The 288,358-nt window shown below is 46.3% G+C and overlaps 1 protein-coding gene across 2 annotated transcripts; it reads left to right on the top strand.

The window, feature by feature from the left end:
- Window positions 1-59,465: 59,465 nt before the first annotated feature.
- On the top strand, window positions 59,466-253,134 carry CXADR (CXADR cell adhesion molecule). Of its 2 annotated transcripts, XM_086934048.1 has the most exons (8): window positions 59,466-59,949; window positions 119,239-119,408; window positions 127,772-127,970; window positions 142,035-142,181; window positions 157,938-158,060; window positions 186,541-186,679; window positions 205,677-205,863; window positions 251,919-253,134. In XM_086934048.1, exons 1-8 carry the CDS (start codon window positions 59,895-59,897, stop codon window positions 251,970-251,972), a joined length of 1,074 nt encoding a protein of 357 aa, XP_086790174.1. In that variant the 5' UTR covers window positions 59,466-59,894; the 3' UTR covers window positions 251,973-253,134. The 2 variants fall into 2 exon arrangements, with proteins under 2 accessions (XP_086790174.1, XP_086790172.1); XM_086934046.1 differs by lacking the exon at window positions 251,919-253,134 and having other exon boundaries at window positions 205,677-210,495.
- Window positions 253,135-288,358: the final 35,224 nt, after the last annotated feature.

Genomic DNA, 288,358 nt, shown 5'->3' with positions numbered 1-288,358 from the left:
TGGGTGATGGCAGTGGTCAGCCTGCCCAACCCTGCTGCCACCTCCTTGTTGCTGTCCACAACAGCCTGGGACCCCTTCACCAACTCCCCCATCTGCAGGTTGTGCTGCAGGAGCTGGCGTTGGCAGGCCATGGTGGATCTGGCCTGTTGGCGCTGGATTTTCACCATCTGGCCCTCCAGGCCCAGGAACACACTGCCCTCCCGTGCTGGTGCAGCAGTGGTGGTGGTGGTGGTGGTGGTGGTGGCACGGCGTCTGGCACTGCTGCCTCCGGCCTGCTGAGTGGGCTGGGGTGCCACTGGTGGTGGTGTGGTGCTGGCCGGTCCCGGAGCCCCTGCTCCCAGGACAGGTAGGACGGGTGGCAAGGCCACGGTTGTGGCAGGAGATGTTGTCGGCGGAATGGTCTGCCGTGTTGGGGAGTTGGATGGGGAAAATTCCAAGGGGGGTGAGCTGGGCAGTACTGGGGAGTGCACTGCCTGGAAATCAATCACCAGGACTCCCTCCATTCCAAGCCCTGGGGTGTCTCCTTCCTCATCCTCTTCCTCCTCCTCCTGGCCAGGCTGGCTGGTGCTCGGCCCTGCCACTGCAGTATGTGAAGTCGTAGCTCCCTCTGCTGCCACAGTGGTGCCGCCTGATGGTGCCCCTAGGTACAAAGAAGCATTTGTAAACTGAGTGCCGATGTATTACAGTCAGTACAATTATGGCATTCCACATGTCCTTGCATCTCCTTACACCGTGTCACACTGTTTCCTGTCTTGTGATTCTGCACTGACATATTTGGCTAACTCCTGCTGACTACATGTACCATGATGCTTGTCTCTTGTATGTTGGTGACAGTACAGTGCTGGTGTTTGCCTATGCATTGTGTATAATGGGGAGGTGTCTGGTAGGGTGTGTCATGATGCGCATGCTTCTTACCTGTAGCTGTGGCCATCGCTGTGCTGTCCAGGGTCCCGATCCCTACAATGCTCTCCCTCTCGATGGTGCTGGAGACAATTTCCTCCAGCTCGGTGAGGGGTGGCGCCGGGTTCTTGCCTCCTCCGGTGAGTCCTGCCTGCCTTTGGAGGTCGGCCAGCTTCCTCTTGGTGAGGCTGCGGAGGTCATAGAACCTTTTCTTGAGTTCCTCAATGGACCTGGGGGTGACTCCAGCAGCATTTACCTTCTGGGCGATCTCTGCCCACAATCGCCTCTTGGTGCTGTCTGGCACGTTGAGGGACAGCTTGCCAAAGAGCTGGCGGTGCACCCTCACCACCTCCTCAACCAGCACCTGTAGTTCTGTGGTGGTGAATTTGGGCTTCCTCTTTTGGGAGGACTTCTGGCTTCCTGCCTGATCTGCCATAATCTCTTGCTCCTGCTCCTGCTCAGTCTGCAACCTCCTTCTCCCACTGCTGCTAACTGTGTGTTGGGCTCAGGCAGGCTTTCCAGAAACTTCTAGAAACTTCTTAATTGGCTGCACCTGCCAGGGTTGCCACTCCCTGTTTGGGTGGGGGAGGGGGAGCCACCTCATTGGCTGAATCGCCTATTGCCGAGTCAGGTTTTACCGATTCGGTAAAATCCGAATCGGTAAAATCCGATTCGGTAAAATCCGAATCGGTAAAATCCGATTCGGTATTATCCGAATCGGTAAAAGCCGAATCGGGTCATGCAATGCATTCCTATGGGCTTTTTCGCCATGGGTCTATGATTGCCGAATCGGTTTTTACCGATTCGGCATTTACCGAATCGGTATTCGCCGAATCGGAAATATCCGATTCGGTGGTAGCCGATTCGGTATTTTCCGATTCGTTGTTGGCCGATTCGGTACTTTCCGATTCGGACCGAGCTGAATCGGAACGTACCGAATCTCATTACCGATGCCGACCGAATCGGTCTTCAGTCGGTATTTATTTCCTACATCTCGTTTTCCGATTTCAGAATACCGATTCGGCCCGCCTCGGTATTTTGAAATCGGAAAATCCCGTTTACCTACATCGGGCCCTATGTCTCTCTCTTCAAACTAGAGGCATTTTCTTAGTTTCTGTAGGTTTATTTTAAAGAATTCTTCTTTCAGTAAGTCTTTTTGTCGCACGCAGAGTTTCTTTTTCCATGAATCGTCGGAAAAAATCTGTAGTAATGAAGTTTGTGGCCAGGATGTAGTTTCATGTAGATTTATTAGTTACAGTTACAAGTAGTTGAGTTCTTGTGATGCAGCCCCACCAGGAGCAGTCTGCCTGCTGCTCAGCCCATACTCCAACTGTCACACTCAAGAATCCAGGCATCCAAACATTTCATTTAAGACCATCACACCAACATTCCATGCATCACATTCACACTGGCTGAGCAGCTAGGGAGAAAGTAACAAGATATATAATACATGTTACTACAGAAGAAAGAAAAGGCAACCCAAAGCAACCCAATTTATGAAAAAGGAATAGAAGAAAGAGAGGAAGAGAAGTTGAAAAGGATGGAAATAATGAATGAAAGGAAATGAAGAATGATGGGAAGAAAGAAAGAAACAGAAAAAAGAGAATGAAACATAAGGAGTTCAAACAGAAGAAAAAAACAATGGGTTGATGAATGATGAGGAATAAGCAAAGAAAGCAATGAAAAGGAAAAGGAACAAAAGAAGGAATGAGCAAGAAAAAGTAAGAGAAACAAAAGATTAGAGGAAGAAAGGAGAAGAAAGAAAAAGTTGATAAAGAAACACAGCAGCAAGAAAGAGACATAACGGAAGAAAAGAAAGAAAATGAGATAGGCGAGACAAAAAGAAAGACAGAAAAGAAGAGAAGGAAAGGGAGAAAGAAAGAAAGAAAGAAAGAAAGAAAGAAAGAAAGAGAGGAGAGGGAAGAGAAAGCAAGTAGAAAGGGAGAAAAAAATCATTATGATGAAAAGAAAGGCAAGAGAGCAAAAAAATTGAAAAGAAAGAGAAAGAGTGAAGGAAGAGGAGTATAGTCAAAAAACGAAAGAAGTAGAGAAAGAAAGTGAAAGAACTTTTCAGAAGAGGGTGCCTTGTCGTGTGAGTTTCCCAGGCCTCACAAGACAGGGTGCGGAATGTTTTAAAGTGCTGCCTTAAGCAAAAGGGAAGCCGCATGTTCTCACGTCATCGGAAAGTCAATTATGTGTCGGCTCTAGCTACTCAGAGGGATGTATGACGGTCCAACGCGTACCGTCCCAACGCATCCCTTTACACCGCATCCCTTGCAACGCAAGTCGTTACCACGACTTGCGTTGGGGGCGCGGATTTCGAATAGTATAATTTACTATTCTAACACCAGTCCCCGTGGACCCTAGGGAAGGTGTTGGGATAGTAAATTTACTATTTTTAATCCTTTAGCGTGGTAACGACTTGCGTTGTAACGGCTGCGTGGTAAAGGTACCGCGTGGTAAAAACTTTGTGGTAAAGGATGTTTACCACTCAGGGGCATGCTGTGAGCTACTGGTATCTGGCGATGAACGTGCTTGAGACCCATGGTTAGGGCTATTAAACCGCAAACGTGGGTACGATGCCACCACAGCTTCATTTCAACAGCCCAGGACGCCTACAGTAGGTGGTTTTGCCTATTAAAATAAGGACATAGATTTAGGTCTCAGGAGAACCCCGTTTTACATTCTGTTTTAAATTCATGTGGGATCTGGGACACGGCAGGACCCAACCCATTGAAAGCGCTGTTTGGGAAGCAGGTACAGCACAGGTCTTTCTTTAACAAAGTTAGCATATAAACTAACCCAGTCAGGCTGAGCATGCCCCATATCTTTCATATAGGTTGCTGGGATTGGTCTGCCACCTGGCCAGTATTTCATTTATTGTGCTATTGTCCAACTGGACAATGGGGCCACCAGCCAGCCTCACCACTGCTGCATGGAGTAAGCTGCAGGTTCACTCACACAGCCACATCCCCAATTCACAGAGGGACTGCAGAAGGCCGAGACACTGGAAATTGAATAGGAGAACTGGAACATTGCCTGCAAAAAAGAAGGATTAGTCCACGGATATGAAAAAGGAAGCGATCTAAGTTAAATTAAAAGACAAGAAGGGGCGCATTAATGTTTCACCACCTGCGACCCGGCCCATCCATCACCCCCATGCCCAGGACATGTCCACATTTACAGGGAATTGGTGGCCAACCATGACTTGCCTCCAAGTGCCATCTTGAGGTTTCCCATAGCATGTAGGCTCCTCCAGTGATGATAAGACGGCTCTGTCACAAGTGGAAGCCATGGGCGAGGCATTCTTTCATACATGGTCTCTAGTCTCAGGAATCTTTCTCCACCTCCTCCCAGAATCTTGTCTGCTCGAGGAGCCCTGGTGTCCCAGTCTTGTGAAATTCTCCACAGTCTTTGGCTTTTTCAGATGGCTGATCGAGATGGACAGACAGAAGCCGCCAACCTGTGCAGCAAATATATAGCACCTGTGTCTTGGACCAACCACCAAAGAACAACTTTCAATCCCAGTGTCATCGAAATTCACCAGAATTTTTCACCATGAAAAATATCTTTCCCGCTCCCTGATTCGTCAAAAGCATCTGGGTAGCTCTTTCACTGCTAGTCACTATTACGGGTGACAGATGTTGAGTTACATGAGTTGTTTTTATTCTAGCTCTTGCCGTAACATCTTACAACAGTTTAAGAAGTTTGCTGATAATAAATCAGTATGCAAGAAAATGCAGAATAAGTAAACGTTTATGGTAAACAATAAAATAAGTATGTTTTTAACAATTACTGCTGAGTATAAAAGTAACAAAAACCTGAACCTTGATGGGCATTTTTTGTGTATGACTGATGGCTGCTGAGGCAGGGCAAACAAAAGACACTATTTCAGGATTGATAATTAAATCAGAGAAGTTAATAATCAAATCCTAAGGAGTTGCTAAAAAATATTAGTACACCCAGCGTACATTCATAGACAACGCGGCATGTTGAGTTCTTTGAATGCAGGGACATTAAGTAAAGCATCCAGTCCTGATATTCCTCAAGTCTGACTCCCTATCAGTATAATAAATTTCAACCAAAAAGCACAAAAGCACCATTACACCAAAACGTAAACACAAAAGCTAACTGACAATGTTTTCATGTTAGTTGTACATTCATTGTGCATGCACAATTGAGCTCCAAATGTGCATGTCCTATTCTAAAAGCACACTTGTGTGTGGGTGTGTGTGTGTGTGTGTGTGTATATAATGTATGGTAATCGTACAAAGTAGCCCCAAGTAGGGGTCTTTTGCATTCACGCAAAGGTGTAAGCCACAAGGTTTCCCACGGCATTTGTGAACGCGCCCGTGCTTCACTGAGGAATGGGCCCACAGATGTATTCAGCCGGGATGCCCCACAGTGGGCCTATCTGACCCTGCAGCACCGCGGGAGCATCGATAAACATATGGCCTTGACTATTGGTACCATTGCCACAATGCAGACCGCTGCAGCCCCTGCAAGGCGAGAGGGATCTCCAATCCTTTAGGGGGCCCAAACTCTTCAGGAGCGGCCCATTCATCCCAAAACCTATGAATAATTGTGGGATAGGCCAGACTAAGGGCCCCTCATTGGATTCTCCAAAAGGAAAACAATTGTCATCAGGGTCCCGCATCAGACTGATTCGAGTTCCCTCCTCACGCGTCCATATTTCACTGTATACCACTGAACCTGTGAAAAAAGGAGACCAGGCCTCATTCTATACCAGAAAGGATACTTTGGCCATGGATGGTGGTGGCCGATGGATTGCCCATCTGACTGGTAAGTGATCACAGACAGGGCTCAAAAAGGAAATATGGATGTACCAGTCATCACTATCTGAAAGTAGCTGTTTACTGCTCAGAAGGATTGTACCGCTGAGTATCGACATACAAGAATATTGAGAGACAAAATATCGAAAGGTAAGTGCATTTAGGGGAGTATAGAGTTATTGTTCCTAACTCCACATCTTCATACCTTAAAGCAATATGTACCATGTAGCTACATGTATGTTGGGTTGGATATAGAAAATTTAGACTTATCTGTGGATATTTTTTTCCGATATTTTTCCCTAGTTATTTAGTGCCCTCGAAATTCAGACTTCGATATTTAATATACAAACCCTGAAAAGTGCTGGTACTCTCCCATTAGAAATACTCGTCCATGCAGAGAAGTGCTGCTTCTCTCCCTTTTAAGTTAAAGATGTGCAGATACTGAGTATCATCCCATTAAAATGCTGATCACACTGACAGGTCTCTAATAACCTTAGCATGTGAGGCTGGTGTTGCTCTCGCAGAGATGCCCAAGTTCAATAAACATCCCCACATGAGATTTCTAGTACCCACGCCATCATGACTGTGAGAGTGGAGGTCCCTGCTCAACAGCATCCTACTTACATAGAGTGGTGGCTCATCCGCTAAGGCGAAGAATCGTCGCCCCACTGCTTTTCAGCAGTGTAAAAAAGGAAAAATAAAATGTTAATAAAACAATGTTATTATCATTTAATTTTTCCATGCTGAAGCAGGACGGAGTGCGGCTGTGCTGCTCAGGTCACAGAGCAGGGGAAGGAGTGGCAAGTGCACTCTGTCAGTGCGCATGATGGTTTGGCCGGCTGTCTTGGGCCGGCCATCATGTGCACTTTGCATGTTTTCCACTAGCTGTAATACACAGCCTGGGTGGAAAACATACACAGGTTCCCACTGCCTGTTTGAGCGCCGAACCACACCGCTCAGACCAATCACAACACTGACCTACAGTGTTGTGATTGGCTTAGGGAAGATTGTGTGCTTCCTGATTCTTTTCCAGCTGGGAGAGACGTCGGAGGAGAGACACAGTAAAAAGGTAAGTGTATATTGTTTTCCTTTCTCTCTCCCCCTGCCACCCTGCCTCACCAACCCCGATCCGTGCCAGCCGCCACTGCTTACATGGTGTCTGGAATGTAATCGTTGGGTCTAGTGGTTCACTAAAACGTGGGAGGGATATAGTAAAATATTTCAAACATTGTTGACACTCACTTTATACTTTTATATAAATATGTCTGTGGTTTCGTACGTTGGATTTTTATTTGTCAAATATGCGAATGTTATCACAGTGCAAATAACTAATTATTGAAATTGCATTTTCCTTTAGTTCAATTGGAACCCTAATGTTGAGATATTGGGCTCCGATTTTCTATTGCATTGATTTGAGTCCACTTACTATTGTGCAAATATTTGTATGTGAAAGACCATCGAAAGAGGCGGCTTTAGAGTTTAAACCAAATTAGTGGTGTGGTTTTACAAGTGATAACATTTCAGGCCACTCTCCACAGAGGGGAAATGGAGCCCCTCGTTGCCAAATGCAAACAATGTACATCTTATCAGTTAGTTGATAAACAAACATTTACAATGCAAACGGTCTCGCGTTTGCAAAAGTTAGAGCTATTGGCATTGTAAATGACAAACATTTTATTTATGTGTTGGTTTTGAAAACAGATAAATAAATGGCATTTTCATTTACAACGTCAATAGGCTTAATCTCTCGCAAATGCCACACACAAAGACACAGACCCACACACAGAGCCCCACACACACACACACACAGCCACACACACACAGAGGCACACACACACACAGAGCCACACACACACACAGAGCCACACACAGACCCACACACATAGACCCGCATACACACACAGACCCACACACAGACCCCCCCCCCACACACACACACACAGGCACACAGGCACACACACACACAGACCCCCACACACAGACAGACACATACAGACACACACACACACACACACACACACCCCCCCCCACACACACACACACATTGAAAATGCAATAGGTCTCACCTTTGATAAAGTTAAAGCCATTTGCTTTGCTAATGTTATTGTATAGCAAAGCAAATGGCTTTAACTTAATGAAAGGCAAGACGTATTGCATTTTTACATGCTTGTTTTCCTCTGTCACTTTAGCCCAAGCCTCCCAGGACAGGGTTGTCTCTGCACACAGTAAATGCAAATAGCAAGTGAAGTGAGAAAATAAATGTACTAGTGCGAAAGAGAAACAGTTAATGTGCACATCATATGGCAAGAACACAAATCCCATCACACATGGGATCACTGTACAATGTGGGAATTTTGCTGAGACTGCCATTCCCCCTACCCCGTGTTGATCTTGTGTTCGTTTTATTTAGTTCCAAGTATTCCTACAGGCAACTCGAGTGAGCTGCTGGCCTTAGGAAGGTAAGAGCTGGCTGCTGCTGATGGCGCTCTCATTTTACCAGATGTGAGATTCTGAACAAATCATTTGACTGACAGGTGCTTTGAATTGCCAATGTGAAAATAAACGTGTAGGCACTAGCTAGTACCCTCCCTTTGCTGTCGCCCCCTTTCAATTGCCCTAAGGGCCTCACAGCAGTGTCTGATCTCTACACCTCCTGTGTAAATGCTCCGGTTACTATAAAATGATCGCCATAAAGCGCCCCACTGCTGTTTGCAGTTAGGTGTGCGCTACCCAAAGATCTAAAACCCCACAATTCAGTAAAATGATGCTCCCACCGACACACACCTTGATTAGGTCCCGCCCTTATTGGAGCCCCCTGTGCTCCGGACGCTGTCGGGGATCACTGCACACTGGTCCCCTCTGCCTCGGGGTAGGACCCCATATGCTGGAATACGAAGGAGCAACCTCGAACAGTGCAACAACCCACCTCCCCTTAAGGAACAGCCCCCCCTGGCCCAGGTGAGTGCAAGCAGACCGGTCTGGGGCCGCAGAAGGTCGGGTCTGTTTATTTTCTATTAGAACCTCCACCTATTTGAGCCGTCACTTCTGAGATTGTGTGTTAGTCCCCCCCCCCTGTGGTGGGGGGGGGGTCTAAAGATGTCAGTCACACTGATTCTGCCGGAGGAAGAGTAGATCTTTAATTTCTTGATGGACCTTCTTGTGGAAACGCTGTGTTTGCCGCTAGTGCCACTGCCAGGGCCTCGTAGCGCTGTGTGTGCAGGGGATCACACATGATGTGCACGCCCTCGAGAATGTGAGCGAGGACACAGAAGGCACCGTGACTTGGGCTCTGACCACGGCCTTGAACAAGGTCATTGGTTTCCCAGGCGCCGGACCCTACCAGTTTTCCAGATGTCGGAACAAAGTGTAAAATACAAAAGCAATAAAGACGGCGGCTGGGCAACACATGTTGTTAGTTCTTTGGCACGCCTGTTCGCCGGGTATCCACGGACAGGACGGGGTTGCGGATGCCGAGATGGGGCTCGGGAGCATAAGGTGTGGCGTAACAGGACAGTGGGGATGGCTGGGTTTCTGGGGCGGCGGGGGAGGGGGGGGAGGGGGTTAGGCTCGGAGCTGCAGTCTTTGGAGGGAGTGGGGTTCGGTTTGAGTCTCGGCGTGGTTTATCGTCCTGGGGATCCTGGGCAAGGTGATTGGTCTTCATGGGGGGCTCATGTGGAAGGGGGCAAGGGGGGGGCACCGTGTTTAGGCAGCCTGGGGAGGAGCAGCAAGGAGTTTCTTTGCTGAGTTAGGGGGAGCGCCGCTTTTCTGCTGTTTTGGCCGCGGGAGTTTCGTGGTCAGGATGGAGGAGACAGATTGGGACGGAGCGGTACAAAAGGGGGTGGTGATGGACGGAGCATCTGAACCAATCAAACACTCACACCCAGTCAACAGATATGTCCATCCGTCCATCACCACCCCCTTTTGTACCGCTTTGTTCGCCATATGTTGGCAGGGTATGCTCAGACGTGAGTCCCTTGCTCACTTTGCCACTGGATTCAAGCAAGCCGGGCTGAAGACGGCTGAAATGCCAGAAACCGGTCCTCGGATGCTTGTTTCCGGTCCAGGGAAGGCATGGCTTGGCAGTTCAGGCTGGACTGTTCCCATGAGGCACAGGGTCAGACTGATTTGCATATGGCCATGTCTGAACTGGGGTGGCAGAGTGGGCTAAAGATCGGTGATGGATTAAACCCAGATCTCTTGACTGGGTGTGAGTGTTTCATTGGTTCAGATGCTCCGTCCATCACCACCCCCTTTTGTACCGCTTTGTTCGCCATAAGTTGGCAGGGTATGATCAGACGTGAGTCCACTGCTCACTTTGCCACTGGATTCAAGCAAGCCAGGCTGAAGACGGCGGAAATGCCAGAAACCGGTCCTCGGAAGCTTGTTTCCAGTCCAGGGAAGGCATGGCTTGGCAGTTCGGGCTGGACTGTTCCCATGAGGCACAGGGTCAGATTTGCATATGGCCATGTCTGAACTGGGGTGGCAGAGTGGGCTAAAGAACGGTGATGGATTAAACCCAGATCTCTTGACTGGGTGTGAGTGTTTGATTGGTTCCGATGCTCCGTCCATCACCACCCCCTTTTGAACCGGATTGGGACGGAGGCACGCCAGGGGGTGTGGGGTGTGGGGGGGAAGGACAGTAAGTTGGACAGCTGGGGAGGAGGTATCGAGGGGTCTGATGGCAGGACGGATGGGGACCGTTGCGGACGAGGCATGGTGGGGGGAGGGGCTACGATTCTCCACTCCGCAGCATAAAGTGGAAAGCGACATACAGGGCAGACAATTGACAGTCATTAATTAATTGAAACACCTATGTATTCGATGACTTCAAAACACAATGATGACAGACGTTTTAATGTTGCGAGCATGCAGTGCGCTCATAACGTGTCAGGCTCACGGTAGAAACACCCGCACCACTAGGCATGGGAGGCAGAAGTTAGAGTGAGCCTCTTGTTTATTCTTGTGCTGAAGGCGAACGGGGGAGCAAGTTGCTGAGAAGGGGCAATTCAGCAGCCATACTGGTTGAGGGGTAATGAAACTCCCACCGCTGGGTGAGTGTGTTGGACCTCCAGTAACATTACCCACTTCACACAAGATCAGCAGGTTGCCAAACTCAAAGAAGAAGCGCAGTCTATGCTGCTGTGAAGGCACAGGGTCAGCCAGTTTGGGGAGCGGAAGCACCAGGCGCCGGGCTCCCACAGCCTCACCAGTCACAGGCTCAGCAATGCTGCCCCCAAGAGGAAGCAGAGGGCACTGGAGGATAAGCCATCAGGCCGCGAGAAGAGGACTGCAGCAAGAGCACAGGGCGGAGGGTATCGCACCGGGCTCAAGGGAACAGAACCAGGGGGTGCCGTGCTCAATGAACGCATCGCAAAGACCGAATTAGGGAGGTAGAAATGACGAGCAGGAGCTGGGACTGTGCAGAGTTAACACCGGTGACTTTAGAGCCAAAACAATGTCGCCATTGATGAGCGATCACAGCCCGGACCCTGGAGAGACCACAGCGGCAGGAACAGAAGGGCAGCAGGAAGAGCTGCATGGAGCCAGCGGGGCAGGCAGGGGCGTGTGGGGCTTGTCTGTGCCCGAAGCCCAGCAGTGACTTCCCATCTTGGCACCCTCGAGCTCCTCACCGCCGGGACACGTGAGAGACGCACAGAGGAGGCACTCTGGGAGCGCATACTGTCTCCTTCCCTGTAGGACAGGAAGTCTCGGCACAAAGCGGGTCATTCCAAGATGGCTGTAGCCGCGAGCAAGCCTTTAAGTACTTTGCATTTGATGTTTGCACACAGCCTTTTGTCTGTAAGCCCCGTCCTTTTCAGACTGGCGCCCGGACTTCCTGCTGGGGTAAAAGGTTCCTTATCTTCTTTATGGGGCCATCTGGACTCATAAAGAAGATAAGAAACCTTTAACTTCAGCAGTAAGTCAGGGAAGTCAATCTGAAAAGAACGGGGCTTAGAGAGAAAGAAGAACTTCACTAAGACCTCTTCTCCAATGACTGGCCACCGTTTAGGAGGCCAGCCAATGGAGAAGAGGGGCGGGGCTTAACCTCGCTAGTGATGTTCTCCTCTATCTCATTAAATCTCGCCAGCGAGACTGCGCAAGCGCAGCCTTCGTAGGCTGAGACCTAATGAGGGAGGTACAGTAATCTGCACTGCTATATGTGACAGTCTCCTTGGCCTTTACTTGAAGTGTATTTATTTCCTCAGCAGTTCTCCTCTCCTCCTTACCATATAAGAAGACTGGGTACACAGATTGTCAGTTCATCTCCTTGAAATATGTGCCACCCTTACATGTAATCTACATGTGCACGAAGAAGTAGTTGTGTTTTGGCACCGGCAGAAGTTATGTATTGGCAAATCCCACCATGGCTGTTATGTTAAGACTCCCAGTGCACAGCACACGTCCTCATAGAGAAAACCACAGAGCAAATCTCAATTTTGAAGAAACAGGGTTATACCACAGAAGGGCACAGCTCATATGTTTTGTGACTAGTTGATTCTGAAGCTTAACTGTTCAATGCTTTGCACATTTTAAGTAAAAAAACATTTCCCTGTAAAGGCAGGGTCTCATATGCTCACTTTCTGGGTCTAGCTGAACCTTCGCTTTCATAATATTGGAATACGGTTCAATGTGTGATATGTCTGTCCTTCTGTTTGTTGAGTCTCACTCCAGACACGACAATAGAGGCGGATTAAGCACTACATGTGTAGCAGAGGCAGGAAGGACCCTTGGCACCTGAAAGGGTGGATTATAACTGACCATAAACACTAAATGCTGGTGGGGCAGAGTGGCAAATCAGGATTGTAGTGATCCCTATACACAATCACACTTGTAGGACTCTGCTATAGACAGTTTTAGTTGTCTGTAGCAGAGTCCAGGCAAGAGTTCTAGTTTCCAATACATAACATAAATATCAGAGTGGCTTTCCTCTCTATGTTGGGTTAGTTCAACTCAGGAGCATTTACATGATTAGATGAGTTGTATCTTTCCACTGTAGACTTGAGAGGAAGCCTCTTGTTTCTCTGCCCCTCCTCCGCTTCTTACCCTTCTGCTTTCTGCTCTCCCTGCTCCACCCCTCATCCCGCCCCCTCATGTATCTCCCACTCCCCATTTGCTATCGCTATAAGCTGCAATTAAACGAGGCACTAAAACAGGCCAATCAATAATTCTCAGATCTTTTTCCCATCTTGATCTCATCTTTTGTGTTAATGATGCACTAAATGTGCACCACGAGACACTCAGAAAATCTAAACATTGTATCTCAGCCTCTGCCAGTCCACCTAATGTTTGGTCTGCTGGTTAATTATTAGAAGCTAGTGCTTAGTGTCTTGAAACTTCTCATCATTTAATGTCTCTTAAGCACTAGCAGCAGACCTCACATGCGATTTACTTACTGCAGGTCACCAGTTTAGATTCCATCAGGGTTTTCTCAGCCTTTCATCTTACCAAGGGCGAAGCCCCGGGAAACACTACATTTGGTTATATGATATGCTATCGAAATTTGTGTAGCATCTTCTACTCTAATTATATGGTATCCCAGGGTTATGTATTAGTAGCACTGGTTAATGACCATGCTGGAAAACTGAACATTTAAATGTACTACGATGACTAGGGTGAGACCACCATGAATGAATATAGACTCTGCTGCGTTATGCCGCTCAAATGGCTATGCTCAGCAGCTTACATTTACAACCATAAATCCATTTATTCAACAAACATACCATTTTTTGTATTAAAAAAAAATCTTATTCAGAGGGAGTTACAGTTCACAGCTACAGCGCATTGATAATGAAGTGTAAATACTTTGTCCTGTTCACAAGCCCTTTTCTACTTCTGCACCAAAGCGTGCCATACAATAAAAGAGCTTGCTTCAGCCCCAACCAGTCTCAAAATCCATCCGTTGTCCCCAAATGTCTTCTTGGTTCTTGTTTGTTGTACACTCTTTATTTGCATGTCCAAAAGCTGCTAGAAAGACTAATCTGTGTATCATTAATCCACTTTTCGAGACTTATTTTGGTAAAACAAACAATGACAAATCCAACAGGTCTGTTTTTGAATATGATAATGGTTGCAAAGGGCTGCACGAATGACGCTGCATGTGTTAGCACATTAAAGCAGGACCTATTCGCTTTGTCAAGGCACTCCATGGAACTGCATGTTTTCTCGTTCCCTAGCACACATGCACCAGTGCCCCTCGTGTGCTCTCTTTTTCCTCACCTTCCACTCCACGATGCTCGTCATTAACACAGATCCTCAGCCTCTGCCTTTAAGTGAAAAAAATATTTACAAAAAAGGAATCTGACCTTGTGAAATATACTCTGGTGCTCATGTATAGCGTTCCAAAGCCCTTGGGCAGAGTTTGCACTATATAAAACTGCACAAAAAAGTGCAGAGTTGTTTGGCCTTTGCTGCTAGTGAGAAAATGTGGCTGTGGAGGGGACAGAAACTACAACATGGAAAAAGTCTGAGTGTTGTGCAACTCCTCTCTGTTCCAGCAGAGTGCACTTTCTCTATCAGTCAATCAATCAATCATAGCATTTATAAAGTGCACTACATACTCATGAGGGTCTCAAGGTGCTGGGGAAGGCGGGGGCAGCTACTGTTCGAAGAGCCAGGTCTTGAGGAGTCTCCTGAAGGTTAGGAGATCTTCGCTCTGCTGCAGGAGGATTGGGAGGGTGTTCCATGTCTTGGAGGCGAGGTGGGAGAATGATCTGCCTCCGGCCGTCACTCTTCGGATACGGGGGACGGTGGCGAGGGCATGGTTTGCGGAGAGGAGCTGGCGGGTGGGGTGTAGAGGCTGAGTCGGCTGTTGAGGTATGCTGTCTGGTGTTGTGGAGAGCCTTGTGTGTGTGGGTGAGGAGCTTGAAGGTTATCCTCTTGTTAATGGGGAGCGAGTGTAGGTCTCTTAGGTGGGGTGTGATGTGGCTGCGTTGAGGCATGTCGAGGATCAGGCGTGCAGAGGCGTTGGAGTCATTTCAGGAGTTTGGCCGGGGCCCCTGCGTAGAGTGCGTTGCCGTAGTCCAGTTTACTGCCGTCCGAAGGCCTGGGTGACCGTCCTTCTAGTTTCGGTGGGGATCCATTTGAAGATCCTGTGAAGCATAAGGGGGTGTTGAAGCAGGAGGAGGAGACGGTGTTGACCTGCTTCGTCATGGAGAGGGTGGAGTCGATGATGAACCCTAGGTTGTGTGCGTGGTCGGTGGGTGTAGGAGCTGCTCCTAGTGCAGTCGGCCACCAGGAGTCATCCCAGGCCAAGGGGGTGAGTCAGAGGATGAGGACCTCCGTCTTGTCCGAGTTCAGCTTCAGTCAGCTATTTCTCATCCAGTTGGCGACAGCTTCATTCCCTCGTGGAGGTTGGTCTTGGTGGTGTGGGGGTCTTTGGTGAGGGAGAGGATCAGCTGGGTGTCGTCGGCGTAGGAGATGATGTTAAGGTTGTGCCGTCGTGCGACGTGGGCAAGCAGTGCCATGTAGATGTTGAAAAACGTTGGACTGAGGGATGAGCCTTGGGGTACGCCGCAAATTATCTTGGTGGCTTCGGAGCGGAAGGGGGGAAGGCGGACGCTCTGTGTTCTGCCGTAGAGGAAGGAGGTAGTCCAGTCCAGGGCCTTCTCTTGGATTCCGGCGTCATGGAGGCGTGTTTGTAGTGTGCAGTGGCAGACCATGTCGACGGCGGCCGACAGGTCCAAGAGGATGAGGGCTGCGGTTTCTCCGTTGTCAAGCAGGATCCTGATGTCGTAGGTAGCGGCAATGAGGGCAGTTTCGGTGCTGTGGTTGCTGCGGAACCCGGACTGGGATGGGTTCAGGATGCTGTTCTTCTCGAGGAAGCTGGTCTGTTGTCTGTTGACGGCCTTTTCGATCACCTTCGTTGGGAACGGGAGCAGGGAGATGGGTCAGAAGTTCTTGAGGTCCTTTGGGTCCGCCTTTGGTTTCTTGAGTAAGGCGTTCATCTTTGCATGCATGCTTCCAGCACTCCGGGAACGTCGCTGTCTCGAAGGAGATGTTGACGGTTTTCTGGAGATGGGGTGCGATGGTGCAGCTGGCTTTGTTGAAGATGTGGTGTGGGCAAGGATCGTCCGGGCATCCGGAGTGGATGGTGTTCATGATCTTGATGGTGTCGTCATCGTTGATGTTGGTCCAGGCGAGCAGGCGGTTGGTGCGGGAGGTGGTTGTGGGAGCGGGAGTCTCAATGCCAGGGTGTTGAAGCTATTGTGGATGTCTGCAATCTTGCGATGGAAGAAGGTGGCCAGCGAGTAGCACAGGTCTTGTGATGGTGGGATGTCGTTGGTGTTGGAGCTGGGGTTGGAGAGTTCCTTCACGATGTTGAAGAGCTCTTTGCTGTTGTGTGCGTTGTTGTCCAGGCTGTCTTTGAAGGAGGTCCTTTTGGCGCATCTGATGAGGTGGTGGTGTCTGCCAGTGGCGTTCTTGTGGGCTGTGTAGCTTTCCGGTGTTCGTTTATGGATCCAGTTTTTTTTTAGTTTTTGGCAGGTTTGCTTGGAGGCCTGGAGGTCTTCGGTGAACCAGCTGGCTCACTTGCTGGTTTGGGTGTTGGAGGGCTTCTTGAGCGGGGCGAGGGTGTTGGCGCAGTTGTCGATCCACTGTCTGTGGCTAGGGACTGCGGCGTCGGGTCGGTCCGGTCTGCTGCTGGGCTGTGGGCGGGGGCGGTGGTTAGCTGGTCCTCAATGACTTTGCTCCAGCGGCAGCGGGGCAGCTGCTGGGTGTGGTGGTGTGTTGTGGGTTTCTGGAAGGTGAAGTGGACACAGCAGTGGTCGATCTAGTGGAGTTCGGTGGTGCAGTTGAAGAAGATGTGAGAGCTTGCTGAGAAGATGGGGTCAAGCGTGTGGCGAGCGGAGTGGGTGGGTGTTGTGACGAGTTGTCTGAGTCCGAGGTTGGCGAGGTTGTCGATCAGGGTGGAAGAGTTGGAGTCGTTCTCGAGGTGGAAGTTCAGGTCCCCAAGGAGGATGTAGTCCGTGGAGGCGAGGGCATGTGTGCTGATGAAGTCGGCGATTGAGTCACTGAACTGCGGTCGGGGTCCGGGGGGGTCTGTAGATGAGGGTACCTCTGAGGGTGGTGTTGGGGCCGGTGTGGATCTGGAAGTGTAGGTGTTCAGCGGTGGTGAGGGTGTCGTCGGTGTCTGTCAAGATTTTGAGGGTGTTTCTGTGGACGATTGCAATTCCTCCTCCTACTCCGTTGGTGCGGTCTTTACGGGTGATCTTGTAGCCTGCCGGGATGGCTGTAGTGATGTTGGATGCTGAGGAGGGGTTTAGCCAGGTCTCCGTCAAGAAGGCGACGTCTGAGGCATAGGTGTCGAGTAGGTCCCAGAGTTCGACGGCGTGTTTGCGGGCGGATCGGGTGTTGAGCAGGATGCATCTGAGGAAGTTGGGATCTTTCGTAGGTGGGCTGGCGGGCTGGATGCTGGTGAAGCTGCAGTTCCGGCAGGAGAAGGGCCCTTGGGTGCGCTCCGGGGCAGCCAGGCAGCAGGTGCGTGATCGTCCGGCGTTAAATGCGTGGAGGGCACTGGAGTCGTAGCGGAGGCGGGCGTCGTGGCGTTCGCGGGGAGCAGGGGTTCTGGCGCTGGGCGCGGTCCAGGTGTGGATGGGCGCAGACGGGCTTGCCTTAGGCACGCCTTCGGCGCGCCAGCTGCGCGGCCGCGCAGCAGTCTCCATATAAGGGGAGGTGGGAGGAAGGAGCAGCTGGGAGGCGGGGGCGAGCGAGGGGGCGGGTCCGCGGGGAAGCAGCAGCGGGACCAAGGGAAACACGGGATACAGAAGGCAAAAGGGGTCAGCACAATACAAGTAGGGGGGTCAGCACAATACAGGTAAAAGTAAAACAGTAAGGGGCACAAAAGGAAAGTGGAGTGAAGCAGGCAACAATCAGGCGGGGGCGAGCGAGGGGGCGGGGCCACGGGGAAGCAGTGGTGGGACTGGAGAAAACACAGGATACAGAAGACAAAAGGGGTCAGCACAATACAAGTAGGGGTGTCAGCACAATACAGGTAAAAGTAAAGCAGTAAGGGGCACAAAAGGAAAGCGAAGTAGGCAACAATCCGGCGACAATTACCACAATTAAGTCAAGTCAAGTCAAGTCAAAGGATTTATATAGCGCACTACATACCCAGAGGGTCTCAAGGCGCTTAGGAAGGGGAAGAGGATTACTTGTCAAATATCCATGTTTTAAGTTGCTTTCTGAATGCTAGGTGGTTCTGGGTGAGGCGAAGGTAAGTGGGGAGTGAGTTCCATGTTCTAGCAGCCAGGTATGAGAAGGATCTGCCTCCCATGGTGGTCTTGTTGATGCGAGGTACAGTGGTGAGGGCTTGGCTGGAAGAACATAGTTGTCGGGAGGGGGTGTAGAAGGACAGTCGTGAGTTGAGACATTCTGGTCCGATGTCGTAGAGTGATTTGTGTGCGTGGGTTAGCAGTCGGAAAGTGATTCTCTTATTGACGGGTAGCCAGTGGAGGTCTTTCAGGTGACCAGAGATGTGTTTGTTGCGTGGGATGTCTAATATGATCCTGGCTGAGGCGTTTTGGATTCGTTGGAGTTTCTTCTGGAGTTTAGCGGTGGTACCTGCGTAGAGGGTGTTTCCGTAGTCCAGTCGGCTCGTGACCAGAGCATGGGTGACAGTTTTCCTGGTTTCGGTGGGGATCCAGCGAAATGTTTTTTTGAGCATGCAAAGAATGTTGAAGCAGGATGAGGATACGGCGCTGACTTGTCTATTCATAGAGAGTGAAGAATCCAGGATGACGCCTAGGTTCCGTGCGTGGTCTGTCGGGATGGGTGCTTTTCCAAGGGCTTCCGGCCACCAGGAGTCATCCCATGCAGAGGGGGATGTACCTAGGATGAGGACTTCTGTTTTATCTGAGTTCAGTTTCAGACGGCTGTGTTTCATCCATTCGGCAACTTCTTTCATTCCTTCGTGTAGGTTAGTTTTGGCGGTGCTGGGGTCATTAGTGAGAGAAAGGATTAGTTGAGTGTCATCCGCGTAAGAGATGATGTTGAGGTTGTGTTGGCGGGCGATGGCCGCGAGGGGGCTCATGTATACGTTGAAGAGGGTGGGGCTGAGTGAGGATCCTTGTGGTACGCCACAGATGACTTCAGTGGCCTCGGACTTGAATGGTGGAAGGCGGACTCTCTGGGTTCTTCCGGTGAGGAACGAGGTGATCCATTCAAGTGCTTTTCCTTGTATTCCGATGTTACTGAGGCGTTGTAAAAGGGTGCTGTGGCAGACTGTGTCGAATGCTGCAGAGAGGTCGAGGAGGATGAGGGCGACTGTGTCTCCATTGTCCAGTAGAGTTCGAATGTCGTCTGTTGCTGCGATGAGGGCGGTCTCAGTGCTGTGTTTTGCTCGGAAGCCAGATTGTGAGGGGTCGAGGGATTTGTTGGCTTTGAGGAAAGCGGCGAGTTGGTTGTTGACAGCTTTCTCGATGACTTTGGCCGGGAATGGAAGGAGCGAAATGGGGCGGTAATTTTTGAGTTCGGTGGGGTCCGCTGTGGGTTTTTTCAGAAGGGCGGTGAGTTCAGCGTGTTTCCAGTTTTCCGGGAAGGTGGCGGAGATGAAGGAGCAATTGATGACGTCTCGGAGGTGCGGTGCTATGACTGAGTCTGCTTTGTTGAAGATGTGGTGAGGGCATGGGTCTGTGGGGGATCCTGAGTGGATGGAGTTCATTAGGCGGATGGTGTCCTCAGTGGAGATTGGGTTCCAGTCGTTAAGGGTGTTCACGGGGGAAGAGTGTTCAGCATAAGGTTGGGTGGGTTGGTCTCCGGGTTGGTTGTCGAAGCTGTTGTGGATGTCTGCAATCTTGTTGTGGAAGAATGAGGCTAGGGAGTCGCAGAGGGCTTGAGAGGGGGTGATGTCGTTGGAGTTGGCCGAGGGATTGGAAAATTCCTTGACGATGTTGAAAAGTTCCTTGCTGTTGTGGGCGTTGTTGTCAAGTCGATCCTTGAATGCTGTTTTCTTGGCCTTTCGGATTAGTTGGTGGTGAGTGCGGGTGGCGTTTTTGAAGGCGTCCTTGGTGCTAGTGGTTGGGTCTTTTTTCCAGGCCTTTTCAAGGGAGCGGCAGAGTTTCTTGGACTTTTTAAGGTCATCGTTGAACCATGAGGCCTTCTTGTTGCCAGGTTTGTTTTGGCGTTTTTTCAGTGGTGCTAAGGTGTCGGCGGTGTTGGATAACCATAGGGTGAAGTTGGCGGCGGCTTGGTCTGGGTTAGAAGAGTGGGCTGGGATGTTTAGAAGGAGCGATGAGGAGATCTGGTCGGTGGTGATTTTGTTCCAGTTTCTTTGCAGAGTTGGTTGGAGGTGGTTGATGGGTTTTGGCTTGTTGTAGGTGAAGTGAACGCAGCTGTGGTCAGTCCAGAGGAGATCCGTAGTGTGGCTGAAGGAGACATGATTGCTGGAGGTGAAGATGGGGTCGAGAGTGTGACCTGCGATGTGGGTGGGGGAAGTGACCAGTTGTTTAAGTCCGAGGTTGGCGAGGTTGTCCAAGAGGGTGGTGGTGTTGCGGTCGTTGATCTTTTCAAGGTGAAAGTTGAGGTCTCCCAGAAGGATGTAGTCTTTTGAGGGGAGCGCGTGAGGAGTGATGAAGTCCGTGATGTCTTCACTGAATTTTGCGCGGGCAGGAAACTGAATCACTGGTGCAGAATGATACGGAGGAGCGGCGAACTTACGGCAGCAGTGGGGACAGGCAAGGACACACAGGAGGTGCAGTGTGGTGTGGGGAGCGGCCTGACCTGCAAGCAGGGACACGGGTCTAAGACAATATCCTAAAACTTATCCCCCAAAAAATGGTCACACAGCCACTTCTAAGGGGCTTTCATTAGTTATGATGAATTTTTTGCGAGATTGGGCGACGGGCAAGCAGAATACCCATGATGGTGAAATGAAGCTAGTGTGCCGCAGTACCTTGCTGAATCTTGATGTTGCTGCAGGTGGCAAAGGGGAATAGTTGCCCATGCTCATGCACCACATACCCCTGCCGGCACAAAACACTCTGAGGATAAGGGAAATTCTGTTACCATATGTAATCAGGTGGAGGTCTGCCACCCATATCTAGGGCCTCAGATTGTGCGTGGGGAGGGGTTCGCGTAGGGGGAGGTTTACATTTTTTAAAATAAATAAACGGTTAACGTACCTTTGCCGGCCTGGTCCTGTGCAGTGTCTGCTTCTCTGCTCCTCTCCTGAACAGGAAGCAGGCAGCCTCCCTCCTCTACCCAAGCCAATCACAACACTGCAATGGCAGCATTGTGATTGGTCGAGACGCCAGGCGTCTATGGGGAGCCCATTTTCTCAGTATAGGCTGCATGCAGCCTACATGGAGAAAAGGCAGAGTGCGCATGACTGGTTTAGTCGGTCGACCAAACAGTCAGCACCCTCAGCAGTGGGCAAGCCATTCCTCCCCTGCCCTAGAGCAGACTCGCCCTCCCCAACCAAACCTTTCTGCTTTCTCGCAGTGCGAGAAGCAGAAACATAAAATGGTATTTATAGTACCATTTTATGTTTCTGCTTCTCGCACTGCTAGAAAGCAGTGGGGCGACGCTCATCCGCCCACATGGAGGAGCTGCCCCTGCTATTGCCTCTTGCTATATGATGTAGTGGGTGAATATACATGGGAATGACATAACAACAGACCAAGGGGATATTTATCAGCACTGGGCAAATAACAATACCATGGGAATTGTTATTTATCGGGTGCGATAAATAGCACCTGTTACGATTTTCTGGGGAATACCATGCAGATGTTGGTGTTTAACGCATCAAAATCGGCAAGATACAGTAATTAGAGTATGGTTTGCCCCTGATGAATTTCGGCAAGTTTGGTCTGCCTAATTTTAAATAATGATGAGGTATTTAACCCACCTATTCATCATCGGATGCGTTCAATTGCACTCAACTCGTTATTCCAGCCCATGGGTAAATAGCAGGTACGCATGGATCAGAATTAACCTCACCTACTCGAAATCAGGCCCTATGTATATTGCATATATATAATTTTAGTAAAATCAAAAAGTTTTGGCTAACACCAGACCTAAAGATTGCAAAATTGAAACAAATTAACTTCTAGTATATTTTTTCCTCCAACACTGCAGTAATGTTCTACCCTGCACCGGACTAAACTGTGTCATGACCCCAACCTCGAGTAAACGACTTGCAATGGAGCAAACTATCAGCCCCAGTAATTAGGAAAGAGTAAACCATTATTTCCTGTTTGCAAGACTCGCTCGGTCGCTCAGGATAAACGCGGATGGGGCGGGGCTAGCCTGCCTTCCTGGACAGATCTTGGATACAATGAAAAGCGCAATCCAAGCTGCAGTGTGACTAACATCCTTATAGCGGAAGTAGAAACACATCCACCCATTCAGCAAAAAACCGTGCCGGGCGCCTGAACTGTAGCTCTCAAACCAGCCTGTCTGACGTTTATGGCTCTGAAATTAGACTTCAATTCATCTGCCCGTGAAATTGATTATTTCACGGTGTTCGTCTGGTGTCCAAAGTCCAGAGTTTCTGAGATTGAAGACTTCACGGTATATGAAAGTAACTTCTCTCAGAAGCCGCACCGAATGTGAGCTACCTGTGGCCCTTCCACTTTTTGGCCATTTACTCTTAATTTATCCGAAGAAGCTAAACGTGCCTGTTTATACTTTATTTCGAGGTCTGACATTTTGGTTTCAGGTCACCGAGTTTATAATTTTTTCTTGATGAACAGTTTGGTATTTTCAGTTTTTACGTTTCAAGAATTTTCAAATGGAAGCTTTGCATTTCTTCTGCTGTAAAGCGACCATGTGAAAAGCACAACAAAAAACTGTACGGGTGCACAGTGTCCCAAGTGTATACATATGAAACCAAAAAAATAATTACAACAACACACAAATAAACATAACGGTTTCTTATAGGATGACCAATTAAGGAAAATGACCCAAATATTGATAAATGATTCTAACTAGTGACCATATCTAGTCATAGGCACTGGTTGTAGGTTCAATTCCTTATAGCGTCGACGGCGTTTCAACCCTTGAGAATCTTCTCACGCTCAATGGCGTCTCTGTGAGTCAGTAGACTACTGACTCACGGAGACGCCATTGAGCGTGAGAAGATCCTTTCAGGCATCGTCCTGCATGGTAATATTGACGTATCACGTCGCTGCTAAACCAAGCACTATTAGGTGCCAGCGCAATATTCTCAGGCACTGTCCTGTAGATATAACAAACTCCCTGGAGAGCGTAATTCATCACTCTGAGTCGCTGACCACTACAGTGTACCCGGCTGGGCTACCTGTAAGTCAATTTTATCTTTTTCATCACGCATGGGTGATAACAAGTCTCTATACAGATGTCCCCATATGTCCTGTCCTGATGAGACCCATATTCTCAAGGGTTGAAACGCCGTCGACGCTATAAGGAATTGAACCTACAACCAGTGCCTATGACTAGATATGGTCACTAGTTAGAATCATTTATCAATATTTGGGTCATTTTCCTTAATTGGTCATCCTATAAGAAACCTTTATGTTTATGTTTATTTGTGTGTTGTTGTAATTATTTTTTTGGTTTCATATGTATACACTTGGGACACTGTGCACCCGTACAGTTTTTTGTTGTGCTTTTCACATGATTATGTGACAAACTATATATCGATTGTACAATTAAACAGCGTATGTTTTGAAATATAAACATTACTGAGACTGATTGAAACTTGTCCTTGCACCTCTTTTCGACATCTCCTTTCAACCTTTCGATGTTACGCTAAATTGCTATTAAGCAAATATTTGAATTATTTATACAAATATCACACCACAGGAACCGTTGTTCTTTGTTATAATATGATGCCCTGGTTCCGATGTGAGTAGGGTTTTCCTTGTTCAACCTTGAGACGTAAAGCGACCAGGCACCTTTAGAAAACTCTTCAGCTGTAAAGAAACCAGTTAGTAAAATAACATTAAAATAATATTCGTTGTTGGAGAATGAAATGGGCGTATCTACATGGGTAACAGGCTGGATTGATAGCTGAGAATCTGCAAGTTCTTATGAGTCTTTCTTTTTGCAGCCTATACAAAAAGAAAGAAGAAAATCTCATACGACAAGGAGAAATGAAAGAAATGAGATAGTGACTTCTGTGGTTAGACTGCAAGAACTCACAGGCTGGGGGTCTGTTGTACCACGACCAGGCCAGAAGATAACCAGCGCGGTCCTTGCCAGGTTAAACCGTATAGTGAGCCTGAAAACACTTAAAAAATGAAGTGCGTATGGATTTTAAAAAACGATACTGCAAGCAAGGCACTACTAAGTATACTCAGCCGATATTAGCGGAGAGCCCAAAAAATCCGCAAGTCAGCTCCTCAACTTTTGCTGAAAGAAAGACCATTTTTAACCAAGTCACAACAAGCCCTTCTAAAACGCCCATAGAACAGCACTGAGAACAGAAAGCGCCTGGGTCTATGCTTTCTTTCATACACAGACCTCAGCTCTCCAAGGGCGAGTCTGTTTTCTCAAAAACATAAGTTGCAGGGGGGACGTGAGGGGGGGGGGGGTAGTGAGGGGGCCTGCCTAAGTCCTGTAGTGCAAAGTACCTGGGATGACAGACTTCCTAAGATCTTTTACAGCAAACCAATGAAGACTTAGGCATATAATAAAGGCTACTTGTGGTGTCAGAAAGATGAATGCTGCCAACTGGAGCATCATGGTGGTCATGTACTAACTGTACAAAACATCAGGGGATGTTTCACCCCCTACATTGAGTGCTGATGTCTAGCCACTATTTTATTGTCTCATCTGAAGTGATGTGAGAAGGAGGAGGAGGGAAAGCAGACTGGGTATTGATGCTCATGGTAAGGCTGCCTGCAAATTTGGAATAGGGATTTGAGTGAGTGAACACTAGCGCCTTGACCTGCTCGATGTTCAGCTATGCTGGCCGGACTAGCTGGCTTCCTTTGGTCTAGAACTTGCAGAACTCAACTTTCTTATACTCCACTGACTGTCCCCAGAAACTCACCGGATCCAGCCATTTGTACTGCATTGTCCCAGCCTTCTTCCCTCTGGAGTCTTGCTTCTTGTTCTACTGAGTTTGAGGTCACTGAACCACAGCCAAGCAAGAAACTACGGGGCACTAATTTGTTTGCCTTCCTGACATATCATAAGCCCAAGTGGCATGGCACAAGAAGGTCGTCAAACAGCCCTGCTGAGATGGACTCTGCAAATAAGAATGGGCTCAAGGAGGGGCATGGCTTGGAGCTCAAGCCAAGGTGGTGCATTAGATCTGAGCAGCCATTGCGCCCAGAAACAATTCTGATTGCCAAATCACCACTAAACAGCTGCCTGAAATTGCCAAAGGCAGCGGTATGGTGGCAGGTGAAGATCCAGAGGGTTTGCTTTCCCAGGCTGAAAAAGATGCGGCCAAGAGAGGTGCGCTGCCCATAAAGGTGACAGCTAAGATGGTAGCCACTGATGGCAAATGACCCGCCAAGCTGCAGTGATCAAGAGCTACCCAGGAGAGTGATGGAGGTAATGTGCGGAGGACCCCCGGCCTCTGCAGTCGCAACCCAGCATGGAGCCTGGCCCCTCCTGTGAGGGTGCAGACAGCAGTAGCAGCTGTTAGAGGAGACTGAACAAACTCTCCCCCTAGAGAGGGGAGGTAACGCTCAGTGATACCCTGCTTTTTTATCAGTGGAGGCTGCGCTTTTAGATGACGGATGGGAGCTCTGAGTTGTAGAATGGCTGACTGCGGCAGCAGGCGTTGAAGAGCTGATTCATGAACCAGCCAAAATGGGGAGACGTATTCTGATTCTGGACATAGGTGTGTTCTGAACATGGATAGGTCCTGAATAGAGGATATAAAGGGAGCCCAGAAAGGTTATAGCTCACGGAAAACAGGTGAGACTGAGCGGGCCCACGCGCAAGTTAGTCATAAGCTGTGACAAGGCCAGCAAACCGTTTCAACTCTTCAGCCTGGACCAATACGCCTTCCGCCATCTCCCTCAGGAGCAGGCTGGCCAGTCCAAGGAGCATGAGTGTGACCCTCCCAGGACCCCGCACTCCAGGTTAAAAGAACTACTGCTGGCGTCAAGGAGTCGTGCCTCGCCCTAAAAAACAAAATTGACACTGGTCTGAGGGAACAGGTGTAATATGCGTCATTTTCAGATCTCCTGGGAGAGGTTCCAGTTACTGGAAAGTAATTAAGGTCCCGCCAGGAAAGCTATAGAGCTTGTAAGAGAATATCCTTAAAATATATGAGCTGGGCATGGATCCATTGATGATCCTGATGAGTTACAGGCATTTATTGTGTTGAAGTCTTTAGGTGTCAGAAGGTTAAAGAGAAGAAATGGTATCCCTTGGTTTGGAAATAGTTTGACAGTTGAGAAAAGGGGCTAAAGTGTTCTCCTTTTACATATGGTAAATTTTGCAATCATTTGAATTTTTAACGATATGATTTGTCAAAGAATCACACAGTTCCTGGGAGGGAGATAGTTTCATGTCAGTGCATTCTGGGTTCTTGAATTTGTTGATGGTTTTTTTAAGTTCATTTGTTGGGTAAGAGGCTACAGAGGTGCTGAGTGAGTCTTGTTTTTTTTTTGCTTTCTTTACAGTTGCATTAAAGAGGGGTGATGGAGAGCTATCGTTACATTGTGGCTGTGGCTTTTCTTCCAGTCTTTTGATGGTTCTCCTGCATGATTTAAGTGATTTTACTTTCGGTGTCAACAACCAGGATTATTAATGGGTTTATTGACCGGAATCAATTTGGGTGGTATAGGGCCATTAAAAAAAGTAGATAATCACTGATGTTAGTTCAACAATTCATAATGGAGTTTTTCGGGTACTGCTGGCCTTGTTCACAGGCCAGCTTTGAAGCTTGGGTGAATAGGGAGCTTGCATTAACTGAAGTACCATTATGTTCGGAAGGGGCTAAAATAAGGATTGGGAGGTAAGAGGACTAAATGTTGGCTAACTAGGTTAGAAAGGAGTAAGGAGTAAATGAGCCGTAAGTAGGTACAGGAAGTGAGTGAGGGTCACTAGGTCCATGAGACATATTATGGTGCAGTGTAGAGTGCACTTTATTTCTATAAGGTTGCTATCCCAAAATTACCCTGTCTACAGGTCCTACATTATTAACTCAGAAAATCTCCTGTTCCTTTTAATCCCAGGGCCTGTCTGAGGTGAATCCACAAGATTTTCCAAGAGAACCAGACCCATAACATTGCACATTGCCAGATGCACATAGGCACTGACCGCCGTAGTTGATTCTGGGAAAGAGGGCAAGGGGTGTCCCTGCTCAGAAGTCCCTCTGAGGAAGGATTTTTCCCCCTTCCTTGTTGGTTGGATTTTGAACTTTAAGGATACCCTGACTTATTGTCACTCACTGGTTGCCCAAATGCCATGAATGGGAACATTATCTGAGGCCACACTCCAGTTCAAAGTGCACTTTATTTAATACAGACCTGTGTGGCGTTTGCTGCTTGTGCTTCAAGTACGCAGAGTTGAGTTTTGCTTGTTTCTTCTTGGCTGGGACACAAGCCAAAAAGTCATGCTGAAGCTCTGATGGCATACTTTGACGGATGCTGACTTTATCTACGTGGAAGATACTAGCCAGTCCTAGGATTCCAGAGATACTGACATAGTACTTAAAAGTGCCCTCTATCCTTCACGAGAGATTAAGAAGGCTGCCTCACAAATCTAACTGCTGTACGTGAGCTGAATGGTGACTCTATCTGGCATATTCCTTTCTTTCACAGCCTTCTATTGTTTTGATTACCCTCTGTTCCTGCTTTGCTACAGAAGTTAGGCAACTGGCTGACGGTATTGCTAGTCACATTAAGAATAACCCAAGTAGTCCAACGTGTGCCCTTGTTATCTAGTGGACCAAAACAATTTGTTGTTGGGTAAGAATGCACCTGCTCCTCTAATCACCCAAGTTAGTCATTTGGAGTATGAAGCTGATAATCTGACATCTCTAGGGCCCCCGAATTGCGAGATATTCTCATTTAAGGAACTGACTACAACTAACCCGGAATCACATAAAAGTGACCCTTTCACACAATCTGTTGTATGTAACTGATTGTGCAATGCCAGCCAAACATCCATGAGACTTTAGAAGAGTCAGCTGTTTGGCAGACCACCTTTGTCCGCTAACCATGTATCCACCACCATTTATTTCATGTGGATGGTTAAACTACACAAACATTTCACTGCATTCTCCTATGAAAATCAACATTCATACCAGGCCATTATCAGAGAATTTGCCCCCCTTGTGGCTATAATACTGTTCAATATTCTTGTATTGCACATACTGAATCACCTCTTGAAGCTCCTAATAAAAACAGGTATTGGCAAGACAAGAAGGTATGGCCTTAGGAAGCTACACTGGTGGCTATATTTGTGCTTCATGTATATACCACAAAAACAAGGAAAAAGAAAATATTTCACTGCTTACATGTGGTAAGGGCCATAACCAGTAATAAGAAATGTTAGTTAAAAATTAACAGTTGAATATACATTTAATTAAGTAATATGGGTGGATCCTAACAGGCAGGTGTACTTAAAACAGGCAGGAGGGGGGAGCACACTGCCACCATGTCAGTAGCAGTTCTCCCACTACATTCTGGTATTATTGTTCATGGTATTAAAAGTTACTCACAGGTAACGTAGTATTGGCCATCAGTGTTGACACTGTCAATGCTTTCACTTCTGAGCTTGTTTCTGGGCTATTGCACATATTCTTCGGCAAAATGTAGCAAAGAGATTTGGGGTGCTTATGACAGGTATAGAACCCCTTTTTGGTGCAGGACACTGAAACATATGAATCTTATTGGAGCAAAGAAAAGGTACTATGGACTTTGAATAACAATAACATGAAGACAGTTTAAAAACAAAAGGATGACTAAAAAATACAGCCACTCGCTTACCCATACATCTACTCACACAAAAAATACAGACACTCGCTTACCCATACACCTAATCACACAGCCACCCATTCACTAACACATCCACATAGGATTTTTTTTTTTAAATCAATACCTTTTAATCATATGGGGGAGATTTTCTTGCTGCTAATCTTAGTTTTTACTGTGTTTGGGGTGTGTCAACTCGCGTGATCATAACTTTTGTTCGGGACGCGATCTGTCCCTGGCGCCCATTTTGAACTTTCCATGTGCTGACGGAGGTCAGCGCTCCACTCGTTGCACGCTGCCCGTTCACTGCCTGCATTTAAAAGCCATGGTCCGAACGCGCAGCAGGCGTGCCAATATCGCGCCAAAGGTGCGACAAAGGCAAGACCGTCTGCGACCGTCCGAGACCGACCGGGACCAGGGGCCATGAATTATTCCCAAACTGCTACCCCCTCACGCTTGCAATACAATGCTCTTCAGAACAACTGCTAAGTTTGCGCGGTAAGACTGGCACTGATTGTAATTTACTCTGCCCCTAAGAGGTTAACATCTCCTGCTTATGTCGCAATTATCGTTTTAACACTCATATTTCAAATATGTGTAATAGTTCTATTATTGATGGTTCTAGTGACCCGCGAAATTTTGGATACCCCTCAAGTAAAATTTATAATTTTGGGAATATTAATTGTCGTTCCCTTCCTAAACAATAGGAGGATATTTTTAATTTGTTGAACAGCGAAGACCTGGTGCTATTTTTTTAACTGATTCAGAAAAGGGGGTGGTGATGAACAGAGTGTCTGAATTAAGCAGACCATTCTTACCCAGTCCAAAGATCAGGGCTTGATCCATCACCGGTTTTTAGGTCCCCGGAAGCTTGTCTCCTTTCTGGTGACGAATTGGCTTGGTAGTTTGGTCTGCCCTGTTCCCATGATGCACTGGGCCAGGGACAGACTAATTTGCATATAGCCAGGTTCTGAGCTGGGATGGTGCAGTGAGCTAAATAACGGTGATGGATCAAGCCCTGATCTTTGGACTGGGTAAAAGTGGTCTGCTTAATTCAGACACTCTGTTCATCACCACCCCCTTTTTTGAATCATTTTTTTTAACTGAAACATGGCTAAATGCTAGTTTAGGACAGATGTGGCGACTGCCCTACCTGATAATTATACCATAGTTAGAAAAGATAGAATCTCTAGGAAAGGAGGAGGAATTGTGATCATTTTTAAAAGAGGTTACTCATGTAAATTTGAGGATGTTCCTCTTGTTGACTGTGAGGCTGCTCTTTTTAAACTCACCCTTACTCCTCAGTTTACCCTATCTGGGGTACTGATTTACCGACCCCCAGTACCAGCTGGTTCTTGGGTGTCTTTAATCCCAGATTTGATAGCTCCTTGTCTACTTAAAATGGCTAATTTTACAATCTTGGGTGATTTTAATCTTCATTTCGAAAATAATGAATGTATTGCTAGCAGGGCATTGATTGCAGATTTCTCTGCAATGAATTTACTTCTCTGCAATAGTGGTAGACGTAATCTGACACTGGGTGGCGCTATTGAGCACAGCGTCGAGCATCGAGCTCGGGTGAGGGCTGGCGGCGGAGCGCAGAGTTGGCCGGTAAATTCGCGTTGGTGCCGAGACCGAGGTGGGGCGGCGGAAAATCTGGCCCCCGAGCTCTGAGAGGGAGAGCCGTATAGGAGCAATTTATGACCCCGGCACCCGGCTTCTGGAGCAAGGCACACGGAACCCCACCACACGCACCACTGCACCCGGTGCATCTTCAGGCTGTTGGTCCGGCTGCCTGCTGAAGAAGCAGCAAGCGGCAGAGGAGCAGGCGGCGGTACGAGCTGGGGGGTTGAGAGCTGCAGCCCGCAGCTCACAGCCCACAGCCAGCAGCCCTGCAGTCCAGCCCAGCAGACCCGCCCCGCCCCGCCTCCAGCCTCAGCCTTCCTTGCCCAGCTGTGTCTCGAGACACGAGAGGCGAGTCGATCTGAGCCAGGCAGCAGCAGAGTGAGTGAGAGCAGCAGAGAGCCAGAGGAGAGGAGCGGTCTGAGCAATCATAAGCAGTGAGCAGGGCGAGCAGGACGCCGCCACCACCCACCATCCATCAGGCAGCCAGTATCGAGCGCAGAGGTCTTCCAAACCGCCAAGTGCCAAGCGCTAAGTGCCAAGCCGACTACCTGACTGCTGAGAGCCGAGCACACCGGGAAAGGGGGGTAAAGGCATCACGGAGCAACAGTGGGACTAACAGAGGACAAACACGGGGCTACGGTGACACAACCCACCTGCCCGCGAGTGAAGGCGGGCGGCTGAGAGAACATCTTGGCGCTCTATGGAATTGCTGGCAACAACCGGGATTCGACCCTGACGACTACTGACGGTGGTGAGAGTGACTACGGCGGTGAGAGTGAGTACGTGACAACCTTTACCCTTACCCTTACCCTTACTCTCTCCCACACTCACCCCATAAAGTCCGAAACAACTAATTGATTAATTGATCCCTAACCGATCCCTACTGGTGTTCAGACGGCTGGCGGGTGAACTATTGAAGAGACTAGATCACCGCCAGCATAGACACCCACCAGTCAGCGAGAGAAGTCAGCGAGAGAAGTGTGGAGAGCGGGCGAGGTGACAACAGACACGAGGCTGAGGCTCCCGGTGGCAGGCTCCCGGTAGTAGCCCCCCTCCCCGCCACCTCCCCGAGGCTGAGCAAACGTAGCACTGCGGTGGCTGCAGGAGAGGGTGAAAGACCACAGTCTACTGCTCTCATTACTCTACACCAACAGCCCACCTACAGCAAGCGAGTCTCTGCCCGGAAGCTGCTGCGGAGCAGCAAGCAGGGAATGCACGAGACACTGCAACCCACCGCAAATCGCCGCAGCGCCAATGAGCACCTAAACAGCGGTCCACAGCAGCAGCAGCAGCACAGTCTCGGTGACATAGACACGGAGGCACGGAGACACAGCGAGACTGTGAGACTTCTAGAGCCCCTGGAAGGAACTCATCGGATCACTATGAGGTCGGGTAGAGAACGAAGACCTCCAACAAAGCAACCAGCCAAACGAAAAAGAAATAACACAACCACGAGTTCAGCGTCACCGGAAAAAAACAAGCGAGCTCCCAATAGCACCAAAGAAAAAGACAAAATAATATGCGACATTACCCTGCCGGAAAGTAGCCCCAATGAAATGAACACCAGCACAACCGACGGTTCGCAAACCGGTGGTCTGCAATCCGATAAGGACATTAATCACAGCCTAACCCTACTTCCAGAACCACCCAGATGCAACAAAAGGAAAAACACCCACCAATTAATCAATGTAGTGGGACAGCAAACGGAAGCAAAACACAACTTTCAGCCGAAAATTTACACAAAATTTGCCTTTCTAAAAAATCCAGGAAATGTCATCTTCTCCTCAAATGACTCCATCACAGGCCTCCAATCTCCACTACAACCCGCTAACGCAAACAACGCTCTGTCACAAACCAAAAGCTACTTAGTAGCAGAAATACACAAGGCACCGGCCCCAAGGGAAAGAACGGATGACGCAGGAGGCGAAGCAGGCGTAGGGGACAACGGGGCAAAAGAAACCAGAAGGCATGAGTCAGTAGAAGGTACCACCAGCCAAGCCCCCCTACCAGAGGAACCAATTGAGGGAAGCATTGATGGACACAACGAGGAAACAAACCAAATAAGTCCCTCACTAAAGGAGGACACACCAAGGAAACACCCCCCAGAGCTGGAAGGGCCCCCGGGGCCTGATAGTAACAAAAAACATCTATCTCCAATCAATCCCTCCTTACACACACAGCAAGGGGCGGCAGAAGCAACAACAAATCAAGAACCAGCATCCCCTCAAGCACCCAATGCCCATCCAAAATTAGAACAAAAAACTCAAGGCCACACCGAGGCTCCTGACACACCGGGATCAAAACCTGACCCTGCAAATTCGTCACCAAACATTGCAAGAGGGGATCAAAGCTCCCCAGACAGGGACATGACCTTCCTGGTATCCCAAGAACGGAGCGAGCTAGTACAAACATATAACGTTACAGGACCTACCAACGGTAACAGCGAAGAAAGCTCCCATCTGCCAACAGAGGGGACCGGAGATCCTTCTGGGTAACCTTACTCAACACAATACAGCTATCTTCAACGGCACTTCAGTATCAATCAGATAAGCTTGATCTACAACTGTCAGTCCTACAAAGCCTAACAGAGGCCACCATGGGGATCGACAGAAAACTAGCTGACCTTAACGGCCTAATAAAAAGAGGACAGGAGTCAGCTAACCTAATTCAAATTGAAAGAACCAACTGCATCTGCTCGCCAATCATCGATAAACTATCATCTATACCCATGATGTTGGGAAACCTTTTGGAGGACATAAAAACAAACATCACAAAGCCCCCCCCAACAATTGAAAGGCACGATAAGACTGAAACAGAACCAACCACAACAAAACTTCTATCAACAGAGAGAAGGCCCGACACCCCTCACATCAAAGGGGCACCAGGAAACAGCAAAGACCCACACAAAATAAAAACAAGCATGCAGTGGTGCCAGCCCCCACCCATCACAAGCTTACCTGATGAACTCCCTCGGAACATCCCCAAAAGAGGACAAACTGAGCTACTGGAGAGCCCACCTAACACCCGGGCCCGACGAAAGCAAAAAAGAAAGGGCCGGAATAAGAAAACAACAGAACTGGAAAGTAGAGAAGAGCACAGTCATCTTATCACACCGAGGGACAAGGAGCAGCCAGGTGATAGTAAGCATCAAAGGGAACCTATAAATCACCCACTATCACCTACAAACTCATCGCAAACAAAGACGCTAACAGTAGCAGGAACAGGATCCTTTACACTCTTAAAAGAGGCCCCTAGCCTCTACTTAGAGCAGAACCCCGCCGGCCAAACACTTAATCCGGCAACTAGAAATCCACCAGAACAGGAACAAAAAGGGCAACGGGCCTGTCAAGCGGCAACAATACAACTAACCTCGGAAGCAAGTAGACAGTCCGAGAGGATCCCAAACCAATCCAAACTGAAGTTATATCAAAAAATCTCTCAGAAAAATGCATCTGCAATAAATATGAGACCAGTACCAGTGAAACAACAAAGAACCGCCGATCAACAAGTGTCGCCAACTCAGTAAGCAGCCAGACGAAGGAGAAATCGGAGGAGGTGACATCCAATAGCGGAACAACAACTTCGCACATCCACAAGCCACATGGGAATATCCATACCAAGCAACAAATGCACCAGCAAACACCTCCCCTCGGGGAAAAGGACTCGGACACAATCTTATTCATTCCCGAATTTATCTCCAGAGGAAGAGTGGACACTTTAAACAGGGGCAACATTTTAAAGCTAATCAATTCAATATAGAAATTAAAAAATATAAAAACCACCGATCTGCTAACACTTGAATTCCAACCAGCCCCCCACCCACAAGGAAAAGAAACAACAAAGACCACATGGTCATCAAGGGAGGTAGCAAATTCAATCATGAACGAATCTCCTACATTCTCACAGTGGGGAATTAAGCTTGAAGCAGAAAAAAGCCAGCCTACCCCACTCTGCTCCTTGAAGAAAGGAAACAAGAACGCACCCAACCGGCCAAATCAATATTGAAAGGAGCACTTAGCTACTCCCCAGGGTTGGATAAATATTCACCGTTTTCTCACAACCCCACCACTCAGCAATCAACATCATGTAGTCTAATAATTACACGCACCATACCTAGAGGTGATCCCAACTGACAAAAAGTGCCATTCTTAACACCCGACCCAACGTCCCCCCCTCACTAAAATCAAAATATGTAGTTGGAACATTAAGGGCCTTACAGACAAACTGCAGGACCCAGATACACTAAATTACTTAAATAGTTTTGACTTGATCCTCCTCCAGGAAACATGGGAACCAAACAATATTCCTTTACAAGGCTACACAACTCTGACTCATCTGGCAACCAGAGGTTCTCAATATGGCCGATGCTCAGGGGGACTTGCAATACTCACCTCAATAACTACCATTGGCGCAACGGAAGTAAAAAGAGTAAACATCACCCCACCAAATGAAGTACAGTTCATATCACTTACAGTTAAAAACGAACGGGTCATTCAACAGCTACACGTCATAAATACATCCATCCATCCGAAGCACAAGAAATCTGGGTCAAGGGAACTCGTCAAAGAACTGACAAGGCTCATGGTCGAGGGGGACATGGAGAACATACTTGTGGCAGGAGATTTCAACCTCAACCTCTTCGGAGACAAAACCACAGACGAAATGACAAAGGAAATGGACATCACCTGGAAAATCCAAAGCCAATCTTTCCCCCCCCGAAACAAACATGCCAAAACCTCAACCCAGTTAGTACAAGATCTTGAGCAATTAAACCTAAGAGTGCTCAACGGAAGACTAATTGAGGACATTCCTCCAGCACCAACATATTTCTCATCAAGCACTTTTTCACACCTCGACTTCATGCTTTTATCACTTCCTCTGTACGAGAAAATAAGCTCATTCAAGATAGGAGAAAGCACCCAAAGTGACCATCTGCTGTTAGAAACCAATCTTGGACTGACCTGCATGAACAAAGCAGCTGCAAGAAGATACATCGCTACTGAACACACCACCAACTACAGAAGAATAAGATGCAAGCCCACCGAGCCTGAGAAACTTCTAAATAGCGCTAAAATAATCATACACCAGACATCCAGCTCAAACAATAACCCCCTTGACGCCTGGGTAGACTTCGTAACGGAATTAGGAGCCAAACACGCAACAGAGATAAAAACTCAAAAAGGCAATAACATCGCCAGGATCACACATGGCAAAATAACAACTGCAGAGACAAAAAACATCAAGCGAGAAATAAAAAAGACTCTCAAAGAACTCTGAAAACACCCTAACATCGAGGACACCCAAAAGAATCTCCGCAAGCTAAAAGCACTGCTAAAAAAGAAGACCTGGGAAAGAAAAAGGCAACTAAACGAGGACCTCTGGGTAAAAATCCTCCACAACTCCAAACAGAAGAATAGTTCCGGCTTCTGGAAGATCATTCACAGTCTCCAACAACCATGTCACAAAGGCATTAACTCCAACATCTCCGAATCTGACTGGTCTACCTATCTATCAGCTCACTTCAATACAGCGGACCCAGTAACGGTCGAGCCAACAGGGGGAGACAGGTCAGACGCAGTGTTCCAGAGCCCCGACAACCTTGGCACATTTTCCCATAAAGAGAACCAAGCCCGCAGGTGGAAACCAACCGAGGACCAAACCCCAACTGAGGCTAAATGTCTATTACCAACACTCGACCCAACCGCACTTCGAGAAGAAAATTCATCCCAGGACAAACCAGATAGGCTAAGACAACTAATCCTAAAAGGCAAACTTGAGGGTGCCCCCAGTCCCAACGGGATACCACCGATACTATATAAGCAAGACCCTGCCTTCTGGTGGAACACTCTGACACCAGTATTCCACGCAATAAGAGAAACAGCAAACATACCAACATCCTGGAGAGGCTCGATAATAAGCCCGATTTACAAAAAGGGAGCCAGGAACGACCCAAGTAGCTACCGCCTTATAGCCCTAATTGATACAGAGGCAAAATACTACGCAGGCCTCATTTTGGAGGAATTAACATCTTGGGCAACAGAAAATAACATCATCCCAGCAACCCAAACTGGATTCCGCAGCAGCCAGGGCACCTCGACAAATATCATGGCGCTAACTCTTTTGTCCGACGCAGCAAAAGCTTCTAAGAGCTCTCTCTTCACGTGCTTCATTGACTACAGTGCTGCGTTCGACCACGTAGATCGACAAAAACTCTGGCGGAAGTTGGACAGATGGGGAATCCCAGGCCCACTCTTACAGCAGCTGGTAATGCTATACACCAACACCTGGGTCAGGATCAAACTGGGTTCCGGCTCGCACCTCTCGAGACAAATCAAGACCAGTAAAGGTCTGAAACAGGGCTGCGTCCTAGCCCCCATGATGTTTATCCTCTTTCTCGCAGACCTCCCTGGCGAACTGGAGACAGTTAAATCCCATGCCCCAAGACTAGGTAACATCACGCTTTCAAACCTCCTCTATGCAGACGACCTAGTCCTCATCAGTCGGTCCCCTGTCGGTCTCCAACATCTCCTTGACAAAACCAATGCATTTTCAAAAATCAACTCATTAACAATTAACTTAAACAAAACAAAAGTAATGACAATAAACTATCACAAAAAACGGAAACCCGCATGGTTCCTGGACGGACAGAGGTTAGACCAGGTAACCTCTTATAAATACCTAGGCGTCACAATAGATGGCAATGGTTCCTTCAAACAACAACTAGAGGCCATTCGTCGAAAGGGCACAACATTCTACCTACCGATAAAGCCTCTGCAGAAAGCACTCCCTGACCGGTCACTGGGCCCTCTCCTACAGGTATTAAGAGCTCGCTTACAGCCCATGCTTATCTATGGTAGCGAGTCCATGAGAGGCAAAGATGCAACAACACTAGATAAAACCATCAGTCGAGCATACAGGGCAATATTTCATCTCCCCACCAACTCATCACCAGCACAAATTCGGCTCGAATTCGGCCTGCAGAAACAAGCGGTGGAGAGAAGAGGCGCATATCTAAAAAGCTGGCGGAAAATCAGAGATGCCGACCACGGGTCCTTAAACGCCCACCTCTGGACCGAACTAACCATCAGAGACAACTCACCTGCAAGGACCTACTTAATGGAATCACTGAAGGTCTTAGGACTTGCAGACCTATGGGAGTCAGCAACTGACCCTGGCACCTTCAAAAAAGTGGTGTCAAAAGTCACCAAGATGGTTTCATCAATTGAGGACAAAGCCACCCTAGCTAAGAGAGCCAAGAGAGCTCACGGATGGGTCGTGTTGAATGGTTACAGCGCTCTAAAACCACAAGAGTTCCTAACGACGGGCCTCACACAGAAGACAAAAAATAAGTTCCTTAACATGCGCATGGGCAGAATTCCTATAGCTCCGCACCTGGCACCATGGACAAGGGAAAATTCCGCAAATCAATGCCGCATCTGTCTTTCTGCGAAAGAGGACCTTATACACATTATCTGCATTTGCACAAACCTCCGGGACATAAGGCGCTCCTTGTTTCGGGCTTTATGGAACCAGAAGGGCATAACGAGCTGCAGGCAGGCCGTGATGCTCTGTTTTAATCCTGATGAAACTCAGCTAAACTGCAGAACAACAAAATTCTTTGATATAGTGGCCACAAGACTAAACGAAAAATCCAGAGGGTCTTCTCAAGCAAAAGACAAACAATAACAAAATAAACACCCCTGGCTATCATGGTCATCGAATTTGGAAGCATCGAGGCCACGAAAACTCCACTGATTCTTATGCAACCTAAGCTGAGACTTTTATACTCTTTAACACTTGAGCTACTGCATCTTGCTTGTTTTAAAGAAGACACTGACTTTTAAAATTTGTACATTTTAAAATTGTGAGTTTTTATTAACTGTACAATAAATAAACCTTAAACCTCTGCAATAGTGGCCCAACGCATGTAGCTGGTCACTTATTGGATCCGATCTTCTCTAATTTGCCTCATATCAACTGTCCACCTGCTCTCCCTTTATGCTGGTCAGATCATTTCGCTGTCAAGTTTCAATACACAATTTCATTTAACCCGGTCCTACCGTTACCCGGTATTCATGCTCAGTCTAGGAACTGGGGAAAATTGGACAGAGAAAAATTTAACCAAACATTGTTAAGCAGTGACCCCCGTTTTGACCCTATATCTCTTTCATCTTTGGATATTATCTACAATTGGATTTCTGCTGCAACGAATGTTTGTCTTCCACTCTCTGCGAAAAAATTGAATAATCATCGTCCTCCTGCTCCCTGGTTTACAGAGCAACTAAAAATTGAGAAAAGTAAGTGTAAGGGCATGGAAAGATGTTGGACAAATAATTACTCCTCTGAATCCAAATGAATATATAAAACTGCGCCAAAAAAATATCAAGCCGCATGTATAATAGCTCGAGCTGAGTATGCTTCTTCTACTATTTTGGGGGCCCAGAATTGCTCTCATACTCTATTCTCTATGGTTAAGAAGTTAGCAGGTTCGGGCACGCAGCCTAGCTCTCCTGTTTTAGACGAATTGCAATGCAATACTCTTGCTAACTTCTTTATAAACAAAGTAGAGCAAATATATCTGACATTAAAGGGAACCAGTGCATTGACCCCTACTCAGCCCATCCCCTTTTTAAAACCCACTGTGATTGCTGAACCTCCTACAAATCTAGAGAAGTGGGTGCCTCTTAATATTAGCTCTTCAAAAAAAATTCTAGCTAGTATTAAATCAGGCTCTCCTTGTGACCCTCTTCTGGCTTTTGTGCTCCTGCAATTTGAACAGCCATCTTTGAGAGTTGTTATGGAATTACTTGATGCCTCGCTTAGCGAGGAGTTGATGCCGCCTGTTTGGAAACATGCTATGGTCCTGCCTTTGCTGAAAAGGGCAAATGCAGATCCTACCCAGCCAACACATTTTTGGCCTATTTCTTTACTTCCTGCGTTTTCTAAAGTTTTGGAAAAACACGTAAACTCACAATTGTCTATGCTTGTTGAATCCTCTATTTTTTTGCATTCTTCTCAGTCGGGCTTTAGAGCAGGGTTCTCAATGAGACGACCCTGCTTGGCGTTACCGAAATGTTACGCCAGCGCTTGGATGCAGGCAACACTGTGGCCCTTATATTGCTAGACCTAAGTGCCGCATTTGATACGGTTTCTCATACCGTATGAATTAAGTCTTTACATTCTCTGGGCATTTCTGGATCGGCACTTGGTTGGTTGTCCTCTTTTTTATCTGAGTGGACATTCCAGGTTTTTTCTTCTAGGGCCTCTTCAAAGGTCTATTCCTCTCCGTGTGGGGTGCCACAAGGATCAATTTTAAGTCCTCTTCTCTTCAACATCTATGTACAACCTTTAGCAGTGATTGCAGAAGAAGCGGGCTGTCGCTCTTTTCTTATGCTGATGATACTCAGATCATTTTTTCCTTATCAGCGGACAAGATATCTGGTCCTTCTACCCTGCAATTTGGCTTGCGTAATATTGCATCTTGGATGCAATCTAACTTGCTCAAGCTCAATGGGGAAAAACTGAAATCCTCATTCTTGGGAAAAATACAGATCTTTGGGGCCCACAACATTGGCCCAATGAAATGGGGCCTTTACCTTTGCCCTCTACTCAGGTCCGCAACCTGGGTTTTATCATTGACAATAAATTGTCAATGAAACAACATGCAATAAAAACTGCAGCCACCTGTTTTACCATTCTTAAATGGTTAAAGAAAATCATTTGGATGCTTCCTGCTGCTACCCAAAATACCGTAGTCCAGGCACTTGTAACATCTCGCCTGGATTATGGAAACATCCTCTTTTTGGGTGCTAACAGGTATGTGCTGTGTAAGCTCCAGGTTGTGCAGAATTCTGCAGCAAGATTGCTTTGTAGAATTCCAAGAATGTCTTCTGCCTCTAATGCCTTGAGAGATTTGCATTGGCTCAGGGTGGAAAATCGATCAAAATTCAAAGCCCTGAGCTATAGGTTTAAAATCAAGAATGGTACTGCACCTAAATACCTGCAAAACTTGGTACGTCCCTACCAACCTTCTTGTTTGCTACGTTCTTCTACTGAAGAAAAATGTGATATTCCTAGGATCAAACTTGTGAGAATGGGTGGTCGCTCCTTCTCCTACCTTGGTCCAATTTTGTGGCACTCTCTTCCCTCTTTGATGCGCAAAGAAACATTGTATTCTAATTTTCATAAACAACTAAAAACCTGACTGTTCAATCTATGATTTTTTAATCAATGATTTTTACCTTTTCAGAGTCTCTTTCTAGGTTTGCGCTGGGAAACCCTTTTTGGGTAGCTGTGCGCATTATAAAAATAAATTAACATAACATAACTAACCAATGCAGCTACTCACACACCCAGTCACTCGCCCATACAGCCTCTATACAGAGCCACTCATACACAAACTTACATACCCATTCACACATCCATACACGCACTCACATGTCTGCTCATTCACCCATACAGCCACTCAACAGTCACTCTAAAAAAACAGCCACTCCCACTCAGTTTACCAATCCCCCACTCAAACATCTATTCACTCACCCATATAGCCACTAACTCACCCATATAGTCACTTGCACAGCCACTCAATCAATCAAATTCTTTGTTTCGGTTTGGCAAACAATAAAAGAAGCAACCATACAGATTGTGAATGTATCATTGTAGACTAAAAGAGAGTTTCAGAAGACAAGTGTGCAAATGAGGAATAAAAGCACTCAGGTTGGCATAATAAAAGTGACATTGACATCATATAAATAAAGCAATTCCTCACAATTCGTAATTTAGTTCTCTGTAGCAATGTTCTAGGGCTAAAGTGCAAGTGCGTCATCAAAAATGTCTGCAAATCAGTTTCTGGGTTAATTGCCCGCACATTGAGAAGTAAAAAATGATTGCCCCTAATATAAGAACAAGTCCCTAATGCTAGTCACAATAGACAGAATAAAATACAACCATAAAAACAATTATTTAAGAATATAAAATTGCGGCATTGGAGATTAAGCCACTCTTGAGTGATCAGTACAGTCTCTATTTTTATCTGTCCGCACCAGTAGACACTGTTAACTGTGCCTTCCTTCTAATTGCCCAGAAATGGCCTACATTTTTTGCAGTGGCACAGGCGAAAAGAGGTCTGGCATCTGATTTAAATATCCGTAGGGCGTCTTTAGAGCTTCTTGATTCCTAGTTGTCTGCACACAGGAGCTAACCATTTACTTCTTGGCTTTGCATATGCTTTATAGGCAAAGAGTATATGCCCGATTGATTCGTGGGGACATGCACAGGAAGGACAGCCCTTAGGTTGGAGTGTGTTAGTCTGCCAGGAGTTGGAAAAAGTATTAATTTCTCAGCTGCCGTGTCTGAACTGTGTATACAATTTCCTATTGGCTGGCACCTTGATGATATTGAAATAGCTTTCTAGGTAGCAATTGGATTTCAGATCAGTGAAAACGTCTGTTAGGATGTTAAGTCGGCTTTTCCAAATCTTATTCTCGTCGACCCAAGCCCAATACAGAAGTTTTACTTGGCTTCTTGAATGTGAAGGTGGGTGGCTGATAGCCTCAATTGGCAAACCAATACTAGACCGAAGGGCGTTTACTTGTTTGATCCAGCCAATTTTGTTTGCGGTGTCCAGATTAGAGACCTCAGAAAGAGCAGCTGCATAATGTGCCAAATCAGGGGTGGGGGCCAAGCTATGCCAAAACAACAATGGGCGGAGCCTCGCAAGATCGTTGATGGACTTAATACCCAGATCAAGCTTGAGCGGGGGAAGGGGTGTACTTAGGGGAAGAGATATCAGGTTCCTACGGATCTTGTTTTCCACAGCTGCAAGCTCATTTGAGGGTGTTGTGCTCCACAGCTCCGCCCCGTAAAGGGCACTAGTCACGGCCTTGCAATTATACAATTTAAGAGCAAGAGCTATGGGTCCGGTATACGACAAGCAATGCTCCCTCCTCAAAGCCCCAGTAAGCTGAGTGAATTTCAAGGAGACCTTCCAAGCCATTCCCTCCTATAGTTTACTGCCCAAGTAGTCAAAGAAACTAACCCTCTCAAGCGGGACATTATCCAGGAGTAAGTTTCCCTTAAAATATTTGTGGGGGTTGAACATCATTAGCTTGGTTTTGGTGGTGTTGATGACCAAGCCCTCTCCTCGCATAATGCCTTGAAATGTCTTAAACGTTTTTGGAGACCCCTGGGAGTTTTGGAAACCAGTAGGGTATTGTCAGCGAATAACAGTGTGGCAAGTTTTTGGTTTGCCTCAGATGGTGCATCAGCTGATAGGGAGCACAAAACGTCTGCTACCGGTTGACGTACAGGCAGAGAAAAGTTGGAGCTAAAACACATCCCTAGCGGACCCCCCGCTGGACTATGATAGGCTCTGTAAGTTGTCCCTGGTTTCCCCACCTCACCCGGGCGTAGCTTCCATCATGCAACCTAATTAATATTTCCAGGATCTCCAAAGGCATCCCCATATCCCTAAGCACCCACCATAATGAGTCCCTGGGCACAAGATCGAATGCGCTTTTTAAATTAATAAAGGCAAGGTATAGACTTCCTTTGCCCAAGACAACAACCTTCTAGTATAGGATAACTAAGCGAAATACTTGATCCATTGTGCCGGTCTTCCGCTGGAATCCTGCTTGAAGTGGAGAGAGGATGTCATTCTCATCCATCCAGTCCTGGATTTAAACTAGGACGGAACGACAGAAGACCTTTTTGGCACAATCGATCAAGCTGGTCGGACGGTAGTTGGAAGGCATCGACCTGTCCCCTTTCTTAAATATGGGTACTTCTTCAGCCCCTTCCACAAATCGGGGCTCCTCCCCCTGCCAGCTATCTCGTTGGCAAATATCTTAAAATATGTAGCCCAGTTTTTCCTGTCTGCGTAAAAAAGGTCAACAGAAATGCCATCCGGGCATTGGGCTTTCACAGGTACAATTGCGCCCAAGGAGGACAACATTTCCTCTCTAGAGAATAAAAGGGTTCGCACTGGTTAGCCTATATCCTGGAGCAACTGATTTCTATCATGTGTTCCTATGAAAGAATAGAGGTCGCTAAAGTGTGTATATGCCACTCTACAGCTGGAATGTTGTTGGCCAAAGGGGGCGATCTTTCAAAGTTGCCCTTTGACAAAAGGGTCCAGAACTTCCTGCTATCTGGATGACAGATGACCTCCCCAAGCTCTTCCCACCTCCTTTCTTCCCATTCTCTCTTCGCTTTGGCCTGTGCTTGTTTGTATTCCTTCCTGGCTTCGCGAATGCTTGGTATGTCCCTGTTTCTAATGGCTATGGTCAGTCTCCCTCTTGACACTCTACATTCCCTATGAAACCATAAATTGGAACCCAATGGTCTACCCTGCTTTGGATCGGTCTTGTGGCCGTGGGCAAGAAAGAAACTAGTCAGGTGGTCAAAGAAGTCTCTATGTGAGCTGCTGAAAGTTAATGTTTTGGGGGAATCATCAGGTTCAGCACCCAAGGTCTCTAGGTGCTTTTCTAGATCGTTTATGATCAATCTAGTCTTGGTTTCATCTGCCATAACGGCAGGCCATTTGAGCTGATGTTTGTTATTGGAAGGGATTACCTCCTTGGTACTCAGTGGAATCAATCCGATCCTTCGCACTCTTGACCCATGGGTGATTGACAGTCAGGCTAAGGGGATTGTGGTCACTGTCACATGACGGGATGATAACCATGTCCCGTACCAGGGGCCATAAAGTAAGGTCTACTAGGAGATAGTCTAACCTGCTCTCCCCTTTCGGTCTGCTAAAGGTCACCCCCTGCCTCCTTTGTCAGAGCTGGTTCTCCCGTTTGCGGCTCTTAGCCTATGTTCTAGAGCACAGGTACTCATAGTACGGCCCGCGGGCCGCCAGCGGCCCGGCAAGCCTTCCTTGGCGGCCCGCGGACCTTGCAGATATCGTACCTGTGATTTTTTAAAACATTTTAAAGAGTGTCAGCAAACACCACCGGTTGCAGCAGCGCGGACTCTGCTCTATGGGGGCCGGGCGATTCCAGTGATTGTCAGAGTGGAGATGGTGGGGCACTAAGTAGACTGCTTTATTAACATGTAAATGGTCTTTTAAAGACCTGTGAAGTACTCGGGTGAGGCTGTGTGTGTGTGCCGGGGAAGCTGTCTCAGCCCAGGCTGATACACACACAGGGTGAGGTGACAGAGGGTGACAGATGGAAGGAGAGGGAGGGAGACAGTGGGAGGAAAACAGAGGTTGAGGGAGGGAGACAGAGGGTGACAGAGAGAGGGAGAGTGAGAGAGGGAGACAGAGGGAAGCAGTCAGAGGAGACAGAGGGAGGGAGATGGAGGGAGACAGAGGGAGGGATAAGGAGAGAGGGAGGGAGATAGAGGGTGAGAGAGGGAGGGAGACCAAGAGAGGGAGACGAAGAGAGGGAGACAGAGGGAGGCAGTCAGGGGGAGACAGAGGGAGGGAGACAGACAGAGGGAGGGAGTGACAGAGGGTGACAGAGGGAGGGACACAGAGGGTTCAGAGGGAGGGAGACTGAGCGTGACAGAGGGAGGGAGAGAAGGGGAGATAGAGAGACAGAGAGAGGGAGACAGAGAGAAAGAGGCAGAGAGGGAGGGAGACAGAGGGAGGGAGACAGAGGGAGGGAGAGGGAGGGAGGCAGAGGGAGGGAGGGAGACAGATAGGGGGAGACAGAGGGAGGGAACAGAGGGAGGGACACAGACAGAGGGACACAGACAGACAGTGACAGGCAGAGGGAGAGAGAGGGAGGGAGACAGAGAGAGGGAGACAGAGGTTGAAGGAGGGAGACAGAGGGAGAGAGACAGAGGGAGGGAGAAGGAGGGAGGGAGACAGAGGTTGAGGGAGGGAGACAGAGGGTGACAGAGAGAGGGAGACCGAGAGAGAGAGACAGAGGGAAGCAGTCAGGGGGAGAGGGAGGGAGGGAGACAGAGGGAGGCAGGGAGAGGGGAGAGGGAGAGAGGGAGGGAGACAGAGGGTGACGGAGGGAGGGAGAGGAAGGGAGATAGAGAGACAGAGAGGCAGAGAGGGAGGGAGACAGAGGGAGGGAGACAGAGGGAGAGGGAGGGAGACAGAGGGAGGGAGATCAAAGGAGAGGGAGGGAGAGGGAGGGAGGGAGAGGGAGACAGAGGAAGGGATAAGGAGAGAAGAAGGGAGATAGAGGGTGAGAGAGGGATGGAGACCAAGAGAGGGAGACGAAGAGAGGGAGACAGAGGGAGGCAGTCAGGGGGAGACAGAGGGAGGGAGACAGACAGATGGAGGGAGTGACAGGGGGTGACAGAGGGAGGGACACAGAGGGTGACAGAGGGAGCGAGAGGGAGGGAGATTGAGGGTGACAGAGGGAGGGAGAGAAAGGGAGATAGAGAAACAGAGAGAGGGAGACAGAGAGAAAGAGGGAGGGAGACAGAGGGAGACAGAGGGAGGGAGGGAGGGAGACAGATAGGGGGAGACAGAGGGAGGGATACAGAGGGAGGGACACAGACAGAGGGACACAGACAGACAGAGACAGGCAGAGAGAGAGAGAGGGAGGGAGACAGAGAGAGGGAGAGAGAGGGAGAGGGAGGGAGACAGAGGGAGAGAGACAGAGGGAGGAAGAGGGTGGGAGGGAGACAGAGGTTGAAGGAGGGAGACAGAGGGAGAGAGACAGAGGGAGGGAGACAGAGGTTGAGGGAGGGAGACAGAGGGTGACAGAGAGAGAGAGAGTCCGAGAGAGAGAGACAGAGGGAAGCAGTCAGGGGGAGACGGAGGGAGGGAGACAGAGGGAGGGAGGGAGAGGGGGAGAGGGGGAGAGGGAGAGAGGGAGGGAGATAGAGGGTGACGGAGGGAGGGAGACAGAGGGTGACAGAGGGAGAGAGAGGGAGGGAGACTGAGGGTGACAGAGGGAGGGAGAGGGAGGGAGAGGAAGGGAGATAGAGAGACAGAGAGGGAGGGAGACAGAGGGGGAGACAGTGGGGGAGGGAGGGAGACAGAGGCAGGGAGACAGAGGGAGAGGGAGGGAGACAGAGGGAGGGAGATCAAGGGAGAGGGAGGGAGAGGGAGGGAGGGAGAGGGAGAGAGGGAGGCAGAGAAGGAGGGGACTGAGAGGGAGAGAGACAGAGAGGGAGACAGAGAGAGAGTGGCAGGGAGGGAGGGAGACAGGGAGGGAGACAGGGAGGGAAAGGGAGGCAGGGAGAGGGAGGGAGACAGGGGGAGAGGGAGGGAGATGGAGGGAGGGAGGGAGAGGGAGAGAAAGAGGGAGAGAGGGCGGGAGAAAGCAGGTGACAGAGGGACGGAGACAGAGGGTGACAGAGCGAGGGAGGGGAAGGGAGACAGACAGGGAGAGAGACAGACAGAGAAGGAGACAGAGAGAGGAAGACAGAGAGAGGGGGAGAGGGAAGGAGGGAGAGGGGGGGAGAGGGAGGAGGGAGAGGGAGGGAGAGAGGGAGGGACCAGAGGGAGAGAGGGAGGGAGACAGAGGGTGACAAAGGGAGAGAGACAGAGGGTGACAGAGGGAGGAAAAGGAGGGAGACAGAGGGTGACAGAGGGAGGGGGAGGAAGGAAGGGAGATAGAGAGAGAGAGAGAGAGGGGGGGCAGAGAGGGGGAGACAGAGGGAGGAAGACGGAGAGAGGGAGAGGGAGGGAGATAGAGGGGGAGGGAGACAGGGGGAGGGAGATGGAGGGAGGGAGACGGAGGGAGGGAGACGGAGGGAGGGAAACAGAGGAAGGGAGATGGAGGTAGGGAGGGAGACGGAGGGAGGCAGACGGAGGGAGACAGAGAGTGGGAGACAGAGGGAGGGAGAGGGAGAGAGACAGAGAGGGAGACAGAGAGGGAGGCAGAGAGGGAGGGAGACAAAGGGAAGGAGGGAGAGGGAAACCGAGGGAGGGAGGGAGGGAGACAGCAGGTGACAGAGGGAGGGAGATAGAGGGTGACAGAGTGAGGGAGAGGAAGAGTGACAGAGTAAGGGAGAGGAAGGGGGACAGAGAGAGAGACAGAGAGGGAGAGACAGAGAGAGAGACAGAGAGAGGGAGACAGAGAGGGAGGGAGACAGAGAGAGAGGGAGACAGAGAGAGTAGGAGACAGAGAGAGTGGGAGACAGAGAGAGTGGGAGTGGAAGACAGAGATAATTGGGAGCCAGAGGGTTGGAGCCAGAGGGATGGAGCCAGAGTGATGGAGCTAGTGGGGGACAGAGAGGGGGAGACAGAGAGAGGAAGACAGAGGGAGGGAGACCGAGGGAGGGAGACAGAGGGAGGGTGACAGAGGGTGACAGAGGAAGGGAGACAGAGGGTGGGAGACAGAGGGAGAGAGACAGAGAGGGAGACAGAGAGGAAGGCAGAGAGGGAGGGAGACAGAGAGAGGGAGGGAGACAGCGGGTGACAGAGGGAGGGAGATAAAAGGGTGAAAGAGGGAGGGAGAGGAAGGGAGAAAGACAGAGAAAGAGAGAGAGGGAGATAGAGAGAGGGAGACAGAGAGGGGGAAACAGAGGGAGGGAGACAGAGGGAGGGAGGGAGGCAGACGGAGGGAGACAGAGGGTGACAGAGGGAGGGAGACAGAGGGAGGGAGAGGGAGAGAGACAGAGAGGGAGACAGAGAGGGAGGGAGACAAAGGGAATGAGGGAGAGGGAACCCGAGGGAGGGAGGGAGACAGCAGGTGACAGAGGGAGGGAGATAGTGGGTGACAGAGCGAGGGAGAGGAAGAGAGACAGAGTGAGGGAAAGGAAGGGAGACAGAGAGAGACAGAGAGAGAGACAGAGAGAGGGAGACAGAGAGGGGGAGACAGAGAGGGAGGGAGACAGAGAGATGGGGAGACAGGGAGAGGGAGACAGAGAGGGGGAAACAGAGGGAGGGAGACAGAGGGAGGGAGGGAGGCAGACGGAGGGAGACAGAGGGTGACAGAGGGAGGGAGACAGAGGGAGGGAGAGGGAGAGAGACAGAGAGGGAGGGAGACAAAGGGAATGAGGGAGAGGGAACCCGAGGGAGGGAGGGAGACAGCAGGTGACAGAGGGAGGGAGATAGTGGGTGACAGAGCGAGGGAGAGAAAGAGAGACAGAGTGAGGGAAAGGAAGGGAGACAGAGAGAGACAGAGAGAGAGACAGAGAGAGGGAGACAGAGAGGGGGAGACAGAGAGGGAGGGAGACAGAGAGATGGGGAGACAGAGAGAGGGAGACAGAGAGAGGGAGACAGAGGGTGACAGAGGAAGGGAGACAGAGGGTGGGAGGCAGAGGGAGGGAGACAGAGAGGGAGACAGAGAGGGAGGCAGAGAGGGAGGGAGACAGAGGGAAGGAGGGAGAGGGAGACAGAGAGGGAGACAGAGAGAGGGAGGTAGACAGCGGGTGACAGAGGGAGGGAGAGGAAGGGAGACAGACAGAGAGAGAGAGAGAGACAGAGAGGGAGACAGAGAGAGGGAGACAGAGAGAGGAAGACAGAGAGAGGGAGGGAGAGGGAGGGAGAGAGGGAGAGGGAGGGATAGGGATGGAGGGAGAGGGAGAGAGAGGGAGAGAGGGTGGGAGACAGAGGGTGACAGAGGGAGGGTGACAGAGGGAGGGAGAGGGAGGGAGGGAGGGAGAGGGTGACAGAGGGAGGGAGAGGAAGGGAGATAGAGAGAGAGAGCGACAGAGAGAGGGAGACAGAGAGAGAGAGGGCACAGAGAGAGGCAGAGAGGGAGGGAGATAGAGGGAGGGAGACAGAGGGAGGGAGACGGACGGAGGTAGACGGATGAAGGGAGACAGAGAGGGTGGGATACAGAGAGAGAGGGAGACAGAGAGAGATGGAGACAGAGAGAGGGAGACAGAGAGAGGGAGACAGAGGGATGGAGACAGAGGAGAGAGGGAGAGAGGGGGAGGGAGAGAGAGAGAGAGGGAGACAGACAGAGTGAGGGAGACAGAGGGAGAGCGCGAGATAGAGAGAGGGAGGGAGACAAAGAGAGAGAGCGAGATAGAGATAGAGAGAGAGAGGCGTGTGTATGTCGGGTGTGGTGGCTCAGTGGACAAAGATGTCTGCTGCAGGGACCTGTGTTCAACGTCATGGTCACAGTTTTTTTTTGATTTAGCCCCGCCCCCTTTGCAACGTTTACTTTGACAGTGAACCATGCCCTGTTAGATCCCATGGTGCACCCCTGTATTTCTCACCCAGGTCCTTCTGGGACCTAACGAGGACAATCGATGGAATAACTGGTGCCCTCCCATTGGAAACAAGTGGACCGGACTGTAGGGCGGGGTTCTTAGTTGGGGCATTCTGGAAAGTTTGCTTAGGGGGGCAGAGCAAGCCCTGTCCTCAAGTTAGCATAGTTGTATGAGGTGGACATTGGTGAGAGGGACTGAGGTCTAATGCATTCTTCTAGCTTGCGATAGATTTTAGACACTATGGTTGTTAGAGATTCTATGGAGCCTTTTAGGAAAGCTATTTCCCTCTGCAGGTCTATGTTAGAAGGTACACAGTCATCAGCAGCCCCCGTTTCTCCCCGTGGGGTGTGCGATGTGAGCCCAGGAGCAGAAATACTAATATGCTCCAGAACGTTATGTATATTATTTGTGGCCGGAAGGCCATTTAGGAGTGCAAACCAGTTACTGAAGGGAAGATCGGCTGCTATAGCAAGCTCACGGGGGCACACATCACCCAAGGGGCACAGAGGGTTACAAGAACGAACTACTGGGACTTCTGGAGGTGGTGTTGACATTAATACTGGCTTGGTTTCATTAGACACATTTTAAAAAAGAGTTGGTATTTTCCCATACCCAGTGCTTTTAGACCCAGTCTAGGTGGATGCGTTGGAAGGCTTCTGTGTTGTTTCAAGGGTAGGTGCGTCTATAATGACAGTAGGTGACAAGAGCAAACCCTCTCAATCGGCGAAAGTAGCCTTGATGCAGTCTAACACATTCTTCCCAAACATCCCTTCATTCTCAATTTTGTGGCCTGGGGCTGTTTCTTGGATCTCTTTTTGGATGCACCGCCCACCCCAGCCTCAATCCCCTTTCTTTTCCCCATTCCAAGCGGGCAAAACATCAAACAATTAAGTCCACAGGTCAAGTCTGCGTAGGGTAAAGCAAAGAAATGGGCGAAACAGGAAGGGAGGAATAATTAGATGATGGGCAATGTTGAAGAGGACCTCAGGGATTCACAGTCTGGCTCCACGAGCTGGTGATGACAGGGGGGTGGCCCAGTCCTGCCTCTTCCGGGCAATGACGGCCAAGGACAGGCCCGCCCACGTGTGCGTCCTGTGCTGCGGTAGCCCACGTGAAGTTTTAAAGCACCTCCGGGCGCAGGAGAGTAATGTGGGCGGCAGTAGCCACGAAGGCGGCTGGAACAACGGGTTCTGGTCCCTCTCTCCCCTTGATGGCACTGGCGGCAGGAACAAAGTAAAAGCAGGCTTCCCACGCTGCGGGAGCCTGTGTGAAATTTTAAAGCGCCTCTGGGTGCAGGCGAGTAACGTGGGCGGCAGCGGCCTTGCAGAAGGCTGGGAAAACGAGTCCTGGTCCCCCTCTCCCACTAGATGGCACTGGCAGCAGGAACAAAGTCAAGGCGGGCTTCCACTCAGTCACCCATACAGCCTCTCACACACCCAACCAGATACTAACACAGCCACTCACTCATCCATACACCTACTCAAACACCCATGTATTCACCCATACAGCTACTCAGACACCCAAATATTAACCCATGCAGCCACTTACACACCCACTCAGACATTTTAAACAGTCACCCAGACACCCACTCACACACGGATACACACAGTAACACAGCCCCTCACATAATATAGGTTAGAAATAGCATTAATCATTAGTAGTACACAAAGCATACTCATTTTACTTTTGTAGTATTTTAGTATATATTTGTAACACTCATTAACATTCAGAAAACACAATCACTGAATGATGTTTTCAGTGATGTTGTTTGAGATATTATCAGTGATGTCACTGACTATGTCATGAGTTATGTATAAGGCTCCCTGTTTTCTGTTTTTACTGATTTTCACAGATAAATACAGACAGAAAACTATTTACTTTCCTGTCTGTATTTATTTTTTAAATGTGAGTAAAAACGAAAATATGGGTTGTTTTTGAGTGATTCTAAATTCTGTCAATCATAACTGCCAGGCCAATCGCTGTGCGCATTGACAGGCAAGGAGATTAAAAATATATAGAGATTTTAGTAAAGAGCCTTAAACAGCAGTAGATTTGCACAACCTTGATACTAAAATATACATATTGTCTTACAAGTGCATATTTTACCATCTGAGTGTGTATATATCATTGAAACCTGTCAGGCATTGAGGCAGGAGTGCTCATTAACTGGTTAAATAAATGCAGAAAAATACACATTTCAGCTTAATTTTTTCACAAAACCTAAAATAAATATGTATAAATACAGATAAAATTAGCAAAAATTAAATATGGATAAATACAGACGGAAATGACAAAAATATAAATACCATAAAACCGGGAGTCCTAGTTATGTAATATGTGAGGTCATAAGCAGTGCATTGCGGTGTGTAAGTTATAGTGAGCCCGGGTAACTATAACTGCTGAATTTCACTGGTGTTGTACAAGTGAAATCTGAGCCTAACTAGAATGTCCCCGTAACCTTTGCTTTTTTTCAGTGAATTTCTAAGGTTTTTTTAATTCTGTTTCCTAACTATAATATCCCTGCAACCTTTGGGAACCCTACGCCAGCCGTCAATACAATGCTGAGTTATTCCAGGTGTCTAGGAATACATATTGCATTCAGACACCTCCCTCCTCATTCTTACCACTCACCCTTCACTTTCATGTTCACGCTGCATTCACAGCGATCACACTGCACTCACACTGCACACCATGCGCTCACACCATTCACCCTCCTCCTACCCTGAACTCACACAAGAACACTGCTCACCTTACACGCACCTGACACTCCACTCACTTGTTACTTTCACCATTAATCCAACACTCACATCGATCACACTGCACTCACGCTGTTACCCTGCAATCGCGGGTCATTCTCCTCTGACCCTGCACTTTCACGAACACGCTCCTCACCCTGCACTTATGTGACACCTCACTCACCCGTCACTATCACTGCTCACTCTGCAATCTCACTCAAACACGCACACTACTCACCATGTCTTTATTCCTCCCTCCCTTTCATCCACACCCAAACTCATGCCACTTCACTCACCCAGCAATCACTCCTGTCACTCACACAGCTGACCCTTCACTCACATGATCACAGCACTCACCCTGCGCTCACACCAAACAAACAAGCACAGCACTCACCCTGGAGTCACATCCCTCACCATGCACTTCATCCTCCCACCCTGCACTCAGACGGACAAACCTCTCAGCCTCCATTCATACAGGCACTCTGTTCATCCTGCCTGCACACAGGGACAATAGTCTTTCAGAACTCATAGGGACATACCACTCACTCTGCACTAACTCCTCTCACCATGCACTCACCAGTCATTCTCACAGATCACTCTTGACGCTCACCCTGCACCACACACAGACACACTACTCATCCTGCATTTACACCACTCACACTACCCTCTTCTCATCCGACACTCACATGGGCTCTCCTCTCACATTCCATTCATGTAGCTCACCTGCCACTCACATCAGCACATTTTCCACCCTACACGCACACCACTCACACTGCACTCATTTACACTATTCACCATCACCCATCACTTACATGAGCACACCTTTAACTCTGCACAAATAAAAATTACACAACTCTCATAAATATACACACATTTCGACAAAGGCACCAACAAAATACCTGCTCTTTCTGTAGTTTTAGATGCCTACTTAATTCCATCTACAACAATGGGGCTGGTGCAAGAAGGGCAGCAGGCTGAGAATGTGGGATTTTGCGAGGAGGGAGACAATGGCTGAGGCTTTGGGGTACGGTGATGGATTAAGGATCGTATGACACCTTAAGCCATTCCTGGCTTTCCATTCACCACAAAGCTTCATTCCTGGACTTGTAGTTTTTTTGCATTGTATGCTGGGCCTCAAAAACCCAAAACTGCAAAGTGTTACTGGATAAAATCCATGGTTGTCGAAGAAGTCAAGCCTTTCATAAGATCGGTTAAATGCTGTGATATTATATGTTACAATGTGGATTATTTAATGTCAATACTGTAACTGCTTGATCCACCTGTGAAACCAAATATAAGCCCCATACTGCTATTTTAAGGAAGCGTCATTTTCATTCACATCATACTGGTACCAAACATTGACAAGGCAATATATTGTTATTTTTGAACAGCGTATAGAGAATATGTTTTTATTAAGCTTCACTAAAAGGCAAGGCAGGTATATCAGAAGCAGCAGGGAAAGCTTTTCTAACACAATAAAAGCAGACTGACTAATGGAAGTGTGAGTGGCAGTGTGTTCATGTGGGAGTGTGACAGAGTACAAATGTACGAAAAAGTGCAAGAGATGTAGTGAGAATGGATGAGAGAGAAAATGTGTGTGTGTGTCAGTGCATGTGTGTTATCGTACAAGTGTGCTGATGGTCTAGCATAATGTAGGTTATTCTTATCTTATGGACACTATGCCAAAAGCACACATCGCAAGACCAGCCCAAAGGAAAACAACTGTTTGTTTTTTGTATATGTAACATTTATTTTCAATAAAAATATTTTGAAATAAAAAAATAAAAATAAAAAAAAAGGAAGGTGTTACCTATGGCAAACTGCAAGCTTGGCATGCTTTTATTAAGACACCTTCATTCAGACCCTCCAGCATTTAGCGACCCACAAAATTATCGTGAAATCAGCTTAGGAGGGTGACGACTGCGATATTTATTATTTTGGCTGCAAACTGCCATACAGCCCTGCAGGACGTGCATTCACAGCTTGCATTCTCTGGTGTGTGGCTTGGCATGTGGATTAACATAACAGAATGAAGGGAAACAATGCTCTAGAAAGTGAGACGAGAAAACGAAAGTAACATTTTACTAGCAAATTCTATAAAGTGGTGCTCATGTGTTTGAGTGGGAATAAAACCGATCTGGCCACTTTGTCTTGTTCGATTTATTTCACTGAGTCATGTGAGTGACCCTGGCTGAAATTTCTCTGTGTTTCTAGTTTCCTGTGTAGAAGTGCTCGAGCCCGGTAGAGTACATAGGGGTGGTCCAGGGCCCTTTTCATAATTGGGCCTTAATGCCGTCGGCTCATTACATGTGATCACAGGGACTCCTACCGGCCCGAGGCTCTGACCGAATCATTTCACCATGTGGGTTATGCAGGAAATGCTGCCAAAAAGGCACAACATTTATTATTTTCACTCTCGATTCATTTGAATTAGGTGAATGCAGTTGACAGTTATATATATCTGATACTCGAAGCACCACGTCCTCTGGCTGCACAGCTTCGAGGAGCTACTCTCTGTTCCGCGTTTTTCCTGTCTGGAAAGAACTTGCTTCCCATGCGCTGTATTTATACTTAAATATAGAGTGCCCCCACACGTTTTCATTTGAACAGCTTTGCATGTTTACCATTAGCATACATGTGGTGAAATATGCTGCTACATATATAGTAAACTAAATGTACACTTAGTTTTGTTGTAAAGTGTGACAGTTGATTTCGCCATGTCCTGCTGAGATGTGTGATTCATAAAATTCCGAAAGACAAGACAGGTCAGTCTGTGAAATGTGCTACACACGTGGTCAATATTAATGAAAGTGGCTTTACAGTAAGAAAAGACAGCCAGGCATTAATCAAAGAGACATTCTGACACCCCCATTGTTGGTGGTACATGGATGGTTAACAGCCCTAGTAGTGGTAGTTGTCACAATGAGTTACATTTGTCAAATCAGACTTGATCAAATAAAGCAACATTCTGATGACCACATTGTTGGTGCATCAATGGTTAATGGCTCAAGTTGTGGGTGATGTCATAATTAGTCTCTCTTGTAGAACCAGATATGATAAAACAAAGCAACTCTGAAGACCTCATTGTTGATGGTACATGATTGGCTATCAGACCCAGAATTGGATGACATAATTTTGTGTCTCTCTTGTCGAACCAAACCTCCTCAGACAAAGCCACACTCCAATGACCTTGTTGTTGATGATCCATGATTGTTTACAGAACAGTCTAGTGAATTTCGTCATGATGGGTTTCAAAACTAACTCAGAAGCCATCATACAAAGCAACATTCTTTTATTCTCATTAATGAGGATACATGACTGATAAACAGAACCTCAGTGAAAGATGTCACAATGGGATTCTAATGTCCAACTAGGGCACCTCAAATATTGGGACAGTAAGAGGCTAGGTGAAAAATTGGTGGAAGGGTAATCTAGGGTAATCATAGGGCAGCTGCTCGAAGACCCTGCATTTGACTTTTGCACATAGTGGGAATATCAAAACAGTGTCTTACAGTATATGGCTCTGGGACTTGGAATTGCTAGCCCGAAGACAGCGCAATGCCACAAAAAATAGGATGACTACCAACCCCGTGCTTTTGTGCTTGGCTTAACTTATGATCCAGAATGTTACCACAAAGGAGAATATAGCAAACAAACACTCTCAGAAACTTTAAACATGTCTCTGTCAAAGTTGAATTACTCTTCTAAACCAGTTTCCGTTGATTTAAGGCTGAAAAGAAATGATTACAAGTAAAATAAAGTGCAGCAAAATTTCGATATTTGTGATGCAAAATGTGCAAATCTATGCTGCAATATCCTGGGACATTACAAAGGGGGGGGTTTGACCCATGCAGTCACGGGGACCTGGGCGATAATTGGTACATAAGAAGGGGATCCCCGCTGAAAAGGGAGTTGTGTTAACAAACCAACAAAGTTTAATTAAACACTTTCATAAAGAATGATTTCAGGAGAAGGAAAGGTTCAGTCTGGGTACCGTAATTTAATTAACAATACCTGAATAGTAACATAATCATAGCAGTTTTGTGAAAAAGCCCCAAAATGGAAGAGGGAAAGGGAGGGGGAGTGCTTGGGGAAGTGTAAAGGAGGAATCAACACAGTTCAATAGACAGTACGGATGACTGCCAGGAGACACCGACGGACAGAGCGGTGCTCCTCATACCTGCGCTGCAGCCAGGTGGGGTGAAGCCTCTCAACCATCATATATGGTATACGGTTGAGTACGTACCTGAAGCTCAGGTGATATTGTTCTTAATTTTTCATTACTATAAGCAGCAGTGTTTTTATATAAGGTCCTGAAGAATGCATTTGAAACTATGTTCGATATAATGCAGAAACATGTTGACCACTATTAAGTACGGTGATTATTTAAAACCCGCACTTACACTTGCTTTTTAAACTTTAGGGATTGGGAGACACTAATAAATTTTGTTTGTCCACCCGATTCACCTAATTTTATTCTATTTCCCTCACTCTCTCACTCCTACCACCTTAACACTGCTTTTTCAGTAGCCACTTCAATCTTTGTACATAATACACCACCCCTTACCACATCTATCGGTCACGGTAACATCTGACCGGCCGTTCTGTCTCCTGGGTAAGGAGAACCCAAATGATGAGAAAGAGGGCGGTACAGTGTGGCTTCTGATGGGAACTATTTCTCCATATGCTCTTGAGCCTCTACTTGGCCTGCATTCACTAACATGGATGATGTCCTCACTGGTGTCCTTTGTGTAGTATTGGTGTTGTGATCCACTCTGTTTGACTAACTATTTTTGACCCCCAGGTATTATTTGTTGTGAAAATATTGTGTTTTGGGGCATGTACCTGGTTGGTCGGTAAACTCGCCCTTAGACCCTCCTCCCATTGTTTGTTGTGTGTATTATTCCAGACTGCCTTGTTTTTGTAGATGCTCGTGGCGGCAGCAGGAGGAATGACGCCCCCGCGAGACCATTGTTTTTCTATTCAGAGGAATCCATTGTTCGGGTCAAAGACATTCCACAGGGGAGGGGGCTGTTTGCAGCACGCGCTATCTACGGCACAATGAGCGGCGTGTTTGCTTTGGGAATTCAGAGTAATTAAGGAGGGACAGTAAACGGAGGGATATACTGGGAGGGACAGTCCAGGTAAAATACCACACCAAGGGCCACTGTAGTTGTTCCCTTCCATGTCATTGTGCAACGCCTCGGAGGCCATAGCTTTGACCGTGGCGTAAAGCGACAATTTTAGTTAGGAAAAAACACACAGGTCTGTGTCCTGCTGTGAGCCGTATCCGCAACGCGTGCCAAGCCCACTGCACCTCAAGGTAAAGTTTATGATGGACCAGATTTTCACACTACGAGGATCATAGCTACACTTTGAAAGGTGGACAATTTGGAAGCTTGCATACACTGAAGTGATGGCAACTATAAAAACATACGTTTACTGTGCGCTCTGACACGAGATTAAAATATACTACATGGTGTGCGCCTGCACTCGTACTGATACCGAATGGATGTTTTATGATTGATATTGGGCGTTCATCGCCTCTACCACCTGTAAGAAGGGCGTTTGCGGGGGCGCTGTCCTTAACCTGTTAGGGTTTTAACAAAAGTCCACTGGAAACGCTGGCTGAGCTATGCACCGGAGACACACTGCGCTAGATGAATACATACAATCGCCAGCTTCCTACACCACCGGCTTCGTTACTTATTGCACGAGGCGGGAAACGTGTCGGTCGCTTACAAAACTCCTGCGAGTACACCCGCCCATGCAAAGCCCAGAGGATTCATAAACAAGTGCGCACACACATCTATCTACCCCATGGCGCGTAGGGGATATTTAAAATTGCGTTTATCCATTTTGTGAAGTGTTTTTGCTGTACTCTGGTCATAAGTGCACTGTACAAACAAGCTTAAACAAGGGTGAAATACAGCCTAACTGACGTCGCTCTGAAGCCTGCAGTGGAGCCCGCCCTTCCTCTCCATGACCACGGTGCGGGACGTGCGGCATCTGACGGCCCGCTTCGCGCCCGCGCTTTCATCCTTCTCTGACGACTACAACCCAAACAAGTCGGCCTGGAGCGCGCCTTGGAAGAGACGCAGGGCAGGAGCGTGACGCCGTGAGCGTGCACGTTGGCGTTCCCTGCGGTTCGCGCGTTCACAGACCGGTGTCTGCTCGTGCACCGGTCTGTACCATTTGGGGAGGCAACACAACGACAATAAGGCTCGCTAGTGGCAACGCTTTGCGCTGCAACGCCAGGCGAGCCCTAAAAATTAGATCTTCTCCTAGGAAAGGCCAGGCTTCCATAGTTCACTGTGAAAGTATTGGAATATTTCCTGAATGCCCATAAGGGACTGTGGCATTTTAGCAGATTTGATCCCAAAAGTTTCTAAAAATTCTCAGGGTAGAAGTCTACTCACCCTTAAATCTTCTACAAAAAATCTGTTAAATTATTTTGCTTGCTGGAATTTTGGGAAGTCCAACACCCCAACACTTACATAGATCGTTTTCCTCATATAATGGGTATGAGTTTAGCTCTCACCCCATTTCTGGAAATGCTTGTCTTGCCCAATTGCTGGGAGCAGGACTCACTATAGGGCGGTGGGACTGGTGCAGCCACACCTGGCGTTGACCTTGGTGGAGAGCGCTGTGTTTAAAAATTATTTTTGGTTTTACAGCACATGATCTTCCTTGTGCATCAGGTAATAAAAATTATCAAGATAACTCTGATGATTAATGTGCCTAATAGTGAGAGTTCTGAATTTTGTCTAGTTGCCGTTTTGCCTCATCCATACGTGCCAATAGACCCGATTCAAGCGGGAGACTCACGATTTTAAAGCCAAACATGGATTACTTGTGGATTATTGGCTTTGTCAATGGTTGTTAGCTGCATATGATAAATAAGCACCAAACACGGCCTGATTATATATAACTTTGAAAATGCTTAAGATCTGACATGAGACTCTAAAACAACTATAAGGAGTCTCTTTGAAGTTACATTAAAGGGGAAGGGTGGCACTGCTGCAGAGTTAAGATTTTTTTTTCACCGAGGGTGAGGGCAAAAATTAAGAACAGCAGGTGCTGAGCACAGGCAGGACCCGGCCCACTTAAAGCCCAGGTAACTCTATGCTAAAAAACAGTACGTCAGAGAGAGAGAGAGAGGCTATGGAAAGTGGTGGTGAGGGAGTTCATGGAGGAGGATATTGGGGAGGACAGCGTCAAAAAATAACTGCGTAATGGCCACCCCAAGAGCTCGAGCCGGTTACATGTCCTTTTTGGTTAAATTGATATCTCCAAAGTGCTCACATACTCGTTCAACGTGAAAGTGTTATCAAAGTTATCTAAATAAAAGAAATCGACAAATTAAAACGGGGCAGGAGAAAAAAAATGGGTGTTAACAGTTAATAACCCCCCCTCCAAGAAATGAAGAAAAAAAAAAGCTCAAGAGGGCACGCATTCTGTGCACGCTCTCTAACGAAACCAGAGGACATTTCAGATTGTTCCTAATAAATGTGCGGGAGAAAAAAAATCATATTCTATGTCCTTCTTAAGCCCCGTTGTTGTAAAATCCGCGTGAATTTGGGAGACGTCATAGTCTTCGCTCGGTGTTCACTACCCGGCTGAAACCGGCGAGTCGAAAAGAGGACAGAAATGCCCTTCATGCGAGGCAACATAAAGTGACCAGAGGGCGTGGGCGCGGAGTCGCTTCCCACACACGGGAGCTCAGGGCTGCTCCTGCTCGCGCGCGCCTCATCCCTCTCTGTCCGACCGGAAGTGACGCGCCTTCACCTGCTGCTGCCGCCTTAGGCTATCCTGTTGTTGGAGTTGGCAGCGGCCGCTTGGGAGCGAGTACGCGGATCCGTCGCCTGCCCCTGCTTCTCGTTCCAGCCACCGCCTTTAGGATGGGGATCCCAGCCCATCTGCTTCCCTTGGCGGCTTTGCTGCTGGTTGGAGTCGGTGAGTCCGAGCGCTCATGGGGTGACCTGGGAGGAGCCGCGGGCGGTTGGTGCTGGTGCGCAATCCCGCACAAAGCGAGTGGCGCTGCCGACGAGGAAGGTGGTACATACAGTGGTCAAACTCCAGACCCGTTTACCGATGTGGTGCCCCACGGCTGACGCTCCCCATAACTTTTTTTTTTTTTTAACTGCACCTATCCCTCGCTGCACCCGGCCATGAAGGCAGCTGTAAAGTTAATGTCTGTGTTCCCCTCGCCCCCGTCAGCCACGCTTTCCTCATCCCGCTCGTCCTCCCTGCTATCCTCAATACCCAGAGCCGATCCCCACGGCTCAGGGCTGCGCCGCTCCTAGTTGCCGGTTGTTATGGTGCCCCTGCAGGTGTCCCAGGGCTTGGCCGTCGCTGGTCATGTTTTTTCCTTCCTGTGTTTGTTCTGGTGGCTGCTTATCTGTTCTGTAGTTTCGCCTTTGGTTTCTGGTTGCAGCCAGGCTCGGCCAGTGGGTGCAACAGTCCCTGGGCGGGCGGCTCTCAGAGGATGTTACTGGCGCATTGTTTATCCTCATCCGTGGCGTGATTGTGAGTCAAGGGAGGGTCTGCTGCTTTTAGAAAGCAAACTTAGTGTGGACACTGGTGAGGTCTCATAGCTGTGTTGCGAGACCAGTTGTGTTGTCTGATCCACACCCGTTTTTTGTTAGCCAATATAATTTCTTACCTTACCCCGACAAAAGCACACAGTTAAACTCCAGGGCTATTTTGCTTTTAAGAGAAGCTGATGGAAACATAAACTATGTGTCGGTAGCACCGAAGCCATTGCTTTTTATCTTTGTATAGTGATTTTTACGTCACAGTGTAACAGTAACCTACTTTTTATGATCACCTGTTTTTTGAAAGGAACATCAAGTTTAAAGCACACCCAAAAAAATGGACACTTGTTTCTAAAAGTGCATGCTCTTCAGTTAATCTAATTTTAATTTGATAATTACATGTGCACGAAGAGCAGTTCTTGTGTATGGACATGGAACATTTCTTACCTGCTTTTGATCTTCCCATTGCTGCTCAATGTGAGTTGCATTCTTCTACCCACAAGACTGTGCCCCCCCTCCCCCAATCCACTCCAGGCAATCATGTTTTAGAATACCTTTGATACACGTTGTCTTCAGTCATAGCATATTCTCTGCACTCCTAGCATATTCTCTGCACTCCCTACCTATGGCATGACCGTTTGTTGAAGAAGAAAAACAATCTAACTTAAACAGGATGGCATTTTGTGTTTCAAGATACTTTCATTGTTCAACTTGTGTCTTTTAAATAAACGGAGATCCACCCCCCCCCCCTTCGTTACCCAGTTGTGCTGTTTACTTCTTTAATCTCGATGTTTCCTCATGTACCTTCTCAGAATACCATTGAAAGAACTGCATATTTATTTGTAAAACGCCCCACCCTAATGGAAGAGACCGTGAGAGTGACGTGCAGAAGTCCCGTAAAGCTCCTGTTTTGACAGTCTCGCTTGGAACTCTCATCTCCCAGATTTTTTGCAGTAGGAGTCACTCGGCTCTTTTAGCCTCAGGATGCTAAAAACATGCGGATCCTCGCTCGTCGTTGTTATTAATACTTAGTGGCACACCACACCCTACCATTTTACCAGGTCCGCTTTTTACTAAACAATAAATGTCAACTCGCCAACGTGACTCCTGCAAACGAGCGCCCAAGCTTGGCAGCACATGTTTAATTTTATCAGGAAGTTTATTATAGTGTCCCGCTAGTTGAGAATGTGGGCACTTCTTGACTGCATACATTTGTGTTTCTAAAGTAGATGAAGTTGTGCATTTGAGTCCTAAAATTGCTGACCCATCCGCTCTCGATTGTGGACTTTGTTGCCTCTGTATTTATGACTCACGTGTTTACTCTTGATCAGTGCGGATGGCAAGATTATTCCGTGTCGGGTGACCTTAAGTTCCCGGACATATATGCACGATCAGTGATCGGAAATGCAGTTTTACAAAGTTTCGCCCGAGATTACGAACTGAGTTGTGTAACAAAAAAATGTTTATTTTAAAGACCTGGTTATATGTTTATAACCTGCTGTTCGGTTTTATTTCGGCCTGTGTGATGCCAATTGTTGAATTTCCCCTCTGTTGAGTGGTGTTTGGAAATCGACGTAAACGGGTGATGGGTTGTCTTTTCTTGTTTTCTGAACCTTGGTTTTGTTTACATAGGCGGGTTGGTTCTTTTATAGTATGCTACATAACACATTATTTCCGTGAGGCAGTACTTTATTGATTGCAATAAACATGGGTTTTTCCTCGTAAGGCTCTCCTGCCTGGGCGGTATTTGATTTTTTTTCCTGCCTCATTTATCAAATTTAGACCTCTGCAGTAATGTCTATTTAAATAGCGGACTCTTGTGCTTTCTAAATGTTGAGCAAAGAATCCATGGACGAACTCCAAACATTAAACTTTTTCAGCTGTGGGCACACTTTACAGTTTGTAGATGATGATGAACCTTTCCAGAAGAGTGTTTGAGTTGGCACAGCAAGAAAACCATTCCAGTTTTAGTTGGAATGGTTGACGGGTTCAACTAGTTGAACCACTTCAAGCTCTCTGTTCCTCGGTTGTGTAATTGTAGTAGACTATTCCCTGGGGATTCATCTGGCGCACTGTCACCCGTGTGCCTTCATTTCCCATTACTGCTGGCCATTGGTTTGTTTGTATTTGCTTAAATGTGAGTGAGCACATCCACGTTATTAAAGCTAATCGCTGCGAAGGAATATTATTTTCTAGACTTCAAGCTGTTTACTGAGATGAAATGCATTGAGTTGCTGATCTATGTCACTGTTCAGCCTAATTTGATGATCACAAGTTTATGCAAAGAGCATGAACTCTGCATAAAACAAAGTTGCAGTAAGACTTCCATTTGTCACGTACACTAAATTTACACCTAATTAACCTCGCAGTGTAATGGGATTATGCAGGTTTTGACTTTTTAGAACTGGGTGTTCAGTTTGGCGAGGTCTTTTTAAACTTTTTCGTCGCTCCGTCCAAAACGAAAAGCTTAGGTTGAAACATATTAGCAGTACTTTCTCAATTTATTTCATTTTATTGAAATCACTTATAAAGCGCACTTTCACCTTCTAGGTATACAGGCACAAAGAGCCTATATGTAAACTAAGTCCATGCTACTAATGTGGGTGGGCAGCTGTGATCCTAGTGTTACACAAGAAAGAGCCACATTTTTAGGGATTTTTTTTACGTGTAGTAGATCCGTTAGAGATCTTAAAGCAACAAACAGGGAGCTTATTCCAAAGCTGAGCCGCTGTGACCATAAAGGCTCGACCGCCCTATTGTGTTTTTTAAAACCTAATTTTGCAACACAGTTGAGGTTTGCAGTTGCTGAAGAAAGGCATCTTCCAGGTACATGCTTTTGTATCCTTCTTTGTAGAGGCAGGGGGCCTTTTCCCTGAAGTGCTTTGAAAACTATGAAGAACGATTTAAAGGCTATCCTCTGATTTATTAGAAGCCAGTGCTGTTCATTCATGACCCTGGAGGCAGATGATCTCCTTTGCCTATTCAAAGGTAACTTCGTGGCTGAGGCCATGGCTCGATGCAGTCTTTTTAGTAGGTATTCCGGTACTTTGAGTAGCAGTGTGTTACCACAATCAAGCTTACTAAGTATCACGCTTTGCACAATCATGGTTTTTGCATGGGGGGGCCACATTGGTAAAAGTGTCCCTAAACCTTGGAGAAGAGCAAAGCAGGTGCCTGCCACTTTGTTGACATGACTCTCCAAGGATAACTTATCAGAGGTGACTTCTAAATTGCACACCATGTCTGAGGATTTTTTTCTCTCCAGTTAATACTTTTATTTTACTTACAGTTTACTTAATACTGTTACTACTACTTAATGAGTTGTAGTCAGCATTTAAAAAAAATTGTTCTGGGAGTATAAAGTGCCACCAAACCAACCAAGACTGCTCATCTTTTCTGTCACTTAATGCTTATGCAGTATGAAAAGGCTATTTCTCACAAACTTTCATCAGCTCATTTCGTCTAATAAGCTTGCAAGATATATTAAGTTGTTGTCCCTCTGTGATGGCTTGATATACAAAGTTATTGCGTATTTCATTTTGCCCTCAGTGTCATGGGTGCCCTAGTTCATACAGTCATACCAGTACATTTCCTTAGCGCCAAGAAATACCTACATAAACCTCTGAAGAAGAAAGGAAATCAGACGGACACTGTCCACTCAATGCTTTGGGCTTTTCTCATATGGGTGTTGGGGGAGGGTTTGAAATCAGGACAGTCTTACAGGAGAACTTCTTGCAGTGTGTAAATTAGGAAGAATATCCTGGTGAAATATATTGTTTGTATCAGTGTTAGCTACACCTCAACAAAATACCAGCTCCTGTGAAAAGCAGCGAGTCTTCTAAGACCCCCAATGCTACCCGGTGGCAGGGTCCCACCTCTAATTCACCTTGGGTTCGTTACCAAAATAATGAGGCAAGCGCTGGCAACTGGAAGACCAGAAAAAAGTTTATTACTCTTAAGAGGAGACCACGTCAACTGCAGACACCGGGATATCTCAGGGAGGTGTTCTGCTGGCATCTCCTTTTGGCTCTTCCTTTTATACAGGTTTGGCCCAATGTATTTGTTTAATTTATCATGGTTACAAGCTTGGAGTCTCCGCCCCGGGCAGGTTGTCACCCAAGCCCAACATTGTTTTCTCGACATGGTTATACAAGCCCAACATTAATTCTCCTCCCACCCAGGTCAAAACAGACAATTTAATCTTGCAGCTGGACCTTGCTTTAGGGTCTAAAACACGTGAGGCCGGCCAGATCTAAGAGTCCGTTCTGTTGATAAAAACAGGTCCCTTTGTTGGCAAAAACAAGTCTTGCTGTGTGCAGTGCAATAAACCATGTTTGCAAGAGTCTGTTTGGTATTTTAAACCTGTTTGTGTAGGAATGTCCATGGGTTTGCCTGTAAACAGAGATGAGAGGAAAAACGAGTTTGTGGCAGCAGGTGGTGTTGATGTTTGTCGTGGCAATAGTTTATAGCCCCCAACTCACATACCAGGTTGGTCAGAGGGATGCGAGTAAGGGCAGGGTGAAACGAAGGTGACCAACGGAATACAAAATGTCTGTGGTCGGTCAGAGTGACTGCAGTTTATGTGCACGTAGGATCTTCCATCAGACAAGATGACACAGATAATGTTCATGATTGTCGTTTTGCTTTTAACAGTCGCCCCTTTGAACATAACTAGCCAGCTTGTCAGTCTATTTCGATCTCCATAATTTCCTGTATCTCTTGTTCATACATTATTCTAATTTTTGTTAGCTGAGTGACCATAGTCTTAGGGCGCAAGGTACTTATGCAAAGAGAACACAAAGGTGGCATACAGTGTACACCCAAACAACAACGACATACTGCCAATACTGGTACCAAGAGAAACATTGATATTTTCCAACCCCAGTCCTTCAAGATGCCCCAAAGCCAACTTCCAATTGTCCAAGTCTCTGATCCTTGATGAATTTCTGAAGACAGTCTGTGGAGATGTTCGATTGCTTCATAGACAGAGTGTGAATTATCAGGGATGTATATGCAACAACTGGCACCGATGATGCGACATGCTCCTCCATGGTCCGCTAGTACCACGTCCAGGACCATGCGGTTTTGTAGGACCACCAGACGGACCGCTTGAAGCTCGGCAGTGTTGTTGGTGAGGATGCCAGCTGTGACGTTCAGGGCTGTTTCTACCTCTTGAGACAGATGTCTGATGGCTCAGCTGTTTGCCATCGGACCCCATAGCGGGACGAGCCCTTTTGCTGCATCGAGGAACTGTGATGCGTCAGAGTCTGCTTGATCAGTGTCTTTAGAATACTTTTCTCGATGATGCTCTGCAGGGGCTGTGTAGGTTGGTGGCAAAACAAAGACGATGTAGCACGTGCCCCCCAAGTTTCTTGGGAGCCAGGTGTAGGCTTTGGTTCCACAGACAAAGTACATATTGGGTGATGCAACAAAGGCTGGAGGGTTGGCAGTGTTCAAAGTCCATACAATGTTACAAGTGCTGTGACCCACATTCTTAGTCCCAGGGCCTTCAATGCAAACAAGGCCAGAGACGTTCACCACAGATGGGGCCACAGTCAGTGTTGCAGCAGTTCATTTCTTCAGTTAGGAAAATGTGGCTCTGACAGGATTATTGAACACTTGTATTTCCACTCGTTCTTTGGAAGGGACATTCATTGGGAATGTCGCATTGGAGGTGTGAGGGCAAAGGGAGCGGCTGTTCTTCCTGTTTTGTTTAGCCAGAACTCGTTGCAGAACTGAGCGATTGTCCCATCGGAAGTGGCATTGTCTTTGTAACTTTCTTGTAGGAGCATCATCCAGGCAAGGCAAGATCCGTTAACAGAAAAGGGTGATGGAATGAAAGGGATGGAATGTTCAGTGGCATGTGGTAGCAGCCCACAGACCCAACAGTTGGTGGCATTGGTGGCAAGATTGTGCTGGTGCAGCATCTGTACGAAATAATTATTCCAGAACTCTTTGCGTCGTTCTCGGAGATGTGGCGACAGTGATACCAGGTAGTGTTCTTTCTTGGTGATTGGTTGCATGGTTGGTGACAATGTTCTGTATGCAGGTGCATCCTCTTCAATGATTCAGAGTGTGGCCATTAGCAGGAGGCAGGTGAGAAATGCGGCTACAAGTGCAATTGTCTTTTTACTTTGTATTGTATGCTACCAGTCTTGGTGTCTTTGCGGTGGCTTTGCAGGTGTTCCATTTCTTCCATCATCTTCGAGGAGCTCACCAACTGTTAGGACCACAGACTTATGTCTGGTTCCTTTGCCTGATAGCGTTGTTTGGCTGTGCTACCAATCTGAGACTCTGAATCAGTTAGTGGCCTTGTTGTTGGAGCTCCCCCTTTTCGTCGATCTTAGGTTGTACCCTTCCTTGGATGGCACCGTGGGGTCGGGAAATTCAGACAGTTGGAGGGTGTCTTCTGGTGGGTAGCAACTCAGAGCTGGTCGGTCTTTTGCGAGTACTTCCTCTTGCACCTCTGCCTCTTCACAGGTTGCCAGCGTTGGAGGGACATTCTTGCAGTGATGGCCATGCAGCCAGTTTCGTTTTCCTTCCACTCAGAGGGCAGTTTAAGTGGTGATCAGGACTTGCGAGGGGCCCGCCCACCTTGGCTCCAGATTCTTCGTTCTTTGGAAGTTGCAAGCTAGGATGAAGTCCCCAGGCTCTATCACGTGTCCTGGGCCCGTGGATACGTCAGGCAAGGCTTGCTGCACCTGTTGGTGGATAATTGTTAGCTTGTTTGTCAATTTATGCAAATAATCTGACAGTATGTTCGGGACATCGTTAATGGAGGTGGGTCTTGGTGCCGCCCAAATGCTCATAGGCCTGCCGAAGATCACGTCATAAGGGGTCAGTCTGTGTTTGGTTGGGGTGGAGCGCATTGATAGCAATGCCAATGGAAGGGCGTCGGGCCATTTCGACCCGGTCGTGGCAACTATTTTGGCTAGCTTTAGTTTCAATGTTGTATTGTGTCTCTCTACCAGGCCCGCTGATAGGGGGTGGAAGGCGGCATGGAACTTTTGTTTTACCCCCAACCCTTTCAGTATGTTCTGTATCACTTCGGCTACGAAGTGTGGGCCGTTGTCGCTCCATAAAATTCTGCAAAGGCCGTATCGCGGGAAGACTTCTTTGAACAATACTTTTGCAGTGGCTATGGCAGTATTGTCGCAGGTGGGATATGCCTCCACCCATTACCACTCCAAAACCCCAGTGGTACTACTGTCCCCTTCCCTGGGTTGTGTTGTAGGCAGACTATACATTATTGTACTAGGCGTTTTTCAGATTCTGCTATCTTGACATTATGCCATATTCTGGTGATTAGTTTAATCATGGGGATGGAGCCTATGTGTGCTGGTAAATGTGCCATGGTCAATATGGGGACTAGATAGGCATTGGGTAACAGCCATTTATTCCCGTCTTTAGTTCTCCAGCAATTTTCCTCGTCTTTTAGTCCCACCCTTTCCCACTCGGTCAATTCGTCTTGTGTGCCTGTCGTCTATGTCCCTTACAGTGGTCCTAGCGTCAGTCCATTGTTCAGCTTGTGACATGGTCACATACATTCGTGTCGTAGTTCTGTCTTCTGCCGTGGCTCGGGCAGTAACGTCTGCTAGCGCATTTCCCTGTCCAATGAGATCTGTCACTTGCCTATGTGCATGGCATTTTATCACTGCTAGCTTTTTGGGGAGGAGGACTGCTTCTGTCAAGGCAGGGACTAAATCCCCATGCAGGATGAGTGTACTGTGTGAATTCAGTAACTCTTTCCATAGAATCCTGAAATGGTGGACGACCCCGAAGGCGTATTGGCTGTTGGTGTATATGTTAACTGTCGTACCAGCTGCTAAAATACATGCTCGTGTGAGGGCAATGAGTTCTGCTGCCTGGGCGGAACGTTGGGCAATACGGGCTGTTTCTAGAATGGTTGGGGGTGTGGCGACATCGTATGGAGCGGAGGTGGTGCTGTCGAGGAGCTGGATGCACGAACCATCCACCCATAGTTCTCAATCTGGCTGTAGAAAGGCAGTGTCTCTGAGGTCTACTCTACTCTGTTTGTTCATCGGTTAGTGTCACACAGTCATGTAGTGGAGCCACGTTAGGATCATGTTCAGGCAGGGGTAACAGTGTGGCTGGATTGAGGGTGGTGCATCGCTTTAGGGTAAATGTGCGGTGCTGGCAGGGTCCACTCCTATCCGGTCAGTCGGGCGCTAGTCAAGTGTTGGGTTTTGGTCTGGTTCAGTAGTGTGTCGACTGCATGGGGTACTAAAACAGTGACTGGATTGGAGAGCACTGTCCCTTCGCTCTGGCTTATCGATGCAGCTGCCACTGCGCGCAGGCAAGCTGGCAGCGCTCTGGCTACTGGATCGAGGGTGGCAGAAAAATATGCACAAGGGTGTTGTTTGTGACCAATTGATTGTGTTAGGACAGATAATGCACATCCCTCCCTTTCGTGTGTGTAGAGGAAGAATGGTTTGGAGTAATCTGGGGTACCTAGGACTGGCGCTGAGCAAAGGGCATTGCATAGTTCTTTAACGGCTATCTGACATTCAGGGGTCCAGGGGAGAGGTGGGGGGGATGTCTTTAGCTAGGAGGGAGAGAATGGATTTGACAATGAGGCTAAAGTTCGGTAACCACTGTCTTCAAAACGAGGTGAGGCCTATCAAAGAGCGGACTTGCTTCTAATTTTTGGGGACACAAGAGTCTAGAATTGTCTGGCTGTTGGTACTGATTCTGTCCGGGGTGGTCAAATGTGTTCACTCTTTCTGGCCTTTCCTCGCTTGCTTCACTCGCATACCATACCCTCTCCCATGTCCTCTTCCTCTCTGTCCACTTGATATTTCCCTCGCCCCTCTGCCCCTACCAGCTCCTAACAAAGCCAGACTCCATATTCTTTGCAAAATGCACATTGATCCTGTCCTCGGTCTTAGCGTCCTACATATAATGTTGATGGATTGTTCCTAGGTGGCTGTACTCTAGGGATATTTTGCTGGTTTCCTCCCCTATATTGCTCCCTTCCTGTATTCGCCTCCTGGAGTTGTGCTAACATTACCCTTTCCTTCAAGTCCTTCTTCTTTTTTCCTTTCTGTAGCCCTGTCATTTTAGTTTCTCTGATGCTCGTAGTACTGGGCCGTTTGTAGAATGGCCGCCGGTTTAGATGCTGCCCAACTACTTTCGATGGCTTGTAGTTTCTGGGATACATCTAGCAGTAGTCCTTTGACTTAGTTCTGCACAAATAAGTGGTGTCAGGTTGCGGTGGTCATGTCCTGTCCACTGTTATCGGACAACACAGTTTCAAATCTGGAGAAATATTCTGAGACCTCCTCTTGTGGTTTCTGGTGGCACGCGGTTACTATGGACCAGTCTATCTTTTTCTCTGGGATCAGCGTTTTCACTTTCTGCACTATTTTGTCAGGAAGGTCTAAAATTGCTTTAACTGTTTTTTGACCAGGGTTCCTCTGTTTATCTAGTGTCGAGTTGTTCCCAGGTATGACCAAACAGTTCGGTATGATCTACTTTCCTAATCTGTTTCCACACATCTGCTGGCAAACCTAACCCAAAGAACAAGTCTATGTCGGCAAGTGTCATTATTGTTGATCCCAGAACGGCACCTAGCTCGGTGTAAAAGGCGGTGGGGTTCTTTCGTAAATCTGACATAGATTTACGGAATGTCAAGATGTCCTGTCTGTCCCATGGCTGATACACCCAATTGTAGACCACCTTTCCTCTAGCGTCTTGATGGATATAATGTCATTAGTCCCTTGTCCTCTAGGAGGTACCCAGTAAGGGGCAGCTTCTTTTATTGGCATCATGCTATCTGGTTTTTCCACCGGGGGTCCTGCTATCTTAGTTGTCCTGTCCCTATCTATCTGTCCTTGTTCTTCGAGGTGACGCAATACTTCTAGTGTGGATGAAAATAGTTCTGCAACATCTTTGTCGCTTTCATCTCCGATTTCTAACTTCCTATAGAGAGCCACTAGTCGCTCAGGCCCTACGTCTTGGTACTTCTCTTCATATGCAGTAAGGGTGTGGTAACAGACTTACAATAAAGTATCGTTTGTGGTTTTCAACATAGGAGTCGTATATGTTAGTTACATATTCTTCTGTTTCTTTCCTATCTATGAGGGTTTTAACTATTTTATCAATGCCTGCTCGCTCATTTTTACTTAATCGCGGACCCTGGGCGCTCCTATTTCTTTTGTTCCTACCTCTACTACTGCATCCTTTGATAAGGCATTTGGTGTGGGTGACTCGGTGGGATCAGAGGCTGTGGAGACTGAGGCAATCGTGCCATCCACAGCTATATTTTGGGGGTCCTGGCGTTGTTCTAAGGGATGAGTAGGGGCATAAGGGGGTGGCATGTATATCATTGGGGGACCTAATAATAAATCATCATCTACCCTCTGTTTTACTGGTAACTCTGGGTAAAGAGTTGAGGGCGTTTTTAACAGGGCACTGACCTGATCTTTTTGATTCCTGTTCCTTTTTATCGATTTCCCTTTTCTTTTAGTTCTTTTAACTTTTTACAGGCTTGGTAAGCAGATTTTCGCGTTTCTTAATCTTGTCTAGCTTTCTCTTTTCTTTCGTTGAGCTGCCTCTTTTCGCCATAAACCAAAACTATCAAACATGGCTGGTCTAGCTTTCTTTTTGTGGAGAGCTAATATTAACATTTCTATTTTAGCAGGATCGAAAGATCCGGTCAGTGGTCCTTCCTAGTGTACTTATGCTATAGTTTGCTATAAGCTACGGTGGCTAATCCATATTTTACGTACATGTCCTTGTTAGGGGTGCCTTCCGGCGGTGCCGGATGACTGACCTCTAACAAACAGTCCAGTCCAAAACAATCTAGAGAAAACAGGCTTGACGTATTTAGAGGTCAAAATGAATATCTCAATTAATTTTAGACAAAAAGTCTGCACTACCTGTCCTTCGCTGTCTGCAAAGAGAGAATATTCCTATTCTACATTGTTTGCAAGCAGGGAATGTCTCAAATAAATCAAAAAAGGAATACTAGTATTTCTATCTATCAATTTAAGTAGTTTTTTTCCCGACCTTACCCGGACCGTATGGACAGTTCTTTTTCTTCTTCTTCATGTGTATTCTAAAAATGACCCTATAGGGGCTCCGAGATCTGACGTAGAAACCCGGTATGTCCTAGTTTAAAAACAAGCTAGGCAACACTGGCTATTCTGTTTCATTCCTTGCTGTGTGCCTGCTCAATTAAAACCAACATGTTTCATTCACTTACAAAATTTGGTGGCAATTTTATCAGGGTTAGGGTCAGCGCCTTCATTTGCACCTCGTTTCTCCGTTCATTGTACCGGGTAGTTGCCACTCATCGGCATACCTGCACCCCCGTAGGAGAAACTAATAAACCCCCTGTAAATTCTTTACAGGTATCGTTATGGTCGCTGCAATAGTCAGTCGACTGAGTGCGGGTGTGCGGCCAATGCTTAGTTTCTCCTACGGGGGTGCAGGTATGCCGATGAGTGGCAACTACCCGGGTGAAATAAACATATTTGTTCTCGTGAGGAGGAGCAGTGGTACTGGATACAATGGATCCTGACAGTTGTTACTAATATCAAAGGGTTGCTTCAACTATTTAGTTTATTAAAAATAAGATCTCAGACAGGACTCTGTGGTAATGTTTCTTTAATATAGAACTGTGTGATGCTTATGCTGACATCACAGGAGGTTCCAGAGAAAATCAGTTGTTATGCCGGAGGTTACTGAAGAGCTGTATGTTAAATTCCTAAATAAATAATCTCTACAGTTATACAATTTAAGTGTGATTACTACCCTTTTTATGGCGATGAGGACAAAGGAGCTGCGCAGGGGGCAGAGTGCAGTGAGATGCAGAGTAACCTTCACCCCTGGACAAAAGCGGTAAACTGAGGAATTCTCCTGAAGGAATTCAATGATTGAAAACCGTGAGTTAGAAATATTTTTATACTTGGATGCGAGATATTAACTCATCTACAGAAGCTTGTTCTGCTTTAATGCGTTACAAAGGAGGGGAATGACGAAATACGTGATTTCTTTGGAAAAATCAGTAAGCTCTGGATGACTTTAAAGAAGAAGTTAATTTTTGATTGACCTTGTAGAAAATTACGTTTTTATTTAGGTTTAAAGCATTTTTATTAAAACACAAACATGGGGAAGGGAAGTAGGAGGTCAAGATTACATACAATACAGTGTAAAGAAAAAAGACGAGTGGCAGCAGTGCTGGTCAAAAAGGGGAGGTCGGCGGTCTAGGAGGGGAGGGGAAGACATCAGTTGTAAGGCAATAAGGCAGTGCGCACAACCCTCCCATGTTCCCCAACCAAAGCGCCTAGCGCAATAGCAATCTGTCTACCCCTGCGGGACTTCAGCGGGTACATTAGGTCGTTGGGAAGGCCTAGCAAAACATACGCCGGGAAGCGCGGCAGTTCAATCTCAAAATGTCTATCCACCTCATCCAAGACCTCTTTCCAGTAAGCAGTCAGTACCGGGCAATCCCAAAGAATGTGCGATAGAGTACCCTCCTGTCCGCAGCCCCGCCAACATCCCTTGTCGGTGAGTTTGTGCATTTCATAGAGCCTCTCCGGGGTGTAATACCAGTAGGTGGACACCTTAGTAAAGGTCTCCGTTAGCCCAGTGTGGTACGCAGAGTGCCTCGCCCGATATGCGATCTTGTCCCACTCCTTGTGACTCAGGGTCCTGCCCAACTCTCTATGCCAGCGCTCCCTCCCCGGGTTATGATAGTGAAACGTCGGGGGTTGGAGAAATTTGTACAGATCGGTAATGAGCTTGGCGTCCGAGGTCCGGGTCACTAGCCACCGCTCATAAGGTGTGATTTGACGGGCCGCAACGTCGCGCACTTGGGGTTGGAGAGCTCAGTGGCGGACCTGCATGTAGCGCAATCTGTCTGCCTCCGTCAGGCCAAACTCCTGTCGGAGTTGCTGGAAAGGAAGCACGCCTTCCGGCCTGTAAACCTGAAAAAGTGCCCTGCAACCTGCACTCACCCAGTGGGAAAAAGCTCCCGGCTCTAAGCCCGGAGTAAAGTCCGGGTTACCAACTATGGGCGTAAACGGTGATGGGAAGGTAGTTAATTCGCGGGGCTCGCAAACCGCATCCCACACCCGCAGGGGGACCCGGGTGACAAAGGAGGCGTAAAGATTAGCCGGGCGATGCGCGCGCCGCAGGAATGGAACCTCCTGAAGGGTACGGCCCGCCACCGCCTGATCTTGAAAGAGCCAGTGCTTATCAGATTCCCACCTGCTCCATTCCACCAAATATCGGAGTTGCGCCGCCTGAAAATACTTCCGGAGATCCGGGATACCAAGACCCCCCGCCTCCGGAGCAAGCGTGGAGAGAACCCTCTTCATCCGAGGCCTGCAGCCTTGCCAAACGAAACGGGAGATGTCAGCCTGCGCTTGCTGTATCCAACCCACAGGGGGCTGAAGAGGCAGGGCGCGAAAAAGGTATAGGATCTGAGGCAGCACCGTCATCTTCACCGCTGCGATACGGCCCAGCCACGAAAGCAGGCCCTTGCTCCATCGGCCGAGTTCCTCCTTAATCTTCTTGCTAAGGGAAGAATAGTTAGCATTAACCATTTCAGGCAGCGAAGGCGCTAGCAGGATCCCCAGGTATGGCACCGTGGACGAGGACCACTGCATGGGGAAGAGACGCTGGAGGTCTCTCCTGGTGTCCGCGGCGAGCGACACGTCCAGGGCAGCCGATTTGGCCATATTCATTTTAAAGCCGGCCACGTGTGCAAAGGCGTTCAGTTCCTGGACGCAAGCAGGGAGTGACCTCCTGGGGTCGTCCAGGGTCAGCAGGACATCGTCCGCATAAAGGCTAACAGTATGGGTGTACTGACCCATCTTAACCCCAATAGCGTCCGGATTATCGCGAATCCTCTGGGCGAACGGCTCCATGTAGAGGGCGAACAAGAGTGGCGAGAGGGGGCAGCCCTGTCTCGTGCCGCGCTCAATGACAAAACTACCAGAGCTGTGCCCATTGACCCGTACCGATGCTGATGGTCTTTTATAACAATTGAAGACCATGGTGCGGAACTTCTCGCCGATTCCCAGTTTCCTGAGAACCAGCTCAAGGTACGGCCAATGAACTCTATCAAAGGCCTTCTCCGCATCGACCGACAGCAGCATCCGCTCCCCCGGGATGCGCGAGGCCTTTTCTAATATGTGCGTCACTCTCTTGGTGTTGTCAACTGTTTGTCTACTGGGTACAAAGCCAGCTTGGTCCGCCTCCACCAGGCCCGGTAGGTGCAGTCCAAGCCTGGACGCCAGAATCCCCGTATAGAGCTTAAGATCCACATTCAGAAGCGAAATAGGCCTATACGAACCACACAAGGTCCGATCCTTCCCGGGTTTCGGAATAACCGACACAGTCACGGAAAGAAGGTCCGGCGGGATAGCGCCCGGTTCGGAGAAGGAGTTGAACAGGCGAGCCAGGATTGGTGCCACAGCGGAGCAGAAGGTCTTGTAGAACAAGGCCGTGTAACCATCCGGGCCCGGGGCTTTACCATGTTTCAATCGCGCTATAGCAGAGATGACTTCTTCCACATGGATGTCCCTCTCCAGGTGGTCCGCCTGGGCGGGCTCTAGCACCGGGAGGGTCACAGACTCCAGATAGTCCTCAGCGTCCCTCGGCGAGGAGGGCTCCGCGGCATATAACGCTTCGTAGAAGCTACGGAAGGAGTCCGCCACCTCCGCGTCACCGGAAACAGTAACCCCGTCTGCCCCCACTAGCTCCTTCACCACATTGCGTTGCTGTGCAGCCCTGAGCCGATGGGCCAGGAGCCTACCACAACTGTCCCCGCCCGTGTAAAAGGCATGCTTCAGACGCAACGCAGCATATTCCGCCCGATCTAGGTCCAGCGCAGAAAGGAGTTTCCTCGCCGCCTTCAGCTGCCTCCAAACTCGAGGAGCCCCTGTACGGCGGTGAACCTGCTCAAGTTCCCTGACCTGCGCAGTCAGTTCGTCCCTCTTACTTTGCCGCTCCCTGTTCTCGGCCGAGGAAATAGAGATAAATTCCCCCCTGAGGACCGCCTTCAAGGCTGCCCACTGCGTCGCTTGAGACGTGTCGGAGTTGCCATTGTGGACCAAATAATCCTGAATGACCTCCCCCACTCACTTCACAACCGACTTCTTATGTAGAAGAGTATCACGAAGCCGCCACATCCCTCGAGAGGGGGAGGCCGCCGGCCATGCAAAGACGCCGGAAACCGGCGCATGATCGGACAGGGACAGTACCCCGATGTCCGCCGCCGTGGCGGCTGTGCGTAGCGGGCCACTCACCAGGAGGTAGTCCAACCGCGAATAAGTGCGGTGCGCGTGGGAGAAATGGGAATAGTCCCTATCGGTAGGGTGCATAGCGCGCCAGAGGTCGTGCAGATCCATCTCCGCAATCCGGGCTTGTACCGCGCGGGAAAGCTCCCCCGCCTGTGGGGAGCGCTGTGCAGACCTATCCATAGCCGAGTCGAAGACAATGTTCAGGTCTCCCCCCAAGACAATATGGCGATCGGGCGAGGCAGTGACGTCCACCAACACTGAATCCAGGAAGCGATCCTGGTGATCATTCGGGCTATAAACGGAGCCAACCGTGAAGGCAATACCCCCCAGTCGCATGCGATATGCTAGGAGCCTCCCCTTTTGTTCGGCATATTTGTACAACACCTCGCCCCTGAAGGAGCTAGCTAAAAGAATGGCTACGTCTGCAGTCTTGGTCGCTGCCGAAGAGAAGAATTGGGTGGGAAACTTGGCAGAGCGCAGCCTATGACAATCTTTGGGTAGCAGATGAGTTTCCTGCAGAAGGCATATGTCCGCTTGCGTCCCTTCTAGCAGGGATAGGATCGCTCTGCGCTTCACAGGGTTGTTCAGACCCTTAACGTTAAGGGTCACTACTTTTAAAGATGGCATCTCTCCCGGGGAACTGAAGCGCTGTGTAGCAAGCGAGGGATCAGCGGAGGGGGCGCGTGGGGCAGGCGCGCGGGGAAGGCCAAGACAGGCCACACGTGTGCTTGGGCAATGTCGGACGGGACCCCACCAACAACAAAACAACTCTCAAACCCACCCAAAACCAACCCCTGGCAACGAGCCAAAACCACAAACAAATAAAAACACCCCATTGTCTCAGTCCAGCCCGAACGGGCAAGTCCGTAGAAACCAATCAAGTGGACGTTCAGCCACTCACCTCCAGCCGCTCCCTCCCAACCCCCAGCCCCAACCCAGCATCGTAGAGGCTAAGAATCTCTCCCCCCGGAGTGAAGTTAGGCCGTCAAGGCCACGCCATTGGAGTCAGGCAAGGTCCTGGCCGCCGTTCTCAGAGCTTCCGCCATATCCGCCCTGATGGTAGGGGAATCAGGGCGACTCGCATTCGCTGGTGATTGTCTCCTGGTCGATCTCCGCCGGCTCAGTCTCTCTGAGCGCCTCCATGTGGGCGTCGCGCCGTCTTCTTCCGTGGCCGTGAGTCCCAACACTCCGCAGATGTCTTGGAGGGAGCGCAGCTGGTGTAGCACTCCATTCCATCTAAAGATCAGACGGAAGGGGTGTCCCCAGGAGTAGGGCGTCTCATGTTCCCGCAGAAAGTCTGTGGCAATCCTGAAGGACCTGCGCTTCTGCAGCGTGATGGCGGACAGGTCCTGGTAGAGCGCCACAGGCCGCTCTCTGAAAGTTAAAGGCTGCTTCCTGCGGGCCTCTGCCATGATGCGCTCCTTCAAGGGAAAGTCGGGCAAGAACGCCAGAATGTCCGGAGGGGGTGCTGATGACTGGCGCTGTCGGCCCACTCTATGCGCTCTGTCTATGCGGATCGGGAAATCTGCATCTTCCCCCAAAATCTCCCGGAACATCTCCTGTAGATAGGCCACTAAATCTGTCCCCTCGTCTGCGGACGGGACACCCCGCACCCGGATGTTGTTCCGTCTGGACCTGTTCTCGAGATCCTCAGAGTGGGCCTGGAGCTCGACACACTGCTCCCGGAGGCGGAGAACGTCCTGTTGGAGATGTACTATCTCCTCATCTCGGCGCTGGGCCGCTGCTTCCACCGTGTCAACACGCTCGCCGAGGCCCTCTACTTCCCTGCGCACTTCTCGGACCTCGCTGGCCACTTCCTTCTTTAGTGTCTGGAAGTCTTCCTTGAGGGAGCTAAATAAGTCCTCCATAAAGGACCTCGTGACCGGCGGTTCGCCTCCAGTTGCGTCCGCCGAGGCCCGGGAGGATCCCGGCGACGGTTGTGTTCTGTCCCGCAGCTGCTGGGCCCTGCTGAGCATGTCCGGCAGGGTGCGATCTCCCCTTTTCGAGCCTCCCCTCCCCGTCATCGTGGCTGCTGCAGTGGGCAAGGCTCAGGGCCGGCCGCCGCCGATGCGTCCAGTCGTCCGTGGGCACCAGATGTGGAGACCCCGCCGAAGACAAGGGTGCTGCGTCACAGGCGACAAAATGGCGGCCCAGGCCGGGGCGAGACAGTCGTGGTTCCGACCAGGGTGGCGACCGGGGGCCAAAGTCAGGGTCTCTCTGCGGTGCACCCCTCGGGGAATTAGTTCAGAAGTCAAGGCGAAAGTAGGCACCCGCTCGCCAGAGGCACGGGTGGAGGTCGCCAACTCCAGCTCTTCAGGGATAAGATGGCGGCAGGGCGGGGCCAGGGAGAGCGGCTCGGGCCGGCGAGACCACCGGCGGTCCCCGGGGCACAATAATCAGGGAAAGTCCGCAGCCAATGTCCCACAGTTGCACCGGAGGGCCCACTCAGGCCGGCTGCCGTGTGGATGCCTCCGGCCTTCGCCACCAGATCCGGGGTCCGCGCCGCACCATGCACCGTCGTCGGTAGTGAAGGGCCAAAGCGCCAGCTAAAGTCCAAAGTCCGCTGTGCATCGGCGACACCGGTCGTGTAGGCTTCGGCCGGAGGGCTCCGTTATTCCTTGGAGCGCAGCAGGTCCGATCCCTCGGGATCGCCAGCTTTCAGCACCAGGCCCAGCCGAGGCACCTGGACAGCACTGCAATTCGCTCCGCCTCCTAGGCTCTCCTCCGTGCTCCGATCTTTGAGCAAACTTTCGAGGTACTTCCTCCGGGGCGATAGGAGTCAAAGTAGGATCAATATGTGCACCAGGAACTCCGGCACAGTCCTCTCACCCGCAGGGCAGCTGCGGGGGGAGAGAAGCGCAGAAAACGGGGCTCGAGCTGAGCCGGGCCGGAGGAGCTACGGGAGGAAGCGTCCGCTCACCCCGCCATCTTGGCCACGCCCCCCTACGTTTTTATTTATATTAATATCTCGAGCGTTATTAAAATTAAATGTTCAGCGCGAGAGCGATGCATGAGGTCGAAGCATTAATTGAGCGCTATTAAAAGGGAACATTCGGCGGGAGCACAAACTTTTGCTTGAGCGCTTTATCAAATGTAAACAACTGACGTGTGGACGAAGCTTTGCTAGAGCGTGTCATTGAATAGAACATCCGACGTGAGGACGGAGCATTGCTTGTGCGCATTAGGAAATAAGAGCTCGAGTGCTACTGTGCGCCTTCCTTGAACCTGAAGTATTGCCAGTCCATAGATTTACCGCAAATACTTATAACTTATACACAATGAATTCTTCATAAAAATGTACTGTAACTCAACAAAAGGCTCCATACCTTACCTTTCATCGGTTATTGCTGGTTGCTCTTCGATTTTTGCTGTGTCACGTCTCTATGATCCTTCTCATAAGGACATGATCATAGAGGGAGGACTAAGGAGTTAAAGGGAAAGGAGAAGTTACAGAACATAGATATAAAGAGAAGACTAAGAAGTGAAAAAGGAGCAAAGATGGCAGATTTCTCTCAGATTTCAGTTTCTTGTTTTATATAATTATTTTAGATTGTTATTTTTATTGAAGGGAAGAGGATCAAATCTTTTGGAAAGTTGTGTGTTTCATCAACAAGTTTGTTGTTTTAGATAGTTAAAGTAAGAATTTAAAATAATTATTTGTTTTAGTTCATTGTGGTAGTTTGTTTCTTTAGTTAGTTGTGGCAGTTTGTTACTTTAGATTTTATTACAGGGATGGCAGAACACGGAATAGCAGCACCACCTAGTTTTTTACCAGTTCCTTGTGAACCAACCATACCTTGGAAAAGGTGGAAAAACATATTCTTTACTTACATGTTGGCAATTTGAGGAGATAAATATGGACCTATAAGAAGGCATGCCATATTGCTGCATCATTTAGGTACTGAAGGTAGAAGAATATTTGATGATCTACCTGAAGTTTTATTGGGAATTGGTGATGGCCAACTGATTGTGTATGATATGTCTCTTAAGATGTTAGAAAAGCATTTTACTCCTAAATTAAGTGTGGTTTTTGAGAGACATAAATTCTTTTGTCGTTCACAAACTCAAGATGAGGACATTATGAGCTATGTAGCTACTTTACGTGGTTTGGCTGTAACGTGTGAATTCCAGGGTTTGATGGAGTCAATGATTCGGGATCAAATTGTTAGATGTACGAAATACAAAAATTAAAGAAAGACTCTTATCTTTGGATCCAACTCTGGAGGAAGCTATACAAATAGCTAAAAGTATGGAAAATACAACAGTTTGGATGAAATAAATTGATGTAGGAAAAGCAAGTATTAAATCGTCATAAAAAAAAGTTGTAGCACTTGATGTACAAGAATTAAAGGTAAAGAAGGAAGTCAAGGTGACAGAAGCTAGTGCAAATAAACAAACTAAAAGAGGAACAATTATATGGTATAGATGTGGTGGCCCGGGACCTATTGCTACAAGTTTTGCTTTTGGGGCAAGAAATTAGATATGTAGAGTTTGTGGGAGGAAGGGTCATTTGGTTAAAATGTGTAGAACAAAAATGTGACCTTCATCAAATGTAAAAGTAGTTGAAAACCTTGAAGAAGTTCGAGAAGACATCATTGTGTCTATTGATGAAATTGATGATGTTGTAACTTGTAATGAATATTCTACTAAGTGTGTGAATTTGAGGAGTAATAAGAATGTGGTGGTGAAAAAAGAGTATTGATAAACTTAAGAAACCACACTGTGCTATTGTCTTGGGAAAGGGTACAGTCAAAGTGTTAGTTGATTCTGGTAGTTTGTTTACTATTGTAGATAACAACAATGTTTTTGAAAAACAACTGAATGGACAAATTGGTGATTTACAAAAATCCGACACAAAAGCAGTCGGGTATGGAGGGAAAAGAATAAGCATTGTTGGGATGATGTGGAGTGATATTGTCTTCAAAGGAAATGCTGTGCATGATAGAGTGTACATATCCGAGGATAGTTACAATTTGTTAGGATGTTGACATCAAAAAGATCTAAATATATTTCTTAATCCCAACAGTTAAGAGCCAGTAATGTTTGTAGAAAAGGTAGATGAGATTGACCTGGAATGGGGTGAAAACCTGAGGTCTTCATTTCCTCATGTGTTTACGGATAAGTTAGGTTTGTTTAAGGGTTTCACACACCGTATCATTTTAAAAAGAAATGCAGTTCCAGTAGTGCAAAGAGTAAGACCCATTCCATTGCTGATGAGAGAACCTCTTCAACAGGAACTTTAATGAAATTTTGGAAAATAAGATCATAGAACCTATAAAAGCCTCCGAATGTCTTGCTCCCATTGTGGTTGCCCCCAAGGAAGGGAACAAGATTCGCTTATGCATCGACCTGAGCGATCTAAGTAGATGCACCTGGGTTGATCGGCAACCTCTTCCTAATATCGGGGAGATGTAGAGGTCAATGAGTGGTGGTAAAAGTCTTTTCTGTATTTGACATGTCTGCTGCTTACCATCAGGTAAATTTACACCCAGAATCAAGAGCATTGACATCTTTTGTTACACCACTTGGTGCCTTTAGATATTGTATGTCGTTTAGACTAGCATCCGCCTCAACGGTGTTCCAAAGGATAATGCACAATATTTTCAAAGGAATGGAAACAATTCTGTGCTTCCAAGACAATATTCTTGTAGTGGGTGAGTCTTTTGAGAGAAATGATGAACTTTTGAATGAGGTATTGAAGACGATTGCTGAACATGGGATGACTATCAAAAGGGAGAAGTGCCAATTGAGGAAGGAAGAAGTAAATTACTTAGGTCATGTAATATCTGGAAATGGCATTAAACCAAAAAAAAAAACATTGTAGAAGCCGTTGTTGATGCTCCAAGGCCTAATGACAAAGACTTGTTGAGGTCGTTTCTAGGTCTGGCCGAATACTGCTCCAAATCTGTGTCTAATTTTTCTGATATTGTTGAACCAATGAGGGCGTTGCTGAAGAAAGGAATTGAGTTTGAATGGAGTGAATAGTGTGAGTCAGTTTTTAATAGGTTTAAAGACTCATTGGTTCACGCACCCACTCTGAGTCACTTTAATGTCAATAGGAAAACTATCCTAACAACGGATGCTAGCAATGTGGGTTTAGGTGCTGTATTAACCCAAAATGTGGATGATGAAGAAAGAATAATTGGTTATGCGTCACGTCGTCTGCAAGGAGCTGAAAGATCTTATTCTGCCATAGAAAAAGAGGCCGTGGCTTGTTGGTAGGGAATGAACCATTTTAAGTTTTACCTCTGGGGCTACCTTTTATGCTTAAGACAGATCATAAGCCTCTTATACGTTTTCAAGGGTCTAGTGTAACTCCTAGAATTTCCAGATGGCTTTTATCAGTCATGGATATGAATTTCACAATTGACTTTGTAAGAAGAAAGAAAAATGTAGTAGCAGACTGTTTGTCACGTGTGCCGATTGAGGAGGAGGAAAGGATTTCTTTTATGGTTGAAGTGGATGTAACATCAAGTCATACTGGTGGGGAATTGGCTTTGAAGTTTGAAGAATGGAGTAAGTCGTTGGATTGAGATGAGATGTATGAAGGGTTGAAGAGTGCGATAATTGATGGTCAGAGAAATGTTTTGCGTTTGAATGAGGATTTGAAGCAATACATCAAAGTAAAAGATCAGTTGAGTATCCAGTCTGAAAGTTTTGAGGTGCAATCTGACAGTTCCACCTAAGATGGAGGTTAATAAAACTTGTACACGAGGGACATCTAGGTAGGAACATGAGCAAGAGAAGATTGAGGCAGAGTTTCTGGTGACCTGAAATGGACAAGGAAGTCGAGGAAGTTGTCAAGAATTGCCATGCCTTTAGAAATAGTGATAAATGCAAGATTATTCATGAGCCTCCATTGGAGTGTGTGAAGGTTCCGGATCGTCCATGGGAGAAGTTAGCATTCGACAATTTAAGTCCAATTGAAAGGCTTGGAATTAGAAATAGATACTTAATTGTTCTAGTAGATTATCAGAGTAAGTGGTTTACTATCAAGCCTGTGGAGAATATCACGTCAGTGAAAGTGATTGAATTTCTCAAAGAAGTATTTTTAGAAGAGGGGATTGCCAGAACATTGGTTACTGACAATGGTGTGCAATTGGTTTCCAGTGTGATGAGGGAATTTCTTGAAGGTTTGGGAATCGGTCATGCTAGAGTAGTTTTGTTTAGACCACAGGCCAATGGATTGGTTGAAAGGGTCAATAGGATAATTGTGGACAATATTCAATTATCCTTAGCCAATGGACTAATGTGGAGAGAGGAGTTGAATAAGATGATGTGGGCACTTTGTGTGACTTCTCAAGCTGTTACTGGCGTTTCCCTGTTCATTGCCCTGAAGGGCAGGGAACCTGCAACTAAAGAGTCTCCTATATGGTTGAGGAGGAAAAGTCAAGTTTGGGTAGATCGTGAGTGTGTTACTGAAAGAATTAAGGAGTCTCAGGAACGTAACAAGGAAAGTTATGATAAAGGGAAGGGTGTGAAAATTGTTAAGATAGAAAGTGGAGATAGGGTTGTAGTGAGACAGGCTGGATTTGTCAGAAAAGGAGAGAGCAAGTATTCTCCACCTCTTGGACTGATTGAGGTGATGGGATCTGTGGTGAAATTGGATGTTGGAAGAGTATGGAGTGTAGGTAATGTGTGTAGGATCAATCCTCATTTTTCAGAATAGTGATTTCATTTGAATCAATGTTTTTCTGTTTTTCTTCCTTGTGTAAAATTCATGTTTGTTGTATTTATTATATTGTGATTGCATTATATTTTTACTATTTGTAAAATTAACGATTGTAAGGGGGATATGTGTGGTAATGTTTCTTTAAGATAGAACTGTGTGATGCTTATGCTGACCTCCCATGATCCAGAGAAAATCAGTTGTTATGCTGGGGGTTACTGAAGAGCTGTATCTTATATTCTTAAATAAATAAGCTCTACAATTATACAATTTAACTGTGATTACTACACACTTCCTGGGTGATGTCACTTTGGTTGGTTCTATTGAGGGTCCTGATGAAGGTGGTGTCCATTTTCTACCTGTACCACCGAAACGCGTCGACCATTGATATTGACCACTGACATTTAGATCCTGCTTATTGCAGTTGGTTTTGTTGGTCAAAGGAGATCAATGCCATTCTGATATCCCCAACTTTCCAAAGTTTATGAATGCAGTATGGATGTGGTTTGAATTACTGTGACTGTATGAGTGAGTGCCTTCTTTTTGGTTGTGTTCTTTTTCCTGGGGTGTACATTATGTTATGAAATGTAATTGAATATCTTGAAGATATTTAATGTGTGTTTTGTAAATTGATATTAATTTTGATATTTAAAAGATTTTTTTTTAAATGAACAAATAACAATGAAAAAGGAATAAACAAAGTCATAAAGAATAATGATGTATTGATCATACTTTTATTGAACTGGCCCAGTTTTGAATTCTATGTGAATCACAAGGAAAGAAATATAGGTTGTGAGGGAAGTTTTGTAGTGCATATTAATTTTAAAGCTAGACACTTCTTCAAATTTAGTTTCTGACGATTTTAGGCAAAGCAGTAGCAGGCTGTGAAACAAAGAGCAAAAGGCCATCAGTGAACAGACTAAGCTTATGCATCCAACCTCCAAAGGGAATGCTGACCACGTTCACCGCACAACAAATGGGGATGGCTAGGGCCTCCACCACCAGACAAACAAGAGGTGGGACAGGGAGCAGGCTTGACATGGGCCCCCTAAGAATGTTGATAGTGGCTGTCTGTCGACCATTTACCCTTACAGTATCAGTAGGGGCGATTGTAGTAGGCCATTATCTTAGCTTTCATTCCTGGTCCCAGATCTGTCTTGCCCAATACTGCCTGGAGGAAGGCCCAATTGACCCTAACGCATGTCTTCTCTGCATTGAATAACAGGAGTCCAGACCGGATGCTGTGTCGATGAGGTTTCTCTATTAGATGTGCAACCTGGCACACATTGTCTATCCCTTGGAGGTTGTGAATAAAGCCCACTTGATTGGGGTCAACAAGACCTGGGAGATAATGCTCCTATCTAGTGGCCAGTATTTTAGTGAAGATCTTTGCATCTGTGTTGAGGAGCGCTATAGTATGGTAGGAATAGCAGTGGGTGGGGTATCTTCCTGGTTAAGGAAATCTCAGCTGCCACCATACAGGGAGTCAGACTTGCGCCTTTCATAAAAGACTTAAACAATGAAAGTAGATGGTCTTGTTGGTCTGTGAGAAGCAGGCTTTAAAAGAGGACAGGCAACCCATCGGGCCTGGAGTTTTTCCAAGAAGTGAGAGCCTGCCCCATGAAGCTCTGCTAGCATGATTGGAGCTTCAAGAAGTTCTATATGTCAGTGGTTAATGAGTTCCCAATCTCATGAATTCAGATATTCATCTACCAAGACTAGGGGCACCTCTACCCTTTATATATAGCTTCTGATATTAGTTATAAAATGCCCTCTGCTCATCCCGTTCAGATCTCACCCAACCCCTGCCATCCATCTGTAGTTTGGATACATGGGCTTTGTCCTGCACCTGCTGAAGCTGCATTCTGGGCCACCCTCCCGCTACCCCCCCCTCGCTCTCTCCCGCAGCTGCGTACCCTGCGGCCCTGATCCCCTGGTCCCCCATTCGCCCTACTGCTCCCAGCTGCTCCTCCCTCTCTCTTTCCCACATATGGAGGCCGCGCAGCGGACGCTCCGCAAGCCCGTCGGTGCCCGAAGCCCGTCTGCGCCCAGCGCCAGGATCCCTGGCCCCCGCCGAAGCCAGGAAACTCGACTGAGATACGACACCGCCGCCCTCCAGGCACTCGACACCGACCGACCATCCACCTGCTACTGAGGCGCACCCATGGACCCTTCTCCTGCCAAGCTTTCAAATTCACCTGCTTCCGAACCTACACCCTGCCCTCCGGACCAAGCACCAACAACCACCTCAAGTGCATCTTACTCAACACCCGCTCCGCCCACTAGCACGCCGTCGAACTATGGGACCTCCTCGACACAACAGCGACGGACGTCGCCTTCCTCATGGAAACATGGATGAACACCTCCTCAGCCCCCGACATCGCCATAGCCATTCCAGACAGCTACAAGATCACCCATAAGGACCGCGTCAACCAAACCGGAGGAGGAATCGCCTTCATTTACAGGAACACCATCAGCGTCACTACCAACACCGGAGATACCCTCACTGCCGCCGAACACCTACACTTCCAGATCCACACCGACCCCAAGACCACCCTCCTCTACAGACCCCCGGGCCCACGCACACAATTCAGTGAAACCATCGCCGATTTAATCAGCCCGCATGCCCTCACCTCATCAGTCTACATCCTCCTAGTGGACCTGAACTTCCACCTGGAGAACAATAATGACGACAACAACCCCACTACCCTGCTCGCCACCTCTGACTCAAGCCACTGGTGAACACTCCCTCCCACTATGCCGGCCACACGCTCTACCCCATCTTCTCCGCCTGCAACCACGTCTCCTTCAGCCACTCCACCGGACTACACTGGACCGACCACAGCTGCATCCATTTCACCTTCAAGAAGACTACATCCCATGACCGCCCGCAACAGATCCCCGCAGAGGCTGGAGTAAAGTCACTACAGACCAGCTAACAACGTCGCTGAGCCAGAACCCAGCAACCGACACCACTGACACCAACCAAGCAGCCCGCAACCTCACACAGTGGATCACCAACTGCGCCGACGCCCTTGCCCCACTGAACAACCCCTCCCCCCATGCAAGACCAACAACAGGAAAGCCACATGGTTCACCAACGCCCTCAAAGAATAGAAGAAATCCTGCCGAACTCGAGAACCTGGCGCCACGAACAGACAGAAAACCTTACAGCTCTCAAGAACGCCACTCGCAAACACCACCAGCTGATCCGCACCACCAAAAGGACATCGTTCAAAGAGTGGCTGGACAATAACACACACAACAGCAAGGAACTCTTCAGCATCATAAAAGAGCTCTCCAACCCCAGTGCCAGCAGCAACGACCTCAAACCATCGCAAGACCTCTGCGACTCCCTCGCCACGTTCTTTCACCGCAAGATCGTCGATATATACGACGGCTTCGTTGCCCAGACTCAGCCTCCAATCACCAAAACAACGCCCCCTACCACCACCCTCAGCGCCTGGACCCCCATCACCACTGACTCTCCATTTACCTTCCCATGTGAACAGGAGAGTGAAGCTTATCAGTGATCGGTCTGAAGTTGCGCGAGCTGGACAGCGTGCCTAGAGGGAGATCTTGGAACAGTTGTGTGGTGTGGCCCCTGAACACGGGATCAGCTTTGCCTCTTTCTGTGAAAAAGCAGACACTCTTCCATATGTTGGGGATGGTGGAAGGACTCCAGGAGCTGAAGCAACCCAATGAGCCCGATCCAGGGGCCGGCGGAGGCATCGCCTTGTCTCTGGAATTGTGTGGAGGAGTTCAGTGGCAAATGTCATTTTGTCAGAGCCGTCTGCATCTCTTGGGACGCTCCAGTTGCGATGTTCTGCTAGCTCCTTTTTTTTTTTTTGTGCTTTTTTCTTTTTTGTAGTGTTCCTCTTGTTGAGCTTGCAGCTTGATTTGTTGGTCCTCAAGAGCTGCCACTTGCCGCTATAGCATCCCCTGGTCTACAGAGCATGCACCCACCGTCAGCTCAATGTCTTCCACTAATCACCCGATTTTGGTAATGTCACATCGAATATCCTCATGCAGGACTTAGTCAGCCTTGAGGGAACCAATTTCAGAGCAGATCTCCTCCTGCAGGAAGCGCTCCATGTAGTCCTCTGAAATAGGAAGTGAGGATGAGCCCTCAGTCGTGGGTTTAGTGGGAGGGGCCTGACATCTCCAGGGCTATCAGGGTTTTTCTGTTCCAAAGAGATTTGCGAAGGGTACGTGCCAGAGCACAGCAGTCTGTGGAGTTAGGCATGGTCCATGTGGCCCGTCGTGTGACCTATCTCAGATAGGTTGTGACCTTCTAGCCAATAAGAGCCATTGTAGTTGCTCCACTATACAGTAAGCCTTAAAGTCAGGGTACCCCAGACCACACCTGTTCAGTGGAAGTAAGGTCTATCCTCTACCCTCCAGCACCCAGCTACGCAGGCAAGCTCCCACAGTGTTTAATAACTTGGAAACCCAAGCCAGCACTACCACGTGGAGGATCACAAAATAATACAGGAGGCGTGGCAACATCTTTGCCCGGGCTCGCTGGCCCGCGACAGACTGGCAGAGTAACACAGAGCAATTTGTTATTTAATCGAGTTAATCACTCTCACAAGGTTACCTTCAAGCAAGTCCTGCGTATACCGATAATTGTGAATACCTAAGTAGGTGAAGGTGTGAGAAGCAACGGAAAAAGCCACATCTCCGAACCTCAATTTAGGGCTTAAAGGTGTGTCAGTAAATTGGAAGGGACAGGGCATGCCAACATTGATGTGGAGTCCGGAAAGTGCCTCAAAAGGGTCCAGTAATAGAGTTAAGCCGTGCATCCCAGTGCGGAGGTCCCGAAGGTGAAGGATTATATCATCTGTGTATAGGGACACCGTGTGTTGTGATTTTCACTGTGTAGGCCTTATAATCGATCAGCCTGAGGTGCTCTAACAGCTCAGCTTAGATAATGCAAGCTTCTGCATTGCACCATCAGCTTCAGTGTCATTACATGCCTGCATCTCCAGTGGACCTAACTTGTGCACCTATTGGGTGATCTCCCCCCCCCCCCCACCCCCCCACTCTCTCCCTCCTCTCTTTTCCCACCCTCTCTCGCCATGTAAATGGAGGATCCCCGAACCACAACCATAAAACCCTCCCACTTTACTAGTGGAGAAGAGGCAGTGCCCTCGTTCTCCCTGAAATGTCTGTCAGTGGCAAGTGCCTCCATGAAAACGGTGTTTTCCAGGAGGGTCGCCTGCATGAGCCATGTGGGTATCTGGCCCAGTATATGCCCCCAATACATTATTTCCATGGAATTGTCATCAGAAATTGTCTTCTCTAAGTGTGTGGCATGTGTCCTATTATGGAGGAGTGTGATGGGGCAGAGGAACCGGTCTAGGTGGGAATGAAGTGTGTGGGGTTGTGAGTAGAAGGTGTATTTATCATTTTACATTCCAGCTCCGCCATGCATCTGAGAGGCTCTAACCTTCCATCCATTGTTTCAGTGCCTTAGGCTGATGTATCCGTGCAGTGCTGGGCAGGAGAGGGTGCGTTCTATGTAAAGTAGTATCCAATACTGCAGTAAGTCGCCACCCAGGTATACACAGTTGAATCTGCTAGTACTGAGAATAGATGTGACAGGAAGACATTCTGTTCCGTATTGGGTGCGTATATGCACCCCAACACAATTGGTGCTCCAGTGATTGTTCCGCGGAGTAAGATCTAGTACCTCTGTGAATCTATCTTGGCATCAAGGAGTGCAAACTGGATCCCTGCCTGGAGCCAGACTGCAGCGACCCGGGCAAAAGCTGAAGAGGTATGAAACAATTGCCCTCTCCATTTTCTACGCAATTTCTGGGCTTTGTGGGTGGAGGCGGATCTCCTGCATGAATGTAATGTGGGCATGAAACCCTGTGTTTCTTATATACACAACTCAGACTACGCACATTCCAGGAGATGTTATAGGTATTCAAGATTGCGGCAATCTGTTCAGAGCCGCCCCCACTCTAGCCATCCATATACTACGTGTCGTAGCCCCCTCAAGTGATGATTTAGGTGACTGTGTCAAACAGTAAACTCCCAACCCCGAATACTCTGTCCAGGCATAAGAACTAACATTAATATATCAACTGTTCAAAAACAATTGCCTACCAAATGGGGGTGCGGTAGTTTGTACCTCTGGGGTAATTACAGAGCAGGTGGTGATGCCATACCTAGTATAAGAGGTCCTCCAGACCCGAGTCAAACGTGTGGATCAAGAAAACACTTTAAAGTAACCATAACCACTACCCCTCAAACATAGGTCATGCATCATCATGATCAGGGCCATGTGTAAACTGAGTAACATACAATGAAGGCATGTTATATGAATGAAAACCGTATCAGTCCGCAGACTGCCAAAGGGACAGTCTATAGCCTCGATGTTGGAGGCATTACCTAAAAGAAAATACTTTGTTGCATACTTTATGCTTTATTCATGCCCTTCAGACCAACAAGTCATGTGTCATCTGCTGGGTGATCGAGAGAAATTGCGCCATACTGCCGTAAGAGTCTGAATCGAAGACACTGCCCTGCGATAAACTGACGATGATAGCTTTACTGTTAAGTCTCAGGGCACTCAGTGAACTAATCGCTGCTTGTTGCCCCTCATGGGCTGGCTGTGGAGAAGGACCAACCCTCTGACCACTCTGAGTGGGAGGACGACTTCTCCTCTGTTTATGCAGAGGCTTGAGCGGCTCAGACTGGGATGTGTGTCGTCCTTGTTAATCTGGGAAGTGAAGTTCCAGCCAGTCCCAAACTTATTCTGATGCTTCAAAAAAGAGTGTGTTCTACATAGATTGCCTTAAGCCTGGCAGGGAACAGTAGGGCATACTGAAGACCAACGGGTCCCAGGTTCTTGTAACCTCCTGAAACTAAGAGCGCCTATGCTGGACAGTTACCGTGTAGTCTGGGAACAAGGAGGCGCTGCATTCTCCATAAGGATGGGTGACTTTTCACGTGCAGTTGCAACAGCTCGTCTCTGTCTTTAACGTTGAAGATTTTGCCCACCATTTGCTGAGGTCATGCAACAGAAATGGACCGTTTTGTGGGTACTCTGTGGGCTCTCTCCACTTTGAACAACTCTTGACAGTCCAGGTGAGCCGCCTCAGTGCAGAACTAGCCCTCAATATATTTGGTGAAGTGAGGACCCTCCAGGACCCCAATTATTTGTTGATGGCTTCCAGGCACTGCTCACTTGCCACCTGGAACTCTCGTATCTCCAGGAATTACATCTAGCTTGTCCACCTGGGATGTCATTATGGTGGAGGGGACAACGTCCTCGGGTGTCTGTAATGGAGCTCTCTGATGGCGTAGATTGTGAGTGTGGGCAGTTTATCCGCTTTGTTTCTAGTGCGATCCATGGCTGCAAGTGGTAGTGTCCTGGTGAGCAACCCCACTCTCTGTAACAGGCAGGGCTACCCCAGCAGTCGCAGCCATCCAGTGCCGAGACCAGGGGCCCACCTGCACTCATTACACTGCCCAAGTGTAATGTGGTAGAGGATGTAGCTTAAAGGCTAGGGCGGTCAAGCTCAAATCTGGGAAACTGGGTTTGAGTCTCTGCAACGATGCTCCACATCCTGTGATTCTGGGCAAATTACTTAATCTCCCTGTGCCTTACATAAATAAATGTGTTCTTATGTAATGCAACTGGTGCTCATGTAAAGCGCTCAGATACCTTCAGGTCAAGTTTGCGCTATATAAAATCAGTTCTTTGTTGTGCCAGTCAGGCCCAGCAACTTTGTCTGGGTTGATTATTGTTTGCGTTTTTCCATCAAGAGAAAAAAAAGAGCCCCATCATTTTTGACAGTTGTGGATCTCATTAGCAATTTGTGAGGTTGGTTCTGCTGAATTTGCTATATGGAGATGACCCTGTGGGTCCTGGTAAACTCCAGCTCCATGTTGTGAGGTTCAAACCGCATACTACGGAATAATGCTTTTACATCGGACAAGTGCAATTTGAAGATATTCAGGTTGAGGCCACAGATCTGAATGTTTTTCCTCCAGGAATGGTTCTTGTTTTCCTCCATTTTTTTCCGTTGCAAGGCTATGCTGCGATGATGGTGCTGGCGCTTATCCTGCTAATGTGTCCTTCTCATGAACCTGTTCCATTATGAAGGTTTTGGGATGGTGAAGTCTTGTCTCCACTTTCTGTAAGTTATGGTCAAAAGCAGAAATGTTTTTGGTCTGGTCTTGATGTAGAGATTTGACTCAGACTTAAATTCATATATTCGCATTTGAATGTTGCCTGTGCTTTTGTAGACTCTGGGGCTATAGTTTAATGCGTATGAGATTCTTGGCTGGTGCTATATGAGATTCTTGGATGGTGCTATCTACATGGAAAATCGTAAGTCGCATTTTTTGCCAATGCGCATTTCTCGGAGGGAGGGGTCTTAGTTTATTTATTTTGAAAGTTTTATATAGCGCGAACAAGATCTTTGCAGATATCAGAGCGCTTTACAAAGCAGGGCATACCAACAAGAGAGTGAAACTCAGGTCATTAGGGAGTAAAGTAAAACAGGTACATCAATATGCAGGTATTATAGATAGCTGTGTGCATAGATAGTCAGGTAAGTCAATAATACAGGTAAAACACATAGTCGTAGGGATCAAGCAGAATAATACAGAATGGTGCAGAGACTTTACGGATAACGTTAATAGGTCAAGTGTCAAGTGTATTTGGCCATGAGAATAGCTTTTACTTCTTGTTCTTGTTTACTTAGTTTGTTTAGTCTTATTAGACTCCATTGATGGAGTCGGTCCATGACCATTCAAAGTGCTCCCATCCATAGCCCCAGAATCTAAACTTCTGCAAAATTCCATGTTCAGCCTCCGAACTACCTAAAAATACACCATTGTTCTAAAACAAAACGACTCCTCTCAAAGTTTTTAACAATTGTGCATCGTTTTGTTCAGTGCCTGTGTCTCTTTAGTGATGCAGTTAATGTTTTTTTAGATTGTGGAGTCTTGAGGGTTGAAACCAAACGCAGGTGCACGGTGGGCGCCCCAAAGCCGAGATGGCTGCACGTCTCCGTTATGTAAAAGATTAACTGTTAATTTTAAACGCTGCCTTTTTGATCAATATTGAGCTGTTAGACCACTTATCCTGTGAATAATTCCCGTGGGGATATGAAAAATCCTATTGATTATGTGACCATTGATCACGTTGTCTGGCTTCTGGCTTTAAGTGAAAGCACCCTAAGGGAACAGGTCATGAACGACACACTTGCATGATCGCTATTTAAATGCTGCCACTTAAGGCAATCCTTCATTTATTGAAATATTCTGTCAGTTTATAATCCTGGTTTTCCAGCACCTGAGATCCAAAATGACAAGGCATGTTTAAAAAAAAATCCACTCGGGTCAGTGATGGTAAAGATTTGTGACTCTGTGCCGACAGTTGCATCCTCAATGTGCAGCCACGGCTCTCTCCGCGTGATTCGATTTGCCAGCTTGTCAACATTTTTCAAACCATTACATTGATATCGAGAACTTCTTGCTGTTAATGCAGTGCTTCTGAAGCGAAGCCACGGATTCCATTAAAGCATATTGGTGTAAATAATGCGAATTCCTTTGTCACTTGAAACTGCCGGAGTTTGACCTTGGGCAGAACAAGTAGTTCCTGTTCGCAATGGCTTTTATATTTTTGTTGTTCAAATTACATTAATTATATTTTTCGTATTTTTCCGTTTAGAACAATTACTTTCTGTAATTTTTTGAAGCTGATAAAATGGTAAGACTGGGTTACTGAAAGACGTTTCAAGAGCATTGTGAAAAGTGTGTCTTTTTGCAGTTTGGCTTATGGGAGAATCAGTGGGTGCAGTGCAAGGTTTACGGTTATACTCTGAATGTGTTTAAAGAGCATCTAGCTTCGTGTAAGGAGGTGGAGAAATGTGTGAGGAAGGAAACAATCAGGCACATACAGTAAGTTGCCTTGGGCGTGGTCAGTCGTGAACGCTTGTGAATGTGAATAGGATGTTTTTAAAAAATAATTTTATTGGTATTTTGCACAATACAAAAATAGAAAACGTTGTGACATATAACGAATAGGAAGTTTCATGGGCACGCCAGTTAAGGTACGCGCTTTACATATGTGTTTGCCCCTCGTTTCGGCAGCTGACATTAAACATTTAACATGTAGGGTTCTGCGCTTGGACGCGTATCTCCGTTGGGCGCACGACTTAGACAGACATATCTGTTTGGCGGCAATTTAGTGCTAGATCCAGCTCACTATGTTGGGTTGCTGGCGTCTGATCAGGTGTATTCAGTTGTTAACACCAAGGATGGCTAGATGTCTGATCAACATACATACTTTAAAGGTGAATAAGTCTGACTTCACCCAGCAAGTGGTTCCTGAATTAAGGTCCCTCGTGGATTCCGTGGTTCTCTGGATGTCGCACTCTGGAGCCTGTGAATAGATGGCTCCAAGTTCAAGCTCTATAGCATATTCTAGACCACAAAAGCACCAGTGTGATTTTATCTCGTACTTTTGAGGGGAATATAGGTCAGGGAAGATTAAGTGTAGGGACTGCTTGGGCAGATGTTGGCGCTGTGATATTGCGCCCGCTTGGCTCAGGCAAGATTATCAGTTGTTTTAAATGATGTTCGCATGCACCGTTTTTCCAAATATAAGATGGGTTTATTCATCCAAACACCTCATCCACTCGCTCTTTCTTCAAACCTCCATTACGGGCAATGGCGTTTCAGGAACACCTGTCCACGTTCCATGTTTTGTGCTTAATCACTGAAATTCTGATTACATGCTACCTTAGTACTGTTAAGATTTACTGATTATCACTCTTCATTCTCAATATACTACACATCGCCCTTCTATCACGTAGAATCACAAGCATGTTTACAATATTAATCTAAACTTATGTACATAATTTCTTTTGCTCTGGTTAACTTAGACTTTATCCTTTCAACTCCTCAAATGATTCCTAGACCGACCCGTCCACATAACTTTTAAGTGGTTTGATTTTAATTATATCCCCTCATCTCCCTTGTCTCGTCATCAGTCATTGTTTTGTAGTCCATCCTTTTTCTTTGTTTCTTGGACATGGGCAGTACTGCCTTTCTCCTTATCTTTTCTTAACGTTTCCCAGTCAGTCAAATCAAAAGTTATCTTTACTACTCTGTTAATGTTCCAGATGTGAGAATCCCATTGTATGGTATTTGTGAACACTTTTGATACCTTTTAACAGATTATTGAATTTGGACCATTCTTCGTTCCCAACAGGTGGTTTTGTTCCTAGCACATAACCTATTTGAATGCATAAGCTCTTTATCACCTTTGTTTATGTTAGGTATTCTTTTCTGTCTTAAAGCCTTCCTTTTTTTTGTTGTTAGTCTCTCCACATTCTTTCTGATATAATCTGTATATTCAAGTTTATTCACATAGGACTCCACATTGTATTGCATTTTCAACCTTTTTAACAGCTCAAAATGTACTCTTACCATTGTGCTATGTGAAGTGAGGTCTGTATTTCTATATCCTTTTCCTTAGTTTCTCCCTTCAATCCTTTCCACTAAATCTTTGATATTTGAATCACTTTCATCATTGTTTTGTTCAGTCTTTCAGTCAGCCCTTTTATGGTATATCAAACATTTGTTATGCTTTATACCTGTCATCTAAAAAAGTATCGATTTCCCTGGAGGGGAGTTTCACTCCGTTATCTGTGAGAACAGACTTCGTTAATCATTCTTGGCTAAGACCTTGAATTGAAGAATTTGACTACACTTCTTATGTTTTCTTGATTCACAATTTCGACCTCTGATCACTCATGAGTACATGTCTGTCATTACTAGTAGATGCTTCGCTTGTTTAACTTTCTTGCATGAGCCCACCATGTCCAAACTAATGTCCTCCCATAGTTTCTCTTGTAATTTCCCAATGATAATTGGTGGTTCTCCCGTTTTATGAATGTTGTCAATCTGCCTACGTTCCATGCAGTTCTTTCCACCTGTTTGTCTATTACTTGCCGCCAGTAGTTATCTAAATGTAAAAATGTAAATGGATACTTGTATAGCGCACTACTCACCCGCAAGAATACCGCTGTGGAACCCATCCTGTCTTTCCCTGTGAGGCGTCCACTCCTGGGCACCCCCAAGGTGGAGGCCAGGCATCCTTAGCGATGTGGAGGCCGTTGTGGAGATTGAGCAAGCTATTGCTCAGAGTTGCAGTGGGACTCCATGATTGGAAAAGGCACCGGGGCGAGAATTATCAGGTCCGTGGAATTTTAAGCCCAAGACCCGCCGAGGCGGGGAATTGAACCCTGGTCCCGGGCTAGACCTCTGCATCAGGGTCTGCCGCTCTAACCATCTTACTTTGGTTTTGCAAATTCCTGTGTGACTTTCATGAGCCATAATAATGAGCTTTTCCCTGAATGATACTTGTGCTACTGAGTTTGTTCCAGATTACACTATCTTTTCACTTATTACTTCCCACTGTATTCAGCACTCGGTTGCACCTTTTGTTTTGAGCCCCAGCTATAAGACAGTGGCTTATTAATTGGTGTGGATGGAATTCTACCATGAGTAATAAAGTCATTAATCTGTTAAATCCAGTAAAGGGTTTCAGTAATTTAAACCTGAGCTCAACCCCTGGTGGCTATGGCACAAACCAGACTGGCTTAATGTAAATAAAATTCGTAAAAGTTTTGGAGATATCAAAACAGTTAGTCAGGGCTCCAATTAGCATACGGACAACAAAATGGCAAAAATCCATTAAGGGCAGCTGCTGATTGGGGAATTTTTAATAATTTAAGTAGGGGAAAATTGACGAAAAATAAAATGCCCAATGTAAGTCAAAAGTCGCAGCAGACCGGACCGAAAGTGCAATTTCAGGCTGCCTGCGATTGAGCATGGGTTAGCTACACAAAGTTGATTTGGTCCCGGTGAAACCAAAAGTCCCACTTTAGAAAGGGAATTTGTCACTTTGTGGAAGGACGTTTTTGACATTTCATGTCCAAATGCAGTCAATTGTTGATGAGAAATTGAATCCTGCGCTTTAGCCCCTGCCTTGGAACTGAAGTGCTGATGTCAGTTGTTTAGATATTATCCATTCCACTGTGAAACTCTATGCATTTTCCCGTTCCCTTTTTGTCCTCAAACCCTCTTGCACACACCTTATATAATTCGAATTCCATGCTCCTCCTAGGTAATAATCGTATTTTTATATCTACTAGTACAAATACTTGCCATAAAACTTCACTAAACCTATAAATGATACTAGAGCCTCCTTGCATCCTGTAATTGGCATGTCTCTTATGGCCTTCAACAATCCTTTTGTTGCAATCCTTTTGTTGCAATCCTTTCTATCATTAATGTGTGATCCAAAAATAAAGTTCCCTCCCTGTGAATTTGCACTTGCTATCTTTCAGTGTTAAAACCTTCTCCCTCGGTCTATATAACAAAAGCCTCACCCTTTCATTGTTCTTCCTCATTCTTGCCATAACCAAAATATTTAACCAGAGCAGATTCCCTTGAATCTAAATGTCCCATGACCTGTTATAAAGCCTTTCTTTTTAAATCCGCTGATAAATGTAGAGGGGCGAACACTGGCACCATGAAGCCTGGTCCTCCTATTATTCACACATGGTAATTGATTTATACACACATTCATTTACACCTTCTGCATCTTCATTAGATAGCTTCGGCAAATGATCGAATACCTTTTGCTTTTCTGGTTCTAAACAATGTAATAGCGATGGTGTCTGCTTTATGCTCAAAAACATGTGCCTTACACTATTCTTTAGCTGGAAAAACCCTCTTCCATTTTCCCATTTCAAAATGGGTTTCTCCCGGGTAGATGGAAAAAACGTGGGGTAGTTAAATTTTTCTTATTTCATTTGTTTTCGAACATTAGGCAGGCAGAAAATCACATCTTACTAGATAACACTGACACACACACAAACACCGCAAAATCTTTAGCTTTGGCATCCCATCTGAAGTCGGATTCCTATGTAAGCAGTTAGTTTTTATAGATGGGCTGGTGTTATCGCTCTAAATTGGAGACACTAAAGAATGTCCCATAATTTAAATACAGAGAAACACAAAATATAAAGTAGTGGGATTTAATATGTGACTGTAGTCCAACAAGCTTCAGGTTGCCCCCAATACTCTAGTACTGGCATCAGTTGGTATATTTTTTCTCCCTGTCTAAACTCTGCTGTCTTTTACATCGTAATTTAGTAGGTATGGAAGCTTCAATGGAGTTACTTTGCAGAATCCTAGCGCAGACTTCTCTCTGGCTCCACAGCGGACTGCTTACAGCCCTCTGCCTTTAAGCACTCCACTGTCTCTTCCTGGCAAATATGCTCCAGTGCATGCCCAGTTTGACTCTCATACTTGCGCTCAGCCTTTCACCCTCCGTGCCAATCCACTCGCCACAGTGTCTTCCAGTGGGGTCTCATGAGTTTTGAATCTTGATGAAGCCTGTTTACCTGGAATTAGCTGGTGTTGAGCAGCATTGCATTGCATCACAGCAGGGTAGCATCGCCTTACATTGTCCATTTCCAGTTAACATAAGGCCATCTGTGCACAAGACCGATAAGTAGAACAACTTCAAAGCACAAGTTCAAGGCATCCACTCTGCAGCAGTAATACCGGAGGAGCACTTAAAATTGATTGTAGTGGTATCTTTCCTCCACATCCCCCTCACTAGATACCTCTCCGCTCAACTTTTAATTGGAAAATAGAGTTTATGCAGTATCATTTTATACACACACCTTTTAAACACAGTCCTTTTTACACACAAAACGAAACACACCATAATTCTCAATATTGTATTGTTCTCACAGTAAACCCATCCAGGCTGATTGACTTTGTCCATTGGGTATGTTTTCTGGGTGATATTGTCTCGGTACGTTTATCCTCTCCTTTTTATACAGTTGAAAGTAGAATCATCTCAAGAGCTTTCTCTCCTTTGTTCTGCCCTTGTTTTCAGCCCTCGGGACAAGGTTAGCAGCTACATTAGTTGCCAGGGAATCAGTTTATCACATGAACTGGAAAGAAGCAAGTGGAATATTAGTTGGCACCAATGGGAGTGAATGAGTTGCTGAGGAAGGTTTATAACAAAAACAGATGCTGTTTGTTACCTTGTTTAGCTTTAATCTACATGAGTATAAAGTAAAAGCCTCTTGTAATTTAGGTTTTACGAAATGGCAGATCCCAAGTGAATGCTTAAACCAATTCATATGCTTTAATTGCAAAATTAGAACTGGTTCTAATGCCAAATAATATCCTTGTGAGCATTCTGATTTAGGTTTTTTGCTATGAATGGCTTCTGTGTGCATTTCTCTATTTTGGTAAATCTTTTCCCATTTGCCCTGTTTCTTGCTGATCTGTCTACCTAGCAATCTGCCCTTTCAGTGGTCCGCCAATACACGTGCACCTATGAATTTCCAAATTTGTGATTAATCTTCAAATGCAAATGAGGATTACAACTAGTCGTATTTTTTTTAATCTTTCCAAATCCACATTGTGACTGGATTTTCCACCTTTTTAGCCACTAACCTTCACGAAAAACGCCTTTATTTTTTCCCTCAAATTTGTTATGTTGTGGTTCCTTTAATCCATTTCAATTCAATTATTAAACATCGGTTTTGCAAGAAAACATTAAAAGTTACACAGATACAAATACATAAGAACACTGATTCATATTCATAACAGTAAAAACAGATAAAAGGAAAAAAGAAACCACACTTTCTACACAGTTCATAATTAAGAAGCATTGGCAAAGCCAATAGGTCTCGCCTTTGGGACCTTATAAGTATTTAATGATGCAGCACAATATCCTTGGTGCAACATCAACTGTTGCATAGCTAAACACTTATAAGGTCCCAAAGGTGAGACCTATTGGCTATGCCAATGCTTGTTTAATGAAGCAGCTGATTTTGAAGATGGTGTAGGATAGCAAAGGGAGCCTCTTGCGTTCCATCTGGACTTGGATAATGTGGGTATTTTTTCAGGGCCATGATGAAGCATGCTATATGGTGTGAAGGAGGACCTTAAGGGGGGCAGTCTTGGGAGACTGTGGAACACGGCAACACCAATGTTTGTCTACAAGAGTACAAGGGCTTGAACAGCAGTTCTGAAGTTACTTTATGCAGGGACCGATTTTACTTTCTTTAGTATAGAACCTTGCCATCTTGGTTTTTGTGTTAAGCAATGTTTGTGCTAGTTCTTGCGTGCAATAAATAGTAGGGATTCTGTATTAGTTGGACTGAGCTTCAAGTACCTGCTGGACATCCAGGTCTAGGTGAGGTGTAGAAGTGTTTCAGGCATTAGATGCCTGGAGCGAAGGAGAGTTTCAAGTAGAGTTGTAAGTAATCAGTAGGTTCATAAATTTTGATGGCATTATCAGCAAGTATAGAATCCCAAGGTGCTCCTGGTAGAATTTAAAGGCCACTGGGACATAATGGAACCCTGGGGGACTCTGAGTTATCTTTTTGCTGAATGAGAATGGAAAGGGGTTTAGAAGGTTGAATGGTGTTAAGGTGGTGGAAGATAATATGCAGTTGGAATGTGGACAGTTGACGGTTAACGTTGAAGCCATGTGAATGTATTCCTGTATTGCCCCTGTTCTGCAGATTTACCTAAATATGTTTTCCTTGGCTAACCACCTGTGTGAGAAGTTCTGTTTTAGAGGTGCATCTCAATAGTGGAAAAGAGGATAGGATATTAGCAGCGAGCAGAAGAGGCATCACAGGCACATTAGCACAGTAGCATAGGTGCACAGAAAATCGACCGGGCTCAACAGTACAGCAGTCAAAGATATATGGGACCAGGATGAAGGTACATATGGTTATGGAACTGCCAATCACTGTGCTGGCCTTTTGGCGAGAATCAAATGTTGACTGGTCATATTGCAGTTGCTTATTGCTGTATATGGGTGTTAAATTACTACTCGTATGAGGACATGTATTCCTAGCCAGTATTACCATGAGTAGAAATGACAAAACAAAGTCATACTATCACAGAATGACCTGCATTACACCGCCAAATATGCCTTTTCTTGCCAAAAAATTTGTCCGCCCAGCTGCACAATGGGGTCCTTCTGCCGCGTAATTCTAGTGGCCCTGCATGATATGTAAAAACAATCTATGTGCTGTTCATCCATTTGTAGCTAACAATGTAATGATTTAATAACTATATATGCTGCGCTTTTTTAGAAGGTTCTCTATAGACAGACCGTATATCTGTAAAGCATTCCTAACAAATTGTAACAAAGTTATATAAAGACGAGGGGTTTTCCACATGCACGGAAAATGACTATGTGAATCTGATGCCGCCATAAATCTCTGTTCACTGACCTTTCATGATGAATGGTTGCTTAAATGTTATATACATTGGTGTGCGTAAGTTGATATAAATTCAATGGACACTCGCTATGCAATTGCCTATAATAGGTGGCTCCTCAAATGTTATCTGCGACCCCTTGTGGCCCCACTTAAAAATAACTACTTAGTAACGTCAAGAATCGGAGAAAAGAGCAGACCGGTCCAAAAGTAAAACTTTTTTGTTCCTATTCTAGTGTTTACATGAGCCCAACAACTTCTCATTCACTTATGGAGACATCACTTATGGACCCACCGCTAAATGTTTCTATATATACATCTTCACTGAGTCAGCTGTTAGGTGAATTTCCTCATTTTTGTACTGACTGTAACACTAGAATACCATTAAGTAACCCTACTGCCAGGACCCACGTGTTGGACGGACAGCTCTTAACTCTCAACAAGAAGGACATTCCGTAAAGAAATGGATACAACTGAAAAACAACTCGTCACAAAATAAAACTTGCTGACACTAATGTAAACACTCAGTTATTTGTGACCAATCATATTGCCCACTGTGTAAACCAACTCACCTAAGACCATAATAAGGATCAACAAGTAGAGAACACTGTAACCAAGACTCAACCAACTAACAATGAGGCTGGTAACCAGAATCATGTGACCCAGCACAATTTGTTACTGTTAATAATTGGTAACAATTTACAGCCCAGAATACATTTTAACAAATACCGGGAGATCTCAAGGATTGCGAGGCGCTTGCAGCAATACTTGGTCCAGCATCTGTTTAGTTCATTATAAAATCAGAACTACAAGTCCCAGAATGCAAAGAAAAACCTGGATCGGATTATCTACTCTAACAAGGCGCTGCTGGAAAAACATGAGCGCTGTGCAATAAACTTTCACTGAGGGACGCAAATACATGCAATCTGGATTATGTAACATTTCATCCTATAAAGTTGTCCAGAAATCTATGGGAAAACTAAGTGGTCAAAGAACGCTCATTTCCCCGTGCCAGCAACTATAGATTTAAGTGCAAAATACTGTTAATAGCATCTTCCTTGAAAATTACTTGTAGTATTATTAGATTACAATGGCAACGCGTTTGATGCATTTCTTCATTCACACTTAAATAAGACTACATTGTCCAGAATACATATAAGAGCAAATGTAACAAACTAAAGTATAGACAGTTTTGTTGTTGAAACAATCGCCACTAACTTTGGGCTTTGTAGTAGCGTGCACTGCTATTCATCGCAAAGTGCTTCAACGCCTCGTCGGGGGTAGTGAGAGCTGTGTACATGTTATAATAATTCTATTTTTACTAGCGCAGAGACGTGAAGAATTAATGGGACTATCAGTACAAGCGATAAGAAAACTGAAGCGGTTTCACAAGTAAAAGCGTAGCCAGGAATGGAGAAATATTATAGCACTTTCCGAGAGTCTTGCTGGCTTAAATTCAAATTGTTGCATTTTTAAAATCTTACGTGCTGAGACATGTCACGTGACCTTCCCATCATGTGACCTGCCCAGGGGCTTACGATACAAAGTTGAAAATTATGCATTGCCGGGTGGAGGATACTCTGCGAAAAAGCGCTTTACTTAAAAATACTGAGCGCTATAAATTCCTGTGGCCTTAAATTTATATTATTTAGTTTGGAGGAGGGGGCTTCCCCTCAAACTGCAACTGCTGGAACGCGCGCTTACCTCTTCGGAGTGTCTGCAGCAACTAAGGAAGTAGTGGAGGTCGGCCCCACAAGAAGAGGTGGGGAAAGCTGGCCAGCGGAAGTGGAAATCACACCTGGGTCACTCGCTGTTCGGCTGAGGAGATGCTAGTCTTCAGCAAGGGGAGGGGGGCCTGCGCGATTCCCTTGCGGGAGCATCTGACCTAATGGCGCTGCGTGCTCCCGCAACGAAATCGCCAAAATGTGCACGCTTTGCATTGCAAGCAATGCAATGCATGCACATTTTTGCCCCCAAAGCTATTGCGCTGGCTACAGGTCTCTCTCCTATGCAGCGCATGTGGGACGCTTAGGCGAGACCTAAAAACCCGGTACCCAGCCGCCCAAGCTTGTCGGAACCATAAAGTGCAATGTGCTTGCAAGAGATGGTATCCTGTTTAATATATTTGTAGCAAAAACTAGACCTACCAAACTAACAGGTCATACATAAAACATCCATATGGTCTACAAATCCATACAGGCTAAAGATTTCAATGATGCTTTTAAACGCCCTACTATAAAACCAATGCAGTTCGCTTTCAGCAGTTGAAGATATGAGAGCAGAACGGACCTGTCTAAAATTCATTCTTTTAAAAATAGGAACCAGAAAAGGCCTGCGAGGGGTTTCATACAATTTATATAAAAACAAAGTGCAGCAAATCCTGTGGAGACTGTCCGTTGCAGCCACAGGGAGCTAGCACCTGACCTCTATTGTATCCTCTAGGCCCAGCTAGTAAGAGGTGAACATTCTTCATCCGGAACCCAGTTAATAAAAACCTCTTGTGTGTTGATAGAAACCCCATAAAATAAGGTTCCGTAGTCGGGGTTGTTTTAAGCATTAAGAACATGCGAACACGTAGTTTCAGCATCTCCTGCGCCTCCCTGTCCAGTTTCCTTGAAGTTAAGAAGGCTACCATGAGTGTTTCCACGTCCTTCTTAACAATGGATTCAGGGTTACAAAATAAGTCAGCACGGCCTACCCCTTGCGAACTACTTTTAATATATTTTAGCCGAGGAATCCGAGGTGCATTATCTGAAGACATGCACTCCCTTAAAAGTAGATGGTTAAGAGTTAAATCTTTATTTAACCAGCACCTCAGCCAAAATATGGGGCGCAATGCAAGGACATCGCTTAGATAAGGGACCCCCCAGTTCCTCGTGAGCCGCTAAATTAGAGGTTCCACGCGGAACACACAGTAGGCGCTTTTAAAAAGTAATTTTCAGCCACCTGAAGGGAATCTGCAGCAGTGTATCGCCAGATTTTGCTGCCCTAGGTAGCTATTGCCATGCTTTGGCTTGGTAGACTTTCAGCATGGCTCCTGTAGGTTTCTTCCCTATTTTGATGGCAAATTAAAAAAATTGCAGCATTCACCCAGACCAGCTCCCCCTTTTTCCTCAAAATTAAAGGACCCCATTTTAGCTGGTCGTCAAAGAGAACTCCTAAATACGAGAATACCTTAATGCGGGGGATTTTAGCGGTACAAACACTAAATGGGAACTTTTTTTAGGTTATGGCCCCACCTGCATTATGTAAGATTTTGAATTATTTATTGCCAGGTCCCTGTAAGCCATGACTTTAGAGAATGCTGTTAAAAGGGATGGCAAACCCACTGCAGTCCTAGAAATAAGGACGGCGTTCTCCGTATATCTGCTATATGCGGAGAACGCCGTCCTTATTTCTAGGACTGCGGTGGGTTTGCAATCTCTTTTAACACCACGCCGCCAATACCACGCAGCCATACACATGGGTAGTCCACCCCAGTCGCTCTTAATGCGGTATCCAAATCATTAATATAAAGGTGAAGCAAAAATGGAGCCAAAATACATCCTTGCCGCACTCCCCTCTTGATTTCAAAGTCCCTGGTGACCCGAAGGTCCTGAGAAAACCTAACATTATCCTTGGTTGATTTATATGGAGGACATCTAGAAAACTAACAATGCAATTGTCCACCCCCATTGCCCTCATGGACTGCCACAATTTCTCCCTGTTAACGCAATCGAAGGCAGAGGACAAGTCCATGAAGACAAGGTGAAAAGTGCCAGGGCGGGCGACAGTATATTTGCTCAGTAACATGGATAAATTAAGACACTGGATTCCGGACGGATCATTCGACCGTTGCTCAAACTGGGCGTCCAACAGAATCTCCTGCTCCTCCGCCCTGGTGGATAACCCCTGCAAGAGGATACGTCCTACAACCTTGACTACTGAGTCAATCCGGGAGATCGGCAGTGGGTGCTGCTCCTATCACCCTTCTTAAAAACAGGGACTATGGTGGAAGAAGCCCAAGACTGGGGACAGCCATTGTGAGCAGCTGCATTAAACACAGCCTCCAATACCAGAGCCCAGAACAGGGGATCAGACTTAAATAGGTCCGCTGGAATACCGCCTGGGCCCGGCGCTTTATTGATGGATAGCCCTACAATACCAGCCATAACCTCTCCCTTTTCAAAAGATATTACAGCAGTGTTTGTATCTCGAACCATTAGGCAGTTATGCTCCATGGGACTGTCAAACAGATTTAAAGTGACTCACCCAATCCTCCTCGGTGATCTGAGTCTAGGGCGCCACCCACTTCCAGACAAAAAAGTGGACGATTCACAATGTTCCAGAACCTGGAACTGTTCCGGAGCGTGCTCGAGTCAATCCACTCCCTCCATGCCTCCTCCTCCATGGCACCCTTCCGTCTAGCCAGGGCGAACTTGTATCTTATGTGGCAGACGCGTACTTCTGCTTGTGTTCTTGGTTAGGCTGACAAAGCTTCCTTCAGCTTTTTCGCTGCCTTGGAGCAAGGAGTCAAACCATCTAGGGCCAAGGGTAGCCTTTCTGCTGGCCGGTGCACTTAGAATTTCACCAAGTTTATGCGCTAGTGATTCATATGCGCAAATAATCTCATTGGGGGAGGAGCCTTCTGCAAAATATAGTGCTAACTCCGGGGCACAGGATATGTTTACTTGTCTGTAAAATTTCTCTGGAGAAATCTGCTACCATTTAAGTTGTCGTTTGCCATCCAACATTATCAATAGACCCCTTGTCGAAGCATCGCCAATACGTGCAAATAATGGACCCGCCATGTGAGCACATAATGGGGTATCATCGCTATGTTCACTCTCAATAATATTAAAACCATGGAATAAAGATTGTAGGGATGAGGAAATTAAGATAAAATCTATAAAGGATCCCCTATCGCGCCCTTTAAAAGTTGGCACAGAAAATATAGTTTTCGGGGCAGATAGACCTCATTGCCAACATGTCCAATTCATTTATCAAGTTGTTCAACAGTGCCCCTGAGCATGGTGCTCGAAATGAAACCCTTTCATACAGGGGCATCCCAGCTCAGTAATACATGATCACATTGAGTTTCCACAGGGATGTATATTAAAATCGCCAGAAATCATAAGGTTATGAAAGATGGAGCCAAAGGATTGTTTAATAAATGCTCCCAGGGTGGTATGTTGCAAACACCATAAGGGCAGGCCGCATAATTATAGAAGTTACTTAAGCCCCAACTAGTCTCCCCCCTTTTTGGCTGTCAATGCCAGTACTCCTGCTTCACTCTTCTGTAGGTACCAGTTGTTGTCCCATGTGAAATAGTTGTGCATTAGTGTGAATTCTAGTAATTCCATCAAAAACACTTTCATGTCGTCCTTGTATTCTGTGTGTAATAGTGCTTTTTCTACCGTTTCGATACCTTGTTGATGGGGAATTGATGTGTACAGAGATTTTACATCAATTGTGCCTAGCACTATTGAGGAAATCAGTGGTGTCTTTGAGAAATGATCTAATTTTCATCACACAAGGTTCCAAATATTTATCCAAAAACTTCCCGACGGGCTCATGCAAGCTTCTTCTGGTTGATACTATTGGCCGACATGGTGGTCTTAAAAGGTCTCTATGCACCTTGGGTACCATGTGGAAACTTGGACTGATAGGATTCTCTTGGATCAAGTACTTTTTAACCTCATCATTGATGACTCCTTCATCTACCGCTTTCTGTACAATCTTTTCTAGTGTGGTTTTGATTTCCATTGTTGGGTTGAAATCCAATTTCATATAGAGGTTTTCATCCTCAAGGTGACATTTTAACTTGTTCCACGTAGTATGATCTGTTTAACAACACCAGGGCGCCCCTTTTATCGGCTTTTTGACCGGTTACTTGTTTGTGTAGAGCAATGGATCGTAATATTCCGAATTCTTTAGCTGTCGAATATTTCTGTTTGCTTTTCTTGTGTACATTTAATTTCTAAATGTCTTGTTTGCATAGTTCGAATAATCCAATGTTTTGTGACTTATTGGGGCCATGTAAGTGCTGGTGGATCTTAATCCTTTAAGCTGGTCTTCCTCTTCCTCTTTTACTTTTTGTTCTGAGATGACATAGTCTCAGCTTTCTTGTCCGTTTGTAGAGGCTGACATTTAATTCCAACGTGTTTGTGTGGGCCGTTGGAGCGTATGATATTCCCTTATGTAATGTTCGTATTTGGTCTTCATTGAAATGATAATCTGAAATGTTAAATACTAAGTTGTTATCAGAGTTCATTTTTTGGTTTTGTCCTTCGATGTGACATTCCTCGTTTGCGGCGGTTCTTTTTCTTCTTTCCTTTGTCTCTTTCCCCGCCGGGGTCTTCCCGGTCTTTGTGGCCTGTTCCTAAAAAAGGAACAGTGGATGATGTGCTTGCTATGCCCTGCTGTTTCTGAATGTTATTTACCCGCGGTATGTTTCTTGATGAGATATCGCTATACGTTGAGGAAGTATCTGTGTTAGTGGTATAAGGTTTATTTTGCCTCTTCTTTGCATAAATATCCGCTCATGTGTACACTTCCCCTAACTTATAGTCAATGGTATCTCTTCTATATTTTCTTATTTCTCCAGTATTACATCTTTCATAGATTCACATGCTTGTATCTTCCCCGTCGTCAATGTGGGAGTCTCACGGTAACAGAATGGATGTACCGACTGGACACTGTGAATAATGGCCTGAATGAACAGGATGCCACCTATGCTCAAATGGCAGGTCTGCACACGGAATAAGACCTGCTCACTTTGCCACTGGATTCAAGCAAGCCGGGCTGAAGACGGCTGGAATGCCAGAAACCGGTCCTCAGAAGCTTGTTTCTGGTCCAGGGAAGACATGGCTTGGCAGTTCCGGCTGGACTGTTCTCATGAGGCACAGGGTCAGACTGATTTGCATATAGCCATGTCTGAACTGGGGTGGCAGAGTGGGCTAAAGAACGGGGATGGATGAAACCCAGATTTTTTGACTGGGTGTGAGTGTTTGATTCAGATGCTCCGTCCATCACCACCCCCTTTTGTACCACCGATGCTCAAATGGCAGGTCTGCACACGGAATAAGACCTATCACTCCAGACCCCTCGATACCTAACACATAGTCCTATTATCAACACAACTGCAGTTCCCATATTAAGCAATGGTGACTCTAGATGTTGTCCTTCTGACAATGTTAAAATACGCACTTCACCTCGCAAATATGATAAACTAGGCTTTCTACTTTTACTGTTCAATAATGGCATATGCTGATACTTCCATGTTATCATACTCTATATTTTATCCACGGGATGTACATGAATTGTCTAATCTAAATCCTTCTTTTCCTCATGTTTTATCTCCCCAATACGAATGACACGGCTAATCATACTTACTGTCTCACTATAGCATATGTTGTTATCTTCCATGCTACTATATTCCATATTACGTCTCCATGATGTATATGAAATGTCCCAACGCTTTGACTCCTGATACTGCCTCTGTTATCCACTATAATAAGATTGCCGCATGTGTTTAACATTTTTCGACAACATTGAATGAACATGACTATTGATACACTGAATGCGTTTGTACTATGTTTCTACATTGGTGGTTACAGATTATGGATATAACAAATGTCTTTTGGACTAGATTTAAACAAACAACTTCATTACTACCAGTTCATAATGAGCCCGTACATGTGAGACTCCAACATTAAATCAGCGTTCAGTTCTTCTCTAAATCTTGGCTCTTTTCATATATACGTTTGGAGAAGCTTGCACGGTACTCGCACGCACCGTGCATATTAGAGTTTTAAACCCACACGGGTTAGCCGCGCACTGCCATCAGATCAACACAGCAATATACCCACACTGCAGCTGCGGGCCGCCGTCCAATGACGCACTGCACCACTCTCTGAGCTTGTAACACGCCCCCTTCCAACAATTGGACGCCGGAGAGGCGAGCCCCCAGGCACCACAGAGCGGCTGCACCTGGAGGTGCACGCAAGCCATGTTTCTCCCGTACATCTAGCGTGAGCACCTAGATCTCGCTCATTGTTCGAGCGCCCGAGCCACACGTAGGAGGTAAGCCCCTTGTTCAGTTTTCTGATACCGAGCGCGCCTGGAGATCTTTTTTTTTTTGTAGCCGTAGCATTCCGTTTAGTTTGTTTTCTTGAATGCATCGTCGACTTTTGGTAGTCCTGTTGGGACACACTTTCCTAGCCATGTATTCGGTTTATTCGGCGTAATCGCTGCCCGATTTTCTGTATTCCACCGTAATTGTCACCACTACATATTTGTCTCTACGTTTACCAGGGTTTGCCAACTTTTTAGTGATGGTTTGTCTGCTTACCAGCAGAATCGGACCTCTGCAAGTTATAGTAGGACACACACCCACAAGCGGGTATTTACGAGACCTGTTAGCCAGGCAATCAGGCGTCCACTACTTTCGCCGTAAGCCAGCACTTTTAACTATTTGAAACCATGGTTTCTCTGCACATCAGTACAGTCAGTCATCCTTAATCCACTCACACCTGACTCCAATTTTTGACGCAGTAACCCACCAACTTGAGAGTCACTGTCCCGATCGGAGGGAACTTTCTGTTTGTTCCTTTCCTCACTAAACCTACGCCAAACCGCTACAATGTTTCTTAGTACGGTGTTGAATCCCCCCTTAATTTTGGACCTAACACCCAGATTTCATTCTGCCCAATGACTAGAGAGGATCTCTAGACCGTCAATTGACCCTCCTTTTTCCTTTTCCACCAGAGCTCTGGATTCATTCTATTTGCAATGTGAGATTGATTCCCCGTCACTTCATAGAAGTGAGTACGTTACCCTTCCAGCATTCCCTCATGACAGGGGAATTGTGTATTATGGCATGTATACTCAATAAGCATGTCTTCTCATTTTAGAATACCAGGAGCATTTTTAGAGCCCATCAAGGATCGCACGTAGCACGTCCCTCCTTTCCCAAGTAGGTGTCAGTAACATTACCTCCTTGACATGTTCACTACTCCTCTAAATCTTGATACTGAACCTCCATTAATTACTCTTAGGTGCCCTGATGAAGACCCGACGTGAGGACATTATTCACCCTCCAATCTACTGGGGTAGAAACTTAGACCTTCCTATCTGAACACCTACATGCTCATAGGATAAAACTGATTATATATGAGAATACTTGAGAGCAATGTATAAATAGGGACCCATTGACCTTTAACATGCTGGAAAGGACTATCTGTATATAGTGTGTATTGTATGTGTGTCACAAACACCTTTGCCTTGTCCCTCACCAATTCACTACCACTTCCCCAATTCCTCCTCCTTCCCTACTTCTCAAGAGCACTGCAAACAGATTTGTTCGGAAAGTTAACAAATTGTGACCCATTAATGCTTTGATTGACAATTGCATTTTATGCTGGTATTATATTTGATTTAATTTTTCCATATTTTTGAATACTGAACTGTTATTTTCTGAGTGGTAAACAGTTTGTTTCTCTGTTTCTGTTCTTTAAAATTCCTTTGGTTAAATATATAAACTACCTCTACCTATCATTTAAACGTACTGTACTAGGTGCTAAACAGGTACTATTGCGCCCTACATTTTGTGCCCTTCGGACTATTGTAAACCTTGCTCAAGTGCACAAATTATGAATTGGCTAATGCTGTATATAAAACAATTGATAGTGTGCGCTTCTGTTATTTCAACCACAGAATCCGAAATTACTAGTGAGTAAAATTCCTGTCTGCCACCACGTTGCACTACGTATGTCTGTTGCTAGGTGCTACATAACCAGTCGGACGCTCTATAGCGTGTTTTAAAAGCGGGGGGGGGGGTCATGGCTAAGTGCCTGTGGGTATATGTCTGAGACGGAGAAAGAAACAATTGGCACAGGCGCAGCCCCTGTACCTTGCTCTCTGTATTATATTGTATATATTCAACCCGTCTACTCTTGGGAAATCAGTGTCGGTGACAAAACAATAATTTTATTATCCTAATCTTTATCGCAGATTGTCCGTTCCGCAAGTTGTTGTCAGTCAACTGTTCATAGTACCCGACAGCTGTAGCACTAGAGCTCGCATTCTGGTTTGTGTTGTATTTCCGAGATGGCCATTGAAGGTGTTGCTAAAGCCCATCATATGTCAGAGGGATGCAGACTGCTCTTCAGAAGCAGAGGGCGTGCAAAGTTGTCAGAGAGCAGCAATTAAGACAAGACAAGCGGCCGAAACTGAAATAAAAACGTGAACATGCTCCACGGAAAAAAACACTGCTTACAATTGTCAACAATAGTTTGTTTCTGTCTACAAATGACGGGATTTTTTAGCAAAACGCGGTATAATAAGGTATACCCCTTTCTCGTGCCACCGTTTTACCCTCCGCTGCGGAAAGCCATGCACAATGAAGAGCGCAACTCTGGGAAGTTTGCTTTGGGATGAGGGGAAGGTAGGGTAGGAGCGGGTAGGATTTCCAATCAGTAGCCGGTAAACAAGCGAGGAGCACACCCTCCTACATCACGTGAAACAAAGATGACGTTGGCATGTCCAAATGGGCCAGGCCAGTAATTAAAAACCCGATTTCCAATCCCGCGCCAGCTTTTCACATAAACGATGATGCAAGCCAATTGAAAACAAGGACGTGGCTTAAAGTCCCCTTCTGAAACTCTGTTGATTCCAAGAAGCCCCCGCAGAGCGAGCAGCGCATACGCGCTGAAACGCCAGACAAGACTTAAAAGTTAGTGCAGGGCCATTCATGATAGCTCTGGTACCCCACCTCTTTCAATATTACAGAAGGGGACGCACAAGCGTCTGCTGCCCCTGGTGTTCTCCTGAACCTTTGAACTCTTTGAGAAGCACCATCTGGTTTCTGCTTGGGATAGATATAATGGGACTTTTTTTCTCTCGTGACATATATTTTGTAGTTTATTGTAATGTTAAGCGACCAGCGGCAGATGCATTGTAACCGAAGACATAGCATTGGTGGCTCTCTTTCTTGAAAAAACGTATTCATTCCTTAATTACGATGCTGGAGGCTGTATTGTTTTTAGGTTCACTCATATTTACTCTATTCAGACTTGTTTGTTTAAATGTTTGCTTCTTAGTAATGAAACAGTTGATAAAATCGTTATTTATATGACTACATTTCGCCCCATATTAACATCAAGTCCTCCTACAGATCAGAGGGATTGACAGGGATTTGGCAAAAGATATAGATGAATATCCCCCCCCCCCCCCACACCCCCTCCCCTCCTCATGAGGACCGAAAACAAAGGGAATATCTATACACCACTATATATATATATATATATATATGTGTATATATATGTGTATATATATATATATATGTGTGTATATATATATATGTGTGTGTATATATATATGTATATGTATATGTATATGTATATGTTATATAGTTAGACCTGACATCATTGGCTTGAGTCTCTCCATTTTTTTCTGTTTGCTTCCACCGTTTACAATGTTTTTGCTGGTATATGCTTTGGGCACTGTGCCACTGCCGACCAGTGCCACAGTGCAAGTGCTCCCTATGTTAAAATTACTGTATCGATTGAATTCCATGTTTGGCTTCTTTGGTTTACTGTCAGTCCCTAGTCTAGCGCACCAGGAGTGCCGGGGCTTGTAAATACAAATGCCGCTCGTGGGCTTGCAGCACATGTTGTGCCACCCACAAGAGCGGCCTCGTAAAGGTATGTCTGAGGGTCTGCCATTGCCAGACCCACGTGCAGTCTAGTACTGTCACGCTGACTGCCCAAGTACACCTACTTGCCAGTCCCTAAACCTTCCCTTAACTTCATGTTAGTCACCCCTATGGTAGGCCCACGGGCAGGGTGCATTGTAAGCATAAGGTAGGACAGGCCTGACCAAGTTGGCATGTCCTAATAGTAAATTACAGCCATATTCGTTTTTCACTATTGCGAGGTAACCTGCTCTCCATTAGCTAGAATGGGCTGCCAGGATTATTAAGGCTATAATCCTAGCTGGCTCGGGGAGCATGGTGCAATGTCCAGTTTGGTATCCCTGAGCTCGGGGTTTAATTGCGCATCCGTTGGTGTGGATGGTTTTTGGACTCCGGGTTTGAAAATAGCACTTTTAGAAAGTGGCTATTTTCTTGTCTAACTATTTCTGGTTTCTGCTGGTTTGGTGTGTGTGTGACAGGAGCTGGGTGGCTCCAGAGGTCTGCATGAGTCGGTGTGGGATGAGTGGGACAGTTGCGTTGAGAGTAGGGGGAGAGTAGCTGCTGATAGCCTGCCCTGCCTGATACAATGCTGGCTCCACCTCCTGCCAGGCGACTGATGGCTCTGTGCCTGCCATGGACGATCCTGGCCCCACCTCCTACCAGGAGGCCGATAGCTCTGCTCCTGCCAGTGACAATGCTGGCTCCACCTCCTGCTGGGCGTCTGAGGACCCAGCCCTGCTCAGTGAATAGGCCAGGTGCCTCTGCCTGGCTCCACCCACAACAGACCCAAGATGTTGGGAAATCCCCCTGCATGGACAAAGGGATCAAAGCCAAAAAGGGGTATAAGAGAAGGACCCCTGAACCAAGAATTGAGATCACTTCTGACAAGGAACCCTGAAACCAAGGACAAGAAGCCTGCTGATCCAAGGACTTGCCTACCCCTTCTGCCAGTGTGCTGTTTGCTGGGGGGAATCCTGCATTGCTTCTTTATTTTTGCCAAGGAACCAGGAGAGAGGAACTGTGTGTGTACTCTCAAACTTTGCTAAGAAAATCTCCAAGGGCTGGAAGAGTGCCAGTCTCCTGTTGAAGTCACAGGGCTAAAGGACTTCATCTGCTTAAAATGCTATTTGCTGGAACCTGTGAATCCAGCACCTCTGAAAGAATCCATCAATCTCGACGCCGACGGACGTCGCCGAATCCAGCTCGACATAGTGAGTAACGGCTCCAGTGTCCCGCTTCCTCGACGCCGGGCCCGATCGACGCCAGCAGCAACGCCAGTGAGTAGTGAGTTCGGCTCCAGCTCCAAGGGACCTTGTGTCTGCACCGCTGCTGATCGCCTCGACTTCGAAGCCCTCTCGACGCCGTGAGCGCTGCTCACTCTTGCAACATCATCATCGCCTGCGACGACTACTGAGGCCTGATCGACGACGCGACGCAGGATTGCTCGACGCCGCTGATCGTGTGCTTCATTTTCCTAAGGTACTGTGTTGTTGGGGGTCCGTGTGACTCCGGGCTCGACGTAGCGCTCCTTGCGGTCGACGCCGAACCTTTGGATTAACTTTGCCTTGACGTTGTGTGACTCCCGTGTGGGTTACATTGTTGCCAAGAACTGTTTCCAGGAAGAAGAGTTGCTTTTGATACGAAAGACTTTGTGCTAAAGGAGAAACTACATTTGAACTATTATTTTTCCTTCCTAGAGTATTTATTAAGATTGTGTATATTTTTGTCGTTATTTGGTCTTGTGCTAAGCCTTATATAAAAATCCTTATTTTTATAATACTACTGTGTTGTGTCCATTGGTAGTGTATTCACTTTATTACTGTATGTGGTCTTAAATGCTTAACGCACAGTCTCTGAGATAAGCCTGTCTGCTCTGCCAAGCTACCAAGGGGGTGAGCAGGGGCTATCAAAGGGTGTGATCCCCTTGCCCTGACTAGAAAAGGTGTGTCCCTATTTGTCAGAAGTACATACCTCTGCCAACTAGAGACAGCCGGTTCTAATATTAAAATATAAAAAAAGATAGATAGATAGATAGAGATAGATACATACACTCTCCGTTCTCCTACCGCAATCGCTTTCGCTCTCGATCGCGCTGGAAACAGACACGGACCAAACGTGAGATGTTGGTTTCAGATTTTATTCAGCTGTCGCCATAACGTTTCGGCACAAAGCCTTGATCACATGACAGCGTAACCACATTTTCAATGAGTATTTAAAGTGCACAGTGCTGTTACGTGATTGGTTCATTTAAAATTACCATCATTGGCATTAACATGGTGGACAGACTATACATTTTAAGCGTCTCGTGTTTGCTACTCAATACCATTCACAGTAAACAATACAGGATACATTCGCAAATATTGCACATTATCTCGGGCAATATCACTGTTCATTTATAATATCGGGTTAAATCCCTGCATGTAAACAATACAAGATACTATCGCAAATATTGCACATTATCTCGATTTGGTTAGTATCACTATTCATTTATAATATCGGGTTAAATCCCTGGTTGTAAACATTTTTTTCTTTTATTTACTCACAATTGTTGGTTAAATCCATTAAGTTTTAACTGAGATTAAATCCTATTGAGTATTGCATTCTGTCCTTCTCCTTATTTCCCCCAACCCGTGTAAAGTGCTTCTATGTGCATAAATAAAAGATTTTCATTCTATTACATATTGTATATTTTTGTCGTTATTTGGTCTTGTGCTAAGCCTTATATAAAAATCCTTATTTTTATAATAGTACTGTGTTGTGTCCATTTGTAGTGTATTCACTTTATTACTGTATGTGGTCATAAATGCTTAACGCACAGCCTCTGAGATAAGCCTGTCTGCTCTGCCAAGCTACCAAGGGAGTGAGCAGGGGTTATCAAAGGGTGTGATCCCCTTGCCCTGACTAGAAAAGGTGTGTCCCTATTTGTCAGAAGTACATACTAATTAGTGTGTTGTGTTCATCGGGGTGCATACATAGTGTTTGTATTGACTTGAGAAAAATAAAAGAAAACTAACTAAAGTGCATAAAAAGTGCTCTTGATATATAAAGTGATAGAATTCATCATCTAGACTATGGGGAAGTTAGGTTTACCACGTATATTAAAGTATATGAGGACATGGGGTCGTTACTCTATTGGTACAAGGATTAGATCCAGTGCAGGTACTGTACTCAGCTATTGGCAGTGCAGAAAGCTGGGATTGACTCACAAAATATTGTGTAAGTCTTCCCCCATATTGAGGCCCCCCGGGCTCTTGCTGTTGAGAAGAACTATGTAGCGTGATTCAAGTCGCCGCAGTTGTTTCTCATAGTCCCCCCCTCTCCTGTTGGTGGCTACAGCGTCAATGACCTAATATTTCAAATGCGCCAAGTTTTTATTATGCGCAACTTGAAAATGTCGGGCCACCGGGTAGCTCTGATCTGCGTGTAAAATAGCGCGTAGGTGCTGCAATATGCGTTGATGCACCAGAAGTTTGGTGCTGCCGACATATTGCAAATTGCAGCTACAGGTGAGGACATATACTGCTAATTCGGTGCGGCATGTAAAATGATCACGTAGGGGCACGGGGTTGACTTCAAAAGGGGTAGTGTACGTTCTTGTATTAACCCCAAATTTGCAAGCTCTGCATGAGCTGCAACAATAGAAACCCCTGCGTGGGGACAACCATTTGTTGGCCTTGATGGTCTCGGGACTGCTTTACCAAATCGTTACACATAGCGTATGCTCGCCTAAATGTCACAGTTGGTGTTATAGGCATGATATCTCTGAGCACTTGATCTGATAAAATAATGGGCCACTGCTGTTTGATAATCTTAGTAATCTGTTTGGCTTGGCGGCTATAACTTGTGATAAGTCTAGAGTCATTAGCATCTCCTGATTGTGTGGCAGTGATGTTTTTATCTCTGTCAGGGTGCAATAGATCCAGTCTATCTAGTTGATTAGCTCTCTTCATAGCTGAATCTAGCAAAGCTGTTTTATATCCACGGCAGATCAATCTTGCCCTAGCTTCTTGTTGACATTGATTTCTCAGTATAGGGCAACTACATGCTCTGTGGATTCGTAAGAACTCCCCATAGTGGATGCTTCTAATGGTATGGTTAGGGTGAAAACTTGACGCATGTAGGATTGAGTTGCCGGAAGTTTCCTTCCTGAATAGGCTGGTGACAATCTCATTCCCAATAATGTCAATTTTCACGTCCAAAAAGCTGTCTGTGGTGCTGCTAATGTTTGCTGTAAAATGGAGATTGAGATAATTGACATTGATGGCCTCAAAAAACTGCCTGGCCAATTCCTCAGTCCCTCTCCAAATAATGAAAATATCGTCAATATATCTCCAGTATTGTAGTACATTGTTGGACCACATTTCTATGTGCTCAACCCGGAGGACATGTTCCTCCCACCAGCCAACGTGGAGCCCCGCGTAGCTGGGGGAGAAACATGACCCCATGGCGACCCCTCTTGTTTGACGAAATACATCATTATTAAACAGGAAAGTATTATTGTTTAAACATTTCTCTGTCATATGCATGAGCATCAAACTATGCTTTAATAGTTCAACAGGGCGTCTGTCCAAATAGTACTTCATAGCACGTAGACCGTCCGTGTGGACTATGGTTGTGTATAAGGTTGATATATCTAACGTTAGTAAGAACTCATCAGACCAAACACATTGTCCCAAACGAGATATATATATATATATATATATATATATATATATATATATATATATATATAATATATTTTCTTAGTTACAATAATGAATAACGGCAAACTCAGTTTCTCTATTGCTTTAGCTTTTTTCTATTTTCTTTGAAATCGTATGAAGCAGTATCAAACTAGAATCCCCACATAAGAGAACACAATTCAGTAATTCACAATAACCTCTCAATCAAGGAGCATGAGTTGAGTGGGTAGTGTAAAAGACAAGCAACTTTATAAGATCAAATAGAAATTCAGAATTTCATACAAACCTAAGAAAACTATTGCACAGCTAGCCCTCCAGCCGGAAGGGTAAGCTGGAGCAATCCTCACAAGGTATGAGGAGCAAAGTTAAGGAGTCAGCTCACAGATAGCATCAGCCAAGAATCTCAAAGAAACAGCTCACGTGAACGCTCATGCAGAAGTCTCGTTCTAACCTGGCCAACCAACATGTATTCTATCTCTAATAGTTAGGTATACCATAAAGTTAAAAGTCCAACCCTACTCTTGTATCAAAATCCAGGAAAGTCTTACTCCTCATTGGTCTAGAAGCTACTTCCGTAGCTTTTTCTTTCAGAAGTTCATTGTTTAGTTTTAAGCTGTCATCATTGTCTTTCAGCAAAGGAAACCAAAATCTTCTCCTTTCTTGACACATGTATATTCAAACAAATATTGTAACATTTTACTTGCCCAGTGTGCACTAAACTTAACATTTCCTCAGACAGTAGGAAGTTCCGCTGATACTCCGAACACGTAGCATCCATCGACAAGAAAGAACACAATAGTCGTCTATGAAGAATAAAACACATTTTTCTGCATTTCAATTTTTTTTTCAAAGCATAATTAACCCGAATAGCAGCTTCGAGGCCTTCTTTGTAAAGTGTGCAGTTTTCTCTAGGAGAAATAAACAGATTCAGTTATTTGCTCAAAATAAAAGCTCCCATTCATAATTCATTTCAATCTTTCATTAGTCTAATATAAGCACAATCATTTAAAACGACTTTTCTATGTAATTAATATTTCTTAATAAACACATTTTCATTCCATATTTGCTCACTGAAATAGTATTTGCTCCGTCTTCGCTGTATTTTCGTACAGGAATCGTTTGTGGCATACCTAAACTTATTGTCAATTTCCAGCACCTTTCTTATTTCCTGTTCCCAAACTAAAGGGTAATAATACTTTTTGGTAAATCTCAAAACTTTGTTAATCATTTTCACACCATGGAAGGTTTAATCTGAGCAGGTTTTATTTACAGAAAACCCTCCTCCCATCAGTAACAATGAGTTAGTTCAGTTATTTAGTTGTCCCCACGCCTCCACTGTTTACAAGGGATAGTGCAGGACCTTCTTTGAAAGTCTTTGTGTAGTTTTTGTTCTGCAAACTTGCCACGCTTTATACCGATCTGCGCCACACCGCTTTGCTCTGTGCTCCTTTGCGCCATGCTATGCTACTCTACCACATCTATGGCACGCTGTGCCACTCTACTCTATGCCTCTGCACTCTATTCTACACCACTCTACTCTGTGCCCTCATACAGTCTCTGCCGCTCTAGCCCCCATGCAGTCTGTCACTGTGCCAACTGTGGATTCCAGGATGGATATGAACAGCGTTTATCTGGAAGTACTCCCTACACATACTTTATTTGCATCTTGTTTTCACATGAACATTAATTGAATTATGCTGCTAAAAGCCACAACTGTTGGTAAATGTAGTCCCTTTCCTCAAGAGATTGGCGGGATTTTTATAAAGATCATATACTGCATTTCATTTCACTAGATTAGTATTTTATTGCTTCCAAAGCCCCGACAAAGCAGTTACTGCAAACCTCCATTCATGTTGCAATATCTTCTACTTCAGATTGCTTGCCACAACAAAAGGAACGTATAGCATATGAGACTTCTTAGATTGGCTGGTGATGCAGTTAGGACATTGATTCCAAATAAATGATAAAGTGAAGATAAATGAACATTATCTGGTGATTCATAGATCCGTACCAATTCCAAACGTTTCGCACAAAGCAATATTTAAAAAAAAAAAATTATATTCTGGTGTTTGTTCGCTCTGTAACCATTCTTTAAATTATTACAGGTTTGACGCAATCACTCACAATAAATACTCCAGAACAAGACAAGTTTGAAAAAGCTCAAGGAGACAGCGTACGCCTGCCGTGCACGTTTGAACTAGCACCAGGAGACAATGGTACATTAAGTATAGAATGGATTTTGTTGCCTAAGGATAGTTTACAGAGTGATCTAACTGTAAGTATTGCAGATACCTGTTTTATGATTCTATTTTTTTCTTCAAATACTTTGCTGCAACTTTTTTTGCCATTTTATTGTTTTCCCACATAGCAGCAACAGTATTTACATTATTAATGATATTAAAATTAGTGTCAATACGGTTTAAATATTTTCTATTACTGTGCATCAATGTGTTCCTTTACAACAAAGAATCCCAACCTGGTAACAAGCTGAACTGTTTGTCCTGTACTCGGCCCATCTTACCACACTTTGCCAGGTAATGCATACCTTAATCAGCAGCAAACCTACTTTTGATGTCCATAATCATTGCTTACACACAATTGTCATTTGCCTGCATAGCTAGTGGATTTGTCGTTTAATTGCTAAGATTTACATGGTCGTTCACCACCCATACAACATGATCCATTCACATCACATTGATATGTTTTCAGACCATCTCTTAATATTGCATTACTTTAGCAATGGCTCCCCCAGATCCCCTTCTCCCCCAGATCCCCTTCTCTATCTACCCATCCAATGATTAGTCCAGACCACGTTACATCACACAGTGCGAATCCATGGCGGCCTGCCATCGGGAGAGGGTTTTTTTGGTAATCTGAGCATTTCAGCCCAAACCATTGTGTTCCACTAGTTTTTCGTCCCACTGGGTTTTTTCATTAAACCTTCTTCTGCAGTGCCCACCTTCGACATATCTTTAAACCAATAGCCAAGCTTTGGAGGCCTGACCTAAAGTCATTATATGGGACACATTTGCTTGACTAGCACCGTGCCTAACATTTTAAATGTCCTCCCCATTTTCCTTCTTTAGTTCTCGCTTAGGCAGCACTTGTGCTGTCTCTACGAGACATGCTATATTCAGGATATGCAAAAACAACCATTGATGGGACAGAATGCAGAACAATGTCATACATTCACCCCAGTACAGAGATCTGGGCCTAAATCCATTGTTTTTTTGGTCACCTTGCCATTCCAGTTTGAACCCACCATATGCAAATCAGTCTTGCCCCCTGAACCAATGGGAACAGTTGAGCCCAAACTACCAGGCCAGGCCAGGTCCTCCCTGGACTGGAAACAAGCATCCTAGGACTGGTTTCCGGGTTTCACCCGTCATCAGCCAGTATAGCTTGACTCCAGTGGAATTGAGAGCACAGAACCCACGTCTGGGCATACCTGTCCCACTCGTGGTGACAAATGCAAAAACAACAAATGTGAGCTAAAGTACGATGATGGATTCAATCCAGATCTGTGACTTTGGGTGAGCGTCTGAAAAGTTTCAACACTCTGGCCATCATCTCCTTGTGTTTGCTTTGTTCGCCCTAAGTTGGCAGGGTATGCCCGTACGTGGGTCCCTTGCTCACTTTGCCACTGGATTCAAGCTAGCCTGGCTCGTGAGGACTGTCAGCCCGAAACTGCTCTCCGGATTCTTGTTTCTGGTCCAGTGAAGACATGGCTTGGCAGTTCGGGCTGGACTGTTCCCATGAGGCACAGGGTCAAGACTGATTTGCATAAAGCTGTGTCTGAACTGGGGTGGCAAAGTGAGCTAAAGAACGATGATGGATTCAACCCTGATCTGTGACTTGGGGTGAGCGTCTAAAAAAGGTCATCGCTCTGTCCATCTCCTTGTGTTTGCTGTATTCAGGAGATGGGCATAAAGCTCCACCCATCTTTTTTTAATTGGTTCCTGTCCTTTGTAAATGGTGGCTTTTAATTGTTGAACAGGCTTAGTAGTCCCTCCTTAGTACCTTATCTTATCCTCCCATGAGGACACCCGCGTTACATGTGTTATTACTCCCTAGGTTTTAATTATAGCCTGCCTCGGAGCAATATTTTCTTCAAAGGATTCAGGCAGGACTCCAGGACATGCGCTTAGTCCTAAGCAAGGCTGGCAGTGTTTGTTATTCACTACCACATCTCCCATTTTTATGATACATTTTATACATGTCCCTTCATCAGCTCCACACAGAGTACAACCTAATCCTAAATTAATGCAGTAATTATTTTTCCACATTTCAAAGCTGCTAATTATAAATATGGAAATAGCTATTTGACTGTACTCGTGGGACTGTCTTTCACGCACTGCATTATGGGTAGAGTGTATTTACTGTATCTTCTGCAGGGTGCAGTACCATATGTGGCCAAAAGAGGTCCCATGGGAAAAAAACATTGGCATTTATAATGGCAATAACTCCAACTCCAACAGTTGCGAGACTGATTGCTTTTCCAATTTGCATTTGCACGCACAATGCCTAAACTCAGTCAATATAGACTTCCAAAAGGTCTGCACATTCTGACCGCCCCATGTGATATGCACAAAGTCTGCCTCCTTTTCTAGACATTTAAGACTTCCAGAGGAGTATCTAGGGTAAATTTTACACTGTTTAGTTTGGGTCAGATGGGTGATCAAAACATGGTTGCATTGAAAGATCTTGAATCATGCACTGATTGATACAGTGACTCCATATGTATCTTTTCCCACTCTGCATCTGTGGTGGGGTTCAGCTGCACTGCCTATCAATGTCCTTTAATCTGGTTAGAGGTCTGAATGTGTGCAATGATATTACAGAGTGACAGTAGCGGTTCTAGTTAGGAATCCCAGAGATCGGAATCCCTCTTATTTTTGATCTTCAATAACTTGTGTGTTCATCTGATGAATCCCCACAAGGCTTTGCAAACCTATATCTTTTGCTACATGGGCGGATGATTCATAGTTTTGTGGCGATTTGGCAAGGGGGCGCAATCAAAAAAGTGGTCCCAAAACTTTTTCTTCCCAATGCATTTTCCATAGACTTTTGTATTGAATGTAGCGCAAAAACTATCAGTCTGATTTCCATGATGTGCAGACGATCCTTTTTGATAGTACAGCTAAGTAGGGTGCATATTTTAAATTCTATAAGGCATTTTAACTTTGATATCTGTTGCAGATGTAGTTTACCAAAATTGCTCAAAGTGCAGCAGTATATGCCGATGACTATATATGCGATTGGCTAATTATTGCATTTACAAAAGTTAAAGGCAGGTATGTTTTAAGTACAGTTTGGCTTTGTTTTGGTTTAAGGCCTTCGATATTGGTAAGTATTGGGTTTTATATTTTCCCCACCTATTACCAATTTAGCAAAGAGGTAATACCTAGGGAACTTTATTTAAATGTTTCTGTATTTAAAGAAATAATAATAATAATTGAGTATGCGTTAAGGAAAAAATGAAATGTGTAATAAACAAGACTGTATTGACTTGCATACCTTTGTGAGGATCTTGACTGTTGAGCAAGAAGGTCAGTTCCGCACTAGAAGCCTTTAAAGAGAGCCAGGTCCCAACCCGTTACTTGGGTCTCTGTTCTCCTGCTTACGAGTACCCCAACGCAGTTTTGTCCCTTTCGAGGGTACTCCGGAATTTTGGCATACTGGTTCACCAACGCCTGCAACAAGCTCATCCGTGCTTTTAGGCTGGGGACAGGAATCAATAATGCAATATCCAGGCCACCAGGGGCAGTAAACCTCCCTCCCAGTCCCTCGCTACTGTGGCATCTGCCTTCAAATCTCTGTAGTTTGCCCTTTGTGGCACACGCCTACCTGTAGGAGGCAGGTTTAGACATTCTTCAAAGGGTGGCAAAATATAGCATCAGACAGGTGGGTCCTTCAGACCGTTCAACAGGGCTATGTCCTGCCATTCGTTTTGACCTGCTGCATCTTCCACTCACATCAGAGTGGCTGTCAGAGGAACACCTATCCAGATTGCTCAAAGAGGTGCAGGCTCCTTTAGCCAATTGAGCATCAGAGCGGGTGCATGCCTCCGGTATAAGGACTGGTTGTTATTCCCTCTACTTCCTCGTGCCGACTGAGGCCTTTGTCCTATTTAGGATCTCAATGCCTTTCTGCATAAGGATAGATTCAAGATGTGTATTTTGTCCCTGGTACTGCCTACCCTGAATAAAGGCAAGTAGATTGAGGGGTTGGACCTGCATGACACCTACTTTTATGTACCCTTCCTGCAGTCGTTCAGAAACTACTTGCCTTTCAAAGTAGTCCAGGAGCATTTTCAATTTCCCATCCTCTCGGGCCTTCTAATTTCCGATCAGGAGTTCAGACAAGGCACCTCTTTGGAGGATGGGCATTCGAGTCTTTTACTGTTTAAGGCAGGCTCACCCTGGTCAGTTGTATACACCTACAGACATCGACAAACCTCCTAGGGTTCACTATCAACATGCCAAATTCATAGCTGACTCCTTTACAGAGACGCCCTTTCAGCAGAGCCTTTTTTGGATATAGTACAGTTCAAGGCCTTCCCACAGTCATGTGTCCTGGACATTTGAACTATGAGGCTGATGTTTCGGCCTCAGTCCTGGGTATCTGGAGAGTGGCTCTGAGGATTCTGGTCCTCTTGGCCTCCTGCATCCTCTTAGTCTACTATGCCAGGTGGCATATCCTGGCTCTGCAGTGAGATCTGAAGTGTCAGTGGGCCCAGCACCATGGAAACCTGTCAGATTGCATCCATGTTTCAAAGGAGACTACAAAAGGTCTGTAGAGGTAGCTTTGGGACCTCTCATTAGACCAGTGGCAGACCCTCATGCCTAACCCACCTAGATCTGACCAGCATGAAGGAGGTGGCGTTGCTGGGCTGGTGAGGGCATCTGGAAGAGTTGGCGATTAGAACGGTGTGGTCTCTGGCTGAAACCCGACTCCATGGAGCTGTAGGTGATTCACCTGGCTCATGAACACCTTCCTTCATTCCACCAAAAGAAGGCTAACTCTGGTTCTCATGGACACCACCACCACCACCACCACCACCACCAGTGGTGCTGCAACAACCAAGGGTGGCATGTAGTCCTGGGTCTTGTCCCAGGAGGCATTTCCTCTCTGGACCTTGCTGGAGCATCAGGAAACTTCCCTGATCATGAACCACCTGACAGGGTTCTGAATGCAGGGCAGAGACTCAGCCGGCAGTGCCTGGCGAATGATGAATGGCAGTTGCATTTTGAGGTAATACAGCACCTCTTGCAGTGTCTAGCTAGACTTTTTTGCCACTGGTGAATGCCAAAAGATGTTGCATGCTTGAGCATTCCAAATTTGTGATGAAAATCTGACACTTCCAGCTGATGACCCAAGTCTTACCAGCCTTTGTTCCCACTTCTCCTGATAAAAACCTGCCCCTGTGTAAGTGTGGACTAAAGGCATGTTGCAAGCGTGAACTAAAACCGTAACCATGTGAAGACCATATTTACTTTACATTCCAAGTATTGACCAGTTCCTGTCACGGATAATAGGCCCACCCACACCAGTAGTGTAGTGTACAGTTTTAATCGAAAGAAGCATGGAAATGATGGGCCATAGGACTTTTATAGGTCCCAACAACTTCCCTGATGTTTTCAAAGAATCATGAACCAGAGCTTGGCATTTGCAGGGCTTTCTGGATAACTCCCTGGCCTCCCCTCGGTGCCTAGTTTTCAGAAATGCTAGGCTTGGCAAGTTTTCTTGGTCTACCCTTCTCTGGGCCCAAATACAGTTATTACCCAAATCTCCAGAAAGATTGAAATTTGGTGTAAAATATTCATGTTTCCACATTGCTTTTCTGTTGAGGAGATACTTTTTGTCTGGAGGGGCCATGCGGTCTTTCATAAAAGTTGACTTTAAATTGTCGGCGGCATCCTGTTTTTATCCATACATGATCCTCAAAGTTTTTAATGTCTCCTGCCTCAGGGCTGTCATCTTGTACATTCCTGTCTATTATTGTGAGTGCTGTGTGAAGTTGTTAGGTCGAAGCCTAGTGTAAGACTGTGCACATGCGCAGTCTCGCTGGCGAGTTCTTATGATCTGAGGAGCTTTCTCTAGCGGGCTTTAAGCCCCGCCCCTCTTTCCTATTGACCAGCGTCACCGTTTATGCTAAACAGTGGCCGGCCACTGGGAAAGAGGTCATGTGATGTATTATTTTCTCTTTTTCGTCCGTCCCACTTGGACGGACTGCCCTGACTTCCTGCTGGCGTAATAGGTTTGTTATCTTTATGGGGCTAAACACATGGCCCCATAAAGAAAACCAAAACCTTTTACGCCAGCAGGAAGTCTGGGCAGTCCGTCCAAGTGGGGCGGCAGAAAGAAAAGTCTACGTCGCCTCTGCTGCCGCCCACACGGTATCTGTGCAAGAAGAGTCTTGATTCCAGATCGAAGCAGTGTAAAGATGCTTTCTTAATACCTTACTGTTTGCATAAAGTTTAAAGAACCATCTTATGTGGTTATGTTGCTTAGATTAAAATATTAATGCATTGTTAATCTTAGAGTAAAGTATCTTATCCAGAAACTTGTTTAAAATATTCTTAGTTCCTTTGGGCTGTTAAAAGCAGTTTGAGTGCTTCAGTGCAGGAATACGCACCTCCCCGTGTTGCTGTGTTGCGTGATGCGTGATCTTTATCCTGGTGTGTGTCGCGCGCCTCGAAGACACGCCAGATTTTGCTCTATGCTAAATAGCACTTATCTGTGCTCTTTTTAACTGTTTTTAATGCCTCATTTAAAGCACATGGCTTCAGATAATAAAGCCGTAAGGAAGGCACTGTTTGCATAGTTAATGAGGCACGTGAAAAGCTCTACAATTTGGACATGCTCACTACCCCTGGGATTAAATCAGCCATGTGTACAGTACAGCCTCTTCTGTGCTTTGCCTTCTAATGCACTTACCCACAAGTCCTTGAACAGCTATTTGGTTTTTGCACTATGTTTAAGTGATGTTAATAAACAGCGGTGTTTTTTTGTTCGCCCAGCTACACACCCTCCCCAGTCACAAAAAGATATGTATATTTTTTTTTTTATAATTGCCTAAATCTCTGCATACATCGTTTTGACAGATAAGCAGATTTCTGAGACCTTCCAATCATGCTCCGTCACGAACAACCTGTAGAACTCTGGAATGTTTGAGAGCTCCATAGAGGGCCATGACGAGGCTCAGGGCCAGCATGGGTTGGTGCAGACCTTCTGCTCTAACATTCAACACTCAAGCCAGACGCTGTAGAAATAAAAAATAAAGTTCTGGGCACCATGAGTAACAAGAAATCGAAAACCCATTCAGCAAAAAAATATAAAAAGATAGATGCATGCGAAAGAAACCCCTGGGTACGCATGCTGCTGGACCAACCTGGCAAACGTGTTCCACCTGTGATCAAGTGGTAACGGGCTGTTTTTCACAAAGTAAACGCCGTTTATTTCCTCATTTCAGAACTCCCTGCGGTGAAGTATTGCAGCCACTGCTCACAAGCACCCATTTGAGTAAGGAGAGCGGGCGGCCCACCCCGGAGGTCACCACTGCAGCCTGCTCTCCTGCGTGCTGGGAGAAAGGGGGCCTGGAATCAGTGTGGGTGTGGGGGTGGTGCCACTAGCTCTGAATATCTGGCATTCCTCTGACCCTTTTAGCTGCTAGGGTGTAAAAAGAGGCGGCTCGCAAGTCCTGCGGGGCATTAACATACAATCCACAGCATGGCCTTCGGGAGAAGGGCATGGGGGAGGGGAACAGATAAAAGGGGAGGGACAGGGACACAGGGATATTAACCCCTTCAGTGCTGCGCGAATTCCGCTACGGTGCTGAAGGTTCTAAAGAACCTATGGACTCATGACGGAACGGTTTCGTCTTGAGCACAGGCCAACCAACGCTCATGACGGAACCGTTCCGTCATGACCACCGAAGGGGTTAAATGACAGGGTTGATCAAGCGATGATACCAGAAGGGTAGGCATAGGGCAAAGTGGCTGGATGGCAAGGGGAGCGATCGACAGGAGGCAATCCGTGCCTAAGAAAAAAAGCATTGAAAATGCAATAGGTCTCGCCTTTGATTAAGTTAAAGCCATTTGCCTTGCTAATGGTATTGTATAGCAAAGCAAATGGCTTTAACTAAATCAAAGGCGAGACCTATTGCATTTTCACTGCTTGTTTTGTATGTGTATGACCCTTAACATTGTCATAAATGGCAGTGAGCTAATGTGGTTACATGGGAACCTCGTACTGGACAGCAGCTCTTACTGTAGGTTGCAAATCCCAGATCCTTCTACCATTTAATTACAGTTCAACTCAACCTTGGTGAGAGTGGTCCTCGCTGGTTCAAACGTTGCTCAATAGTTATGCTTGGCAAGTTTTGTGTGCATTAGAGGAACCATGGCTACAATATGGAAAGAGGCATAGGTACTCCCATAAGCCGTGTCATGTATGCCTCGTTTTTATTTTTACTCAGATGGGTTCTCTTTTTCATCTGCATCTAGAATTGTGATATAGCCGCCAGGATGGCTCTGCTTGTAAACTGACTGCCTTTAAAACATTTGAAATGCAAATTAATTTATTTTGAAATCTTTCCAACAAACTAGTATGGTTCATCTTTTTGAATAATTTCAGATACTGCATTTTTATGGAGGAGCAATAAGTTCATTTCCAGGAGTGAGTAGTAGAGTACATTTTACCTCGGCTGACCCAAGAGCTGGTGATGGGTCAATGGAAATTACAGGACTAAAGTTGTCCGATTCTGGTTCATATCAGTGCAGAGTATCTAAGTTTCCTGGAGGTGATAACAAGAAGCTGCTGCTAACCGTATCTGGTAAGAAACTTAAATCGATTTGATATTTTTTTGTTGCAATTAACCAGTTTTTGGTTGCTGATGTTTAAAACCATGTTTAATCTGGTTTCTGGCATTTTCCCGGGCACATAGTAAACTGTGGTTAATTGTATTTTATGGCTTAAACTACATCTGCTTTGCATTTAGCAGAATTACCAATAAGTTGTGTCACGTAGACTGAATCTCACACAACAAATGGGTCCTTTACCTTTGATGCCAATGAGATACATTTTTGTTTAAAAAATAAAACATTTGTCTCGGGTGGCTATTCATGTATAGTTTGGGTGAAGTATTAGGTTGTATGGGGTAGAGCTATTGTATGAATTAGTGTTACGGAAAGGTGCATTGAAAGAATTAGGGGAGAAATAAACCATGTTTAGCATAGTCATGGTTCGTGAATAATGATTCTCTGTGGCAATTCATTCTAGGTCTGTACCATAGGCGAGGATTAGTCTGATCTTTCATCACTTTATTTGTATTCAGCAGCTATTAAAACGTTATATCTGATAGACGTGTAGCTGCAGATTCCTTAACTTAGAATATCCTCCGGCGTCAGTCTGGATCCGGAAAACTTTCCCCAGCAGCACCTCTGCGTGCCAGTGGGCGGAGCAGCACTACTCGGCCCTTACGTCGTCCATGGACTTGATATCAGCGGAGCCAATTATGCCGCTTCTGGTGAGCTGATGTCCGTTTTCTCTTTTTCCGCGTCCCAACGCGGATCCTGGAAAACCAGCAGTTCCTTGGCCTTTGGTGTCGCCGGAACAGTGTGTAGTGCCTTTGGGTTCATCTGTATGTAGTGCTTCTGAAGCCCAAGTCCCTGAGAGAGTGCCGTATGAAACCTCCGCTCTCTCCCTCCGGATCGGGCTCGTTCCAGAGGTCGTTTCCGCAAACGTCGCTCGAAGGCAGGTAAGCGTAAGCACAAGAGGCAAGCTTGGAGGTCTTCCTCCCTTTCGTGTACCTCTGGCACCTGCTCCTCTCGCTTTATACCAGGTAAGGGCGACTGGCAGTAGTTTCATTCACACCCTCCCTTCCGGGGGTTTGCGCGATGCGTGCCCAAATAGAGGCTTATTCGGATGGCTCTCCAGTCTTACTTTGGGTCCCCACCTCTCCCTGGAGCGCCTTCCGGTCCCTAACAGGTGGAGGGCACTCATGTCTGGTCCTCGCTGGCAGATTCTTCCTTGGCACCGGCCGTGTGCAGAGAGATAAGACGCCGACGGGACACGGCCCAGTGGGTCCTCCCAGTCGCCGACCCGGTCCGTCTTCGCATAGCCCTGAGCGGCTTGCTGCTCAGACTTAGAGGCGGCACCCTCTGCTTTCTGATCCGTTACTGGATTTACTCCATATGGAGCCTTTGCTGCCATTTCTCGGCTCTTTATTTGACGTTCTGCATGGTACATGGGCATGGTCCTCTTCTGGTGACCCTGTTTATCGGGCTATTGCTCGTATGCACCGTCCTGCTCCGGGTGATCCACTCTGCCTGTTCACTCACCTTACGGTTCAGGCGGCATTTGCCTTCCAGTCTTCATCTGCCTTGCCATTATTGCCTCTCACTAGGGAGTCTAGGTGGCGGGACGCGTGTGCTCGCCAGCTTTTTGCTTCTTCCAGTGCTTGTATCCGCGCTTTAAATACTGCATGTGTGTTCGCGCGTACATCCTTGACCCTTTGGGACTTGGTCGAGAACCTTCTCCCTTCTGTTCCAGAGGAGCTGCGGTCTCAGTTGATTTGGCTTCTGCTTGATGAAGGGAAATGGCGCAATTTTCGCTCTGTTCTTCATTGATGCCACTGACTCTGTGGGGCGAGGTCTTGCTCGGCCTGTGGCTTTGCGCCGCCATGCATGAGCTTGCTTACCCCCCTAGCGGGTTGTGCAGATCCATCAGTGTAAATTATAAATTAGTACTGGTCAAGAGGGAGAATATCAGTAGGCAGAGGACATTCGTGTTCGTATTGCAGGAATGCTTGTGTTTTCAAATAAGGATCAAAAACATTCAACATCAGTTACAGCAAGTGAATTAACCCATTGTATCCATCTTGGATGTAAAGCTTTTGCATACGGAATGCTAGCTTGCCACTAAGGCTGGTACCGGAGTTAACGACTATGTTGCATATCCTCTGTGCTAGGGCTATTTCTTTTGCTTCAGCGGTTTGAACTGCTGTCAGAATTTTTTCTGTTTATGTAAATGTCATTTCTGCTTGTGTACACAAATGTGATTTGTATGCAATTGGTATTCTTTCACCTTCGTTAAATGTTAAGTAGGTGAATCCTCATTGACCCGGAATGATTCGCATCACTAAGTTGCATAAGTTTACGCGTATTTGTAAGTGTTTTGTTACTAACATATCTGCTTGAAGTGAATGCAGGATATCTGTGTGATCCTGTGTCCAAAGTGTGATTTGAAAATCAGGTTTAATTCGTAGAGAGGTTTAACCCTTTCTGCGTAGTTTAGAATGTATGTTCTTCCAAAAGTCAGGAAACCTAGAATCGACTAAGTTTCTCATCGTTTTAGGAGGTTGGAGCAGCAACATTTTTCTAAAAAGTTGGTTGCCATGCTTTTGCCTTCACTTGATCGTTCATATCCTAGGAAAAGGACATTGATATGGGCAATTCTTGATTTATTTTAAAAATTTAATTTATAACCCTCATAGGCGAAGCCCAGTATAATGGTGTTCACCCTCTTCAGGTGCCTGGCCAGGTCATCCTGTGTCGGATATCATCGACACATGACAATGCCTAGTCATCATAAATTTGTAGTAACTCTGTTACCCTTGCTGAGAATAACCCCGGGCTGTTCTTGAACCCTTGTTGGAATCGAGGAAAGTGACGCTGGGTCCCCATTATTGAGAAAGCTGTCATATACCTACTTTCAGGTGCTATGTTCTGGCAAAAGAAACAGTTAGAAATATCTAATGTGGTTTTATATTTTTTACGCACAATGTTATTCGTTAATGCTGTACTGTGTGCATTTTGCACTGCAAATGTTTCTAAACTAGAATTTAGCGGTCTGTAATCCAAAATTAGACGATATGTATTGTCTGGTTCGGAAACTGGAAACAAAGGATTGTTCATTGAGGTGCAGGTTTCAATCACCCCTTGGTATTCACGTTGATCTAAAATCTCCCTGACCTGTTTTTTAGCTTCTATCTTAATTGGATACTGCCTTTGCGCAGTTGGTTGATTTTTTTTTTTTTTTTTTTTTTTTTTTTTATTAACTGGATTTTGTGGTGAGGCGAATCCTCATCCCATCCTACATGTTTTTTGTATAATGCTGGGGATTGGGCGACAGTTCATTTCCTGGCATAAGTATATTTTAAATGTATTGGAACATGGTTAGAGAAGGCTGGCATAATGATGTCTTCGTCATGTGGGCACTCCCTGACCATTCTGGTGGTCATTCCCGTTCTGCTAGAAGTATATCATAACCTTTTGAAAGTTCTCCCAAAGGAGTTCTTTCACTTTTCTTGGTATGTCTCCCTCCATCTGGAGTGTTATGTGGTGAACTAACCCTGGTGTCTGCAGTCTCAACTTGAATGTCCTCATTCAAGTCCACTGTCTCCAGAAGTCCCTTCAGGTTATGGCAAGCTACTGTTACTTCTGCTGCTGCTCTGTCCAACATTGTCTGAGCCCATTCTCCGTTTTTGAATTGTGTTCTCACTATCCTCAGCATGTCTGATCTTTAGACCTGCTACCTTCTTCTGGGACAATTGAGGTTTTGGTTTGTTTTTCTGAACATGTTGATCGTCTTTGGGGACTTCACAAGTTCTTCTTTTTGATCTGACCGTTCTCTTCTTTGGGTATCGGTGACGATATCTGAAGGGTATGAGAGGAACATGTATCAGTATCTTGATGCCTTCAGGTTTTCTCAAATTATCCCTATTCCTGAGGTTATACCTCCTTTCAGAGGGCTCCTTTTGAGGAGACCTACCTCTGGATTGAGAACGTTTCTCTTTTGAATGTTTGTAATTTTCCCACTTCTTTTTAGAAGAGGTAGGATTGTGTTTAATAGAGTCCTTCTCAGGACTTCCTGACAGTTGTGCTTTAACTGGTTTCCTTCCCAAACTGTCTCTGCCTAATTCTTCATAGAATTTTCCAATTTTTCTGGCTAATTCTTGTGGTTATGTTACATCAAATTCTTTTAATTTCTGGCGGATTGCCACTGATGCTGCTTCTCCTTTAATATTGGATAATATTGTTGAAATTTAAAAGTTACTTCATACCTAAATTCAGAGCAGGCTCTGCCCCGGATTAGTTTTGAATTTGTTTCAGGACATCCGGTATTACTGCCATAGACGGAACACCATGTGTTTTATTGTAGATTGCAGCAAAGACTGTGCCCCAAGTGGTGCAGTCTTCCAGATGTGGTGTTATCCCCATTGGTCAAAACGGATTGTTAGAATTCTGTGTTTCTCATAAGGACTAGTATTAGGAAATATCGCTTCGATTTTAATATTTTTCTGAGCTATCCAGAATGGAATTTGTTCACTTTTTGTGGGCATTTTACCCATGACTGCGTGTAAAGTCTGTGGAGTGATTTTTAACGCATTCCCCTAGTGCGAGGTTTGTCTTGAAATAGCTATTGTTGGTTGGACTGTGAAAGTCCGCATGAGATATTGAACCAATTGTCTATGAATTTTGATTAAATCGTTTGAGCGGAGTAAGTAATTCTACATCTGTCATTTCTTCAATGTCAGGATGAGGTGTATAGCCGGCTAAAATCTGCCATGTTGCTCCTGGTCTACCTAGTGGACCGAGCCTGGTAATGTGATTGTAATGTTTTAGCACGCCTTTAAACCAGAGATCATGCTCCTGGTACGGGAGTGGAATTTCAGTATCCTCGAAAGGAATATATTCCTCAGATGGTTAATCTTCTTTTGTAGAAGTGAAACATTTTAGTTATTGGATGTGATTCAGGGAATATTATCCATGAGTAGAATACCTCTGGTGAGATTCATGTGCATCTATCACAAAAACTGCTCGACCAACTTTTGGTGTTAGGCCATGTTTTATAAGTTTTAAAGTGATGGCTCTCCTTACATTTTCATCTGTTTCAGTAAAACCTGTATAATCAAAAGCTGCTGCGACAAGGTCGGGTACAGCTCCACTGATTTTGGTGTTTGTTTTGTTATCGGACATTGTTTAATGAAAATTGCAGAGCAAGTTTCAAGGGAACAAAGATAAGGTGCACAATATTTTGGAACCCTGTATCCTTCAACGTTGAACAAACCAAAAAGCGAATACATAGGATTTTCGTCCTACTCTGCTATGGCGGATATCCCTACCCACTCCAGACGTCTTATGGAGTTTTATGAGTAGGGGTTTCTGAGAAAAGCACAATTGTTACTTCAGTATCTAGCATTAAATTAGTGCCTTACCAAACCGTTGGGCGCCATGTAGTGTAGTTTCTAGATCCCTGACAGGCTCTGCACATTGGAATAATATACACTCTAGTTTTGACTTAGGACTGAGGTCAGTATGTCTCTATCGAGTACATTAAACTTAATTACTTATGTGTGCCAGCTAACTCAGAGCTCACTAGAAATTTCTCAAATAAACAAGAAGGGATTAGTTTCTGACAACCGCATAAACATGACAACTTTGTTTCCCTTAGAATTGGAACAGTCTTAGAATCGTGGAAACAATAGATAACAGTTTCACTCGGTCAATCATACATGCTTCGTTTCTACAAAGTTACACAGAAATAGATAGACTGGCATTTCAATAGAAAGCGTTTATTGAACAGTCTTATTTCTTGTGCAAGAGATATGAACTGCTACAAATGTAAGACAGAATGCGAAGTATGCGTACAGCGTTAGCAGTAAGATAAAATAATACTGCAATAGCATGGTTGGTAGCTATGACCTATATTCATAAATAACACAGGCTAAAATGTGAATACTCATCTGGTGCTTCTAGCTAGTTCTACCTCAGTGTACCTAACGTAAGTGTTGTATGAGGTAAAAAGTAGGTGCTGTTTGTCTAGTTTAGCTATAGTTTAGATTGGTGTTGCCAAGATTTGCCAAAAGTCCCTCTAGGTTCTAGTCCGCTCCATACCTTCGAATGAGAGGTTGGAATCTCTTTCCGGGTTTCGATCTCTAACACCCCTCAAGGGGAGTCTGAAACACTGGAGCTGGATTCTCTGAGAGGAGTATGACAGCGTCCGGTCAGTGCGTCAGGCAGGGACTCTACTTCCTTCCGAACTTGCCGTGGCGAGGCGTGTCGTGCAAGTATGCAGCCTAACCGTGGTTTGCCATGGCAAGTGAAGGTATATTTATACCTTGAAGGTGTTTCGGAATACCAGTATTGACGTAAAAGTCGGGCAGAACAAAGTCATGAATGAACCCCTAAGGGTTAGATGTTCATGCATAATAAATGTGTTCTTGGAAAAATCCAAGCAAGGGGAAGTCCTAAAGGCTTAAGAGTCTGGTTTTCCAGGAACTCGTTGTGATGTGGATGGACGGATGTAGGTAGCTATGCCTGTATTTGGTTAGCATGGATAATGCCTAAATAAGGGTAGGATGACTATGCCTAAATATGGGCAATGCAAATTGTGCCTATATAAGGGCGTAAATCGGGAAACCTATATACGGTATCTAAATCGACACACAACACCACGACCTCCATCGACGTCTTCGGCGCCGCCGACAGGCTTCCTGGCTGACATAGTCTCCCGGCTTCCACCCCAACATGGAGACTGTGCCAGACCGGTGTCTATCGACGCCGATGGGGAATTTCTATCTGCCTCCTTTTCCGCCTGCCTGGCAGGACAGGGAGAACTGGGAGGGGTCTGAGGACCCTCTCGCAGCCCAGTGCGAGTTAGACTCGGACTGGGAAGAGGATTTGGAGGTTGCAGGAGACATGGATTTTACTCCCGAACCTGGCACACTATCCTTCTACTGTGGCTACGGAGTAAGGTGGTACGTATTCTGTGTTGTTGCGTGGAGCAGCCGAGGCTCTCCACCAGTATACAACGTTTACAACGAAGTTTTTACTCGCACTACCACTACAACGCAGGCATTACCACGCATACCATTACAACGCATTGCGCTGGGGGGCGCTCTAGGATAGGGAATAAGTATAATTTTATATCAACACCTTCCCTAGTGTCCACGGGGACTGGAGTTGGAATATAAAATTATACTTACCACTATCCAGCACCTCTAAGCGCTATGCGTTGTAACGGTATGCGCTGTAAATACCGCGTTGTAATGGTATGCGTGGTAAAAGTATGCGTTGTAACGTCATACATCCCTCTCCACCTCTAGCTCCCTACAGTGGCCGGCAGGACTAACCTCCTGACAGAAGTGCTCTGGCTGGCGTCTTCCTCTACGGAGCCACTACTGTCCTTTAATGATTCACTTTCGAACATTCTTTTGGGCACCTGGTCCATGCCCAAGCCAGGGGCTCCTGTGGATAAGAAAGTGGCCAGATTCCATCGCCCGGCCCCGGGTGACCCCATTTTCCTCTCCCAACACCCTACCCCTGAGAGCTTGGTTGTCCAAGCCTCTGCGTCCCTAAGCGCATTCCCTTCTGCACCTCCGGAAAGAAAACCCAAGAAACTGGGACAGTTTGGGAAGAACATTTTTACTTCTGCCAGTTCAGGGCTGTGACCTGGCAACACTGCATGCCTCTTGGGCCCTTACTTTGATTCTGTGTGAGACACAGTTGCGCAGGTGCTGCCTCAGTATCCAGAGGAGGTCTAGACGGTGCTCTCCCAAACTATTGCTGAGTGGAGGGACGCAGCAGAGTTCACGATTCGTTGTGGCCTTGACACCGCCAACTCACTGGGCAGAGGTATTTCCACAACCGTGGCGCTACGTCGCCACGCCTGGCTAAGGACGAATGGCTTTTCCGGGGATGTCCAGAATACTCTGATGGAGATGCTCTTTGATGGCACTCTCCTTTTTGGTGGCAAGGCAGATCGTTCATTGGAGCGTTTTAAGGACTCACAGGCTATGGCCAAGTCCTTGGGCCTTTCGGCCACGCGCATTCCTTCTGGCTCCTTTCAAGGCCCAGGAAGAAGCCCACTAACACGTTGGTTTCAGAGCCACAGGCCTGCACAGCAACAGTCTCAGCGCAGTTGCGGATGTGGGACCCGCAGAGGTGGGTCACGGGACCAGCGTGCAGCGGGTCTGGCCACTACCTCCCCTGCAGCCACTGCATCCACCTTCCTAGTCCAGTGTTTCAGGCCCATCAAAAAAACCAGTGGGTGGCAGGATTAACTGTCACCTCCCCCACTGGCGCACCATCACTTCGGATAGGTGGGTTTTGCAGATAGTCCGAAGGGGCTACTCCCTCCCCTTCGCGACTACCCTACCAGCCATGCCACCTCAGTACAACTGCATGTCTGAGGATCACTTTGCACTTCTCCAGCAGGATGTTGCGGCCCTCTTGGCCAAAGGGGACATCAAGTGCGTTCTGATGCCAGAAGTAGGTCATGGTTGTTAATCCCACTACTTCCTGGTTCCAAAGAAGGATAAGGGCCTGTATCTTAACTTAGACTTTCGGAACGTCAATCGCTTCCTTCGGAATGAGAAGTTCAAAATGCTCACACTTGCTCAGGTCTTGTCTGCCCTAGACCCGCAAGACTGGTTGGTAGCGTTGGACTTGCACGACGCGTATTTTCATATCCCCGTCCTGCCAGCCCACCGACTCGATCTGTGGTTCACGGTAGGCCACAATCACTGACAACATAAAGAGTGATCTCCGCACTGATGCAAACCTCTTCGCCACACCCAATTGCATAACACCCTCCGAACTAAAAAACAATGCTACATGGTCTTCCTTCGACACCTACTCCGAAGAAGAAATAGGCAAACTGCTCAGCACCTTGAAACCTTCCAATCACCTCACGGATCCCCTCCCTGCTGATGCTGTCAAAGATTTCACCCCATTACTCCTACCACTCTGGACTAAAATTATCAACAGCTCGCTCCAACAAGGAACCTTCCCAGACTCCCTCAAAGTTGGACAAGTCACACCTTTACTAAAGAAACCTACCGCCGACCCATCCGACCTGAACAACTACCGTCCCATTACCAATATTCCCACTCTCGCCAAACTATTGGAAAAATGCGCACAACTGCAACTGACTAAACACATTGATCAGTTTGATCTCCTCAACCCGCATCAATCAGGCTTCCGAGCAGGACACAGTACGGAAACTGCTATGACCCACATAATTGACAACGCCCTTCAAATCCTAGATCAAAATGATACCTGCCTCCTCATCCTTCTTGATCTCTCTTCAGCATTCGACACTGTTAAACATGAGAATCTACTCGATCTTTTGAACGCAAGAATGGGTATATCTGGGACTGTTCTCAAGTGGTTCTCCTCCTTTCTACATAACAGGACGCAGAAATTCAAGAGTAACAACCTGATGTCCTCGCCAATACCTGTTTCGTTAGGCGTCCCCCAAGGATCCTCCCTATCACCAACTTTGTTCAACCTAGTTATGGAACCTCTCACCACCTTACTACAAGCATCCAATGTACTCTTTCACATGTACGCAGATGACACCCAACTATATCTCAAATTACAATCCCCCAATGACATTTCACTCCTGAACTCAACGATCAGAAACACCCAATCCTGGCTTGCCAATAATCATCTCAAACTCAATGCTCTGAAAACAGAGTTCCTTCTGATCTCACCTCCCGCGAAGATCTCTACCACTCAAACCTGGCTTAAACAGCTAACTGCACTCAATGTCCAGCCCACCTTAGTGGATTCAGCAAAATCTCTAGGCATAACTCTTGACTCCAATCTCAACATGCAGCATCATATCAGCAAGGCTACTAAAGGAGCGAACTTCCAAATTAACACCCTGAGGAAACTTAAACCCTTCCTGCCAGCCAAAGACTTCCAAACTGCAGTACAAGCACTAGTAATCCCGCGAATTGAATACAGCAGCATCGCCCTCTGCGATCTCCCGCTAACGACTACTGCACCCTTAAGAGCTTCTCTAAACGCTGCAGCGAGACTCATCACAGGGTCAAAACACTCGCATATCTCCCCTGACTTGAAATCCTTGAACTGGCTGCCGTTTGAAGCCAGAATACATCTGAAAATAGCCTGCATAACACACAAGGCTGTACACCTGAGCTCCCCCGGATACCTCACTCAGAAGCTGTCAATCTCTGGCGGCTCTAGAAACACTAGAGGCACAAACAATCTTCTGCTAAAACCTCGAAGATTCCGGAAGGAAAAAACCTATAAACGCTCTTTCTCAGGAATGGCACCCAGGATCTGGAACTCACTCCCTCCTGAAACCAGACTCCTCTCCTCCTTCACACTTTTTAAGAAAGAAGTAAAAGCTATTCTCATGGCCAAATACACTTGACCTATTAATGTTGAGCTGTAAAGATTCTGCACCGATCTGTATTATTCTGTTCGATTCCTATGACTATGTGTTTTACCTGTACTATTGGCTTACCTGACTATCTTTGCACACATTTATCTGTAATATTTGCTTTATTGTTGTATCGTTGCTACTTTATTCCTTAATGACCTGCTTTTCATTCTCTTGTTGGTATTCCCTGCATTGTAAAGCGCTCTGATATCTGCAAAGATCTTGTTCGAGCTATATAAAACTTTCAAAATAAATAAAATAAATAAATCCCTTTCAGTTCACCGTGCTCCCTTTTGACCTTACCAGCACCCCTCGGGTGTTCATGAAAGTGATGGCGGTGGTCGCAGGTCATCTGTGCAGATCAGGGGTTTCAGTCTTCCCCTATCTCGACGACTGGCTGTTGAAGGCGTGCTCGCCCAAGGCAGTCGTCTTCCACCTCCAGCCTATGGCCGACCTCCTGCATTTGCTGGGGTACTCCAACATTCCAAAGTCGCACCTGATTAACTCTCAGAAGCTCCTCTTTATCGCAGAAGTTCGGTACACGGCGCAGGTTCGGGTTATCCTCCTTAGCAGCGAGTCCGGGACATTCGGGCTGTGATTCCGATCTTTCGGCCCTGATCCTGGGTTTTTGTCAGGATGACCTTGAGGCTACTGGGCCTCAAAGGCCTCCTGCATCTTGCTGACCAATCATGCCAGATGGCATATGCTTGCTCTGCAATGGGACCTGAAGTTCCTGTGTGCGCAGCATCAAGGAGACCTGTCCGAGTACGTCCAGAACTCAGAGGGCACTGTGCAACAGTTGCAGTGGTGGCTCACGAACCAGCATTGGGTCAGCGGCAGATCACTCTCCCTTCCCCAACTGGATGCGTCCCTACTGGAATGGGGTGGCCACATAGGAGAGGTGGAGATCAGAGGCCTCTGGTCTCCAGCGGAGTCCAAGCTCCATATCAACCTTTTGAAGCTCTGTGCGATCCTCCTTGCACTGAAAGCATTCCTTCCCTCTGTCTAGTGGAGAGTAGTGCAGGTGTTTAGACACCACCTCCATGTGGTATTGCAACAAGCAAGGCGGGGTGGGGTCGTGGACCTTATGACTGGAGGCTCTGCGTCTCTGGACATGGCTGGAACATCAAGGCATTTGCTTGACTGTTCAACACTTGGCAGGTTCTATGAACGTCAGGGCAGATGAATTCAGCCGCAGGTCCATATTGGATCACAAATGGCGTCTTCACTTGGAGATGGCACAAGGTCTCTTTCCACAGTGGGGAGTGTCTTGATTAGATCTATACTCCACCGAAAAGATCGTTCAATGTCGTCCCTTCTGCACATTGGAATTTCCAAGGCGGAACTCGCTCGGCGACTCTTTTCGTCATGAGTGGAGCTGCGGTGTATTGTACGCCTTTCCGCCTATACCACTTCTACCCAGAGTGCTGAAGCAGATCAGGCCCGACCGGGCCCAAGTCATTCTTGTGTCCCCAGACTGGGCTCGAAGAGTTTGGTATCCCAAGCTACTCGGTATGAGCATGGATCTCCCGATCAGACTGCCTCTTTGGGAGGATCATCTGTAGCATCAGTAGGGGACACTCCTCCACCCGAACCTGTCCAGCCTCCACTTGCATGTGTGGAGATTGAGCTGCGACAGTTGATTCCATTTGACTTGCCTTCTGAAGTCTGCAATATCATTCTGGCGGCCATTTATCCCGCTACTAAATCGGTATACGCCTGCAGGTGGAACAAATTTATGGCATGGTGCACAGCAAAGGCTGTGGATCCCCTTTCTGTCCCTCTTTCGGAAGTGCTTTTATTACTTCTTTCTCTGGCCCTGCAGGGCTCTGCTCTGGACTCTATTAAGGGCTACCGTTCTGCAATCTCGGCCTTTCTCAGGCTCCCTGATCAGCCCTCTCCTTTAAAGTGTCCTGTTGTAAATAGATTTCTCAAAGGCATTACCCACCTTTTCCCTCCTATTCCGTTTGTGATGCCACAGTGGGACTTGAATCTGGTTCTTACTTATTTGATGTGCGCTCCTTTTGAGCCGCTTCACAACTGTCTGCTTCATTTATTGACTTTGAAGACTGCTGTCCTGGTTGCCATCACCTCCACTAGGTGCGTGAGTGAGCTCCAGGCTCTTTCCTGTAAGCCTCCTTTTCTGTTGGTTTATCCGGACAAGGTTGTGCTTCGCACTCGTCCTTCCTTCTTGCCAAAGGTTGTCACTGCCTTCCACATTGGGCAACTATCACCATGCCCACTTTCTTTCCGACACAAGACCACCATGGGAGGCAGATCCTTCTCATACCTGGCTGCTAAAACATGGAATTCACTCCCCGCTTACCTCCGCCTTACCCAGAACCACCTAGCATTCAGAAAGCAACTTAAAACGTGGATATTTGACAAGTAACCCTCCTCCCCTTTCTAAGCGCCTTGGGACCCTCTGGGTATGTAGTGCGCTATATAAATTCCCTGACTTGACTTGACTTCCAGAGAGGCTCCACCATCTGGACCCAAAATGTGTGCTCTAATTTTACCTGAATCTCACACAACCGTTCCGGGTGGATGACCAATTCTTTGTTGGCTACGTAGGTGCCAAGGAAGTCTGGGCTGCTCACAAGAGGACTATCTCCCGCTGGGTTGTCTTGTGTATCAAAGGCTGTTATTCTCTGGCTAAAAATGAACCTCCGGTGGGGTTGCTTGCCCATTCTACTAGGTCGACAGCAGCTACTACCGCATTGGGATGTGGTGTCCCTCTGCAAGACATCTGTCAGGCAGCCACGTGGGTATCGCTGCACACTTTTACTAAGCATTATTGCCTTTACAGTCCAGTTCGGAGAGACTGCTACTTTGGCCTTTCTGTTATCCGTGACTTTCGGGTGTGATCTTGGTTCGCAGACCCACCACTGGGGTTGGTATTGCTGGGGTTGGTATTGCTGGGGTATCTATTCTAAGGTAAGGAATCTATCACTAACGTGGTTCTTTCAGATGAACAAGTTACTTACCTTCGGTAACAATATATCTGTAAGAAACATTAGTGATAGATTCCTTACCGCCCCAGCCATCCTCAACGTTCTCCGAACTGATTTCTAGGGTTAAGGGTATCCCTTTCAGGGCCCTAGTTTCAATACATCAGTGGTCAGCATCTTGCAGGGCTCTGAGTTCCTGGCGGGAAAAGTCGTGTACAGAACTGACGTCAGTGCGCTGGGTGCGTCTAAGTAGCTCCAGCGGCGTCATCTCTGTGACTACGACGCCAACTACGTATGCGGAGTCGCGCAACGAAGCCTACCAAGGCGCAGGGGTACTGCTGACGAAAGCTTTCCGGTTCCAGAATGAAGCTTGAGGGTAATTCTAAGGTTTGGAATCTATCACTAACTAATGTTTCTTACAGATATATCGTTACCAAAGGTAAGTAACTTGTTCATTAATTCAACCCAGCAAAAGGTTCTAAATTAGAATGCTTGGCTGCACAAAAGAGGTACTGAAGGTAGCTGGATAGTTGTCAGTAGCTCACGAACTACTCGTTGAAAAAGCCTGGTATAAGCCTTGCTGATCAAAGCCACAGCTACGGGTGGGGTAATAAAGTACTGAGAAGCCGGTGTTGTGAAAGACGCTCTTATTGTAAGCTTCCCAACATTTTTCATTATTTTTTTACATATGCATTCTTAAATTCTCATGCTTTCTATAATCTGTTTCCGGTTTCCTTTTTCCTTTTCAGTGAAGCCTGGAAGGATGAAATGCTACGCAGATGGAGCGACGGAAATTGGCCGTGATATAAAACTGAAGTGTGGATCTGAGGGTACTCCTCCATTGATATACACATGGGAAAGACTGACTGGAAATAAGAAGCTTCCTGCTTCAACAAGTATGGCTAATATGTACTGATGTACATTCAACAGTTAAGATTTATGTTGAAACTTTTTTTAAAATTTTTTGACACCATTCGGTTTTTCAATGAAACTTGACTCTTTAAAGAGTAGTCTTTTAAATCGAAAGTTTATTAAGCAGAAGCCTATTGGTACAACCGCTTTTTGGTAGTCTGTGCTCTTAATCCATTGTTTGCAGCATGTGTAGATAGAGATCACATGCAGTGCACACTCATGCCATGCAGAATTGGGCTTGGAACATTAAAATATGTTGTTCCTTTAAAATAGTAGCAGATATGTGGAATTTAATAAAATCTCTACTTGAATGAATGAATACTTTCTTGTATAGCGCATGGCTACCCTCGGGCATCCCAGCGCTGTAAGACCAGAGGACGCAAGGAAGACATTATTGAAACAAGAATGTCTTTAGTCTCTTCCTGAAGGCCAAGTGGTTGGTTTCATGCCTGATGTTCTCTGGGAGTTTGTTCCATCCTTTGGCTGTTAGGAAGGAAAGCAGGCGGCCGCCCATCCGAGCCAGCTTCACCCTGGGTACTACCAGCAAATTTCGCTGGTTAGATCTAAGAGATCTCACCGATTCATGGTGGCGGAACAGGGGATCGAGAATGGTAGGGCCAACATTGTGGATGGACTTATGCGCCAAACACAAGGTTTTAAACCTAATCCTCTCCTGAATTGGTAGCCAATGAAACAATCGGAGTGAGGCCTTAGCCGAACATCGTTTAGGGACTTTCATGAGCAGACGCGCTGCACAATTCTGTACAGATTGCAGAGTTTTTATGATACCTACTGGGGCCCCCATATAGACAGCATTTGCATAGTCCAGCCGTGAAAGAATCAGCGACTGGACCAGCACGTGTCTGGCTTCAAATGGAAGATCGAAGACTTTCTTGAGGACTCTCAGCAATCCGTAACAAGTCGCGGCCACCTTCTTGGCCTGGTATTGGAATCCTAGAGAGGAGTCCAGCCAGACCCCCAAGCTTTTTATTTGGGTCTTAGGCACCGGAGGGGGTCCCAGACAATGTGGCCACCAGGGGTCCAAGTTAATTGGGGCTTTGTAGCCCAAAAGCATGATGTCTGTTTTGGCCCCATTTTTTTTTTGAAAACAGATTTTATTTGTTGCATGATAGAAATACACCAAGTAATCCTCTGGTACCCAGAGGCTGTCACCAGAACAAATTATCACAGGCTTTGACATGCAGACAGTTACCAATGCAATAGACCGTTAAGTAATAACCAAAGAAATGCAAAACTGTACCACCCACCCCGCCCCCCAACCCTCAACTTCCCCCTCCCTCCCACCCATGCTGCTGCTCACATCGTCCGTGCCATGCTAGGCGCAAGGCAATGTCCGCCATACTATAGGCCATCCGGCTATTAGAGTAGTTGTGCTGCATCCTCTTCCGGAGGTGGGTCCAGGTCCAGGCCCCTATAGTCCGCCCACCGCTTCCATATTTTGTAGTGCTTGAGTGGGCACCCCCTTGCAACATACACAGGCTGTTCCAGGCCCATACAAAAGTCCATTCCATTCTGCCAAGCTACGAAGGGAGGGGCCCGGGGCGCCTTCCATGATCTCGCAATGTCCCTTTTGGCGATGGTCAAACCCAACAATAGCAAATGGCGCTTATAGCGATTGCCCCCCACCCCGGCCAGCACATGGAGAGCCAATTTGGGGTCTTTCGGTAGCTCCCAGGCCAGAACCTCGTTCAAACATCGAAACACTCTGTCCCAGAATCTTTGGAGAACCCCGCAGTCCCATACCGTGTGCAGAAGCGTCCCCACCTCCGTGTGACACCTAATACAATCGGGGGAAGCTATCAAGCCCGCCTTCCACAAGCGCTGTCTAGTGTAGTAAGTGCGATGGAGGTACCTGAATTGTATCAGTCGCAAGCCCGTGGAGATGGCCGCCCCCCTGGGTCCCTCTAATGCCTCCACCCAATCTTCCTCGTCTAGCTCCCCAACATCTTGCTCCCACTGGGTCCTAAGGTGGGCAAGGTCCGAAGCGCTGTGTCTCACAAGGGTTTGGTATATGCTGGATATTTTTTTATCCGGCAGTTCTCCCATAAAGACCTTGGCCCCAAGTGGGCTAAATTCTGGGACGTCTTCTACTCCCTGGAGACACGGGGCCAGAGCGTGGCGAAACTGGAGGTATCTGTAGAATTGTGTGTGGCATTTCGAACTCCTCCCGCAGCATAGCAAAGGATTTGAGCACCCCCCCCCCCCCCCCCCCCTCCGACAAGACATCGCCCAATGTAGAGATGCCTATCGCAGCCCATCCCGGAAGCCCTCCAGGGCCGCCAGCTGAGGCAATCTACCATTTTGCCACAGGGGGGTCTCCATCGTCAGTACGTTCCACCAACCAATCCTGCGCAGGGCCTGTCGCCAAATCTTAAAGACCACCTGCGTGACGAGCGGCAGAGACCTCCGAAGAGAGGCAGAGTACAGCAACGTGTGTAGGGAGGCAGAGCCCATGAGGGCACGCTCCACCGCGTAAGCAGGGTCTCTCCTGTCAGCGTACCACCAATCATTCAACACTAGGAGGTGGGAAGCCTGGTAATAGGACAGTAGGTCCGACGTGGCTAGGCCTCCCGTATAGGTGGAGCGAAAGCAGGTCCTCAGAGCGACCCGTACCGCACCCCCCTCCCACAGAAAGCCGCTCGGCGCCGCATTCACGTTTTGGCCCCATTTAACTTTAGAAAAGAGGAGGTCATCCATTCCAGGACTTTGGTGAGACACGGGGTCAGGTTATTGATCCCCTGATCTAAAGCATCGTCCCTCACCAGAGAAACGACCAGCGACGTGTCATCGGCGTAGGTGACCAGTTGGATTCCCCAGGGAAGCACCACCTCAGCCAAAGGTCTCATATAAATGTTAAACAAGGTAGGGCTGAGCGATGATCCCTGGGAAACGCCGTGATTAAATTGCAGCTGGCTCGATGATACCTCTTCCTCAAAAACGGAGAAGCATCTGTCCGATAGAAAGGAATGGAGCCATTTAAGGGCTAGTCCGGAAATAACTGCAAGACGTAGCCGGTGCAGCAGGAGGGAGTGATTCACAGTGTCGAAGGCTGCGCTGAGGTCCAACAGGACCACCGCAGCCTCCCGCATCCACAATGCCCCTGGCTGCCTCCACCACCGCCACCAAAGCCGTCTCTGTTCCTTGCTTGGCTCTAAACCCAGTCTGGGTAGGATGTAGTGAACCCACGGTCTCAACAAAAGAAAACGGGACCTGATTCACGTGTTTTTCAGCTATTTTGCTGATACCCGGTAGCAACGAGATGGGCCTGTAATTAGCCAGGTCTTCAGGGTCCAAACTAGGTTTTTTTAGCAGGGCCCTGACCGTTGCCATCTTCCAGTTGGGGGGCACTACTCCTGAGGCCAGAGATGCGTTAATGACCTGCAATATTGCCGGGCAGATGGTCCCCGATACCTGTTTGAGAACCGACGGAGGTGCAGCATCCAAAGGGGAGCCCGATTTCAGGTTGCTGAGGAGACTTTCCACAGTAGACCGATTTAATAGCGGGAAGGCTTTAAGACCTCCGGGCAAGTTTGGGGCTACCTCCTCAGACATACCGTTTTCGCTCTCTAACCTGTCTGGAATATATGCAGTTGGCGCAAAGCTGGAGTAGATGTTAGACACTTTGGACGCAAAGAAAGCGGCTAGGTCCTCACAGCGTTTCTGTGGATTCGGAGCGGGTCTAGTGGCCATAGGGGTAGCGACCAAAGATTGAAAAATTTTAAAAATTTCTCTGGGGGTATTAACTGCTTACAAAATTTTGCCCTGATAGTATGCGGCTTGTGTAGATTTTAATAGTTTTTTGTACGATCTCAAAGATGATTTATATTAACTTTTTGCCGCAGGGGCAAAGTCCTTTCTCCACTTTCTTTCCGCCCGTTTGCATAGTTGTTTATGTTCCTTGAGTTCCCCAGAGTACCACAGTTGTTTATTAGGGCCCTCCCGATGCCGAATCTCTTTTTTGGGGAGGGTGGCGTCTAAGGTGGAATTAAGCCACTTATCAAAGGCTTCATTAGCTACCACTGGGTCATCATGGGGAGCTGGCGGGCACCTCTTCAGGGCAGTCTCCCAGTCCTTGACCGGTAGTCTTGACCATACTCGACTGACTTTCTTTGAAAGGGTTACCCTGTGATTCTGAATTGATTGGGACCACACAAAAGAAAGTAGGGCGTGGTCTGACCATGGTACAAAGCTAGGCTGACCACAAACGATGTTCTTAAGATTGGTAAAGATAATCTAGTAGGTGTCCAGCTACATGAGTTGAACGCCACAATTTGTTCCAAATGTACTACTCCCAGGGTATCCAGCAGACACTGCGATGAAGCCGCATCGACTTCATCGAGGTGAATATTAAGATCGCCCAGGATGGAAAAATTAGAGGCACTACTGATGGAAAGAGAAATCTTATCTAGAAGGTTGTTACAGAAGTCGTGGTAATCACCCGGCGGTCTATATACCAAGATCCCTGAGAAAGTACAAGTTGGCGAGAAAGATATAGAGAAGCCAAGACTCTCGCACTCTATAAGTTGACTCTCAGAGGTTCTGCACACAAAAATGTTCTTATGGATAATCGCCACACCTCCTCCGCGCCCCGTCTGACGGTCCTGCCTGATGATAGAGTAATTGGGCGGGAGCGCCTGGACTATATCCGGGTCAGATTCATCGGTCAACCAGGTCTCCACTAAGAAAAGTACGTCTAGATCTCGTTCCTCTAGGAGCAGATGGATTTCCACCGCTTGTCTCGGGAGAGATCGGCAATTTAGCAGGGCGAATGTAAAGAGGTTACTATTGCCACTCACTGGCTTTATAGGCTTGCAGTGTGGACAGAGGGACCTTACCTCCTCTGGTAGTGTTTCCTTAGGACAACTAACCTTAACCCCTCCTCTGAGTGCTCTAAGCAGTTCCCCACTATAACGGAGGGTATTAAGAGATAGGGGTTCCATAGTTATAGCCCCCGAGCCACGTCCTAGCCTGGCACGGACGGGCACAGACGGGCTTTCCTTAGGCGCTCCTTTGGTGTGGTAAGGCCCGTACGCTAACGCGTACGCTAGCGCGTAGGAAGACCGTCTGATTATATGCGCTTTAGCGCGGCGGGTCCAGCCCTACCTCCCAACAGCTAGAGCGGCAACCTCGTCCTCCCCCAAGATAGCCGCTCTGGTGAATAGGTCCCGCTGGACAGAATGCCCAAATCGGCTAAGGGAAGACTATGAGGTCTCTGACGCGACGCGGCGCAGCGAGAGGTGGGTCTGCTCACTCACACGTGGGGAAAGGTGTCCGGTGCAAAAATAAGCAATTTGAGTTTTTTTAAAAGTACAGGCAGTATCCATTTAAAATTTTCGAAAACAGCAAACTAGCTCCCGGCTTCCGCCTCAGGAGCAATGAACGTCCCTAGGTCTTACCCGGCTGCTCTCTTCCGCTCAATATATGCGCTTTAGCGCGGCGGGTCCAGCCCTACCTCCCAACAGCTAGCGCGGCAACACTGTCCTCCCCCCAATATGGCTGCTCTGGTGAACCGGCCCCTCTAGGTCCCGCTGGACAGAATGCCCAAATCTGCTAATGGAAGACTATGAGGTCTCTGATGCGGCGCAGCGAGAGGTGGATCTGCTCACTTACACGTGGGGAAAGGTGTCCGGTGCAAAAATAAGCAATTTCATTTTTTTTTTTTAAAGTACAGGCAGTATCAATTTAAAATTTTCTAAAACAGCAAACTAGCTCCCGGCTTCCGCCTCAGGAGCAATGAACGTCCCTTGGTCTTGTTAATGGGACAGGTTGCTTCATAAAACTACTTGTCCTCTAACAAAATCCACTTGTCCTGTTGGTGCCACGAAGTGCGGCGACAAATTATGACCGTGATCTCATTATATAAGAGCTCTGATAATAGCCTCTGTGATTATGCCAGAGCTCATACAATAGTAGGTATTTAATACAAGCAATGTACTTGTTTTGTCATAGTAGGGTTTTAATACAAGCAATTTCCTTGTTTTGCCACCTTTCCGCGGATCTACATTCTGGGGCTGGAGGTAGCGGTAAGCAATAGTTCCCCAGAGTTGGAATGCCCATTTGAGTTTATGGAAATCTACTAGTTTTAATGTTTTATGGGTTTTCATCAGCTTGTCTCTAATATTTTCCCATATAGAGAGAGGTTGGAAATATACTTCCATGGTTGGGTAAAAGAGTGATTGGTGGGAAAGTGAACTTGTTACTGTGCAACTGATTTTTGTGTGAGGAAATCTACACATGAATATGTGCCAGTGCTAAAATGCAGTTCACATATTCTTTCTGGGAGTACGATATCCTGACCTACTTCTGTAAATTCTTGTGAATTCATAAGTTATAAATCTGCACTCCTGCAAGGACTTGTACCTTGGGTGCACTTTTGTGACTTTCTTTATGAATTGGGCCCCTATTAAGGTCGGTCTTTCTCTCTATCTACCATCTGACTTCACTGTGAGTGAAAGCATTCTACTCTTTCACAAAGAGCATATTGGCACACACAGTAGTTAAAGTGGCATGAACTACTGTGATGGTAATTGGTTTTTTAAGACCAAAAATATTTTTGCTTTCACCGATGTTTGTTATGAGTAGGCCCAAGCGGCTCCCACAGCAATAAAGTTTTACAAGCTCCATATCAAAACAAGATACACATTGAAATAACCCAAAGGCTGACCACCAATGCTATACCTATTGGCTTTACCAATGCTTGTTTATGTTCATGTGTCCTATAATTTTGTTGCAACTGTTAACACCGATTTACCATTATGAATATTTTTGGGTAATTCTAGCATGCATCAACAAATTTTGCTAAATGATACTTCAAAGATACGGTACCTAGAATGTCACAGTTCAGCAAAATGTTTTTCTTCTTGCTTTTTTAATGAACATTTTATTTTGAAAGCAAAGAATACCCAATCTTGCTTTCAAGCTTTTGCATATATTTGTATCTAATCAGAGAACATCCTAGAAGTAGCCTGAACCAGTGCCTAATTTGTAAAAATGTAAGTGCCAGGGCTCTCGTTAGGAGGCCACTGCACCTTGTACCACATATTGCCCCACCATGCTGCCAATGATAATAACAAAACAAGTATTAACATTCACACTCCAAGTTTGACAGTTTGAACTATTCCAGGGCCCTAAAGCTATAAGAATCGCTTGGATGGCAGGTAATATTAATTTTTTATGTATATTGAGATAAGTAACTGTCATCTAAATTAGCCAGACAGTGCCACCTTGTGGCAGACTTTCACAGTTCCCAGTACTGACCATTAAGTGCCATTGCAGAGCACCGGAAACCCCTGCCTCAAATTAAGCACTGGTCTGAACTTAAACGATTTCCTTAGAGCTCTCACCCTAATAGTAAAGGCCTTAAATTAATGAACCGTAAATATAAGTTCGAGCAGCATTAACATATGGACACAACTACTACCTTGATTGCAGACAATGTCCTTCCCTGATCCTTAATGTGGTAGTGTAATCTGCCAGGCAAACTGATTTAGCTGCAAGGGTTAGGCCTACTTGTACTGTTGATAAAATAAACATGAAAATATCTTGTCCTGGACCCAAAACGATATGTCCTTGGCGTCGGGCTATAGGCATTCCACATCCCCGTAGTAGTTTTGGTTTCGAGGTGACTTATGGTACCTCCTTTGAAACCTACAATGCACCAGGTCACAGACCCACTTGCGGCGGGTTGTTTTCTACCATCTGGCTCAGACATGTTTCGAGTGCTCTGTCGCTATTGCGACTGAAAACAAACATTTTGACACAACAGTTGGGAGAAAATAGACATGGCATAGAACAGAACCTAAACAAAACTGTTCTCGCCAACTCAGGTCGATTCGAACAGTCAGGAGCAGTTCTATTGAGAATTACTAGTTTGATGGGGGGATGTGGGGGGGGGGGGGGGGTTGGGGTTGGAGCTCACCATGATTTTACTGAGTCCCTATCTGGAACAGTAGCTGAAGAAGTTGAGTGCTTCGAGCCAGACTATGAAAGTTGAAGACCATGAAGTACACCAGAGAAAGAAAGGGACTAGAGTCCCATTTTTATATTGCACAAATGCTCCCATTTGGAGAAGCTGAATATCAATGCCCTTAATCAGGACAAAGACCACACCTACGGTCTCAGACGTTTACACTGAGGACGGCCACAAACCCCACCCACCTCCAAAAGGCCCGAACACCACACATCGATCAACTAACTCCCCCTCCATGAGCCAATCTGTAAAGAAGTTTTGACTGCACAGAAAAGAACGGCTCAGCGAACGCTATATCTTGTCTGAATAACCTATGCCAAAAAAAGGCTTGACAGTCTGCACCACCCGCCGGACCTCTCTGCAACGAAAAACATTACTGACGCCAGGGAAAGTTTGATGTTAAGGAAAAAATCCTCTTGGCTAAGATGATGCCGGTTGCACTTGGTGCTGAAAGTGGCATTGAGAACAAGGACATCTTAGGAAGCTAACCTATGGGAAGACAGACAAAAACCACATAGAAAACAAAGGACTAAACATGTTGATTTCGGCAAAGACCATATTGTTGCTTGTCTGCCATGAGACACTTGCTCCATCAAAGAAGCCTAAACTTACATTAGAGAAAGCAATTTCAGAGGAATTGGAGTTATTCCAGCCCCTAAGAAGGAAAAAAAAGAAAGTACACCTAGTCTGCCACAATGTTCTATTCCACATTCACTCCTCTGAGGATCTGTATGCAGATCAGCCTCTACTCATTGCAACATATGAACTACTTTGAATTAGACAAGAAATACGTGCCTCTTAAAACTTTTTTAAAAAGTGTACCTTGTCATTACTTGTTTATTCATTTATTTATTTTGTTTTCGTTTTTACAATGACCCTATTGAAATGTTTCCCATCCTACGCAGTGTGTGCCAGATGGATGATTGTATTATAGGTGCACAAATCATCAGCCACTGTTTGTTGCTAGAAGGCACTTCGGTCGGCTGACACAACACGGGATTTGGAGCATTGTCGTTCCAAGGCTCTGTCTCCAGTGCCTGATTCAGGGACGCCTCTGGGCCTCCCCCCATTTCCGGGAGATGGAGCGTCCCCTGCCCAGCTTAGACAGTTTTACGAAGCCTTAGATCTTGTCTTTGGGATGCCCGACTCTGCTAGCGAGCCTCCGGGCCCCGCGGGGCAGGAGTCCTGGGCCTTTGATGCCGGCAGCTCTGGTGCTGGGGGACCCCTGTGGATCCAGGCCTGGTCCGGATCGATGCCGGTCGACCTTCCCCGGTGCTGATCCGGACTATGAATCTCCCGTCGCCGGTCGTGTCCCTGGCCGATGCCGTCCACATTCTAATCCCCGAGTTGGCCCTGGAGCCGGACCGACGTCAGCTGACGGGTACTTTTGTTTCCCGGTTCATCCCTTGTGTTCCCTATCGACCAGAGAGTGGTGGTGAGGACTCGGAGGGGTTGCTGGACCCTGTAGCTGACCAGTAGTAAGAACCCGACTGGCTAGACAACCTGGGCATTCCTAGTGGTCTGGACACTTCTCCAGATACTGACTTGCTTTCTCCCTCTCCCATAGCTACGGAGGAGGGAGCATCCTATGCTGTGGTGGTGAGAAGGGTGGTCAAGGTCTTGGGCCTTGAGCTCCCTTTGGTGGCCGACAGGACTAACCTCATGATGGAGGTGCTTCAACCTTCGGTATCCAATTCTGAACCCCTATTGCTGTTTAACGAAGCCCTCACTGACGTCCTCCTGGGCACCTTGTCCAAGCCCAGCACTGGGGCTCCAGTGGAGAGGACGATTGCCCGCCGCCCGGCCACGGGCAACCCATTGTTCTTGACAAAGCATCGCTCCTCCGAGAGCTTGGTGGTCCAAGCCTCTTCTCCAAAGGGCGCATTCCCTTCTGCTCCTTCAGATAGGGAATCTAAAAAGCCGGATCATCTTAGGAAGCGTCCGTGATTACCACATGGCTCTTGGGCTGATACTCCCATACCATCTGGGATACTTTTGCACAGGTGCTGCTTCAGTGCCCGGAGGAGGCCTTGGCCATTCTCTCCCAGACTGTGACGTATGAGAGAGAGACAGCCAAATTCTCGATCAGATGTGGACTGGATACCACCGACTCACTGGGTAGAACAATTGCCACGTCATGTGCCCTTGAGCGCAAAGCCTGGTTGAGGATATCTGACTTTTTGGGGGATGTTCAGTCGACCTTATGGACGTTCCCTTTGTTGGCCGTCATCTTTTTGGCGACAAAGCAGACTCTGCGCTACATCACTTTAAAGATTCGCTGGCTACAGCTGGATCTTTGGGCCTCGGCTCGCCTTCTCGCCTACTCCAGTCTGCTTTTCGTGGCTACGGAAGGAGCATCCAACCATGTCCAGGGCAGTCTATCCACCGAGTCACCAAGCTGGTCAGTCTGGGTGGCCGCCGACGTTGGACCCAGCGACCTCGTGGGCCTGGAAGCCTGCAGGCAGGCCAGTCCACCCTTTCCCACTGTGCCGCAGCCTCCAAACCTATCTAGTCCGACGTTTCAGGGCCATAACGTCTTTGCAAAAAGCCCGAAGGGGCTACTCCCTCCCCGTCAGTACTACCCCTGAATGCATGCCACTGTTTTTCGGTCGCATGTCTGAGGATCATTTGGTGCTTCTCTGCCAGGAGGTTTCAGCTCTCTTGGCAAAGGGGGCTATAGAGTGTCCCTGTGCCTGAAGTAGATTGTGGTGGTTGTTCCTGCTACTTTCTACTGCCCAAGAAGGACATAGGCCTGCATCCTATTCTAGACCTCTGGGTCCTCAACCGCTTCCTCTGTAAGGCGACGTTCAAAATGCTCATGATGGTTCAGGTCCAGCCTGCCCTCTACCACATAGACTGGATGGTGGCGTTGGACTTGCAGGACGCCTTTTTCCATATTCCAGCCTTGCCATCCCACATATGCTATCTGCGGGTCACGGTAGGCCACGAACCTTGCTCCCCTTTGGCCTTACTAGTGCCCCTCGGGTTTTCACAAAAGTGATAGCGGTGGTCGCAGCTCATCTGCGCAGATCAGGGATTCCAGTCTTAACCCCTATCTCGCCGACTAGTTGTTGATGGAGAATTCGCCCCAGGCTGTCGTCTCCTACCTCCAGATTACGTCTGACATATTGTACTTGGTGGGGTTCAATATCAACGTGCTGAAGTCACACCTGGCTCCCTCTCGGACACTCCCTTTCATCGGAGCTGTTCTGGACACAGTGCAGTTTTGGGCCCATCATCCAGAACCTCTATCCGAATTTCAGTGAGAATGACTGAGGCTGCTGTTCCTCATTACCTCCTGCATCCTGCTGGTGGATCATGCCAGATGGCCTATGCAGGCTCTGCAGCGGGACCTGAAGTTCCAGTGGGCGCAGCATCAGGGGAATCTTTCCGACTACGTTTAGATCTCAGTGGGAACTGCACAACAACTGCAGTGGTGGCTAACAAACCATGCTTCGGTCAGAGGCAGATCCTTCTCCCTTCCCCAACCAGATCTAACAGTGGTGACAAATGTGTCACTCCTGGTATGGGGTGGCCTTCTGGGAGAGGCGGACATCAGAGGCATCTGGTCTCAGGGCTCCATCTCAACCTGCTGGAGCTCCGAGCGATCCAACTTGCACTCTAGGAATTCCTTCCTCCTCTCTAAGGGAAAGTAGTGCAGGTGTTCACAGACAACACCACAGCTATGTGGTACTGCAACAAACAGGGCGGAGTGGAGTCGTGGACCCTATGTCTGGAGACTCTAAGGCTCTGGATATGGCTGGAACATCAGGGCATTACCCTGGTGGTTCAATACCTGGTGGGTTCTATAAATGCCAGGACGGACAAACTCCTCTGTCGGTGCTTGGTTGATCATGATTGGCGTCTTCATTCAGAGGTGGTAAAAGCTCTTTCAGAAGCTGGGGATAGCCTTAGTTAGATTTGTTCGCCACCGAAGAGAATGCACAATGTCTGTTTTGCGTGTTGGGGTTTTTTCAAGGCGCCACTCTCTGTGATGCTTTTTGTTGCAAGTGGAACTGCGGCCTCCTGTATACCTTTGCGCCTGTCCCACTTCTGCCCCAAGTGCTCAAAAAGATCTAGTGCGACCAGACCGAAGTTATTCTTGTGGCTCCGAACTGTGCACGCAGAGTCTGGTACCCTGGGCTGCTGAGAAACTTTACGGAAAAGATACGTTTTGCCTGCTGCCCCTGGAGCCCATTCCACCAGAAAGAAAGGAGCCCCTATGGCCTTCCTTGGGAACATCCCAATAGCGGACATTTGTAAAGCAGCTACTAGGTCTACACCACTCCATTTCACAAAGCACCACATATAGACTTGTTAGTCCACCAATTAACAAATATTGGCCAGGCTGTACTACATACTCTTTCAGTTTTCTGCAACATGCACAGGCTAGCCATCGCTTAGGGGTGGACTGCTTTTCAGTCTGACCCGCATGTGTATACAGTAACACATGCCTCAAACGGCAAATGTTACATTGTAAGCATCTGTTTGTTTATAGGTTTTATATAGCACTAGCTAGACCGGTAGGTATTAGAGTGCTTTACAGAATTAAAAGCAAGGCAATAATCCAGCCACTAAGCATATGATGTGCAACAATTTTAGGTTCCAGTACACACACAATATATAAATGGGCAATGAGGCTGGTTACTGAATTGTGGTCAATTAGCACATTATCAGACCATGGAGAGAAAGACCTTCAAGACAATAGAAGCATACTCAAAAACAGCCAACCAATCAATGGGTTCTAAACTGAGATAGAGCCTATTAGAGCAGAGTTCAGATTTCTTGTGTGTTCCAGTATTTTTTGAGGAGATGGCGTTTTAGGTCTATTTTGAAGCCATAGAAGAAGGGGTTGCATCGTAGGTCCCTTGGTAGAGAGTTCCATATGCTGGGAGCATTACCTGAAAAAGAGCAAGCCTGGGTTATTTTCCTTTTTAGTTTGGGAGGAACAAGAAGAAGTATGTTGGTGCTTCTCAGAGGTCTGGTTCTTCCAGCTTTTGTGAGTTTGTGGTCTAAATAGTCTGGGATATGTGAGTGAAGGGCCTTGTGGGTGGTGCAGGCAGTTTTATAGTTGCATCTTCCTTCAATGGGAAACCAATTTAGGGTCTTGAAGGTAGGCGTGATGTGTTCATACAGAGAAGTAGAGATTTAGAGATTGAACAGCTAACTGGAAAATCATCCAAGGGAATGAATGTGTATTTTTTTTTTTTTGTAGATGTGTTTTAGTTTATAAAGTTCTCCTTTGACTGAGTTTTTGATTTTGATGTGATCCTACATTGACAATTTTTTATCCAGGATGAAACCTAAGGATTTAGCAGAGTTGGATAGAGTGAGAGAACAATTTAGAGGCTTCAGGTTGCTGATGCAGTCTTTGTGTGGAAGGTGGTTACTTTTGGGGGAAAACAGAATAACTTTGTTTTTAATAGGGTTTGATTTTAGATGATTGAGTTAAACCAAGATTGTATCTTACTCCATGTGAGGTTGAGATGTAGGATGTCACTGGGTGATTTGATTTTGTAGTAGAGTAAGTTTCATCTGCATAGAGGCGGTATTTGATCCCCGCTTGCTTCAGGATGATAGTAAGTGGTTCTATGAAGAGTTTGAAAAGTGAAAGGGAGTGGATTCAGCTCTGGGGGGACACCAAAAGTGACAGGTGCGATTTTTGAGAGGGGGAAAGCGATGTAGTCAGTTTTGTTCGATAGGGTAGTTTGAATGTTTAGTGACTTGAAGGAGGAGAAGGATTGTTTTTCCATTTGGCCAGGCGTTTGGAATAGAAGATTGTCAGTTTTCTTGTTGCCATTTGTCACGCTACAGTAGATATCAGCTATTAGTGTTTCCGGGTGCTGTGTCAGTAGTTTGTGTTTGAGATTTTTTGGATACGTGGTTCATGGAGGTACATTGCTAAAGACATTCAGTGTCCAGGTGCAGTTGAACTGCAAGAGGAGAGAGCACAAAAGGCTGGACTAGGCGTAGTGTGGCTGTTCAAGCCATGCGTTAGGATGTGATTGGGTTGATAGCAGGTTGGATCGGGTCTGTTACGGTGTGGTGTTCACTCTCCCCATTACTGCGTTGGGGCGGGGGGCAGAAGAGCTAATCCACAAGAGCTGGGGCCAATGCCCTGCTCAAACTTTATGCCTCTGGTAATCTGTGAGGAAGGTCATTAATAGTGTGGCACAGCCCCATCGTGAGTTCAAGGCCCAAATGGTTTTTAAAGTGAGTCGGATGGCAACCGGGTGGTCTGTAGCCATCAGAAAGCCTCCACTGCTGGCTCAGTCCCACAAACTTAAAACACTCTGAAACAGCAAGTAATATTTCCCTTTCTTAAATTCGTTAATTGTCTCTGGCAGGCTGTGCGGAAGATAATTAATGTCTGGCACAGGGGCCAACTTTAGGTCCGATAGATGTGGATTTTGATTTTACCACAAATGAAGAGGGAAAGGATGTTAAAATAGAGGAGTGAAGAGCCTCACATCACTCTCAAGAGGCTCACCAGCAGGATCCGCCCCAGACATACACAGGTCTCTCAAGGGCTTAGCTGAAGCTCTTACTGGGCGGTAATCGCATCTGGAAGATGGCGGGCAAGGGGGTCTTCATGATCAGGACCAGTGTTCAAGCACATCTTTGGGCAGTGCGTAAGATCATCATTCATGCACTGGGCAGGTCAAGACGGCGAGGAAAGTTGAAACCAAAGGTCGCTTGTCCCTCGCCTATGTGACTCTTAGTCGCCGGATACCTCCACGGGCACTAGTGAGCAAGGGGCGCTGGCGGGGAACCGCTCTAGCAGAGGCAGCAGGAAACAGCCATCAGAGAGGGCGAGGCCGATCCAAGGCCCCGCTCCAAGGACCGCCGAGACTCGCAGCCCCAATGGTCGTGGTGGTGCCTGAGGCAGGTCAGCAACTCCACGTAGGTAAGAAAGTGATCAAGACTCCATGTGAGTATATTCTGTTGTGGGCCTGAATGAATTCTAGGGTTTTCCTGTTCGGAAAGAGGTATGGCACATGGGTGGTTGGCAGGGTATTTCGGGGATAAACACAGATTAGTGATCCCCTACCCGGGAGTGTTTTCTTCGTGCGTCCATCTTGTCGGCCATTTTGGCGAGATTAACATGCTCCCACCCTTCTCTCTGGATTCCTCTTGCTCTTACCATTACTTTCTGCTACCTTTGCATAGTTTTCTCTTTATTTCTCTGTTTTTACTGTGTCGCTCTACTCCAGTCATCCTCACCTGTCACGGGAAAAACAATTTAACAATGGAGCTGACCATGCGCATTGCAAGCAAGTGGTGGAGTTGCGCTACCTCATGACTTAAAAAGAATTCTTCGAAGAAAAACAACACATCCGGCCCAACACTAGATGGCAGGAGTGTGCACTGCATGTGAATCTACAGTGCTGCATTTCACAAACAGATGCTTAAAGCACAAGTAACATTTTCCTCAATATGTGTAATGCGATTCTAATCTGCTTTTAAAAGGTAGATGATCAGGTGATAAGATCTCACTACACCTGAATAGGAGTTAACACTTTTCTATCCGTTTGTGCCAAGTAAAATGATTTACAATGTTGAACCCTTTATATTTTAAGAACTAGATGGCCTTTTATCCATACCTTCGCTTTTTTATATAATTTAAATGGTGTGTAGTGCTTAGACACATGCATGTTGACTCATTACAGAATATTCTTCTAACCTTGATATCTGATCTTGACAATGCATTGTCTACCTGTTCTAAACATGATTTATTCTCTTTCTGCAGACCCTGAACCTGGTGTCCTTCTTTTTAAAAATGCATCAGAAGAATTCTCTGGCACTTACAAATGTAGAGCTGAAAACCGCGTTGGGAGTGAATCCTGCCTGCTTGTTCTCACCGTTAGCCATCGTAAGTAATTCTCATGTTGAAATATTCAAAATGCATTACAAGATGTGGTACTTTGAGTTTAAAGTTCATATATTGCAGTGCAAAATACTTTGTTTACCTTTATTGCCAGGCTCACCTGCTTATTAGCGCAGGGTTGTTTGTGCAGTGGCATTCTGCTCTGGCAGTTGTACAGAAATCCAGCCTTCACTGATCGGAAGTTGCACAGCGGACAGAGTATTTTTAACATGTTGATAACCATGCATCGAGACCTTGGTAATACTTGGAAGTTGTAGTTTTCTTGCAGCAGCAAGATGGGAAATGAGGGAAAGCTTATATCCAGCTGCTGGCTGTATTTTTCTTCTAGATGACATTAGCTTACTTACATTCATACTTTTGCCATGACATTTCCTTTTAGTTGAAATCTTATTTTTTTACAAGAATGATCTCATTGGAATCTGGATTCTTAATTTTTTTATGTGAAATACTTTGACCAAAGTACATTAGAAAAATTCTGAGAAATAGTCCAGAAAAAGTAGATGTACAGCAGGAAGAAGGTGATTAGTATGATTAACTTAAAAATACCCGCCCTCCTATTTCAAAACAAATTAACCTTAATGCATGCATTAAAAGCCTTTTAACGCATTTATGTATTTTGATTTTATCCTATGTTTTTAGGTGACGTTTTCGTTTTACACCATCTACGGTGTGTAGTCTTAATTTATTTGAGTATCTCGCATATGAATGTGAGGCTTTCAGGTAAAAGCCAAGTTGAAAAAATACATTTGTGTTCCTCTTGAATATAAAAACATCAGATAGGTTCCATACATTTCGTTCCATACATTTTCCTTCCAATTATATGCATGTTGCTTTCCTAGTTTCATAGAAGCATTGAGAATTATAGCCTCGGGAAGTAGTTGAATTCCCCACCTTTTCCCCCACCAAAATGGACTTGGTTAAGATGCTTGCTTTCTTTTATGGATGACCTTTTTTATTTCACAGAAGTTTAATTTAAAGAAGTGCAGTGCCTGTAACAAGTTGTCCCTACTGTTACAGCCAGAAGTGCTTAGTTAAGCATTATATGAAGGATGGGTGCGAAACACCTGACGATAAATATTATAATTGTTTTTGTCTTTTTTGCCGATTGAGATTGCTTGCAGTCCCCCTTCTGCGGGGCAACGCTAAAAGTTGCAACCTGAAAGTTAAAATGAACTTTTATAACGGCTTCCAATCCCCCTTCTGCGGGGCAAGGCTACAACTTATAGCCTAAAACTTTTATAACTGCAATAAAAGTTGACTTTCTTCGTTCCACAGTAAGTTTCAAAAGCTATTTTTATGGTTAAACAAACCAGCACGTTTTAATGCATTAGTACAACACCTAGATACAATGACCTGAGTACTAGTTGTCAGAAGCTTTTATGTTACCAAAATGTTAATCTTCGAATTTTGAAGTCGCCCTGGAGGCCAAAGTAGAACAGAATTGTAGCGACATTGCAGTTGCTTTAATTTGAGAGGATAGCATATAGGAGTAAGACCCAAGCCTACATGCATGAACTAATTTGAAGCCTTGCTTGGAGTTCCACAATGTTTAATTGTGAATCCTTACTAAGTTATTTAACATCTGATTCATATGTATTAATTTTCACTCTCTTATATAAAATGATGCATTAAACGCCTTCCAGGAGGAGTGGGGTGGGGGAGGGGGGTCTGCAGCACCACAATCAAAGCTGGGTGAGTAAGCTGTGGTGACATCTTTGAGGATCTCTGACCTTGGTAAGACTGAGGTGTTAATCGGAAAGGCGGCGTGAATGCAAGGGGATGAGTGCCTTCACAGTGTTCCAACACTCCTCTCTTCCCCGTTCTGGTGCAGAGGTCGGCTGGGAACTGGCCTTTGGTTTAGGTACCGGATCCAGGCGTGCCTGGGCAGAAAGTGATGAGACCGGGTCCTGCCTTGCAAACAGCGCCGCTTGTATATCGAACCGTAGGCCTACCCGGCTCCTTGTGCAGAGAGATCCATCCTCTCCACCATCAACCACTTGCCTGCTACACGCAAGCTTGTTGAGTGTGCCACCCACATGAGTGAGGATACCTATGGTGCTTTCTTGAGCCTTAGGACTCTGTGGAATATGCCCTGCTCTTGAGATACAAAGCAGAGTGACTTCGCCTCCTAGGGGCCTTGGTATGTTGACACACAAACTACACCGGGGACTCTTGCGGGCCTGGGACAGCCTGGACTGCTCCTCCTACCCCCAGTGTAGAGCTCAAACTGTGGCAGGGCCAGCAGGGGTGCCTCGGGCTTCCGGGTTCATATCCTGCAGGTTGCTGACTGTCTCTTTACATCTAAAGAAATCTACGTGATGGTCAGATCATGAACGATAAGTGCATTTGCTCGACACCACAATGCGCTGGAAGAAATAATGGCAATTGAGGGCTCTCCGTGGGATTCTATGGCATCCTCCCAACCTAGCTGCAGTAATGCAACTCCATATAAACTGGAGCTTATTCTAGCAGAAATATGAGATTCGTGAGCTGCTCTGGAACTGAAGATGGATACTGTGGCACTTGACCTTTGAGTGCTGAGACAGGATCAGCATAATCTATGAGAAAATGTACAATGCAGTACCTCGGTGTAGGAAAGTGGGTTTTTGTTACAGTAACCCCCCCCCCCCCCCCCCCCCCCCCCCCCCCCACTTGTTGCCTGATATCTGATGCACTTTTTCTTGGTGTGCCCTGGGTCCCTGCCAATCAGGTTCCCAGGGTCTGTGTTCCTTCCCCAAAAACAAACCCAATTGGCATCTCAGGCCACATGTCAGCCCCTCGTAAATGGCACCCTAGGTACCCAGGGCATTGTGACCAGAGAAGACCCCTAAGGGCTGCAGCACTTATTGTGCCACCCTTTGGGCCCTGTACCCTGGCATACACACTCTGCCTTTGCAGGCTGAGTGTTTTGGTGCAGAACTAAACAGTCGACATGGCACACATCCCTGTGTGCCATGTCCACAAACACACTGCCCTGGCGTACATCAGTCACCCTCTAGCTGGGTGCACTATGCCATTGGTGTGAGCACAGGTGCATGAGCCCTGTGCCCCTACAGTACCCAGGGCCATTCCTGCGCACTGTAAGTGCAGTGATGCCATTAAGAGTATATGGTGCTGGGAGGTTGTCATTGCGAACTCCACAGCACCATGATGGCTACACTGAAGACTGAAGTTTGATATCAAACTTCTCAGCACAATAAACCCACACTGATGCCAGTGTGGGATTTAATGCTAAATGCACTACAGAGGGCATCTTGGAGATGCCCCCTGAAACCTAACCAACTCCCACTGTCCTGACTGCGTGGCTCCCGAGGCTGCCACCACCAGACATGTTTCTGGACCCCTGGATCGAGAGCTTCCCGTTCTCGGGGGCCTGAAACAATGCACATCCTGGGACGAGATGCTAAGCCTCCTCCCCCAGGATGGGCAGGGGAAGCTTCAAAGGCATGCCACCTTTTTTCTGAGCTTCCCCAGGCCAATTGCTGTACTCCACAACTGGCCCCCACCGGTTCCGACCCCCACCCTGGTGGGAAGACAGGTTGGAAACCCTACGTGACGAAAGGGGGTGTGCCACTTGTGCCAACTCCACCCCTCAGGTGGGAGAGGCGAGGTGAAACTCATCTCTGGGCTACCGCCATCTTGAGGATGGGGTGCCCTGCCCATTCAGAGCTAGGCCCCTGCCTCCCCCCCCATCCCTCCCCTCTCCACAGGAGAGGAGCAGGATAGGGGGTGTACTCACCCCAGGACAGGAACCCATTGGTCCCTGCCCTACCTGTAACGTCCCTAAATGTAGTATTTAAGGGCACCCTGAACCTTCCTTCCTCAGATCCCAATTTGAAAACCAGAAACCAGAAGACCTGACGTGCAGCTGCTAACAAGAGGGCGATTCAGATAAGGGGGTGGTGATGAACAGAGTGTCTGAATTAAGCCCTGTTCCCATCATGCACAGGGACAGACTAATTTGCATATAGCCAGGTTCTGAGCTGGGATGGTGCAGTGAGCTAAATAACGGTGATGGATCAAGCCCTGATCTTTGGACTGGGTAAGAGTGGTCTGTTCATCACCACCCCCTTTTCTGAATCATTTTGTCCACCATAAGCGTGGAAGGGTATACTCAGATGTGAGACCCTTGCTCATTGCAGCATCAGGATTCAAGCAAGCCGGGCTGACGACGGCTGAAATGCCAGAAACCGGTCCCCGGAAGCTTGTTTCCTTCCCAGTATAAGAATTGGCTTGGTAGTTTGGTTTGCCCTGTTCCCATCATGCACTGGGACAGGAACAGACTAATTTGCATGTAGCCAGGTTCTGAGCTGGGATGGTGCAGCGTCCAATGTCTGCAGAACACCTTACTCTGCTCGAACAAGAAGTTCTGTCGCTTCTTCAAAAGGACACAATAGAAATAGTTCTTTTACAACAGCAAGGAACAGGGGTTTACTCTCTATTTTCTAATACCCAAGAAGGACGGGACACTAAGACCAATTCTCGACCTCCAGCCCCTCAATCATTACATACAATCAGATCATTTTCATATGATCACTTTACAACTGGTGCTACCACTGCTGCAACAAGGCGATTTCCTTACAACACTAGATCTAAAGGACGCCTACTTTCACATTCCTATACATCCTGCTCACAGGAAGTATCTACAGTTTGTACTGTAAGGACAACATTATCAGTTCAAAGTCCTTCTTTTCGGAGTGACAACAGCACCAAGAGTATTCACAAAGTGCCTAGCAGTAGTAGCAGCACATCTCAGGAGATAACAAATTCGTGTCTTCCCTTACCTAGACGATTGGCTCATAAAAGCCAAGTTATTCAATCAGTGTGTCCAACACACACAACTTAGGGTTCACAATCAACTACACCAAGTCGCACCTGCAGCCCTCTCATGTACATCAGTATTTAGGGGCTACAATAAACACGTCTACAGCTCTAGCGTATCCCAGTCCAGCAAGGATACAGCGTATTCAAGCCTTGGTCACAAACTTTCAACATCAACGCTCTCTCCAAGCCAGAGTGTTCATGAGACTAATAGGCATGATGGCATATTGCATCTTCATCGTACCATATGCAAGACTGCAGATGCGTCCATTACAAGAATGTCTAGCACGACAGTAGAACCAGCCTCAAGGGCAACTAACAGACCTGGTGTTAGACAGCCGTTCCTCGAACTTGTTCCACAGCAGACGCATCTCTCACAGGATGGGGAGCCCATCTCCTACATCATACAATACCAGGACAATGGACCATTCAACAACGATTGTTCCATATTAACCATACAGAGCTGCTAGCAATATTCTTACCACTCAAAACATTCCAAGTACAAAACAAAGCTGTCTTAATCCAGACGGACAACATGACAGCTATGTATTCTATAAAAAGCAGGGGGAAGATACTCTCTACAACTGTCCCAGCTTGCACAGAACATTTGGAGATGGGCCATTCCACAAAATATATATCTGCTAGCACAACACCTTCCAGGAGTTCACAATCAGATAGCAGATCTGTTGAGTCGGCATACACAACAAATTCACGAATGGGAACTATATCCGCAAGTTCTTCAACCTTTTTTCCACAAGTGGGGCCATCCAGACATAGATCTGTTCGCCACACAAGAAAACGCAAAATGCCCAGCCTTCGCCACCAGGTTTCGACAACCGCGGTCCAAGGGCAATGCGATATGGATGAACTGGTCAGGCAGATTTGCGTACGCTTTTCCTCCACTACCACTGATACCATTAGTAGTACGCAAGCTCGAACAACAGTCTCTCAAATTAATCCTGGTAGCTCCCACATGGAACGCCAACCGTGGTTCATCCAAATCAACTTAATTTAGAGATCTGGCTCCTGGAATCTTAGAGTTTGGTTATCTTAACCTACCACCAGACTGTATGAACATCATTAAAGAGGCCAGGAGACCTACTATTGGAGCTCGTTATGCTGCTAAATGGAAGAGATTTGCCATTTATGGCAACAATAACCTAATTGATCCCCTGGATGCGTCTATCCAGAATATAATTTGCTACCTTTTACATTTACAAAGATGTAACTTAGCATATTTGAGCCTTTACACAAATGTGAATTGCAATTCCTCACGTGGAAAACAGCTTTCCTTATTGCTTTTACCTCTTAGAAGAGTAAGTGAGATACAAGCTTTCTCAATACAAGAACCATTTTTACAACTACATCGTTACAAAGTGGTTCTAAGAACTAATCCTAAATTCCTTCCAAAAGTCATTACTCCTTTTCATTTAAACCAATCTGTAGAGTTGCCTGTGTTTTTCCAAAACCCTGACTCTGTAGCAGAAAGAACCTTACACACACACTAGATGTTAAGAGCTCTTCTCTACTATATACATAGAACCAAATCTTTTCGAAAAACAAAACAATTGTTTGTGTCTTTCTCTCCACCCCATAAAGGCAACCCCATCTCTAAGGGTGGAATTGCAAGGTGGATTGTAAAATTTATACAAATATACTATCAAAAAGCAAAACTTACATTAACAGTTCTTCCTAAAGCACACTCCACACTCAAAATAGGAGCCTCTATGGCTTTGTTAGGGAACATTCCCCTAGAGGACATATGCAAGGCAGCAACATGGTCTACAACACACACCTTCACTAAACACTACTGTGTTGATGTGCAAGCCAAGCAGCAAGCTGCAGTAGGCCAAGCTGTCCTTAAAACTCTTTCAAACTACTGCAACAGATACAGGTGACCACCACTAGGGGAGACACTGCTGCACAATCAATGCTAAGTGTAGTATCTGCAGCTCCTATGCCTCGAATGGAAAATGCTACTTACCAATATGCATCTGTTCTTGGCATGTAGCGCTGCAGATTACTACACGCCCTCCCGCCTCCCCGGGACCTGTATCTGTTCCAGTTTTTATCTTACTTAGATGCACACGCATGGACATCCTTTTCTTTACTTCTACTAACTCCACCATTTTACATCATGGCGAAAAACAATCTAAGGATGGAGCCGATGCCCATGCGCACTATCGTCCAAGGGAGGAGTCCCCTATCTCGTGACTACAAAAGACTTCTTCCAAGACTACAACATGCAATCATCCAAGCCCAACACCAGGTGGCGATCTAATGCTAAGTGTAGTAATCTGCAGCTCTACAAGCCAAGAACAGATGCATACTGGTAAGTAGCATTTTCCTTGCCACAAGAGGGAGGACCTCCTCCAGGTAACTTGGTCAAGGCTATCTAATCACTCCACTCATCACTTTTTTGGACTGCCCTCCCCCTGACTGTAGCGGCCTGATTTGCCCTGCCAAAAAGGGTGATGCTGCCACACTTTATTACTAATCTCCTAGTGGTTGTTCTCTGAGTACTCTGTGAACTGGGCTCTCTATCACTTGAACTAAATTGGGAGAAGGGTGACACCATCTAGTTTGAGACTCCTATCTGGGGAGAGCGGTCTAGGCGCTCCAGACGTTTTGCAGTATTACTTGGCAGAACAACTGCAGTGTCTTGCCTCGTGGCTGGCTAACCAAAACTGTTGACACACAGGGATTATGAGTGTGGCTGAGAAAAGCTTTCTACTTGTGCTTTTATTTCAAGGTGGGACACGTCGTGGCCCCCACTGGTTATTGATGTGTACAGCTTTGGAGAGCCAGAAACAGGGATTCCTATGTATTATAAAAATGTGTCCTTATTATTCTTCTTTACAACTGCTAGGATTAGTGACTAGAGACGAGCCCTGGAGGCATGGGAGAAAGCCGGGATTACTGGGATTGGTGATCTGTTTTCAGATGGAGCCCGTATGAGCTTTCTGGAGCTCCTATAGCTTACATGGAGGGGTCTTCTTGATGTATAGCTCCATCAAACATGCATGAATTAAGTAGTGGTGCACTAGGGATTTAGAACCTGCCACTAGTCCACTGCTACAAGCACTACATCCTGTAGGTCACGGCAAACAAATGATTACATGGATATGCAAAGTGTTCGCACAGAACCTCATGGAGGCATTGGTGCTCAGAAATCGATGGGAAAATGCCCTGGAGCAGGTTTTCAATGACTCCCACTTAATTATTACTTTGATTTGGGAACCTCACTGAATCATTATTGAAATTGGAGCATCCCCACTGATTTATTAATGAAAGCTGGGTTCCCCTATCGTAAGCAATTTGATTATTTGAAATGCAAACCACTACACAGAAAAATGCAGAAATAGGTATTCATCAAACAAACACCTAAATGATAAAATATTTTATTCACCAGCAAATATAATAAAAGGGAATTTTCACTTTAATGGAAAGGTTAGATCTTTCTAAATTCGATTTTGGCCACTCACCGTTCATACTATATTCTGTTTGATGCACCTTCACTTCTCTCTCAAATCAATCTGAGGATACAAACTTAATTTTTAACCTCCAGTTTCTAATTCCATCACATAGAACGTTGTAAAATGTTCAACTTTAAATTTTGCTTCTTCATTCATCTACACTTTATTATTCTGTTAATATAATTACAATTTTGAAGCAGTCGGGAAGGAGTAGTTTCTGTCCTGTAACTCCAGTTCTGTAGTAGGGGTATCTCTGTTATAGTCATAATCTAGTGAATAGTCCCGCCCATGTGCGTGGACCCCGGCAATCAAAAATAATCTCTTAAGTTGTTAAAAAATGCAGAACTGCAAAGACACTTAAGAGAGACATTAAAGACAAATAATGCAGCCTATCTCCACAGGCTGCACTGTCCAGTACTTCAACTAGAAATTCCACCCAAAAAACCACACACAACACAGCCTGCCCAGTTTCCTCCATAGAGAAACTGGCCTCTACCAGTAAAAGCCTCTGGAATGATAGAGAGGAAGACATGGACAGACAAGCCCCATAGGCTGCCATTATGTGGCTTAAATAGGATACTGTGCCTTTAAGAGAACTTTCCAGAATTTCTCCCAGTATCCCAGAATGCACAGCACGTCCCTTTTACTTTCAGTTCTTTTTGAAGGCGTAACACGCCAGACCTGTAGCATTCCTTACATGAATATCTTTCTCCACCGGGTAGGAGGGCGGGCGCTTATGACTATAAGAGAGATACAGAAGAGTGAAGAAAAAACAAAGAACCTCATATTAATATGAGGTGGAAGGGAAAACAGAGGGATAAGAAAAAACAAGGGCCTTTCTGGTGCACTCACCTAGCTCAATTTGGCTTGAATACACCCTCAACACACACAAGAACCAGCTCCGCTGTAAACAGGCGTTGTAGCACACTGGAAAGACATTAGGTCTTTCCAGTGGGAACCCAGTGATGAAGCATGTCACCACTAGGTTGGTGAGTGAGGGTTCTTAAACGACCTTGTTTTTTCTTATCCCTCTGTTTTCTCTTCCACCTCATATATTAATTTGAGGTTGTTTGTTTTTTCTTCACTCTTCTGTTTATTGCTAGTATGGTAGGGGTGTAAGAGTGAATATCCATACCCTTACTCTCCTGTTGATTTTTGATATAAGAGATACCCCTACTACAAAACTGGAGTTACAGGACAGAAAATACTCCTTCTGTAGTAGGGGATCTCTGTGTATAGTCATAATCTAGTGAATAGAATGGCAAGCCCATCCCCACACCAAAGCGGCGGTGGAGAGAAGAAAATTAACACCACTACTGTGCGAACAAATTTCGCAGCGAAGCCTGCCCAACCTGAGCGTCTGCCCTGGCGTCAGTGTCCAGGCAATCAATCAAAGCATTTATATAGCGCACTACTCACCCGGAGGGTCTCAAGGCGCTGGGGAGGGGGGGTCCGCTACTGCTCGAACAGCCAGGTCTTGAGCTGCTTCCTGAAGGCGAGGTGGTCTTGGGTCAGGCGGAGGTGGGTCGGGAGGGAGTTCCAAGTCTTGGCGGCCAGGTAGGAGAAGGACCTTCCTCCTGTTGTGGCTCTTCGGATGCGGGGGACGGCGGCGAGGGCGTGGCTGGTCGATCGAAGCTGGAGGGTCGAAGTGTAGAAGTTGAGGCGGCTGTTGAGGTATCTTGGGCCTTGGTTGTGTAGGGCTTTGTGAGCGTGGGTGAGGAGACTGAAGGTGATTCTCTTGTTGACCGGGAGCCAGTGCAGGTCTCTCAGGTGTCCGGAGATGTGGCTGTGTCGGGGGATGTCGAGGATGAGTCTTGCTGAGGCGTTCTGGATCCGCTGGAGTCTCTTCTGGAGCTTGGCAGTGGTTCCGACGTAGAGGGTGTTGCCGTAGTCCATTCGGCTGGTGATGAGGGCCTGGGTGACCGTCTTCCTGGTCTCGGTGGGGATCCACCGGAAGATCTTGCGTAGCATGCGCAGGATATTGAAGAAAGACGAGGAGACGGCGTTGACTTGTCTGGTCATGGAGAGGGAGGAGTCCAAGATGAAGCACAGGTTGCGTGCGTGGTCTGTCTGTTTGGGTGCGCTGCACAGGGCGGGGGCCACCAGGAGTCGTCCCAGGCGGAGGGAGAGGAGCCCAGGATGAGAACTTCCATCTTGTCTGTGTTCAGTTTCAGGCGGCTGGTCGTCATCCACTCGGCTACGTCTTTCATCCCTTCGTGTAGGTTGGCTCTGGCGGTGGCGGGGTCGTTGGTGAGGGAGAGGATCAGCTGAGTGTCGTCGGCATAGGAGATGATGTTGAGGTTGTGTTGGCGTGCGATGGCCGCAAGGGGGCTCGTGTAGACTTTGAAGAGGGTGGGGCTGAGCGAGGAGCCCTGAGGGATGCCGCAGATGACTTCGGTGGCTTCTGATCTGAACGGGGGAAGGCGGACTCTGTGTCCTTCCGGCGAGGAAGGAGATGATCCACTGCAGTGCCTTCTCCTGGATTCCGACGTTGCTGAGGCGCTGCACTAGGGTGCGGTGGCAGACAGTGTCGAATGCCGCGGAGAGGTCCAGGAGGATGAGGGCCGCTGTTTCTCCGTTGTCGAGCAGGGCTCGGATGTCATCGGTGGCAGCGATGAGGGCGGTCTCGGTGCTGTGGTTGGCCCGGAAGCCAGACTGCGAGAGGTCGAGGGATCCATTCGTCTCGAGGAAGGCGGCCAGCTGCTTGTTGACGTTCTTCTCGATGACTTTGGCCGGAAACAGGAGGAGCGAGATGGGGCGGTAGTTTTTGAGTTCGGTGGGGTCCGCTGACGGTTTCTTAAGTAGAGCGCTGAGTTCGGCGTGCTTCCAGCTCTCAGGGAAGGTAGCGGTGTCGAAGGAGGTGTTGATGATGTCCCGCAGGTGGGGTGCGATGACAGCGTCGGCCTTGTTGAAGACGTGGTGGGGGCAGGGGGCGGTTGGAGATCCAGAGTGGATGGTGTTCATCGTGCAGATGGTGTCTTCGGTGCTGATCGGGGTCCAGGCGCGTAGGGTGGTGGTGGGGAGCGTAGGTGCGGTCGTGGAGAGCGTTGGTTGTGTGCTGAAGCTGTTGTGAATGTCAGCGATCTTGTTGTGGAAGTAGGAGGCGAGGGTGTTGCAGAGGTCTTGAGATGGGGTGATGTCGTTGTTTCCGGCGTTGGGGTTGGAGAGCTCTTTAACGATGTTGAAGAGTTCCTTGATGTTGTGTGCGTTGTTGTCCAGTCGTTCCTTGAATGCAGTTTTCTTGGTGGCGTGGATCAGTTGATGGTGTTTTCGGGTGGCGAGCTTGAGGGTGGTCATGTTGTCTGGTGTAGGGTCTCTGCGCCAGGTTCTCTCGAGAGTTCGGCAGTTCTTCTTGGAGCTCTTGAGTTTGTCGGTGAACCAGGGTGCTTTCTTGCTGCCGGGTCTGCTAGGTGGGGTCCTCAGTGGGGCGGGGTCGTCTGCGCAGCTGCTGATCCACTTCGTGAGGTTGTCGGCGGCCTGGCTGGGGTTCGCTGAGCTGGTGGGGGGGTGCTGGCTCAGGGATGCGGCGAGCTGGTCGGCTGTGATCTTGTTCCAGCTTCTGCGAGCAACCTGTTGCTGGTGGTGGTCGACCGTTGTTCTTTTGAAGCTGAAGTGGATGCAGCTGTGGTCCGTCCAGTGGAGTCCGGTGGCGTGGCTGAAGACTATGTCCTTGCTGAATGAGAAGACGGTGTCGAGTGTGTGTCCGGCGTAGTGGGTGGGGGTGGTCATCAGCTGCTTGAGGTTGGCGATGTTGTCCAGCAGGGTGGTGGTGTTGCGGTCGTTGTTCTCCAGATGGAAGTTGAGGTCCCCGAGGAGGATGTAGTCAGCGGAGGGGAGGGCGTGTGGGGTGATGAAGTCGGCGATGTCTTCGCTGAATTGTGTGCGGGGTCCCGGGGGTCTGTAGATGAGGGTGCCTCTGAGGGTGGTCTTCGGGTTGGTGTGGATCTGGAAGTGCAGGTGTTCGGCGGTTGTCAGGGTGTCGTTGGTGTTGGTCGTGATGCGGATGGTGTTCCTGTGGACGATGGCGATGCCTCCTCCAGTTTGGTTGCCGCGGTCCCTCTGGGTGATCTTGTATCCGTCCGGGATGGCGATGTCTGGTGCTGAGGAGGCGTTCATCCAGGTTTTCGTGAGGAACGCGACGTCTGGGGATGTGGTGTCGAGGTTCCGGAGTTCGGCGGCCTGTCTGTGGACGGAGCGAGTGTTGAGCAGGATGCACTTCAGGTGGTTGCTGCTGGTGCTCGGCTTGGCGTGTGCGGTGCAGGTCCGGATGCAGGTGAACTTGCAGAAGTGGCAGCTGAAGGGTCCGTGGGTTCGTCTCGGGGTGGCTCGGTAGCATCCCGGGATTCGGCCGGTGTTGAGTGCGTTGAGTTCGGTGGTGTTGTAAGTCCGGCGGGGGGGCTGGTGTCTGCGGGGGCCAGGGGTTCGGGCGCTGGGCGCAGACTTGCTTACCTTTGGCGCGCCTGCTGCGCGTCAACGCTGCGCGTTTGCCACTCTGCCATATGAGGAGAGTGGAGGGGGCGGAGCGAGGGAGGAGCAGCTGGGAGGCGGGAGCGGGGCGGCAAATGGGAAGGGTCCTAGGTGGAAGGGGGCGGGCCGTAGGGGAGCAGCGGCGGGGAGCAGGGAGGTGGCGGGAAACGCGGCGGGGGCACAGCAAGGGAAAACAGCGGGCAACAAATAAGAGGACAAAGGCTGGGCACAGAAAGGGCAACAGAGGATACAGCAACAATCAGAGGGGAAACAAACCGCAAATCGCAGGAGACAGGTCACGAAACGGGCAACAGGGGGGAAAACAAACAGTTGGCAGGAGAAAGCGGCGCTGCGCTACGGAGGCTGAGACCACACCAGTGGTCAGGAGCACAGCTGCGGCCAGCGGCGGGATCGGGGCAGCCTGGGCACACCCACGGGGAGTGTGCGCGGTGCGTGGTGGTGTGACCGGCCCAGAGGGTCAGAGGCAGTAATGCTTAGCAGAGGTATGGACCGACTTCCAAGTGGCCGCCTTGCAGATTTCTGCAATTGGAACGTTACGGAGCAAAGCTGTCGTGACCGCTCAGCCCCTGGTGGAATGAGCCTTAGGTTTACCCCCTAAGGTCTTATTAGCTTTTTGGTAACACAACTGTATGCAGGACACAATCCACCTAGAGATGGACTGCTTAGAGGTAGCAAGACCCGTCCTGACCGATCCATAATTTATAAACAATTGGTCTGACCTACGAATATCTTTTTTATCCAGATAAAATTTCAACACCCTCCTAACATCCAGGGAATGTAGACCTTTCCGCTGGAGATGAAGGATTCTGAAAAAACGTAGGCAAAGTTATGGTCTGGTTGACATGAAAATCAGAAATAACCTTGGGAAGAAATTTAGGGTGAGTACGCATAACAACCTTAGCAGCATGAAATACAGTATAAGGTTCTTGGCAACACAACGCCTGAATTTCACTCACCCTGCGGGCCGATGTAATGGCCACGAGGAACGCCGCCTTCCAGGACAGGTGCTGCAACGAAGCCTTATGAATAGGTTCAAAAGGCTCCTTCATCAACCTGGACAGCACCACATTCAATTCCCATGAAGGCGAAGGGAGCCTGACAGGAGGGAATACTTTCTTCAAGCCTTCCAGAAAATCTTTGATCACAGGGATCTGGAAGAAGGAAGTCTGTGAAGGGCATTTCCTGTAGGCAGTCAATGCAGCGTGATGAACCTTAATTGAATGAACATTAAGTCCTGACTGCGCCAAAGGTAGAAGGTAAGGAAGGATGACATCTTCCTTGCACGTGGTCGGGTCATAGTTCTTGGACTTACACCAGATACAGAACCTTTTCCACTTGTAAGCATAGGAAGTCCGAGTGGAGGGTCTCTTAGACTCCTTCAGTATGTCCATGCAATCTTCAGGCAGATTTAAATGGCCATATTGCACTATCTCAGGAGCCATGCTGCCAAACTCAAAGACGAGAGGTTGGGGTGCAACATCTGCCCCCCGAACTTCGTGAGAAGGTCCGCCTGCACAGCAGCCGTATGTGAGGAAGGAGAGACCTGTGAAACAGATCCGTGAACCACCACTGCCTGGGCCATTCCGGAACAAGGAGTATCATCCGCGCCCTGGACCGGGCCAGCTTGATAAGTATCGCCGGAATCAGGGAAATGGGTGGAAAAGCGTACAGAAAGCTGTTCTACCAGTTGATCTCTAGCGCGTTCCCGAGCGTCCCCTGCTGGTAGTACCTGGAGGCGAAGTCTCGGCATTTGCTGTTTTCGGCGGTGGCGAACAGATCTACGTCTGGAGTCCCCCACCTTGTGAAGACTTCTCCTAGTACTTCGTCGTTTATGACCCATTCGTGGTTTTCCTGAATCAGTCTGCTCAGCGCGTCCGCCTGAACATTCTGCACACCTGGCAGATGGGTAGCCGTTATCGTCAGTCCTCTGGCCAGAAGCCAGTGCCAGATCTCCTGCGCCTCCTGCGACAGAGTGCGTGATCTCGAGCCCCCCTGCTTGTTGAGGTAATACATCGTGGTCGTATTGTCCGTCTGTACAAGCAGAGAGTTGGTCTGAAAGGACGGATGAAAAGCCTTCAGTGCCAAGTGAACAGCTCTGAGTTCCAGGAAATTGATGTGATACGTGGCCTCCATCGGGGACCACGTTCCTTGGATCTGTAAGTATCCGGAGTGCGCCCCCCCCCCCAACCTTGGAGAGAAGCATCCGTCACAACAGTCTGCGTGGGAATGTCCTTGTGGAATGGAACCCCTCTGAGGAGATTCTCCGCTGAACACCACCACTTCAGAGACTGAAAAGCATGCAGAGACCGTCGTATCTTGTCGTCCCAAGATCCTTTCCTCTGATCCCACTGGTCCTCCAAGCACTCTTGCAACGGTCTCATGTGCAGTCGTGCGTGTGGCGTTAGGAAGATACAAGAGGCTATCGATCCCAGTAGAGAAGACACCGTCCTCACTGTTGTAGATGGAGTGGTCATAAGAGCCTGAGCCTTCCGAAGGAGTGATAATCGTCGCTCCTCCGAAGGAGACACGCTTGCTGACAGCGTATTGATGGAGGCTCCCAAGTACTGTATGCATTGGACCGGAGTCGGGACAGACTTGGACATGTTGATGTGCAACCCCAGCTTGTTCAAGAGAACGCACATCTTCTGGAAGTGTGCTCGAGCTTCCGAGAAGAAGGCCTTGACCAACCAATCGTCCAGGTACAGGTAGACTAACACCTTGTTCTTCCTCAGGTGTGCTGCTACCACCGCCATGCACTTCGAGAATGTTCTCGGCGCAGACTTTAGTCCGAATGGGAGTACTGTGTATTGATAATGATTGGCGCCGACTTGGAATCGCAGGAACATCGTGTGTTTGTGTGCAGTGGGCACATGGAAGTACGCATCCTGTAGGTCTATAGCACATAGTCAGTCTCCTTGTTGCAACTGAGGATAAATCTGATGCAACAACAGCATGCGAAACTTCTCTCTGCGAATCCACTTGTTTGCCTGTCGCAAGTCCAGAATGGGCCTGAACTCGTTCTTGTCCTTCTTGCGAACCAGGAAGAAACGGCAGTACAGAACTCTTCCTCTCTGAGACAGAGGTAAGTCTTCTATCGCCCTTTTCCTTAACAGGATATCGGCCTCCGCCTGGAGCTCGCGCAGCTGAAACTGCGAGCTGACAGGTGGAATTGCTGGAGGCGGGCTGGTGAACCGAAGACTGTATCCATTGCAAACAATATTCAGCACCCACTTGTCCTGAGTAATTTTTCTCCACTCTGCCAGAAAAAATTGAACGCTTTCCCCCACCGGAGTGGGTAAGGCATGCAGGGGAAGTAAGTGCTCAGGGCCTAGACCCGGCCGGGCCTTTGGTCGCTGGTGCCGACTGTTGGCCGCCTCTGCCTTTCTGGCGCTTCTGGAACGGCCTTCGGAACTGCTGCTGTTGTTGCTGCTGCTGTCCCGAAGCTTGGCCACGCCCTCTGCCCTGTCCACCGAACCGTCTCTGGAATGGGCGGTACGATTTCTTTGTCTCCTTGGGCTTTTCCAGACCCACAGCCGTGAGTATTTCGGCCTCTGCCTTCATGCGGGCCATTTCCTCAACCGAATGTTTCCCAAATAGGGTTTCGCCAGAGAATGGTAGATTGGCAACCCTTTGTTGGGCGTTAGGTTTTAGTGACGTGAGGCGGAGCCAGGCGTGTCGTCGCTGGTTAATCCCATGGCAGAAGCCATGCGCCGCCAAGAGGGAAGAATCGGCTGCAGCGCTGATGACCTGATTCGCCACCAACATCCACTCATTTAACACCTCCTGGAAATCTTCTCTCTTGTCACGAGGCAGGTGTTCCACAAACTGCTGGAGGGATTCCCAGAGGGCACGGTCATAGCGCCCCAACAAGGCAGTGGCACTTGCAGCCTTCATGGAGGTCGCCGGCGTCCCACACACCTTCCTCCCAGCCGAATCCAGCCATCTAGACTCTTTATCTGGAGGGACTGTGGAAGACTGAGTGGTGGCATGCTGTTTACGAGCCGCCGTCACTATCAGAGTCTGGAGGGGGTTCCACTCTTAGAAAAGCCGGATCAGAATTGGGAGCCCAGTATTTTTTCTGTAGTCTCGAGGGGGGCCGCCTTAGTCACCGCCGGGGTGAGAAAAAGTTCCATGGCTGGATCCTCCAGGCCCGATACCAGTGGCAATAATGGACGAGACGGATGTTTCTGGTGCAGTGTCTCAAAGATTACCGATGTCTTGGTCGTGGGCACCATCAACGAGATGCCCAATTTTGCTGCACCTCTTAACAGGACATCGTGAAAAGCCACCAGATCGTCAACCGGTGACACCCTTGTGTCCGGTGACCCCGACAAAGTCGGAGAGTAGTCCCTGGTCCCTGAGGACCTCGTATGGGAACGAGACCCGCGCCTCCTGTGGCGTCGTCTCGACCGCGTGGATGACCTGTTGCGCGATCGTTCCCTCCTCCTGGAACTAGAGCGCGATCTCCCAGTTCGTGGGCGCTCCGCAGGTTTCCGTGGAGGCGTCTTCCGTGGCCTATCCTGGGGTTTCGGTCTAGGCTTCCCCTTAGGCGGTGTAGGAAGTGGGGGCGGTGACACCGACCTTGGCGGAGGAACAGGAGGTATCTCCGACCGAGGAGCGGGCCCATGCGGCGGAAGCGGTGGTGGTGGTTGTCCTGAGGGACGAAGTGGTGGAAGCTGTGGAAGCGGAGGGGTGATGGGAGGATCCTCCTTGGGTACAAGAGGAGGGGGTGACTTTGGCCGAGGTGGTGTATATACCACCGAGTACACCGAGCCCAGTGACTTCTTCGGGGGAGGGGACTGCGAACCAGCCCCTCCAGTAGGTGATCGCCGTCTCCGGCGCCCTCCACTAGACCAGCGTGACTTCTGGCGCCAGAACTCCTTCTGCACCGCTTGGGAGAGTTGGAACAACTCCGAGACGCCGATCTCTTCCTTCTCGACGCTGAGCGTCGCTTTTCCGGCGTCTAACGTCACCTCCGCGACTCCGGCGTCGAACGCCGCCTCCGCAACGTCGAACTTTCAGTCTTCGACGATGAGCGTCGACTCCTCCCTGAAGCTGACCGCTTTCTTGAGGTCCTCAACATCGAGGATCCCCTCGACGCCGACCGGCGGTGTCGCCTCGACGGCGCGCGCCGGCGCCTGTCGCTCCTTCTTCGACAACGATAGCTCGACGCTGACGACGACGACGGAGACCGGGACCGTTTGATGGTCTTCCTGCCTCTGGGGAGGCCCCCAGAGGCCTCAGCAGAGGGAACCTTCCCAGCCTGCCCAGACCCACCTGCAGTCTTCTCTCCTCTAGGCCTTGAAGCCTAATCTTCAGCCTTTCCCTCAGGGTCCTTGCTGAAAGGTTCTGGCAGATGTCAGTCTTCAGGGACATGTCCTTCAGGGAGACAGATAATGCAGACGTCGTGTGGATCAGTCTTGGACTTCTTCCTTCCACATGCTGGGCACTTGTCGAAAAGAGCAGGCATTTTAGAGCTATAAAAAGCCTGAACAAACACACAGGAGTGAAGGGAAACACCAAGATATAACAACTGAAAACACTTTTATCCAAAAAGTGCACAAAAGATCCAATAAACCCTTGAAAAAATGAGAGCTCAATGCCAGGGTCCTGTTAGCAGGAGCCGGAAAAAAGAACTGAAAGTAAAAGGGACCTGCTGTGCATTCTGGGATACTGGGAGAAGTTCTGGAAAGTTCTCTTAAGCTCTTCCATGCTCATGACAAGGTCAGCTCGTCATGAGGCACGGTTGAGCTGTGCTTATGACGAGCTGACCTTGTCATGATCCATGGACTATTGCAATTTCCAGCACAGGAGGGGAAAACCCTTAAGCAGCCAAGGTGTTAAAGGCAAGTATCCTATTTAAGCCACATAATGGCAGCCTATGGGGCTTGTCTGTCCATGCCTTCCTCTCTATCATTCCAGAGGCTTTTACTGGTAGAGGCAAGTTTCTCTATGGAGGAAACTGGGCAGGGTGTGTGTGTGTGGGTGTGTGTGTGGGTGTGTGTGTGGGTGTGTGTGTGGGTGTGTGTGTGTGTGTGTAATTTCTAGTTGAAGTACTGGACAGTGTAGGCTGCATTATTTGTCTTTACATTCTCTCTTAAGTGTCTTTGCAGTTCTGCATTTTTGGACAACTTAAGAGATTATTTTTGATTGCCGGGGTCCACGCACATGGGCGGGACTATTCACTAGATTATGACTATACACAGAGATCCCCTACTACAGAACCCCCTATATAGGCTTCACGGAGCTCCAGAACAGGTTAGGAACTACTGCCCTAGACTACGCCAACAAGGTTTCCAGAATTGCCTGTTTTAAGTGTAACCAATTCTTTAGCCTGCACAGGGCATATCTCAATCACTGTGTATCCATCTTGTTTATCTTACCACTGCCAGGTGACTCCTGCCAACATGCTGTATGTTTTCTGGACATGTAAGGAACTACATTACTTCTGAAAAATTGTGTTGTCCAATACTAAACATGCCACAGGGCGCTCTGGGTTCTTCAGCACAACATTGCCTTTTGGGCATATAACTTCGCCCCAAGAAGAACAAAGGCATGACTAGGTTCATGGATCTAGCCCTACCTCTGTGTAAACGAACAGTGGCAGTGAAATGGAAGTAGTTTACACCACCTTGGATCACACTGTGCAGGTCTTGCGTCATAAAGTGGGCGCAATCTGAGGGCACCATGCTTCTCAGAGAGGAGAAGGGGGAATCTATGTTGTCAGACCCTGTTAGCTCCAGATGGTTAATTTAACTTGAAGCATGCAGGGGTTGTTGGGATTGTAGCCGTTTGAGTTCAATCTGCAAGATTTATTTGCTTTGCATATCTGAAAGAGGCTAGTCATAGATTCCTTACCTTAGAATTACCCCCAGGCATCAGACTGGATCCAGAGAAGTTTTTTTGTAACCGTACCCCTGCACGTCGGTAGGTGGCATCGGTTGAGTCTGCGTCTGTTGTCCGCATCGTGGCTGCCGGGATGACTTAGCAGTGTCTACTTAGACGCTGCCCCTTTGCGCTGACGTCCGTTCCTTCTTTTTTTGCGCCAGCCACCGCAGATCGGGTGAGAGCTTGCCCCTTAGTTATTTTTTGACTTAACTTTTTCGACTTTTGTTGACCTTTTTTTCGAGTCTTCGACTCCTGGTACATGAGGGATGTCCCATCGTTGGACCGGATTCAAGCCCTATGACTCCTGTCACAAGCTGATGTTGGTCACCGATCTGCTCCTTCTGTCTCTGGTGCCTGGAGCACTACCGCGTCGTTCGAGGTTTCGGTTGAGAGGACAGTCGCAAGACCGGTCGCTGAGCCACCACCACTCACCCTCTAAGTCTTCACACTCCTCCTCTAGTAAATCGAACCACAAGAAGAAGGCGAAGAAGCATCATCTCTCTTCGCCTTCTCCCCGTCTGTCGGACGATGTGACGCAGGACCTGGAACGTCATCGCTCTCCAGCGCCGTCTTCGGAGCCCGCTGGGTCGGCTCCACGCTTACCTCTCATTCCCCGAGCCGGAGCGTCCCCTACCCAGCTTCGTGCATTTTAGGAAGCGCTGCACAGCATCTTTGGCAAGCCCGACTCCGCAGGCGCTCCCTCAAGCCCCACGGATTCGGCTGGGGGCCCTGGGCCTGCGATGCCAGCGGCTCCAGCCCCTGCGCCGGAGGGCCCCCCGAGGATCCAGGCCTGGATCCGAATCTGTGCCGGTCGACCTGACAGTATCTTCTACTGTGCAGATTCATGTGACAATGTCCCCGATGCTGGTTGTGCCCCAACCGGCATCGACCCCAGGCACACCGCCAACATGGACCGACGTTGGCGCTGGAGGGTACTTTTGAACCGCTGTTCATCCCTGCCGTTCTCTACTGTCCTGAGTGGCAGCCAGAGGGGGGAGAGGAGGACTTGGAGGGGTCGATTGACCCTCTAGCTGACCAACTTGAAGAGTTTTACTGACAAGAGGAGTTGGGTGATGCCAGTGGCCTGGAAACCTCCCCAGACCTTTGTATGCGGTCTCCCCCTACCGTCTACAGAAGATGGAGCCTCCTACGCTGTGGTGTTGCATAGGCCGCTGATGCCTTGGGCCTTGAGCTTCCTACGGTGGCAGTCAGGACTCACCTCCTGACTGTGGTGCTGCAGCGGCCTCTTCGGAGCCTCTGCTACTTTTTAATGTGGCCCTCACGAACATCCTTCTGGGCACTGGGTCCAACACCCAGCACAGGGGCCCCTGTGGACAGGATGATTGCCCGACGCCTCTGCCCGGCCCATGGCGACTCACTTTTCCTCTGCCAACACCCTACCCCCGGGAGCTTGGTGTTCCAAGCCTCCTCCTCGAAAGACTCATTCCCTACTGCTCCACTTCTTGGGAATATGTTTTCTTCCACCAGCTGAGGGCTGTATTCAGTGAACACTGCATGTCTCTTGGGCCGTTCTATACACACGGTGTGGCATACGGTGGCGTAAGTGCTGCCACAGTGTCCGGTGGAGGCCCGTGCCGTGCTCAGCTGTGCTGTTCACCATCAGGTGTTGTCTGGATACCACTGACTCTCTGGGTAGAACGGTTTCCACGTCGATAGCCCTGAGGCACTAGGCCTAATTGAGGAAGTCTGGCTTTTCTGGGGATGTCCAATCCACCCTTTTGGACATGCCCTATGATGGCAGTCGCCTGTTTGGTGACAAGGCGGACTCCGCGCTCAAGCGCTACGGCCAGATTCTTGGTCCAGTTATACCACTCTGCAGCAGCCTCCAAACCTTCCTGGTCCGACCTTTCAGGGCCACCAGAGGCCAGTGGGTGGCAGTATTCACCATCACCTCCCCACTGGCAAAACATCGGACAGGTGGGTTTTTTAGATGGTCCAATGGGGCTACTCCCTCCCCTTCGAGACTACCCCTCCCTTCATGCCACCAGTATTCCATTGCATGTCGTATGATCACTTTGCCCTTCTCCTACACGAAGTTATGGCTCTCTTGGCCAAGGGAGCTATCAAACTGGTCCCTGTGCCAGAAGTAGGTCGTGGTGGCTACTCACTACTTTGTGGTACCCAAGAATGACAAAAGCCTGCGTCCTATCTTAGACCTCAGGGCCGTCAACCACTTCCTCTGGAAGAAGTTTAGAATGTTAACCTTGGCTCAGGTCTTGTCTGCCCTCAACCCAGGAGACTGGGTGGTAGCGTTGGACTTGAAGGACGCTTATTTTCACATCCCATCATGCCAGCCCAGAAACGTTACCTACGGTTCACTGTAGGCCATGAGCTTTTTCAGTTTACTGTGCTCCCCTTTGGCCTTACCAGCCCACCTTGGTTGTTCACTAAAGGGATGGCGGTGGTCTCAGCTTATCTGTGCAGATCAGGGGTTCCAGCCTTCCCCCATCTCGACAACTGGCTGTTGAAGGCGGCCTCGCCCAAGGCTCTCGTCTCCCACCTCCAGACTACGGCGGACCTCCTTATTTCGCTGGTGTTCTCTATCAATGAACCAAAGTCGCACCTGATTCCCTCTCAGACGCTCCATTTTATCGGAGCAGTTCTGATACAGCGCGGTTTCGGACCTATCCTCCCGAGCAGCTACTCTGGGATATTCGGGCTGTGATACCGATGTTTCAGCCTCTATCCCGGATTTCAGTGAGAATGACCCGGAGGCTGCTGTGCCCCCTGCATCCTGTTGGTGGATTATGCCAGATGGCACATGCGGGCTGTGCAGTGGGACCTGAAGTTCCGGTGGGCGCAGCATCAGGGGAATCTTTCTGATGTCGTCCGCATCTCGGAGGGACTGCAAGTCTGTTGCAGTGGTGCTCACGAACCAGGATTGGGTCAGCAGATCCCTCTCCCTTCCCCAATCTGAGTTCACAGTGGTGATGGGTGCGTCACTCCTGGGATGGGGTGGCCACATGGGAGAGGCAGAGATAAGAGGCCTCTGGTCTCCGGCGGAGTCCGGGCTCCACACAGTTGGCTAGGCTGTGGTTCTCAGCGCCGGGACGCCTCGTTGCTGGGGCAGCTGTCACGCTCAATAAATGGATAACATAACATCAACCCTCTGGTGCTTCGGTTGATCCGTCCTGCACTGGAGGCCTTCCTTCCTTCCTTCCTTCCTTCCTTCCTTCCTTCCCATGACTGGACCCAAGCATGACTGGACCCAAGCATGACTGGACCCAAGCATGACTGGACCCAAGCATGACTGGGCCCAAGCATGACTGGACCCAAGCATGACTGGACCCAAGCATGACTGGACCCAAGTCATTCTTGTGGCTCTGGATGATCTTTTGATCAGACTGCCTCTTCGGGAAGATGTTCTGTCACAGCAGCAGGGGGCGGTCCTCCATCCGAACCTTTCCATCCTCACTTCCTTGCGTGTACATTGAGCGGCGACAGCTTACGGATAAGCCTAGCACTGGAAAAGCCATGTTGGAACAAAGTTGTGGCATTGTTCACAGCAAAGGCGGAGGATCCCCTTTCTGCCCCTCTTTCAGAGGTTCTCCTTCTCATTCATTCTTTGGTTCAGCAGGGCTCTGCTCTGGGCACTCGCTAAAGGCGATCTTTCGGCCTTTCTTCGCCTTCCTAATCAGCCTTCTCTTTTCAAGTCCCCTATTGTTAACAGGTTTCTGAAGAGCATTACTCATTTCTTTCCTCCTCCTTTAGTAATGCCCCAGTGGGACTTGAATCTTTTTCTCACTCAACTTGTGTGCTCCCATTGAGCCACTACATAATTGTCCTCTTCGCTTTCTTACTTAAGACTGTTTTCTTGCTTGCCATCCCCTCTGCTCGTAGGGTGAGTGAGCTTCAGGCTCTATCTTCCAAACCTCTCTTTCTTGCTGTCCATCCGGACAAAGTGGTCCTTCGTACTAGACCCTCTTTTCTGCCCAAAGTGGTTACTTCTTTCCACATAGGTTAGACCATCACATTGTCCTCCCACCTCCGCACTTTTTTCAAAGAGGAGATACTCCGCCTGGACCCAAAACGTGCGCTGTCCTTCTACCTTGACCGCACTAAAGACTTCCGGGTGGACGATCAACTCTTTGTGTGTGGGATATGTGGGCGCCAAGAAATATCGGGCAGTGCACAAACGTACCATCTCTCAATGGGTTGTCCTATGCATCAAGATCTGCTATTCTTTGGTGAAAAAAAAACCTCCAGTAGGACTGTGCTCCCACTCTACCAGGACGACATAGCCACTACTTCTTTGGGACGTGGCGTTCCGCAGGTTGATATCTGCCAGGCAGCCACATGGGCATCACTGCACACATTTACAAAGCATTCCTGCCTGGACCGCCCAGTCCGAAAAAACTGTTTTTTTTTGGCCGTTCTGTTCTCCAGGACTTCCTGGTGTGAACTTAGTTTGCAGGCCCACCTCCGGGGTTGCTATTGCTGGGGTATCTATTCAAAGGTAAGGAATCTATAACTACAGTCTCTTTCAGATGTTCAAGTTACTTACCTTCGGTAACGATGTATCTGTAAGACATATGTAGTTATAGATTTCTTACCGCCCCACCCATCCTCAGCGTTCTGTAAACTTACTTCTAGAGATAGGCACTCCCTCCCAGGGCCCTAGTTATGTGTACCAGTGGTCAGTGTCTTGCATGGGTCTGTGCTTCTGGCGTGGAAAGTAGTGTCATAACTGAGATCAGAGCGCAGGGACGGTGTCTAAGTCGGCACTGCAACATCATCACGACGACGCCGACGACAGACGTGGAGTTGACCGACACCCAGCGATACTGCTACGAGAAAAATTTCTCCGGATCCAATGCGACGCCTGGGGGTAATTCTAAGGTAAGGAATTAATAACTACATATGTCTCTTACAGATGCATTGTTACCAAAGGTAAGAAACTTGTTCATTTGGTCAATTGTTTTGGTGAGATATTACGACCTTTACATATGATTTGCGGGAGCTTATTAACAAAGCCCCAAAATTTCCTTAGGTCTTTTGACTGAAGTGCAGCATGAAGTATTGCCCAGTTCGTCTGATCCTTGGTTAGTTTATTCGCCCATATCCGTGGTAATGGCATATCCGGGGTAATGGCATGGAGTGTATTTGGCATATGGGTTTCGTCACATTCCTTGGGACATCAGCTTTTGAGCCTTAAACTTGGATTAATGTATGTTATAGAAGAGCATTGACATAGTATCTTACTTTCATTAGGTCTCACATTTGCTTCCCTTGTCCTCTTCCAACAGAACCACAATTTCTTTGTACACTGAGAGGTGAGATGATATTAGAACAAGAATACTGAATCCTTCCCATAGCTTTCATAACCTGTCCTTGGTGCCACCTAAACATTATCTGTCTAGATGGATTATTGTGTGTGTACGAGTGGACCCGTCCTTTTATAAAACAACCTTCGCTCTCCACTATGTAGTTATGGTTACGCCGCACTTTCATTGAAAATACGTTTTTTCCTTTGTCTAACTTTGACCCTCTGGACGGATGTGCATCAAATTTTCAATATTCTCTGATATTGCTTTCCTTAATCAGGCGGTCATAGGAAAGTTTGCTTACTGCTACAGCAAAAGTCACTAAACAGATGTATGCCCAACGAGCCATGGAAGTAGAATATTACTCAAAGCATTTTTTTATTAGTATTGGAGTGTAAAATGTTTCTGGGTGGGCTTGAAAGGGTTAACTCCAATTTATAGCTTGTTGGTTTTAAATCCAGTCAAGTCTCAAATCTGATCCATCATAAATAAAATAAAAAATGTTTTGTTTTTATGAAATGATTAGCTGGGAAAGGGCTAAGAATCATTTTTCGGCTATCTCTAGTGATTTTAAGTTTTGCACGGTGGAAGAAAATATTCCACAGATTTTGTGGTGAGGGTGAGGTCATCCTGTGAGGTGCCGGACCACCAGGGGAGGGGCGGAGGTGCAGGATCTAGATGCATGGGAAAGGGAGCTAAACTAATAAAAAAAATCCTCATATACTAAAATTAAAAATTTCATGCAAATTGAAATTCATCTACAGCTATTTTGTGATGACAAAATAGCAAATTTTTGAGGAAATCACAATTTTTATTAAAATCATGGTTTTGACCAAATTTAAAAAAAGGAATATATGGAAAACGATGTTCCTCATATATTTTTTTTTTTTTTAAAGAACGCATATTGTGCAGCTATGTTGGTACCCGTGGCAAGTTTGGCACTGGGCCAAGCTGTAGGCCATGCCCTATGGCCAACAACCGCTGTGCACAGCGGCTGGCCAAAAATTGGGGGGTAGAGAGGGGAGGTTCGCAAGTGGGTGGGGTGCAGGGCCTGCCCAGTGGCCAAAGGCTGTGTGCAGAAGGGGTTGGTAGGCTGCTGAAGATGAGTATCTGAGAAAAACCTCTGCAGTTTGGGTGCAGGGCCTGCCTGGATTTAAGGCACTGTGGCTTATGCTTGCAGTGAGGATTTCAGAGCAGGGGTAAGTTTGCCTCCAATTGGAAGCGCAGAGCCTGACCAGTGCCAAGGCGCTAGCTCTCACTGATTCCAGGCCCTGCATTCCAACTTCCCTTTGCATTGGGGTTTGTTTGTCAGTAGTGGTTTGGATATCCGGCCTGGCTCAGTAATCCCAATGCTGGTAGGGTAGATGGACTTGCCATACGTCTTACTCTTCAGCCATCCTCGTTTCACCTGGCTAAAAGGCATGTTCTGAAGGGTTTGGCTACCCATAAAAGGTTGTGTACAGGGCTTTCAGCCGGTGCCTACTACTCAGTCAAAGTCTGCTTACTGACAGCTAGGTCCCAAAACAGTGTGTGGAATATTATTACAAAGCCTACAAAGTCTCTGAAAAACAAAACCAAGGTTAAAGTGAAGTTATGGTTAGCACAGCATATAAACCAATGGTATAGGTTTAAATAAACCTCAAACTCATTAACAGGAAAAATATAAAAGCGCAGATATGATTACCAAACAATGCATGAAATCACTATAATTTGCCAGTTATTGTAAGTTAGCCATAACTTGCACCCTTTTATGCACTGCTTATGACCTCACGTTTTACATCACTCTTGACCTGTTAAGTGACATTACTTATTACATCACAAGTAACCTCATTAATATCACGGACGACCAAAGCGCGAGTACTCGACGCACCGTGCGGTGCCTTGGGTCATGTGCAGTGGGATTAGATGCAATATCTGTCCAGAAAAGACATGTCTTGCGCCCAACCTGGCACAGGTGGCAAACCTCTGCAGCTCAGACCCATGCAAGGTGGATTTATCCACAATGGCTTGTTTTCAGCCGAACTGTGTAGGTTTTTAAATTTTTTTGGGGGCAATTTTCAAAGCGGTTATGAGCTTTTTTTTTTTTTTTTTTGCTGGTGTTTTTCTTACCAACTTTATTAAAACGCTTTTGGCAAATGGCCATTTTACTTTTTTTTTTTCTAGGCATTCGGGTAGTGTTCTTCTGCACCCCCGTAAGCAGTTTGCTCTACTGCCTACCCTACATCATATGCAAACCTTGCACCTCATTCTATAGTATAAGGTATACATTTATTCATTCAATGGAGCAAACCCTCTCTCAGGTGCATATTGCTCCCATCTTTGTGCTTCTGTAAAATATCTCATTAAGTGCCAGTCAATGTTTTGCCTTTCTTCTTCTCTCTCTAAGAACTGTTGTGAAGCTGCAATTGATCATTAGGGATTTACCTGATCAACTGCTAGAGATGTTGGAAGTACATTTGACTCAGTATGTCAGAATGTTTTACTGACATGAATGAAGAAGATAATTGAGAAATCCTGGAAATTATCACCTAATTTTTGTTTTTAGAGCACTAACCATACTTCAGTGACAAATAGAAACCCTTCATTTTGTTCATTTTACAACTTTGATTCCATTAACATGGAGTTCAGGAGTGCCACACGTTTGCCATAAATACAACATTTTAGCACGTTGTGTGCTCTTTATAATACAGTGTTGAGGCTGCATCAAATGGGGAAAGAATCAGTATTTCCCAACCCCCTTTAAGTTGGCCAGTCAAACTATCTGGACCCCAATGGAACGTATATAATTAGCATTTTCTGGCAGCTCACCCTTTCATACTCTGTTGAGCCCCTCTTTAAATGCAAAGTTCTCAAACGGCGTAACGAGTATGAGACCAAATCACGAAAAACACAATTTCTGAATAAAGTACTAACTTATTGCCAAATTTAGTGCAATTATCCCTACCCCGAGCCCCACCTCTAACTTTTTTTTATTTCTTTTTGTAAGACAGGGGACTGAGTCCCTGAATCCCAAAAAGTTTGCCGCCACATTTTTGTTGATGCATTGCAGGCCAATCGGATTATATCTTGATCTGTTGTGCCTGTTTCTCCACGGCCTGATGCATACATGAATTTATATTGGACTGCAGAGGCTATACACTTGCTAAAGCGAAGTTGAAATAAAGGTTAACGACACTGAAGGGGGCTGAGTAGGTTGTTGAAGGCTTGATAGAAGATAGACCTGTATAATACTAAGCACTCAAGTGTTATTGCGAAAAGAGGAGTTGGGAGAATAGTTGCTACATTGGCTTTAAAATATTTTGGTTATCAGTTGGAGAGTAGAGAATTAATGATGGAAATTATGATTTTGGGTAAGTAGCATTTTTCACATTATTGAATTTGCGACAGTTTATGCTCTGTTGATTTTGGAAATTAATTTCATTTGCAACTTAATTTTCAACTGCTATTTTGCTTGTTTTAGTTCAACATGATGAGAATTGACAGTGTACCCTCTTTTGTTTATATTAGCATCAAATGTTGCTGGTACAATTGCTGGAGCAGTTATTGGAACCCTCCTTGCCGTGTTGTTGGTGGCACTTATCGTATTTTGTTGCTGTAGAAAACAGAAAGAGAAGAAATATGAAAAGGAAGTGCATCATGAAATCAGGTAATATTTAACATTGGAGCTACTGGGACAATGTAGGGTGTAATTGATTACATGTTTATCTTGTCAATAAAACAATTCTGAAAGCTTTAGAAAAAGTATTGCTATGATATTTGGGAGTGAATAAAATAAAATCAAGCTAGCGGAGCCAACTAAATCTCCTTCCGTAGGAATCTGATGGGCAATTTCTTTTCAAGAAGCAGTTTACATTTTTTTGTGGAGCAATAGGACTTGATTTCGTGATATGTTAAGAAGTCAAAAGGACTTGCATACTCTAGTCTGGGGTAATTGGCAGCAGATTCATCTTTTTTATTATTTTTCACCTAAGAGTACTCATTCAACCTCCTACGTTCCTTTTCTAGCCTCTGCACTTTTCTCCCTTTGTTTGCTTCCCTTAATATTATCCTCTTTGCTCACTTCTTACACTACTGTCATCATGCAAAAACACCAGTGTCATGGCACAGTATCACTCCAGACCACATATCTTTATCAGTTCCACAAACGTATGCAAGACCTAACTCCACACAGCATTAACTTTGATAGCATTGGCACCACATTTACTCGATCATGCCAGTATCACTCCACTCCTCTCTACATTGCCTCCTGCTGCCTGCACACCATAACTCTACTTAACATACCATAGTAGCATGACCTATAACAGCACTTTACACTACATACTAAAACCTATTTTAAAGTCCACATCTCCTTGTACATTAATGGGTCCCTCAAATAACCTACATCAAAAACCTGAACACAACTGTGGACATTACACTGTAACAACACATGCCTTCTAGCACCACGAATCAAAATACCACTCTTCACCTACCCTCCACACCATCTCAAGACCGGATACATGAAATAGGGTAGGGGGGGGGGGCACTGAAGTGTTAGCCATGATCCTGGATGGTATAAGGGCATATTGCCCACAGAGATGAGAAGGGTCAAGCCCAATTGATAAAACAAGCATTTGCAATGCAATAGGTCTCGCATTAGGAAAGTTTGAGCTACTGGTATTGTAAATGACACATTTTTTTTATTTGTGTTGGTTTTGTAAATAGCAAAATGAATAGCTTTGTCATTTACAATGCCAATAGTTTTAACTTTCACAAATGTGACACCTATAGTATTTGTAATTTAATGTGTTGTATTTACGTGACTTAGATGTATTGATATTACAAATAACAATGGCTTTTATTTTTTTTAAATAATTAATACTTAAATAAAAGCTATTGTAATTTATAACGGCAATAGCTTAAACTTTTGTAAATAACTTTTGTGAAGATTATGTTCAGTGTATTTTGAGACGAAAATCCAAGAACAGAAGTGAAATATTAACATCTTTTTGTGACATTTGTAATAAAGCTTGAAACATTGAGAGAACATATTTGAACCAGTTGTTGTTGAATGGTTGCACAGATTGATGCTGTGGTGGCGACGAGTGATGCTGTGCCGTTAAGTGATGCCTTGGTAGCGCTGTGATGTTGTGGTGCCCTTGACTGATGCTGTGTTGGTGCTGAGTGATGCTGTAGTGATGCGATAGAGGGAGGGCGATAGATAGAGGGAGGGCGATAGATAGAGGGAGGGCGATAGATAGAGGGAGGGCGATAGATAGAGGGAGGGCGATAGATAGAGGGAGGGCGATAGATAGAGGGAGGGCGATAGATAGAGGGAGGGCGATAGATAGAGGGAGGGCGATAGATAGAGGGAGGGCGATAGATAGAGGGAGGGCGATAGATAGAGGGAGGGCGATAGATAGAGAGAGGGCGATAGATAGAGGGAGGGCGATAGATAGAGGGAGGGCGATAGATGGAGGGCGATAGATAGAGGGAGGGCGATGGATGGATAGAGGGAAGGCGATGGATAGATAGAGGGAAGGCGATGGATAGATAGAGGGAAGGCGATGGATAGATAGAGGGAAGGCGATGGATAGATAGAGGGAGGGCGATGGATAGATAGAGGGAGGGCGATGGATAGAGGGTGGGCGATGGATGGATAGAGGGAGGGCGATGGATAGAGCGTGGGCGATGGATAGATAGATAGATAGAGGGTGGGCGATGGATGGATAGATAGAGGGAGGGCGATGGATGGATAGATAGAGGGAGGGCGATAGTTAGATTGCGTGCTTTGAGTAAGGTCATGTAGGGCGCTCAATATTTTGATGCATTATCTCCATATTAGTGTCGGAGTGCAATTTCCCTTTGGGAGAGTCTGGAATAGGTGGTTCTCATTTGGTTCTCTTTTTAGTTTTACATTTGTTTTATTGATTTTGAGAGCAACAATAGACACTACATAGCGATGGAAATGCATCAGGCATGAAGGGTAATCAAGATAGATAAGTACACAGTCTCTACCAATCGAATAGATGGCTAGGTAAAGTTGACATAGCAAAGGTACAGTGCCTGGGTTGCAAATATCACGTCTAGTGAGATGACGAAGTAGTAGGAGCAGAAACCATAACCAAAACACCCACCCAATCCCCCTTCCACCCCCCCCCCCCCCCCCCACCCAGTGTGCCAAACATGCGAAACATACCCCGCGGCAATCCAATCGTGTAATAACTATCGCAGTTACCCATAGGATCACAAGGAATCATGTATGGTCTCTGTGAGTCGTAGGTATTTGGGGCATGTGATCTTGTTGAATTCTTTAGACAGGAGGGAGAGCAACGGGAGCCATACCTTTCGATAAGCAGCCGTAGAGTGTGTGAGTGGCGTGGATACGTTCCATTCCTAAGGTGAACCATATTTTATGCAACCATCTCGTGTGAGTTGGCCTGGTGTTAGAACCCCAGAAGGACAGAACGTGTTGTGTTGCGGCTTGCACGGCGATCCCCATCTGGCGACCTTTGGGAGATTTTAGGGGAAAGGTGATTGCATTGGGTAGGCCGAGGAGGGTGTAAGCCGGGAATCTAGGGATTTCAGTATCAAAGGTAGAATCATTGTCGTCCAAGACAGTTTTCCAATAGTCCTGGACTTCACAGCACTCCCAGAGGAGGTGAGTCAAGGTGCCCTTTTCCCCGCAGCCCCTCCAACACAGCGCGCTGCGTGTTGGGTTACCTTTATTGAGCCGGACAGTTGTGAGATGCCAGTATATGGCCAGCATTGTCGCCGCCTCCCTACCCGCAGTGTTGCGAGTGGTGTGAGAGGCCCTATAATACACAGAACTCCACTCCTTGGGTGACAGGGCCCTCCCCAGTTCTGCCTCCCAGCGCTTCTGGCCTGCTGTCTTGCCCGAGGGTGCAGGGGGCGTAAGCATTTTGTAGATGTCTGAGATGAGATGTCTGTCCGAGTCCTTCGTCACCAGCCATTTCTCAAAAGTCGTCATGGGTCTACCAACTAGGGGGGCGATGTCTGGACTCGTGAGCCAGTGCCTGATCTGGAAGTACTGAAATAAGTGGGGGGAGACAACGTCATAGCCTTGGATTATCTCTGCAAGGGTGAGAAAGCCCTGTAGGTCGAAGAAGTGGCCGGCTGAGAGGCAGCTGATTCCTCGCCATTGCGGGAATGCATGAGGGGCATTGCCTGGTGGGAACTCCGGGTTGTCCAGGACAGGGGTAAGCGGAGAGGGGGAAGGTAGTAAGCCCTTTCTTGACCGCGACCGCGTTCCAGACCTGCATGCCGGTGCGAGTAATAGAGGATCGCAGGAGGTAGCGTGGTCGATGTTGCTGTGGGAGGAACGTAATTTTCCAGAGGGATGTCCGGGCCATCGCCCTGTCCTGAAATAACCATTGTTTCTCGGATTCTGGTCGGAACCATTCCACCAGATATCGAATTTGCGCTGCTTGGAAGTATTGTAAAAGGTTGGGGATACCAAGCCCCCCTTCGTCCGCATTGCTGTATGCTAGTAGTTTATGTAGGCGCGCCTTTGGTTCTCTTTTTGCCAGGTTTCTGATCCTTTAGCATCTACTTTTGGGGAAGTTCAAGACTGTGTACCCAGAGTGGATATGCAGGACGAGTAAGGATTGTATTGCTATGAAAAGTAGCAACCAACATCACAACTGTGTCACATAGGCTATAGGTTATACTTCTATTGCCCATCAACAGGGTCAGTGAGCCATCATTAAAAACAATCCATATGAATAACTGGTAGAAAGTGACTGGAGTATGGAGTCATCATACACAAATTATTAGACGTGAATGAGATCCTCACCACATCATTGTGTACAGTTGTGCAAGGGTAAACAGCACACTGCATTGAAGCAGAACACCTCGGGTATAGACCTTGCAATATAGAAGAATGAATGTCTGTAATGTTCAAAAGTGAATTAATTTGGAGGCTCAGAGAGAAGTTACTGTGCTTATAGACATTCGATTACTGTGTAGAGAGAGAATCGCAATGCCTCAAAGATTCGCACACAAACTGCTACACCAGTAATAGGTAGTGAACAAGCATTTCAGTAGAAAAGAAGCAGGCTCCAGCCCTGTCCGGTTGGTGTAGTATGAGCAGCAGAAATGGTAGGAAAATAGTGTTGGTGTTTAAGTCCGACAAATTGGACTGGCTATTCGTAGTTGCCTAAAGCAAAGCTATGACCAATAGAAATCACTTAAATTAGTCTGCATTGCAAAGCATTCCACTGTGCAGAGGGGAAAAAAACCTGTGTGGTCATGAGCAAGAGTAGAAATTACTTTCCAGTTGTTGAGTAATCCCGATTCGGAAAGTCTGAAGTGCTCACTTGCTACTTCCACAAGAGTGCAGCTTCTTATACTCATTTCTTGAGCTAAGCAATCACGGATTGTTGTGAACATCTTTGAGAAGCTATGGGGGGGGGGGGGGTGGGCAGTAGAGTCTGTCTGGCCTCACTGGGGATTAACTATGCATTATGTAAATGAGCTGCAAGGAATAATAAAGGCAACTACTGAAAGTAGGATGTACACATGGCTCAGCATCGACGCCCAATCAGAAAGCCACAATACAGTAGACCAAAGAAAAATGAGTGCGCTCAGTTTGCGGAAACAAGTGCCCCTTAAGTGTTTCTAATAACCTTTACATTAATGGCACTAAAAACAAACTTAGAAAGCGACCACAATTCAAAACACGGTCCCAGTACAGCAAAGTATTGTAGGCACCAGTAAAGAGAAACAAAGAAGATGAGCCACCAAAGCACTATGTGCAGCATGGTGGAGCACCAGAGGAGACAGGCGCGTTCACAGCATGCACGATTACGGGGAGGCATTCTTGCTTTAGCATGTACATGAGCTGACAAATCAGGCAAATGTATAGTGTAGGGAAACGTGCAGTACAATTCTTATGAATTGAGAGGAGTGCAAGCATTACAGCATATGGACTGAACAAGCAATAATAGATTGTATAAGATAGTGTCTTTTTGCATAACCACAAGTTTTACACACACACACACACACACACACACACACACACACACACACACACACACCCCCCCCCCCCCCCCCCCGCCTCGCTCTCTCTTTCTTTCCCTCTCTCTCGTTTTCTTTCTCGCTCTTTCTCCCCCTCTCGTTTTCTCTTTTTCTTTCTCTTTCTTTTTCTTTCTTTTTTTCTTTCTCGCTCTCTCCCCCTCTCTTTTTCTCTCTTTTTCCCTCTCTTTTTCCCTCTCTTTTTCTTTCTCTCTCTTTTTTTCTTTCTCTCTCTCTCCCCCTCTCTTTTTCTCTCTCTCTCATTTTCTTTCTTTCTTTCTTTTTCTTTCTCTCTCTTTTTCTTTCTCGCTCTCTCCCCCTCTCTTTTGCTCTCTCTTTTTCTTGCGCTCGCTCTCTCCCCCTCTCTTTTTCTTTCTCTCTTTTTCTTTCTCTCTCTTTTTCTTTCTCGCTCTCTCTCTTTCTCTCTCCCCCCTCTCTTTTTCTCTCTCTCTCTCTCTCTCCCCCCCCCTCTCTTTTTCTCTCTCTCTGTCTTTTTTTTTTTTTTGGACTCTGGACTGGAGCCTGCTGATCAGGCCCCAATGCATGTGCTCTGACCCTTCAAAGTGAATATACAATTGGGTAATGCCTGATTGGAACATTTAACTTAGCTGCAAGTCCCTAGTAAAGTGAACCCAGAGCTAGTAAGTTCATTTTCACTAGGGGACTGCAGCTCATATTGTGCCACTCCTTTTGTGACACAGTGAAAACAATGTTCTAGTTCTGCCATTGCAGCCTAGTTGGGCAGCTTTTTCAAATGCCAACCCGACATGGCAAAATAAAATCTTTTACTAAGTCAAAACCTTCCTTTTATAATATTTATAATTCAACCCTAGGAAAGACCTTAAAGCCTATAGGGCAGGGCGCTAAATATTAAAAAGGAGGAGGTGTTTCTTTTGTGTTTTACATGTCTTTACAGTGGAAACTCAAGTGTAGTTTTCACTGTAGCAAGACGGGTAGTTACGCTGGCTAACAGAGTTTCATTAGCCCAACCGCTAAATCCAACTTCCATTAGGGACCAGCAAATATAGTACTCTATGGTATCAAATTATTTGTTCCATTAAACCGGGCACATTGTTGTAGCTGTAATGAAAGCAGCTTTTAATAGTAAGGTGCCTTTAGAAAGACTGCATTTTTAGCCCCAAAGTTTTAGGAGCTGTTTCTGACTAGCAGCCTTGTCATCTGAGACAGGCTGTTGTCCTCCTGCTAGTAGATTTGAGGCGCTCCTAGGAATGATGAAAAATTTCATGTTGGGAGTAGGTGTGACCTATTCCTGTAGGATGGCCAGAGGGCTGTGGCCGTAGATGGCCCTGCTTAAATGAGGTATCTGCCTTGGTTAGGCAATTAAGAGTCACCCTCCACACTGCCTTTTTTTGTGTGTAGGTAGACAGGCTGGCATTTCTTCCACTGGGGAAAATGCATTGCAGATCCTGTTTTCCAGAAGAGGTGCCTCATTATACTGGGTACACTTCAATTGTGTGCCCATACCTCTAAACCAGAGAAGAAGGGTCTTGAAATGTTGGATTTGGGCCGAGAACTGCACTGTGGGATTGTTTATTGCCAACCCCACTGGAAATGTAAGAATGGATAGGGTTGCAATGTGGGAATTGTAGCCCCATTGTCTAGGGCGTCCTCCCCACCCACAAACATGAAATTGGCATGAACGTGTCACCCCTAGCGACCAGCCTCTGAACACTGCTAGACTCTGAAAGATTAGAAGGTCTGCACTTGCTGAATCAGTGGAGTTTTGAAAGAGGCTGCACCAAGGAAGACTGTACCAGCAGAATGAAGATGAAGATGAAGCTTAAGAAAGAGTAGGGCTTCTTCTGCTGTTGAACCCATGGCAAAATGTTTTGAGGGCTGGAGCTGCTTCTACTTGAGTGGCCTCAAAGGCCTTGTTGGCTAGCTTCCTGTTATCCAGTATTAGGGTGTCTTTCATAGATTCACATGCTTGAATAATTCCCTGTCGTCGAAGTTGGAGTCCCATGGTACATAAAATAGTAGTAGTAAGAAATATAGATATATATAGATCTCCCAACGTAACGTTTTCTCACAAACAGGAACAGCCTCAGCAGGTTGGTACATCTGTTTATTCAAAAGAGGCTGCACACAGGTTAAGTAGACCAACATCCTTTTTCTCGAGCCAGACGCGTTTCAAGTTTACACTCTTTTTCAGTGGCAATTTCCTCTGTTGTACAAAACACTACAGTATTCCACCCACTGCTCCGGGAGTACATTGGACGCTATCTGTGGGCTGTTACCATCCTGGGAACAGGGGCTATCTTCCAAAAGGCTGAAAGATCTCTATTTTCAGCTGCTCCCCTAAGATCTTCCCATGTCTTGGTCTGGATTGCATTCTTTCCTCGCCTTGCCCCCTGCTTGTAGGCTAGTCTACAATGCATAACCTTTTGGGTGTCTCGTGGCTTCTGCTTGAGGGCTATTAAGTTTTTTTGGGCTAGGAAGCACCCTCTATCAAACCACTTAGGGTCTGTATTTATCTTACCCTTTCCTGTATGGCACATTTGAGAGTCTACCAGTCTTCCTACATCTTCAAAGGTCTTCACCAATGGGGGACCAGTTACCGAAAGATCTAGACATGTCTCTATCTGATCTTTCCCCTTTTCCAACAGGGATTTGTAGAAGCTCTCCATTTAGTTTAGCCCATTTGAGTCGCCGTCCTTGAGCTATAACTGTCTCCCTAACGTCCTCCGCCCCCCTCCTTTTGGCGTTTCTGGTCTTTGAGATGGCCACTGACAATGCTAGTGGGTTGTGATCACTAAACCCACTGCAATCGATCGAGAAATTCACTATTCTTCGTTTTAATAGGTCTGATAGGAGTATGAAATCGATGTAAGAACAACATCCTCTTCCCTTATTTGTTGGGTTAACCTGCTCATTTTGTTTAATATTTAGCAGATCCATTGAGTGCTCTATGTTGTGGCCCTTCATCACCCTGCATAAGTCCTACCCTCCGGGGTGTGTTCAAAGTGAGCCCCTTCTTCAAAATTACATGTTGTCCATTCTTCTGTCAATGGTAACAGTTTTGGACATAATTGGCAATTAAAATCCCCTGCTATTAAAAACACTGGGGCCATTACACCCATTTTCGCTACTCTTTGTGACCCGAGTTTTTCCTCCAACTCGCCTGCTTTGCAACCTCCAGCATTGTAAAAATGTACCAATACTAGACTAAATTCATTACTCTTAAAATGTACCGCCATCATGCAGTCTGAATTCCATTTCAAGTCTGTCCACCCTCCATCTAGGCTCAACTGAACCCAAATTAGGAGACCGCCCTTAGCTCTTCCAGCCGCAGAGCTACCTGCTGGTATGCTAAAGGATTTGTACCCAACCAAGTTGAATTTAGTGGGATCCGGTTCCCAGGTTTCTTGGATACAGATGATGTTGAACCTATTAATGTAATCCAGCCATTCAGTGTTCTGGAATTTAGCTGATAAACCTGCTACATTCCAGGACACTAGCTCTACGGTACTCCACTGATCTCTTAGTGGAGCCGCAGGATTCCTAAAGGGCTATTATCCGTATGCGTGTCTGTTGGGGCTACTAGAATTGGAATATCTCATTTTAATTGAATCCTGTCCAGAGTTCCTTCAGGGGGGGGGGGGGGGCAGTCAATCTACCTCACTAAGTTGGCTAACTCATCCAGTGGTGCATATTTATTGCACAACGGGAGGACAAACTCTTATTTGGGCTATCTCCTTCACTTGTGAGTGTGCCTCCTAAGCATCAGTACCATGGTACTCACCCCTCTCTCTCGGGGCCCCACCACACCCTCTATCTGGCTGCAAGGTCCTCCCCATTTGGTCATCCCAACGCCCTCCATTAGATCCTATATATGCGAGCTTATAGAAATAACTTAGTTTAAATGTCTGTCTTTTTGAACTAGTATCAGTCTGAGGACCGCGAGTGATGTGTTGGACTGCCTTGGGATCTCTAAAATTCACCACGATACAGTCCCCTACGGTGGTCTTATTCTTATATCTATGTCCCACCCAACTCACCCTTATTACATGTAAAATCTTCGAGTGCACTTGTTGGGGCATAGGTCTATTATAATTTAGCCAGTGTATTATTTTGTTTTTCAACTGGGCATATGTTTCCTCTGTCTCCATTTTTAGTTGGGGCACTCCTGTCAAAACAGCCACATAGGGTGAACACTTGGGAGGCAGATCCAAACGGGGATACATTTTCTTTACGATGTTTCCTTCCCTTTCCTCATTCCCTCCTGCCCTCATTTGGCTTCTACTGTCTATCCTTCCGTTGCCAACATTATTTTCCCCCCGATTTTCCTTGACGGGGGTTGTACCGTGCTGGCTGGTACAGCTGCCACGGAGGAGCTTGAGATAATTGTACCCCAATCCCTTTCGCTTCCAGTGCCTATACTCTGAGGATTAGCTGTCCTCCCAACCTTCTCATTAATACTACCCAGGGTACGCATTACCCCACCCTCCACTTCCCCCAGCCACAGTTCAATTGCAATCAGTCAGTCCATGAGAGGCTCCAGCTGAGATGTTAGGAGGGCTTCTATTCTCTTCCAGGTTGCTTCCTCCCTGAGCCGTGGGTCCAATGCAGTCACTACCTCAGGGCCAGCCTTTGCAGTACCCCCTGACTGGATTCCACGGGCAGTCTCATCCACTGGTGGACCCATAGGGGGAGTCTCATTCTCCAAATAATACGACAATTTTTAGACTTCTTCCCTTTCTGTGGTGGCGCTGCCCCATTAGCTCCTTTCTTTTTGCCCTTGCGTCCTTCAGATGTTCCCCTGGTGACCGTCGCTCCTCGGGGGTAGAAAGTATAGTTACTCCAGGCATAACATTTATAGGCGAATGCTGCCTTATCCCCCGTTCTACCAGAGGGGCAGGGGCCGCAGCTGTACCTGTGAGCTACTCCTGCGAAGCGACTGTGTTGTCCTCACAGTGACTACTAGGGCTACGCGTATTCTGGATGGCCCCCAGAGATGACCTTTTTGAAAATACTGGGTCCATCGAGAAGCGGCGTTCTGTAAGGGCTATTTCGTGGGCCAGTACTGAGGAAACCCTCGTAATAAATTGATCGAGAGTCCCCGCTACGTACCCTGTTCCCACTACTTATCTCCCTCATCCATTACGCATTGACCTAGTTTACTCTAGAGGCTATCCTGCAACTTGACAGTTTACAAAATAGCGTTACTTTTTTCTTAAAGTCTGTGGGCTTGGAGGGGGGGGCCCAGCCCGGCCTCCTCTGGTCTCAGATGGGCCCGCCCTTGGCCCAAGCTTCGCCGGCGCACTCCCGCGGGACTAGAGCGAGAAGCCAATTAAATGGGGCAGAGGGCGTGTCGGTAGGGCGCCTCTCTGCCCCTCGGTATGCTGGGGAGGGTGGTTCTCCCTTCACGTGTGCCCCGCTGCTGCTGCTTTCAAGTTCCTTCTGCGAGCATCTCCCGTGAAGCAGGAGACGCGAGAGGTAAAGTGGACCTGTGGGGCGGAAGGGCATGTCGGTAGGGCCGCTCTCGCTCCCTCGGTATGCTGGGGAGCGTGGTTCTCCCTTCACGTGTGCCCCGCTGCTGCTTTCAAGTTTTTTTCTGCGAGCGTCTCCCTACTAATTGGAGCATGAACTGGATGTTTAAGTAAGTAGATAGGTGGTGCGCAGACTGTAGGTGCTGGTAGGGTCATAGATCAACTTACACGTTTTATGCTCAAGTGATGCTGAACATAGGGTACTCAATGGTAAGCTTTACAGTTATGTTATGTTAGCCCATATTTATGAAGCGCACGGCTACTCCCTGGAGTGTCCCGGCGCTGAAAACAGCCATACATCACGTAACGTAGAGCAAAACAGATCACTGTCGAACGGCCGGCTCACAGCTGGAAGACTCACATTTTAAGATTTTTCCTGAAAGTCAGGGGGTAGGGCTCTGTCTAATAGGGAGAGGGAGGCTATTCCACAGCCATGAAACAACTATATGAAAAGATCTACCTCCTGTCCGAGGCAGTCGCACCCTGGGAGTAACAATCAAAAGTTGGGATGAAGCTCTAAGGATGCTCTGGGGTAAATGAGGCTGAAATCTGTCTTTAAGATAGGGAGCTCAATCGTATGAAAGGCTTTAAAAACCAGAACCAGGGCTTTAAACTGAATTATTTTCCGTACAGTTCTACTGACCGGAAACACATCTGCCCATGTCTGCCGTGGTTTTTCAGTTTTGACCTTAGAATAACCTTTTCATTTTCCTCTTGTTATTTACAAATCTGATTAACTGTCATTATTTTAGTTTAATGTTTTTTTCTCGATATTAGTCGAAAGTCTTTGGGGTATTTATTCAGCACTTAATATAAACAATTAATGATTGATTGGCACATCTTTTCCTGAGAATCCACTTTCTGTTTCATGTTAGTACCAGCAGTGTTCCCTGTCCTTACTGAACTCCAATTACGCCATATTCACTTTCCTTCCTGGGGCAATTAATAATTGGAGCACTTTGGTCATGTTTGCCGCGTTTCTTTAACTAGGTGTGCTGTGCAAAATTATGGACAGTATGCCCTTGATCTAATGCGCGGCCCCCAGGGCAGCCAACTACGTGCATTAGTGAAAGATGTAGCAGCTGCTCTGTATTTTGCTATGCTAGGGACAGCTATCCTGCTTTTCAAAGGAGTGGGGAGAGAGTGTCCCCTGCCGATAAGGATGTCTGGGTATTCAGATTCCTGCTCCCGACCCCTCCTAGTGTGCCTCCTAATGGCCTCTTTACCCCTGCTTGTCATAAAGTGAACGGTGCCTTGTCCTCTAACCAATCTGTATTGCAAAAGGGGGTTGCGCAAATGTCTGCCGCCTGTTTTTAATACCATAATGCCCCGGGGAAACAGAAAATGGGTGTATATTTCTTTTGCACACTTGGGGCATTGTATGCAATATGGCCCATGGGGTCATTTTATATATAGGGCACCATCACCCTGTTTTCGCTGTATTTATTTATTTTATTTAAAAAGTTTTATACAGCGCTTGCTAGACCCGGAGGTATCAGAGCGCTTTACAATAGGATCAACGAGTTACAGGTTACATACTTACATCAATTAAATCAAAGAATCATGGAGGGATGGGGATGGAAGGAAACACAATGGGGAAACTAGGAAAACCATGTCAGATGACCGGCACGGTAGGTGACTGCTGAGTGGGTGATACCAGGGCCAGACTGCTCTATAGCTGCATATGACCGCTCCACCGGGCATTGGCCAGGGATGCTCGTGCTCCTAGGTAAGTATGAACAGTTTTGTTATCCGCCTAGGGGGCATCGTCAAAGGTCCATCGAAAGTTCCACCTGGCATGGGCCCTGTTGAACTGGCTCCATGGTGTGTACAATGATTAAAGGTTTCAGTCCGGGGGTCACGGATGCAGAGTTTGGATGCGAGCAGAGTTGAGGTAAGGAATGGTTCACCGGGTCAAAGACAATGTGGCAGTTAGTATTGCAGGGGCACATTAGCCCTTCTTAGTTTTCCACACACGTATCATACATGTGTAAAACAAAATAACGCTCCAGTTAAGGCATCACTCTATGCAATAACTTGCCTATTAACCAGAATTAAGTGAAAAGGGCATATCTCAAAATCACTTCATTTGGCGGAACCTCAATGGGGGAAAAACACATAAAATGAGAACACCAGACAACGTCCTCGAGTTGGTGATATAGCACACTGTTAACAGGATACACTGGGCTAAAATGGGGAAAGTGCGCTCACTTATATACAGTGCACTGCTCCAGAACCACACAAAAAGTTGCATTTGTCCTGAGGGTAGCTCATTAGTGAAAGACCGAGTGGCTGTTTGAAGCAACTGCTCTGTCATTAACAATACAGTCGGCACGTGGTCTGCAATGAAAAGGAAAAATGTTATGTTCGAGGCATATGAGCTGCAGATTGTACACTTAGCATTAGATTGCCACCTGGTGTTGGGCTTGGATGATTGCATGTTGTCGTCTTGGAAGAAGTCTTTGTAGTCACGAGATAGGTGACTCCTTCCTTGGACGATAGTGCGCATGGGCATCGGCTCCATCCGTAGATTGTTTTTTTCCGCCACTGGGTTCGGATGAAAGTTTGCCGCTCCTGCTAGAAATAGACTTTTCAAGCATTTCGAAGCGCAAAAAACTTCATAAAAACTTACCAAACTACTTTCGACATTGACTAACATCGTTTCGACTCCATCAGCTCGATTCCGGTCGTCGACGCGGGCCGTTGGGCATATCCACGCCATGAGGCCTACACCTCATGGAAAAGACGCCGTTCAAGAAATGCCCCAGGTGTGGAGCAAAGTTTCCACACAGTGACCACCACGAGGTCTGCAATCTGTGCTTATCGCCAGAACACGACGAATCCAGCTGTACAGCCTGCGTGTCCTTTCGATCCAAGAAAACCATCAGAGATCAGAGGGCCCGTCGACACGACATGCAGAGATCAGCTCCGGAACCGGTGGTTATCTTCGACGAAGAGGTTCCGCTCGTTCCCGAAGAAGATTCCGATGATCTCCAGATCGTATCAGAGGCAGACTACTCAGATGACTCCATACCATCGGGTCAGCGTGTGAGTACTACTGCCCCTGCACCACACACATCACCCAGATTGAAGGCAAAGGTCAACATTCCGCCTCCGGGGCCCAGTCAAGACCGAAAAACCACTTCGACAGCCCCGCCATCGAACCCCGCTAAGAAGAAACTAAGCCTTCCGGTACCTTGGTACCGAGCAAGCCGCACGTGCCGATTCCACCAGCTCCCTCTGCACTGAAATAAGTCTCTGCTCCGAAACCGTCTACGTCTAAAGACAAGGGTACGAAGCCAGCTTCCGACGCCTCGAAGCAGATGAGACCAGCTTCGACTCCGAAGACATCGTCTTCGGTGCCGAAACAGACAGCCTGATTCTGGTGCGCCCAAGCCACCGAAACAGCCTACGACACCAAAAACAACACCTTTGGTGCCGAAAACGACGCCAAAGGACACTGTAACAACTCGTAAGGCCAAAGACAAGCAACAACCTAGTCTAGTACCGAAAAAATCGGCGCCGACAAAGGTTCCACAAGAAGAACTCTTCCAGCCAGATCCTCTGCAAAAGAAGATCTACATTGACCCAAAGACAGGTCAGGTGTTCACTACACCACACAAGAAGAGGAAGGCAGATGAAACATCCACACCTGTGGTTCCTGCCAAGAAGGACTCTGCCACATCCCCTATGCACCCTTCTTCACCTAGACTTCCTTATCCTTCATCTCCTGCTCCTCTTAACAATTCACCACAGATATCTCCTTCACATTCCCCTCTTTTATCTCCACACTCACCTCAAAATGATGAGTATAATTTAGGAACTGGGATAGACACAGATGAGCCTTTCCCATACCCTACAGATGATACAGACTGGGAGTACCCAAACCCCCAGGATATACCAGATATTCCTGAAGCACAGTCCTACCCATCAAAACCTTCTCCCCCAGAAGTTAACATTGGCTTTGGGCACCTATTGAACAGAGCAGCCATTTACCATGGGGTCACTATGCATTCTGACGAGGCAGAGGAAGATTTTCTATTAGACACATTTGAACAATCGCACAGGTCTGTTCAAATTCTTCCTATGCTCAAAGGGGTCATCAAACATGCTCCAGAAATTTTTAAAGACCCTGTACGTACTAGAATTTTAAACCCTAGAATAGAGAAAAAATATAGGCCTGCACCTGCAGATCCAGCCTACATTAAAGGACAACTACCATTAGATTCACTAGTTGTGTCAAATGCTAGGAAGAGGGCAAACTCACAAACGTCAGGTGAGGCACCCCCACCTGACAAAGAATCCAAAGTCCTAGATGCCTCAGGCAAAAGAATAGCTGCGCAAGCTACCAACATATGGCATATAGCTAATACACAAACCCTCCTTTCACGATATGATAGGGCTCACTATGATCAGTTAGAGAAACTGCTAGAATACCTACCTGACCAATATAAGGCACAGGCAACTGATCTTGTACAAGAAGGCAAGCTTATTTCTAATGCCTCAATCAAGTGCGCACTAGATGTAGCAGATACTGCATCTAGAGCTGTTAATACTAGTGTCATACTTAGAAGACATGCGTGGCTACGCATTTCAGGGTTTAAACAGGAAGTGCAAACTACCATTTTAAATCAACCTTTTAATCAAAACCAATTGTTTGGTCCAGAAGTAGACACAGCACGTGAAAAAAATGAAGAAGGATATAGGCACTGCCAAATCTATTGGAGCTTTACAGTCCACACAAACTAGGGGTTCCTTTCGTTGCTCCTCCTATAGAGGGGCTCCAAACTAACAGGTGCAGACAATGCAACATCCTTCAAATCTAACACACAAACATCCTCTAACAAGGGATATTTTAGAGGAGGATATAGAGGCAAGACCAACAAAGGAAGAGGTCGGGGTAACAACAGTAATTGAACCTCTTCCGCCACAAAACAGTGACTTCCCTCTGCTCCGCCAACAGCATTCCAGTCCTGTGGGGGGCGGATTAAAGCAAATCCTGCCTGTCTGGAACTCCATCACAACAGACAGGTGGGTACGACAGATTATCCAATATGGCTACTGCCTAGAACTTACAGCAACACCTCCACACATACCACCCAGGCAGCGTCCAATGTCTACAGAACACCTTACTCTGCTCAAACAGGAAGTTCTGTCACTTCTACAAAAGGACTCAATACAAATAGTTCCTTTACAACAGCAAGGAACAGGGGTTACTCGCTATATTTTCTAATACCCATGAAGGACTGGACACTAAGACCAATTCTCGACCTCGGGCCCCTCAATCATTACATACAATCAGATCATTTTCATATGATCACTTTACAACAAGTGCTCCCACTGCTGCAACAAGGCGATTTCCTTACAACACTAGACTTGAAGGACGCCTACTTCCACATTCCGATACATCCTGCTCACAGGAAGTATCAATGCTTTGTGCTGGAAGGACAACATTATCAATTCAAAGTCCTTCCATTCGGAGTGACAACGGCACCACGAGTATTCACAAAGTGCCTAGCAGTAGTAGCAGCACATCTCAGGAGACAACAAATGCATGTCTTTCCTTACCTAGACCATTGGCTCATAAAAGCCAAGTCATTCAATCAGTGTGTCCAACACGCACATCAGACAATTCAAACGTTGCACGAATTAGGGTTCACAATAAACTACACCAAGTCGCACCTGCAACCCTCTCATATACATCAGTATCTAGGGGCTACAATAAACACGTCTACAGCTCTAGCGTATCCCAGTCCAGCAAGGATACAGAGCATTCGAGCCTTAGTCGCACTTTTTCAACAGCAACAATCTCTGCAAGCCAGGGTGTTCATGAGACTAATAGGCATGATGGCATCTTGCATCTTCATAGTACCATATGCAAGACTGCAAATGCGTCTGTTACAGGAATGTCTAGCACAACAGTGGAACCAGGCTCAAGGTCAACTAACAGACCTGGTGTTGGTAGACAACCAAATTGATCCCCTGGATGCTTCCATCCAAAATATCATGTTACCTTTTACATTTACAAAGGTGTAACTTGGCATATTCATCCATAAGCCTGCACCTTGCAGCAATTGTAGCATACTTACAAAGTAGACATCATCTGTCTCTTTTCAGAGTACCTGCAATTAAAGCATTTATGGAAGGATTAAAAAGAATTATACCACCTAGGTTGCCACCTTCTCCAGTATAAATGGAACCTAAATGTTGTTCTTACAAGGCTCATGGGGCCCCCTTTTGAGCCTTTATATAAATGTGAACTGCCATTCCTGACGTGGAAAACCGCTTTCCTTATTGCGATCACCTCTTAGAGTAAGTGAAATACAAGCATTTACTATACAAGAACCAGTTTTACAACTACATCGTAACAAAGTGGTTGTAAGAACTAATCCAAAATTCCTTCAAAAGTAATAACTCCTTTTCATTTAAACCAATCTGTAGAATTACCTGTGTTTTTCCAAAACCCAGAGTCTGTGGCAGAAAGGGCTCTACACACATTAGATGTTGAGAGCTCTTCTCTAATATATAGATAGGACTAAGCCTGAAAAACAAAACTGTATTGTCTTTCTCTCCACCTCATAAAGGCAACCCCATCTCTAAAGGTGGCATTGCAAGGTGGATTGTAAAATGCATACAAATATGCTACCAAAAAGCAAAACGTACATTAACAGTTCCTCCTAGAGCGCACTCAACACGCAAACTAGGAGCCTCTATGGCTTTCTTAGGAAACATTCCCCTAGATGACATATGCAAGGCATCAACATGGTCTACAACACACACCTTCACTAAACACTATTGTGTTGATGTGCAAGCTAAGCAGCAAGCTGCAGTAGGCCAAGCTGTCCTTAAAACTCTTTCAAACTACTGCAACAGATACAGGTGATCACCGCTAGGGGAGACACTGCTGCACAATCGATGCTAAGTGTACAATCTGCAGCTCATATGCCTCGAACGGAAAATGCTACTTACCAGTATGCATATGTTCTTGGCATGTAGAGCTGCAGAGTTGTTCACCCCTCCCGCACCCCGGGACCTGTATCTGTTCCAGTTTCATCTTACTTAGATGCACACGCATGGACATCTTTTTTTCTTCACTTCTACTAACTCCATCATTTCCCATCATGGCGAAAAACAATCTAAGGATGGAGCTGATACCCATGCGCACTATCGTCCAAGGGAGGAGTCACCTATCTCGTGACTACAAAGACTTCTTCCAAGACGACGAGAACATGCAATCTTCCTAGCCCAACACCAGGTGGCGATCTAATGCTAAGTGTACAACTCTGCAGCTCTACATGCCAAGAACAGATTCATACTGGTAAGTAGCATTTTCCTTCACCCCCCCCCCCCCCCTCTGCAGGCAGGTGCAATGAGTGACTGCACTTGTGGCAGGGGAAGGTCTGTTTTTTTTTTCTACCTTTCTCCCCCCTTGCAAGGGTCACCATGACCCGGCACAACCTCTTTCTTTGCCTGTTTGCTTTTGTGCCTGTGTCCATAGTATGGTGCTGGCATAGAGTCAAAGTATTCCCTTGATTTGCAAGGGTGGGGCCATACCCCCATGCAAATGAGAAAACAAGGAAATAAATGCCCTTTAGGATAGCTGCATGTGCCCCAGCGCTAATGTGCTTAAACAAGTGTCTGCAATTCATGTAATACTGAACCCTATGTTGAAAGTTACCTCTCTGAGGTTGGGCTGTTGTTTCAAAATGGCTGAGAGAACAAACGTAGTTGAGGCAGATGTCTTATTTCCAGCCTTTTCTTGTCACTGCTGACCAGATATTCACTAGAGTGGTGTCTACTGTCTCACTGTTTCCAATCAATCTGTTCGCTCCCTCCAGTTAGTGAGCTTTTCTTGAGTAGCTTGGTCCAGTGCACACTACAGTATTGTCGTGTTTGGTGCTACAACCAGTTACCTGAGTGGTTTTTGCTCATCTGCCTCTTTGATCATGCTTCTTTCCTCTGTAAATGTTAACCTAACAATAGGACGGAGGAACCATGTTGAAGGGTAGTGCTTTTTTTCTGGTTATGGATGATGGTTATATAAACTTGATTTATAGCTTAATGCTGATGAATATTTAACTTTCCTTTCGAGTTAATACATGTATTATGGTTGTTTTACAGAGAAGATGTTGCTCCACCAAAAAGTCGCACTTCAACTGCACGGAGTTTCATTGGCAGCAATCACTCCTCACTTGGGTCTCTGTCTCCTTCCAACATGGATGGCTATGCCAAGGCACAGTATAGCCACATACCGACAGAAGAGTTTGAACGCCCACCGAGTAGTGCACCAAACTTCTCAACATCAAAGGTATCTGCTCCTAATTTAAGTAGAATGGGAGCTATTCCAGTTATGATTCCAGCACAAAGCAAAGACGGGTCAATAGTTTAGGTCTGTTTATTTTGTTAATTTGTTCTTTTTCTATTTTGTATTCTTCTGCTATCAAAGTAACAACATGACCCAAACAGTTCTTATAGGTCACAAAGTTTTTATATAGGTTTGCTGACCACTATAAAAAAAAATCTGAAAAACTAGTTATGACTTGGATCGTTTTATCAGAAACCTCAGGAAGAACTGTCAAAAATACATTTTGGGCAGACATTGAAGTTGTTGATGCTGAATATCCCCCTCAACTCCAGACATTTTAATTATTGGCAAATATGCACAGACTGTGATGTCAACCTACTATATTTTAGTTAAGAGGCAGATCTTGCTGTGTGTGGAATGTTATTTTGGAAAGGAAAAAAACACCTGTATGCTTGCTTCTATAAACACCCTTATCAAATTTGTTGGATTCTAATTTATATTGTACTGCTAATTGCAGGCCATTCACATTTGTAACTTGTGAAAATAAAGCAAAATGAGTGATATTGAGGGAAAACCAACTCTTTCTTCAAAAGTGGTTTAACACCCCTCTTTTAGTCCATATATGCACCCTTCGTGCCCTCAGTATGCATAATCCTCTGCTTTTTTGTAAGCCTATCTGTGTATCACATAACTTGATTTTTTTGTTCCTTTGATTAACACCATGAACTTTACCCGAGATTCTCACTTCACTTTTTTCACTTTGCAGTTTTATTTTTGTTTACGTTTTCCTCGTCCGCTCTCAGTTAGTGCTGTTTAAAGTACAATACAGGCTTTGATGAGTAAAATTTCCCAGGAGATACATTCATCCTGCTTACTTTGGTGGCTCCTGCCAACTCTTTGCATTATGAAGTTGATGATGTAGTCACTGGATTCTCGTTTGTGGGCAGTGTATACTTTTCTCATGTACCACAGATGGTTGTTGAGTAACAGGTATTGTGTACAAGGCTCAATGGGCATAGACTGCTTTTACGACTGGTCTGTCCCGAATATTGTAATTTGTCCTAATTACTTTTCAAAGTGCCCTTACCTGTAATTGTGGATGCAGTCTTGCTGAGGTATTAAGTTAGAAACACTGCTGTAAGCCTTCCACCAATGCTCAGTGACTGATTTCATTTTTCTGATGCAAAGTTGATCGTGACTAAAATGTTTTACTACTTTGGAAGCGCCAGGAGCCGCAGTACAGCACTCAGTCTTTGGAAAAATGTAAACCCTTTTAATTTATTTTACATATATTTTGCCCTCTAGTCTAAAATATTTCACTTCAAAGAACACTCTTTTTAGTTTAAAGTACATAACGTTATCTCTAGTTATGTTACACAATCTTTCATCTTGACGGTACATTTATCTACCACCTTTTGCTGATGGAAAGTACTCCAAACTTCCTCAGTGACTTCATTTTACTTTCAAAGAATCTTGAGTATTTGTTAATTAATGGCTCGGTTGAAGAACTAAACTACTTTTCATGGGCAAACTTTCCTCTTCTACACAAACTTATTTCAGATCTAAAGCAGCGCTTTTGGATCTTTATAGATTTCTCTGTATAGGAAATCTTTGTTATTACATGCGAGTTTGGGTAGAGCATGTAAGCATTTCTATCTCCCGTTGTGAAGGTTTAGAGTACTGATAGTTTTGGGCATGTTGCTGATCCCTGAGTTCGACTTACATTGTTACTACCTCCCAGAACCTCACCAGCCTGGACCATTTAGTTTCTCTGGTATTAAGTAAAAGGCTTATTTAAATGTTAACATGCATAACATTCCAGAGTCTGTTGAATGTACTCTTATGGTTGGAAAACGTTACAAAATGGATTAGCTAGCCTCAGAATAAAGTGAGTGGTGTCAGACTTGATGAGTTGCTTCTTTGTACAGACCCCACTTCGTCCTTATTATATATATATATATGCATACATGCTCCTCACTCAGCTAAACAGTCCCATTGTGATTGTATGCAATTCTTTACCTAGGTATACTGAAGTTGCATAACACTTTGAGCCTTCATTTGGCTAGTGGACCAAAACCATTCAAAATGGTGTTCTTCGATTTCTAGCACCATATTTTTTTCCAGTTTGTTGCATCTTGCCCGGCAGTTCTGCTTTCGAAACTCTGGTTGATATAGTTGGTTACAAACATATTCTAAGCATTTTAAAAATACAAATGCGAGTAACATGCCAGTATTGAATTGGGTTATGATTTTGAACTTCCAAATGTTTGATTTCAGTCCTACGAGCGATTTGAAGTTATCTGCTTCTGTTATGCTCTCCTGAAGAAGCAGGTTTTCACGTTTGTTCTAGATCTTGTAAATTTAGCAATGTTCCTATTCTGTTCATATTTGTCTTGTATATTTCTATTTTTCTTTTAAAGTTAAGCCACTATAGGGAATAAGTGGTTTTTATGTCAATTCAGATGTTTGAATATAGCATACTGTCGAAAGGAGACTCCTTGATCGAATTCCAAATGGCTAAATGTCACCAGCATCCAGTTAATAACAAAATGTGTTCCTTGCTTTTAGGGAAGAATCGATTGACGTAATTTGTCTGATGCTTGTGAGCTTTTCCATATTTTGGTATTATGTAGAAAGGGCATAGAAAAGTGATAAACTATAATGGTTTATTTTCTGATTATCCTGTAAAGGTACATTTGTGAATGTCAATAATCATTTGATAGCCACACTTCCAGAAGATCGATCAAGGTAGGCTTTATAATCTTATCCAGCAGATAAAAAATTCTTAAGGTTTCTTGGTGCCTTTTGGTGCTCCTTGTTGTTTATCTCAATGAGGTGTGAACATTTTACGTAGATTCTCTTTGTCTTAAGTTTTTTACTTGTTTTAATAGTACTGGATAATGTTAGGCCACTCTTAGATTTTGCACAGACGCTGGGTATTATCGTTGGATTAGTAGGCAAGCTATATTATATGTAGTCTGTTTAATGGTAGCTCATGCACTGGATGAAGAAGTAATGCAGCTCTTTTACTTAAAATAATGATTACCAGTATTGAGTAGATATTAGTTTCAAGCTTCTTAAAGTGTTTTATCTTTTTTTTTCCTGACATTCCATTTGCTTTTGGAAATCACAAACCTAGCAAATGACTGCTCTGCGTGCCGCATTTGTTGAGTGCCTCCAAATGATTAGAACATTGGTCCTGTGTACGAAACAATTGTACACACATTTCCTTCTGTAACATAAATTCATATGCCCATCGCTTTATTTTGTTTGGTATTTTTTTGTGCCTTTGCAGTAAAACTTGTCAGTTTGTCTACCTTTGAAATGTGCTCAGCCCATTGTTATTTATATGACACATTTACTGCATATTCTTTATTTGTGTACTTTTTAAAACCTGTTTTTCTTGGGGTTTGAACCACACTTTGGCATTAACTAGTATTCTTTGATAATGTCATAACCTGCTGGAGTGCATTTAAAATGGTCTCTTCTGCTTGGCCACCTTTCTGTTACAAACCTAAACGTTCTATTTGGCTACTGCAGTATTTACTTGTTGGGGAAAGTCACAGTTTTAATGGTATAGAAAAAACAGTGCCATTGGCAGAGTTAGATGACATTTCAGTCGCCTTATACAGCGACAGTTCCGCTTGCTGACTTACTCGTGGCAATTGCCTCCAACCTAAATTGTAAATTCAGAGACCGATCATTTAAGGGCTTGCTCCAGTGCTTCCGCTTCAGAAAACAAGTTAATGTTTGAGTGTGGTTTGCTTCTAACTTGTCAAAATTGATGTACTTGTCCTTTTTATTAATCAATGAGCTTGACATTTGAACTTTCTATTAAAATCTCTTGATGTAAGCAGGGAGTCATATTTTGATCAATGGTGAGTCCTGCTTTATATTAATTACGAGAAAAATATATTTTTGTTAAAAATCTTGAATTTGGCTACTTGGGAAGAAGAGACCAAGTGTAGTAATTTCTCGTTTTCTGGACAGTGGTGCCACAATTCACTTTTCTTAAAATAACTAGAATCCTAATACTGCATAAGTTAGTGTCAAGCTCCTTTGCTGTGGATTATTTTAACTATATGGTCTCTGATCTAAGATCTAAATCTGTGTATATACAAACAATGAGTCATGCGCTTGTTTCTTTGTTCATGTATTTTCTAAATATTTTTCCCTTATCTGTAGCGTTCTATTGTTGAATAAAATTGAAAATGATAGTTTTGGTATATTGATTACGAGTTGCAAAGCAGCTCTGTTTTTGCTTCCTATGTACCAAAAACAGGAAAATACATTCCTGCGGTTGTAATATGTTGTGACGCTCTATTTTGTGATTGAGACCAAATTTAGTTTTGGAGGGATTGAGAACTCAGCCTGTTTCTGTAACAAAACAAAGTGCATCCTCGTTTTTAAAAACCAGGTGCTTGTTTTTCAAATCCACTTGAGTAATTACGTAAAAAAGGAAACTTTCAGTGCTAAATTTGATTGCATCACCTGTGTAAAATTGGTGAAAGAAATATTTTTTCAAATGCGTGAACTATTTTAGAGTTTTTAGAATGCTGCTGGAAAACTTTGTTTTTTTTAAAAAACTTTCTGTACTTTTGAATAAAATAATTTAATTTCTTTCTTTGGCCTTTATTTATTGGTTTGGTGTGTCTTTATTCGTCTCCATGTTTTTTTCTGGCACTAACCGCGCTTTATACCTTTGGCTTACTTTTACTTTACTATCTTTTCACAACTAAATGCTACAGGTCTGTTGGTAATGAGAACTGAAATCCTTCCTGCTAAATCATTAACATACTTTTTTTAAATTGGATTCACCTCATTTAAATTTTATTGCGACTGCTGCCCTGTGAGTAGTTAGGTGCTTCCCAAATACCTACTTTGCTTACTGAACTTAAGTGTTCGTTGTTTTGATACAGGTGACTTTTGTGCAGCTGTTTATAACATAAACATTATGCTTTCCTAGCCTTTTCTGATTCTGCTTTCTTTCTTTTTGAAAGCTGTTAAATAATCTAGACCTAATCAAAATCCTAGATCATGCCCACCATACTAAGCACTGATGTGTTTTCTGCTAATCAACTGATTTAAAGTGAGCATTTTTACATGTGACTTACAACTATAAATGTATGCATGTATTTCAACGTATAGATATGTTTGTGGCCCAGTGAGTGCTTTATAATGCATTTCTCGTCTGAGGCCTACTTGAAAAATGTCTGATTTTTATTCGATACGGACTAGAACATTTGGGTACACCCTTATTTAAAAAATCTTTGGGGTGGGGTGCACAATGCAACACCAGAAGTTGTTGCTTTCTTTCTCTGCACACTCACAAACAGGATTTTCTCATCAGTTTGTTTAGCACTTGGCAGATAAAAGTGAGCAACGTTTTGTTTCATTGTTTCACACAGGCACAATTATTTTGAGAGATAGCGTCCATATGGCCTTATGGGTGAAGCCTTTATCTTTACCTTTTTTTTTGAGTGGCTCTCAGCAGGTAAAGGGGGAAGCATAGAAAAGATTTGTCCGCTTAGTATGCTCAAAGTCCTTGTTTGGTATTGCTTTATAAGAGAACTCTAAGCACTTCCGAAAAAAGTCTTTTTTTTTTTTTTTTTTTAATCCTTTCTGGGGAAGGGGGGGCGAATAATACCAGGTTGCAGACCTGGTGCTCTACGTCATTCACAGAAAAGTCGGATAATCTAAATTTGTGCCATATAAAGTTGCAGTCTGCCTCACACCTTCTTTCCCGATATGCTTAAATACATACTTTTCCAGGAACCATAGTATTCTTAGCATGGGTTGACTGCAGATACACATGCTATGCACACTCTTGCCATCAATTTTTGGGTTCAGACTTTGCAAGTTAATCTCGAGGAAGTGTTTTTACTGCTGGTGTGACACTGAGTCTCTACCTCCTTGAGGTAATGCGCATGTCCAACGGTTCCTTTGTAAGGCTGATTTTTTTTTTTGCTGCAGATGGATTGCGTCAGAGCACAGTGCAGCTTCGGTGACTTTGCAGCCTGTGGAAGCCTGATGGCTTGTATGAGCTTCTACTCATAAAAAAGCAACTTCCAAAAGTCACTGTGGGTCCGAGTTTTATTCCAGACACCACATGATTTTACTGTGGACTAAAAAATAAAGGTAGCTCTCATCCAGGACCCATCGAGAATGTTTGGCTCCCGGTAATGAAGGGTAAAAAAGACTATTTTCCATAAATGCCCTAAGTATAGGGCAAAAGATGCGATTTTCAGACACACACGTCGCCTGCAATCGCTGCATGTTGCTAGAGCACAAGTAACGGGACTGCGCAGCCTGCACTCAGTTAAAAACTAAAGACCCTTCACAACAGACAAGACTGCTGGCTAGCCCATAATATGGAGATGGCAGCGGAAGCAGAATTCTTGCCAGAAGAGAAACAACATTGAAACCATTGGGGACTAAGAAGGTGATTCGCCAAGAGAAGAGTGAATCATCGTAGCCAGTCTGCAGTATGTCTCCTCTGACGATTCCAGCCAGCATGAAGAAGCCTAGGAGTCTGCTTTGCTGGTAATGGAACCATCACACAATCAGAGACCATCTGGGTTGCGCCCAGGATGAAGACAATGCCAAGGGCCGTGAATGCACAAGGCCCGCCCCACATAAAGATAGTACTCTCTCAGCCCTCCAAACATCGCCTAGGTGCACCACAGCCTTCGGGTTCTGGTCCAACCAGGAGCACGCCTCAGACCCGAGACAGGGCGAGACTATATTCGATCCCAATCGAGCCACAGTCACAAGTACGGATCTGACACACAGCGCTTGTTGCCAAAAAGGCCATCTACTCCTGCACACAACACTGCACCTTTCCATCCTCCGGCACCTCCAAAATCACTGGAGCAGGGCCGGCCCAAGGCATGTGCAAAAACCGCCGCCAAACCCCAGGGGCCGCCACGACGAGGATCGAATCATACACATATTCGTGGCAATGGCGGCCCCTGGCAGGATTTGGCGGCCTCCGACCCCGGAGGCTTTTAGTTTGTTTTTTACTGTCACTTCCACAAGCCCTGTCGACCCCCCCCTTTAACCCCCCCCCCCCCCCCCCCTTCACTTCCCTGGCCTCCTCTCTGGCTCCGCACCACCGACCTCCTGATTGGGCAGCAGGGGCGCCGGGGTGTTACTTAAGAGGATTCATGACCAGGCTGAGTTGACTGTCATCATCCGGCGGGCTGGCACAGACAGACGCCGGAAGCCAAGGTGATCTGCGGCGCGGCAGCGCGCGCGCATGCAGACTCTCAACCTAACTTGGCTGCTTCCCGGCGCGTGTGCGTAACTTGTGTGGCTTTTGTCTATTAGTCTCTGGCTCAGCTGCAACATAACGGCATTCTGTGGTGGTCGGAGGTCGTCGTCCGTCGGATCGGAGTAAGCTGAGTGTGAGCCTGAGCTGAGCTGAGCAGCGCAGCCTCAGATTAAAGAAGTACTTACTGTACTGTGTACGCTGCGCACCTGTCCTGTGACCTGGCGGGTAAGGGCAGAATGATCATGTTATGTACAAACGTCATGTACTGAAAGATTCATTTCATTGATTATATTTCATTGTCTGGGCTGGATTATTTGTTTTTGACATTTGTGGCACTCACTTAATTTATGTACAAGCACAAGTGTGGTGGTGCTCGACGTGCTGCTTGTAAACTAACTACTAGGCAGCCCTTTGCCCAATTTCGCGTCATGGCATCGCAGGCCCGCCCGGCCGACTCATGAGGCCCAAGTACGACCTTTTGAAATCACACGGGGAAATAAAGTCAACGGTAATCATAATCATATGCCTTTCATGCCAGTCTCACTTTTAATGTGGTGTGCCTCAATTAACAACAAAGGTGACTCTTGTGGCAAAGTACATCTACAAAAGGAGAACGGCAATTGTGAAATGTCTGTCTTAGGCATGAAGGCGAAATGCTTTCCTAGCAGCACTCTACAATTTTATAGGTTATAGGATCAACTTATTATTGAATACCGCCTTTAGCACTGAAAACTCATCTGATTGCGTCAGTGCAATGGTGGGATGGTAGTGGGGCAGGTGTTGAATTAATGGGATGGGCTTGGGGCCAACAGTCCAGCCAAGTGAAACAAACACATACATAGGTCGGCTAACAATCCAGCAATCACAATTCACTATTTCCTCTAATTTGGCATATAAACATAGGCCAGAAGCCTTTTCTCACACACCCTGCCTTCAGCTACTAGTTGCCCTAGCTATATAAAAATACATATAACATGGCATACTGTGCACTTGCTGTTGCTAGAGCCAACATATTTATCTATGTATACTTCATTTAAAGCAAAAGTGCTAAGAAAGAAATCCCCTAAAGACGGAAGACGAAATGAATAAGGTGGTCTTCCTAAAGCAGCATGTATTCTAAAGAGATGCTTTAATTATGAAACACCTTCCTGAGCTCCGCCCCGTCCGGACCCCCTCTTCCGGGGCCCCCACCTACGCTCCCTGCACAGGGCCACCTGGAGCCGGCCCTGACTGGAGTTGAGCAAATGCACGGTGTTGACACACACCGTATCGGCGCCAAGACATATGTAAAACATATTGGAGCACAGCCACATTTAAACTCCGAAAAGGGCATTGGCGTCGACCACTACGTTGCCTACACCTTACATCTCTACTGGAGCAAAGAAAAAAAAATACAGAAAAAGATATGTCACCAAAAACAGCCACAAAACAAGTGGAGTTGGAAGGAAAAGCTTTCACGAGATCCTGCAAAAGAGACACTAAATAGGAAAGGAACCTCTCCCAGAAAAGTCTCATAAAAGGAAAAGGCATTACATGGAAACGCCTTGGCCAATACCAAAAAAGACAGCTACGGAACATAAGGTCACAAGCCCTCCAATTGATCTTAATACAATACATCTCCAAAGACCATGTCACCATTTTCCACACACTTAGCAGAGTACGAGGCAGGGAGCCAAAGTCACTATACACATGATTCAGACTCTTAAGGAGACCCCTCCACAAAGCCCAGACCCATGAAATGTGTGCTACGAGACACATGTACCAATACCAGAAAGGGGCATCTCCCCGAGACGACAGATTTTCTTGCCATAGTTTTATTCAACGCATGGCCGAATATCACAAAGTATAAATGCACACCACAGAGGAGGAGACAGACTTCCTAATAGAGACACTCTCCAAGAGTGAGCAATATCTGCAAGTGACAGGGTCCGTGCTCAAGGTCTCCGCATAGTTGTTTTTTTAAAGACCCAGTGAAGACCAGAGTCCTTACACCATGTATTGAGCGGAATAACACCTTTCCCCAATAAACCTCCTTAAATTAGGGGACTGTAGTAAATGAAGATACAGTGAAGCCAGTAGTAGTACAGGTGATAATAGGATACCCTATTCTGTAAGATAAGTGTCTTAGGTTACAGGTAAATGATGGTTGGGAGAAACCCGGAAGGCCCTACCGGGGGCAGCATTTTTACTGCTCAGCCCTAACACTCCAACTGACATTCACTCCACCAGTCACACATCCACATTCTATTAGCTCATATTCACACTGGATGAGCAGACTGGACAAAAAAACTATGGAGAGAATGCATGGCAAAGAAATTAAGATGCCACAGGGACATGCAACAGCCGATTCCCTGGTAGTGACAACTTTGATGAAGAGCAGCTTCCCAAAGAACTAGGGACACACCTCCAGAAAAAGTAAGTGCATTTGTGCAGCAATGAAGAGGTTGGCAACTGGGCACGCCAATCACTCAATCACTGACTGACTGCTAATTTAGTAGAACTCCTATCCAGATATAACAAGGCAACAAAGAACGAGATGGAAGATCTTATTCAACATCTCCCTGAACAGACCAGGAAGAGGGGGTAAGACCTAGTTGCAGAGGGTAGACCAGTGTCGATTGCAACCATACCTTGCGCCCTAGACAGTGCTGACATTGATACTAGAGGAATAAATTCCTCTATACTAGTACGCAGACATGCCTGGTTACGCATCTCTGGGTTCAAACCAGAGGTTAAACGACCTATGCTTAGTATCACATTTGACTGGGAACTCCTATTTGAACCAGAGGTAGACTCCCAATTAGAAAAAATGAAGAAAGACCGAGACCGCTAAGTCTATGGGAACCTTGCAGTCTAGTACACACACATGCTGCTCCTGACACCCAAACTTACCAAAGAGAGCAGCAGCAATACCATCAGCAAACTGGCAAGAGCTATTACAGGGAAGGTGTAAAAAAAAAAAAGGAAGAGGGGCTCCCGCTCAGTGACTTAGCTTCCATTCCCCGGATCATGCAGGATCTGTCCGAGGAAGGCTACAACAACTTCACCAGTTGTAGTTGAAGTAGCATCAGACCGGTGGGTGCTAAATTTGCACGGGGTACTGCCTAGAACTAAAAAGCCATTCAACAAACATTCTCAGCATGTATACCTTCTCAAGGTCCACTTAAAAGCTCTGCTGCAAAAAGGGGGCCATACATCCTGTACGACACCGACACCAAGGCAAAGGGGTATACTCCCTATTCTTTTTAATACCTAAAAGATGGGAAACTAAAACCAATCCTGGATTTATGACCATTCAACGTATACATCCTGTCGGAACACTTGCATATAGTGACACTCCAGGATGCCAAACCACTACTAAAAAAAGCGACTTCATGACCGCGTTCGATCAGAAGGACGCCTACTTTCATGTACCAATTCACCCCACCTGTACCTCCGGGTTGTGGTATGTGATCATCATTACCAGTTTAAAGTACTACCTTTTGGGGTAACAGCCCCAAGAGTATTTGCCAAATGTCGAGCAGTGGTAGGAGCACATTTAAGGAGACAAAACATTCATGTCTTCCCATACCTTTGACGATTGGCTGATCGAGTTCTAGCAACCAGAGGTTCTTGTAAGACGCACAGATCACTATCCACCTATTAAACAAACTGTGATTCACAATAAATGCTACAAAATCCCATTAATAACTTCTTCCTATACAGCCATATTTGGGAGCGATACTTAATTCAATCTCAGAAGAAGAAAAAACAATTTGCAGAGGGGTCTTAATCTACAGAACCAACTGCCTCTATTTCAGCCACATCGTCACCTGCCAGTCAGGGCAGTGATACACCTTCTAGGCATGATGGCCTCTTGCATAGCGATAGTCCTGCATGCCAGGCTACTTATGCACCTGTTACAGGAGTGTCTAGCATCTCCGTGGTCACAAGCAGGAGGAAACTTGGAGGATCTTGTGTTGTTTTCACCCAGTGTCCATCCATCTTTAGAGGGATTGAATGCACACAACATCCTGAAGGGCAGATATTTTCTGCAGCCAATCCCGCTAGTGGCTATTACCACTGATGTATCACTCATAGGATTGGGTGATAAAACATTGAGGACATCACAGTACTGGGCCAATTGGCTGTTCCCCAAACATTCCACATCAATATTCCAGAGCTCCTAACCATTCAGATGGCTCTGGAATCTTTCTTCCCCCAATACAACTGGGAAAAATGATGTTCTCCGCACGCACTATGACTGCAATGTATGCATTCCAAAACAAGGGAGGACACACTCAGTACAGCTGTCTCAATTAGCACAGACCATTTGGCACTGGACTGTTAAACACCGTATTCACCTCCTGACGGAATATCTTCCAGGAGTGGACAGTTCAGTAGAGGACCTACTAAGCAAGACGCAGCAATACGCCCCAGGAGTGGGCCTCCAACCCCAAGTCATCTACAAGTGCTACTAGCATTGGAGAACACCAGAAATAAATGTTCGAGGCATATGAGCTGTAGATCACATGCTTTGTATACTCCTGCCATCTAGTGTTGGGTCCGGATGGTTGCACTTCGTTTTTCTTTGAAGATGTCTTTTCCAGTCACGAGGTTGGTGACTCATCCTTTCAGTGATCATGTGCATGGGCATCGACTCCATTGTTAGATTGTTGTTTTTTCCCGCCATCGGGTTCAGGTCTGAATTACTGCGCTCCGGTTCGACACCGTTCCTTCGGTTTCCCTCGGTGCGCAAGAACCTCATCCTTAACGGTTTTGTTTCCGATAGCGTCTCCCATTCTTTGCGTATCGTATTTACTTTAAAAAAAATCCTCTTTCGATCTGAAAACTCTTGGAAGGTCGTAGGGCCTACCTGCGTTGGTCCGACTCGCATTCTATGAAACAAACTCCCTTCAAATCCTACCCTCAGTGCCATGCGAAGTATCCGCGCACTGACTCACATGAAGTGTGCAACCGGTGCTTGTCTCCGGAGAACAGGACTGCAATGCATGCCAGGCATTCCGCTCCAAGAAGACACCTTGCGACCGTCAGGCTCGACGTCGTGACCTGCAAAGCCAACACACAGGCTCCATTCCGGACATCTTCGGTCAACAATCGGACAAAGAGGCCGGGGACACCATCGGAGCAGAGGAGGAGCAGAAGCCGACCTACATTTCAGAGTACGGCTCCGCCCAGGATGAAGACATCCTGCATGGACAACGTTCTGCGAGTACAGATACTCCCTTGCCCCAAGATCCTCCCAAAAGAAGGCTCCGGTCCAACCCACTCCATCGGGCCCTGGTCGGTACCGAGACCACGCTTTCTGGCTTGGCACCGAAGCCTACAACAAAGCCTTCCGGCTCCGAAAAGCCTCACTCCAAATCTGGTTCAGAGCCAAAACCTCTGGGATAAATAAATAAATACGGATTTGTAAAGCGCGAACTACTCACCCTTACGGGTCTCAAGGCGCTGGGGGATAGAAGCCGAAGTCCGGATCCAACCCACACTTCGGCGCCGAAACAGTCAGACGTGCCAAAATCACCCAAAAAGCATCTGTTCGCTCCGCTCGACAAACTGGACCCGAAACAGAAGGTGTTGTACATTCATCCAAAGACTGGACGCATTACCACCAAAGTGACTTTAAAAAGAAAGATTGATACAGAAGATGATTATCACATTCCTCTGAGAAAGAGAAGTATTGATACTAACCCTCCCCTCCTTCTCTTCCTCCTACTCTTCATCACCTCCTTCTCCTCATTTTCAACCTTTATCAATTTCACCTGAGCATTCACCACCGCATACACCGGACCACCAGGATATTGGGGATGGCAATGGGGATGAAGATTATCAACCAGTACCTACAGACCCATGGGACGACTACAACACTAATTCACCCACAGGCAATGATCCTGACTTGTACCCTACCAAGCCCTCTCCACCAGACGACTGTGTAGGTTACATTGAGTTGCTGGGTAGAGCTCCCAACTACCATGGGATGCAGCTGCACAAAGAATCCCCCGAAGAGGATTTCCTCTTTGAAACCCTTAGCAGCACACAAAAGTTATCACACACACTACCCATGCTTAAAGGGTTGATTAGGGATGTAGATGACCTCTTTAATGACCTTGCCAGGGCTCGCATTCTTACCCCTAGGGTAGATAAGAAGTTCAAGCCAGGACCATCTGACCCAGTGTATGCAAGGGATAATTACGATTGGACTCCCTTGTGGTGTCCAATACACGAAAAAGGGCCAACTCACAAACTACAGGAGATGCTCCACCCCAGATAAAGATTCCAAGCTTATTGATGATTCGGGGAAAAGGGTGGCCTCTCGGGTAGCAAACTTCTGACGCATCTCTAACACCCAGACACTGCTAGCACGATATGACCGTGCACACTTGGACGAGATGAAGCAATTGCTAATTTCCACATGGTAACACCTCAACAAGTGCTACCTCTTCTGCAAAAGGGTGACTTTCAGTCTACTCTAGACCTAAAGGACACCTATTTCCATATTTCAATCCACCCCGCTCATTGCAAATTCCTCCGGTTTGTGTTAGCGGGTCAACATTACCAGTTCAGGGTACTCTCGTTTGAAATCACCACTGCCCCCAGAGTCTTCGCTAAGTTTTTGGCGGTAGTAGCTGCTCACCTGAGAAGACAAAGCATCCATGTCTTCCTATACTTGGGCGACTGGCTCATCAAAGCCAGCACATACCAGCAATGTCTCCAGCACACTTCCTGAACAATTCAGTACTACATCAACTAAGATTCAGTCAATGTGCTAAAATCACATCTACAACCAGACATTACTCAGAACTACAGAGGAGCTACTCTAGATACTCAAAAGGCCCTGGTGTTTCCCAGCGCAGCCAGAATTCGCAACATTCCGGTTTTAGTTTTCCAGTTTCAACCCAATCAATCGCTTCCAGCTCTGGTTTAACTGCTGGAAATTATGGCATCTTGCATCATGATCGTCCCCCATGCCAAGCTGCACATGCATCAACTTTAAGAATGCTTAATCCGTGGAACCAGTCACAGGGTGTATTAACCGATCTATTGTTGGTAAGCGTTGGAGTTGGTAATGTGGAGAAGTGTGGCTCACTGGTTAGAGCGGCAGACTCTGAAGCAGAGATCAGGCCCGGGACCAGGGTTCAAGTCACGACGTGGCAGGGTCTTGGGCTCAATGTCCGCGGACTCGATAATTCTCGCCTTGGCGCCTACTCTAATCATGGGTCCCACGCTGCAACTCTGGGCAATAGCTTGCTTAATCTCCACAACGACCCCAACAACACTGGGATGCCTGGCTTCACCTTGGGGGTGCCCAGGAGGGGCATCTCACAGGGAGAGCCAGGAAGGGTTCCACAGCGTTATACAGCGCCCGGACGCCCCGTTGCTGGGGCAGCTGTGCGCTTTACAAGTATACTACATTTACATTTAAGCAGCTCTCTGCAGTGATGGAACACACTAAATGTATCAAAAAGACGGCCCGGTTCCACAGGCAGTACAAGCAGCGGACGCGTCCCTCACTGGCTGGGGAGTTTATCTTCAACCACAGACAGTGCAAGGCCTGTGGAGCCAACGGCAAAAGTTGCTCCACATCAATCATTTCGAGTTGCTTGCAATCTTTCTAGCTTTCAAGGCTTGCCAGACTCACCTGGAGGGCAAAGCTGTCTTGGTTTGTACCAACGACATAACAGCTATGTATTGCATACAAAAACAGGGGGCGGCACATTCTCTTCAACTGTCCCACCTAGCCCAAGACATCTGGAAGTGGGCCATTCACCACAAATCTTCTCCTAGCTGAACATCTCCCAGGAGTGAACAACCAGATTGTAGACCTCCTAAGCAGGCAGCAAATACACGAATGGGAACTCCACCCTCAGGTTCTCCTCCAATACTTCCAAGCTTGGGGAGTCCCTCATATAGATCTGTGTGCCACACACCAAAATGCAAAATACCAAAACTTTGCCTCCAGTAACCCACACCCGCTATCCATGGGCAATGCCCTATGGATGAACTGGTCAGGGATATTTGCCTATGCTTTTCCGCCTCTCCCACTCATTCCATGAGTGGTTCGGAAGCCCAGGCAAACATCCCTCAAACTAATCCTAGTAGCTCCCGCATGGGCATGTCAACCTTTGTTCGCAACCCTGTTGGAGCTGTCGCTGGTACTGCATCAAAATCTGCATTTAACCTCCAGTCTCCTCACACAGAGCCATGGAGAAATCAGACACCCAGATCCCAAACAAATGACCCTCTCGATCTGGCACCTGAAGTCAGTTTTATTAGATGAATCTTCCACAGACTGTATGACTATCATTTGGGAGGCCAGAAGCCCTACCACAAGAGCATGTTACGCAGCTAAGAGGAAGCAATCTGTTATTTATTGCAATAAGAATCATATCGACCCTCTTGATGCTTCCATACAAAACATCATCTGCTACCCGTTACACTTGCAGCAGTCAGCATTGGCTTACACCTCCATCAGACTACATCTCGCTGCAATAGCTGCATTTAGAGTACACGTAATAAAAGCTTTTATGGCAGGACTAAAAAGAGTCAGACCACCAAGACTTCCACCTGCTCCAGTGTGGAATCTTAACATAGAACTCACAAGATTAATGGGCCCACCTTTTGAACCCATGCACAAATGTGAACCACAGTTCCTCTCATAGAAACCGCTTTCCTCATTGCAATCACTTAATTGAGGAGAGTGGGGGAACTACATGCACTAACCATAAAAAAGCTTTTTTCCACTACACAGCGACAGTGTTTCTTCGTACCAACCCCGAAATTTTACCTAAGGTAGTTGCTGCATTTCACATACATCGGTTGGTAGAATTACCTGTATTCTTCCTTCAACCTTTTTTTTTTTGTTGCAAAACATGCTCTACACACTTTAGATGTCAGAAGAGCACTCTTGTGCTACATCGAAAGAACAAAATCATTTTGTAAAACTGAACAACTTTGTTGCGTTTGCACCACCACACAAGGGCAATCCTATCTCCAAATCTGTTATTGCTAGGTGGATTGTTAAGTGCATTCAAGCTTGCTATGCTGAAGCTAAGAGGACTCTAACTGTACCCCCTAGAGTGCATTCCACACCCGCAAGCTAGGGGCCACCGTGGCTTTCTTAGGAAACATCCCCATAGTTTACATTTGCCTAGCTGCAACATGGTCTACAGCGCACACATTCACCAAACACTATTGTGTAGATATGTTAGCGAGACAACAAGCAAATGTGGGTCAAGCAGTTCTTAAAACACTGTTTCATACAACTCCAACAGCTACAGGCTAGCCACCACTTTGGGAGGAAACTTCTATATAGTCTATGCAAAACATGTGATCTACAGCTCACATTACTCGAACGGATAATGTTACTTACCCAGTAAGCAGCTGTTCTTGGCATGTAGAGCTGTAGATTCACATGCGCCCACCTACCTCCCCGGGTACCTGTAAAACAAAGTGCAGACATCCGGACCCAACACAAGATGGCAGGAGTTTGCAAAGCCTGTGAATCTACAGCTCTACTTGCCTAAACAGGTGCTTATTGGGTAAGTAACATTATCCTTATTTGCCACCAAAGAAAACACAAAATACCAAAACTTCGCCTCCATACACCCATAGTCCATGGGCAATGCTGTATGGATGAACTGGTCAGGGATATTTGCTCATGCTTTTCCACCCCTCCCACTCATTCCAAATCTGGTCAGGTAACTCAGGCAAACCCTACTCAAGCTGATTCTCATAGCTCCAACCTGGGCACGACAGCCATGGTTCACAATGCTATTAGAGTTGTCCATAGCACCTCATGAAAAGCTTCCAACATACCTGATCTTCTCATTCACAGCAAGGGCAGAATCAGGTACTCATGGACTTTTAACTGGACTTCAGTTAAAAGCGCTGCGAGGCCTACGGGTAGTATATGCGCTCTACAAATGTAATTTTTCATTTCAATCCCAAGCAACTTAACCTAGCAATTTGGCTCTTGAAGTCGTAGAGATTGAATATTTACAATTGCCTCCAGAATGCATGGGCATTCAGAAGGAGGCAAGGCGCCCAACCACAAGAGAATGGTAGCCGACGAAATGGAAACGTTTTGTTCACTTTTGCATGGATCAAAGCATAGACTCTTCAGCATCTACAGTACAACTAGTGTGCTACTTGCTACACCTCCAAAAGTTACATTCAGCACATACTTCCACAAGACTGCATCTAGCAACAACTGCAACTTATCTGAAAAATCGCAAGCATCAGTCACTTTTTCGAACACCAGTTATCAAAACTTTTATGGAAGGGTTAAAAATAGTAATTTTGCCACATACACCTCCAGTCCCTTCGTGGAATTTAAATGTTGTGCTCATACCACTAATTTCCACACCTTTTGAACCACTGCATTTATGTTTTCTGCAGCTTTCCTTGTAGTTATAACTTCCTTAAGGAGAGTTAGTAAAATTCATGCACTAACTATTGAAGAGCCTTATTTTCACGTGTTCAAGGATAATGTTAGACACCCAAAATGTCTCCCAAAGGTCCTCTCCCCCTTCCATCTGTATCAAACACTAGATTTGCCAGTCTTCTTTGCTTAACCAGAGACCATGGCAGAAAGGGCCCTTCATACACTTGATGTCTAGTGTCACGCCCAGCCTGGGTCTAACAGGTGCCAAGGCATCCCCGATGCCTTGTCTGCGCGCTACTCCTCCAGCCCCCTGTCCTAGACCCTTAAATAATAGGGGAGCCATAGATTTTAAACATTCTTTAACAATGGTGGTAATATGCTCACCACTTGCCACTCTGCTGGCAGCCTCGCCATGGTCACTTGTCCTCACTGGAGTGTCCCCAGGTGGCCGCTCTCTCCTCTGTGGCTTCTTCCTGGGGGCTTTCTTCTGTGGCTGGGCTGTGGTCTTGCGTTTTTTGGGGAGGATGGGCCAGCATTGTCCGCCTCCTGGGCTCCTGAACCTCCGCTTCCCTCCTGGCCCAGGTTTGGCTGCAGCCAGTCGCTGCCATGGACCGCCAAATGAAGAGCTAACACCCACTGTATATTATTCCCTAGGCGTCTGCATAATTGGCCCTGGAAGCTAGCGCTTTCGAGAAAGGCCGAGAGTAAAATGTCTGTTAGAAACCCAGAAAACCGCGTAAGGCTTTTAATCAGGTCACCATATTTCGTTTTGCGATCGGAAAAAAGCAGCCTGTCACAGTTAACTACAGGATTCCGAGATAGAAGAAACTAGGGTGACATTAATGTGCTTCATCACATGAGACAAAACGCTGCTATTTCCTGTGAGTAAACTGTGCAAGGCGAAAAACGCAGGCAGCAGAGCACAGACATTATGTGGTTAGTGTTTGACCAGGATTATCTAGGTTTCGATGTTCTCGTTTCTGGAACCGAAACCATCCTCTTATCAATTCCAGTGTGCTGGGTCATATCTACGTCCTCAATCAAAACAAACGGATCACTTCAGCGCTGCCAAAAGGATGTTACAAACATATTGTGCTAGCTGATGTCAATTACCGAAAAGCAAATAGATCCTCTTACTTTGTGACTCACATGGTTAGGTTTTTCACTTGAATAAGGCACAGAGTGGAGTGTGAGCTACCAAAAGATGGAAGACGTGCGTATGCTACGAGTGAGGCCTGGAACGCAGGTGAGAGGCGGGCTCTGATTTGATGGGCAAGAAAGTTCTTTGGAGCCTGCGAGGTTCCGGGAGATGCCCCGCCTCTGTGCCAGGCTCGCGGTGACGTAGCTCGTCCCAAGCGCGGCACCTTGGAGGCAAGGGGTGTGGGTAGTGTAGAGCCCAGAAGAAAGCAGGGATTCCGGGAGTGCTGGGGTTCCCGGGAGAGAGCAGGAGGAGAGAAATCCGGTGATGCGACGGAGTGATTGAGCCAGCGAAAAAAGAGCCCAGTAAGTGGTGGGGAGTAAGGGTGTGTGTGTGTGTGTGTGTTTGTGTGTGTGTGTGTGTGTGTGTGTGTGTGTGTCTTTTGCGTGTGTGTGTGTGTGTCTTTTGCTGAGAATGTGGGATAGGAGATGTGCACGGCGCCGGGCGTGCGTGCCCACGAGGTGAAATCACCGAGGGCTGCGCGTGCACATCCCCTGTCTCAGATTCCCAGGAAGTGGGCAACAATAGATACTTCGCTGGACGCAATGCTTCGCATTGCTACACCATCTCGACCTAACAACAAAGCATAAACACTCCACAAAATAACTCGGTAGGCCAGCGGCAACGAATCTGTAAAGAGCAACAAATGAAAAGAGCCGAAAAGGAAACATCATGCCCTGTTTTAATTCCAAAGTAGATATTTTTGATTCTTTTCAATTTTCACACAGTAATCAGTCACCAGCTAGAATGGCAATATTTCAGACAACAAACGATAACGCACTATAAAACAGATGTTTGTGTGATGCCAGAACTTTAAATTCTATCTACTACCCTTCATCCAAACATAGAAATCACGGCAAATTGCAGTAAACCAACATGCCTCGAATGTAGGTCTACTCCAGATTATCATCCAATTACTTATGCACGATGTTTAACAAAGATTGCAGAAAACATGAAATTGTACCTCAGTAAGTATTCATAGATTTTGAGCTCCCCACGATACAGTTAAACAAATTACGGCCTTTAACCAAAGCACAAAGGCAATCCGGTACAAATGTTAAAAAAAAGTATTCCTTGTCGAGCAGTTAGTAGCAACTTACAGTACAAACTGAAAGAAACTATAGTTGGCGGCTTTAATCCCTCCCCAGCCCATAATTTGCAACTAATCATTATGACCAATTTGTTGAACTTGAATATTACAACAGCAAGGTAGGCAAATTAACAACAGTCTTACGTTGAAGAACCCTGGATTGGTTCACTAAGCAGGACGAAGTCCCGAATACCTTGGTGGATTGCTAACAAAGCTATTTAGCAAGTGAAACAGAAACAAAAATGCAATAACATGTTTGCATTTACTAAAGTGGTTTTGTATTGAATTTGAATGTCGGAGGCAGCACACATTTTCCTGACAATTTTCTGTAAAGTTTGACATCTTCTCTTCACATAAGGCTTCTCCAAATGACGGCCCTGCAATTAACAACCCTCCCAACCTCAGTTTGAATTCTCAAAGTACGAATGATTCAGCTTGTCTAACAGTGCTTATTCCCCACACATGGACACACAATCCAACATTCACTAAATAATAGGACCACCAATTAATTCTAACCTCCCACACAATGAATTAATCTGTGTTCTCAATATGCTGTACATGTCGATGCCAGTAAACCTTTGAACAGGTAATCCAATGAGGGATTCCGCGAGGCCTCTTATTTAAGACTCTGCCATTTTTAAAGTAATCTTCATGGTCAAAATACTCCAAAGTCACGTTGGAGGATTGCTAATTTTACAGTTAAAAGCAATAGCTACTTTAGCTGTCACTTGACATTGCAATGTTTCTTCCCAGATACCCAGTATGCTGATCGGAATACTTATTATTTCTTTTATAGCAATGCAAGCCTCTTTCCAAAAAAATCTTATTTCAGTCTTACTTTGCTTCCTACCTCCCATATACCAACCTGGGCTAGATAAAAATGAAGATGATGCAACTTTGAAGGCGATTTGTACCAATCAAATAAAATCTTGTAGTGTACATACCTGTTATGCACACACCCTCATGGACCTGCATAATTATTCCCACTCCAAGTAATGTTATTCCATTCCTCATTGGAAATCATCTTGGTGACATGGGACAAACAAGATAGTTGTTGCAGTCAGCACTAATTATATGCCTGTAATAAAATTCTAGATTCTGAGACGTATTCTATGAATTTCTCAGACTTAATAGTTCCCTTGTCTTAGCAGCTTTGTGTGGTTGCATTACCCATAGTTTAATATTGGCCTAGCGAATTTTTTCAAGCTCATCCTGTTGTAATCCAAACTTGCATTGATAAAATGATTTGGTGGTCTGTCTCCATGAATATGTCCAGAATAATCCTCTAACCCCCTCAATGCCACTTATTAATGGGACCCAGACAACTAGCAGGTTAGAATTTCCACTTGATCAGAGGTTATGGGGTTATTCAAAATCTGTGACCCACCCTCTCCTAAAATCTGTGGCGCAATCTTGGTTGTGGTACTATCATACACAATCACTGGTCTCTGTGTAGTGAACCAAAGCAGACTTCTCCTGATGGCTTGGTCCATGTAGATATAGTTTTTCCAAGGCTTTTTGGGCCACTCCCCTAACACTCCTAATTGAGCCTTCCAGTATTATAGTACACAGTCTGTAATAGAGAGCGGCCTTTATGTGCTTTAGATCTTTGTAATCTTTTAAGTGACCGAATAGGCCAGACACCTTTGGAGATACATTTGGAGGCAACTTGGTACAACCCCTCTAAATCTGTAGCAGTCAGTAAAGCGTGAAAAATGTAAATTTTACTTTTAACCTCTTCTGTGCAGGCTATCCAAGAGAAGACAACAGGAATCCCCTATTCACTTTGGGCCCTTATGGACCACATCTCTATGGAGGAAGTGGCAACTTGCCTTATATAATTTAGTTGCTACCTTAGAGTCCTCCTAGTAGAGTTACAGTTTCCCAAGGCTAGATAAATGTTCAACATCTCTGTAGATATTGCAGTTGCCCTGTGAGGGCACTCTTAAGAACCTGGTTTTTACTAATGTCATAAGCCAAAAGAGAGCTCTTGTTCGAATCTGCACAAAAGATAATGCCAGCAATCTCCTTTATGTACCAAATATAACACTTCAGTTTTAATGTGTGGTGCTAATAAAATGGGTGCACTTGGGCAACCTTGTATCACGCCCCTCTGATGAACGAGATCTAGATACATAGTCCTGTAACTTGCAATAAGCTAAGGAATGAAGGACAGGCTCAGACCCACTGCATTCAGCAGTCCTGTCAGAAGGGTCCAACCCCCTTAGAGGACTTCTTGGCATCCAAAGATCCTAACAATACATAGATCGTCTTTCTCTGAACCTTGTCAACTGGTTGAATAACTGAACATTGTCATGGGTCTGCTATTTCGTTTTGAACCCCAGCTGATCAGGATCCATCAATGTATCTAACCTTGAAGCCAAGGTTTTTGTTAATACTTCAGCAACTGTTTTCTAAAGTGTAATTGCCCTGTCAGAAGCAGTGGTCCATACTGGGCTTGGGTATTGGCTTGGATGATGAGGGTCCCTATGTAAGCAAATAATTGAAAAGTGAAGTCAACTGGGTACCACTAGCGACACAAAGATTTTGAAAATGTACTCCTCAAACTATCTGTTCCAGGTGCTTTATTAACTTCCAGAGACAAGATTGCCTCGAGGACTTTAAAAGTAATAATCTGTGCATGTAAATCACTGGATTCACCTCCATTTTGTGAGCTGCTGTTTCTGTGCCCCAGATTGCAATGAACCAAGTACCAGGAGGTGGTAAGGAGGCAGACTAGTGCTGTCTCTTCCCTAAAATTTTAAAAGCGGTCTTCCTTACCCTGATTGCATTATTTTTAACTATTTTGCTTGTGGCTTTTACAGTTTAAGACTTTTGTCGTTTTTAACCTGCCTGTGATTGCATCATCTCTAACCTGTTTTGTGTAGAGACTTGTGGTTTTTTTCTTGCCTGTGATTGTTTCATTTAACCTGTTGAATTGTGGGATTTGCAGTCCAAAATCTCATTTCTCTCCTCACATTCCAGTGACCATCTGTTTTTCCCCTCCTTATTTTTCCCTTGCTCTGTGCTCAGATCTGTATGTTAAGAAATCCCCAGCTCCCGGTCTGTGTTAGCGAGTAACCCCCCCCCCCCCCCCTTTATTCCCCTTAGCAACAGGGATATTTTACATCCGCGAGAGTGAATAGAGGGTGCTGTGAGCTGTTTAAGCTGTGTGTTTTTTTTAGGGATTTTGCACTTGTTTTTTAGCTAGGAGAGTGGGTAAAGTATTATACAAACAGTATTGTCAGAGGGCAATGTTTGTTAGGCCCTTACCTGCAGAAGTCTATCTACTAGGAGATTCTGAATAGAGGAGCAGGTTCCAACTACCTGGCCAGCAAATCTTGACTGAGGTCATAGGGACCTTATTCTGTCTGCTATTGGATGGTACATATGTGCACTGATTGGTGTTTGCCTCAGGTGTTTCTATTGGATTAGGGTTAGTGTTCTCATTGGTTTGTTAATTGAGGCTGCTTTTTGGTTCCTGGGTCAGTGATTCAACTGATGTAGGGCTTAGGGTTAGTGATCTGATTGGTTAATAGCTTTAGGATTGTTTGCTGGGAATAGGGTTGGTATTAGGGATGGGTTTTAGGTTAGGCCTACTACTGGTGGTAGGGTTTAGTGCCTGATTGAGTGCTTGGACTACGGCTATGATTGGTTGTAAGGTTTTGGTCTCATTGGTTCTAGGGTTTAGGACTAGCGTTGTGATTGGTTAGGGTTTGGGGCTAGGGTTCCTATTGGCTGAAGGGGGTCCATCATTTGTCCGACCAACACCCTCTTCTTCTTTCTACCACAATAACACAACGCATACGTTCGACAGCCCCACCTACTTTACCTTTTGCAACAAACAAGACTAAGACCAACATTCTTAACTCTACTTCATCCCCTCCTACACACAACATACTCTACTCAAAAGCACATCACCACCCCCTTTATCTTATAACTTCCACACACAAACAATACTATACAAACAAATCCATCTCATGAAACAAATACAACATCACCTCTTTTCACTACTCCTCATAAACATATCACGTACACCAGCAGAACAAAATCTTTCAAGCACAACACCTCATAATTCTTAGCGGCATAAAATACTAACATACACCCAGCTCTCAAACTACGCAAACAAACTCAAATGCCAAGCTTTCTCCCTACCACCACACCTAACACACATACAGCAACACTGCAACTCTCTTCCAACCGCCTCTCATCCATTGGACAATTTAGAAACTTACTACATGACCCACATGCTGCACCACCACCACCACTGACTCGTACTCCTTCCGCCCTAAAAAATGCTCGATCGCTCTCTAAAGACAAACATCAAATCTACGACCTTCTCACGGACGCAAAATCAGACCCACTATTCATAACTGAATCATGGTTGGGAGTTGATGTCCTGCATGAAGTCGTTCCTCTAGGCTATCATACATTCACCCAAAATCGTAGAGGCAAAAAAAGGAGGTGGCCTAACTGTTGTATTAAGGCAAACATTACACATCACTAAAGTTGACGACAATCTCCATTAAAGATTGTAAGGCCCTTTCACCACATGCAATCCTACACCGTCTTCCTCCTAAAACTTCCTGCTCCTTTACAGACCTCCACCTAGCAAGGCGACGTTCCCAGACACGCTTCCAGACACGGTTTCAAACCTGACAACACTACACCTATGTGTTCTGGTTGACCTCAACATTTAGTTTGACAAACCCAATATACCCCATCCACATAATCGCTGGCCTAGACGCCCTGAACCTGCATCAGATAGTCTACAAACCCACACACAATGCTGGACACATCCTAGATGTCATTTTTGCTAATGCCGAACTAGTTACTTTTTAAACTTGTGGTCAGACCACCATATGCTTTCTTTCCAACACTAAGCGATGCACCTAAAACCACCTTACGGGCATCCACTTATCGACCATGGAATAAACTCAATTTGGGACACTTAAAAGCACAACTAACATCCAGTACAGATCTGGAAACAATAAATTCTGTTCAAAAACTTAGTGGCTACAGGAAGCTTTTGATATCCTGATACCACTCAAAACCACACAATAGAACAGAAGAAAACCAGCACCTTAGAGAAATACAGAGAACGCATAAAACAACAAATTAGAAAGCTGCAACATGCCTGGCTCAAAACAAACGCTAATCAAGACAAACTTTGCCTACAGAAAAGTTTATACAAGTCAGCTATCAAAAAAGCAAAAACAATGTACTATTCAGACAGATTTCAAAATGCTAAATGTAAAATACTCCATGAATTTTGTAAACCGAATTGCCTAGGAGGACCTCATTCCGTTAATCAAGATTTCACAGACAAACTGGCAAATCATTACAAGGACAAAGCAGACACATTGGACTCTTATTTAAAACAAAGAGAAAACACCAGTGCTGACCTTTTCCAAAACAGCAATGCAAGAATACTTTAACCCAGCCTCTCCCTTCCTTCCAACACATTTAACACGATGAATTTATGGACCTGGTTAAAGCAAGCAGGCCTGCCGGCAGCCCTTCTGACCCGTGTCTACTACAAACTTTCAAGACAATTCTACTAGTAACCTCGGCTTCCACTCCAGTAAGAAGAATTATCAACGATTCCTTAACTACCGGAATATTTCCAGAAGAACTCAAAATGTCATACATAAGCCCATTACTGAGGAAAAGAAGCTTAGACCCACTGAAACCTGACAACTACAGACCCATTACAAATGGACCTTTCCTGGGCAAACTGATAGAAAGAGCAGCGTTCACCCAGATGTCACAATTCAATGAAGACCATGCCATACTTTCAGACTTCCAAACGGGATTCCGTCAGGGAAGAGGCACAGAATCTGCCCTCCTTGCCATCTGGGATGGCCTGAGTAACACAGTTGACCGCAACAGGGTTGCTGTGCCAATTCTCTTGGACCTCTTGGCTGCCTTTGGCACCGTTGACCATAACACTCTGATACATAGACTCTACGAAGCCGGCATAGAGGGGTCTGCTCTGGATTGGATCGCATCCTACCTTCGCAACAGAACTAATGTCATCCATACCCCATCTTTCTCGACCAAACTGTACTCCACAAAAGCAGGGGTCCCTCAAGGCTCTATCATCTTGCCTATGCTTTTCAACATCTGCATGAATTATTTACCGGTACTGCTCAATCAATTTCTCCTCACGTGCTATAACTATACAGATGACACGCAAATACTCCTTCAGCTGGAATGCCCCAAAGAGATTGGAAACTCGCCAATTTTCAGTTGTAACAGAGCCGTGGATCAATGGATGACTTGGAGCCTTCTCAAATTGAATCCTTCCAAAATGGAAATAACTACGTGTGACGATTGGAAACATTATGACCCGCTCGCCGCCCTGCCCTGATGAACTTGTATCACTGCCTAAAGTATCGAAGGAAGTAAGAAACCTCGGAATGACCATGGTCTCCAAGCTTTCTATGAATGTCCAAGTGGATAAACTATCAAGATCAAGCTTTGTTAGTATAAAAACTCTGCGACTAATCTTTCCCCAGTTGGGATTTCCCCACAAGGTCCAAGCTACCATCTCCCTTGTTCTGTCCAAACTCGATTATGCCAATAGCCTCTACCAAGGATCACCTGTAACGACCATGAAAAAACTACATCGGATTCAGAACTCAGCTGCCAGAGTATTCTTGCACATTAAACCGCAAGACCACATCTCCGCTGCCTTGAAGCCCTGCATTGGTTACCGGTTGCCTAAAGATCCATGTTCAAGCTGCTTTGTATCACCAACAAAGCGATACATGGAACAGGACCGTTCTTTATCAGGAATAAAATCACCAAACACATTCAACAAAGGAACTTCCGCTGTAGCTTGGCACCTTGCCTCAAAATCCCAAGATACAAGAAAAAAACATGGGTGACACATCCTTTTCAGGTCAAGCAGCCAAACTATGGAACTCTTTACATCCCAACATAAAATCCACGGACAACCAACTTATCTTCAGAAAACTACTCATGAATTGGCTCTTCCCCACATAAGCACCATACGCAAACAGAAATATACAACATATCCATTTGTATATACGCATTTATTTTTACTGTAGATATGTACCTATGTATGTGAATTGCTATGTGTAAACGTGTAGAATAATGGTTTTAAATAATTAAATACATTTTTAAGTACAAGAACATTTGAAAGCTGGAATCTATTTAATGCATCTTTAATCCATATTTACTTACTTCCTTAATGCGCCTATATACACCTTCCATGTATTTGGATCTATATATGTATTACTTTTCTGCTAATTCAGCATATCCAATGCACTTCCCTATTTCTCACCCTATACCTCTCTCAACATGTCCTCTATCTCAACACTCTGACTCGTCTCAATGCCATGTACTTGGATCTATATATTTATTACTTTTTTAGCTAATTCAACATATCCAATGCACTACCCTATTTCTCACCCTATACCTCTCTACCTCAAATTTGACTCATTCAAACTTTCTACTATTTCCAATGCACTAATCTATTTCTCACCCTATCTATCAATATCTTAAATCTACATATACATACTTCCTTTATGCATCTATACATTTTTGCATGTACTTATGGACCTATATATTTATTACTTTTCTTCTAATTCAGCATATCCAAACCTTATTTCTCACCCAATTCCTATATCAATATGTACTCTACCTCCACTCTCATTCATCCCAAACCCCATATCACTACTATGATCCCCAAAAATAACCCTTTCTAGACTCTTCCCTACTCCACCCCTCTTTGCATCATTTCATACCTCTTTTACTATACCGATCCCCCAAAACAAGCTTTTCTCAACCCTTCCCTCTGACTCTTCCCCTTTTACTCATCCTAAACCTCCTCATACTGCTATGACCTCCAAAACAAAAAAAACTAAAAGTCTTAATCCTTCCATCCACTCTCATTTTCAATCCAAATAAGACTAAAATGTCAACTCCTATTTCACTATACTAATCCTTTTAGGTTCCAGAGTAACGTGCTACTCGACAAAAAAGCACTTCAACGCCTCATCCGGGGTAGCAAGCGCTATATAAATGCAAACCTTTTTCCCTCTATCTCTCCGCTACCATTCTCAATCCAAATAACTGACTAATATCCACCACTCAAATTACTTTCATATTTCACTATACTAATTCAACTCTAATCCTTTATAGATTCCGGAGTAGCGCCCTACTCGCCAAAAAAGTTCGAACACCCCATCAGGCGTAGCAGGCACTAAATAAATGAAAACCTTTTTTCCCTCTTCTATCCCTCCGCTATCTTCCGCAATCCAAATAACTGACTAATATCCACCATTCAAATTACTTTCATATTTCACTAGACTAATTCAACACTAATCCTTTATGGGTTCCGGAGTAGCGTGCTACCTACCGAAAAACCGATTTGACACCTCGTGTACCAATGTTATTAGTAGTAGTCCTACAAGGAGTGTACCATCTAGATTTGACACCTGTACATTTTGTGAGTGTAGAGTTGCTCTGTACAGACAGACAATTGAAATTCTTTACATTTGCCCCCTTTTTTTGATTTTGTTGTGCTGAAGAGTTTAGTGGCCTATGCCCTCTGCTGCTTCACCTTGAACCTGGTGTTCTAATGTCGCACATGCGTTGTTGCCAAATTGTTAAGCATCTCTTAAACCAGAGCAAAGTAAGCTCCACTGTGTTAAAGGCGATTGTTCTCAATTGACCCCTGATCCCTATAAGCTTTCTTGACAATTTTGGGGAACCGGTCTGTATTCTGTCACAATCTCGTTTCTCCTTTAATTTTAGGTCTAATCTCGTTTCTCCTTTAAATTTGTCTCTTAGTCCGAGTCTTCATAACCCAGACATTGGGGACAAAAATGTGCATTATTTCATTGCTTTAAATGCTTCCCAAATGATAGAATAAGACCCCTCAACCCTCATTGTGTTCAGAATATTTCCTAATCTGCACCTCAAGCAAGACAAAGTTCTAAGTCCACTAGCAGTAGTAATGACCATCAGAGTAAACATATTGTGAACTAAAAATTGATCCTGCAATATGCTGTGTGTTTGTAAAACGTACCATCTACTGCGAAGGTATCCTGGCACTGTGTAGGTGGGTATGCTTAGCCATACCTGTAGTAGTTCCTATTGTGAAGCGCTCTGACACCTTCGGGTAAAGTCCGCGCTATATAAAAACACACAAATAAAATAAAATAGGTTAGCTCCTCTCGGAATTCAAGAAAAGAGGTGGCTCTGATGTGGAGATGTAGGTCTTGCCACGTTCCACAATAGGACTTAGTACGGACTTAGTACATTGTATTTCCTCCAAATGTCTCTCATCCCAGTTGACCTAAAGACAGTTTCATATTTCTGGAAAACACTAGAGGTCAAGTGACCAGAAGGTGGGCTTTCCTCAGTGTGCAGCTCGGCAGGTCATGACAGGAGACCACAGAGCAGCAAAGCTAGCCAAGCAAGCACTTTCCACTAGAGGGACTATCGTCCAATATTGCCCAGAGCAGCACAACCATACAAATACCCACTTTACACTAGTAGAAGTAACGACCAGTCCCAAACCTCCTTGCCAATTCATCAGTACAACACTACCAGGCAGCACAAAGAGAGCCAGAGGATGACAAGTGGGGTCTACTATATGGTGCCTCTGAGCCAATCCTGGTCAGATCCTGGGACAGCAATGAATGAAATGAAATGAAAAAGAATTTCTAAAGCGCATGGCTGCCCTTGAGCGTCCCAGCGCTACGTGCACACACAGACAGACCTCCTCTGAACCGCATCCAGAGATGTTATTCATTCTGGGGGAAAAGGAACGTTTTCAGAGATTTTCGGAATCTGGTCAAGTTAGGTTTCCTCATTTGATGTTGGGAGGGAGTTCCATAGCTGACCCGCATTTATTGAGAAGCGGCGTCCTCCGGCCCTTGCTCTTTTTGCTCTCGGGATAGCTACCAGGTTTTCCTCGCCAGAGCGGAGCGTTCGTGATGATTTGTAAGGGCGGATCAGATCTCTGAGGATCGGAGGGCCTGTGCCTTGGAGGACTCTGAACACTACAGAGCGCTTTGAATTTCACTCTCGCTCTTATGGGCAGCCAATGGAGTGCTTTCAAGGCCGGTTTCGCTGACGTTCTTATCTTGCAGGAGTGGAAGGTGATGCATCAATGCAATAGGAATAGAAAAGCAGCAGTCCCACCTACTCAACAGTCCACAGTTTGCATACCGTAGCAGCAGATATGCTTTCTTACAAGGCACTGGTGATTATGGCTTCATCAGGATGCTATGGGAAACACCTGCTGTAGTCGAATGCTCAACTGAGTGGATAACCCTTCCCTCATGTTTTTACTTCTTCAACTGGAAAAAGCCCTTCACTTTCATGGAAACCATATAAAAACAATTTCCTGGGAAATTAACAAGCACAATATTTTTTGGTAATCTATGCTAGAAAATAACCCCCAAATCACCTTTACCAGTCCAAAAGCGAAACACTGCTGGGCAGCACAGATGATGGCAAATGGGACTACATTTGGGTGCCTCTGAACCAATAATAGTCTGTGCGGCAGCCTGTTGGACTTCTGGACCATTGGTTGGGCGCTGAAGGCCTTCCTACCTTCCATCAAATTGAGTCTGATTCAGGGGTCTCACAGACTCCACTGCCTCAGGGTACTGCAACAAGTAGGGCATGGTGTTATCCTGGTGCCTGTGCCAGGAGGGTCTTCGCCTCTGAAGCTGCAGGGCATTTCCACTTGAAAGTGAACCACCTGGTGGGATCTATAAATGCCAGGGCAGATGAACTCAGCTGGTGGAGCCTGACAGATTACGAATGGTGGTTACACTCTAAAGTGGCACAGGGAATCTTGTAACAATGTGGGGGGGAGGCTAAGTAGATCTTTTCACCGCGATAGAAAATGTGCAATGTCAAAACATTTGTGCGTTGGAGTTTCCAAGAAGGCTCTCTATTACCCCTTGCGTGCTTCTGTCAGCCAACGGCCGTGGCGCGCATTACCTTCGTAGTGCTGTGCACGTCCATTGGCTGACACGGCCCCGCCCACATAATGGAACACCGCTCGGCGCAATTGCTGCCGCGGTTAAGGTGTTAGGGACACATTTCGGGTAGAGTGAAGCACAGGATTCCTGTACTCCTTTCCACCACTACCTCTCATGCTTTTGAGTTCGGAAGATGATCAGGATTGACAGTGCCATAGTCGTCATAGTGGCTCCACAATGGTCAAGGAGAGAGTGATACCCAGGGCGTTAGATATGTTTTACTGCTTTGGAAGGACCTCCTGTTGTACTAGCAGGGCTGGGTCCTGCACCTGAATCTGCACAGTCTCCAACTCCATGTGTGTAGATTGAGCAGTGGCAAATGACTGCATTTGATCACACTCCCGAATTTGTGCATGTCATCCTTGCTGCCAGGTGTCCCTCTACAAAGTGTGTGCACTGGGACAAGTTTGTAGCCTGGTTTGATACCGGCAATGCTGAACTCTTGCAGGCCAAACTATTGAATGTCCTATTGTTTGTTATATCTCTGGCCCAGCAAGGACTTGATGGGCAAGGTTAAAGGTTATCAGTCACCCTTTTTACTTTTTTATGTTTATTGTTGATAACATCCCTATTCAAATGACCCTTTGTGGTGACATTTTTTAATTTTTTTATTTGGTTCATCTATTTCCTCCAAAACCCTCCGATGCCGTACGTGGTACCACAGTTTGGTCTACCATGTCTCCTGTCTCTGAAGACTGTATTCCTCGTTCGTGTAACTTCAGCTCATTGTCTACTGGCTCTTTCAGTACCTTATATCACCTTTTTCCTCAAAGTGGTACCATGGACCAGTGCAGCCTTTTTAGGTCTCGCAGACGTAAAAAGCAGGCGTAAGCCTGCTGTCTGCGAGACATCTTTTGTTGGCGTTTTAGAAGGAATCTGAGACGGAGCTCACGCACGAGCGTCGCCGTCTCAGATTCCTCCGCGAGGGCGCGCACGGCACCACACACACGCATGCGCATACACAGACTCAATCACACACAGTCACGCATGCGCTCACACATTCCCACACGCACACACTCACCCCCCTCCCCCTCAGGCATACACACAGGCAGGCAGGCACGCACGCGCACACACACACACACATGCACCCCCCTCCCCCACCACTCCTCACGGGGCTCACACACACGCACGCGCGCGCACACACACATTAACACATATCCCCCCTCCACTCACCGTGCTTGAGTCGCCTCGCTGAATCGCCTCGCTGAGCTCCTTTTCTCCACACGCGGGGCACTTCTGTGGTTCTTCACGCTACCTCGGCGCTCTCCCTCCATGATGGGAGCCCGCATCAACGCGCAACACCGGCCTCTTCCGGCCGCGTCACAGGCCCCGCCCATGTCACGGGCAAGGATGCCTGACTTCCCTTTTTCTTAATTGGACTGGTGTGCACGGCGATTTGTCAATGTCGGGTCAGGACTGAAACCCTTTTGCTTGTGCGTATGTAGGAGCATGCTAGCATGCTGTAGGATGCTGGTTGGCATGAGAACTGCAGTGTAATTGGCGCCAGCGGACGCATCATCTGATCTGCCAGCCATTACGCAATGTATTTTTAGAGTGAATGACTTCCGTAGGCCAGGGGCATCTTCGGTAATGGCAGACCTCCAGCGTCGCCGCTGATGTTGGTTTCAATGGTTTATTCATGTTCCAGTTGTGTGTGGGCGGCTGGGGAACGTGTGGGTGAGAATCTTGAACATTTTCTCCCCGTTACGGGTTGTTTCTCATAACAGGAATGTAAAACGTAAAGAAAGATACATATTTTTAATTATTAAGTTGCGATAGAGTCAAAATGTCATGTTTATTTCTTGGATCTGAAGCAATTTCGTTTTGACGCCATTCTAAGGTATTTGCAATTGAGAGGCAGCCAGTGAGATAATTCTTGCTTGTGCTCCAAAGTGTACCTCAGTCTATGCGCATTTCATCGTTCCATGAAGGCGGCGCGTGCTGTGAGGAAGCTGGATTAAGGGAAACAAGAAGCTAATTCCTACCTACTCTGTGACTGGTCCAAGCGGCTGTACCCACCGGTGCAGTGTGTACATGCGTTTTTTGTTGTGACCCATTTTGCGTGGGCATGTGCTTTTGTAATGCTGACAGAAGGCTTTCAGTGGAATAGAGGCAGATGTCAGCTGGAAGGCTCCGAGGCAGCAGACTCCATGACATATGCTGGGGAAGAGGGAATATGTCTATGTGCGACTGGGAGTTTAAGCAACGTGTGCGCCCCTTGCTGAAGAAATACTTAACTGAAGCAAACCGCAGGCTTTTAACCAAAGGATGTTACACCAAGTGGTAATTGTCAGGGTTAGAAATAGAAGACAGCTCGTGCTCCTGTGTTTCTTAGCAGTTTCCAGTAATGTAAGACCTTCAATGTTTGGGATACTCGAATTATTGAAGATGCCATTTTTTAAAGGGCTTTGACACTAGGGCACTATTCGAAGTGTCATAAACGTAATAAACACAGAGATTGGTTGGTTTTATTTTCCACGTCCCATAGGTACTGGGTCCATGACGGGAACACATGTCCCGGTAGGGAAAACTGTGTCTTGCTTAGCTTTGCATGAACACTATTTCAAGCCAGGATATTCTTTATTCGGTGCCTTTGCATTTAATGTTATAGGAGTACTGATGGCCTGTCCTGCCCACACTTGAATATGAGATTTCTACCTCTGTAACTGCGGGATAGCAGTGCAGGGACCGGGCAGCACAGGGTGAGTGTTCACTTCCAACTTTAGGGGACGGTCAGAAAGTGGTTCGATGATTCTGTAGTAGGATATCTCTGTTATATTCACAGATTATGACTATAACAGAGATACCCCTACTACAGAACTGGAGTTACAGGTAAGAAACCACTCCTAATCTCGAGTGAGAGCCCCTTTAGGTAGTGTCCACCGGAACTTTTGATGCTGCCATGTTTTGCTCTTATTTAAACCTTTCTTTTGAGAAACTCACAGGCTTATGCTTTAACCAGTCCATATTTCAGGTGTTACCTCATTTGCTATGTAATAACCGCAATGGTGTTTTGCGCTGCTTTGCCTGCCCCTGGGGCACTTTTGTATTCCAGAAGGGGCTGCAGAGGCTAGTGTAGCCCCTTCTGTAATACAAAAGCGATGGTGCACATGTAGTGATACTGAGAAAGGGCTTTCCCTCATGTGCATGTGGCGTGGACACATGCAAATGACGGAATCACTTTGCCTCTGTGCTCGTGCTATAGTACCGACGCGGGTGCAGAGGCAAGCATGTCCTTAAGAGGCTCACTGAAAGTGCGCCACAAGAAGGTGGTCCACTGTTAGTGTGCCTCCAGGGTGCAGCCAATAAGGGACGAAAGGGGGTCCCATGGACCCCCAGACTTACCCCTACAGACAGGTGCAGTCTTTCACTGCACCCGCTTGCAGGACATCACTATTCCCTTTTGCATATGCTAGCGGGTTGCCACCTACACAGAGAAACAAGGAGCAGTTTTTACACCGCTGCTACATATTTGTTTTGAATGTGCTACCCTCTTCCTAATAGGGCACACTTTCCCTATTTGTGCCCGGCAAACCTGCTTAAAGGTGCACTGTGGCGCAAACAGGAAAAGTGCGCTCTATCTGTAATAGGGCCCTTGGCATACAAAGCATGTACTTTTTGTAAGAACGTTTTAACCAGGTAAACTTCTGTTCTCATTTCCAAAGACTTTTCGACCGTTCTGCGTCATGGTCCTTGATGTCGCCGTGTACCTATAAACCAGTTTTGTCTTGCTATATGAATGGGCATTCCGTAACCAGCATAGGAAAAGTTGTTTAAAATGAACCTTTCCGGATACCCCTAAAGTTTCTTTGATGTAGTTTTTAATTTTCCTCGTGGGCGCGCACGTCGCCTTGCCCCTCTCGTGTCTCATTCCCTTGCGCAAACACACTCCACAGTCACGCATGCGCACATACCCAGCCACACACACTGCATACACACACTGCATACACACACGCAGACCCACGCGCACACACACAGACACATTCGAACAGACACACACGCGTACACCCCCTCCCCTCCCACTCACCAGGCTCTTTCGGCGTGTTCCGTGTCTCCTCTGCAGCGCTGGTCGGAGTCGGCCGGCTTCACTGCTTCCTCGGCGGCGGCGGGCGGAACTTCCTGCTGGATTGCAGGCCCCGCCCCTGTCTCGGCCAAAAGTGCCTGACTTCCGGTTTTCACAGAGCAGGGCTGCGGCGGTGATTTCTTTTGGGGGCAACAGCGGTAGGCACCCTCAAATTCGCAATGCAATATTAGTTTTGGCAAAAATGTGTAACGAGTCGCCACAATAATAGTATTTATTTAAAACGTAACCTACCTGCATCTCAGAAGGGTTGTGTTCTTTTCCCTTTGCCTGTCTGTGCATGGTCAAGAAGTCTCTTTTGATCTATCTCACTGGCAGGAAGGAGCCTGGGCTCAAGGGCCGGATTGTGATTGCGTAACATGAAGTTGATAAACAACAAGCAAGTGTCTAGGGGGGGGTGAGGGCCCGCCTCATGGTTTGGACCCTATGCAACACACACATAATTACACTGCACTCAATGCAACATACACTCCAAACAATACCACTCAGTGCCACATAATTGCACGCCACACAATTACACTCTACTGAATACATCATACACTCCACATAATTACACGCCACATAATTACACTGCACTCAACGCAACATACACTCCAAATACCACTGTGTCACATAATTACACGCCACATAATTATACTCTACTGAATGCAACACACTCCACACAATACCACTCAGTGCCACATAATTATGCTTCATAACTACATTACACTCAACGCAACATACACTCCAAATACCACTCAGTGCCACATAATTATACTGCACTCAATGCAACATACACTCCAAATACCACTCAGTGCCACATAATTACATGCCACATAGTTACATTGCACTCAATGCAAAATACACTCCAAATACCACTCAGTGCCACATAATTACCCGCCACATAATTACACTCTACTGATTAGACTGCGCTCAATGCAACATACACTCCAAATACCACTCAGTGCCACATAATTACACGCCACATAATTACACTCTACTGATTAGACTGCGCTCAATGCAACATACAATACACTCCAAATACCACTCAGTGCCACATAATTACACGCCACATAATTACACTCTACTGATTAGACTGCGCTCAATGCAACATACACTCCAAATACCACTCAGTGCCACATAATTACACGCCACATAATTACACTCTACTGATTAGACTGCGCTCAATGCAACATACACTCCAAATACAGTTCAGTGCCACATAATTACACACCACATAATTACACTGCACTCAATGCAACATACACTCCAAATACAACTCAGTGCCACATAATTACACACCACATAATTACACTGCACTCAATGCAACATACACTCCAAATACAACTCAGTGCCACATGCCCTGCGATAGTCACCAGATAACGCGTCACCTCGCCGTTATAAAATCAACATAGAACAAACCGAATGCCAATACTGTTACCTTTGTTCCTATTCTTATTCTTCTGTACATGCCATTTAAACACCACATACCTCCACTATTTGTTGGATTGATTGAATCACTTCTTTATTTTTTCTTCACTTAAAGATCATTATTTTGGTTAAGTTTCACCAATTTTATATTTCAACACATCAACATCAAAAAATACATAACATGAATACACCTTTTCATAAAAACATCACCCTCTATACATTCATAATCTTTTCAAACTCACCACGATTGCATACATTCGACATTCAGTCTAACACATTCATAATCAGCACAAAATATTTGCATATTCATTACAACTTTACAATATTCACAAGAAAGCCATAGATAATTGATCTGTTAATTGTGACAAATTTGGAGCTCTTTTTCAAACAGTATTATAGAAACTTATGGCTCAACAAATATGGTCTACGCGTTTCGAACTACAAAACATTTTTGAGTTCTCATCAGGACCGAAGCTTCAATGAAGGAAGCTTTGACTAACAATCCTCGACGCAACCTTTTGGTGTGTAGTCCGTTGCTGTATACTCTGTATGAATTTTGGGACCCAAGAGGGGGGGCCGGCAGGGTCAACGATGTTGATGCACGTTGACAGCCTTTATTCTGCTGGAAGCGGGTGGACCGATTGAATCTATCGGCTGCGATCTAACGGAGCATTTCAAGCTTCAGGACCCTGGCGCACGCTGGCAGCGTTTAAGTCTGGCGAGCAGTCAAATACCTGTGCTGTCCACCCGTCTCATCTTTATCATCATCGTCCGGTGCATCTGGCACTCATATCCATGGGGCTTTGCTACATACACATATGCTGTGCAACACACAACATGCAACGATTATCTTGCACACGAGGTCTGGGCTGTACAGGAGCTTACCACCTGTGATATCCAGGCACCTAAAATGTGACATCAACACGCGTGCCCCTGGTGTGTTTGTGGGCCACATTGTACTGCCTCTGGGCCTGTGTGTTTGGGGCTCGGAGGGGTGTCATCATCCTAGCGCAGAGTGCATATCTTTGGTCACCTGTGACAGGGCAGAGAGACATGAGTCAATAGTTGGTTCTGCATGATGTGTTGGCAGGCTCACTGGTTCATTGGTGTGTGATATGTGTGACTTAGTGATTCCTGTATGACATGTACTGCGTGTTGTAAATGAGCTGCATCACTGTGTACTACGTAGCCTTACTGCTGCACCCCCAGAACATTCACTAGTGTGCACAGCGCGATTACATCACATGCACCCCTATGGCACACCATTGACATGACTGTCTGCCCAAGTCTACAAGCTACAGTACAACACAGTGATGATGCTGCGCAGAATGTGGCAGGCCACGAGTGTGTAGGCCCATTGCAAGGACAGTGCTGACACAGATGCAGAGCACCTGCCTAGCTGAACTCGACATGCTGTTGAGGGTACATCTTTGGCTCATGCTGCTCTAATAGCCACACACACAACAGTTGGCTTGTGTGATCCCTGACCACAAGCGGGCATGCCCTCCGCCATGTACCCCTTCGGCCAACCACACACACCGGGGACATGCCACATAGCAACATTGTTGATTGTGTGACGGGTGGTGCAAACACTACACCAGAGACACACGCATCAGCCACATCCTTGGCAAGGCCCACACTGAACCACACCCAGATCCACGTGTGGAGGAGCCACAGCCGCACACAGTACTATTGTACGCCGGGCCAGCCCACTCCACTCACGCTTACAGGGGGTTCGTAACAAGCTACATTCACGGGATCTTCCCCACTGGCTGGGGTGACATGGTTGCATCCAATGTCCACTACACTCCATACACCAGCAGTGTGTGTCGCCATTGATATGTGTGGTATGCATACTGCAGTCTGGCCAGCACATCCACACCACACTTGGCATTGTGTACATGCTCATTAATGGGCCACTTGCCTCCCTCGCACATGCCTGTTCAACTGGTCTCATGTAGTTGTATTCACATGGGAGTATCGGTAAGTTAGTTTGACTACTTTTGCATTTTGACATTCACACAGGGGTGAGATGAGATGACCTATAGTCTTCTGTTGGTATTTCTAATCACGTCGGTAGTACGTTTACCATACTCGGTGGAAACCTTTTTTACACATTCCCTCACATCCCCTCTTTTTTCAATCCTTTTGTTTATCATTTTATCCTACAAATGCAAATCTTATTAGTATTTTTTTGTGATTACAATACATGTGTTGCTTATCAAGCATTTATTATGTGTTGTAGCCCTGCACAGAGGACAACAAGAGTCAGATTATCAATTTACAACGATTATTTGTGTAACCCCTGACAAAGGGTTCTTTTAACCTGAAATGCATTGGGATTTAGCTGTAATTGTGTTTTGTAAATAGGCCATATATTGCTCTATTTATGTTTAGTCACCCATTGATCTAAAGTAATGGTTTTTCTTTAACATTAATTGAATTGCCAAGAGCGCAAAAAATTGTTTGAAAAAAGTTCTCTCTCCAAAACAATGTTTTCAATTAAATAACATTATTTTTTTGCTCATTTTTAATATAACCGCATGTGTTTTTGACTCATTTTCTTAAATTTTTGTACTTTAAGCGAGTCATTTTTTACCAGTAGCTTTGCTTCACATAGGTTTTGGTTCACCATAACCTCTCGTTTTCATTTTGGTTCCCACCTCTCCCCACAATCTGCTACTGTGTCTTGTGTCTTGTGTACATGGCTAGCCCAGGTTACCACATTAAGTTGTGCTGTTGTTTCTGGTAGGTGGGCATGTTGTTTGGCATGTTGTATGTGAGTTTGTAATGTGTGCATTCCCAGAATTGTGAGTTGCACAATTGTGGAGTTGAGGTTTGTGGTGTGTTCATTTGGTACTTACCAACGAGCAGGGCATTTCGGTGAGTGCCATCCTGGAAGCGCCGGTTAATGATGGACTGTCGGAAGATGTAGGATTCATGCACACTGCCTGGGTAGTTAGCGACGACATTGGTGAATAGTCCCCAGTGGTCCACTATTGCCTGCACATTGATGAAATGCCTGTGCTTTTTGTTGCGGTAGTTGTGTGCTGTTTCAGCAGGGGGCACACGTAGGACATGTGTGCAGTAAATTGTCCCAAACACGTGTGGGTATGCAGCTATGGCGCAGAAGCCTTGCTGGTCTCCAGCTGTTCCTGCGCAATGTGGGGGACGTATAGGTACTGCGGTACCAAGCTGATGATGGCATCCAGGACTGGTTTGAGGAACTTTGATAGGGCTGGATGTGAGACTCCTCCGACTCTGGCGGTTGTTGGTTGGAAGGTACCAGAGGCCAACAGGTGCAGCACAGCCAGCAGCTGTCTAAGGTGGCATGTTGGTTATTCGCTGTGTTGGTACCATCAGCGGGCAATGATGTTCAGGATGTGGAGGATGGTTGTCCTTTTGAGCATGTAGTGGGCAATGACATACTCTACTCTGGTGTCATGTCTGTGAGACTGGTGCGTTTTCAGAAGGTCCGTGGTCTATGTCTGCGCTGCCTCTGTGGTGGTCCTGGAGCGTGGTGCTGGGGGCCTGGGGTGGTGGCGGGCCTGGGGCTGGTTGCGGTGGGTGTTCTGGGCCTGTTGGGGCTCCGAGCTGCATGATGAGTAGCTCCATGGCATCTGTTGTTCTTCAGGTGTGGCAGTTGGCTGGGCTCCCTTTTCTGGTGCCGGCTGCCATCAGACTTTACACCAGGTCAGAGCTGGTGTTAGTTTCCTGCTGCTAACGCGCCTTATTGCATATTTTGTGGTCGTATCACCAATGTGGCTAGTCGATGAGAATGTTGTGGTGCGGTGTTGTTGCGGCCTTTGGCACGGTAACGCCTACTCTGCATCTCATTAGCGATAGTTGCAGGGATCATCTGTGGTGATGTTTTTTGCGGCTGCTATCGCGGATAAACTGGTGTTGTGGGCTGTTTACACCAGCTTGTGAATGGGGTGGTAAATTTATTGCATCTTTGGCTTTGTTAAAGTGCTGTTAACTTGATTATATCTCCTTGAGAATATGGCCCTAATAGTGCATAATGTTGCATTATTCACTATTACTGTAAGAAAAAAAATGTTTGATACAAAAATGACACAAAACAAAAACAGTGGAGTCCCAAAAAACGTCGATAAGGTCGAGCAGTCACTGTGTTCCTAGCACTAATTTTGCCACGCCTGAGGAAGGGGTTGCAAATGCAGTGCCAGGGGCCACACAGGATAAGCCGACAGGGGTTACAGCTGCAAACCCTGGTGACCGCTAAATGACAACCTGGATTGGAGGCATGCACAGAAAACATAATTTGGGAGAAAAGCGTGAAAAGAAAATATTTTGTGAAAGTGCTCAATGTACATAACAACACATTCAATGTTAAGGAAATAGACGTAAATCACTGTCTTTGCAATACAGTGGAGTTACTCATACAGTCTATTCATATGTAATTTACACGTTTGAAGAAATGCTTGGGAATACCCCAACAGTTTTAAATTCTGTGCATAGCTAGGTATATCAGGCCCTTTTAAAAGTTCTAACTTGGAAATTTAGGTCCTGATAGAGGTAATCCCAATTTACCTATTCTTAGATACCGAATTTTACCGATTCTGTATTTAAGAATAGGTAAATGGGATGTAGATACATTTTTGGTAAAAATTACCGAATCGGTAAGAATCGGTATTTACCGAATTGGTACTTACCGATTCGGTAATTGCCATTCATTCCTATGGGCGCTGAGGCCCATAGGAATGAATGGCAATTACCGAATCGGTAAATACCGATTCGGTAAAATGGGGAAAACATTCAAGGGTGCCAGGGTGTCACTTTGACACCCTGTTGCACCCCTGAATCATGCTTGTGTGCAGAGGTGGCACACATACATGCCCTAAGGGCATGTATGTCTGCCACATGGCACAGTTGAAAATGCACAGATTTGCATTTTCAAAGGTATTCCTTATTTACCACCAACTTGAAGTTGGTGGTAAATAACGAATCCTAAAATGGGAAAAGCACTCATTTGAGTGCTCCCTACATTGCAAATTCGGTAATTTACCGATTCGGTATTTTAAGGAATCAGTAATTTACAGATTCCTTAAAATACCGAATCGGTAAATTACCGAATTTGCAATTTAGGCCACCTACATCCCAAATGCCCAATAGCGGTCGGTAACGGCCGAAATTCGATAATTTTGGCCGTTACCGACTAGTATTGGGCCACCTACATCTGGCCCTTGGCTGCCCACGTCATTAACGGAAAGTGTACCGAACCTTTCACTTTGTTCTTGTTACTTTTCTGCATGTTAATTTTTCTAGCGCAACCACATTGCTTTCCTTACTTTCATCCTGCCATTTAACATACTCCTTTTTAGGTCTCGGCTAGCGTAGGCTGCGCATGCGCAGTCTCGCTGGCGAGATCTTATGTCTCAGAATAGCGAGGCTGAGACCCGCCCCTCTTCTTCATTGGCTGGCCTCCTAAACGGCGGCCAGCCATTGGAGAAGAGGTCTCTGATGATCTCTTTTCGCTGTAAGCCCCGTCCTTTTTGGATTGAGGGGCGTGTTTTTTTCGTTTCTTTCTCTAAAGAAAAACACACCCCCAATACGAAAAGGACGGGGCTTACAGACTCATGCTGCCCGTCTGTTTTGTTTTCTAATGTGAAAATGCCCTAGACAAAGAGACACTAAGTGGAGCATCCAATGCTCCGAGTCATGCAGACATCTAAAAACAAAGAGACTCGCACGGTTTCCCAATGCAATAATATTCATCCATCTTCTCACGCTGTAGTCAGTCAGACGTGCACCTGGGCCCAGGCAGCGTTGTCGAACTCCTAACAAACTAAAATGTGATTTTACTTGTGACTGCGTCATTAACCGTCTCTCGTTCTCCCGAATGAGTCTTGCATGCCAGTCCGCTAGCCACTGCCAACCAAAGTGAGGTAAAAGGTAAGCGTTGTTTGTGTTGCATAGCACGGTCTTGAGTAGGGAGAGGGTCTGGTATTGCAAACACCTAACAGAAAAGCATTACAAAGTACAATTGACGAGTGCTTGCTCCGTAAATACAATCCAGGATTACGTCTTATTGTACAGCGAGCGAGTAAAGATGGTGGCCTCAGAGGACAGAACTCAACCGCACTTTGGACATCCTCCATTTCAATATACTGCTGGGCTCGGGCACCCACGGCAGCAGAGCAGAATTTAAGGATTTAGGCGGAAACAGGCTGCGTTTCGCTCCGCGGAGGATGGTTCTCCTGACGGACTAATCTCACACCGACCCAAGGCAGTGACTGGAAAATTCGGAACTGCAGCGGCTGTGAGGATCGCCTCTGCGGGGGCTCCAGTGCAGCCCTCCATCCCATGCCCCGCTTGACCGCAGCCCGGGCGTTAGAGGGACCCGCTGAGGCCATGCAGGCGCCGCCGCTGCTGTTCCTGCTGCTCCTGCACTGGTGGGCGGCAGCCGCTCAGGGCGAGCACTGCAATGGCTGGATGGACAGCAGCGCCCGATACCACGAGGGCTTCCAGTGCCCCAAGGCCTTCGACACCGCCGACGCCACCGTCTGCTGCAGCTCCTGTGTCCTGCCCTACTGCTACGCCTCTGTCGAGCCCCGCTTGCAGCAGGGTGGCTGCACCAATGACCGACTGCCGGGCGAGGAGGAGAGTCAAGCCGCACCCGCTGCTCATGAGTACCGCGCATCCTGCAAACGCCGGCCAGACCTATGCAGCAGTCCAGCGCTAACGCACACACACTCTCACCACAAATCACTCAGAGTCAGCACCCAACGTCTGGAGAATCCCTCCACCACCAGGTGCAAGCACTGCTCTCACAAAGACCCAGAACCAGAGGGCACCCTGCCCACAGCCATCACAAATCATGACCCGCACACACGAGGGCGCATCCGTCCCACAACCATTACCTGCAGATATGACCCGCACATACGAGGGTGCATTCATCCCACAACCATTACTTGCACACATGACCTGCACACACGAGGGCGCATCCGGACCACAGCCATCACCTGCACATACCATGACCCTCAAACACGAGGGCGCATCTGGACCACAGCCATTACCTGCACATATGACCCCCACACACGAGGGTGCATCCGTCCCACAGCCATCACCTGGACATACCATGACCCGCACACACGAGGGCACATCCGGACCACAGCCATCACCTGCACATACCGTGACCCGCACACACGAATGCCCTCGTTCCCTTGTTGTGCTTGCTTTCCTGTCCCCTGTTCCCTTGTTGTGCTTGCTTTTCTGGCCTCTGTTCCCTCGTTGTGATAATTTTTTCTGGCCTCTGTTCCCTCATTGTGACCATTTTTTCTGGCCTCTGTTCCCTGTGTGTGGCTCTGTGTGTGTGTGTGTCTGTGTGTGTGGCTCTGTGTGTGCGTGTGTCTGTGTGTGTGGCTCTATGTGTGTGTGTGAGGGGCTCTCTTTGTGTGTGGGGGGCTCTGTGTGTGTGTGTGGGGGGGGCTCTGTGTGTGTTTGTGTGGGGGGGCTCTGTGTGTGTGGGGGGGCTCTGTGTCTGTGTGTGTGGGGCTCTCTGTGTCTGTGTGTGGGGCTCTCTGTGTCTGTGCGTGGGGCTCTCTGTGTCTGTATGTGGGGCTCTCTGTGTCTGTGTGTGGGGCTCTCAGTGTCTGTGTGTGGGGCTCTCAGTGTCTGTGTGTGGGGCTCTCGGTGTCTGTGGGGCTCTGTGTGTGTGGGGGGTGCTCTGTGTGTGTGTGTGTGTGTGGGGCTCTCTGTGTGTGTGGGGCTCTCTGTGTGTGGGGGGGCTCTGTGTGTGTGCGGCTCTCAATGTCTGTGAGTTGAGCTCTCTGTGTCTGTGTGTGGGGCTCTCTGTGTCTGTGTGGCTGTGTGTGTGTGTGTGTGTGTCGCTCTGTGTGTGTGTATGTGTCTCTCTGTGTGTGTGTGTGGCTCTGTGTGTGTGTGTGGGTTCTGTGTGTGTGTGGGGCTCTCTGTGTGTGTGTGGGCTCTGTGTGTGTGGGGGGGGGCTCTGTGTGTGTGTGGGGGGGGGCTCTGTGTGTGCGTGTGGGGGCTCTGTGTGTGTGGGGCTCTGTGTGTGTATGTGTGGCTCTGTGTGTGTGTGTGTGTGTGTGTGTGTGTGTGCCTCTGTGTGTGTGTGTGGCTCTGTGTGTGTGTGTGTGTGTATGTGTGTGGCTCTCGGTGTGTATGTGTGGGGCTCTGTGTGTGTGGGGGGCTCTGTGTGTGGGCGCAAATGCAATAGGTCTCGCATTTGCGAGAGATTACGCTATTGGCATTGTAAATGACAATGACATTTATTTATATGTTTTAAAGCCAGAAACATAAATAAAAATAATGTCATGAGCAATGCCAATAGCTCTAACTTTAACAATGCTGAGACCATTGCATTGTAAATGCTTGTTACCTTGGGTTGTTACTGCTTTTCATATTGGACAATCCAGCACTTTCCCAACGTTCTTTGCCCCATCTATTACCTCAAAAGAAGGAGTGTCCGGAGGGGTTGAGGATCCATTCCAAAAGGGTGAAGGCTGCTACCACTGCACTAGCACGCACAGTCCCTGTACTTGACATCTGTCAGGCTTTTAAGTGGGCATCCGTACACATGTTAACGAAACACTACTGCCTTGACAGTCCAGTCCGAAGAGAAGGGTATTTTGACCGTTCAGGACTGCAGGACGTTTGGATCGGAGTCATTCCATAGACCCTGCTTGGTAGGTACTACTTCGTATTTATTCAAAAGATGAGGAATTTGTGGTTAGAAGTATCAATCAGAAGAACAAGTTACTTACCTTTAGTAACTTTATTTTAGGTGGATACTCTGTCTAACCTCTGATGCCTCACTGTCTCCCACCTTCTTCTGTGAATGGACTCCTTAGCGCTCTAAAAAGGTTCCGCACTAGAAGACCTCATACTGGTATTACGGATTGTTTGGGTTTGTGTCCAAGGACGCAGACCTAGTCCAGAAAGAAACGGAGGTCAGTGCGCAGGGGTGGTGCTTATGTGCTACTCAACTCACACTTCCGGGGAGGAAAGAGGTCTGTGCGAAGCCATCTAATGGCACCCACAGGCATGTGGAACCGTTGCTAAGTCAAGTCTTCTGGATCCTGTCTCCTACCTGGGGATATTCTAAAAATGTGGAATCTGCAGTTAGAATATCCACCAGAAAGAGTCTTATCAAAGGTAAGTAACTTTTTGATCTATTCCGTAGTCAAGCCCTCAGTTGCATGATCAGGGAATTCCATGAAATGCATGTAGGACTAATCAGTGTGTGCTCTCGGTTGTGGACGCTGCTTTAAATGGGCAGCAACTGTGATGTTCTGACTAACCACACCTATTTAATTTTAATGGGGCAGTATCCACACTTCTCAGTGTGAGTGCAAAGCTTTTAAACGGAAAGTGTTGGCAAGTCCCAGTGGTGAATAGGTACTCTGTGATAGTGTCTGCACTACTGCAACTCCTACACTTCTGCAATTTCAAGCACAGGTGTATTAGAACTGTGGTTCTTTCTTAATTTGTATATTTAGAAGTTTTCAATCGGATCAAAGACACTGCAAAGGTTAACCACAAATGACACGTGCAATAGTGAGGCTCTTGTGATATACTAATAACCATTATCTTTGTTTCCTTGTAGTATAATGCTTTGCCTGTCAACTCGCACAGGAATAGCGGCATAACAGTGGTCTAAGCATGAAGTCGTGTTCATCAGCTTCTAAGAATGTTGCAAGAATGAAGATGATGTTGAAGTCAAAATGAAGTGATCTCCTTCAGCTTTCTAAATTATTGATTGAGAGAACAACAATTAATTTTAGAATTGTTGTTCTGGTTTACATTTTACCACAAGACCTTCATATGGAACACAGACTGCAAAAAAAGGATTTATTCCCTCACCACTGATACTCTCAATGTAGCCGTCTAGTTGTCTTGTGGAACAAGATGAGGGCAGAAATGAGATCAAATGTGAACTGAAATACTGAGCTTGGACATTATAGAAGATCCACCCAGTCCGGCTTGAATACTCCTTTCGGAGAGTGAACTGTGGGTGTATCTACAAATCAGTCCTGCGATCGCATAAGTCACTCCTTCAAACTAAACACTCCAAATGCAAGCTCACACATTTACACTGTAGCCGAAACCGACAGAACCACTAACATCTTGACCTGCACTGCGTTTGTAGCTCAAAACTGGTAGACGGATGCCTATAAACTCTTCTTAACCTACAACCCTGTATTCATCAGAGGCGTGGAGGGGTGGTTTTCTTAGATGGCGTTAAACACCTAGATGTACTTTAATGTGCTGGTGATGCACTATTCACATGAAAGGTTCATATTTAATTTAATTTACTTCAAACTTACGGGGTACCTGACCAGCGATATCAGCTGAGGAGATTGATTTTTTTTTTTAAAAGTAGAAGTCACATTTCTAATAAAAGTTGCTCACAAAGTGTATGCTGCTCAAAAGTAAAAAATGGTTTGGGGAAACCAGACCAAATTTTGGAGGAAATGGGATTTTTTTATACATTAATTCGAATCCTTCTTGTTAAGAGATATTGTTTTTTCACCTACCCTTTTCCATACGGTGGTTATTTGAGGCCAATCCAGGTTGAAGTGAGTCGTGCGCTATGGTAGACTCCATGGAAGGCGAGTAACTATTCTTTTACCTCCTCGTTAATTAGAGCTTCAAACTCAGCTGTTCGTCGATCTTTCCCACATTTACAGCAATGCCCTCCTGTACTTCTTTAATGGGATTATGATATGCAGTTGATTGCGGTTGCTTTGTATTGATACTGGGCTTTTACTGTGAATACAATAACATTTTCTTTTGATTTTTATCAATAAAACATTTAAAAATAATCGCTTGCTTGAGTTGTGGCATAAATAAACTCAAATTTCGCACATTTCAGATGAAATATACCAAACACAGTTAACCATGTCTACAATAACGTAGGGCACACACGTTTAATCAAATGCTAGAGATTCACACTCGATAAATCATGAGTCGAATTCTTGAATAACACTTCTTTAAAAGCATTTCTGTATTACCTTTATATAATTTGACATAGTTGGATGTACCCAAGTAGAATCATTTTAATTCTTTACTCTCCTCTCTGGGCCTATAAATGTAAATCTACCCTGCTGTCAGGTCATTGAAGCACTCTGATGTGCCTTAATCGTGGTCTAGTGGTTCTACATAAAGTACCTTAAACTGATGCAACAAAATTCATTTTGCTTCCACGATATCGATATCTACTACGTTGCAGCTAGGCCCAGTTTGTCTGTCCGGTGGTTCCAAAAACTCCGCCTTTTAATTAATTCTGTTGTTTGACAGTGAGAACCTGGTGATGTTGTTTCTTTTTTTGGATGAAATGTTTGATAAATGATTACTTAGTACTATTGTTTAAATTTAACTTTGTGTTGAAGCATCTGCTAACAGATGTGGTTGCATGTCCACCCTGCTCACCAGCTACTCTTTAGCCAATCAGTAACAAACTGGCAATTCTTGTTTAAATTTTTTTTTATGCATAGAAAAGACAAAAAAGCACAGTGACGTTAAGCAGCATAAATTGATACACCATAGTGTAGTTCTTCCAATGACAAATACTTATCTAGTCCCCATAGCCCCTGTCCACCCATCTGTGGGTGCCTGCCCACAAACCCCCTTCCACTCCTCTCGAGTCCGCTAGACAACCACATGGTCCAGGCCACGCGGGCCCTGAGAGTCTTGTTTGTTGTTCACCAGGGGGCACAGATTTTTCCTTCATAGGGGTTCCACTTCCCCAAATTTTTTACCACTTGTTCGGGCAGCCCCTGCTATCATACACCACCCTCTCCTCCTGCATACAACAATCAATGTCCTGCTTCCAATCGCCTAATTGTGGTGGCATTGCGGCTCCCCACATTCATGCAATGTTACGTTTAGCTACCATCAAGCCCAACGTAAACCAAAGACGGCCCATACGAAAAAGGCCACTTTCATCAGATATTCAGAAGGCACCATTTCGCTATTAGTGCTCTAGTTTGCACTGCACCATTGCCATTTTCATTTTATTCTCTGTAACTGTGCTATTTGTATTTGTATTGTATTTCTCACTGCCTCTGTTTTTATTATTTATTTATTTATTTAGGAAGCTTATAGAGCGCACAGCTACCCCCGAAGGGGGTGTCCCGGCGCTACAAAATACCTGTCAGTCAGAGGGGGGGATGAGCGGAGCAGGGGGGTAGAGGGAGAAAGAAATTTAAGGGAGAGTGAACAGACATGTCTTAAGTTTACGACGGAACACTTGCTCTGAGTCGATAAACCTAAGGTCTAATGGGAGGCTGTTCCAATATTTGGCGGCAGCCACTCCAAACGTTCTGCCACCGCTCCTGGCGCGGCGAAATCTGGGTACCACCAGGAGACGTAGGCTGTTAGATCTTAATGTTCTGACAGAACGGGATAGTTTAAGTCTTGTACTCAGGTAGGCAGGACCAGAGCCATTGATGGCACGAAAGGCCAGGATCAGGACTTTAAACTGAATACGTCTGGAGATGGGAAGCCAGTGCAGTTCCTTCCGATAAGCAGCAACAGAGTGGCGGAAGGGAATATTTCCAATTAATCTGGCGGCTGCATTTTGAACCACTTCTAACCTTTCCACAAGGTAGAGAGGGGCGCCTGCATAGAGACTATTGGCATAGTCCAAATGCGACGTGATCAGGGCATGGACAACAGTCTTACGGGAGTCCAAAGGGAGGAAAGGAAAAATCTTCCTGATCATGCGCAGTTTGCCAAAGCAGGCGGATGTCACTTTGTTGATCTGGGCTTTACAAGACAAAGTGTTATCAAAAAGGAAACCCAAATTGCGGGCAGACTGAATTGGAATAGGAGGAGGATTCAAAACGGGAGGCCACCAAAGGGTGGTGCCGGGGGGGCGTTTTTTGGTTGAAAGATAGGACCTCCGTTTTGTCAGCGTTTAGAACCAGATGGTTAGCAGCCATCCAAGAGCAAATATTGCCCAGGCAGTTGCGGAAGTTAGAGAAGTGGTGATCAGAGTGGTCTCTAAAAGAAAAAATAAGCTGCGTATCATCAGCGTAAGAGACCACCCTGACCCCCCACGACTCAACCACTCTGGCAAGAGGGCCCAGATAAACATTAAACAGAGGGCTCAAGGCCGAGCCTTGAGGCACACCGCACAGGAGAGGTTTATCTTCTGATACAAAGGGCCGAAGAAGAACTCTCTGCGTCCTCCCAGTAAGGAACGAACTGATCCAGGTCAGTACAGTGCCTCAGATACCCAGCTGCTGCAGACGATCCAGTAATATATCATGAGACACCGTATCGAAAGCGGCAGACAGGTCGAGGAGGACCAGCATTGCCTCCTCTCCCCTGTCCACACACTCTCGAATCGTCTCCGATACCTCTAGCAGAGCAGTTTCTGTGCTAAAGCCGGTTCTAAAGCCGGACTGGGAGTCATGCAGCAGCTGATTTATTTCTAGGTAGTGAGACAATTGCCTCTGAACTACCTTTTCTAGAATCTTTGCAGGTTTGGGAAGAAGAGATATCGGGCGGTAGTTGGAAAATTGTGAGGGTTCAGTGTCCGTCTTTTTTTGAATTGGGACCAGCATAGCCTGTTTCCACGGAGTGGGGAACTGACCTCTGGTTAGAGAGGCGTTCCATATGGAAAGGAGAGGGTTGGTTAGGATCGGAGCAAGATTTCCCATCACTTTAGCGGGGACTGGATCCAATGGTGATCCCGAGGTGACCTGACGGAGTAATTTGACGGCTATATCAGGCATAATTTCATCAGAGAAATTCAATGAACATTTCAAAGTGCCAGGCTCAGAGGTCATAGGGGAGGATGAGATTGATTGAAATGAAGAAGATAGCTTAATGATTTTATCTTGAAAAAAATCAGAGAGTCCATTGCAAAGGGTCTGACTAGGAGAGCTCTGGGCCTTCAGAGCAGGAGGATTAGCAAAATCCTTCACTATCTTGAAGAGGGTTTTAGTGGAATTCTCAGCTTTTTTAATTAACTGTGAGAAGTAACCTCTCATTGTAGACCGCTTTAGCTTTTGAAATTTGTTCAGAGCTGACTTATATAGTGATTTGGACTCAGGATCGTAGGACTGCCGCCATATGCGTTCAAGTCGTTTGCATCGACTCTTTTCCTCCCGCAACGCGGGAGAAAACCAGGGAGTAGAGAGGCGGGATCTGGCAGAAGAAATAGGAGCCAAGGGGGAAATGTGACATCAAGTGCAGTAGTAAGCGCTGAGTTATATCTAGCAACTTCCTCATTGAAATCTAAGGAGGGATTAAACTGGAAGGAGAAATGGGGATCTAAGGTGGCACAGGTTACATTAGGCCATTTACGTCCATTCTCTCTGTTCAAGGAGGAGGGGAGAGGCAGGGAGGGGATGGTGATTTCAAAAGGGAGGAGAAAGTGATCAGACCAGGTAAGGGGCAGTGCAGGAAGCGAAATAATACCAGGGTGATTCGTAAATATGAGGTCAAGGGTATGACCCGCAGTATGTGTCGGGCCTTTAACCAATTGGTACAGGGTTAAACCTTGCAAGGTATCAATTAGGAGCGACGCCTGAGGGCAGGAAGGGTTGTCTACATGTAAGTTAAAATCTCCTAACACCGTAAAATAAGCATGTTTTAAGGAGAGATCAGCTATTGTTTGAAGCAAGCTAGTGAGTGAGGAAGAGGAGGCCGTAGGGGGATTATATACCAGGATACCAGCTAAGATAATAGCAGCTGAGTCCAAGATTGTAAAGTACATAGCTTCAATAAGTCCTAGATTAGTGAGCTTCTTAGTAGTTAATTTGAAATGTGATTTTAAAATCACTGCAAGGCCCCCTCCTGTTTTGTTATTCTCACGATTGATGCCTACTAATCGGTAGCCAGAAAGAGTGGCTAGATGAATATCAGGTTTGGAGGTATCTTTAAGCCACGTTTCAGTGAGAAATAGGATATCCCAATCCTGCGTATCAATAGATAGCCATATCTCATTGGCATGGCACGGTAGGGAGCGACAATTGACTAGGGCAGCCTTTAATGTAGGAGAAGTCTGGGGCTTAGTGACCTTCACTGTAAGAGAGCGCTGATTCTGATAAGGAGCAATGGCGAACCTACACAAAGAACAGTTATAGGGGAGGGCCTCTAAGGTAGATGGACAGCAGCAGGCATCTGGAGAGCATATGCCTTGTCTGAGTTGAAGGACCTGTGTATTGGTCCAAGTGATTTTCGAGGTAAGAGTGGCAGGGGGACCGGCGCTGGGCGCGGGCCAGGCGCGGACGGGAGCAGACGGGCTTGCCTTAGGCGCAGGCGGGCTTGCCTTAGGCGCGCCCGCTGCGCGGACGGGAAGACCCCTTGTTTATATCCATTCTGGAGGAGGGTGGGAGGCGTCCAAAAGCTGGAGCGCTACCCTGCCTCCCCCCAAGATGGCGGCTTAGCGTTTCACCAGCCGGCGTCAGCGCTGCAATCGGCTGCGCCGGGGGTGAGAGCCGAGTGCCTAAGCCCAGGACGAAGTAATCTCGTCAAGAACAGTTTAATGAGCAAAAGCACTAATTTACACAGTTAAAAAAGCTCCAATTAAAATATAGTACAAGTTTTTAAAAGTGAATGTAAATATCGCCAATATTCGGTAATCGTCGCTAAGATAGGGGATAGATGTAAGATACCCCCGGCTTCCGCCTCAGGGGAGAAAAACAAGTAATCTGTCAGCAGTAGTAGGAAAGAGGACGCCTTAAATAGCACGGGAGGGCGGGAGGCGTCCAAAAGCTGGAGCGCTACCCTGCCTCCCCCCAAGATGGCGGCTTAGCGTTTCACCAGCCGGCGTCAGCGCTGCAATCGGCTGCGCCGGGGGTGAGAGCCGAGTGCCTAAGCCCAGGACGAAGTAATCTCGTCAAGAACAGTTTGATGAGCAAAAGCACTAATTTACACAGTTAAAAAAGCTCTCATTAAAATATAGTACAAGTTTTAAAAAGTGAATGTAAATATCGCCAATATTCGGTAATCGTCGCTAAGATAGGGGATAGATGTAAGATACCCCCGGCTTCCGCCTCAGGGGAGAAAAACAAGTAATCTGACTGCTTCGCTTATAGCGCCCCTGCCCCGCCCCCTTCAGCTTTTGCTTCTCTCTGTCCTGTTCTTCCCGCCCTTGCACCCCTGCGGCCCCACCCAACCTGCACTCCCATTCGCCGCTCCTCTCCCACCTGCCCCTCCCTCCTACATCCCCTTATTTGGCAGCTGCTGTGCAGCCGTGCGCAAGCCGCTGGCGCGCCAAATGCAAGCCTGCCAAATGCAAGCCCGTCTGCAACCGTCCGCGCCTAGAACGCGCCCAGCACCAGAACCCCAGGACCCCGAAGACACCACGACACCCAACTACACTACGACGCCAGCACCCTCCATGAACTTAACCCCGAGCGAGAACACACATGCTACCGGGCCACTCCGAAGCGCACCCAAGGCCCCTTCACCTGCCGTAACTGCAGATTCACCAGTATCCAACCCACGCAACCACCAACCAACGAACCCAACCTCCTGAGGTGCATCCACCTCAACACCCGCTCCGCCCGCAAACACGCCGTCAAATCTGGGACCTCCTCGACTCAACAGCTCCAAATGTCGCCTTCCTGACGGAGAACTGGCTGACCCCCGCCTCCGCACCAGACATCACCATAGCCATCTCGGAAGGATACAAGATCACCTGCAGAGACCGCATTATAGGAACAGGAGGTGGAATTGCCATCGTCCACAAGAACACCCTCAGCATCTCGACCAACACCGACGACACCCTCAGCACCGCCGAATACCTGCACTTCCAGATTCACACCGACCCCAACACCACCCTCAGAGGAACCCTCATCTACAGACCCAGACCACAGTTCAGCGACTCTATCAGCGACCTCAACAGCAACCACGCCCTCGCCTCCACTGACTACATCCTCCTCGGGGACCTGATTTTCCACCTCGAGAACAACGACGTCAACTCCACCACCCTGATCGACAACCTCGCCAACCTCTGACTCAGACAGCTTGTGACAACACCCACCCACGCCGCCGGCCACACGCTAGACCCCATCTTCTCCGCAACCCCCGCGTCTCCTTTAACCACACAACCTCTGCGTCCACTTCACCTTCAAGAAGCCCACTGCACGTCGCTGCGCCCAACAGATGCCCCATCGCTGCTGAGGAAAAGTCACCGAAGAGCAGCTAGCCCTCGCCCAGAGCCCACCAGCTGACCCCACCGAACCAGACACCGCCGCCCATCAACCACCGACAGTGGATCAACGACTGCGCCAACACCCTCACCCCGCTCAAGACACCCTCCAACAAACACACCAGCAAGAAAGCCATCTGGTTCACTGAAGACCTCCAAGCGTACATGCTGTAAACTGGAGAAGAACTGGCTCCGCGAACGATCAGCAGACAACCACACAGCCCTCAAGAAGTCCACCCGCAGACACCATCAACTCATAAGAACCGCCAAGAGGACCACATTCAAGGACTGCCTGGATAACAACGCACACAACAGCAAAGAGTTCTTCAGCATAGTGAATGAACTCTCCAACACCAACAACATCCCCCCTTCGCAGGACCTGTGCGACTCACTGGCCACCTACTTCCACCGCAAGATCGCAGACATCCACGACCGCTTCAACACCACGACCACTCCGCCATATCGAGATCCTCCACCGCTACAACCACCAGCCGCCTGATCGAATGGTCCGACATCAACGACGATGAAACCATCAAGACCATGAACTCCGTCCACTCTGGATCCCCGTCTGACCCATACCCACACCACGTCTTCAACAAAGCCAGCACAATCATCGCACCCCATCTCCGGAAAGTCATCAACACCTCCCTCGAGACAGCAACCTTCCCCGGGAGCTGGAAGCACGGCGAGATCAACGCCTTACTCAAGAAACCCAAGGCGGACCCCAATGACCTCAAGAACATCCGTCCCAGCTCCTTGCTCCCGTTCCTGGCAAAGGTCACCGAGAAAATCATCATCAACAAACAACTGACCCGCTACCTCGAGAACAACATCATCCTGGACCCATCCCAATCAGGCTTCCGCAGCAACCACAGCACCGAAACTGTCCTCATCGCCGCCACCGACTACATCAGGACCCTGCTCGACAACTGGGAAAAAGCAGCCCTCATACTCCTGGACCTATCAGCCGCCTTCGACACGGTCTGCCACCTCACACTACGAACACGCCTACACAACTCCAGGATCCAAGAGAAGGCCCTGGACTGGACCACATCCTTCCTCGCCGGCAGAACACAGAGCGTCCCGCATCCTCTTCAGCTCCACCGCCACCAAGATCACCTGCGGCGTACCCCAGGGCTCCTCCCTCATCCCAACGCTGTTCAACATATACATGGTACCCTTCGCCTCCGTCGCCCGTCAGCACGACCTCAACATCCTCTCCTACGTCGACGACACCCAGCTGATCATCTCCCTCACCAAAGACCCTCACACTGCCAAAACCAGCCTCCATGAAGGAATGAAGGCCGTCGCCGAATGGATGAGGAACAGGCGACTGAAGCAGAACTCTGACAAGACGGAGGTCCTCATCCTCTGCTCCAACCCCTCGGCATGGGAGGACTCCTGGTGGCCGACATCACTGGGAACAGCCCCGACACTCACTAACCATGCACGCAACCTGGGGGGTCATCCTTGACTCCACCCTCTCCATTACTGAACAGGTCAACGCCATATTCTCATCCTGCTTAAACACCCTACGGATGCTCCGCAGAATCTTCAAGTGGATCCCCACTGAAACAAGAACAGTAACCCAGGCCCTCGTCACCAGCAGGCTGGACTACGGAAATGCGCTCTACGCAGGAACATCAAACAAGCTCTTGAGACGGCTGCTACACATCCAGAACGCCTCGGCGCGACTGATCCTCGACATCCCCCGCCGCAGTCACATCACACCGCACCTCAGAGACCTACACTGGCTCCCCGTCAACAAGAGGATAACCTTCAAACTCCTCATCCACGCACACTAGGCCCTCCACAACGCCGGTCCAGTGTACCTCAAAAAACGACTCCGCTTCTACGCCCCTACCCAAAAGCTCCGTTCCGCCGACCTCGCCCGAGTGCTGCGCATCCGAAGAACAACCGCCGGCAGCAGATCCTTCTCCCACATCGCCGCCAAGACCTCCTCACCAACCTACGGCAGACCCAAGATCTCCTGGCCTTCAGACGTCTTCTCAAAACTTGGCTCTTCGATCAGTAGCAGCACCATTCTCATCCTCCCCCCCCCCCCCCCCCCACCCCCCAGCGCCTTGAGACCCTCACGGGTATGTAGAGCGCTTAACAAATGTCTTGATTGATTGATAGTGCAACAGTGCTCCAACTTACACTATTAAGACAGTTTACGACTGCTGTTCAATACCTTTGGAGTGTCAGGCAAGTCCATATCATGTGAAAGAATGTCCCTTCCTGATCACATTTCTTGGGGCAGAGTGCCATATCTGTATTTCCCATTTTGACCAGAGTGAACAGGGAGGGTCATAGCACATTTTCCTCCTTAGATGGTTCTAAGGTATTCCATGGGTTCTCCTATTTCTCCTCCCATCCTATCGGCAGACTCATCATCCGGAAAGTGAGCCCAATGATTAACAAATGTGAGTTGCGATAACCCGTAACATTTCTTGAGATGGGGGTAGCGCAATTCCCCCTTCATACCAGCTTCTGCTATACTTCTGGAGCATTATGCGAGGGGGCCCCCCATCCCAGAGGACGTATGGATTGCACTATTTTCTGTGTGTTTTGGAGAACATACAAAAAATGGGCGAGAGCCATCATTTTGAATAGGGCAGCTGTCCCCATCAGCAAAAGAAGCAGGATTCTCCAGTGCTGAATGTATTTACGTCAAGGTTTTGTGTGTAATAAACGTCTGGGTCCCTAGTAATGTATATTATCAGATAGCGGAAAGCCTCCATGACTATCTGATCCTCACAGTGAAGTAGTGTGGCTAGTGAAGTAGTGTGGCTCACTGGTTAGAGGCGGCAGACCCGAGAGCAGAGGACGGCCCGGGACCAGGGTTCGATTCCCGGCGCGGCAGGTTTCTGGACCAGGGTCAGCGGACTCGATAATTCTCTCGCCTCGGTGCCCACTCTGATCAGCGATCACACTCGGCAACTCTGGGCATTAGCTTGCCTCATCTTCACTAACGGCCCCACCAGACCGCTGGGGATGCCTGGTCTCACCCTGGAGATACTCATTAAGGGACCATCTCTCAGGGAAGCCTGGAAGGGTTTTGCAGCGGTCGAAGCGCCTTAGGACCCTCCGGGTAAGTAGTGCGCTATATAAATGCCTATACACATACACACATACACAGCCATCAGACCAGCATGGAGCAGGTCCATGGAGGACATAGACCAAGGACTTGATCCAGTTAATGGTATATTCTGCATAGCAACGGAAAAGTGTTAGGCGCCCTATCTAGTGAGAAGGTCGGATCAGCGATATAGAGCAGGATGTCATCCGCATAAAGGGAGATTCTGTCCTCCCAGTCCTTTGTTCACAGTAATCCTCTGACACACAGTCTCCTCTAATCCAGGTTGTGAGAGGCTACAGGACAAGTCAAAATTCAGGGGAGAAAGCGGGCAGCTATGTCACACAGCCCTGTCATGAACTGCCAATTTCTAGACCATTGGTAATTCCCAGTCCTCACTGAATGCACCACCAGTGTTGTCCTTATCTTGATATCCTAGGGAAGCATGAAGGAAAAAAAGTGTCTCTTGTTTGGTCCCATTGAGACCTAGAAGGGCTCAGGGCAACAACCCAATTTGTAACACATCAGACTTTATGCTCACTTCAGCACTCCCCAATTGCCTCCTCATCCTCCGAATTGTCAATCTCTACTAACATTCATATACAGCCAACCACTGCGGTCTCATCCCACTCACAAATAGAACTAACACATACAATTGTGATAACCTCACACTCCGCTACACACACACAATACCCTTTTTCCATTAAGCTGTAGCAACTAGCATACAGATTATCAACAGAAGATGGCCTTACAGTGAGCAGAATTTTCACATGGCCCTCACCCTGCCTGGAAATAATCCATACACAAGTTATTTGAATTCAACTTTTTCCTCTGCTTATCTTTGGCATTCCAGATTGTCACCTTCCATCTCAGCAACAAACACACAGTAAGTACTTCATCCTCTAGCACCAGGATGTTTCACCTCAAAGCATGGATCAGCTGTACCAACACCATCTTCCTCAACAATTTTAATCTCCCATGCAGGTTAGCCACCAAAACCTTCACTTTGTCTTCTGCACACTGCTTACCACAAATATGTCACACAATGCAAATCAAAAATATTTACATCAAACCATTTCAGTGAGGAACTGTAAGGCCTCCATGGCTTCTGGGAGGCTCAAATCCTTCAGTTTGCTAATTGTTCCCGTTTGTTCTTCCAGTCGGGAATCTGCAGTTTGTAGAGTTGTCTACTTCTCAAGCAAGAATGAGTGGAGTTTCTCTAGTTGCTATGCCAGAACCTAGTCTTGAATGGAAGTTGCAACAGGAGAGTCCCTACTCTGGTAAGCATATGTGTGTTTTCCATCTGAATCCCTAGTAGATGGATCATTGTACGGTATTGCAATTCCTCTATATATCACTTCTTTTCTTCATAAGGAGCTTCAACCCTTTTGTAGACCCCTAGAACAGTATTATGTGGGAGTACCAAAGACAGGTGTGTATCAAATTACCGATATGGTTAGTATATGCATAGTATTGATGCCATGCATAAGGACCAAAGCCGTACTCATCTTATTTTTGTCACTGCAGCTATACATAAACGTGGAGTTAGGGATTACATTTTTTTAGCATAAGAGATATGGTCATGTAGGCAGTCATACAACCTGTTATGCAAGTGTTCTTGCCAGCAGTCGCTTACCGTTTCATAGAGATTCACCATTCACAGCTCTGTTCAGCAGAGAACATGGGCTGTTCGAACAACATAAGGCAATAAATATCGCTCTGTAACTTTATTGCTGGCCAGGAGGGGACTTGTTGTCGCAGGAGGCACTGCCCTGTGAGGAGGGGCTTTCGTCCTCACTCTTGTGCCACAGCGCATATAGCACTGTCCCATCACCTGCTGTGTGGGCCATGGGTGGGCCCATCTTGCACCGGAGGAGGTTTGGGCTGGGCCACTTCCTGACATCTACAAGGCCATATGGTACGAACGTTATCTTTTACTGTATATCTCGGGTAGGATAGAGAAACCTCTATTGCAGTTTTGGCTGGTCAGGAGTACTGCAATGTAGGGAAGAGGAAATTGTTGGAAACATTCATGACGGCACCACCACAAGAAAAGGATCAGTGTGGCAACTAGTAGAAAGACCCTAGCGGAGAGTGATATTCTGATTGAGGAAGTGGAAACTATGTTGAAATCCAAAACTCTGCTCAAATTCTCATTTGATCCTTGCCCTCCCTCCCTCACTGGGTGGTGCGAAGGGGTTTGGGAAACTACAGGAAAAATGGAAAAAGCTACTCAAACGCAATCTCGCAAGTCCCTGGGATCGAGAAACGTATGCATTATGACAGAATCCTTAGACCTCACATTTGCTCCAGAGGCCTCCCTGTCTTACCCCCTTCCTTCAACATGTGTAGCGTTCCATGCAGTAATCGATACGCCCCTTTAGTTTGTGGGCTGCCCGGGGGGGGGTTGGGGTTGGGGTTACAGAATATCAAGATAGTTCCTTGCCAGATCTGATTCCAGCCTTGATAAAGTCCGTTGGTGAAGTCAAGGATGAGGTAGAAGATCTGAGAGTGAAGATCAGTTCCCTAATGGAGTTACATCGAGCTAGAACTCCCCCACCCCAACATCTGCAGCTGGGAAATCTGCATCCAGTGGGCAAAGCATATCATGCTTTCCACTCTACCAAAACATACTCTCTGCCTCATCCCGGGCTGGTCACTTGCATACCCCAGGAACCAGTTTATCTAGGAATTTCCAGAGGCCTGGGCAGTGGTTGGAAGGTCCTGACAAAATTGACTGGTCTCTCAACAGCATGCTTCCTACCCCCCCACAGTATGTGAGATCTGAGCCAGGGCGCATAGGGGCTGGAAATCCTTCCTACAGCTCATGCACTGAGCTAAGGATAGCAAAGCTGCCACCTGCGGTGCTTCAACTGACAAGCAAGTGCCTTTTTCCCCAATGGATCGAAAGCCTGAGAATGGTGGTAACATCTTTATGCATAATATTCCCAGGTTGCCAGATGGGGCGAGAGAAGACCAAGAGTCATTGACCATATAAAGTGATCCATTGGATACGCAATGTGCAGAAATATTGCCGATATCTGGCAGGACATTGTTGGGTTGACACGCCATGTTTATTCAGGAGGTGATTAAAATTATGTTGAGCTAATGCTGGCTTCCCATGATGTGGCTCATAACATCGTTACTCTGTAGGTGCATTTGCCTTGCCAACAAACATCTGCCTAAAGATCAATGAGTCTAAAGATCAATTCGTCCAGGCTTGCAAATGAAGCTTACCGGAGCACTCTGCAGCATAGGGGCACTGAACCAACTGAGATTTGACTGCCAAAACCCATAGCATAACCATCTTTAATGCCTTCCACCGTAAGGATGCAATCCGGAGTCTGGAACTTATTTTCCTGGGACACTGCTGGCCTGAAATCTAAAACAGCCGATCCGGACTGAGGTTGATTCATTTGATCAATGTCTGCAACAAGAAACCTGGTGTACAGACCCCATACATAGAATCTGATTCACAACCTTTTATTATCTAGCTACTTCGCAGTTTAGAGGCTGGCCTACTGGCGGGTTAATCACCTGGGTACAAAATTCTCTAGCTTGCATGATCAGGAGGCCTAAGTTAAACACCATGAATATTCTGGAGCTGTCCCATGCTAGGGGAGGTTCCCCTTATTACATTTGCAATTTATATAATAGGACAACTGGGGCGAATAGGCCGTCCAATACCCTTACCATCCTTGAGAAGGCGATCAATGCTTCACCCTTCGATACTCTGATGGTTGTTGCAGGGGACTTCAACGCATCCTTTAAACCTTCTGGCCCCTCGCCACTCAATTTAACAGAAGAGGAAGATTCATCTTGGGATGTCCAACAGCTAGAATTGAAACTTGTTAAAAAATGGCCAACTAACCATTTGATGATCACAATGACAGCGACCATAGCACGTTTAAGTTGACCATTAATAGACCTGGGACTCAAGACCAATTGCATGGTACCTCTAAGTTACCGGGAGAACTGACCATCTCCAATAATTAGCAGGCCCCAAAATGAGCCTCTGTCTGCATTAATACAAATACACTGGCAAAGATCTATGGGTTGGTTGCCAACACTTTGGAGACCATAAAACCTAGAGAGTCCTTGGACCCAGACCTTGTTTCTGTATTCAACTCTCATGAATAGAGTCCAGGCATTCTTAACCAAGGGTGATAGCAAGGCCAGCCAATCATCCCTGTGATGCGTGTAGTTTTGCAGCCACTGTAGATTGGCCAGGGCCAACCTCATTGGGTCAATTAAAGTGGGAAATAGAACTGAAATATCTTGGGCCAGAAAGAACTACAAAGACACCCTGACCCAGGCTAAAACCACCTTGAATGTGGAGTGTGTGAGGATCTTGTAGAAGCAGTCAGGGCAGGAGATAACAAATCGTTCTGCGGTATTGTAGATCATGGTAGGTGTCATGCTGTTTCTTGCATCGATCATCTGCAAACAGAGATATGGGTGGAACTTTCTAAGAGGGTCTATGCAGCCAGGACTGTTTCCACACCCAGAAATGTTACAGAAGGGATCTGCTCCACGCAAAAGGAAAGTCACTCAGTTAGCCTTTTCACTTAAAGATCTTTTGCTCCATCTCAGATGCCTTTATATTTTAGCGGTTTAAGAACATCAGAATCTGTCACAAAGCCCCTGCCTCAGTGCTTAATTTGTTAAAAAAAATAAATAGGTGCCGGAGCCCTCTGATGTGGCCACCAGTGTGCACCACACATTGCCGCTGCCAATGACAGAACTTTCACAACTACTAACCATCACACTGCTACAAGTGTGACAATTCAGACTTTTTGAGGCCCTCAAGCTGTAAGAATGATTTGGTTGGCAGGTATTAGTTGTTTTAAACGTTTATCGAACTAATCAACAACAGTTTTTCTGCTCATTTTTAAATGAACAACTGTCCTAAGTTCTGGTGCCCAGCACCGGAAACCACCTGCTCAAATTAAGCACTGCCTAGCCTGGATTAAATCTTTCCTGACTAATAGAAGGCAAACAGTATCCCTCGGACATAGTTTGTCACCAGAAGAGCAGTTGGTTACGATGGGTGTATCACAGGGCTCTTCTCTGAGCCCTGCCTTTTTTAACATCTATATGGCTCCCCTCATTTTACTAATTGCCTCATATGGGATTGCCACTACCTCATATGCTAAAGGCACCCCATTATTTTGTCCTTAGATAAAAGTTCATTTATCTCCGAAGTCAACTTGCAGAATGACTTTGCTGACATAATTTTATGGATGCTGAATAATCATCTTAGACTTAATTCAGACAAGACAGAAATATATCTGAGCAACCAACATAGTCTGTCCAATAAAATGGTGACCATAGTCTGCCTTGCCCTTAACCCCCCCCCCCCCACCCCCCCTCTCCCAAACCACATAAAAAGTTGCAAAAACCCTTGGTCATATTTGACACTGACCTGTCTTTCTTTCCACAATCCACGGGAATTGCAGGTATGTGCTTTAATCTCATACAATTTGCTTTTTTTAAATCCACTTTCTGCCTCTGGCCACCAGGAAAACTGTAGTCTTTACCTTAATTACATTCAGATTAGACTACTGGAATAGTCTTTGTGCTGGCTGCTTCAAACGCCTCTTTCAAAACTTTGGAGGGTACAGAATACCGCAGGCAGATTGGTTTTACAGCTTCCTAAGCCGAGCTCAGCATTGACTGTGCTAAAAAACTACACTTGTTATCCATTCATAAAAGGATCCTTTTTTTAAATTATTCTTGTCTATAGAGCCTTTAAGTCCATAGGCCCTAAATGTCTTAAATACCAGATCAAACCTCCTGAGATCACCTTCCTTTTTACTAAAATCTTGAGGGGGAAAGTCCTTCAATGTATTGGGTTCCAAGGCGTAGAACTTACTTTATGTGCATTTGCCGTGGGCCTTGATTGTCCTATAATTTGCCTATTTGAGGACTCTGTGCCGTATTATCACAGCCTGGTTCGGTGCAATTGAGCTTTTTGTTATATATGTGTTAATCTAACAGAAAGAAATTGGAATGTGTTTATTGGTCCCACACGCCAGTGATTTTATCGAGTGTGTAAAGTACATTTCCTTTTAATGTTTTTTCTTTTTTAATCATTGACTCGCCTATCCTATTTTTCGGATGCTCTGGAAGGATGTGGCAGCAGTACATATAGCGTTCCTATAAAGCAGTAAGCAAATGCAAAACAATTTTGTATATTTTTAAAAGATTGTTGTACGTGATCTGCTCCTTTCTAGGAGACCGATGTAGATGGTGTCCTTTGGAGAAACAGAGGGCGAGGCTTAAGGTCCTAACTTGGCCAAATGGGAGTTTCCACAGTCACTTTTTAGATCAGATGCCCTTAAACAAAGGATGCCTTAGTGCAGGTAAACCCTGGGCAATTAAGTGTAAATTGAGTGTAGCCTTCTGTTTACAGGTTCTATTATGTCATTAGACTGTAGATACTGGACAGCCTGGCCGAGATCAGCGGTCTAGATAAATCTGGGACCTCGCTTACTGAAAATGGCTAGGGACACGAGGAGTGTGTGGACAAATGGATATAATTGGGGAACATCAAAGACAAGTGCTGGAGGTCACCTCTGACATCAGTAGACCCCCCCCCCCCTTTGTAATCACTATAATTAAATAAAGAACAAGGAAACTCACCAGCTGTGTCCCTGAGTTTCTGTACATTTGTGTACCCCCGGGTGTTGATGCAGTGGCAAACACAACAGCTGGTGATGAAGGCAGGGAACCCGAACACTGCCACCAGAAGAAACTAGAAGCGCTGGTAATGGAAGAAAGAAGACCACCAGAAGAAAGGCAAGAATCGTATACAGGTGCAGCAAAAGATTGGCAGAATCACTATTTACAACAGGCAAGCTGCCACTTTGGGTTCAGGAACACTTATTGAACCTAGAGCAAACTGTCATCTTCAACCAAGGCGACTACATTGATAAAACAATACTATTTTGATATCAGGTGCCCCCACTGACAACCATTGGAGAAGCCATCTTGAAGTTTGGCAAACACAAGGAGATGATGGGGCTGGGAAACTTTTTAGACACTCACCACTAGTCACAGATCTGGGTTGAATCCATCATCATTCTTTATCTCACTTTGCCACCTCAGTGCGGACACAGCTATATGCAAGTCAGGCTTGACCCTGTACCTCCTGGGAACAGCCCAACCCAAACTGCCAAGCCACGTCTTCCCTGAGCTGCAACCAGCATCCGGGGACCGATTTCTGGGTAACACCCTTCATCAGCCAGGCTAGCTTGTATCCAGTGGCAAAGTGAGCAAGGAACCCACGACTGGGCATACCCTTCCAACTTTGGGGGGAGTAAGCAAACACAAGGAGATGATGGATGGAACGCTGAAACTTTTCAAACACTCACCCCTAGTCACAGATCTGGGTTTAATCCAACATCATTCATTAGCTCACTTTGCCACAGCAGTCCAGACTCAGCTATATGCAAATCAGTCTTGACCCTGTACCTCATGGGAACAGTCCAGCCCGAAATGCCAAGCCAGGTCTTCCCTGAACTGGAAACAAGCATTCTGGGACCAGTTTCTGGGTAACACTCTTCATAAGCCAGGCTAGCTTTAATCCAGTAGCAAAGTGAGCAAGGGACTTCTGGCAGCATAAAAAAAAAAACAACCAGAACAGTGCAGCTGAAAAAGGAAAGCCATCACATCACGAGAATAGTGGCATGCAGGAAGCAAAGCAAGTTGGAAATAACAAGCATCCTCTATTCTGAGGTAAAACCCAGGAAAGGGTCAAAATCATTCCAACTATCTCCTAACCAGTTACACCTGATCGCAGACAACATCATGGGACCAAGAAGGCTGTAGTCACTGGATGATTTTGACAACTTCATTGAAGCATCGGAGAAAGACATGAAAAATTAATGTCCACAATGAAGAATCTCATATAGAAAGTTTGCAAAATCAAAAATGAACTATAAACTGCACAAGCAGCAATCTATCAAAAAAGTATGAGAGGCCCTGGATCCAAGGTTTCTCCCGAAACTATGAATGGTACACATTCAATTTAGCATCTCAGAAAAAGGGAGCACCAAAGGGTAAGTTAATCATGAGTTCAAGTCCTCTAGTCAAGTACTGTGAATTTGACAAATTCACAGATGAAGATGCCGTCAGACTGCGAATCATAGAGGGCTGCCAACCGGCAGCTCTTTGTCAACACCTGCCGTCAGCCACTTAGTGTCTTCTAGACTGTAGCTCTTCGACAGGTGTTGACAAAGAGCTACAGTCTAGAAGACACTAAGTGGCTGACTCTCATAAATAACAGCTGAAGCTCAAGAAAAAAGATTGAATCTGGAAAGGCAGAAAAAATAGAACAAGGCTTTGGTTAAAAAAACTTTCACTCCAGTTGTCACACAAAGACAACCCTTGAAAGTCAAGGGATCATCTCCGACAGAAATGCAGACAGCACTACTGGTACAAGAAAAAATAATGCTCTATTGTCGGTCATGTCCATATGAGGTCACATGCCTTGCAATGGGTCAAGAATGTCACAAATGTGGAAAAGACAATCATTTTGAAAAGATGTGAAAAGGAGTATGCCACGTGAAAAGAATACTCAATGCAACACCTTACACTCAATTCAAGAAACAAAAATGACAGCTCATCCAGGTCTTGCATGGCCTCACTGATCAAAATAAAACCAAAGAGTACGTCATTGTACACTCAAGACAGTGATGATTACTTATTTATGGTTACTCCGATGAAAAAGCAATAAAGAAATGCCCAGGACTGCAGCTTATGATAGGCAGTTATTCTGTTTTGTGCTCAAGTGTAAATCATCATTTAACTATATCTATGCAGCAAATCAACAAAATGAAATCCAAACCATAGATGTAACAGGCCAAGTTATGAGTCTACACCTGGATGGCCAAGAAGCCACTTCCATGTTTTGGCAAAATTGTGACCACACTCTCATACAAGGATCACACTGTGGAAACCGAAATACATATCATAGATTGCCCCAGCAAAGCTGCTGTTTTCTACATGGTAGAAGATGTCTTGCCAGCAGTAAGGCAACATCCGAACCTCTTCACAGGGCTGGGAAAAATGAAGGACTTCACAGTCCCTCCCATCATAAATGAACAAGTTAAACCAGTGGATTCACACCAAAGAAGAATACATGGCCACCTTCAAAAGGCAATTGAAGAAGAAATGTAAGAATTATTAATAGCTGATGTTATCGAATTAACTTGTGGCTGTGGTACCTAAACACAACATGGAAGGTCAGGTGCCTGCATGTGTCAACGTGAGACTATCAAACATTCGCCAGTCAATGGGAATAATACCCTTAACATCACTTGACCAACATACCATTTCTCAATGGGGCACCAGTATTCTCCAAACCAGATCTCAAAAAAAGGATATCCGATCCAGCTATTCAATGACTCACTCTATATCTTGAGGTTCACCAACATATGGGTCTATTTTGCCACAAGAGACTTAGTTTTGGGGTGTCATCAGTGATGACATTCAGCAGTTCAGAACTACGACAGAGGAGGATAAACAGGCTTGAGAACAAGAATGCTGAACACTTTGGATAGCCAATCCAACCCTGAACCCTGCACATGTGAATCCACACTACATAAATTTCCCGGACACATATTCTCTAGTCAAGGCATGCAGCCCGATCCTGGCAAATCAATGAGATACCATCCCCCAAGGATATCTGTGATATTCTGTCTTTCCGAGGAATGGCCAGTTACTGTGCCTAATACATGAAGGGCTCAGCCACTATTAGCAATGGTCTCTGAGAATTAACAAATCTAGGATGCAAGCAAGAGTTAACTCCGTCAAGCGAACAGGCATTTCAGCAGGTCAAGAAGAGACTTTGCAGTGCCACAAACATGGTCTACTTCACCCAACTTGGTGCAATGGCCTGACTGTAGATGTCAGCCCAGTATATTTTGGAGCCATCTTCGCACAACATTACCAAGATGAAGATCACTGTTAAATTGTGTGTCAGCAATAGGCTTTCTGCATCAGATGTAAATACACAAACATTTCACACCTACATGGAAGCGTTACCACCAAGGCCAATACAGACCTTATGAAGATTTAAAAATACCATTATCATTTCAGGAACATACAAATTGGTTCCAAGGCGCCCTACCACATGCATTACACAATGTAAGAATGGGTCCCCTCAGCAATGAGGGAGCAACCTGGCCAGTCCATTCCAGCTATACACCATACTCAACATTTGGTACATAAACAGCTGTAGAGCTCCGTGCTCTCTACTCTGGTCTAGTCAGACTATACAGACATCTAATACAGCTTGTTATGCAAACAATCACAGTAACACAAGCGAAGGCTGTTCACGCTGCGCAGATACATATGACAGTACTTTCAATTAGTCCAGAGACTAATAATGCAATAATGGATAAGGTTCCCACCAGACAGGAAGAAATCCCATGCTGTATTACACTGAAAACAAACCAGCACTTCCCTATACGGGACCCCGAGCAAAAAATAACATTCTCACAATCTACCTACCACTAGGGATGGTTCCTCCGGTAAATAAATGTGCCACGTGGGGCACAGTCACTTCTGCGATATATATCATGACACATGGTACACCATCAATAACTGTTTTTCCTGAAGTGCCTAAACAGATTGAAAATGAATACGGGGCTGTCCCTGCCATGGATCAGCAGAGTCAATTTATTGGGAACTATGCCACAGTCACCTCAATTTTTTAAAGTAACATTAAAAGAGGTGAAGCAGCATCCTTGGCGGTAGACCGACTCCTCATGCAGGTTCCATTGGCGGATCAAGAGCACGAATTACCCAAAAATATTGCTGAAACCTAAACATCTATATGTTGTGATAACTCGGGGATCAGATCAAATAAACCCAAATTAGCGATAATTCTGAAAAGGATAACTCGAAACAGGCACATGAGTCTTCTAAAAAATGCTGGGATAAACAAAAGAAAAGACAAAGTCACAGGCTGTATCACCCCAATAGGATTCCACTGAAAAGTGCTATAACTTGGATAACTGTGAAACAATTAAACAGCCTAATACGTATCAGAATACTGATACATGTCCTTCATGTTCCTTTCAGGACTCACCCGACAAACGTTCGGACAGAGGAGGCTTATCAGAGTACAGACCAGAAGAGTATGTGAATCCAAGAAAGGACTCACAACGCTTGTCTGACATAATCATAAAAAAAGAAGAAAATTGTCTTTAAAAAAAGTCTCAATTCAAAAACAAGAAAGTGGCAGATATTTCTTTTAAATATGACAAATATTGAGGACACTTCTCTTGATCAAGGAACACTGACACTCCTAGACAGTGCTGCCAAGGTCCCGATAGTCCACCACACTCTTAAAACGTTTTAGTGGTGAGAGCGCCTAATGATTTTATTCAAGTGGAAATACCAGATCAACGGGTTAGCTCTCCAGACAAATTATTTGATTTGGGCATCCAGTTGAGGGTGATATACCTCATACCATTAAAGTATTTTTTGTGGGAAAATTAGACACTAATATGACATTCTCTTGGCTGAAAGGGATTGGCCACCCATGTTTATTAGAACAGTTCCACAAGGGGAAGATGTAATAATACCATCTTTCTCTGTCTTTGTTCTTGAAGCAGTAAAACAAGCATATGCCACAGAGTGGGCCCTTGCACAGGCCCTGGCATTATACAGCAATCATGTAGGCTGGAATAAAGACTCGCCTTACCACATAATACCTATAAGGTCCAGCCTGCAAGTGCAACCACAATACCCATTTAAGCATGATGCTAAAACTTCAGTTCAAGAAATGTTCACAGCTAGAAAATCAAGGTACTATTGAGCCCTGTATCTCCTCAATGAACAATCCTTTGTTTCCAGTAGTGAAATCAGACAATTCACTATGCCTAGTCTTCGACTACAGACATTTAAACAGTCACAGATGCACATTTGCTCTGCAAAATGCCGACCGTGCCACCCTAATGAACTACGTACTGCGCAAAAAATACAAAACAACATTGAACATTTCAAACAGCTTTTTCTGCCAAAACACAACACATGAAAGCTGGGATTTAACGGCATTCATCAGATTAAGATCTCAGGAAAGGTTCTGTCCACTCCCTTAGGAGTATGAGAATAGCCTTGGTCTGTTCTCTGCCTGTGTAACAAGCGATTAATACAGAAGCATTGTCTTATGTCAATGACATATACCTTATGAATGATGATGTAAACACACATTTAGCCAGAGTAGATCTTATAATTGTGGAATTTGCAGAACAAGGCTAGAAATGTAACTTCCAATGTGACCAAGAATACCCTGTCCCCAATGACGTTTTGCCTGTTGACCAGTATGTCCTCTGTTGAACTAAACAGCAATACTCAGCAGCCTGTGCTACAGTATGCGGTGTCATGAGGAACAGGGAATTCCAACCCCAAAAAACAATTACTCAATCTCTAGGGGATTGTACCACTCAGCTGGCTGAACTCAAAGCTCTAATTCCGGCACTAGAGAATACTGATCCTGAATTCCCCACACTGTGTGCAATTCGTATTACTGTGTCCCGTTTTTCAGTGAGCACTTGCATGGATTCAGAGCCTCTAAAGGCAGACATAGACTGTTTTGGGGGGAAAGGTGGCGCATCTAAAAAAAAAAATGCTTGCCACACCCTTATGTAATTCCTACATTGAGTCACCAACATGTTGGAATACACCTTGCAGGAAATTCACTGGCTGATGAAGCTGCAAAGGCAACCATCCAGACTGCTGTGGTAACTGAAATTTCTCTTTCTCATACAAGAGTGGATAGAGACATCATGGTAGCTGTCAATGCTTCAAGCACTGGCACACCATTACCTAAAACGATTTCCAGCAAAATACTTATCGAGTGCCCAAGCCATACCTTTTGCGCTTATTCCCAGCGTGGGAGATCGAATCATGCCAAATTCAGACCACATGCTAGATTTACTCATAGCGGAGTATATTGCTTAGCATCAGCCCATGCTGGTGTGGTTCATTACTGCAGCAACACTATTGGTGGTATGGTTTTTAGAAACCTAAAAAGCAATATGTCCTTAGTTGTGAATTTTTTCATCAATCTAAAAGTTCTATCACAGCTCAGCCACAGCAGACACCTCTCCTAGTCTCAAACAAACCATTGGCTTCTTTATATCGTGACCACTACGGACCTCTAAACTCAGATGGTTCCTGTACAGATAATCTTTTGGCAGTGGATTTAAGATCTAGATTTCAATGGGTGTGGCCACAGCCATCGGCTGAGGATCTAACTAATATAAAGGATCTGCAAGACTTCATCAGGACATAGGCAGCAGTTGCATTCCATTCGTACCAGGGAACAGTGTTTGCCTCAAGGGCTTACCGGGATACCATGAGCACCATGAGTGTGGCTGTGCGTTATTCCTCTCCCTATCATGTTGAGGGAAATTCGATAGTAGATAGGAAAATGTGACTTAAAACAGTCTTTAACAGCTAGGATATTCAGTTCAGGTCATAGTTGGATCCATTATTTGTATGAAGTCTAAGAGCTTTAAATAATCTGTTTAGAAAATCCTTGGGAGGCTGTACTCCCTACAAAGTTCTAATAAGCGTCCAGACATTTTTTCCAGCCCTTGATAATCCTGGCACAGTGGTGACTGATATGCCTTTTAGCAGCAGTGAACGTTCTGCTGTCTTACAGGAACTACAAGAATTCTGAGAGGAGTGCTCCAATGAAATTGCCAAACAGGCTGCCACTGAAGAAGTGAAGGTACAACCACCAGCTCCAATCTGGATTCCAAAGACTGGGGATCTAGTTTGAGAGAAGATTGTCCATATGGAGGACTTTGGAACATCAGACAGAGAACCTGTGCCGGTCCTGTCAGTTCAAGGTAACAGAACACCCCTAACTGGTTATAAAAACAAACGTTTTGTGTCCATAAACCTCATCAAACTACAGCATGTGGCCAGTCCTAAGCAGTAGGCCCTGAGAGCTCCTAGGTAGTTACCTGTCTCCTCACTACCATACAGGAAATACAGTTACAAGCATTAAATAGACATTTCTACTCCCTTGCTAAGGGCGTCCGATGCTGAAGTTTTACTACTTTCTGTTACAGCTGCTAACACCGTTAACTCACCTTATGTGAATTCAGTCATCAACAACTGCTCCTAACAACGAAGTTGATTATTATCAACCACCTTTGACGGTACAAACAAGTACTACTTTGTCCCGTGAGGTTCCTGTTTTTGCATAGACTTCCTCTGGCTATTTTGCCGACATTCATGACTTTTCCTTGGCTTTGTCACACATGTTATTGCATGGGATTTGTGCATTTATTTTTTGATTGAAACACACTTACCTGATTCCACCTTGGTCCCGTTTATGAATAACCATTTCATTGCTTTTACTCTTCATTTGGATTGGATATGTGACCGTTTTGTTTGTGCTTCTAAATGGATATTATCTCTTATTGCTCTGCTGTTAAGCTGGTAACTGAGGTATTAAACCCTCATTCTTCTTCCCACAAAGAGTATAGAGACTGGTCCTGTGTGAACATTTCTGCATCTCCTGTCCCGGAGGACGGACACTGTTTGGGATAAGCTCCCATTTAATATTTTTAATTCTACAGAAACTTTACAAATTCCAAATGTATTCAAGATCAGTATGGGCGATGCTAGTACTGGAACTGTCTGATGATTGGGATGTGATGTCAGTGAAATCTGATTTCTGACCTAGAATCTTCCACAGTATTTAATGCTGATATGTACCTAAATATGGTGAACTGTTTTATATTTTTTGCACACCGTTATTTACATAGCGCAAGTACCACGTGCAGTTTTTAATTTCACATCATGCGAACATTGCCAGAGACCACCAAAGGTACTTAAAAAAAAATAGCTGCAAAAGTTTGCATATAGGTTTCTGGCAACAACCCCCTAGATCCAGTGTCTTATTATTATAAACGTACTCCTTCACCTGCGAATTAAAATATGCTAACTCGCACACAATTCATTTATTCGGATTCCTTTTTTTCTTAACTGTCCATACAAGGTTATGAATTTTGGAAGGACAACATTGATTAAAAATCAATTTGGGGAACATGCAATTGGCAACTACAGGGCAGTAAAGCTTTATTTATAGCTTGTCTAATCCCTAGACAAATGATCTTCCTGAACAAAACAGTGCAGCAAACACCCTGCCAGGGTTTGGTTAAGATTAAAGGCGCAAGTACACCAAATATTCCTTCAATTGCACATTTTGCCAAATGTGCCAAATACAACAACAGATGCAGATCCTACTAAACTTCTTTGGAAGTGTTTGTGCATGTTATATAACTGTAATCTGATTTAATCCGTTTTTTAGATTCAGATGTAGAAACTCAGTAACCCTTACTGAACACGGAGGCTCCTTTGTCATTTAAAAAATAATTCTAGGGAGTTTGGTTTCAGAATGAAACAGATTACAAATAAGGGGTACATTGGTGGAAATGATTTTATATGTAGAGTTTCTGCTGATTACACAGAATTGGAAATGCTTAATTTGATGCAACAGCATTTTAGATGTAACTGTGGGATGACAACAGCTAATCTCCTTCCTCCAGCGTTGTATAATAAAAGAATTGCAATATGTAGTCCATTTAAATGTTCTCTCTAACTCCGACCTCTCTGCCCTTGGCAAATCTTACCTTCCTTCAACACCTCACAATGATCACTCCCTCCCTCCCTCACTCTCTCATCCCAGTTATCCTGGGGACTAGTGGAATCCCCCCCTCTCCCAGCTCCCATCTCAACACACCACCATCCAATCCTGCCCTTCCCCAAAAGTAACCCTAACCCCCCAAACTGCCTTTTAACGGCCACTCAACCGCTTGCCATGCATCCGAAATCTCTTACCCCCTTCAACACCGCTTAAAGATCGCTCCCCCTCACCCCTCATTCCAGTTATCCTTGGGACCAGTAGAATCCTTCTCTCTCCTAGCTCCCAGGGACTCCCCCCGCAACGTATCACCATCCACTCCCGCTGATGACATCCACCACACCCTGGATAACGGTGAGTACTCCCTATTCATTCTCCTTGACCTCTCTGCCGCATTTGACACAGTCAGCCACTCAACCCTACTTAACACACTCAAGTATCGGTTCGGCCTTAATGGTCCTGTCTTCAATTGATTCACTTCCTATTTTCAACATGGAACTCAACAAGTCAAAATCCAAAGTTGTCTCTCGAATCCCTCTCAAGTCTCTCTTGGTGTGCCCCAATTTATTTATTTATTTATTTTATAACACTTGTAAGGCGCACAGCTACCCACAAAGGGTTTCCCGGCGCCGGACCAGCAAAACACAAAACACAACTGGATAGAGAACAGTCAAAGCACTTATTTGTCGAACAACCAGGTTTTTACGCTTTTTCTGAATTTCATATAGCTTTCCTCCTTGCGAATATGAATGGGCAATGCTACATAAAACCTTTCTAAATAGGAAAATTAAATAAAACGATATATAAGTTTATTGAGGAACTGCTCAACAACATGAAACAGAATGGTACATATAATTCTATACTTTCGGGTTCAGAAGGATGATTAGCGTGGCCAACAGACATTAATGGCTGTCATACATGTTTTTTAAACACCACAAAGGGTTTAAAGCAAGCAGTTCGAAAAAAAGAGGGACCCTATAACACCACAGGGGTAGGGTACCAAAAGACAAACGTCAAGAAAATCCCCTTGGGAAACGTAATAACTCTTTAATCACACAACCACACTCAACAACCTTCTTGGCACACTTAACTCACTAAAGAGCAACCACTCTGTGAACCAAAGAATCAAATCACTGCAAAAACAATTATTTAAAAAAGATTGCCCCAAGGTTCTATTCTCTCTCCAGCACTTTTCAACCTCTTTATGGAACCCCTTACTGCCATACTAAAACAAGCTGGAATCAACTACCACCTATACGCAGATGCCACTCAACTATACTATAAAATTAAATTCTATTTGGATGTCCTGCACCTAAATAACACCCTGATTTCGATCCAATCTTAGTTCCACTCCAACCACCTCAAACTCAATCTTAATAAAACCGAAATTATTCTCTGCTCCCCTAAAAACAACTCACTTCCTATCCAAGCGTGGATCTCTGACCTCCATGCCCTCAACTGCCCACTCTCCTTATCCAAAGCAGTTAAAACTCTGGGCATAACCTTCAACAATAAGCTTACTCTCAATTCACACATAACAAACTCGGCTAAAGGAGCACATTGCACACTCCTCCAACTCAAAAAACTTGAACCATTCATCCCTGAGGAAGATTTCAAATCAGCAGTCCAATCCCTTGTCCTCTCAAAAATCGACTACGGCAATGCCATCCTTTCTGGAAACCCCAAAGTCCACCTTGCCCCACTCAAAACCATCCTCAACCTTGCGGCCAGGCTTATAATGGACACTAGACATTTCAACCGCATCTCTCCTGCCCTTAAAGTCCTTAAATGGCTCCCTCTCGAAGGCCGATCTACCTACAAAATTGCCTGCATTATACACAAAGCCCTTGACCAAAAGTCCCCGTTCTACCTCTCGAGCAAACTCAAAGTAGCGGGCTGCTCCCGTCCGATGAGAAGCACCAACACTCTCCTCCTCGGCCCCCCTCTGCAAAAAAAGAAAGCCTCTCAATCTCGTTCCTTCTCTGGTAATGCTCCCAACATATGGAACACCCTCCCTATTGATTTGCACTGCAATCCCTCTTACTTCAGCTTCAAAAAAGACCTCAAACTCACCTGATCAACAAATAATGGGGCCCATAAGTCTTCTCACTCCTTGTGTGTTGCCCCCCATCCATCCCACCTATCCGCCTCCCTATCCTCCCCATTTCATTTTTTTTCTCCCCCTCTTCCTTCCCCTCCCCCCTCCAAGTCCCTAACACCTTCCCTCGACTCCTTCACCCCTCCACTCACATCAAACCTGCTCCTTATTCACACTGACCATGCAGTTAATCCTCTTGTTGTAAATATGTATATACCCATTAATTCTTGGCCTTAAATCAATCGCCTCTGTTGCTTATCTACCAAAGCAAATCTTATGTTTAATATGTTTTCCTATACTGATCTCATCTGAATATCGCACTTTTCCACTGTATTTTCACTTTATTATATGCATTAATTATGATACTTTATCAACGGTACTATCTTCATACTTATGTAAAGCGCTCTGATACCCATGGGTGTAGCCAGTGCTACATAAAACCTTTCTAAATAGGAAAAATAAATAAAACGATATATAAGTTTGAGGAACTGCTCAACAACATGAAACAGAATGGTACATATAATTCTATACTTTCGGGTTCAGAAGGATGATTAGCGTGGCCAACAGACATTAATGGCTGTCATACATGTTTTTTAAACACCACAAAGGGTTTAAAGCAAGCAGTTCGAAAAAAAAAGAGGGACCCTATAACACCACAGGGGTAGGGTACCAAAAGACAAACGTCAAGAAAATCCCCTTGGGAAACGTAATAACTCTTTAATCACACAACCACACTCAACAACCTTCTTGGCACACTTAACTCACTAAAGAGCAACCACTCTATGAACCAAAGAATCAAATCACTGCAAAAACAATTATTTAAAAAAGATTGTGTTGTTTTCAATTTATTCCAAATCACATTATATTTACAGCATCTTCACACATTAAAAAGTGTTTATACAGTATGACGGTCAAGGTTAAAATACCAACATATTACTAAAAAAATCTATTAAAAAGTGGGACAAAAAATACAGCAGGAAAAATTATTACAAGCCAGGAAACACCACGGTAATCAGACATCTAGAGAGACAATGTATATGCACACAGCTTTAGGCAAAACAGATTCTTTCTAGATATTAATAAAGCAGTTTTTGCATTCGTCATTTATCCGTGATAGTTTCCATTCAACAAGAGCATTGACGCGTTTTGGTGGGTTCAACGAAAATAGCTCCCCACCTTCTTCAGGAAAGACAACTTCTTCCCACTTTGTGTAACAAAGTTCTAATAGGAATATAAAAACACACATATATATATATATATATATATATATATATATATATAGATATATATCTATATCTATATATATATATATATATATATATATATATATATCAAGGTCCACAGTTACCCAAAGGTTCGGGGGCACTCTCCCAACAGCGTGTTCAAGTTTTAGGCAAGAAACAGGAGCATTCAGCGTCAGCAGCGCCTGACGCGTTTCGGGCTACGCCCTTCCTCTGAGGCTTGCTGCTTCACTCAAAAACTGCCAGCACAAGGACTCCAGGTATACTCCCACATTTATTCAAATGTTATACACTCAGGTGAGTATGATTATCTCAAAGCTTTCTGGGACAGGTAGTCCTTAACATCAACACCCCAGTGGGCTGCCAGCAGTCATTGAGTCAAATATGATTAAAATCACGAGTGCTTCTGTTCAGTTCTCACCCATGTAGATATGCGCCAGTTGTATCTGCAGCGTCGATCATAGACCGGCCGCGGAGCTGTCAGATTCCACAGCGGTGCACCCCACGGCCGGGTTGGCCGTTATTATATCAAGGTCCACAGTTACCCAAAGGTTCGGGGGCACTCTCCCAACAGCGTGTTCAAGTTTTAGGCAAGAAACAGGAGCATTCAGCGTCAGCAGCGCCTGACGCGTTTCGGGCTACGCCCTTCCTCTGAGGCTTGCTGCTTCACTCAAAAACTGCCAGCACAAGGACTCCAGGTATACTCCCACATTTATTCAAATGTTATACACTCAGGTGAGTATGATTATCTCAAAGCTTTCTGGGACAGGTAGTCCTTAACATCAACACCCCAGTGGGCTGCCAGCAGTCATTGAGTCAAATATGATTAAAATCACGAGTGCTTCTGTTCAGTTCTCACCCATGTAGATATGCGCCAGTTGTATCTGCAGCGTCGATCATAGACCGGCCGCGGAGCTGTCAGATTCCACAGCGGTGCACCCCACGGCCGGGTTGGCCGTTATTATATCAAGGTCCACAGTTACCCAAAGGTTCGGGGGCACTCTCCCAACAGCGTGTTCAAGTTTTAGGCAAGAAACAGGAGCATTCAGCGTCAGCAGCGCCTGACGCGTTTCGGGCTACGCCCTTCCTCTGAGGCTTGCTGCTTCACTCAAAAACTGCCAGCACAAGGACTCCAGGTATACTCCCACATTTATTCAAATGTTATACACTCAGGTGAGTATGATTATCTCAAAGCTTTCTGGGACAGGTAGTCCTTAACATCAACACCCCAGTGGGCTGCCAGCAGTCATTGAGTCAAATATGATTAAAATCACGAGTGCTTCTGTTCAGTTCTCACCCATGTAGATATGCGCCAGTTGTATCTGCAGCGTCGATCATAGACCGGCCGCGGAGCTGTCAGATTCCACAGCGGTGCACCCCACGGCCGGGTTGGCCGTTATTATATCAAGGTCCACAGTTACCCAAAGGTTCGGGGGCACTCTCCCAACAGCGTGTTCAAGTTTTAGGCAAGAAACAGGAGCATTCAGCGTCAGCAGCGCCTGACGCGTTTCGGGCTACGCCCTTCCTCTGAGGCTTGCTGCTTCACTCAAAAACTGCCAGCACAAGGACTCCAGGTATACTCCCACATTTATTCAAATGTTATACACTCAGGTGAGTATGATTATCTCAAAGCTTTCTGGGACAGGTAGTCCTTAACATCAACACCCCAGTGGGCTGCCAGCAGTCATTGAGTCAAATATGATTAAAATCACGAGTGCTTCTGTTCAGTTCTCACCCATGTAGATATGCGCCAGTTGTATCTGCAGCGTCGATCATAGACCGGCCGCGGAGCTGTCCGATTCCACAGCGGTGCACCCCACGGCCGGGTTGGCCGTTATTATATCAAGGTCCACAGTTACCCAAAGGTTCGGGGGCACTCTCCCAACAGCGTGTTCAAGTTTTAGGCAAGAAACAGGAGCATTCAGCGTCAGCAGCGCCTGACGCGTTTCGGGCTACGCCCTTCCTCTGAGGCTTGCTGCTTCACTCAAAAACTGCCAGCACAAGGACTCCAGGTATACTCCCACATTTATTCAAATGTTATACACTCAGGTGAGTATGATTATCTCAAAGCTTTCTGGGACAGGTAGTCCTTAACATCAACACCCCAGTGGGCTGCCAGCAGTCATTGAGTCAAATATGATTAAAATCACGAGTGCTTCTGTTCAGTTCTCACCCATGTAGATATGCGCCAGTTGTATCTGCAGCGTCGATCATAGACCGGCCGCGGAGCTGTCAGATTCCACAGCGGTGCACCCCACGGCCGGGTTGGCCGTTATTATATCAAGGTCCACAGTTACCCAAAGGTTCGGGGGCACTCTCCCAACAGCGTGTTCAAGTTTTAGGCAAGAAACAGGAGCATTCAGCGTCAGCAGCGCCTGACGCGTTTCGGGCTACGCCCTTCCTCTGAGGCTTGCTGCTTCACTCAAAAACTGCCAGCACAAGGACTCCAGGTATACTCCCACATTTATTCAAATGTTATACACTCAGGTGAGTATGATTATCTCAAAGCTTTCTGGGACAGGTAGTCCTTAACATCAACACCCCAGTGGGCTGCCAGCAGTCATTGAGTCAAATATGATTAAAATCACGAGTGCTTCTGTTCAGTTCTCACCCATGTAGATATGCGCCAGTTGTATCTGCAGCGTCGATCATAGACCGGCCGCGGAGCTGTCAGATTCCACAGCGGTGCACCCCACGGCCGGGTTGGCCGTTATTATATCAAGGTCCACAGTTACCCAAAGGTTCGGGGGCACTCTCCCAACAGCGTGTTCAAGTTTTAGGCAAGAAACAGGAGCATTCAGCGTCAGCAGCGCCTGACGCGTTTCGGGCTACGCCCTTCCTCTGAGGCTTGCTGCTTCACTCAAAAACTGCCAGCACAAGGACTCCAGGTATACTCCCACATTTATTCAAATGTTATACACTCAGGTGAGTATGATTATCTCAAAGCTTTCTGGGTCAGGTAGTCCTTAACATCAACACCCCAGTGGGCTGCCAGCAGTCATTGAGTCAAATATGATTAAAATCACGAGTGCTTCTGTTCAGTTCTCACCCATGTAGATATGCGCCAGTTGTATCTGCAGCGTCGATCATAGACCGGCCGCGGAGCTGTCAGATTCCACAGCGGTGCACCCCACGGCCGGGTTGGCCGTTATTATATCAAGGTCCACAGTTACCCAAAGGTTCGGGGGCACTCTCCCAACAGCGTGTTCAAGTTTTAGGCAAGAAACAGGAGCATTCAGCGTCAGCAGCGCCTGACGCGTTTCGGGCTACGCCCTTCCTCTGAGGCTTGCTGCTTCACTCAAAAACTGCCAGCACAAGGACTCCAGGTATACTCCCACATTTATTCAAATGTTATACACTCAGGTGAGTATGATTATCTCAAAGCTTTCTGGGACAGGTAGTCCTTAACATCAACACCCCAGCCTCAGAGGAAGGGCGTAGCCCGAAACGCGTCAGGCGCTGCTGACGCTGAATGCTCCTGTTTCTTGCCTAAAACTTGAACACGCTGTTGGGAGAGTGCCCCCGAACCTTTGGGTAACTGTGGACCTTGATATAATAACGGCCAACCCGGCCGTGGGGTGCACCGCTGTGGAATCTGACAGCTCCGCGGCCGGTCTATGATCGACGCTGCAGATACAACTGGCGCATATCTACATGGGTGAGAACTGAACAGAAGCACTCGTGATTTTAATCATATTTGACTCAATGACTGCTGGCAGCCCACTGGGGTGTTGATGTTAAGGACTACCTGTCCCAGAAAGCTTTGAGATAATCATACTCACCTGAGTGTATAACATTTGAATAAATGTGGGAGTATACCTGGAGTCCTTGTGCTGGCAGTTTTTGAGTGAAGCAGCAAGCCTCAGAGGAAGGGCGTAGCCCGAAACGCGTCAGGCGCTGCTGACGCTGAATGCTCCTGTTTCTTGCCTAAAACTTGAACACGCTGTTGGGAGAGTGCCCCCGAACCTTTGGGTAACTGTGGACCTTGATATAATAACGGCCAACCCGGCCGTGGGGTGCACCGCTGTGGAATCTGACAGCTCCGCGGCCGGTCTATGATCGACGCTGCAGATACAACTGGCGCATATCTACATGGGTGAGAACTGAACAGAAGCACTCGTGATTTTAATCATATTTGACTCAATGACTGCTGGCAGCCCACTGGGGTGTTGATGTTAAGGACTACCTGTCCCAGAAAGCTTTGAGATAATCATACTCACCTGAGTGTATAACATTTGAATAAATGTGGGAGTATACCTGGAGTCCTTGTGCTGGCAGTTTTTGAGTGAAGCAGCAAGCCTCAGAGGAAGGGCGTAGCCCGAAACGCGTCAGGCGCTGCTGACGCTGAATGCTCCTGTTTCTTGCCTAAAACTTGAACACGCTGTTGGGAGAGTGCCCCCGAACCTTTGGGTAACTGTGGACCATGATATAATAACGGCCAACCCGGCCGTGGGGTGCACCGCTGTGGAATCTGACAGCTCCGCGGCCGGTCTATGATCGACGCTGCAGATACAACTGGCGCATATCTACATGGGTGAGAACTGAACAGAAGCACTCGTGATTTTAATCATATTTGACTCAATGACTGCTGGCAGCCCACTGGGGTGTTGATGTTAAGGACTACCTGTCCCAGAAAGCTTTGAGATAATCATACTCACCTGAGTGTATAACATTTGAATAAATGTGGGAGTATACCTGGAGTCCTTGTGCTGGCAGTTTTTGAGTGAAGCAGCAAGCCTCAGAGGAAGGGCGTAGCCCGAAACGCGTCAGGCGCTGCTGACGCTGAATGCTCCTGTTTCTTGCCTAAAACTTGAACACGCTGTTGGAAGAGTGCCCCCGAACCTTTGGGTAACTGTAGACCATGATATAATAACGGCCAACCCGGCCGTGGGGTGCACCGCTGTGGAATCTGACAGCTCCGCGGCCGGTCTATGATCGACGCTGCAGATACAACTGGCGCATATCTACATGGGTGAGAACTGAACAGAAGCACTCGTGATTTTAATCATATTTGACTCAATGACTGCTGGCAGCCCACTGGGGTGTTGATGTTAAGGACTACCTGTCCCAGAAAGCTTTGAGATAATCATACTCACCTGAGTGTATAACATTTGAATAAATGTGGGAGTATACCTGGAGTCCTTGTGCTGGCAGTTTTTGAGTGAAGCAGCAAGCCTCAGAGGAAGGGCGTAGCCCGAAACGCGTCAGGCGCTGCTGACGCTGAATGCTCCTGTTTCTTGCCTAAAACTTGAACACGCTGTTGGGAGAGTGCCCCCGAACCTTTGGGTAACTGTGGACCTTGATATATATATATATATATATATATATATATATATATATATATATATATATATATATATATAATAATAATCGCACTAATACCCACAACCTTCTATTTTATGGACACAACATGCTTACTGACATTCCTCAATTATTTAAAGAAACAACCACTCTATTTGTATTCAATACTACGACATATAGAAGAGAATCATTTTTCATTGTAGAAACGGTCTTCCTCCTATCAGAAAGTTCACACATACAGGATAAAAGGGCCTCCTTAAAAATACCTTTGTTATACATAATTAATACAGACAAAAGAAATACCCTACACGAATATCTTCTGTGGGCCAAATATGGGCTGTTTCAGCTGTGAGTGGCGACAGGTTACATTCTCTGACATTGCAAATTTTTATCAAAATACCTGGTGGATTGAGTATATGAGGTAATTTTACCCATATCTACGTATGATTAAATAGCTAAGGCTGCCCTGATGGGACCGATATTTGGCCCATAGAAGATATTCGTGTAGGATATTTCTTTCGTCTCTATTAATTATGTATTACAAAGGAATTTTTGCGGAGGCACTTTTATCCCATATTGTCGCAAAGACAAAAAGCCACATCAGCGCTGCACCTCTGCATAGTGCAATTGCAACGCTGTTAAAAAAATATATATATATAAATCACCTCGGAGCTTTACCCTCCAGAGTAGCACTTCCATGGATTATCCAGAACGCTGTGACTAAGGCACAGCTCTGCTGATTGCAATCTTTATCCTTCTGACGGTGGCCTACTCTACACCAGACTGCTGCCTGATATCATACACAGGTATGGGGGGTGGGGGGGGGGGGGGGGGTGGTTGTCCCAAGAGATGTGGCAGAGAGAACTCTGACTAGCCTCCAGAAAGGGTAAGTATGATCAAGGATACTCCTACATGCATTATCATATAATCATGTAATCGTGCAATATTGTCATATTGGTTGAATTGTTAGTCTTCTTCACCATTCTTATTCTGCTGGTAACAATGTTTTGTTTCCTGCTGCTAATACTTGCAGCTCGTGCTTTTTTTTTACACAAGAATACAACTGATTCAATAAATGTTTGGAAAACCAATTTGTAAAATGTTTTTGTCTCTCCTTCTGGGCATGCCTAAGTAACAAACAAAAAGGTAGATCTGTTGCCATGATTTTCTTGGGGAATTAGAGTGGTCATGTTCTGAGGTTGCAGACACCATCTGGTACCCTATTATGGTTAGGGGTTTGAATGGGGCATTGTAGGCTAGCGGGTAATCAGAACAACATACTCTGATAGTTTGGATGGACTCAGCCTCCTTATTCTGACGTTTATGTTGTCCGGATGCAAAGTCCTTAATTTGTCGGAACTGTATGACAGATCTAATACCCACAAGTCTGCTTGGCAGGCTAATGTACTCACAGCACTAATCTGTGTGTGACCTGTAAGCTTCACTTTCCAACAGCTATACATTTCCAAAATGAGCTAA

Source organism: Lissotriton vulgaris, chromosome 8 (genome assembly GCF_964263255.1).
Source record: "Lissotriton vulgaris chromosome 8, aLisVul1.2, whole genome shotgun sequence".
NCBI classification, from domain to species: Eukaryota; Metazoa; Chordata; class Amphibia; order Caudata; family Salamandridae; genus Lissotriton; species Lissotriton vulgaris.
The sequence above is the reverse complement of the archived record's forward strand: the minus strand, read 5'-3'. Positions and strand labels throughout refer to the sequence as shown.

What these genes read in the sequence shown, in the direction of transcription:
- CXADR (XM_086934046.1), top strand. Translation starts at nt 59,895, where the DNA reads ATGGGGATCCCAGCCCATCTGCTTCCCTTGGCGGCTTTGCTGCTGGTT. An exon ending in GAAGCTTCCTGCTTCAACAA is followed by an intron (nt 142,182 to 157,937) that starts GTATGGCTAATA and finishes CTCTTTCTGCAG; the next exon opens with ACCCTGAACCTGGTGTCCTT. An exon ending in TGTTCTCACCGTTAGCCATC is followed by an intron (nt 158,061 to 186,540) that starts GTAAGTAATTCT and finishes TGTTTATATTAG; the next exon opens with CATCAAATGTTGCTGGTACA.